The sequence below is a fragment of the Mastacembelus armatus genome, chromosome 10 (genome assembly GCF_900324485.2).
Source record: "Mastacembelus armatus chromosome 10, fMasArm1.2, whole genome shotgun sequence".
Lineage (NCBI taxonomy): Eukaryota > Metazoa > Chordata > Actinopteri > Synbranchiformes > Mastacembelidae > Mastacembelus > Mastacembelus armatus.
Genome location: NC_046642.1, coordinates 5,264,678 through 5,553,035, shown reverse-complemented (window position 1 = coordinate 5,553,035; position 288,358 = coordinate 5,264,678). Strand labels below are relative to the sequence as shown.

At 38.4% G+C, this 288,358-nt stretch overlaps 12 protein-coding genes across 23 annotated transcripts in view; 4 read left to right on the top strand and 8 right to left on the bottom strand.

Annotated features, from left to right (window-relative positions):
- The first annotated feature begins 4,895 nt into the window (after window positions 1–4,895).
- On the top strand, window positions 4,896–14,278 carry pitx2 (paired-like homeodomain 2). Of its 3 annotated transcripts, none has more exons than XM_026329609.1 (4): window positions 4,896–5,296; window positions 7,419–7,488; window positions 11,810–12,009; window positions 12,870–14,278. In XM_026329609.1, the coding sequence occupies exons 2-4, from the start codon at window positions 7,440–7,442 to the stop codon at window positions 13,425–13,427; spliced, it is 807 nt and encodes a 268-aa protein (XP_026185394.1). In that variant the 5' UTR covers window positions 4,896–5,296; window positions 7,419–7,439; the 3' UTR covers window positions 13,428–14,278. The 3 variants fall into 3 exon arrangements, 2 of the variants coding, with proteins under 2 accessions (XP_026185394.1, XP_026185393.1); XR_003297124.1 differs by lacking the exons at window positions 4,896–5,296; window positions 7,419–7,488 and adding an exon at window positions 10,875–11,373 and having other exon boundaries at window positions 12,870–13,519; window positions 13,703–14,278; XM_026329608.1 differs by lacking the exons at window positions 4,896–5,296; window positions 7,419–7,488 and adding an exon at window positions 10,875–11,373.
- Window positions 14,279–27,892: 13,614 nt separating this feature from the next.
- elovl6 (ELOVL fatty acid elongase 6) lies at window positions 27,893–40,666 on the top strand. Its single transcript, XM_026331137.2, has 4 exons — window positions 27,893–28,095; window positions 37,870–38,001; window positions 38,562–38,713; window positions 40,092–40,666. The coding sequence occupies exons 1-4, from the start codon at window positions 28,013–28,015 to the stop codon at window positions 40,532–40,534; spliced, it is 810 nt and encodes a 269-aa protein (XP_026186922.1). The 5' UTR covers window positions 27,893–28,012; the 3' UTR covers window positions 40,535–40,666.
- Window positions 40,667–47,608: 6,942 nt separating this feature from the next.
- On the bottom strand, window positions 47,609–62,304 carry egf (epidermal growth factor). The gene is made up of 23 exons (XM_026330951.1): window positions 62,178–62,304; window positions 59,470–59,669; window positions 59,199–59,380; window positions 58,285–58,530; window positions 57,941–58,143; window positions 57,715–57,828; window positions 57,362–57,484; window positions 55,332–55,454; window positions 54,632–54,757; window positions 54,391–54,527; window positions 53,685–53,833; window positions 53,374–53,478; window positions 52,707–52,930; window positions 52,226–52,393; window positions 51,943–52,092; window positions 51,679–51,840; window positions 51,469–51,585; window positions 51,128–51,244; window positions 50,603–50,768; window positions 49,721–49,885; window positions 48,371–48,473; window positions 47,932–48,028; window positions 47,609–47,811 (listed from the first exon to the last, which is right to left on the bottom strand). Exons 1-23 carry the CDS (start codon window positions 62,302–62,304, stop codon window positions 47,609–47,611), a joined length of 3,507 nt encoding a protein of 1,168 aa, XP_026186736.1.
- Window positions 62,305–65,312: 3,008 nt separating this feature from the next.
- On the bottom strand, window positions 65,313–70,244 carry lrit3a (info leucine-rich repeat, immunoglobulin-like and transmembrane domains 3a). The gene is made up of 4 exons (XM_026330822.1): window positions 70,129–70,244; window positions 68,455–68,921; window positions 66,497–66,802; window positions 65,313–66,337 (listed from the first exon to the last, which is right to left on the bottom strand). The coding sequence occupies exons 1-4, from the start codon at window positions 70,242–70,244 to the stop codon at window positions 65,313–65,315; spliced, it is 1,914 nt and encodes a 637-aa protein (XP_026186607.1).
- Window positions 70,245–71,575: 1,331 nt separating this feature from the next.
- Window positions 71,576–87,210, bottom strand: gpm6aa (glycoprotein M6Aa). The gene is made up of 7 exons (XM_026331236.2): window positions 86,918–87,210; window positions 77,364–77,556; window positions 77,009–77,165; window positions 75,786–75,939; window positions 75,372–75,448; window positions 74,693–74,758; window positions 71,576–73,601 (listed from the first exon to the last, which is right to left on the bottom strand). Exons 1-7 carry the CDS (start codon window positions 86,952–86,954, stop codon window positions 73,449–73,451), a joined length of 837 nt encoding a protein of 278 aa, XP_026187021.1. The 5' UTR covers window positions 86,955–87,210; the 3' UTR covers window positions 71,576–73,448.
- Window positions 87,211–92,014: 4,804 nt separating this feature from the next.
- spata4 (spermatogenesis associated 4) lies at window positions 92,015–95,627 on the bottom strand. Its single transcript, XM_026330595.1, has 6 exons — window positions 95,380–95,627; window positions 94,771–94,900; window positions 94,406–94,524; window positions 93,473–93,693; window positions 93,079–93,189; window positions 92,015–92,438 (listed from the first exon to the last, which is right to left on the bottom strand). The coding sequence occupies exons 1-6, from the start codon at window positions 95,478–95,480 to the stop codon at window positions 92,347–92,349; spliced, it is 774 nt and encodes a 257-aa protein (XP_026186380.1). The 5' UTR covers window positions 95,481–95,627; the 3' UTR covers window positions 92,015–92,346.
- Window positions 95,628–96,321: 694 nt separating this feature from the next.
- On the bottom strand, window positions 96,322–101,536 carry asb5a (ankyrin repeat and SOCS box containing 5a). Of its 3 annotated transcripts, XM_026329662.2 has the most exons (8): window positions 100,601–101,536; window positions 99,916–100,089; window positions 99,237–99,316; window positions 98,244–98,351; window positions 97,848–97,998; window positions 97,384–97,518; window positions 97,081–97,272; window positions 96,322–96,891 (listed from the first exon to the last, which is right to left on the bottom strand). In XM_026329662.2, the coding sequence occupies exons 1-8, from the start codon at window positions 100,803–100,805 to the stop codon at window positions 96,764–96,766; spliced, it is 1,173 nt and encodes a 390-aa protein (XP_026185447.1). In that variant the 5' UTR covers window positions 100,806–101,536; the 3' UTR covers window positions 96,322–96,763. The 3 variants fall into 3 exon arrangements, with proteins under 3 accessions (XP_026185447.1, XP_026185448.1, XP_026185449.1); XM_026329663.2 differs by lacking the exon at window positions 99,916–100,089; XM_026329664.2 differs by lacking the exons at window positions 99,916–100,089; window positions 100,601–101,536 and adding an exon at window positions 99,585–99,901.
- ctso (cathepsin O) lies at window positions 101,537–121,072 on the top strand. Of its 4 annotated transcripts, XM_033325396.1 has the most exons (14): window positions 101,537–101,822; window positions 102,461–102,566; window positions 102,816–102,940; window positions 105,120–105,287; window positions 105,644–105,765; window positions 106,958–107,121; window positions 108,082–108,174; window positions 108,269–109,797; window positions 110,570–110,637; window positions 111,723–111,819; window positions 112,093–112,164; window positions 114,563–114,625; window positions 116,262–116,310; window positions 119,762–121,072. In XM_033325396.1, exons 1-8 carry the CDS (start codon window positions 101,619–101,621, stop codon window positions 108,301–108,303), a joined length of 1,017 nt encoding a protein of 338 aa, XP_033181287.1. In that variant the 5' UTR covers window positions 101,537–101,618; the 3' UTR covers window positions 108,304–109,797; window positions 110,570–110,637; window positions 111,723–111,819; window positions 112,093–112,164; window positions 114,563–114,625; window positions 116,262–116,310; window positions 119,762–121,072. The 4 variants fall into 4 exon arrangements, with proteins under 4 accessions (XP_033181287.1, XP_033181288.1, XP_033181286.1 ...); XM_033325397.1 differs by lacking the exon at window positions 111,723–111,819; XM_033325395.1 differs by lacking the exon at window positions 114,563–114,625.
- Window positions 109,737–113,813, bottom strand: tdo2a (tryptophan 2,3-dioxygenase a). Its single transcript, XM_026330950.2, has 12 exons — window positions 113,779–113,813; window positions 113,517–113,622; window positions 113,302–113,392; window positions 112,992–113,062; window positions 112,296–112,423; window positions 111,985–112,171; window positions 111,696–111,803; window positions 111,482–111,593; window positions 111,239–111,296; window positions 110,551–110,630; window positions 110,213–110,303; window positions 109,737–109,890 (listed from the first exon to the last, which is right to left on the bottom strand). Exons 1-12 carry the CDS (start codon window positions 113,811–113,813, stop codon window positions 109,737–109,739), a joined length of 1,221 nt encoding a protein of 406 aa, XP_026186735.1.
- LOC113144020 (teneurin-3) lies at window positions 119,151–233,469 on the bottom strand. Its single transcript, XM_033325398.1, has 28 exons — window positions 233,182–233,469; window positions 230,827–231,102; window positions 188,888–189,113; window positions 181,153–181,391; window positions 174,109–174,234; window positions 172,055–172,269; window positions 167,867–168,077; window positions 166,665–166,766; window positions 165,454–165,648; window positions 164,163–164,363; window positions 159,282–159,467; window positions 155,168–155,314; window positions 154,444–154,660; window positions 150,093–150,212; window positions 148,055–148,316; window positions 146,981–147,248; window positions 145,879–146,022; window positions 137,866–138,115; window positions 136,057–136,077; window positions 133,182–133,414; window positions 131,326–131,480; window positions 127,339–128,222; window positions 126,144–126,319; window positions 125,490–125,725; window positions 124,433–124,729; window positions 121,666–123,277; window positions 120,893–121,023; window positions 119,151–120,360 (listed from the first exon to the last, which is right to left on the bottom strand). Exons 1-28 carry the CDS (start codon window positions 233,450–233,452, stop codon window positions 119,608–119,610), a joined length of 8,154 nt encoding a protein of 2,717 aa, XP_033181289.1. The 5' UTR covers window positions 233,453–233,469; the 3' UTR covers window positions 119,151–119,607.
- A 45,351-nt stretch (window positions 233,470–278,820) lies between these two features.
- The window catches only part of aga (aspartylglucosaminidase), a 9,813-nt gene continuing 275 nt past the window's right edge, over window positions 278,821–288,358 (top strand). For 2 of the 3 annotated variants that reach the window (XR_003297156.1, XM_026330547.1), the window contains exons 1-10: window positions 278,821–279,046; window positions 281,120–281,273; window positions 282,396–282,508; window positions 283,290–283,402; window positions 284,893–285,001; window positions 285,340–285,415; window positions 285,641–285,748; window positions 287,142–287,275; window positions 287,685–287,731; window positions 288,273–288,358. The exon at window positions 288,273–288,358 is cut by the window's right edge. Coding sequence is in view for 2 of the 3 variants with exons in the window: in XM_026330547.1 (XP_026186332.1) it covers window positions 278,884–279,046; window positions 281,120–281,273; window positions 282,396–282,508; window positions 283,290–283,402; window positions 284,893–285,001; window positions 285,340–285,415; window positions 285,641–285,748; window positions 287,142–287,275; window positions 287,685–287,731; window positions 288,273–288,293 (1,038 nt within the window). In the remaining variant the exon portion in view is untranslated. Of the gene's footprint in view, window positions 279,047–281,119; window positions 281,274–282,395; window positions 282,509–283,289; window positions 283,403–284,892; window positions 285,002–285,339; window positions 285,416–285,640; window positions 285,749–287,141; window positions 287,276–287,684; window positions 287,879–288,272 lie in introns of those variants that run through there. The other variant, XM_026330546.1, reaches the window with a different exon arrangement.
- neil3 (nei-like DNA glycosylase 3) overlaps window positions 287,857–288,358 on the bottom strand; it is a 7,085-nt gene continuing 6,583 nt past the window's right edge. For all 3 annotated transcript variants that reach the window (XM_026330544.1, XM_026330542.1, XM_026330543.1), the window contains exon 10: window positions 287,857–288,338. In XM_026330544.1, coding sequence (XP_026186329.1) covers window positions 288,156–288,338 — 183 coding nt within the window. In that variant the 3' untranslated portion in view covers window positions 287,857–288,155. The remainder of the gene's footprint in view (window positions 288,339–288,358) is intronic.

Sequence of the window (288,358 nt, the reverse complement as noted above, 5' to 3'; positions counted from 1 at the left end):
ATTTTGTTTTCCTTCCATTAGTCGTAACATTGAGTCTGTGTTGGTCATTTTCAGTTGAATAGATGACAGGTCGTTTTTTGCTAATAAATGCAGCAGATATTTCTGTGGGTTAACCTTGAACAAACTGAAAAGCTTCTTCCTTCACCAGTTTTCTGGCAGTTTCTCTGGCTCTGCCATGTGATAAATGAGCCATCAGTGAGCACAGCTTCAGACCTATGTGGATAGGAGATTGAGTTTTGAAAGACTGTAACCTTACATTATGACTTTCTTTAAAAGCAACTTTTCCTCTTCAAGGGTTGCTTTACTATTTATACAGCAAGCTAATCAAAAATGATCATTTAATATTCAGATTCTTAGTCATGTAGCAATGATGCATAAACATTTGCAAAAATTGGGCTATTTTTTCCTCATGACAGCAGCACAATGTTAGCAATGTGGCTCTAGAGATGGTAATGTGACTGAGATATTTAACATCTATTAGATAGGTTGTAGAAACAAAATGCTAACGACTTTACGATGATCACTATAAAGTTTATGGTTTTGACTGAAATGTCTCCACAACTATTGGTTTGATGGACATGAACCTGTCTCTTCAGGTTGGACTTTAATACTTTGGATGTTAACCTGAACTTTCGTGATCAGGCATCATCAGGTCAAAATGTTAGTGCGTACAATCCTGCAGAGCTGATAACATTCCCATGAAGCTCAGCTGTACTTTGTGTTTGGTACTCGTTAGCAAACATTAGCCTGATATCACAGAAGAGACTGTGAGCAGGGAGGACACTGTACATGCTAAAGCTCTCACGTTATCATTGTATGGTAACTTGCTGAAAGTAGCATTTAGCTCAAAGCATCGCTGTGCCAGAGTACAGCCTCATAAATCTGCTAGCATGCCTGTACTCCCTTAGTCTAGTTCAAATGTATTCACTTTAGAGTGAATTTTGCAAAGATTTGCTGTTTGGTGTCCAAATGCAGGAAAGGCTAATTTATTTGAGTTGGTGTTAATATGGCCTGAGTCTTTCTTGGATGAATTCTTCTTTCTTCACAACACATTCAGCATTTCTTTTATATACATGCTTAAGGGTTTATTTCATGCACTGCCTGAAATCAGCTTTTCTTTTTTTTTATCTCTCCAGCTCAGTCCCTGCCCTCCCCTCATGCCCTCTCTCTGCCACAGTAGACCAATTAGGACTAAGCTGATTCCTGTTGTGACCTTTGAGTCCACCTCAGGTCCGCTGACAAGAGAGTTGGCATGTAACTGAACTGTTTTACATGTTATCAACGGTGTGTTAGTTATTTTATCACACCAATTTCATTCTTGGCCGATTTCCCCTTAGGCAGGTTAGTGGCAGGTTTCTATTGATTTTTCATGTAATTGATCAGAGACCTGTGCACCCGTACCTGTGATTAAAGCTGCGGCCACATGTGTTTATGCATGCACCAGCTATTACTTTCGCTGAGATCAACCACGTGCCATAAAAGTGTTGCTGTGCTGTCTCTCTGTGGTTGTCAACATAACAAATGTTGTCCAACTCTCAGGGACATTTTTAATGATGCTTGACCAAAACCATATCATGTCCAAAGTCGAGAAATAGAGACAGGCTTGTCTGACTGACCAGCAATGACAGGAGTTAATGTGTTCACATAAAAACATGGACCAGAGTTTAATTCAAAGTAATCCTTGTTCATTTGAAGCCACTTGCATGCATGGGATTAATATTAGAGCAGTCGGGGGCCCAAAACCACAATGACATCAGCTAAGCATTTTCTTTGGAAGCTGAGGATAGGATAATTACAGAAGAAGACAAAGACGAAGAGCTGAGTACTTTTTAAATATACACCATGTTAGCTGGGCATGTTGGGAGAAGTGGGGGTAGCCTAACGTAAGTCATTTACTGGCCTTGTGTATTACGCTCTAAACCACAAGCCATGTTGCTGAGTTGGAGTGCTTAGTGTTGGTGTAGCTCGTTCTCTCTTTGGTACTGTGACAGAGCTGGAATACTAAGGATCAGCCATAAAGCCGCTCAACAAGCTCAAGAGCTATCAAAGAGCCACCCTTTTAATTTGGTTAATTTACAGGCAGCTTTTTCACTAATAACGTTCTTGGAGTGATACTTGACAAATGGAAATACACACAGGATATTTTTGTCTTGGAGGAGAATGACTCATCTGATGTTATGTCTTCCTTTTTCATCCTCTCTTTCCCCGAACTTCTCTCCTTCACCTCCTTCTCTCTCTCCATATTCATTCAATCGCTGAGAAGTCACACCCCAGAAGAAAACTAAATTCCCAGCCATTACATTATTTCTAACATATTAGCAGTACATAAACTGATTTGTTTAAAGATTTGTGGCTTTGGAAACACCAATTTGACTCCAAATTTTATTACATGGCTACGGCATGTTGGCAAGACAGAACACTAGGCGACAATCACATGTGGTTTGAGGCTAAACGTGAAAAAAGAAAAAGAAAATCAGGCTGGCTTCTCAGGCAAAGAGCACCACTGAATAATGGAAGCACTTCACATTTGCATTACTCAAGCTTCCCAGTGCAACAGAAAGATGATGGTCTAAAACACCAATATATCAAATATATCTTACTCAATGTCACAAAGAAAGGTTTGGTGTCATTTTTAGTGACAGCCTATGGGATTAATTCAGAAGTCATGGAGTGAGGTGAGGAGAAATATCAGAGACAAGCTGCTTTAAACTGATTTTTGTTCTTTCTGATTTAACTGTAGCTTCATTGATTCCTCATGGCATAAGCAGGATGCAAATACTTGCAGGGCTGGGAAAAGACATTTGTCACATTAAACTGTTTATTCTATACATCTCTTGAAATAAAGTAGGTTTTAAATTTACAAGACTTGGCCCAGTACATCTGAATCTAATGTAATTTGGCAAAAAACAGATCCACATGACAATAGAGGAGAGTGATGAGCAGAAAACCAGATAATTAATTCACAATAAACCTTCAAGATAAAAAAAAAAAAAAGTTTGTCTCTTTTAAAAAGAAGCTAAAACAGTGGCCTAAGTTTCAGAGCTTGTGTTGGAGCTGAATTGCTGGGCAGTCTATCTTCTCCTCTTTAAAGTGGAGGCTTGGATGCGTGCTGATATACATGAAAGCCGGAAAGAGTGTTTTAAAGTCCTCTCCAGTTCGCAGGAGGAGGAAAAGTTGAAATGTCTAACTGTACTGATGCTGGCGGGCTGATGTGCTCGTTAAGAATCAGGAGAGAGCGCCAGAAGAGCAGGTCACCCTGTTTCTCACATCACAGCCCCATCAGAAATTCTTTCAAGTGTCCTTCTGCGTCGCCAAAGATGACAACGGCGAATCGATAAGCGCTTGAAATGAAAAGAAGCCGCCGGTTTGCCCCCGAGGCGAAAGATTTCATACCCGCCAGCCTTCTCTGAACCTCAGGCGTTCCTCTGCACCTTTCTGCGTGAGAAAGAGGAGCCTCTTCACTGTTTTTTCTCTTTGTATAAGAAGGTAAGAGAAGAATATAGCCGAACCATCATGCCTCTCCAGATGCCGCTCACTCTCTATTTCTCTCCGTGCAGGCGGGGCGTGATTTGAAGATGTGCACGATGCGGGCTGATGTTTTTTTCACGGGATTTAGGGCCGTTTACTTGCATTTCATGTGTGTTCACATATTTGTGCTTTTATGCAGGACTGCGCCCTTATCACAACATCTAATATTAAAGTGCACGGGTCAAATGCTGATGTTGGCAAACATGCTGATTTTATTATTTTTCCCATATTGGTTTGCATCTGACTGAAGGCACTCAGTCTGCACGTGTGCTTAAGCGAGTGGGAAATGAATCAAATCTGGCCTTTGTGGGCCTGTGGAGAAAACTGAGCTGTATTTGTCCGTGTTAAAATTAGACTTTGTCTTTACATCTTCGGTCCTGTCTGAATAAACCCGATTTAAGCAGGTCTTTACAAATTATATTTACATTAGTCATTTTTATAAGACCATATGGCTTCATTAAGCATTTATAAAACCACCCAAATTTGGGGGGTGGAAGGTTGGATGATGCGCACGTTTTGCTTCAGTTGTCCCTTATTGCCTGGAAATTCCCGTGTGGATGTGCGCATTAATTACCGCTTTAATGGGAGTATGACTAAAAATGTAAAAGAAGGATTAGGCGCAGGGAACACAGGCCTACGTCCGGTCTGCTCGCTTCACTTAAAATGCGAATGGAAACCCGGTCTGTATCTAACGAAACGGATCTATAAAGAACATTTGCATCCGAGCCAGCTGTTCACTTCATCTGCACATAAATCTGCAACACGATAGGTTTCTGCCTGGCCCTGAAGGAGCCTAATGCATCATTTCAAATGCTTTTTTTTGTTTTCCTTCCACCTCTAAATATTCTAAATATTTTGTTTTGTAAATATGTGTGATTACAAGATGATCGTTGTGTGGCCAAACAGTCAAAACACTCATTTTATTTCGCTATTAGAGTTTTCATTTTTGCGTGAATAGGAATGAGTGACTTCAGATGTCTGTAATTTTAATTACCTGCCAGGATTCATCCATTAATCGGTTGTTATTGCTCCTGTTTAGTTCAATAGCAGTTAAACTCCTTATTGTAAATTGCAGGTTCGGTTTAGGCAAATTGAACCTTTATATGTTTTGCATGCCTGCACCTCAGATAGTGCAGTGTAACCGTAAATGCACCGGGGCAGGCTTACAGGAATATCAGTGTTTTGTTTATATGCGTGTGCATTTTAAAGATACCATCTGAATTTTTGTTTGATTGTCGTTGAAAGTTGAGAGGCTCTAAGTTCGCCCTCCGCTTGGCTCCACAGGCACAGGCGCATACATGCACAAACACACCCCTTTTAAAGCACACACACGCGCGGGGTCCCTCTCTGAGCTCAAAGGAAGGAGGAAAAAATGCGCCACTCTTGGAGCGTCTTTCAAGGGGGGAAAAGTTGAGGAAGACAGAAGAGGACGAACCGAGGGAAGACTCGGATGAAAGCGCCTCCTTTACTATTTCTCCCCGCACTGTAAACAGATGGTTATTTATGCGCATAAATGAAACAATCCTAAAGGTAGCGCTGCGTCTCTGTTTTTTGGATAACATAGCTGGGGAGCCACGTTCATGCAACACTCATATATCCGGGCACAAACTTAGACTTTAGTGTTACGGGACCTGAAAGTTGACTGAATTCTCGCTAGAAGCACAAGTCCTGGTGTCTGGCTGCATCTGGACGGTGGATTTTATCTCTTCGCTGTAAAACAAAACGCCGACGGCTGGGACAGATCACACCCCGCTGGTGCCTACGACTGGTAAGTGCAGTGGAGGCGTAGAGATACGTGATTTTAGAAAACCAGAAGATGTGCGTTAATGTTAGTGAAGGAATTTGTTCCACCTCGTGTTTTCGCCTGTGCGGTGCTTTCTGATGTGAGTTTCAAAGCTGTGGCTGTAACATAGCGGAGCATGAAGTAATGTGAGGGCAGAGTTCGCCTCACAGGTCGGCGGATGATAATGATGTGTCGTTAGCGGTGATGGAGTGTGGGGAAGTAAAAAGAAGGGGGTGACGCAGACTGTACTGGCCTCCTGGTGTTCAGTAACGATCCGTCTTTGACGATAATAGGCTTTTGTGCATTTTAGCATCATTTTGTCTTGTTATCTGGTGTTTAGATCATAAAACCTTACGCAAATTCCAATCAAATACGCACACGTGTGTAAACCGAACAAACAGCGTCTAAACTCTGATTAACCAACTCCAAATAACTCCGTTATGACTGAAGTCATTTGATAATACTCGGGGAAAATAGGGGAAAGAGGCGAGGTTTATGGTCTCATGCCTTTAATTAATACAGGACCATATGGTGGAGGTTAGTCGATTCATCTGCCGATAAAGGCTGCAGTCTCATGCTCTACTGTTAATTTCACATGTAAAGCCAGTGGGAGGCAGCGCCAGTTTTCTGTCTTCACTGGGCCTGATGCCATGTGAGTCACTGATTCATATCAACTGTTGGTGTCGGAGCGCAAAGTCTGTGAAGTGACAGCAAGCAGATGAACGCCATGAATTTAAGTAGGCCTAATCATAATATTAATGCAGCTATCGTTAATAATAATTATTAGAGTTGCTGTTGTAGGCCCGAGTTTTCCATTTAAATATGTGCGTCTGTATTTATTATGCCATGTGAGCTCGTATCATTTGCCGCATTAATATCGATTTTCTTTTAATATTCAAAAGTGTTGTTTCTGTTATTTTACTTCAGGCAAAGACGTTTCATTCTAAACGAAAATTAAACGTCATGTCTTTGTGTCAGTGTTGAAATTGTTATTTGTATGCGCTAAAATAAAAAGTTAAAGGCAGAGTTAATATGAGGTGTGATTCCAGAGGCCGCGGAGCAGCCAGGCAGACTGAAATATTGGAGGCACCCCTCATTAAATCTCGCTGATTAGATAACACGGAGCCGCATGCAATAACCTTACACCTTACAGCGTGACCCCCACTATTTCATTTTTGCAGTGGGGATAGAGAGGAGCGATGAGAAGAAAGGTTGCGCAGGTACACACCGTGTAAAACTTAACCTTCAATATCGGCATCTCATGAATGAAAGAAAGAAACCGTACATAGGATGTAGAGCAGGTGAAGAACTGAGGAAAATGGTTAACAGCATGACTGCATGCAAATTCCCCCGACTTGAATTATCATAAGCAAACAGTGTGAGCCTGGACTAATAAAACCCCATCTGTGTAACTTCATATCGAGGTAGTATGAGGGCTGCGATAATGAATTTTGTAATATCCCACCGACAGACATCTCAATCAGACTCTAATCCCGTGATTTTACTGCGGAATCACTGCATTTCCAACTGCTGCAGCCTGCACCAAAACACAGAACCCGGCTCATGAAAACACCACGGCTTTTATATGCAGACTGCACAGACACAGGATTTACACTGATAAAAATATTACAATAAATTATCATCGATATCGTGGCCTTTTACCACAGTTTGATCCAAAATGAGTAAAGAAAAAACAGCATCACACGGAATCACTGCGTATTCATATTCATTTTTATCAGATGAAAATCATCTTGTTTCCATTATTTATTTTTTTCTGAGGACAGTGGTTTCCGGACAGGTGAAATTAAGTAAGAAAGAAGTCAAACACTGAGAATCTTAAGAAAATAATATGACACTTTCATTAAAGTGCAGAGAGCAGGCCACTCACTTTTCGTGCATTTTCATCCATTTATTAGAACATCGACATTGCTTTTGCTATAATGTCCGATTTCTTAAATAGCTTCCCGCCTCTACAGCACTATTCTTCTCGGGCTTAGGCTGACTCCAAAAGTATTGACTATACGCAGAACTGACAGCAACTGCATGGCCTTTATGGAGGCGTTTTATCAGTCTGAGCTGCTAATTACGGTTCTTGGTGTTTTTACAGAAGCGGTTTTCTCAGATTACCATGATGGACTCCCACTGCCGCAAACTGGCCACCACCTGCGCGCAAATAGGTGAGTATCTGATGAGCCTGAACCAACGTGATGCTTTTCTACCTGCTGAAATAAAAAGAAATTACACACATCCACAATATTTTCAATTTAAATCTGCGAAATGTATTTAAAAGAGTAAATAAGTGTATGCTTTGTAAGAATTGTGTTCACTTCTAAACAGAGAATTTATTAATTACCGTGAATATGTTTAGATATAAAGACTTTTGTCATCTGCCTGTACAGGCTAAATGTTGCACCGCTGGGATGAAACAAAAATAAGAGAAAAATGCATCTTCCAAAAAATAATACCAGTAAAAGCGCAGTTGACAAAGCAAGAAGTGACAAAGTGTTGACATGTTGATCAAACAGTCTAGGTTTGTTTGGAGTAAGTGGACTGTTGTGGTTCTGGTTTGGTCGTGAGCCCAGTGTTTCCAATGTATGGCTTCGTGAGGTTTTTTTAATTAAAAGGCAGACTCGTGATTTCTCCACAAAATAACCGTCAGTTCTGTTTGAATTCGCACAAAATTATCTCCCATTTGCTCTCAACGCACAAGCTGCTTAATGCGTGCGTTCTGCGGCAGCCTAAACTGCACTGGTTTGGTGTTTGGTAGCCTCAGACACTTCAGCGTGGAGAGGTCGCTGCTGGCTCCAGGCTGTTCGCTGTCTTAGAGGGACACCTGCTGGTCCCATGTTGAGCTGCAGCTTCAGTGCTGCAGGGGGAGGCAGCAGCATCAGCCGAGGACTGGAAGAGGATGACGGCTCTGCAGCGCTGCTGTTTGGTGTAATTAAAAGATGGACATATTTTAGCACTTAGAAAACAAGAAGACTTTAATATTAGACCGCTCTGATTCAGCAATAAAACGCATTTAATTAGTTATTTTTAGTAATATCCTCGAACCATTTTCTTATCTGTTGACAGAAATACATAAATTGCACTTTTCGAAATAATATTCCCGAAACAGCCGATAGCAGATAAAATGTGGAGCCCTGTGGGACACGCCTGGGATTAATTATTCTCCACGGAAGAGGGGAAATTACATTTGGTCTTGTTAGGCTCTTAAACGAATGACCAATAACTCTGTGTCATTCAGCAGACACTGACGGGCTGTAGTGACAGACTGCAGGCTCTTCGATCACTGATTATGAATAATGAGAACATAAAAACGCGGGGAGTCGAAATGATGCTTGCAAATATAGACACGCCAGCGTCAACTGTTTTGCTGTAATATATGCAGCGCTTGTTGGACTGACTCCGGGGAAAACTAAATGTATAATGAAAGCCCATTCGTGAGGAGGAATATACTAATGGAGGAATCTGATGTCTCTTTAATCCTATGTAAAAAGCCTTGTCGTCTTCCCTCTATATTGACTGAATTGCTAATTAATGGCCCTCTATGGCGGAGGCCTATTGCGTGCAGTAATCCGCGGAAGAGAGATAAGGCATTCAGAAGATAGAAATGAAGAGGAGACCGATAATCCACTTCAAATTTAGTATTACAGTTCGGCTGGGAGAAAAAAGGAGCAACTGACTGTTTGCTGCCAGAACACGGAAAATCAATATGATTATTATTGTTATTATTATTATTTTATCACTATTTATTATCATTATTTATTATTTTGGTAATTATTATTTTGATAATGTCTTCATAAAAGATGTTAATTTATATTATAAACGTGGATTACCTGGATTAGTCAAACTGTCCAAACAAGGTTTTATTGTCCTGTGTGAGAGGTGATTGGCTCCTCTCATAAAGTGTCTTCCCTCCCCGTGTGTGTGTGTGTGTGTGTGTGTGTGCGTGTGCGCGTGTGCGCGCGCTACATACAGTCTGTGGTTTGCTGGTATTTATATATCAGGGGCTTTCACGGGATTAGCCCAATAACTTCTTAACAACGCCAAGTCCAAATGTGTTGGCTGAATGGCCGTGCGTCTTGGCCACGTGGAGATGGGAAGTATGTTGTTATTCGATAATGATTATAGCGATGATGATGTGATAGAACAGAACTGTGCCATAAAATAAGAAAATGACAAGAAACGAGCAGACTGCTCAACAATTCAAATCGTCATTTGCATATGAATCGCACAAATTGGTCTAAATGTTGTCCCTTCGCTATCAAACCGGCAGATTCAGTCCTGTTGCCCAGGTGATACTTCTGCGCTCTGTCTCCGACTTTTAAAATTAGTAGCATTTGTTTGAATAGACATGTCACAATCTTTGGGGAAATTTGGGTAAAAATAATTTGGTACATCAGCTCGAACTCATTAAAAGGCCTCCTTCAGAAATTCTGGTAAATGAGTCTTATCAGATTTTAAACAAAACAGTAAGTGCACGCTGAGAACGACTACTGAGGGTTCCTGTGCGTTTGGACACCCCACACCCCACCTTCCACCCAGTTAAGCACCAAGATAAAGCAATCCGTCGTCAACAAACTGAGGCTGTGTGATTAACTGTAGCTCCAGTGGGGCTGATTTAATGGATATTTGGTCCTAACTCTGGAGAGGTCAAGATGATCGCATCATTTCACAACTTATCGGACTGGCTTCGCGTGTTCTGTGTTTCATAGACAGAATATAGGAATGTAGTGACTGAAAAACATGTCAGTTTGGTCACCGATATAAACTGGATTATCTCCATGACCATAACCCTAACATGCACAGTGGGAGCCCGCTGGTGGTTGTTTGAATTGAAGTAGGTTTATCACCTTTTCACTTCTCCTTTCTGCCTTTGACTTAATGTGGTACTTAAACTTGAAGTTTCTCATGCTATACACCTGAAAGAGATGCACCTGTACTCGCTCCTTACTGTAGTGCACAAGTGGTAGTTAGCCTCAGTTGACAAGTACACATGCAGACAGTTTTGGAGCAAGTTGGCGCATATCTTCTTTTGAAGTTAGATTTTTCCCCCCCCCTTTACTCGCATGTCCTTGCAGAGGATCTTTGTGCTGTATGTAGCTGTTTGATATTCTGCGCGTATCTTTCACTGAGTGCCTCGCTTTATCCATATTGAGTACACTGCGGTGACAGAGCATGCATGTCAGCATGCGGCTCAGCTTGGTATCAATAGAACTGCATCGTTTTACTGGGCCACTGGACCCATCTCATAAAATGAGGCCAAACTGTGTTATTTTCATTTTTATTTGGTCCTGGGCTGCTGCGCAACGGCACCTCTGAGCGTTGCGGGCACACCGTCCCATCTCTCTTTACATGCTTTTATTTGGAAAAGAAAAATAAGCGCCAGCCCCGGCATAAATACATTGGCAGACATATCTCGTTTCTGCAAGCTCCGGTTGGTTGGGCACACTGTCATATCCACATGGATGTGCCTGTCAGACAGAAAATGGGCGGGCGCAATATGATGACGTGGAGGTCTTGAGAGGGGCGCAGTTGGGTAGGCAGTGCGCAGGCAACAGCTGAAATGAACAGAGAGCGGTGTCGTGTGTGTATGTCTCTGGATCTAATATCACCTACCTGTCCTTGTCACTCTGGTAGTCAGCCGAGGGAGCTGCTGTTTACCGCCGATGCTATGGTAGCACTCAATGGCCAATTTTAAAGCATTTTCCACTTTATACAGAAAGAGGGTTTCATCTCAGCCGCAAGAGGAACCGCGTTGCTGTGCGTTTTTTGGAAAGCTGAGCACATTCCGCGGTCGGACTTTCCGCTTATCCTTCTTTTACTAAAGAGGACGTAATCTGCTTTTGACAGCCAGTTGTGCGATCTTTCACCGATGAACTCTATGAGGGATCCTTTAAACATAGACCATCACCATCTAACCGGGAATAAACTTGCCTCTACACACCACACGGCTCTGGCAATGGCCTCTAGTTTACAACCGCTGCAGCGGACTGTGGACTCTAAACACCGGTTAGAGGTGCACACGGTGTCGGACACGTCCAGTCCGGAGTCTGTCGGTAAGAACCAAGAGGGCAGATGTTTTCAATATAGTGCTGCAGGTGTGATCTTGATATCAAACAAATCAAGGCTACCACTAATCACCATAAAGGGAGTTTTGCATTAATGCAAATATCATATTGTAGCTGTAACTACACACCCAGATAATTACTTTCTATGTGTTATAGTGAAAAGGTTTATTTGCGTAAAAACAGACCTTGTGTTGTGTCAACTAGTTCCCCGTGTGTGTATATATATTCTCAGCATAAAGACTAAATCAAACGTTTAAAAATATCAGGGAATCAAGAAAACTTGTAATAAGCGGGTTTGTTCTATAAAACAAAGCATTTCTTCATCAGTGAATTCAGAATTAACAGTTCATCTTTTCCAGGTCATTTTTATTCCCTGTGTGGACTGGCCTGTCCCTAACTAAAATAATTATTTTGTCCTTTACAGAAAAAGAGAAGATACAAAATAAAAACGACGACTCTTCAGATGATCCTTCAAAAAAGAAGAGGCAGCGGCGACAGAGGACTCACTTCACTAGCCAGCAGTTACAAGAACTGGAGGCCACTTTCCAGAGGAATCGCTATCCGGACATGAGCACAAGGGAGGAGATAGCCGTGTGGACCAACCTCACAGAGGCCCGGGTCAGGGTGAGTATTCCCTAGGGTGTAAATAAAAATAATCCATGTGTATAATTTCGGATAATTTGTGCCAATTTTCCGGTTAGTTTATAAATATCCTAAACCTTAATATTACTCACGGACACCAAACTTTACGCACGGCTGAAATTTCATAGAAAATGATACAAGACACAGCATTTAAGCTGAAAACAAATAATTAGACCCTGTTTAAATATACTGACGATTCAGGCTCACTTTTAATTAGACTGCATATCCGTTTATCCGTTAGAATAAATAGAATTACCGACTCACTGCAAAGTAAAAAACGTTGGTATAAATTAATCCGCGGCTCTGGGCGCGTATTCATCTTTACAATAGTTTTATAATAAAACAGGACAAAAATCAGCGACTTATTTGCCTGTTAAGTGTAACTTCATATTATTATCGCTGTTAACGGTCTGGGCTTCTGACATTAATCGTGACAGATACCAGTCGTGTTCGCCTGTTCGTGTGAAAGAGGTGCAAAGCTTGTATTTTGCCATTGTCGCCTTGGTGTTGTGTGATTAAGGTCAGCGTGTTTGTGTACGCCTGCAGAGGAATACACATCCTCTCTACGTAAGGACGGTGCAATGACAGCCCAGATAAAGACGGAATCAAAGTGGAACTGCCTGCATGGGAAAGTAAAGATTAACAAAATCTCTTTGGATTTATAGGAAGAAAATAGGAAGGGAAATGAATCAATAATTAAATTTAGCACCAACTGCTCACAATTAAACACATTATCTGATATTAAAATGCAAAACTCAACACAACGCAGCCGCTGAGGCTGCAAAGATGTAAATACTCCTTCAAATATTATTTCTAACTCTCCTAAATTTCCTTTGTTCTAGGTTTGGTTTAAGAACCGGCGAGCCAAGTGGAGGAAACGGGAAAGAAACCAACAAGCCGAACTTTGCAAAAATGGCTTCGGCCCGCAGTTCAACGGACTCATGCAGCCCTACGACGACATGTACCCCAGCTACACTTACAACAACTGGGCTGCCAAGGGTCTCACGTCGGCCTCCTTATCAACCAAAAGCTTCCCCTTTTTCAACTCCATGAATGTCAACCCCTTATCCTCTCAGACCATGTTCTCGCCGCCTAACTCCATATCCTCCATGACTTCCAGCATGGTGCCGTCCGCGGTCACCGGCGTGCCGGGTTCAAGCCTGAACAGCCTCAATAACTTGAACAACCTCAGTAACCCGTCTCTCAACTCGGGGGTGCCCACGCCTGCGTGCCCCTACGCTCCTCCGACCCCTCCTTATGTGTACAGGGACACTTGTAACTCCAGCCTGGCCAGCCTGAGACTGAAAGCCAAGCAGCACTCGAGTTTTGGATACGCCAGTGTGCAGACTCCGGCCACTAATCTGAGCGCTTGTCAGTACGCCGTGGACAGACCAGTCTAATATCTACATGCACTGCAAAAAATAACCACCTTAGCAAGTCATTAGACGCCAATAGTGACGCTTAAAGTGCTGATTCTCTCCTAAGGATGGCGGTGAGATTATTTTACCTTTTCATGTGATCAACTGGCGTTTTCTTGATATTAGCTGGATTGTGATTTTCAATATTCTGACTTTTCCCTCAATGTATTGCCATTTCCCTTGAAAATCCACACAAATATTAAGAAACTCGTGATATCCTACATCACCCTGTTGATACATTTTTCATTTATTTTTAGGAAAAAATGAGATTTTTGAGGGCGATTACAAGACCAAATGGCTCGTTACGATGGCCATTTTTTGCAGTGTGTGTATTCACAAACAGCCGGCCATAGGAACAAGAGACTACTACAACTACTTTTTCATTTTTCAAAAAGGGCACTAGAAGACTGAACCACTGAAACAAGCTCAACTCCAGGTCGGAGTCAAACTGAAACAGGAGTTTTTAGGTTTATTTCCCTTTTGATGAGTCCGGCCCAGTAAAAGACAGGCCTGGTTCATTTTCAATGCTCGTATTAAGGGTTTTCTGGTGGATTTTGGACGTTAACTGTTGACTGAAAAGGTTGTATATATATTTTAATTATCATCTCCTGTTTGTCGAGGCGAATGTGTTATAACCCTCCACTTCTCTCCAGGTTCAATTTATCAACGCATGTGGGATTGAAAAAAAAACCCTAAAAAGGAATCATGTTTTGCTTGCAAACAAAAGGAAATGTACATACTAAAACGCACCAGTTGTGTGTTTCTAACATATTATAAATTTATTAATGTCTGTGTGAATATCAATTTAGAATAGAAATTCTGGATTTAAAAAAGAAGCATCAAAATGTTCCTGCTACAAATTATTTGGTTTTTGTTCTGTGTATACTATTTGGTACGGAATTATGTTTTTTTTTTTTCCAAAATCCCAAAAACTATCGTGTTTTATTTAATGGAAGTAAATATATTGTTCAAAATCATCCTGTTGGGGGACTTTTATTGAATCTTTGTGTTTGTGGTATGTTAGTGGAGTGGAAAGCAATGACAGTCTGTCTATAGCATTTCGATTATGTGAGGTAACTTGTGCGTCTAATCTATAGAGGAAAACAATGGCCCGCTCCAATACACATAGAGCCGAGATGCTCCGTCAGATTAACTGCTGAATACATGTCTGCGTGGTCAGCCAAGGGCCTCGGCTGGTCACTGGTGCTTGAAATAACACGGGAATCAACAAACAGGAGTTGGACCACACAACAATGACAGCAGCCCATTAGGGTTTGTTTTTTCTCCCTGTTTGAACTCAGAGGAGCTTCTCTGAAGTGGATTATTAGAAACCGTGCTACAATTCAGAATTTTGGATACACCATTTGATTCAATTAAATGCTTTCATTCATTGGAATTTTCCAAAAATGCAATTGTCCAAATTCATTTTTATTCATGAATTTAAATTTCTAAAATTCAACGAGGTTTAACTTATCCAAGAAAGTCTTATTATATTTCAAAGCTAAAGCCTTGTTGCTTTTTTTGTTCCATCAAACTGAATCTTTATTCAGTCTACCTGGCTCACACACGCATGTTTGTAGTTCTCTTTTATAACTTTGCACTTTTTAAGTCATGCTTTATACTGAGCAAAGCAAAACAAAGCCACGGTCTAAGGAAACTATGATTCACAAGCTTGAGCAAACAAGCACACACAGAGGTATGTGGGCCGACTGGAGGAGGCGGGAGACGAGTGCAGCTTCATGGCTGCAGGCAAAGCGGAGACACCGGGGAGGAAACACTGCAACACTCCCTGCAGAAAGAGCCAGATAAATAGTCCGAGTCTGGCTTTGCAGGCTGAGCTGTGTGCACGTTTCCTACTGTCTATTGTGTTTATAGTCCATAAACTAAACCATCTCTATATTAGGCAATTGCATTAAAATTATCTTGAATGTGGCGTTTAAAGAAACGTGTGTATGTGCTGAAAGAGCTGGATTGGATCTGATGTCATGCTGGAGGAGGCCTTAGGTCATCTCTCAAGGGGGGATTATGATGAAAAGAAATAAATCACAGCTACACTAAAACGTTTTTACACAACTGATAAATAACAAACAAAAGAAAGGCAAGATTCTGTGTCTACATCCATGAATGCAACTGTTCCGAACCACAGGGCGCATCCTGAACTCCTCACCCTCCAGAATTAGATTTTCCTCTCAAAGCCTCGGTCTCTTTTGTGCAATACAAGTGTCACCTTTTGATGGACTCAGTAAGGCAGAGCAATAATCAGCTGACAGGGGATAAGCTTCGGCTGCTGTGGGGGGGGAATACGCAAGTCTGCAGCCTCAATACACATCCACGCAATCAACATGTGAACAGTGGATGACCTGAAGAGAAGAGGCTTCAGTGGGAATTGTTCATTTGGCTGAAACGGAGTTCAGGACTGCAGACCTTCTAGCTTTCCCCCTTTTTCCAGCCTGCATGAGGTAAGGACTTCTTTAAGTTGAAATGGAAGTTTAAGTAAAATATGCGCCTTTTAGCTGCTGTTGTGCGTAATTATTCATTTGTAGCTCCATGGCTACTTATATTCTTTGCACGTTTTATCTGAAATTAATATTCTAAACTCCAACGCTGGAAAGTAATTTATTCCTCAAGTCAAACTCATTCAGAAGCGAAAACTACAGCAGCCACGCATGATACAACAAGAAAAGCATCATAAGCATGTATTTCATGTTCCAATAAAGATGTAATTCTCAGCCTCTGTTTAAAGCAAACTTCTCCTGCCTCATTTTCGGACATCTAGAAACGCACTAGTACATTTTGATGCGAGATTTGTTCCGCCAGCGTGATTAAAATGAAATCCAGTGTGAGGAAAGACGCCGAGCCAGCACAGCCTTCACCTCCACTCCACGAGTGCAAATATCCAAACATGTATCGTTACACCTGCAATCTAAATAATTAACTGGCTCTCAAAATGCATGAAGCGACGAGTTTAGAAGAGCCCTGACATAGTTTAGTAATAGTCTGCATCAGAGAGCATCTTTCTAGTTACAAGCTCATGAGGCCTGTATTCAAACTATGGCTTATTTCTTAAATCAACAGTATTTACACAAGTTGTCTGTTTGCACATACATGCACAATATGAATTATTACATGTCTGATATAATTTTGATTTTGTTGTTTAATTTGTTGAATTAAAGATGTTTGTCAATAATTTAAGCCTCTTAAGAGGATCTATTTATAGGTTGTATTAATATTTGATGTGATCTATATGCAGTGAACAATTTGCATGTGTGTTTTGACTCCAATGCAAATCAAACAGTTACTTCTCTATAAACGTTTTTTGTTGTGTCTTTATCTGGGGATATGTAGGAAGTTTGGGTTAAGGTACTAAACCGATTTATCATGTTTCAGAATGTGATTGTTTTATTTTTGAACTAGACAATGCATCAGGTTCAAAAATAGTCTGTAAGTATGAAAACAGCAGCTTTCATTTTTTAAATTATTGTAAGCTCATTTTCATGATTTTCTTCGTCATGTATCTTATCATGAGATAAGATGCAAAACGTTTTCAAGCTTGTTCTTCACAATCTGTACATGTTCATTTCTCAGAACTGACACATTACACAAAACATATGGTAATGGTTATATATCCATATACACCTGTCATGTATCTTCACATATACATACAGCAAACTCCTTCAGAAGATAATGGCTACACAGAAGACAGACAGGTTACCTCCCAACACACAGCTTGTGTCTTCATGTTGCCCATAAGAGCAGCGGTCAGGCCTGCTGTGTGTCTGGGGGAGGTGGGGAGTTGTGGGCTAGGGGCTTTGACTCTGGACCAATGGTGGTCCAACAGCTTCAGCTAAAGGTCACATGGTGTGACCTCACACATTCTCACCCTCACCTAAGGCCTGAGAAGTCCTCCATAACAAGATGCATGACCAAAACTCTAAAACCACACAGTGCCTTTAATTCATCTGGTCAGTTTTTTTGTGCAGGAATGTCATGAAAAATGAGGAATTTACTGTTGATTCACTGCAACAACATTCACATTTGTTTGCACAATCCAAAATAAATAATGTCTTAGCCTCAGACTTTCTGTGAAATACTGACTTCATGGCGTTCATGTCGGCATATTCTGAGAATAGGCGAACAAAGGCATGCATATCTAATGCTGGTGTCTGTTGCATGTATGCTGGTATGTGTGCATCCTGTGTGTGATTCTACATGCATGTGAATGTGTGTGTGTGTGTGTGTGTGTTTCAGCCCCTGTCACTGCGGGGGCTTGGTGCTGTTTGAGGGCAGGCGGCTGGCCAGAGCGTGTGAAAGCAGATAACCAGGGCGAATTTCATGACACACACACTTCCTGCTCTCTGAAGTTCTATTAAAGAAAGATGAAAACAAAACACACATCTCAGATGTTTTCTCTCCAAATCAATTTCTACACATTAAGCATGCTGAATAGAACAGCAGACCAGCTCTCATGGACATTGAAAATTTGGGGGGAAAATGATCCATGAAGACAGACTTGTGAACTTATTTGATAAAAGAAAAATACCCTGTAATGGTTAAATAATCTTTAAGAACATACTTCATATTTTCCCTGTGGAGAAGCAGCGCCTCAAGAGACTATGCAGTGGTATAAAAATGAGAAGCTTAATTAACATCCTTGGTGTGAAAAACTGATCCCTCAGTGCCACCTGCTATAGGTCACAAATTGCTAGCGTACAGATGTTGGAGATATTGCTAAGACATTTTGCCCTCTGCAGTACCTTACTGGGCAAAATGATTGCTTAAAAAACTGCAGTCTAAAGGAATTGAACACTCAGTAAAGGTGTTCCTGCATGGAGCTCACTGATTTGTCTGTGGTTTTGCAGAATAAGCTATAAACTCAAACACCTCTGGATAAAAATGCCATATAAGTGGCATTATTTAACATTAAGTCTAACTACAAAATTTGTAGAAAATAAAAAAAAAACAATACAGTCTGCAGAAACAGAAACTACCTGAGATCTTCCTCATGTCTCTTCACGTTAACCTGACAAGTCTAAATGTGCTAAATTTTAGCCTACTCTGAAGTATCATGTTGAGACAACTTCAGTTTACACAGTCTGCCCCAGATGGCATCTCAGCACTGTTTTCTTTTGGCCTGTCATCTGCTGGAACGTCTTAATTGAGGTTTACCTCTGTTCGCTGCTGTCAGCCACCCGGACTGTGTGTCTGATGAGCAGCCTGGTAGAATAGCTTCCCAAGCTCCAGCTGCAAAATTACACTTGAGCTCTTCTGTTTGTTTTAGTATGTTTTTCATTTCATGTCATACAATTTCCCCTTCATACGCAGGATGAATTAGTCAATATTGAGGAAACTGTTTCAGTATCTTCATGTGACATTCCAATTTCAACTGGATGCATTTTGACTTTCTTTATGGCAGTAATCCTAAAGTGGTCTCTTAAGTAAGATTAGAAATTTCATTGAGAATGTTTCTTCAGTCACATGCAAAACTTACAAATAATGTGGATGTTTTCATGAATCACAGTTGAACAGTATGCATGAGTATTTTTTTGTGAGGGCAGCACCACTGGAAACTATGTAGAGTTAAACATCATACTCCACACACTTATCTGACTCTCCAGCTGTACAAACATTACATCTTTGGGTATAAAATGCAGAATATTATGGAGAGGACCAGAGAGAAGCTTTATATCATTTATCCCCCTAATACCATGTTGAGTTCAAAGCTAGAAGTCAGTAATTAGTGCTTCCTAAATAAAACCTCTGTGCTTTCATGTGGTCCAGGGAAAGGAAGAATTATGGACAGGCAGGAGATTGAAATTATTATGGAGTGTAAAATAGTGTCTCCTGTGTAAGAGTCAAATGCCACATCAAAATATTTGTTGATTAGGTTTTCCTGCTGGCAACCTAGCTTTAAAATTGTTTAAAAAAAATATGGACTCAAAATTTTGAATCTATGAGATCACAGTTAGGAGGTAAAATCAAACCCTGCCTATAAATAAATACACGTGCCTTTGTTTTTTTTTTAATCAGAAACCAGCTATTTATCTCACAACTGAGATGGAATTCACTGTGTTTTCATTGTTTGTATTGCTTATGGCCTGAGATCAACAAAATTTTTGTCCCCTAGCTCCAGAGCCTGTTGCTGCTTAAGACCATGCTGCCAGCAGCATCTTGTGGTTGGAAAGCCCAGCCTATAACTTATAACAAGTTGTGCCACAACTGACAGACTGTCATTGAGCAAAACGGAGACGCTCTGCCTGTTAAGTCAATGCAAGTCACTCTTGTGTTGGCTGAAGCGGTGTTTTCGTATTTAAAGCCAGATGTTGCAAGTTCCAGGTTTTGCTGATGCAAATATTTGGGTTTTTTTTCTGTCATTTACTTTTTTTATCTCTACACAAACCGAATGGTCACCAGTTCTGCACAGGTGTTTACTTCTGTTGACTAGCAGATCATGGAAACAAGCAACTACTATACACATATAGACGTCTGTATTGCAAATATCATGTGAGGGAAACAGCTGGCCTGGCTTTGTCCAAGAAAACAATCTGCTTACCAGCACCTCTAAAGCTGTATTGTTCAATTATACCTTGTTTGTTTAGAGGGAACTAAGTCAGTGTAACACTGGTTTTACATGGGTTGTGTGCCAGGGATGCAATTTTAATTTATTTTTCTTTAGTTTCTGCTTTCTCCTCTGACGCTAATGACATAATATGAAACTATATCAACTGTAAATTGTTCGTTTCAGAGTTTAAGGTGTATTTTGTTATTTTCAGAAGCTGTCGGTCCTGGTTTCTGGTCTTAATGTTAGGCCAAGCCAATGACTGCTGGCAGTAGCTTCAAATTTAACACACAGACATGACAATGTTCTCATGTAATGCTCAACAATAAAGGAAATAAGTGTACTGCTCTGACAGCAAGAGACTAACAGAGAAAGAAATATGAAATGATGAAAAGCAGTGAAAAGTAAAATAAACAATGAAAACCCCACCTGGTGTACCTGGTGGTTCTACTCATCCATTTCTCCCAGTCTACAGCATTTCCAACCCAGCTAGAACAGACGGTATGGTGAGTGACTTGTTGGATTGGATCCCACCCAGCAGTGACTTATACGCTCAACCTATATGTCACAGATGGTAGGATTTCACTGTGGTTGATATAGGAAATCCACTAAGGAGTATTGATCTTTCTAAGATCTGCTCTGTCTGCCTGATCTCCACAGGATCTGGACATCCACAGACGCCTGGAGGGGAGCGGAGCTGCTGGAATCTCACTCTTGACACCATTAGCAGTTGAAGCTGAGGTAATAATATGCACCGACTTCATAAAAATTAATGGTATAGTTGCAAACCTCATAACAATCAGTGTGTACTTTAGAACAAAAATGATTCACGCTTTAGCAAAGTGATGATATCTGATGTCTGACAAGTCTCTTAATGTGAAATCCTGTTGACCATGTTATGTTTGCAAATTCTTTTGATTAAACTGAGACAGAACCAGGCATAAGCACCAGTGACTGAACAGAATGGAACATCGCTCACAGCAACTCAAACTCTAGCAATAAACAGTCCTGGAGAAGCTGTTGACTTACTGTTTCTTGATCTCTGGGTAGGTTACGTTTGATACCAAAAATAGTAATAATCGGTTTGCGTCAAAGATGTGTCCAACAATGAAACCAATAACCTTGTACATCACTCTTTGGAGATATCAAGACCTGAACAGGCCTGTCAGGTGCTGTGTCTTTTTCCAGCAGGCATTCTGCTGCTGCACATCACACCACCTGTTGCATCCATGTCTACATGCTAATTTGAAACATTAGCAGTCAAAAGCAGCATCCTACATGCTGTTGTTCAAGTTACAGTGCAGTGGCTGTGGCTCAGGATGTAAAATATGTCGTCCACTTACCAAAGGGTCAGTGGTTTGATCCCCAGCTTCTCTGGTTCACGTTACCAAATTATTCCCTGTGGCCCATCCATTGGTGTGTGAGGGACTCTGTGTGTGTCCAGTGGTCCTGATGGTGCTTTAGATGCTAGCATCAGTTTGATTGTGTGTGCAAATGGGTGAATAGACACTAGTGTAGAACAGACCATTGCTGTTGTGCCTGTTTCCCATTATGTGTCACTGTGAAAAATAGTATCTGAATTCTCTTTAAAAAGACTTATTCACATTTTTACCACTGCTCAGTTTGGGGTGGATGGTTTTTCAGCCTCTAAATGCCCTCTAGTTTGATCACTGCACAGAAATGAAACTTGAAAAACAACACATTTTATCATAGTTTTTCTTTGATTTCCTGGACTGTTAGTCAGGCCATGGTTGTTAAATTGCACAAGCAGGTTGACAGAGCAAGTGCATGAAGCCTGCTAGCTCTTTCTGTATGCCTCTCTGTCTCTGTGTGTTTCTCTCAGACAGTTTTAATCTCTGGTAAGACAGTCACGTTCAGATTTGTCGTCTGCAGTGTAAACGACTTGCTGCCTGTGCCTCCAGTCTCCACAGCTCTCCTTCATTACTGTGCACGGTTGGAGAGCCAGAACTCATAGTGTGGTAATCCCTGCTATAAGGTGTCACTATGTAGAGTCATTAATGAAACGGAAGGCCTCCCACACACATAACCTATAGACATAAATATACTGTATGCATGCATACACCTATGCCCAGGGTTGGCAGCGGACTGAGTAGCTGTAGTAGCAGCATCTTGTAGACTGTAGCTAAAAGGTTTATCTCTCTCTGCAGGAAATGTTATGACAGCTAAGATTTAATCTCTGCAGTCATTTGCAGGCATGGACTGATCTTATTTACTGTTGTTGTCATTTTTAAAGTGTGGCATTGTTGTAAGGTCTGATACTGTTTGCTTAGTTCTGTGTATCATCTGCTGAGCACGACAAAAAAATTTCTTTAAAAATCCTAAGGGGATTTCAGTAGTAATATTCAGCTTAACATACGTTTTGTATTTTTATGGCCTCCTACAGCAGACATTTTGTTTTGTGACCACCTGAAACAGAACTAAGTGCACCTGGAAGCCTTTTTCATATGTCTACAGGTAGTGAATATTTCAGCTTGGGTGATTCATCCATTGATTGTTTTATGTAAATCATTTTTAGAGGCCTTGCAAAGTACGACAATGAAAGGAAGTAACAGATTTGTGTTGCAGTTTTTAGCAGCTCTTAAACAAATTATAATGAACATAATTCTGGTTTATTATGTACAATTATCATTTACTATTGACTCAACGCTCTATTATGTAACAATTTCTCCAAAGAGTTGTAAGATGACTCTGGATGCTGATAATTAAAGTATGAAATTTTAACATGTCATGGTTTTATTTATTATGATGCATCAGTGACTGCCATTTATTGAACCTCTCCATTATCCAGTCTTGCAGTTTATGCGGGAGACTGCATGAGCCAGCAGGGGGCGCCAATGACAAATAAATCTATTAAAGAAAATTTGTTCAGTAGATTTACTAGTCTCCAAATGACAATATTTATTTTATAATTAGATTCTTTATGTCTATAAGGTCCAATAATTCAGTGTTCATAGAATATAGAAAAATTAAACATTAAATTATGCAAATGCATTTATCTTTAGCTTTCTTAAGGTTATTGCATATGTCACTTTTGACATGTTGGGATCACAAGACACACACACACAAACCCAAGCAGACAGTCTAATTTGTACATCAAGTGAAAAAAAATGGAGGGGAAAAAAAAAAAAAACCGCAGATCTTAGGACACGGCACCGGCAATGTATTCTCCTCAATTTATGGGGTATCATGGCAGGTAATGAAGCGGAAAGGTCAGTGGGAATGTGTTTTTATCCACTCTAAACCAATAGGTCAGATTTCCACAATTCCGTGACTGCAGCTGGTGCCCTTTTGGTTAAAACAGTACATTCACCTTGGCCACTCATACATCATATCACCAATTCTTTATCTTATTGCCAATGTCACACAGATGGCTCGGAGATATTACTGAATAGATTTACTGCAAGGGTTCATTCACAGTTTCAGATATGTGATAAATGGCATGCAATGTAAGCCATAAATTATGAATCCAATTTGTTTAGGTGAGATCATGTAGTTTGAGTGCCGAATAGATCTGCTGGGCTAAAAGTCAGACCACCAGATGGCAGTATGCTGGTGAATATGGAGCAGATCACTTCCAGGATATTTTCCCAGAAATAATACATTTATATTAATACTGCTACCATTTAAAAACAAAACTTCAGATTGTAGAAGATGGACCATATCTGTTCCCATACAATGGGAGCCATACAATGTTTACAATGGGTAAACTAAATTCTTATCATTTGAAAATAAAGGTCACTGCAGAGCTATACATTATCATAATAATCATCCGTATATTATAAAAACATGACAAATAAACTGAAGCATAAACTAGAGTATTTTGTTCCCAAAGCTCTGGTGCCCAACACATGTGCTTGTTTCCAAATACCACTGCCCTACCCTCTGCTGATTAACTGATTAACTGGAACAGGTGTGTTAGCTAATCAGAAACTGGAAAATACCATTGCAGTTTATGCGGGAGACTGCATGTGCCAGCAGAGATACCAGAGATACCATCTCAGATCAGAATGTAGTGTGCAAAGACAAAGTAAATTGGTACTTTCCAACTTCTAATAGACTGAACACACCTGGTTCAGGTATTTGGCAGTGGGCAGGGCACTGAAGGCAGTGATATTGGAAAACAAGCAGGACAATGGCCCTAGAGGACCAGCCCTATAGACTCAATAGACTAGTAAGGCCCCTATCATGCTCCTGATGCTCATGTTTACTTATATTTATATATAATAACAGGACGTGGGTGTGTTTGAATAGCAGTTCAAATTGCTACTTGGTCACTTGCTTGTCGGTATTATGTGGCACCAAAGCACACGAAAACTTTTACATGTGCTATGTTTTTAAATAGGACAGCATGAATATTGCATTTAATAAGCCTGAAACACCCCTCTGTACTTTTGTTTTAAAATGTTTCAAAATGTGGTTTTTAGTAGGCCTTCACTTTTAGCACTTTTATCTAATAAATTATTAGTACCATTTTACTAATTGCAGATAGTGCTTCTATACAGCATAATGCTTCTGCTGTGATAAAGGGGGGAACTGCATAACTGCAATTGAATCTATCCCTGTGAAAATACTTCAGCACGTCCTGTTGGCCTATGAACTGTGTTAACACACTTCTGTTTCAGAGCAGATGTGTTGTTGCCTCAAGGACATATTTAAAGCACACAGAGTACAACTCTAGGAACAAGGTGTTATGCAGTTAGGAAGTGCTGAATCTACAAAGGCACAGGTTGAAGATGTGAAGGGGGAGTATATGTCACAGTGATTTTTGATTTGATTCAATATGAAATTGATATAATATTATTATTACATATTATTTTAAGTAAATATTTTCCTCTAAAATACTCTATTATAGCACTGTGCCACATGCCTATTGTTGTGTTCAATTATCATGTACAGTAACCATGATAGTTACATACAACAAAGATGGCTGTGTTTGTTTAAAATGAAGATATATTAAAAAGGCAGGTAAACATTAGACTATATCGTCACTAAGGAAAACTAGAATATCTTTATTCTGTTTATGGATCAGTGTATTCTGCCATGGTGCTTTTTGATGGAATCCACTTACTGATTTTGTACATTAGCACACTGAATTGTAAGACACCACGGAACTCTTGTGTTAAAGGTGCTTACCTGAAACAACAGTTCCTGTTTTCCTAACGCCTTCAGCAAACACAAGACATGCTCTAAGGCTTACTGTAGCTTATGAGCCCAGTTCATTTCCAAGTTTCCTTTCCCTGAACACTTGCCAGTCTCTTTGGTGTTTACCCATGAATACAAGGTTGAAGTTCAAAGCACAGTGTGGCAATGATTAAATGTGCCACTTTTAATATCATTAGAGAAATCAGTTCTGTTGTCTGTCCCTCAGAATCAGAAATTGTGGCTTCTCTACAGTCTCCTTGTTCTGTTCCACATTTTCTTAAATGCTCAGATCATAGTGCAGTGACATCTGCATTTGCATTTTGAGTAAAATGGAGAAGTAAAAATTATGTTTGCATGTGCCACTAATAATGATGATTGACTTATTTTCATTTATAATGTAAGACAATATTTATATTCTACAAGAATTGTGATTTGACATGTAGTGACATGCAGTGCAAATCTCATTTATGAAAAAAGAGGACAGTTGAAAGCCTTCTATCTGAAGGAAGCATCATTGTGTGGCATGTGAAATATGCTTGTACTTGTCTGCAGCCTTGAAATCAGTCTAGGCAAAAGGTAATTTGTACAGTGCCAAAAGGCTGACTCCACTTATTTACTTTTTGCTAGATGAAGAAATAGCTGCCACCTGGATTGACTGATAAAACAGGAATTACCGCAGTCCTTCAGCATGTTGGGAAACAGCCGGTTTTATAACAAAGTGGCACAATATGTGAGTTTTAAGTTAGGCTAAACTGTGTGGCTATACCAAAACATTTCTCAATTATCTTCTTAATGACACTGAGATAAATAACTTAACAATTAGGCAAAAAGGATTATTCCAGTAGTTTTATCCTAGTTTTTGTCCTACACTGACATTTTATCATATTTGCCTGATAGCCAACAGTTGTGTCATGCCTTTTAATTGAGTCACAAATTGCATAAGCTAATATGAAGTTAAGTAAACGAAAAAAAAAAACTAAATCAAATGGCTGTGGCTGCTCTTTGCACAGAGTATCCCAGATACACAGTTTTTCACAGTACACGACAGGTTGGTTTGTTCAAGCATCAGGGCAATGGTGAAAAGTACATTTACTCTACTGCTGTACTTAAGTACAGATTTGGAGTACTTTCATTTGAGTATTTGCATTTGACTCTATATTTTACAAGTTAATTTAAAGAGTCCATGTTTAAAAAGAAACATCTGCTCATAATTAAATATTACAATTAACTGTCAAACCAGTGATTTTACAGTGTTTTTGGTTGTGATCAGAGAACCACTTTCTTTTTGGGGCGGACTGTTCAAGGTACAAAGATGTAAAATCATCCAATATTTATCAAAAAAGCAAATTCATGTGCATTTACAAAGCAGAAGCAGAACTCAGATTTATTTTGTGACCTTTATGTTGGGAACCCCTTGACTGAATTAGTTAAAAGTAACTCCACCAGATATGATCTAAGAGAATATATGATGATTAACTGTAATTTTACTTCAGTAGAATTTTGAATGCTTTTTCTTGTCATTCATTCACTTGTCATTCATTTTTTAGATTGTTGCATTTATACTTTTAGAGGTGAGTACTTCATCCACTACAGGTTTAGGTTGTGTCATGTGTTACTCTCTTCATCCAAGCCCAGACTGATTCCATCATGTTGTGATCAGGGATGTTTGGGGTCATAAGCAGCTGAAACTGATATTGTAATTGGTTATGGCCTGTCAGGATCCATTTTCTCTGGACTTCCTGTTTTATTTTATTTTGAAGGATCCTGACAGGAACTGGTTTGCCTTACGTTGATCTAATTTGTTTGATTATTTTCACCTGTTTCTTGTTTTGTGCCCGGTCCTTATATACCTTGGTTGTTCTTTGTTTTAGTTGCCGGGTTGTCTGCTATGTATGGTTTTGTGTACTGCCAAGACAGCGTTTTGAGCTTTTGTTAGACTTGTTTTGTTTATGGACTGCCTTTTGTTCCTCCGGGTTTAAGTTATTTTGTCTCCTTTTGGTCTATTTCCTGGTTCTTTCCCCCTGTCTCCTGTATTTGTGTCCTGTTCATGTTCATGTTCCCTGTGTGGTCTGGTGCGTCTCCCGAAGTGCGTGTGTGACCCAGACCTTCATGCCCCGACCCCTGTCTTTCATGCTCAAGTGTTTGTGTGATCTGGTGCGTCTCCCCAGGTGTGTGTGACCCAGATTCCTCCGGCCTTGTGCTCTCGTGTCCTTGTCTTTGTTATATGTTCATGTTTTCACGTAGATCCTCGTACCTTATTTCCTTGTGTCCTGTTCATGTTTCTTGTCCTTGAGTTACCCTGCCTAGACCTGTCCCCTCTTAGTTTTATGTTTTGGTTCCTGTTTCTCCTAACCCAGTAAATAAAGTCTTGAGTTGAACCTTTAAGTGCCAGAGTTGGCGCATCTTTTGGTCCAAAATTTATAATAGTTCCCCGAGTCCTGACAATGGCCCTGGCTGTATAGCTGTATAGCTGTCATGCTGTAGAATGACTCTGGCATCTGCACAGCACTGCACCTGTAAAGTTCACTGAGACAGTGTTAAGTCAAACTCGAGCTGTACTGTCTTGATGTAAACTGTGCTGAAATTGAGTTGCACAATTACGCATGAGGCTGAGGCGCGCAAAACGGGCGGCTTTAGGACCTGGGGAGGGCTCTGCCGAGGAAGAGGGCGTAGGCTCGGTCCCGGTAAAGGAGGAAGGCGTCGCCGAGCTGCTCGCGCATAACCTCGAGGTCCTGAGAGCCGCACGAGCGATGCGAGCAGGGGGCTGCTAGGAAACAGACTAAACAGAACCACCGCCGCCGGTAGCGTCTTTTCTCCGCAACGTGACCACAAGCACAGAGCAGTGAGCATGTCGGTGCTAGCCCTGCAAGAGTATGAGTTCGAGAGACAGTTTAACGAGGACGAAGCCATCCGATGGATGCAGGAGAACTGGTAAGGCTGCACATCGTCTCGTTGTTGTTAGCACCACATTTCTGTGGATTTGCTGCAAATTCATCGCCGTGCGTTCCGGTTGAATTTGAGGCTGTGTCGGCGTTACATGCATAATCTATCCGGGATTAAACCTCGCCGTATCCTATTATATCAGGCTCTCTATCATCATCACCATCATAGTCTGCTGTGATAAAATGAACACATTGACGCGGGCCTTTTTTAAGCTGAGCCACGGCTCAGTGTGTCTGCGCACCGGGCTGCTGCTGCTGCATTATACATGTTTTCAAGGGAAGGATTTGTCCTTGATTTCCTGTGATTTATTTTCCCGGCATTAGTTACCGCGATAGTATTGTAAAGGTCATCCATGGCTACAGCTGCCTCATCCGTTTAGACAAACCCTGGCCCAGTAGGCTGTAGAGCCAATCCTGGCCACAGGCTGGTAAACTGTGTCCTATCATTTATTCCTCCTGAAACTGAGATGCTCTTACTTTGTTTCACTACACAGGCGTTTTACTACTGCACACACACACACACACCCCAGTGTCAGTCATAGGAGTGTTATAAACGCATTATCATCAGCTCACACTGTAAACCAGTGTGTTTTATAAAACCTTGGAATGACAACCATGATATAAAGATTTAAGATCTTTCATCATTTACCTTGAATAGTGTCTGCCAGGATTTGCACAACCTGCAGTTTTGCTGTTGCTATTAGGGTTCAGAAAATCCTGCCTTGTGGTTGGGTGCATTGATGCATTTCATATGTAGGTCATGTGAGAGTTCAACCAGACATCCTTTGGATCAGCTCACTGAAGGGTCATTATTGTCCAGGTCCATGCAAGGTTGAGCAAGAAATGCTTCTAAGCAAAACAGAATGAGTCATGCGTAAAGTTAGCATAGGCTTCATTAGGCTTTTAGTGGCACATTCAGTTTGAAAAAACCAGGATGCAAACAGGAGGCACTCATCTGTGTTTTTCTATCGTTTGTAGAGTCATGCTTAACAGATTATTTTCAACATGTTTAGCTCTTTGATACAAAAAATAGCTTCCTTCTTATTTGCTGGAATACAATATGCTTTTGTGTGTGAGAGAGAAGACAGCATGGGAGCAGTGTGTAGGAGCTGTCCAAACCCTGGTACTGACAACTGGCCACTAACCTTCATCTTCTGATGTCTGCTGACAGAGCATTAGCCAATCACGTTGCAGCTGAGCTGTGCTGACTTTTCTCTGCTGGGCGAGTGTGCACATGGCTGTTGGAGGCAACAACTGCAGAAAATGGGACTTGATAGGTTGTTAAATACATTCATAATGTTCAGGGAGCAGCTGACTGAGAAAATAAGAAAATAAAAATAAACAGGTCAGGTTTTTTTAGCCATGAGGTTTTTCCAGTCACAGACACATTTAGAAAGCCAGAGACATAACTGACTGTATTTACTCTACTGTATGCAGGAAATGCATTAATTCTTACTCTTGGCTTCATTGTAAACAACTTTCAATAGGTCCAAATCATGTAATAATAATAATGTTGCATCAGTGATGGTACAGAAGGTGTTTTACATTTTACATGTAATGACAAATGTCTGCTGTTACAACACTAATTGCAGTGAGAGCAGAACTGCCTTATACAGTGACTCAAAATTGTGGGTGAACAGTTGCTTTTTTCCCCTGATCACACCGTTGGAAAAATGTAGCTCTTAGTAGATGTGATTCATAAAACTGGTACTATAATTTTCCTGTAAGGTTTTGAAATAATTATTAGTCACTATGGAGACAGAGCTGATGACCAAAGATGAAGGAAATGACTGTCAATCAAGAAAACTAGTCACACCTCGAAGGTAAGACAGACTAATGGTGTATTTATGTTTAGATGTGACCAGATTTTACCATTTTGCCTGAAAAATAATGTATATGTTGCTCCGGGAGTTTTGAAGTTGGTCTTAAAAGCATGTGTGTGTGACAGCAGAGAGATTATCATCATACATGAGATTAACTAGACTGTTTTTATTCCAGATTAGTGATTAAAATGCAACCTTGGCTAGTTTCCTATTTTTTTTTTTTTTTTATCCAGCTTTTGAGTTGTAGCTTAATGTGAGTGGACCCAGTTTGCTTTACAGTATATTACATTTGTTGCAGAGAGCAGATTGGAGTTAGCCAGTAGTCTAGCTATTAGTAGAAACTGTAGAAAATTAGCAAGGGTATACTGATATTGTTGCATTTATTTAATTTAATGGTATTGTCAAAGAATGAAAAGCTTCGGGTTTTTTCTAGATTTTACTTCTGATTGGTTAGAAGGCATTCTCTCTCTGTTCTTAATGTTATCATGTGGAAGAGTCCAATTTATATATGGCTCTTAAGTGTTTCCTAAGGGATGTTCACCTTTTCTCAGTGTAGAATGTTAGCTGAAGTAATGCATACCTTTTAAAACGTGTACCGTGACACATCATTGATCATATACTTGTACATACATGTCATTGTTTTGCCGAGGTGAATGAAGACTGGTACACTAATCTGTTGTGTTCCCTGGAGACTGACAGGAGACAACTCAGCATTGTGATCAAAGATAACCGGCCGACTGCTTGTAAGAAGACTAGAAGGAGGAAGAGGGAGGATCCCTGTTTCTTTCCAATATCAGGCAGTAAAAAAGAACTTTGAACATATGAAGAAAAACGTACACTTAAACCTGGTGACATAGTTTATTAGATGTGGAAATAGTGATGAAACTGACTCAAAGTTTCCAGTGAGCACTGTAGTTTTTGCCTGCATGACTTGAAACATGGAAAATAACACTTTCTTTACTTGAGATATTCTTGTCAGTGCTTTCCTGTTATTTTAGCAACACATAGCATATGGTTCCTGAAAGTGATCTGCAAAGTGAAGTCATGTGTGCTTCAGATTGAACCTGACAAGCTAATTGATATGAAATTAATGTCACATATGATATTCAGTATTGGTATATAGTAATCTTTTGTTCTTTGTCTGAATTTCTATGAAATATTGTAAATATTGTAGTTTTACATACAATCTGCCTCCACCATATTTCTAGATAAAGACTGTTAAATCGCTCATAAAATACATGGTATACATGTCATTTCATTTCAAATGATACTTATATATATATATATGGAGATGGCAGTGTTCCCAGCCTAATTCTTTGGTAATGTTTGGTCTGTAGCCATTAGAACATCTATATCAAAACTTCAACTCCTTTACTGCAGAGGTACTTAAATCTTCCTGGGTTGAAGCATTAGATTAGTAACAACAGGACAGTGAATATGGCGAAATAGACCGGAATGGGAAGTCAAAGTACATAATTTCATTACATTAAATAGTGAGAAATCAGGTTATTGAGTAAGATACCACCACGGATTATGTACTTTTTAAAAAAACAAACTGCATTTAATATGATCCAGTGTGATGGTTTCATCTCCTGCAGTTTAGAAATGGCATATTATGTATTATTGTCATGTCCTGCAGTGTGGCTTTATGATCCAAAAGAGATTTATTTACCTGCTGTTACATGCACATCTTCATCCTGCTGACTCACTCTGTGCTTCCACTGACGTCATTACTCCTCATTACCATGCAGGTCGCTGGGAATCTGTGTTTTTGGGATAAACAGCATCCCCATGGGTCTTTAAAGTCCCTGTGGGTCTCAAAAATGCAATTTTCCCCTGTACTGATAACAACAGATGAAGACTCTACGAATGCTACAGTGAGAACAAGAAATGGGTTTTTTTTGTAGTCACCATATTAATTCTGTTTGCTTATTACCACTAGTTATATGACTCAGCTGCTCTGCTGTTTTTACTGTTGCATTATAATAATTTTCTAGGGGAAAATAACAAAATCACCTTTGCAGATTTTACTTTACTTTACTTTGAATTGCGTAGTGTATGAAAGGTGCTATACAAATAAATTTGCCTTTGCCTTTGCCTTTATCTTCTGTAACAAGTTTAGGAATCCTGCTTTGTTTTTTATTTTCATTTAGCTCAATGCAGCCTATCATTTCCTTTCTGATTCTGAAGTATCATATCTCATTCACTAGTCTTGAAGGTCGGGTTCCTGGTATTTAATGAGCCGGGGAGAGACTTGTAAGTCTCTTCCTTACAAGTCTCATGTTACTTATTCACTCCAAGAGCAGTGCAGCCTATTATCTTAGAGCCCTGCTGTTAGATGGATGAAACCAATAGATAAACCCTTCTTAACTTTGGCATCAGTGTATCATTTCAGTGCTCATTACATAGCTTGTTTACTTCTTTTTTCTGGAATACATTTGGTACTTTCAATTTTAGCAAATGTTTTCCTGCATGGAGGCTTATGAACAGAAGAATAGAATAATATATCTCTATATTGTATGCCACCATTGCAGATAGGCACCTAACAAAGGGTGCATTATTTAGAGCCTCATTGCAGAGGAAATTGGAGAAGTGGATAAAGTTAAAGATCAATGAAAATTGAATTGAATGAAAAAATGAAATTTGTTTTCAGGCACCATGCTGAGATAGTAAGAATAAAGCTACAGTTTATAAGCACAGCAGGATTCCTTTTGTTTGTATTTGGTAGTGTTAGTTGTGCCGTGAATATAGTACATATCCTAACATACAAAGTACTAACGAGATTTTTTTTATTCTGGGCTAAATCATGTGGCAGTTCTACAATTAAACTAAAAACAAACGCGAACATGTATCATCATCATGGTATGTATCATTTTTTTTAATTTGAAGAAATTGTCTTCTAAAATAATTCACTAGTTTCATACAGTTAAATGTAGGTAAGTCTGGTTCTGCATGCTGCTACCCTTTTAACAAGTGCAGCACATGGTGAAGCTGATTGGTCCTGACCATGTTAGCCCAGAATCCACCCTAGGCTTGATATTTGCGAGACAGATCTCCTTCTCATGAGGCCAGAGATGAAAATGTGGGTTGGCTCCTCAGGAATTAAACTCTGCCTTGAGTGTTGCAGTAGACTTTCATTTTCAAATTTCATCAGACTAGGAAATACAAGAAGACAATGGAAAACAAAGTCCCTTGCATAGTTTTTATTTATTTATTTATTTTTTCTGTGCATGCTAGTGAACAGAAATCAGTAAATATGTTACAGTTTATGCAATGCGCTTTTAAAAAGTTGTTAAAAAGTTATTAATTGTCCAGGTAGCAGACTTTTCAACATTAGTCTTCTGGCATATAAATAGGCAGAAAACATTTTGACATAACCATAAACAGCCTCATATGCAGAGTTTAGTCCATTTAGCTGCTGCAGTTTTAGAACTATCAGCTTTTACAGTTTTTCATTGCATTGTTTTTATTTGTTGCTGTGTTGCACTGCTAGTTGAATACAATAGAATCAAACTTGGGACTTGTTTAACAAAAAACTGGTTTATAGCACCACCTGTGGTCAAAGACTCTGAAGTGTTCCTTTAAATAGCCACTGTTCAGATCATAAATATGTTTAAGTTAGATCACATGGTCTTCCCCACTGCTGTGGATTTTTCACTGCTAAAAATTGTCAGTATGGTCTGTTCAATACAATATAGTGCTGAAATGTGTCATTGCTGGATGAAGGGTTACAATAGTAGATATACATGCTTGTACAAACAGCATGTAGTAACTAGGATTGGTGGCTGTGATAATAACTGCATAATATCTTTGTATATTAAATTTATCAATATTTGAGACACACAAAAGTATGTATCTAATCTGTGTGTGTATATAAACTAGCTGAACCCAGCGTCTTTGCATACATACATGCTAATATACATCTGTTGTGCATACAATTGCATATCCATAAGTGACTCTGTGAGTACACACTTTGGTGAGACAGACATCAGCTCACTGGCACTGGCGTGCAGACGTCTTTAGACTGCAAACTCAGGATTATGTAATGGGTAAAATCTCCTGGACCAGCTAATACAATTGCAAGTTCTAGAGCAGGTTATCCAGCAGCTTTACACAACACTGCGAGTGGAGGAGGGGATGGTCTATGGACTCATCATCCTCATTATGTTATGTACTGTACAAAAGAGGCTACATGCTAGAATATATACCATAAAAAACAAAAAGGTGAACAAAATTAGTTTTATAACAGACTTTAAGCTGATGTCTAAATCTGGACACTTTTATTGGACTGTAGTGGCACAGGGCAGCTGTAGAGTTTGCTGTGCTGTACTTAACTGTCAGATGTAAATATCTAATGATGTAAGATATTCAGCACATGTCTGACAGCAGTGCAAACTCGGCCAACACGTAGTGTCTTACACTGTGTGATAACAGCTACACAGGAGCAAAGCATGTGTCAGATATGCTTTAACTTCCTAACTGAGCACCTGACATTGTGACTGTGAGCTCGTAACTTTTCTTAAATTCGTAAACCAATACTGCTCAACTTTTGACAAAATAAGAAAATTGTCACCATACAAGTACACACAATGTATCATGTATATGTACATTTTTATTTCTTAATCTTCTAAGCCACTACAGCTTTCTGTTATTTGGAGGTAATAGCTGCAGTTTTGCAGCAAGTGCAAAATCTCTGCTGATTCTGTGACTACTCCATGCTGATCCTCCCCAAAGGAGCTCTGACATTGTAGTTTTTCATTTGTGCTGCCTCGGCCCACATTGACAAACAGCAGAGTCAAGCCTCCTGCCACATCCTTCTAATATATTGTCCTGTGTAGACAAAAGTCAGGATCAAATGTCCAATGTTTTTTTTTATTTTAGATGTTTCACCTTTTATTAGTTTCAGATATTATAGTTGGTAAGTGAAAGTAGAGGAAAATGGGAAAACTCTAGTATCTGATGAGTATTTCCTTCTACCCAACATGTCTAGTACATCATTTAACGTTTCATATCCATCAGTTTGTTTCAGCATGGATTTATTGAAAATGTTTAAAAGATACAATATGTGAATTTGTGTTGCCAGGTACAGTATACTAGCAGTCTTGACCTTTAAGCCACTTCTGGAGTGTTTGTATTGATCAGTCACTCTGGTGTGTCCCCAAAGAGTGAGGCATCTTATTTCTACAAAATAGTGACAGTATTTCTTCTCCCTTGGATTATTAAAAAATGTGTAACTTGATTGTCAGCTTTTATTCTGTACCACCAAGTGCAGCTTGTTTTAAAGAAGGATCCTCTTTTAAAGTACTGTTTCTTGGGTGAATCTGAATGTTGAAGGGTGGAGTGGTAGGGACACAGAGGCACATGAAGGGATGGTGTGAACTCACACTGATGTCTCAAATAGATTCGCCTGACTGCAGACATAGCTTAGGAGGAAAGCACTTCAGAGCCATAGAAGAAATCTCCTTCCCCCATCACTTTCACCAATTTGTCAGCTTTAAACATGCCCTCTGGTTTCTATACCCTATATTATTTTTTCTGATGGCAACACAGTATATCTAAACATGCTGCAGTAGGCGACGCACATCTTAACTTTTGTACTCCTTGTAGTGTAGATAATATATAATATATTCCAGGTGGTCACTGTTTGCTAATACTGTTTTTATGAAGATGTGCAGGTTGCTCAGTACTGCTCAGTACTGTAGTGTTCAGAGGGGCTGTAATCTAAATTAGGTGTTCTAAGTAAAGTTAGAAAATGTGATTATGGTTATGATTGCTTAAGCTTAAGGTGAATCAGTTGTAATTGCAACATAGAGTTTTATCTCTAAATCTAAATGAACTATAGACTAACATATTTATGTACAATTCAACAATAAAACTTATTTAATTGTTGAATTGAAGAAGTATTGCATGCAGAGCTGCTATTTCTCATTTAAGCAAGTGTTAGTTTAGTTTCTTATGAAACAAAGTTTTGTTTTAGAGGATGAATGTGTTTCTTCTTTCAGAAGTTGTGTAGTCTAACTTTAAATGACTAGTATATCTTCCATGCCTGTGGAGGATATCATTAGATATAAAATGTAGACAGCAGAGTTAAAGCTTTGACCATGTTTCATTCTGACCTTTGAGCTTGAATGCTGAGATTGTGTCTCCTCTGCAGTTCTCCCAGTCTCACTACAGTATGTAGGCCACTGTGTATTGTGTGTTGCTCTGTTCTCATGTCCTCCGAAACAGTGATGTCATTTTGCAGTCCAGCCCTGTTGTCATTCTGTGAAAGCAGCTCCTTTTGACTTGGACTGCTTTGTCCTTTTGTTTGCTGGAGGTGGCCTAAATCATCTTGTGGACTTCCTGCAAGAATGGAAAGGTGGCGTCCATCATCCTTAGAATGCTGACAAATAATGTTCATTATTTTAAACAGTTGACACAGTTATTCCACTTTAGGTCTTATCTTCATTGACTTGATAACACTTGTTTAAACTTCACATTCTTAACATAATTTTCCTCTTAATGAGTAAAGGTGGAGTCCATACAGCCCATGTATCAATACTGTTAACTGGCATTCAGCTAAACATGACTGAGTCAGTGAGCAAGGTTACAAACTCTGACCTTTAAAATGATCACCAAGTTGAATAACTGCTTCTGAGTATTGTCCTCCCTGTGTATTACATAGTCATAGTTTCTCAGGATTTTTTCAAAGCCTAAGCAAAATGTACACTTTTTGCCAAGCTACATACCTGATCAGCAAAACTAACTGCTGCCGTTGCTGTGCTCTGCTGAGACTGCAAAACAGAAATGATATGCTCTTTACACACTGCACATGCCATGGTTCTGTGACAGTACTGTATTCAGCTATGTGCAGTGTACTGTGTATTATAGACAATTCACTTTAAATAGATTATCTATCCAGAGGCATGATTTACCTAATGTATAATGTAATGCAATAGAGTAATAGAAACAATAAAGTTATTTATTCGTTTTCCCACTTTTCATTTTAATGTAGTGAGTAATTTCAGTGTCATGTTGTTCATGATACATGAGCAATAACATCACTGAATCTGTATGTCTCAGTATCCCCAGGGCTACTGGTCCCAGGGCTTGAAGAATTCTTGAATACCCTGTAGACGATTTTCTGACAGCAAACCTGGCTGATTTTATTCATTTTTCTAAGGATGTTGCTGTTTTGTTTCCATATCACATATTGTTACGTATGCTGCACTGCCATACAACATACAGTTGATCACATATCTCTTCCTATGGCCACTGCACCACCTCACTGCATGTCTAACACTTTTCTCACTGGCACCTGCAACTTTTACTTTATGAAAGTTATTTTTCCCAACTTTTCTCCTCGTTAATGCTACTTCAAACAACTATTTTGCTCTCTGTCCAATAGACCAAACAATGTTTTGGACAGAGTTGCTCTAGTTTTTGGCAGTATGCCCCCATCGTATGTTAATACTGCTCAGCATCCAGTCTGTCAAGTCAGGCCACCTGTGCTCTGTAATTGTGCTGAGAGCTGGGAAACACTTTTCTTTAGATTCAGTATGGCCAGGTGGTGCTTCAGCACAAGTCCTCCACTTTATGAGGCACAGCAGTGATCTCTGACAACTGAATTAAGGCAAACAGGCATCACAAGACAAAAACAAAAGCTTCAAACTGAAAGCTAAGCATTTAGTGACAGTTGGAGCTGGACTCAGATCATTAGATCATTACTTCAGGCATTTCTTGTGAAGTCAGTATGGCTGTTCTTTGTGTTTTGTAAACAGTATGTTGTACTTAGTACTGCTGCTGGAAAAGCTGTAGACTTCTGCTTGCATAACTATTCTTTAAAATAAATATGGGGATAAGAGGTGTAGTAGTAGTAGTTAATATGATTAACAATAAGAAGAGGTCAATTCAAAATAAAAAAGTTAATGTTAATATCTTTTGCTTTTTTGCATTTAAAGGAAGAAGTCCTTTCTTTTCTCTGCACTCTACGCCGCCTGCATCCTCGGGGGCCGGCATGTCATGAAACAAAGAGAGAAGTTTGAGTTGAGGAAACCACTGGTGCTATGGTCTCTTACCCTTGCTGTATTCAGGTGAACAAGTTTCAAGCCCTTTCATTAATCCAAATTGTTTGTTATGATGGTACCTATCTATACTTGTAATCAGACTGGGTTTGGATGTATGGACACATTGGTTGCAGATTATTTGCACATCACTAGCAGCAACAAAGAGAAGCATTTTATTCTTTTGAAGCTGTAGCTCTTGTTTACACATCAAGTACATATGTTGTGACTTTAGATTCATTGCTTAAAATGTTTCTTAGGATCAGTTTGAGTAATCTGACTGATGTTCATATTCAGAGGAAACACAGAGTCATGGTTTTATTAAAAAAAGTATGTAATTAGAAAGAAAGTATGTGACTCATTGCATATGTAAAAAAAAATATATGCAGATTTTACCAAATTAATTAAAACCTTCTATTGCTACAACACACAGAGGTCAAGGCATAGCCATAGGACTTCACATATAGTGAAGTGTATTGTAATGCAGTGTATTTTGATACACTTTGATACATGTTTTGATGCCAGATGCTCTATGTAAACATACTCTGTAGGTATGAGGTAATTTTTGTATTTTCTTTTTGTTCATCTAGTATATTTGGTGCCATCCGTACTGGGAGTTACATGATGTACATCCTGATGACAAAAGGGCTTAAACAGTCAGTCTGTGACCAGAGCTTTTACAACGGGCCCGTCAGCAAGTTCTGGGCGTACGCCTTTGTACTTAGTAAAGCACCAGAACTTGGTAAGTCAAGAATTTGCTAAGGCATATCTCATATTTAATTACATTAAATTAATTCAATTGAATTAACTTCATTTCAATTCAGTTTAACACAATATAATCATCTCAAGGCACTTTACAAAAAAAACCCAAAACTAAAACAGAAAGCCAACAAATCATATTGTGTTGTGTACTAGGCATGTTATATGAGAAAGATTTTTTTATCCATCTCAGTATGTCAGTGAAGTGACAGGCAACATTAAGCATCAAATAGCAATGACATGTTAGCGGACAACAATTCATTCATCCATTCATGGCAACTGTTACTGAATGTTTTCTTTTGTGATAGAAACTGCTAATAATTTTATATATGAGCATTTTCTAATCAAATGTTAACAAATCATCAATAATGATTGATTTCCTATGGTTCTGCATTTAATATATTATGTTTCTGAAGATATTTTTTGGCTTGTGTGGTTCATTTTCTCCACACTTGAACCCACAGCAATTGTTCATCTGAGTGGGACTAGAAGGTGGCAGACACTTACTGCCTCTTTTCACTCTATCTGGTTGTTGTCACAATCAGCATGAACATGATTGTGAATGCCAGAGAATGGCAGTAACTGCATATCCACAATGCTCAGAAATACAAAGTATTTACCAAGTATTTTAAACTCACAGAAGTGTGTATAATACAAGATATTTGCATAATATAGAGTATTATGAAAATATGTATGATCGTGTCACAGTGCACACATACACAGGGTCATGCATTACAGTCAAGAATGCATAAATAAATAAAACAAAACAAAAAAAAAACTGAAATTTTACTTCTGGAAAACATTATGTTGTCATATTACTGACATGTTAATAAAGGTTAGATTAAGATTAATGTATGTAAGATTAAACTGTTCTAGTGTACACAGAAATGTTATTTTTTTAAATGTAATACAAACCATGATAAACCATTAACAAGCTTTTTCTTCTAGCATGTCATCTTTTCTCTTCTGTCTCCATTTACAGTAACTACTATGATTTACTGTTGAAAGTATCAGCTTCAACATTATTTTGGGTAATAAAAGGCTAAATACAGCTTTTTCTCTCACATGCATTCTGTTATTTATTTATTGGGTAGCCAGTCAAAACGTTTGAAACATTTTAATTCTTCTCTGTGTACTGTGTGCTCTTGTCTTTGCTGTTTTACATAATTTCTTACATTTTTGAGAGATGAGATATTTGAGAGCACCTTTATTAATTTTGAATGGACCAATGGTATTTTTTTTTTCATGTTCCTTTTTTCCCTATTTCTTTATTCTCATTCTCTGTGCTCTCTATAAATATATATTTCTTGAAATATAAATTTCTCGAACAACTTAATTTCCTTCCAAACTTATACCTGCAGGTGACACTCTCTTCATTGTCTTGAGGAAACAGAAGCTCATCTTTCTCCACTGGTACCACCACATCACTGTGCTGCTCTACTCCTGGTACTCCTACAAAGACATGGTGGCTGGTGGTGGATGGTTCATGACCATGAATTATTTGGTCCACGCTGTCATGTACTCTTACTATGCCTTGCGAGCGGCTGGTTTCAAGTTGTCCCGCAAGTTCGCCATGTTCATCACACTGACCCAGATCACCCAGATGTTGATGGGCTGTGTGGTCAACTACCTGGTGTACTCGTGGATGCAGCAGGGCCAGGAGTGTCCGTCACACATGCAGAACATTGTGTGGTCCTCCCTTATGTACCTCAGCTACTTTGTGCTCTTTGTCCAGTTCTTCTTTGAGGCCTATATTGGCAAGTCCAAATCATTGGCTACGGCCATCCCTAAAAAGAGTGAATAAAAAAATTCCATAGGTATGGGAAGTAGGGAAATAAAGCGGAAAAAGGGAGAGAAATAGAGAGCAGGGATCAGTGAGTAGAGAGAAAGAGAGAGAGTGAGGGGGAGGAATGGGTTGGGATGACGGAGAGGTGGCGTAGAGGCCAGGGTGGGGGTGGGAGGGTCAAAGATGCCTGGTGTTTGAGCTTGAGCATTACTACTAATGTGCAGATCTAAAACACCTCATTGGAGGTAACGTCTCCATTGAGGGATGCTGAAGAAGCAGTGCCGGTATGATCAGAAGCCATTATAAGTTTTCCACCTGAAGGCTAAATCCCCCTTTTTAAATTTAATATGAATAGTCCTTAAAATTTTAAAAGAAAGAATCAAAAAGACAAAATCACTGGATTAAAAAAAATCACATCTGTCATGAGCATATGTTTACTTGACACACACACACATAGACATATATATATATATGATGGATGGAATCAGCGTTAACTTGTTTTTGTCTGTTTTTAGTGTTTGTTGCTTTGTTTCTATCTGTCAAAGATAAAAGTTGAAGCACTAATGGGTGTGTGAACCTAGTGAGAATTTGTGGTTTTGGTGAACTGATAGGGTGAACAGCACTGTATCTTCTGTGTCTTAAATTGCAAAATGCGATATTTTCTCAGGTCTTACGTTAGATCTTTCTTAATATAATATGCATATCCAGAGACCTAGACATGTTTAACATCAGCACTGGTTAACTGAATGGCTGGAATTCATCCAGTATGGCTACATAGCAGAAAAAAAGTATGAATGAAACCAATTGGACTGACTGACTGACTGAGGATTGCACTGCTCCCAGGCATGATGGGAAACAGATGCTGACAGTGCCCTGCTTCACCACTTGTCATGACCACACTTGGAAGGTGACCACACTTGGAAAAGAAATTGCCAGGGATTTTCAAACGCCTCTCTGTGTTAAAGGGTCCCTACCAGTGAAGAAAGAAAAGACTGTTGGACACTGCAAGCTGAAGAGATGGCAGACATATTTCTGTTTAGCAAAAGAAAAAATAATCAAACATGCAAATTGTCAAAATCTGCTGTATTGACTTTAAAAATAGTATGTATCCTCAAAATGGTGTCTGTTGTGCTATTGTGCATTTGCACTGTATCATTGTCCAAAATAACTGTTGCTGAAAACCATAATGTATGAACAAAGAGTGCAAACATGTGATATGTGCCTGTGGTGTTTATTTGTCTCAGCTGTGGCATTTTAGCCTTACACATTCTCCATCTGAAAAAAAAACATTTTACGGGCTACCTGACAGAGCTGCAGTGCTTAGAAAGATCAGAGGGTGGTTGTCAATCTAAATAGTCACTACATCTGTTGAACTGTTTAAATGTTTAAGTGTTTAAAGTAGACATTAAGCTTGTAAGCTTGACAGACTGAATCTTGCAGTTGCAGCTGCAGTTACATTGCCCTGAGCTCTCCAGGTAATTCAGGGAGGCCCCTTTCTGGTTTCACCTGAGTCACTAAACTCAGTGTCACTGGATAACCGTGGTTAATTATAGGTATAAACAGCATACATTACATAGGTAAATGAGCTAATTGTCTTATCCAATAAACTATCCTATAAGTGCTGCTGAACCTGGATTTTAAATTAAAGTGTACATCCTCTGTGACTGGTCTCCCCTTAGGAGTGTAGTTGTGCAATAAAGCTTAACCACTGAAACTACATTTGTGCAAAAACTGTGGATGGATGGTCAGGTCATTCTATTTGATTAATGATAAAATAGTATCTTAGATAATTCGATTTTATTTAACCTTTATTTAATCAGGAAAGTCCTATTGAGATTGTACATCTCTTTTTGAAGGGAGTCCAGGCCAACTCCAGTAATAGTGAAATTCATTGTAAAAGCCAGTAGCATGTTACTAGCATAGCAGGTAGATTAAAGTGTTTAGCAGACTGCTGAATGACTGAGCTGAAGAAGAAACCATCTTCAACCTCCAATAAACAGAAAAAGAAGAAGAAGGAAACGGAAACATGGCGGTCGGAAGTCACTGTTCCTCTCTCGTTCTTTCCCAACTTTCGCTTATAAAAAGTTTTTGAACTTTTATATGATTTGAAAACTTTCTTTGCTGTGCACCAGACATATTTTTGGATCGCCTGGATATAGGAGTGTGAGGAACCCGGAAAGGTCTTCACTTTTGCGGTAAGTCTTGTTTAGCGACCTTCTTTGCAGACGGCGAAATGTTTTTTGTCTTCTGGAAACACAAATTGTTATTAAGTTAGCACTCATTATATCTCATTATGATGCGCGTACATTTTAAGATTGAAGTTGTGCCACTGTGAAGCCTTTTCCCTATGAGCAGTGTCACGTCTGTAAGTTAGCTAGTGTTAGTGCTCAGTTTAACTTTAGCTTAGCATGTTAGCATCGCGCTGTGTGAGAGTTTTTAGACTTATAAAAACGGTAAATAAAACTAGTTTCACCAGAGGCACGAATTTAGACAAGTGTAGGAAGATTTGCCCGATTAGTAACTTACATTTCAAGAGGAGTCTTTCCTCTCTTTAATTGGCTAGCGTCGTGCTAAGAAACTAACAGCTGTTACAAAAATTAGCCACAGTTAGCTTTTAGCTAACTGCCATTTAACAGTGATGCTGATTAAATATGGACAGTCCCTGAAATAAAATACACGAGTAAAGGAAATCCAGGTTAATAACCTGTTTTTGATGCTTACTGTCTGTCTGGCAAAACAAATTTTTACCTTACATCTAGCTACCGCGTAGTGTTCAGTATGGAGTACACTATTTACTGGTGTATATTTGTGGCCATAATATGATGTGATAATATGGCCGTACAGTTATAGCGTCTAGTTTACAACTAACATCATCAACACACTGGAAACCACTTTCAGCTTGAAACCACTTTCAGCCCACCTGTTCTGACCTGTCCTAACAGGGAAGGCACAGTTTGTTCAGATATTACAATGCAGCTATTGCCAGTAAACCACAGCCGACCCTGTTCATGTGTGACTTCACTGGTCTAGTTGAGTCTTCACAGGTTTTAGTCTACATGCTGTACGTTTACTCTTGACAGATGTGACTTTCCTGTATTAAACAGGTCACAGTAGGTACCTGCCTGTCAGATAAATATTTTATAATATGGCAAACCAAGAAGAAGAAATAATTTATCTGATTGTTGCTATTAAGCCACTAATATAAGCTACTGCTTATATTACTGATACTGATAATACCTGTCAGAGTTTCTCAAGCTCTTCTCTGCATAAAGTGTTTTTCTTTATACACTGTCGCCATCTGCTGGAAGAAATAAAATGCATTTTATTCATAATTTCCCAGTAATATCCACTTGTAGTCATTCTGATATTATTGCATGTTTTTCAAAGATTTACTCACAATGCAGAAGAAAGCCTACATGTATACTAAAACTTTAATTATTAGTTGATTAATTAACATATTTTGTCTGCAACTTTTTAAAAATAAAACAACTCATATTTGCTGTTTCTAGCTTTTTATGATGCTTTATTAATTTTATGAATTGTGCTTATTATGAGGTAGTTGTAATACGCATTGGGTTACCTTAAAATAGGTTTGGCTGCCCTTAAGCCTATAATTTCACAGACTTTAAATAGGTGTACTTGAAATGTTCCCTCCAACTGCCCCTTAAGGAGAAAAGACTACCAAGGGAGCGCCCAGCTTTGGTGCTTTCCCTCCTCTATTGTAAACCCATAGATTCTGGCTCATGTGTCGATGCCCAAAACATGCATTAGACCCCCTCCCATTTTGATTTTAAATCTGCCCAAATCCTCACAAACTAGTGTTAGTCTGTCCTGCTCAAGAGCTGGGGTGACCAAATACTGACCTGAAGGATCAGAGCAAAGCCTTTGAGTGGGTAGCTAATTCCCTCCTTAGCCCTCATCAGCTGTCCTCCGGGCTTGGATGGAGACATGAGTGATAAGGCAAAGCTAGCCCCATCTGGCAGAAAAATACAAAATTAGCTAAAAAAAATGGAAATACTGTAGCAGCTTGTTTTCTGTACTGTTAGAGAAACAGTATTTTTCCTGTTTTATCATTACATCATACAAATATATGTTTATTTAGAATATTTTTAATGACATTATTTTTTGTCTTGCGTTTTCTTGTTGTGTGTCTGTGCTAATCCATTAACACATTCAGTGAGTGTCTTAAGCTAATACATAAATGTAAAGCTTGTAAATGTACAGAAAAGAAGAGAACATCAGGTGAAGATAGGGGCTGCATTTTGGAATTTTGCTTATTTTATACTGTACATCTTTTGGATAATATGGCCACATCCTTTCTTTTATTTATTAGAGTTCTCCAGCTTGAGGTCACAGAGCGTAGGCAGAAAGTGTTTCCAAACTCTCAACTTGACGATTTCAACTGAGTAAAAATGGCTAATACAGTGTATCTGCTGACTTTAGGTGCTTTTGGATGAAACAGTTCTAGGAAATTAGTTCTACCTTTCTGAGGAATGGACCTGAGAACTACAGACCATAAAGGCCTTTTTCTGTTCGCACTCACGCCATTAGTAGGATCGTTGAATTAAGGTAAGCCAGCTGATGGTTGCTAAAGCAACATCAATTCTGCTTGACATTAAACAACACTACTAGCAAGATTTTTCATGTTTTGCTTTGAACCATCAAGTTTCTTAATTTGGTACATAGAAAATGGTAGCATGTCACATTTTTGCTCTTAGAAAATTGAGTAGAAAATCAAAGATTGATTAAAGTTCAAGAATGACTTGTGTACTGATAATCTGAATATATTCATCACTGTTTTTACTATTTTACTAATTTCATTGAAAAATATATTGAAGTTTCAGGAATTATGCATCTGAAAATCCTAACAATTATATAAAAAAAAGAAGTGAGATCCCTGGAGACCTCTGTTACTTACAGTGTCAGTGACACAATTGCCCCCTGTTGCCCCAGTTGAGGAATAATACAAGATAAATTGACATTGGGCCCAATTTTATCTTTACTTGAAGGCTGAGCTACTGCTGTTTAGAGTGATGCCCTAACCTATCTGTTAGCCCTAATGGAGGCCAATATATAGATAAGTGTGTCTTGCCAGGAAAATCAATATCGATGTGGCCCCTGATGGGTTTTCAGTTAAAGTGCTTTGTTTTCTGCCATTGCCTTGAAACAAAGAGTCTCTGGGTCCTTCTATTAACAATTCCCAGCCAACCTTGAGACAGAGTTGCGGATAGAGATAGAAATGATGGGCTAGTAGTGGCTGAGGGTGGCAGCATTGGTACCAACATCAGTAGAGCGTTAGATTTTGGTGGAGGATAGAAAAGCAGCATCAGTGAAGCATGGGCAGGAGCTTTGAAGAAGAGTGTGATGAAGTATAACGAGAGAGAGAGAGAAGGGGTATCAGTGGCCAAAATAATCTTTCACTTGTGAGAAAATAATGTCATAAAGGGGTATTTTACTAGTGTGGGTTGTAAAGAAAGCAGTTAAAGTTTAGTGAATGTAGTAGTTTGTTCAGTAAAGACAGGTTTATGCTGAATGTGGTGCATTATTAACACAGGTCATTTTATTGTGAATATAGTTTTATTGGTGGAAGTAAAAACAAGTTTCGTCTTACAATTGTCTAATTCCAGTTATAGTACATAGGTGCTGCAAATACACAGTCAAGTGTTGAATACAGTATGAATACTGGATGCTGCCTGTGCTGTCCAAATAAATATGACTTGTATTTTTTTTTTTTAGTTGGTACAAAAATTCCTATTACAAAGAAATTGGATAGATGTCAATAGTAAGATACCTTCCCTTTTCCAAAACAAATTGTACAATTCAATTAATCAATAATCAGATTGTTTAGTCTCAGTAGAACTGTGGCAAAGGTATTGACCTTTTCATAAAAATAAATATAGTTAAATTCTTTCTGACTTGATCACAGTTCTCAGGTTAGTTGAACAATGTACTGCTATGTTAGGCTAAATATTACCATGGATATGTATACAATGTTGCATTTTCTGTTTATGCTGTTTACATGTACCTTTATCAATTTGAATTGATAGACGGTGAACAGACTGGTTTATTCATCTTTGGTTTTGCTCATATCTTTAACACAGTTTGGCACAGCGCACCTGGCACAGTTCCTCTTTAAGGTCAAATTACAATACACTGAAGGGCAAACCTCTATCGTCCATTTACTCCATAAACTAACAAATGGGGAAATCACAAAAATCACAAAATCCCTTTATAACACAAGCAGTTACTGTTTATTTGGTCTTCTACAACCTTCTGAATTCAATGAAATTGAAGGTGTTCTGGTGTTTGATCATTTTAAAAAAAGATTAATTATAGACCAAAGTTAAATGTGAAGAGATAAGCTCAAGCTCCCACTGGAAACATATGCTGTGATAAAAAAGATGCAGAAATAGCATTTATACCATGTGATGTGAGGAATGAAATCCATTTAAGGACATTGATCAAGCTCAATAATTCAGAGGTAGGTGAAACGCATAAATTAATGCATAATTCATTTTAAAAGACCCTATGGAGTTCAATGTTTTTGGTAGGCAACCCCATTTTAGCCCCAGTGAAGCAGAATGTGAGTTAAGGTATGTATGGTGAGTTGGTAGTGTTAATCCAAACTAATTTTTTTAGCTTCTTTTCAAAAGCAAGCGACAGATATAGTAAGAGTTTATTTTGTGTATTCACTTTTCACTGCATTTTGGAAAATGGTTTAGAAAGGTACTCATAACAAACAATATAAAATCAGGGGATGAGACCTTCCCCAAATACACTGAAGCTGATGTCACAACCACACTGGCACTGAGTGTGGGGTTTTTCCATTTTTGCTACCAAATGCTTAACAAGAGCTTACATGCACTGGACTTGGCAACAGTGTGTGTGCATAAACTGTAATTCCAACACCATTAAACATAATTTTATTTTTATTTAAAAATACCACAAATTATTTCTATGTAGGTAACAGGTTCACTGGTACCTCTTCTTTTGTCACATATTTCATTTTGGAATAAAACTACAGTTCATACAACAGCTAGGCATTACAATATGTGTGCGTATATGTGTGCGGACAGATGTGTTTCCACTGAGCTAGGTAGGAGGTGACTCTGTGCTGGGACTCGGGCAGGGCGGTGTTGGCTTGAAGGAGGTACACGAATATGAGTTTGACAGTGGCGGACTTGAGACATTGACAGTGGATTCAGTGATCTCCTTGGCTATAGCCAACACCACGGGGCACTCGTACCCTCTGTTGTGTTTGAACAGTGTTCCTGACTCTTCAGAGAGTGTGTCACCTAACAAAAAGTCATGATAGCAGTAGGAAAATGAAAATGTTTCACACTATAGTTGCAGATTTATTTTATTTGTAATTGGATAAAACAAATAAGATTATTGTTAATTTCAAGGAGGCCTACCTGCTTCTGAAGAAGAGGAATGACAGACAGCTCTCTGCGGACAGCCCATAGCAGGAATGACTTTTCCTTCCCCACCATTTTCTACCACCATATAGAACTGCAAATCCATACAGTAATTAAACAAATATAGTTTTTATTAGAGCTGAAATGATTAATCTATTGAGTGATTACACTGATTAACAGAAAAATAACAACCAGTAGCTATTTTAATAATCAGTTTGGTCATCAATATGGGGTATTATGGAAGGAAAAAAAGCTTGTGAAGTGATTTGGATTTAATTTTTTTTTAATATGTTTTATAGAGGTGACCATAGTTGTAACTCTAGTTTTTATACTTTGTACTACTTGTCAAATGTTGTCATGGTATCTTCATGACAACAAATTGGATTTACTTAAAAAATGTTTTCTTGACAGACCTTTATAGTGATGATGATCTTACCCGGGGCAAACTGGTAGTGGTGGTCTTTGACATGTCCTCATCTCTCACGCTGCTCTCACTCACATTTTCCACTGAGGGCTGTTTGTGGAAGAATCTTCTAGCTCTGTACAGATGAATGTAAACCCACACAAGTTATATGAATATGTAGATGCTAGGTTTCTCAGTATAACTTAACACTTCATTAATATATGGACCTGTGCAACATTTATATGGCTGGTGTTCTAGCCTAAATATCTGGAACGAGGCTCTGACAAGCAGGAGAGGGAGAGTAGTCCCAGGTTTGACAACTGGCTGTGCAGTTGCTATGTGCATTAACTTCTGTATACATGTTTATATGCTTAAAAAGACAGAGCATGACAAACAAGATGTGTCTTTTTGCCCATGTCATTTTGTACTCCATGATTCTCATTGCATGTTTGTATTGCAGAACAAACTAAACCACCAAACTCAAAAACTTCACATGTGCACTTGCAGTCAAGTGCAGAAGGCAATTTGAGGCAGAGCTATTGACGACCATGTAGCGTTTCCACTGGGGTCATACCTCACCGGCTCCATTTTGTAGCTGAGAAATGACCTATTTTTATGTGTAATTGCTGTAGAACAAGCTAAATCAAGCATGTAATTGAAAGCGTGCCACTTCCACAGGGGAACCAAGACGGCAAATGTTAGGATGTAGTGGGCTGAGGGGAGGGGTGTGCTTTGTGAGTCAAAAGAGTGGAGAATGCCAACAGCCTTGTCCATAAGCCAGCGAAACAACCGTAAAACAAATCGGCTACTTAGAGACAGCTCAGGTGGAAATGAAAGGGACGAGATGTAGTAGCATGTACTTTATGTATGCTCCTCACTCAGCTGCCAGGACTGCATGCTGCCATTTGTTCAACTTATGATCTGCTACCCAACCCCCTGCCGTCATGCTAGGACACCTACATTGCACGTCTCATACCACCCTGAGTTTGATAGACATTTTTAAATGCTGTCAGCTCACACTGCTTATACTACACATAATTGCAGTGCATATCAAATATACAAACCAGAACAGTTCCCACATTACTTTATCATTAAAGCACTTACAGAGTTACCATTTGAATAAAATCCATAGCACAATCATTTGTATCTCATTGTATACTGACAATGTGATAACAAATTGGGCAATTTACTGCATATGGATTGTAGGTTTGAGCATCTGGTTAAAATTTGTTCAGTATGAGAAAGATTTCACTTTACATTGCACAGTCCTTGCTTCTAAAACTCCAGATGAAAACCCCTCCCCTCAACTATTGGTAAAATTTCCTCTTCCCTGTCTTTATTTTATGTCTTGGTCCTCATTTACTGTGTTTCCTTCTCATTTACCCGTAGCAGTAGGTGACACAGGCAGCAATAGAGAGCAGGGAGATTAGGACCACCATGCAGGCAGCAATGGTCACATTCCTCCTCTTCTCTTCCTCAGCTTGCTGAAGCTCCCACCACTCCAGGTCACTGAACTGGCAGCGCTCCCCCATGTAGCCAGATACACAACTGCAGCAAATACAAAAACAGAGTTGAAGTTCTGTTTAATTTTTCTTAAATATTTTGTGTTCTGGGATGTCAAACATTCCTATCTTTCTTTTTCTAATTTGGCAATCATATATGGCAAAAGGCCAACAAATTATTTAATTTTGTTCATAGTATTTTCAAGAAAAGTACTAACATTTCAATCTAGTGTGTTATGTGCATATGCCATGATAAATAAAACAAAATGTCTGACTGCACAGGACGCTGAAGATTTTTGAAACCGCAAAAATTAAATGCAAAGTATATGATACAAACTTTATGTGAAGAATAGTTTTAAACACTGCAAGAGAAAAAGTAGAAATTAGTTGGAATCATATTCAATCTATGCCAGGGATTTAAATGTCTCTGCCTTCTTTCTAATTAGAGCTGGACATAATTATGTAAATTTAAGCTGTTTTGTGCCTATATTTTATATAATTTTTATGTTGTGTATGTGCCTACATACAAAAATATCCCCCTCTAACTTAGCCACTTTGTCATGATGGAGTGGCTTTAATCATGGAACAATAGTGACACCTGCTGCTTGTCATCTGTCATAAATAACATCAGAGTGTTTATGTTAAACACTGTCATCACAAACAAATGATTAAGCCATTTGGGGAAATGCAAACTGAACCAGTAAACCATTGAAGTTGGAGGTCAGGGTTCACACTGAGGGCTTTCACCAGAGTGCTTATTTACTTGCAGGCATAGGACTCCATTTCTGGAAAGTAGAAGCAGACACCCTGGTACAGGCAGTAGGACTCGTGGGTGGAGGGACAACTCTGTACTGAGTTACTGTTGTGGTGCCGAGTTGTGACATCAGCAGGGCTGTTAGTCATCATCCATGGCGATGTGGTGTCCAGCTCTTGAGAGGATTAGTGATATAATGTGATTAAAATAGACACACAGCAGTGCCGTACTGTATATGTGTCATTAATCACAGTCTTACTGCCCATTAATCAGTCTCACTGCTCCTTTTTTGACGTAACTTATATAAACATTGTATTCCATTGAAGATAAATCATCTTGCATCACATGAGAATTATAGACCGGTGTTAGCAGGATCCTGAATCTTATTGGATTAAAGCCTTCACTGGTTTTTAGCCTAAGATCTCACCACCTTGTACAGTACACGTGAAGAGGAAATACTGTTACCTTGGGTTTAGTGTCTGACATGCTGTATGTAGTAATCTAAATGGGGAAAAAAGAATAGTTAGGATATACCTTGGCATGTCTGACCACTGTATCCAGCCTGGCACTTGCAGAGATACTTTCCCAAGGTATTTTGGCATTCTGCATTTTTGTTACAGTTGTGTGTTCCCAATTTACACTCATCAATATCTAAAAAAAAATGTTAGAAAAGAGAATATCAATGTGAAATGTGGAATGTTTCCATGTTCAGGTTTACAATTATACACACAAATCTTACAGTAGCATCTGATTCACTTTGTCATTTTAATGTGAGAATACTAGTTTTCTGTGAGAGAGAGGTTTGACGTTTATACAATTTCTTTATTATCAGAGTTCAAATCTCACATTTATAATACAGAAAAAGCTATACTTACCTACACACAACTGCCCATCACCTGTAAAGCCTTGCAGACATAAACAGGTTGGTTTGCCAGCATTCACCAGGCACTGTGCATTGACACCACAGCGGAGTGAGTAACATTCATTCTGGTCTGACAGGGAAAGGGACAAAAACATAACATGTAGTTAGAGTAAGTTACTGAATTTTAACTACAAATCATTTGTGTTGAAATGTGCAGTATAACCTGAAATCATCTTCTCCGTGAAGAGAGTTGGGTCACTGCCTATATGAGAGAGTGCATCAGCCGCTTTTTCAGTTGACATTCCAGTTGTTAGTGCTGTGCTCTCATCATAAAATGTTTTGTTTGTGAGAGTTGATAAATCAGTGGATTCACTCTCTCCAAATTCTGTGCAAATAATACATAAGATTAAGATTTGCATTTATTATCAATGAATTTTAAGTGATTGCCCTGGAAGTAGGACAGCAGAGAAAAAAATTGTAAAATCACCCTCTGTTCTGTTTGAAGCATCAGCAAGTAGACAACCTTTTTTATCAGCTGATAGGATGTAGTGTGACAGACAGGAGCAGTGAGCAACTCCCAGTTTGCTTTCACACACCTGGGCACAACCTCCATTTTGGTGAAGGCAAATGTCTGCAACTGAAGACAAGGATGCAAACTGACAATAGAAAAGTACTGACAGACTAGAAAGAAAGGGGGCAGAATATCCCAATCTTCCAATTTGAGATTGTGGAAAAAAAAAAATTCCCAAATTAACTCCTGTTGTGTTTACCTGGTTTAGCAAGGGGGTGAACCACCACAATGGATGCTGGTTGGAACATGTTTCCATGAATACGTTGCAGTTTCTTCCCTGTCCTTTTGTGCACGCTCCTCAGCTGCTGGTGTGCCTGATCAGAAATCCATAGCTTGTCTTCAAAAACTGCAAGGTCAAAAGGTCGACCTGGACCAAAGTAGCAGAAGAAGTCCCAAACTGACTAGGGGATACCAGGTCAGACTTATTCTGTTTGTTCAGCTGTTTACTCTGAAGGCAAAAAACAGCTCTACACTGACAAACTTCAGCTTTTAGCTTTATTATTTTCACCCATAATAAATGGGGTTGGATAGATTGATAATCTTTATTAACCTAAAAGGGAAATTTAAGTAGTCTTCTAGTAAAGCAAACAAAGTCAGCTGAATGCTAATTTCTTTAGTATTACAGTACCATAATGTTTTTTTCCAGTACAGTCCACCTTCACGTTCCACACAAGCCTCACCTACTTGGTTCTCTAATATGATCCGTCGGTTTGAGCCATCCAAAGCAGCTGTCTCTACCAAGCCTCTCCTCTGATCACACCAGAAAAGACGGTCCTCAGTGAAATCAATGGTTAGGCCGCTGGGTGAAACAAGGTTGATACTAACAATGACAGCTCTGTCTTTCCCCTCCAATGAAGCACTTTCCACCACAGGATGAGTACCTATGTCAGTCCAGAACAACTTCCTCAAAACATAAAAAAAGTGTATTAGGCAAATATCTTTGATGTCTTCAATGCTACAAGCCTTATAAATTGTGCATCATCACAAATATCACTAATATGTAACATTCATCCACTGAAGCATTTTGTGGAGTCACTTAAATGTGCATATTTTTGTGTGCATATGTCTATATAGAACATGCTCAGACTGTTTTGGATTTTTATAAAGCAGGGATTCAAGAGTATTTGTGATGATATAGCTTTACAGTATGTAAAAGTTTTTTTTCTTACTTAAAAGCTACTTAATGGAAATGTAGCTTTTAAGAGAGAAAGAGGTTTAAGGCACAGTGTAATAATTATGTAATATATAATTATTTAAAAATCCACTGGTCTTTTCATATTAACATTAAAGATGTCCATGTTTGATGAAAAAAGAATTGGTGTCATGTATAGTTAGTGGCAGACTCACTTTTCCAAAGGATGAACTGCAATTCCTCTTGGTTTTTCCAGCCCTGTGCTCACAATAGTTTCTCTGTTTAATCCAGTCAAGGTACTGCAGTCAACAGTTGGCTGGCTGCAGGAAAGTATAAGTATAAAGAAGTGTAAAACACAAAGTCATGTAAGTTCTATTATTGTTTAGCACTAAAGCAATTACCTGAAAATGTTTCCTCAAATGGATTTGTTTGAGATTTTAAAAAACTGATAATTGTGGTCCAAAGAAAATATAACCTGCCGAAAAAGCATTTTGTGAAAATCACTTACAGTTATCTATGCACACACCTTTTATCAGTCCAATACATTCTGCGGTGAATCCAGTCAATCGCCAGACCCTCTGGAGAGTTTAGATTCTCAGAGACAAGAACAACTCTGGATCCACCATTCACATCAACCCGCTCAATTGTCTTCTGACTTGTACTAGCAAAGTACACCTTAAAAAAATACATCTTTGATATAAGACTAGCAGTAAAACCATACAAATAATTTTCTAGATAAACTATCAAAAGATACAATTACAGAGTATGTCTCATTGGTGACCCTACAGGCCAGGGGTGGGCAACCCATGTTCCGCTAGGGCTGCCGTGCTGCTTGTTTTTCAACCATCCCTACACTACCCATTGCTGATTACCTGCATCAGATCTCAGATGATGGTGAAAGTGGGAGAAGACAAACTGAATTGGTATCTTGCAGCTTCTGATTGACTGAACACACCTTATCCAGGCAACAGTGGTAGGGCAGCAATAGCAGGACAGTGGCCCTCTGTGCCCACCCTGTTACTGGCCATTGGATTACAATGTCTGTCCAGTAGGTGTCACTGAATGTCTGCACCAGGATCTAAATGTGGTCTGTCCTAATTCTGTCATTCTGTAGGAGTCATGAGATCCTAGGTTAGTATAGTACTTCAGTACATAATTATACTCTGCCACAATAGTCACAAAAAAAAATAAAAACAAACTTCAATAAAAGAGGAAAGTGGTTTTCATCTTACTTTGTTCTCAACTGGGTCATAGTCTAAAGCTATGATTGTCCCTCTGGGGTCCTCCAAGAGGGTTTGAGCCCCAGTGCCATCAGGATTAATTTTTCGTACATCTACTAGATTGGCAAGTAGCAGATAGGGGGGTGGTCCTAAAGGGGTGGAAGAGAGGCAGAGGTTTATGAGATTTAGGCACGTAGGAAGTGTAATCTATATTGGTCTTATTTGCCTCAGCTGTTAAGTAAACTAGACTCACCAGTAGCAGTGCAGTACTTGCCGTCTTGGTGGAGCTGGTAGCCAGCCAAACAACCACACTGCCACTTATTGGGGTTGACAAGAATACAGAGTTGACTGCAACCCCCTCTGTCTGCAGATGAGCAGCCTGCAACAGCCAAAAACAGTGTTTGAATTGCACAGACAAAGCTTCAGCTTTTTCCTAACAGGCTTTGTTTTCCTACAGGACCCAGCCCTATAGTGTATATTGATAAACTTTTTCGTTGCTGCCTTATACTGCACTGCAGTTTTGTCAGACCTTTAATCAGTCTCAGCTCAGTTTATCCACTTTGATCCAACTCTTAATCAGAACCTAAGACTAGTTAGCAATAATATATTTCCAAAATTAAATACTGTCCCAACTGGTTTACTGAAATGTCACAGTAAGACAGCCAATAATTCAGCCTACAGCTTAGTTTTTTCTAGGATGTTTATGTTGTAAGAAAATAAAAAGCAGAACAATAACTTTTAATAATGTATAGTCAATGTACAAGCACAGAACACAATTTCTGTTTAACAGTGTGAATTACCACAGTAATTTAAAAAAAAATGCTTATTTGTGAACCTCTGAATTGCAACTTATAATTTCTACTAAAAAAAACATTTACCACAAAACATAAAAAAATCAAAAGGTTTTTTTTTTCATTATAAAGGCCTAATCATCTCTGTAATAGAGCTCATACCAGTGCAAGCTTGTCCATCTTCCTGTAGTATAGATCCCTCAGGACACACACAAACAACACCGTCATCTGTTTCCAAGCATCCATGGCCACAGTTGGTTATATTGCTTCCACATGCTATGATCTCTATCATTTAAAAAAAAAAAAAAACATGTATGTCTTCAAACTCTAGTTTGGCATTCTAGCAGTCATGCTAAAATATGACAGATGAAAGCAAACTGAGTTAATTACATGAATTTCACTGTAAAGTAAGCTTATGTTTGGGCCCTGCATGTAGTAGATTATAACAGAGCCAGATGGACAACAACCTTCTTAGGCCCTGCCCTGCTAAAATCCCTTTATGAAGTCAGCCCTAATCCAATCTAAATAGGTGAAAGTGTGATGAGAATGCAGTCAAAGCCCACACAGTGAGAGTGAGGCAATGTTACCTCACCACAATAGGATCTCCTGTACCTGTAAATATAGGCAGGATATACAGAGGCAGGGAATAGTTCACAGATCTCAATCTTACGTGAAATTGTCTCAGGACCTGAATGTTAATTTCCTACTACTGCTACTCTAATTTACTTAATACCAAAATTAATAGTTATTAAGTTAGTTATTTTTATGTTTTGTACTTCTCTTGCCATATGTTTTATTGAATAAAACACAAAGGATATAAGCAGCCAAACTATGTCGTCCTCCATGTAATCTCTTCTGTCACCTCCATTGTCTACCCTGCTACTTGGCTGCATGTTTGTTTTCTTCTGGAGCTTGACAAAGGTTGTCTACTAAACAGCTTAGAGAGACAAAGCTGCTGACCAGATATGTTCCTTATTACAAATGTCACCTCAACATCTAATCTCATTGTGCCTGTGACCCTTTACTGTTCCGCTGGCTGTGAGATTAGAAGACACAAGATTAGGCTTTGTTGATAATGTGTTTTAATAAGTTGTGAAGTTAATCACAGTGTAGACACTGTAGTGGTTTTTTTTTAATGGCAAATTTAACAGGCAAATCCACAAATCTACACGTTTAATAATACTTAATTTATTTTGCAGAATATTTATTCATTCTTTAAAATAAAGTGGTAATTTACTCAAATTTGCATACATTTCATACGAGGTTACAATGCATGTTTGTGCCAAAATAACAGATTGTGTGAGGTATGTGTTGACTAAAAAGGTATCTATTGTTAGACGGGCAAACAACAGAACTGTATTATAGCCATGAGGAATAATCAGACATAAATTTAGGTAGAAAATCTGTATGTAATAACTGAATGTATAAAAAGTTTTAAGTACACCTATTATTTCAACCTAATTATTAATGTCTCAAAAAAACAAAATCTTTTGCCTGATGCCACAGTTACGTTCATACAAGTTGTCCAGCCACAGTTCAGTTTTTAAGGTGCCATCAAAATCATAAATCTCTTGCAAAAAACAACTCTTACTAGCTCTAAAGTGACATCTCTTTTTTATTTTTATCTGACTTACACGGCCACCCAGTCCCACTGCTAGGTCTTTATGAATGTGACATAGTGTCAGTGCTGTGACCCAGCTAACCTAAGACAAAGTTGATGGCTCATAAATGTCTTGTTTGTCTGGTCGTATGTGACCCAGCCTTTTTATTAACTCCGTAGGGTCAAAGTGTTGTTTGGGGAACAAATGCACTTTTCATAGCACCGCAAACAGAAGAGGATCCAAAACCAAAGCTACATTCAATATACAGAGAAAAACAAAGTGCAAATATTTTTTTCAGTATAGCCTTTTTCCAATAGAGGACCTGAATGCTTCAAACACACAAAATGAGTAATCAACCTGTAATATTAACAGTTAACATCATCCAGAAGCATAGTTTCAATCTTGCGAACTATAAATGTAAAGGTCTTCACTCAGTCTTTGTCTTTATAGTGTACTTTCTGCTTGGCATGAATTCTTCAAACAATTAATGAAACCATTATGAAATCAAAATTATTTTTTAAGTTATTAAAATATAATAGTAAAAATATGTTATATAATCAACAGTAAACAACAAATATCTTCATACTATACCTTGACATGTCTTCCTGTCTGGTAGGAGGGCATATCCTTTAGGGCAGGTACAAAAATAGGAGCCTGGGATGTTTTCACAACCAAGAGAGCAGCCGTGGTTCCAATGTGCACATTCATTGACATCTATAGCACAGAGAAATCTAGTGATATATCTTATTTATTTTATCATATTTATCTTATCTCAATTGATGATCATTTAAATGCTTTGCCATACTTTTTATGCAGTTGTGTGCCACAGTAGTAGTAAATTACATATTTGTAGCAGATAATGTGAGTCTCATTCTAGTTTTTTTTGCAAGTAATAAAATAAATGACCTCAAAGGACCTCTCAAATTTCATGGCAATATACAGACCTTCACAATAAGTGCCTTGCTTACTGAGAGCAAAGCCTTCACTGCACTGACAGGTCCCATATTCAGCTAGACTGGAGCACACATTCACACAGTTTCCACTAAGTTCGTCACAGCCTGTTTGAAAAGAATAGCAAAGTTGAATATATTAAGTCATTTTACTGAATCTTCTCTAAAATGTAAAAATGTTATACATTTTTGCAAAACTGCAGAGAATTTCTGCTCTAACCAGGAAATGGTGATAGGGAGTCTGCCATCGGCTGGTTGAGGGGATGCACCACCTTAATAGCAACTGGGGTTTTTGCCATTTGTTTTTTGTTAACATCTAGTGGCTTTCCACCAGTGTACTTGTTTACTTGCTTTATAACTCGAGTTGCAGCATTAGTGTAGTATAAGTGCTCCAGAAAAACAGATATTGCCATTGTTTGAGATCTGGAGAGCAAAAAGAGACAAATACATTCACATTAATAATCATAATGGTACAATAACAGAGAATAGTTTACATACAGAAATGTTATTTTGGTATTTTATACCAACATAATGTTTTTTGGTTTTTTTTTAAGCAGCACTTACTGAAGTGGCTGATCTATGGGAAGAACCATAGGGATGATGTGCAGGATATTCCCGTTGTAATCACAAGAGGCAATGGCACTTTGTCCTTGGAGATCAGCCTGAACCCAGAATAGTCTTTTGTCCTCTCGGTCAATCGTCAGTGCTTTTAATTGTTCTCCTTTCTTTATAAGTGTAGTTTTCATCTTTCCTGTCACATCAGACCGCTGGATATTTGGATTCATCCCACCAGACAGCCAAAAAATAAATCTGCAAAACATTTAATTGCAACTGACGATGGGCTGGTGCACTGACGTGTTCCCAAATTTCTGTATTTATTTGCTCACTTTCTGTGTTTTGTTTTAAAGAAGTAACTTTTAAGTTAGATGCTTCTATCAATGTCCTTTATTTGACATTTTATCATATATTTGCTGCCATCTCTCAGGGTGTTCAGAAGCGTCCTAATGTATGGTATGATTAAAAAATTGTAGGAAGTCCTACAGATATAAAAAGAAGATTTAAACCACCCTCTGAATTTTATTATCACAGAGGAATATTTCAAAATGTTAATATAAACCCCTTGTTGCCCTTTTTCACTTTTGTATATCCATGTGTCAGCCTACTGAACCAATATGCAGTAAATTGCCAGGGAATATGTGGCCTGCTACATCTGTCTTTGACCAGAGAAACCTGAAGTATGTTCATGTCAGTGTATCAGGTTGCACCTCAGTAACAGCCATGCTTTTTGGAGGGAGATGAAACATTTATAAAGTAGAAACATACAAATGATACAAACCAAAATATCACAAATCTGAATTCTATGAAGACCCATCTGGGAATAATTTGTAATATCATTTTACCCCTTGCTCAATGTTGCCTACACTGTAAAATAATGCAGCATCATGACAAATATAAAATTGTAATTGAGAATCAATTACCTTTTTATGGGATCAACAACTATAGAACTTGGTTGGATCAAGTGTCGTAACAGAGTCCTTTCATTTTTCCCATTTATGTCCATTTTCTTGATTTTTCCCTTTTCTACACTGGTCCAATAGACACTGTTCCAAATCCAGTCCACTGCCAATCCTGAGATGTGTTTGTCAGATGAGTACAGTTTCTGGAAAACACAACTTAAAATTTAAATCTTGTTCATCAAACCCTGGACGATTGCATAACTGTTCAATTTAAATTAAGTTATGTAGTCACCTGTCTGTGTGCTGCTCTCACAGATGCCTTGTAGATCATCCCTGTGTGTTTGTCAGCCCAATAAATTTTCTCCTCTCTAAAATGAAAGTCGAGAAGGATCGAGCTTCCTGCACCAGCCACCAGCCTTCTGTGGTTCTTCCCATCGAGGTCTATCCGATGAATGGCTTTACCATGGCCGAATATCAGGAAGGGTTGTGAAGCTTAAAAAAAGACATTGCATATATTTTTATGAATTCGTCTCATGAAGTCTTAGGATATAATGAGCTCATCTACAACAGTACTGACATTTAGAGAGATAAGGTTTTAAAATGGTACATAATGTACAGTATGTATTTTACTTTAATTAAATAATGCAGTTTAACAGTAATTCAATATGTGCCTAGTATATTAGGTTCTACTTAAGTTTTGAAATCAATCCTCAGTTCCAGTGTAGTTGTACCAGGATTTGTAAGTTCATCTAAAAAAAAAAAAAAAAAAAAAAAAAAAAAAATTGACAGTAAAGTCCTTCCAGCTCATGGATTCAGATTGTTGATGCAGATGAGCACTACTGTCCTTAGGCTTAATCTAGCTTTAAGGAAACAGTTCCAAGGGACGGAAATGTAATTATAGCAGCGTTTAACATTTTTTCTTCACTTTCTGTGTCACGCTGCAGTTGTCAATAAAAATTGTCAAGTTATATGACAAAGGCCTATTCATGGCTATGTGGGAATGAAGTTCAAGGCTTCTTCTTGATAAAACATCATCCCTTAGCAACAGATGAGCTCGTATGCTGTCCTTTGACTCTGACAGCCCTTTGCAGTGAAAATAATAAGAGGATGTTTATGTTTTCTTTTTTCCAAAGTTTCTAATATAGTTCCCATTACCATCTTAATATTTTAAGTGTAATGTGGCAAATACAGCCTTTGTAAGTGGAATGAGTGCATTCCCATTCCATTATGTTTATTGCTGAAAGCACTGAATTGCCTAAACATTACATTGAAATAGTACTTAGATTTGTTGCTCTAGAGCTCAGTAAATTTGAACAAACTGGTTTTTGAAGTGAAATGTTTGTGTTAGCTCTCTATTGCCACTGATAGAATTTGTCGATAAACTGTCGTGCAACCATGGATCCTGCTCTTAACTCTGTGGAATGAAGAAAACAATGAGCAGCAACAGACAAACAACATAATGAAATGTCTGGCCTGAGATCTCCCAGATAATGACTGGTGCAATGTTGCTGGGAAGCAACCGAATGAATCATTGATTGGTAAGTTCACAGGCTAGTCAACGTTATAAATGATCCAGTATGGACAGTTCATTGGATGCTATTGGAAAAATTCAATAGATATTGCCAAGCCCACGTTTCCCATTTCAAAAATAATAAAAACAAGTAGGGGAGTTTCAGTGGCCAATCTGGATAATAACCCAGGTCATTTGGTTAGGCAATATTAAGCTGCCTATCAAAACAACCAACTACTTGGGTATTTGTAGTATATACCTTTGATATATATGGATATATTTGGCTGCTGTAGGTGATGACGGAACTGAATGAGCTGTGTTGAAGTACGAATGTGAAGTAGTGTTGCAGTAGTCAATTTTAGATATGCAATTAATAGAAAGTAGCTGGTGACTTATAAATTAATTCAATCTAAAGTTATTTGAGAATCAAGAGAAAAATAAATACTGTTATATGAAATTAAACTGTCCATAACACCTTAAAAAATACATGTGAGAAAGATTGTTGGTATATGAAAATTACATATAATGCTTTTAAAAGCAGCGCATCACACCTATTCCGCATACGGTCTCTGTAGCTGTAGTGACAAAAGGTGTAGAGGAGGTGCAGTTTTGGCAAAGCATGGTGCAAACTGGATTCGTGGCTTTGTTAATATATAGCCATCCTGCAAACTTAGAGAAGAAACCAACTCCGTGTGATGGTCTTTGAGTGAATAATGATGATTTCTCCACGATTCTAAATATCAAGTATCACATTTTTTTACCAACCATCGCACACAATTATAATTTTTACAGGCATGACAGCAGTCATCTCACAAAAAACCTAGGTTCTGCCTGAGACACACCCACTGAAGCACAGACCTGTCTACATCTGAGACAATGCTTAGCCAAGTTTACTTATAAATACTGTAGAGAGGTAGTGTCTTACCTTCTATTGCTCTTTTGTTACTTGAGATCGTGTGAAATGTGTGTGCGGAATTTGTTTTATTTTGTTTTATTTTGTGTTTGCAGTTTTTATGTTAGTACCAGTCCAAGACAAAGCAGTTACAGTAACTGCACCACACATTTTTACTATATTCTTTTCCTTTTGATTACTCTTTTACTATGTTCTTATGTCACTGAAGCAGGGTAGTTTCTGATAATGTGTCATGAATTGGCCTGTTGTGGAAAAGCCAAACTAGTTTATCTCATCTTTGTAAATCTGGCACAAGCATATACTAACACTAATTAATACAAAATATTACATTTTGGGAAGTATTGGAATACACTGAAGGTAAATCCAGTTGTTCTTGATTGGGTTTTACTTGTCATTTTAACTGTTTTCTTTACCAAACACTGAATCTCCCTTGGGGATTAAAAAAGTTTGTCTTATAAACATACTGCTTTTATGGTTTAAGCATGCTAAGTTCTCATAGAGGTAATATCTGCTCTGCTGTCAAAATAGGACTATGAACTGAGTGTACTGGTGTGGACAGGAGATTTGTCAGACTCACCCATACAGCTGTTGTTTCTCCCAGTTTGTGTTAGACGTTCATCCCAACATGCTGTCCTGGGGGCCATGGCTCCAGAGCTCTGCACCATAAAACAGATCAGTGTTGCTGTGATCGTTGTAGCCAACATAATCCTGTGCCCTGTCCCTGCCTTGGGAGCTACACTTGTTCACTTTTTATCAGGCATCTCCACTATTAGTACTGGCACACAAGAATTCTCCCAGATTGAGCAACATTTGCTTAGGGACTATTGTCATCCTTGTCCAATGCTTCTATCTAGACAGTGGAATTTTACATATTAGGAGATATCCTGTTAGTGACAGATGCAAAACCCTAAAGGAAAGATGGAGGACCAGGAGTGAAGAAAGCAATATTGCCAGTGCAGTGTTCAAAAAAAAAAGAAAAAAAACTGTCTGGGATCCTGCTCACTCCACACTGTGGCCCTCAGGCTGCCAGTCTGTTTTGGAAGCAAAGATTGAAATTCCTGACACCCCCGTGGTAAATTTTGCACATTCTAGCCCAGCATTGGATCAAGATCTTCTTTAAGCTGCACCCAATGTCTTAAGCAGAATGTAGAATATGCAAGAAATGAGACCAGGCTGAAGGAGGTCCCACATAATAACAACACCCCACCCCCTGACACATGTCTTTTCTAAATGTAGATGGATGCCTCTGTTTGAGACAGAGTTTTTGTGTCTGGGAGAGTAAGACTGGATGGACATGTTGGTTGGACTATTAGACCAGACACAAGCCTTTTTTTTTTTTTTGTAAACTGTGGAACAAAATTGACCTTTAGGAACTCCTTTCCAAACTATAACACGATTTATAAATGTCATACTTACAGTACAACTTATATTGACCCATGCCAAATACACAACAGACACTCTGTTTGTGCCCTGTGAGTGTGTGAATGAGATGCCTGTGTGTCAACTGGCTTCTGTTGAAGTTCATCTGGTTCCAGGAGAGAATCCATAGAATGACTTATTTACAGAGAATGGAGGAGGAGTGGAGCAGATTCTCCCTAAATTGTTTGTCCTCTTTTTACCCAGGAGAACAACTAACAGACACCAGGAATCAGAACCTCTATTCATACTCTCCATGACTAGGTTATTGTCAGCGACATGACCAATAACCTTGTAGAGAAGTAGAAGATTTAGATGGCTGAGAAAGTTGCTTGTCTCCAGACTAATGTTAGCAGTCTGAAGGGCACTGACCTTTTCCCACGATTTCACCCTCAGCAGAAAACAATGGGAATCTAAATGTCTGTAATTTGGTTAACATGCTGATTGACAATCATGCATAGGTTTGAATCATCAATTGGAATGAATAGCTACGGTACAGGGGAGTGTAGAGGCTGCAGCCATATTAAATAGCACCTCATGTTGCTGCTTTTGTTATGACTTATAGTTCCAGTCTTTAATTCCAGATGGTTGAGTCACATTCAAGCAGTTACAAAACAGAGACTTGAAGACAGTGTAACTCTTGATTGAAAAAATGTTATGCTGACATTTCAAACCTGCGAAGTCATAAAATCTGTAGTCTAAATTTTTATTGCACTGGTATATATAGTTGGACAAATGTCTTTTGGAGTGGGGTGAACATTAAAAATATTTTTCTTTATCGGCTTAAATTTATTTCCATACATGTCCATACTCTTCTACTAAGCAAATCTTCCCTATTTGACAAAATGTTTCTGCAATTACACCACAGTAATCATTGAGCACTATATTTTTCTAAATTTACTTTTATATATTCTGTAAATAATTCTATGTGATTGTCACATAAGTTCACTGCTGGGTGGAGTTAATAATCGTAGATGCAAGTTCACCAAGTGTGAACACTGAGATCATATGCTTGTATTTAAATGAGGTGCAAGCATGGTGGCACAGAGGTATTTATGGGTTTTTCAGGCCCATCTATCATCTGTCAGGATTTATGGGAATGTCTGTGCAGGTGTTTACAGAGTGTGATGGGTGTGAATTATGTTGGAGTATTGTCTTTGTGCAGGAAACTGTCACAAACATGGACAAAAATATAGAAGAAACTAAAATGATGTATGATGATTGCATGATGAGGTTACTAGTGCAGGTGGTACATTATACTTTGTACAGTAGGGTTTAATTTTTTCTGCTGTAGTCTAGAAATAGGACATAATCTACTGCTCATTAAAAAATTAAAATCAGAACAATTATAAATAGGCATTTACAGAAATGTGTTACTCATATAATGACTAACTGATAAATGATGTATATAAATGCGGGACAGTGATTTTAAGTTTTACTGGCTTTATACAAATGCGACACCTAAAACCCATACTTAGACAATCTTTATTGTAATTTGTGAAAATCATTTATAAGAGTTAATAATATAATGTAATAAAATATAATATATATATATATGTATATATAAGTTTATGAATGGCATGTTATCTACTCAGATTTTACAACACAAGTACACACAAATGGAATTCAACAATTTTTCATTTTATTAAAAACATAAAACAGCATTTATAGACAAATACAGTATGACACTCATAAAGTGGCACTATTTCTCAGTTCAGTCACATACTGTAGTCTATAAAACACACATTACTTTCTTGTTCAGTAAGGCAACAATCAACTTAATTTTTAGAGCGACAGTTATGTTGCAAATGCTGCGGGGGTACTATGAGATTCCGACAACACAGCAGTAGTCATTTCTGACATTTCAACTTTGGCATTTAATATATCCACTACACACAGTTACCCGATAGGCTTTCTGTAAAGTACTGTTTGTAATTATGTCCAACAAAGATACTGTGGTGTAGTAATAAAACATTGAATCTTTATCAAATATAAGGCTCCAAAATAAAAACACAAAACAAACAACAAAAAAAAAAAAAAAAACAGGACATATTTCATTTTAACTAAACCTTTTTTTTAAAGTCATTAAACAAATAATTATCAATTAGGTGTTGATTGAAAATGCACAAACATGTTTTAAACCTTTACATTATAGCAGATGTATAAAAATATGATACAGAAAGTTTTATAAATTATTTCATAGTGGAATAAATTATCAGTGGTAATAAAAGGCATAGATTTGTTTAAAAATGTGTTTCTAACATGGCATCTGGGCATTGGCCATAGTTTCCTGGCATCAGCAGAGATACTCTGACCGGGAACTGTCACTCTTGTAGGTCATTTGGGAGTCAATGCTCGACCTGGAGCACAGAAGCATTCGCTCCGATTCATGGGTTGGTCTCCTTGCCCAGAGCTCTGTTGGGTGAGAGTTTGGAGTCCTTTGTTTCATTGAAATTGTCTCAAACTTGACATAGCTCTCTTTTTCAAGCTCCTCTACATCAAAAGCCGTGTTGCGTCCCTTGCAGTACAGAGTCAGAATCTTATAGAGCAACAGAGCAATAAGAGGCAAAACCAAAGCACAGGCAATGCTACTTATTATAATGAAAAGTTGGTTCTGCCCACTGTCCTGTACATTGTCCAGTGTGTAGAAGTCAATGCAAGGGTCTTTTCCAACATCACTACCCTTTGCTATGAGACAAACTGAGTACCTCATCCCAGGTGATAGCCCCTCTAGGAGGACTTTTCCACTGCCAGCATTGGTCTCCTCTGTCCTTTTGATGTCATCCTCACCATAGGGTGAATATACAACTGTAAGTGGGGCATCATTCGGTAACCCATCTGCTGTCCAGAGCAAAACAGCACTGTCAAATGTTTCCTCTACAATCTTTAAGTTTTTGACAGACTTTGATGATTCACTTTTCTTGCTCTTTTCATCTGCTGCAAGTTTTCTTCCATTACCTCCCTGCTGCATCTTTGTTTGTTTGAGTGAGCCTTTCAGTAAACCATTGCCAGGTGTAGTTTTAGGCTTCTTAGGAATGGCGGACAGCATGGTTGATGTTCTTAGGAGAACTGTGGACGTGAGAGAGGGAATATCTGTTGTGGGAGTGAATATCGTGTCTGGGCTGGATGGACCAGTTCCAAAGTTAGGCTTCATTGGAGCGGTGGTGGTGCTGACGGAGCCAGCAACTGAGAGAGAAATGGTGGCATCTGAATTGCCAGCAACATTCTTAGCTTTGCAACTGTAGTTGCCAGCATCTTTGTACAATATTCCATGCAAGCTCATGATGGACCATCTGATGCCCTCACCAGGTGACTCCTGGACTGTAGGACGGATCAAAAACAAACAAGACAATTTGGATCAAGTCAATGAAATGAATCATATCAGTGACACACACAACACATCAGTCAATGGAAATTTACAATATATAGATTATTGATATAAGTCTTACGTTTTTGCTTTTCAACACTTGTTTACTGTACCTGTGTTGTTGACCGGTGAGCCATCTGACTTAGTCCAGTAAAGAGTGGGTGTTGGAAACCCTGTGGCATCACATCTTAGGAGAACATTACTGCCCAAAGTAGATGTGATCTTTGTTGCGGAAGTCATGACTGATGGTTTCACACAATTGTCAAGGTTTGCATGCTGAAAAAGGACACCTGCCAGGTTCTCTGGACCACTGCAGGTCAGGAAGAGGTCCATTAAAACTACTGGTGTGTCAGCCATTTTGGAAATCTCAATCAGCTTGGAGATTTTACAGTCGCAGAACCAGGGGTTATCTTGGAGGCCTGAAGATGGATAGATATGATTGTTGATTATTGTGTTGTACCACTGCAGTGTCAAACATCTTTCCATTTAAATGCCATATAAATAATACAGGAAAGATTAGAAGATACTGAGATTTCAGTGTACCAACGAAGAAACAAAAAACTGTTCAGTGTACTGTTAATGAAATTTGTAAAATGACACATTCACGTGATGTTCTTGCAGAACAACTGCTTTTTTAGGCAGCTGCTATGATTCGGCTGTTAAGTTATGTTAGAATAACTTCACGGCTTAAAAATTGATAGTCAAGGCAGTTTGTGCATGAAAGTGCTGCTTTTTTCTGTGGATGTGAAGTTTAATGGAAGCAAGCAAACTAGTTTAATAGAAAACTATATGCTGCTGAAGTGAACTTAACTTGCTGTAAACACCTGCTGTACACAACAGGTTAGCACGTGTGCTGGTACACATTAAAGCCCTTTAACCAGATTAGCTTTCCTTAACAGTGGGAAAGAACCTAAGCAGCTTCTGGCCAAACTCCACTTCGTGGCAACACATTCTTTCCATTATCCTTTCTGTTTATCAGAAACATCGGTATATCATTAATAACTTTAAGGTGTTAATTTTCAATTAAATAAGAAAGTACTGTATTGGTGTTTATTGCTTGCAATAAGTTTAAACTATATTTTATGTTTGGTGTATATAGTTTAAAATGCATGAATTTAGAATTTAGTTAATATGTGAAATAATTCAGAGCAGCACAGATAAGTATAAAAATACTAGCAAGAAATGCCTTGAGGTTACACCGAAGGAGCTCTAATCTGTTCATGCAGATTTTTCCTATCTCTTAATCCTGTTTCTCCTCCAGGTACACAGTGCAGAGAGTCAGCTTTTTTTTTTTTTAGCACAGATAAACGCCTTTACACAGCATATTAACATCACACTGTTCGTTACCCAGACACAGTTGATCACATTAAGGCTAGGACTGTTTTGATTTCACATCACATAAACTTTATACAGTTTTCACATCAGGTAAATCATATATTAGACTATAAGAAATAGACTACTATAAAGCATATAAGCAAATATTTTCTTTCTTTTCCAGTCCACAGACATTTCAAACCAAAACTCAATTTTCTACTGGCATTTTTCTTCCTCTTTCCTTTTCCCATCTTTAAATAATTGACAGTAGTAGAGGACAGTGCTATAAAAAAAACAAACCCTTTGGTTCGCTTTGAAGGAAGAATTATTAATCATTAAAAGCACATGTGCCTGAATAGTCCAGTGACTTTAATACTAGATCTCAGATTAAGAGTTTAAAGGGAAAGTTATGATGAATATGCTTTCTTGTGTACTGTAAGTTTACAGTATTGCATGGTCACATGGCATTCCGCAAACTTTCAACAGCGTTATTTTTCAGATGTGTTCCTTTTAATTTGACCCTAACCTTGACAGCAAAGAGGCACAGTTAATTAGGACAATAAATTAATGATACGCATTGCGCATTAGCCCTGCTGCTACATAGAGCAAGCTATTTTTTTTTTTCACCGTGTCCTGGCAGTTACTACCAGGCCAGGTTTAAATGAATCTAGGCTACAGTAACAGGCATTGGAATGAAGTTCCTGAGGTAATTACACATAACTCAATAAGTGTCCTGCCTTATGGCCTCTCTTCTTACCTAACACAACTTTTTGAGATGCATTAGCAGAGATGGGTGCTCCATTGAACGGAGGCCAGATATCCATGAGGTCAGAGGGAAGGGTTGTTAATTTGTTGCTGGATAGATCCAAGTAGGTAATATTGAGAAAGTAGGGGACAGCCTCAATGGGAACATTGGTGAGTCTGTTATTGTGTAGATCCAGTGTTCTCAGCTTCGGCATCTCCTTTAGAGACTCCCAAGGGAATAGGGAGATCATATTTCCATCCAACCTCAGTTCATGGAGCACTTTGAGGTTGTAAAAACTTCCTGCATCAACTGAGGTTATGGAATTGTAAGTAATCCACAAGTACCGTAACTCCACCAGGTAGTAAAAAGCTTCAGTTGGGATTCGTCGTGTTGCAGTTTTCTCAATGCGAAGTTTAACCGTATCCACAGGGACATTGACAGGGATATCAGACATATCTGGGTCATTGCACAGCACAGATCTGAGAATGAAACATGAAGGAGTAAACAGTTTTATAAATGGTTACTGAAACGCTTCAACCTATTTTCCATATGATCTCAGCAGATGGTTCAGAATTAATGACCAGTTTAAAAGGTGTAAATATCTTCAGCATCTACATATTAATTTATCCATCCATCCAGACATCCATCTAAAAGGCACTTCCTACATCACATGGTCAGTGGAAATGACATTCATAAATAGTGAGAGATTATGTGGATTGTCTTCCACTGCAGGTGTTGAAATATTTGTAATCAGGTATATTATTGAAAATATTTACAAGTGAAGATTTGATTTCAGTAATCAAGTTTAATTGGCATTACATGATTATAAGTGTTGCCTATGACTACTCCAATCATAACACCAGTAGATCTGTACTGGAACATCAGCAACTGTTTCCATAAACAATTTTTCAGCTTTTTACAACAACCCTATAAAATCAAGGAATATTTGTTTTATTTAATTTGTTTTTATGCAATTGTTTTTAACAAGGAGGAAGATGCACTTTGGAATAGGGTGCAGTACTAATCGGAACAACTGTGCAGGTGGCAATTAGGTCATTGTCAGGGATAAATGGATTGTTCTCATGCCAGGGAATGTACATTATGTCAGAACAGGCTAGTACATCCTGAACAATTACTGTGGTGGATTTGGATGAATTTACTTTGATTTTCACAGTATGTGTACTATATAGGCTTAAGATACGTAAATAAAAGGTGAATATTTTTGTCTTTCCTGACATTACTGTTGCTTTTCCGCAGCTTTTTACATTTAGATTTTTATACACACCAGTGCAGGCAAAATGACTCTCAACATCTGATGTTCAGACTCTTCACATGACATGTAAATATTAGTTTCTAAATTCATAATTGTGGCCTCTGCTAGCACATAAGTGCTCTCTATTAATTTAGGACAGATCAGAGCATAGATTTAACAGGTGATATTTATCGTTGTGCTCAATTAAATCAATCATGCCAAATAAGCCTCTGAAAAGATTTGGATCTTTAAAACAAAATTGTTCTATAAAGTTAGTTTAGGGCTACACTGAGTTGAATATGTCATAGGACATTTTTCTTATTCATTATTTTCAGAAGGTGACCTAATTAGTCAAACTTCTACCAAAGTTTGTTTTAAATACAAAGAAATTTTCTTTCATTTTAATTTTCCAAGTGTGTGTGGGTATATTTTACCTGGTTCCTGTTCCATCAGTATGTCCATGGAAGACACAGGTGCACTGGGATGGACAGAAGGCATGAGCCATACTAAGGCAGCATAGCAATACATGCAGATAGAGAAGCCGGCACATTGTTTCACCGAGTGCAGTCAAAATTGTCACATCAAGGAAAGATCAGGAAAAAAGGACACCTGGGTAACTTGAGAGCCTGCAGAATTATCCTCCCTGAAAAACAAATGTAGAATAATGAAAGAGCTTTCAAAGTCCATAAGATGCAACAGTACACAGGCTGAAGATCTAATTACAGTACAGGTGACCTGTCAGATTGACCGCACGGGGTGGGGTGGGGATTAATGGTGGATTTCTTGGGTAAAACAGGGTCACATAAGCTACAGAGAGGCAGCAGGGCAATACCTGTCTTTTGGATGTGGTGTTAATCAGCTAATTCTGGAGAGGTTTACCTTCATGTGATTCTGCAACACCTTTGTTACCACCAGTGATGCAGTGTCTATTCTGTTACCTATGTCAGATTAATTTTTAGGCATATTGAAAACTTTAATCGTAGTATGTGTAGCTTGCACTAACTATATTTGGTTATATCCAATCATGTTGGATCTTGCATTTTGAAGCAAGACTGTCTGGCTCTCAAGAAATTCCTTAAATGTAAATATATTATTGAGGTCGAAGCCATATGTAAGATGTGTGATGGAGTTCTGTCTGGCACCATGGTGCAAAGTGTAATGTTGGATGTGATTTATTACCTGAATGGGTGGAGCAATGGCTTGGAGTAGGAGGCCAAACTCAACCCTGCATGCCAATGCTAGCCCCACAGTAGTGTATGTCTTTCATATTTTCTGTACACATTGGTTTAGCATGAGTATTAAAAACATGTTGATTTGATTTGTCCAGTACTTGTTGGATTTTTTTATTTTTAAAGGCCAAGCTTCCTCCATAAAATCATCCATGTTGATGTTGTAGTTGAAGATACAAGCTATAATAGATTCTGCGACTTTACAAGCACAACTTTGGATTTTGCCTTTATATGTTTTCTTTATTGTTGGCTATTTACCACCAAACAAATTAGTTCAAGCCTGATTTGTAAATAACAATTACCATAATTCAATCTTTCCATACATTTTGGAGCACTGTGCAGTACTGACAAAAGGACAAAATAATTCATGGGTATTTACTTTCATACTGTACACTGATAGGTATTCACATTTTTCACATTTTCAGACTCTATTTGAAAGGAGTAAGAAGAAAGGGAGACATCTACTGGTACAAGTCTATTTTCCTCCTGATAAAGATCAATTTGCCATTTTCTTTTAAAATAGTAATTCATCATCTGTAAGACCAATAATCTATATATTGTCATGACTCACCTGACAGTTAACAGCTATTACAAAATCTACAACAGGGCCTACTTGCCATCTGAACAAAATGGACACGAGAGACATGAAGTATTTATTTAACAATTACACAAGTGATCTTTATTTACGCAAGCAAATTTGATCATACAGGTCAAATAAGCCACTTCAAGCTGTTGGCACATGAATGTACAAAACATATTCAATTTAAAGCCTGCTACTAAGCATTTGTATTGAAAGTACAAAAGACTAATATGAGGAGAAAGCTGAAAGCATATTTTACAGATTATTACGGAGTTAGCAATGTTGTTACAAGTATTAGTTTTAAGACATGAATGAGAGCTCATCACAAACTAAATAGACACAACTCAAAGACAGTCTCTCATATCAGTAGCATAATGCGGTAAGCGTGGGTTAAGTACTGCACATATTAACAAAGGGTTGATCCAACAAGACAGTCAAAAGTGTAAAAATAAAAGTGAAATAAAGCAACTTTTGAGTCATAAAGACTATATTAATGCATGTCCATGCCACAAAAACATCTAAAATTCACAGTCTTTACTAACAGTACAGTTATCCAACTCTGGGTTGAACACCAATGCACTTACATCTAGAGAGAGCACAGAAATGGTCAAATAAGTGCATGAAACTAGCTTTTTTGAAATACTGACAAAACAAATGTTGCCAGGCAGTGAGCTAACAGGCTGTTGTATGGCATCAGAATGTTTAAGCAATACATTTACTGTCATGAACAAAATCACTGTGACACACACTTTTCTCACATCTGTTAGTTCCACCAAGGAGTGCCGTTACACCAAGTTTTTTATTGTCAGGGTTTCTTTTCATTTGAGACTGATAGACACTGACCCACAGTGATCTCTTCTTATTCTCACATTTAACTGTCCTCAAATGTTAGTGCTTAACATATAGGTATGCTTTGATATATCAGTATATACAGTGCAGAGTTCTGCAAATCAGGAGTTGAGTATATATAAAGTTCCACTTTCAGGAAAGTAAAAGGGATTATGAAAGCTTGTTTACATGTGCTTTTGTGGCTTGTGACTCAAAGACAATGGCATCATTCACAGTCCTGAAATACATTTAATGAAAAGTTTATTATAAAATAATCAATAAATTATCTTTAATTGACTAATGCCATCTTTGACATCTATCAAAGTAATTGCTTCCTGTTTTACAGGCTTGAAATATCTAGTACACATTTGTTTTTCTTGAATGATTTGGTTTTTATTGTCTTTTTGCTACTGTATATTGTCAAATAGAAAAACAAATTGAATTACTTTCATGTGAAAATGTGTTTAATTCCAGGGAATACTAATATGACAAAGACATACGCTGCTTTATAGTTGCATTGTGAGATTTAAAATATTTTTAAAAATAACCACCCCTTCACATACAGTACATAGATTTGAACATGAAATCTCCATACACACACACACGACATGAGAAATGTGCTTGAAAACCCTTGTAAGCCCCTGTTGACCCCCTCAGAAATCAGCAAAAATAAATTATGCATAAAAGCAGAATGCATCAAATAAAAATTAAGAAAAACAATCAATTCTATGCAAACTATTAAAGTTATTTTTAAAAAAAAGCAAAAATACTACTGCTACGTTTGATTCTACAACCACACTAAAACTACTATCAGCACTAAACAACTCATATTTAAGAATAATATAACTGCCATAATGATAATCATAACATCATCCATGAGAGAGGTAAAGGGGCTTTTTTTTTCATCTGAAATGCTGTTTGTGACTAGGGAGGTTTTTGTGACGACCCCCCTAGACCACATTGTCATATGACGCACCAGTGACATCAGCGGTAGTGAGGGCCCTAGGCGCCATCCGCCCCCCCTCGGGAGGGGATGGTAGAGAGAGACAGATAGAAAGACAGGAGAGAGGGGGAGGGAGAGAGGCTGGAGTGGCAGGGCCAGGCCTCACGTTGGGCTTTATGTGTAGGCATTGAGACGCTCCTTGGAGCGAGTGGAGTGAATGTCGTGAAGCTCTTGTTCCTCCTTTGACTTGATGTCCTCATACTTCTGCATCCGGCAGGCGTCCTTCACGTAGGCCCAGTTGGCAGACAGAACCATCAAATAGTGGATCTGTGAAATGTAGAAAATAGTGTTACACAAGTAAAATGTGTATTAAAAAAAACAAATCATATAAAACCTGGCTTTTATGGTTTGTCCTCATATGTGTTCAGTCATAATTAATTGTAAAAACAGCATCACTTTCAGAGTAAAATCCAAAATAGCTGAGGATAGACTGTATGGTTGCACCAGTTGTCCAGCAGATGGCAGACTGATGCTAAATGTAATCTTGAACTTGCATTACCAGGAGACATAAGGCTATAATGAATTCATTGTTGTTTAAAGACTGATGTTGTAAATCACCTTCTCTTTTCACAAGAAATGACAGTTTCAAAGGTTTGTGATGCTTTGTTTCTGAGATGCACACCAAGCATTTTAACATTATTTTGTTTCGTTTTGTTTTTTTTTTTTTTCACTTTTTCTTCAATGTTAAATCTGATGCATTTGTAAAATGATTTAGTAGTCATTAGTTTTCTGGCTTTCATGCTGTGTTGAGGTCAGCTCAGTACTGCTGCATCAGTGTAACTGTGATGAATTTTCACCATAACAAACAAGGATACTGGGAAAAGATTTCTGCTGCAATTTTGCACCATCATCTTTGACTAGTAAACACCTTCTGTTTCTCAGAAAATGGCTCCTCACAAATTACGGAGTGATGTTTGCAACAATCTCTGAGCCTTTCTTCTCCTTGTTTCCATGACAACACCATGACATGCCTGGCGCTTCCGAAAGAGAGAGGGAGGGAGACAAACGCTGTCTTTTTTTTTTTTTTTTTTACTGCGCCAAAATGCCTTTTCTACTGTCTGCAGCTATTCTCTTGCAGCCAAAAACATCACAGGCTGGTAAAAAAGCAGCAACAACAAAACACTGTTATTTCCCAGCTACATTTTCTCCACACAATAACCTTTGTTTTTAAAAACTGTTACCAAACACTAACCACAAAATCTGTTCTTCATTTGAATAAGAAATAAATAAAAAAAAATAAAATACAATACAGCCGGTGTAAGTGCCATCTGTGGCACTTCAAAAATAAATGCCACAGAAATGGTTTCTTCTGTTTTGAGCTTTCATCTTTAGAGAGACAGGTGCAAGTGGTATCTCACCATAGCAATAACTGCAGCTCCTGCTCCAGCGAGGGCACAAATAAACAGGTGGAATGTCATATCCAGCTGTAGCAAAAACAAATCACAGCACACATTAGTCCTGCGTGCTTCCTTTATGTCTCTATCAATCTGTTTATCTATCTGTGTGTCTGTGTGTATGTACCAAATATTTGAAAAAATATTAATAATAATAACACATTTGGGCTCTACTATTCAACATTTATTATATTAGTCCAGTTTTTTTTTATAATACATACATGCATGTTTTACTGTAAATAATGACACTATGTTCCATCATACTCCATAGTGACATTTACAGCTATCTGGCACAACTTATGTCTTCCACTTTTTGCCTTTAAACATTTCCACCAGAGCAGCTGAGTGAAGAGGCTTCAAGGCAGTGTTTTTTTGTGGCTATAAAAGTGTGGTGGATTTGTATGTTTGCTTGTTGCACCATTGTGGGTGGTGTTTTTTTTCTTTCTTACATCTCATAAAAGTTCAGGCGCTTAGTTGTTGGCATTAAAACTGGCAAACTGTTCATGATCTTACTATATAATTACTATTAATTGTCTTACATTAGACATCCCCCTAGCACAAACGTACAGACCTTGCAAAATGATATTCATGTCATCTATAGTGATAACCAGTGTTTGAAACCCAAAAGTTGGCTTTGCCTTACCTCGTTAGATTCACACATCTTGTAGAATTTCTCTGATCCAGCACACACCGTTTTTGCCTCAGCGATTGGCACAATACCTGAAAGAAGGTAGTTTATTTATAAAAGATGTATAAATACCAGCGTGAAGTGCTATGCAATTTTAAAAAAGCAAACCGAGAAGAACAGTGTGCAAAAATTGGCAGTGGGTTTATACTATGTGCTAATACAAACCAATATAACCAATGTGTAATACATTCAATTGTATGCATAGTCATACATGGGTAACATACAGTCCTCTAATGTGATGGTGGCAGCACAAATGGTTGTTGACACAGTAACAGTGTTTGTGGCTGCTGGTGGTTAATGGACTGAAAGATTTGACACAAATTAAAAATAATGGGGGAGTGGCAATGGAGACAGACTATACATCCTTACCATACTGGCGTGGGTCCAGGCAGAGAGTTGCCCCCTCCAGCAAGGTAGTGTTTTGGCAAATATTCCAGATGTTGAAATATATAAAGACTGGGAGAGATGTAAAAGCAGTCACTCCAAGCCAAGCCAGCATGAAGATATATGTCAGCATGATGAACTGAAAGAGGAAAATGGGATAACAGGTCACATCCAGACACCGGCGATAAACACTTTAATGTAATTTATAAAACTGAACTTTCTTAGTTTTTGAGTCACATTATCACAAATTTAATTTAGGTTTTCAGTATCCTGATCTTCTACTACTACTACTGATTTGATGTGTAGTTCTGAGGCATTATAGAGGACCACAAGGGTCTTGGGGTATACAAATAGACTGGAAACTGTGACCCTTAGGTTATAAAAGTGTCCCCACATCACAAAATAGCCCTGTGGTCCACTTGCCCATTTCTGGAGGCTATTTATTTTGAGTATTTTTAGGCATAAGATTAGCACACACTGACTTAATAAACCCATTGAGCACAAATACCACTGCATTTTTTTTTTTTTTTTTTTTGCCACTATGGATTTTTAGATTTCTTAAGTAATTATTTCCCAGAGATAATCTCATCAGCAATGCTGTGGGTTCTGTGATATGGTATGCATGAAAATTATCCTATTTTCTTTATTACTCTTATGGCAGTATAATAAAATTATATTGATTTATGTTTTTAATGTAACTACAGAGCAGTTGTAACACACTACTGTGGCTCTATTCAAGGTAATCTATATTAACACATAATAGCATTAGGAAAAGACAGATTTACTTGTGCATTATATAATGCAAAAGAAAACATAAAAAAGAGGAAAAGTAATGGGTGTGTTGTCTGTTTTGACCAGGTCCTAAATGTCCTAAATGTTAACTTGACTGTTATACAAAATTAGCTAAATCTGTAATTTATAATATTTAAGCTAAATTTATTTTAAACTTTTAAATTTAGTTTAACCAACTCAACTTATGCCCAGGTTAGAAAATATTTAGCATTTAGTTGTAATTTAAAAAACACCTATTGTCAGGTTAACAAAAACAGTAATTTGATGAAAATTAATAAACTGTGATCTTGCTGTGCCTGAAAAGTGACACCCATATAAACCGTAACCTCCAGTATGGATATGATAATATCAATAGACAATAGATATAACATGGCCAAGATCTAAACTATAAGTATCTAACAAAATGGTGGTCCTACCCAAGCGCTGACGCAACGTCCACAGGTAGTGATCTTGAAGTCTCCATACAGGTCTTTAATGGCTCCACTGGTGAAGAAGCCCTCCACCATGAGCAGGATGCCGTAGACAAAGAAAGCTGATGCGATGCCATAGATCACATACTTGATAATGTCGATCCTAAAGCACAATTAGTAAACAACTTAAACAATACTATATTACAATTTAATTTCTAAAATCTGAGACCCTGTGTGAAGTTGTCCCGCAAAAATATCTATACAGGAACAGGATGTTTAATTGTGGGTTAAGTAATGCTATTGTTTTTTTTTTTCAACAACAAAGCAACCCTTAAAGCCCATTTAATCCTTTCCTACTCACATGGTGAAAACATCCAGTGCATCCACAGGGCTCCGCACCACCTCAAAGTAGTTCTGGAGGATTGTGACAGTGCCGGACAGAGCCTCATGTCCGCAGCCGCAGAACAGAGCCACACCGGCATATAGCAAGATGGTGGCTATGAGAGATGGGTATGGGATTCCACCCAGGCATTTGATGCAGCATTCCAGGCATCCTATACACACACAGAGATCAAACTTATGACCCAACAAAGACAAGAAGTGGTTAGACCTCTCTACTAAAACTAGAATGGGCACCTTATATAAATATTTTAACAAAATGATTAAGATTTTATATTAAGAAAATTCACAGTTCACAGCTGGAATGCAGCCATGCATGCATAGTGTAACACAATACAATAATATGACAAAGTCGGGCTACACTATATCTCCATGATAAATCTAAAGCTGTTTTCTATTTCCAAATCCACAAAATGGAGTACTCTTTAATGGCCACTTCCAGTTTTACCTATGCAGTTATGCAGGATCACATTTTTCATGTATACTAGATTTGTGCATCATATTCATTCTGTCAGTGTTTCAGCCCTACAGAGGATGTTGACATTTTATTCAGCATTAAAAACTCAGGCTGAGCTTTACATGGTGATCCTGACCTTTACCCTCATTCTTCTTTCCCCAGCTTACTGTCCCTAGGGGGCCCTAAGGTGACTAATCCCTGCTCTACTCCAACTTCAATGTCCTTTCTCACAGATTTCTCACAGAGAAGCAAAGTCAGTAAATACTCATGCAAACGTGTTTGTATGAACTCTTTAGATTTATGAAGCTCCATATCAGGTTTGTGAAAGTGTTTGTCTGTGAACGTGTGAGAGAATGTGTGTGTAGTTACTGAGTCAGTCATTTTTCAGAGTAACTACAGTGGAAGTGGAGTTTTTTTTCTGTAGGAGAACAGAACATAACCAGACTTCAGAGGATTGCACAATACAATGCAGGCTCTTAACCACACAGTCATATTTTTCACAAAGCCAAGCCCATTATAAATCAATTTGTAACTCTAAATCTACAGCTTACTGCAGTATAGAGCGGCATACTTAATATACATACATATGCAAACTGCAAATTAATACATGTATGTAAAATGCACAGATGCAGTTCCATGAAAATTTCTATTAATTGGTTAAGTCATGATTATGGCCTGTGATTCCTCTGCAATCATACAGCTGTCCTTGTCCATGAAAGAGACTCACATTCAAATATTTCTCGATTGTTCTTCATAGATGTTTCCAGCACAATTGCTGGTTTTCACCTATATTCCACAGCAAGAACTATAGTATATATCCCTCCTCCTTCTCAGCTCTCTGCTTTTGACTCTGATACAAGCCTGATTGGAATACCAAGTAGCTGCTCCGCCTGCTGGGCTGTGCAGAATGCTCACATGCATGTTGCAGCTCTGATCTTTGCTAGGCTTTGCTAGATTGTCTGCATCCAACCAATTGTAGAATTTTTGTTCTTCCTTCCTATTTTGTCCATGAAATTTATGCTGAAAATATACATAATCTCTTAAATTGTGCAGCTTTTAACACTTCATATTTACCCAGGTCAGCTAGAGTTTTTGCTCATTTGAAATAGTACATAATCTACATCCACTCCAGTGGTTTCATACCATTTCAGACCTTCATTCATGGGACTCTGACAATCGGCAATAGGTTTAAATGGCTGGTCTCCCTCCTGTCTGTTAGATGAATTGAGAAAATTGCTCCAATTCACTAACTGAAGTTGAATGGTTAGTGTAGTTTTGATCTCAGTCATTGTTAAATATTGCAAAGTATATTGCGTTGCACAGTTGTTAGTGCATTGTTAGAATATGTTGGTACAGCTCCCAAAGAATCAAAGGTAGGCTTATGTAAAAACTAGCTTCTAAGTGTGATTATTTAGTGGTGGGTTTTACTTACAGTGTTCTGTAAAGGCCTGCTGAGGTTTTTACCTGGCTTCAGACAGACTATTTGTACAGAATACTGCTACTGATGTAGTACCAAAAATAAAGTATTTGCCACTAGACAATTTTTCAGAGTTTGAAAATCCTATATTATAGTATTATAAAGTGTTCAAAGTGATGGATGTAAAGTTTCCACCATGAATACATCCCCTTGTGTTGATTTAACATGTGATGGTTTTCACTTTGATTGCCTGCTAAGACAGAGTGTGACTCTGTCCTCAGTGCTTCCTACAGACTCATCAGCTTACATTACCTTATCATTTCAGGAAGTAGGCAATCTTGATGTAAGTTTGTTTACTGACAAGGCAAAACGGAGATCTGGGTCAGTGCATCTGTTTAAGCTGTAGCAATTTTTACTTTTGTCTGAATGTTATAATGTATGTGAGCCAAATCTGTTTTTGCTTTTATAAAGCACCAATAATTTTCTCAATTTATCAACCAACATAGCTTGATATTTAATCAGCAAATTTTTTTGCAGTAGTCGGATTCAAATTCAAGCTGGGACGATTTATTGTTAGAGAAAAAATTCATATTTTTTTCCTTTTATCCACTTTTGAGACATGCTTGTTAGATTTGGTGATGTAAATGTTTGGAGTCTTATGTTGTATGTGAAGGAAAATGTGCAGTAATATGAAAGATTTATGTATATGCCTCAATCAAGCCTTATTACCACTGCATTATTTACATTCCATGCACAGATTAGGAGCCAGCATCTTGCTGTTCTTCATTTAAAATGTATTTAACCCCCACCCCCACCGCGGTGTATACCGGTACCCATCGTATAAGTAGAGTGCGGTCATTACTGCTAAATACATACCCAAAATATGGATCTGCATTAAGGTCTGTGAGCTAAAACCAATTATTATTGTCTGTGTGACTTGACTGAAAGAAAGTGTTGTTTCCATGGTAACAGCTGAAGATGAAGTTACAGGGTAAGATGGAAGCATTAGTGAATGGATGTAACACGAGTGATGTTTTATTGATCGTCTGCTTTTAATTTCATGCAGAGGAACCTCCTCGAACCCAGAAAAGAGATGTATATTAGAGAAGAGCAAGATTAAACGATCATGTGAAATACAGGTGCAAATTACTAGTGAGGGGTAAGTTTAGTATATCATAGTATAACTGAAAAAAAAATTGATGAGTCTAACAGTATGTAACAGAAACATCTAATGTCTTTATTCACTGTACTTTGACTCATGTTTTATTGTGTTTTTTCACAAATTTAAATAAAACTTGGTCATGCTAAAATAGCTTTACAGCTTTTGAGACAAGTAAGTAATGTGTTTCGGGTGTGATGTGTTTCTGACGTCAAGTGTTGTGTCACCACCACTGCTTTCAACAAAACCTCATCTCATACCAGCGCATCCTCTCATTTCCTCTATCTCTTTATTGATCCTATCTCACTACAAGATAGAGCCGTTGGAAAATGGCAAGTGGTGGGTGCAAATTGACTCGGAGAGCTGTGGGTGCTTGATAATTCAGCTGCACAGTACAGCACAGCACAAGGCTCTCACATTCATTATTCATGCTTTTTGCTTAGCCTAACACTACCTGCAATGAAAATAAAAGATCTGCTGCTTAATGAAGAGTTGCAAGTATTTAAAGTGATCTTGCTTGCAGGTGTAGTACTACTCACATACAAATTATTGACTGAAATTGCTTTATTGTTTGTATTATTACAATCTGGGGGGCATCTCCAAAGCACTGAATATCCATAAGCTTAACATTTTTTAAAAATGAAAGCAATCCATCATTCAGAAATGTTTTTTGTTCCTTTATCTGTCAATGCATAATTTTAGTGTTAAACAAATTTGATTTGCCAACATTAGCACTGATTAGTCTTCATGAATTTTGAACAAAGACAAAGGATTTCAGGAGATGGTAAGGGTTTAAATATTTTATCCTCCACACAAAAAAGCCTCTGTTCAAAAACTAAACAAAGGCGTAGCCTCCATGACCCCAAACATCATGATCCAATCAACAGAAGGCGTCTCCCTAATAGAAAGAGAAAGGATGACCCCCCTCCTTAGGCCCCTCCCACCTCCTACTTCTCCTCCATCTGTCACTGTCATATCCAACAGGCAAACACACACTGACTGTCACTGATCCAGTCAATGTTCACATGATGAACAAAGTTATATTTAAACAATACATAGAGCCAAACATTATTTTTCTAACTTTCCTAAAGTTCCTTAGTTTACTTCTGCTTAGATTTGAATTTTTATGGCTTTGACCAGCTCACAGCATTTCTAGTGCTAGTCTAGTGCAAACTAATTGAAGCAGTCAGTATACTTATTACCTAGCCTATTGGCTTTTTTTCTTTATACTCCATTTGATCTGTTTATAGGATCTATTTTACTGCATCATGTTTAAAAGCTTAAAGCACCACAACTGTAATTCCAGCACTTAAGCTAAAAGTGCTGCATTGCTATAGATGCCTGCATTTAGTTTCTATCCATCTATCCATCTATCCATCTTTTGAGGTCACATAGTAATATTACTGTGTTTTTGTTTTGCTTATAGCCACAGAAAATTAATAAGATGCAGTGTTGGAGAAGGAAATAAATTAAAGGGATGACATGACAATTATTGCATTTTATATATGGTGCATTTTACTCTTACTTACACTACAAGACTTCCTATCAGATATTTTTTCCACATTCAAATAGTTATGAGTTTCTTGTTACCAGAAGTTTTGTATGGGGGTGGTATGGCAGTGAGCCTGGTCCTGGAAAGAGAGAAAAAGTGAGATCCCAGTTGGGGGATGGTACGTCTGTATGAGTCTAATGGGCGTATACATGTCACATTGCGTTCCTATATTTAATGTGCAGCCCCCCTTACCCTGAAGCGAGCAGGTTTTTTGTTTTTTTCAACTCCCACACGCCCCCATCTCCTCTGCGCATGTTTAATCAACCAGTATGGTTGCCATGTCAACCCTGGTGCAAAATCTGAGAATAGACTGGGTGCTTCAGAGCCGTGACCCAGTTACTGTATGTCAACAAATTCAGTGGGACAATAGTGAATGAGACACATTACACAGATAACCCCTCTGGGCAAAAAGGACGTTACAGGCCAGGTCCAAATTCTCAAGCCACTGATTTCCTCTATTTTTCGCTGAGAGATGGAGGAGTCTGAAGATGACTGCGTGACTGCTGGGCAGGGATGTGTCTTTTTTCTGTGCCAAGTTCACTGCAGGAATTGTGGGGGCAAATGTCAAAACTCTGAGAAGAGACGAGGGCTGTTCTTTTATTTCAATTTGTACATTTTAACTTTGATGGGCTCAGATGAGCCTAAATGTCTTGATAGGCAACATTATAATTGGCTACTGTCAAAGAATGTACGGATTTAAACATCAGCTTCCATGTAGGTAATGGTAGTGTTTTCAGTATCTTTTTCAACTTTAATCTTTTACTTGGTTATAGTTTCCAAATAAGCCTAAACAATACCAGCACTGTAGTCCTACTATTAATACACGTCAATGCAACTACAGCAGCATTATAATTTTATATATATATATTATTTATTTATTTTAAGAATTGTCCTTGCAAGGACCCATTGTATATTTCTGGGAACAGTTTTAAAGACAATCCCCCCCCCCCCCCACCTCTGGTATCTAAACATTTAACAAGCCATTCCTGTGAAAGCACTGTGAAATTCTGCAGACGTTCTCCAGTAATTACCTCAGCAAATTTCATAAGAACAATTGGTGGAACTCCCTTGACCCCTTTGGGGCTTGGACAAGTTAGGACTCAGAACAATGAGCAATAGATCAATTTAAATATTTGAAGTTTTTTAATGCAGGATCCCAAACTGCACTGAATGAGAGGAAAAATATCAACCTGGAAATGAGGGAATACATACAAAAACACAATGTTTAGCAGTAAGAATAAACATGAGCTATAAAAATAGCCAATTATATACCCTATTAAAATTTACAGTTGTAAAAGTCATTAAGTCAGGTATATTAGTTTAACTGCAGCATCTATTGCAGCTTCTTGTGAATTTACGATTTTGTAACTTTAATGCAAATTTGACATTTTTGTGGTAGTTGTAAATTTGAAGTGCATGAATCAACAAACCATTAAAAATACAACAAAACTGTCTATTGCTTCGCTGCTGTGACAAAAAATGCTCTGTCCTGTGTAGAGTGACAAATACTGTATCAGATGCTCAAACTGTAACAGCTTGCCATGTTAGTGGCCTGATCAACCTGATCAAACAGAAGGACAAATGGTGCCTTGCAGAGTAGATTGTTGGCTCAGGTAGTGCTAACAGGTGTCTCTCAGTCCTTCCATTCAGTGGCAGTAAACACAATTGATGAAAGCTACTTTCAGAATATTACACATCTTATCTTCATTTGCAGAATGTCTTTGCAAAACTTTATCCATTTCAGTCCTGTGTTCATATTAGTGGAACCCTGCTTTATTAACTGTAGGACACTGGTTTGCTCCCTGTTGGCCCTGTGGTACATAGTGTGCACTGCTACATTTGGCAGCTGAAGTAAACAGTGCCCACCTGGTGCGCCTGACTCATGATCAGAGATTTGAAGCCTCAGTAGAGGAAGACAGAAGGCTATTAGCTGCTGTGAGTGCACTCATTGACACCTACTCCTCTTCTGAGGGGGAAGTACCTATTTATTAGCTTGTCGCAATTAGCTTGGGTGATGTCTAGCATGTTTCATCAGCAAAATATATTGACTTGTCCTTTAACAATGTGTGATTTATTTAATAGATATTAAATATAGTATATTGTTTACCATGAAAGCCACTTTAAATCTCAAAACAGAGTTGCCTGCATGCAATTCATACTTAATTCTTATGGCTGGACAGAAATACTGTGATGGTTGAGAGCAATGTTTTCTTTAATATCAATAGTCACCAGTCTTCAAACTCTGTTAGGTGGGCAATTGCTTGCTTTCGGCCAATATCACCGAAGCCAGTCATCAACTGTTTTAAGCTATCCTTGATCATTTATTAATGAATAAAATGTAATCATGCATCATAATAAACAGTCTAATGAATAAATGAAATATCACTTATTCATTAGCCTGTTTATTATCATGCATGATCATATTGTTTTGACTTTCTGGTTGTAGGTTTAATCTTTCCTGAAAATGAGCAATGATTTTTGCAGACCATTACAGAATTTTACAAAACCATAGGTACAAATTCAAAGTGACATTGAACAAAACCTACAGTCCATGTTCCTCATGCTTCATCAGAGCAATAATTTAAGTCATTTGTAGTCTTCAGTAACCAGTAGAGCAGCTGTCAGTTTTAAAGTGAGCCACTTTATAAAAGACCATGTAAATTAGGTGATCAGTAAGCTCTGCTACTTTTTATCTAATTTATATAGCTTTATATTGTTTAATGCTTTATTAACGAGAATATTTTTAGAATAATTGGCGTGAACTGCAGGAATAAGCTGAAAATCATAACTAGCTGGAAATGGGCAGCATCTTACCATGTAACCTGGGACCCTAACAAAAGTTTTTTTCAGCTTTTGGGTCTCCAGTTGTGTAGTTTTGATGCATTTGTTTGTTTGTTTGCTCATTGCTGAAGACTTGGATTGTCTCGACAATAGTGCACATGATTAAATATTTAAAATGATAGTGCTTACCATACAATGTGTTGTGGTCATAAAAAAAAAAACAAATTACTGAAGAGTCAAGGTGAAATCATTGAACGCAAATTATTTAAGTAAGTTGCTCAAAGAAAACAAATCGGTTTCGGTGTCTGACATGCAATAATTCATTGAAGGCTTGGCACTGTAGTGGTCATGGGCCTGCGAGTAGCCGCCTATATTTGTAAGGAAGCCTGGACCAGATTGGAGGTCGGCCTAGGTAAGAAGCTGGTCATTTGCTTTTTAATAAGCTCTTTTAATGGCAGGGACATTATGGTAGTAATACACTGTAAACATCAGCTGCAGTATGTGTGTTGTTTTTTTTTTTGTTCACTGTTTTTTCTGAACCCCTTTTCCCTCCCAGAATTTTAAGCTCCAAGCCATCATTTCCAACCATCAAACCTTAACAATGGACAAGGTAAAAAACAACTGGATCATTTGCCAAAGAAAAGACTTTTGTATTTCTGAAATGGGGTGTGCTTGCCAGTTAGTTAATTTCAGGCTGACCAAGTGTGCAACATACAGTATGTGTGCACTAAGTAATTACATGGTCTTTACAAACCTCTGCTTTGCCCAAACAAATGGACATGGTATACAGACATGCATGCATAGCTTGCATGACTGCATCTTTCAGTTGAATGAGCATTTGTGCAAGTGGGCAAGGCTGACAGAATTTGCTTTCCGAAAATGAAATGTCTGAATACATACCAAGTAATGGCAACCATGAAGTATTACAAAATCTGTAAGGTAGTGGTGCATATGCCAAACATTATAAATTGTCATGGGAATTGCACCCTCATAAATAATCTTGCAGAAATTATGTCAATGACTTTAATCATCAGGCAACAAAAGAGAATTTAAATGCTTTTAGATGTGGATAAATAACATTACTCAGACATTCTTTCTTTATAATATAAGATAGTGGTTCTTCCATTTTCTCAAATCACTTTATTTTTCTTACACTCTTTCTCCCCCCCACCACTGTATCATCTTCTCATCCTGAATCTACATTAGTAATTTTTCTTCTGCTTCCCACACTCAGACACACCAAACTATTCCTGTGTTACTGAAATGTCATCAGCAGGAGTGGGTGAAAGAGAATAGAGAATGACTACACAGCCAGTGCCATGGCAACTGCTTCAGCTCATGTGTGTCCCTGCGACACAAACATGAAGCCATGCCTGTCATATGAAGTAAATCTGAGAGGCAGGTAGACGGGAGAAGCAGACACAAAGGTGTTGTTTATGTGACATATCATCCAGTTTGTCTCTGCTCATGTGTCATTTCAGGATGACTTTAGAAATACCTCTTTTCAAGATGTTGTTGTCCACTAGAAAATAAACATAACACTCTCGACCCTTGCTACCTTTGCTTTTGTAAGCCCTAACCGTTCACCTCATCACTCATGCAGACAAAAGGTGGTAGTAGTCAGGGTGTGTGTGAAGTATAAATAGACATTCCATTTTGCACAATGCAGATTTTTTCCCCTCTTAAATGAGCCAAAATAACCTCTGCTCCTGCTTCAGTCCCAGTATGAATGTTGTAAAGCATTGCTGCAAAATATGTCTGGGTCTTTGGACACAAAGGATAGAACATGGGAGCTGATGGATTACCGAGTATAGAAGCTTGGTTTGGTTCTTCACTCTTAATGTTTCCCTCTTAGTCACTGCGACAAGCATGAAAGCTTTATCAAACAAATAAAGACAGTCCAGCCCTCACTGAAGCAGTTCACACCCCTCCTGCTACCCAAACAACACATACAGACATGCACTCTTTGGAGTGCTGACACTCAATGGACAAAGGAATTACCACGAACAGCTGCTCTGCTGTTTGGAAAGCAGAAAGGCTAACATTTGTGCATTTGTATCTGCCCAGGCACTACTCTCAGAATAATGAGACATCCATGTCAGATTTACTTAAAGAGATCTACTCAAACATGCAAGAAATACTTTTCTTACCTTTCTGGGTCTGCCCCTCATCCATGTCTTCTTCCATTGTGCTGATGCTTTTTTAGAACACAAAGCAGAGTGTAAAAAATGTCTGTTTGGGTTGCAGGTTTAACACTTAATTTGTCTTAGAGGATAGTCCACAAAGCACTTCCACTTCTTTTCTACTTTCTCTGGATGTCCCCACTGAATGCTGCCTGTCAGCAGTGGTTTCTGTCAAGCATTCGAGTGATGCAAATGATCACTGAGGCTTTGTGGTGCTGTCCATTGCGAGCTGCCGTGGCAAGTGCTGAAAACCTCCTTAGTCCCTGGTGGAGGAGGAGGAGGAGGAGAGTAGGGGGACTGGATGGAGCGAAGGGTGGTCTCTATGGTAGGCAGAAAAGCGTTTGTGTGACACAGGGGTATGCAGTTGAAAAGGTCTGTGAAAAATGGTGGATTAAAGCACTGAAAGTAGATTTTATGTACAAACTGAGCATTATCTCATTTCCTTCTACTTGTGCAATGTTTAGACGGGGTTGTTCACAAGTGTGGGTCATTACTACATGCCTGCCACCCCCCAAACACCCCTGGCTTTTAGACCGAATGGTTAAGCCCATTGCCCCCCTTCCAGCAGTAGCATTGCTGCATTAACTGAAACTCTCCTTAAATAAGGGAGGGGGACATCTGATTTCAAAATGGGATTTTGCTAATCTTATTAGTCATACAGATTCAATTATATGATCACTGAGGAGGTGTCATCTGATTCTTATCATGTGAATGCACACTGTATGTTTAGACAGACACTGCATACAAGTTGCTGGCCGCTGGTAGTGAATTTAAGATTAATCTAATGGATTAATTGTCAAGAAGTTGACATTTTTGGAGACATGAAACTTTTTGGATATCCCCTGAAATGTTAATATTTCTACACCCTGCAAACAGCCTTCTATGTTAAATTTAATATGGGGCCAAGCCATAAGGAGTCATTGAGCTGTATTAAACTCCTGTGGGATGTAATCTGCAATATAAATAAAATCTGACTTGGCTTTGAAGTACAAACAAATGGATGGATGGATTTATGATCAGACCAGGTGGATTAGATGAAACTTTAATGATCCCTGTGGGAAAATGGAACTTCTGCAGCAGCAGAGAACTGGAACACAGTCTGGAAGAAGGCAAATAAAGAGCTCTGAGAATGACACAGTAAACACAAGTGAGCACATTGATGCGAACAAATTGTAAAAAATAAGGTGTGGAAGGATGCATGTAAAGACCAGTTTGTCACTGAACAGATGGACTGTAGGTTTTAGAGTGTTTGTTTTACCCATAAGAACTAGTACAAGTAACGGCAGTTTTAATGAAGCATAAACATGGTCAAAATTGTGTCTTTAGTCATAGCAGTGACAGCTGCATCTGTAGACCTTCTAGGCCAGTATCTTCATTATGGTCTTTATAATTGTGATAATGTTTCAAAAATAATGTAATGATTTATTTGTGTTAAAGTATTGAGAGAGAGAGAGAGATATTTACTGTTTTATGTACTTTTTATATTCTTGTTTTTAGTTATTCTAATGCTAAGCACTTTAGTCAGTTATTGCTGTCTGTTAAAGTGCTTTATAAATAAATAAATAAAGGTTGAATTTGGCTTGGCTGTTTTAATAGTCAGTTTTGCTACATATAACCTACAAGATGACTTCACAAATGTAGTGTGTGTTGACTTTTCTACGTATAGAAATTACCAAGTACTTGGCAGTGTGTCCTGTTTTACGTGAGCTGTTCCATTTCTTCTTTGTTTTATGTTTTTTGTTTTTTTACTTTAAAGGAACTTCCTGTTTCCATTGTCTTTTCTACTGCAAGTCTAATTCTAGCAGGTTTTCTCATGCCTGAGGGAGACGATACAGGCTTCTAGCATCTGAAGGGTACTCCAGGCATTGCTTTCACTGAACACAGGTTTTTAAGATACATTATTCTTCTGCATAGCAACCTGTTACTACTAGGCTGGTGAAATGTATTGGGCTTACTTGATATTTCCCATGCCTCCCATCATTAGTTGCCAAGTAACAACTTAATTACAAGCCTGTAACTGTGTTCTCTTCATGCAGTTTTCCAATTTTGATTGGATATCTCTAAATTTTTATTTTACATTTTGAGTGTATGCTTTTAAATAAATAGTGTATAATTTAATAATATAATTTTATATACAGTTAATATCATTGTCAAAGTGTTTTGTTAAATGCTGAATCACGGTTTGATTTATGGAATAATTTCTTTAGGATTTGTTTTGTTATTGTATGCACATGGTTCATAAAAATAATAGTTGGCATTTAATTAGCTTTAGTCTCCTTGGATTTTGAAAATTAACCACCAGGAAAATCTGCTTGTTACTGATGCATTATAACTGAACTGAAAATATGGAAACAAAATAAAGCTGTTCATTAGTGGATACTAAAAAAAATATGCATAAACATCAGAATCTGACAAGCACATGACTTTTCACATTTTTCAATTTGTGTGAATGCCAACATTCAGACACACATAGTGCTCCACCCCTGGCCTAGATAACACGAACACACTCTGGCTTACAGTGGCTTTGTTAAAAGGGGTGGAGGAGGGGTTAGGCTTTTCTTCTAGGGGAATCCTTAGCTTACAACGCCTCACAATACACAGACTATTTGTGTTCCTGTCTGTACTTCCAACAAGGTGCTGGCCACGACACTCAAGTGATTCTGTTATATCCCCTTGACTTCACCATTACAACTTGCTTCGTAGACAGGAGAAATTGGCAGATGTTAAAATACTTTCTTTGGGCGTTTTATGTGTCCTTGGTTTCCTGAATTTACCTTCAGGAATTAATAAAATCTCACCTCATCATCTCAGTTCCCTGGCATCTGAAATTTTCATCAGAAATGTTATTTTGTACATGGATGTCAGTTTATCACCCTAAATGAATGTGCTTGTATATTTTTGTATGCATCCATATGCAGCGCGAACTCCTACAGCTTCTGCCTGTGCTCATGACCGAGAGAAGGAGCCAAAGAAGCTCACTGTAAGCTTATTAATGTCTCCTGGTTGCTCTCCAGTATGGGCTTGCTAGTTGCCATGGTAACCAGGCCCTAGATAATGTTCAGTAAGAGAGATGTGTAGATGTAGAATGAATATAAATATTATCCTGTAAATCTGGTCAGTGATTTTTATGTGAAACAGCCCAATTCACTGATAATTATTACTAATTTCATTAGAATTTACTGCACATAGTAAAAAGCCTGTATTTTACAGTACGTTTATTATTTTGTTCATGTTTTGATTCTGATTGTAAGGACAATCTGGATTTTCAGTATAAACATATCCTTCCAAATGTGAAGCTCACCACTGAATAGTGCAAATTTTGATGCTCATCACCCAGTGCCTGCAGAAATCAACAGGCGAGGGTGCTGTTCGTTTTAAGTGCGGATGTGTGTTCACGCCCAGTCAAGCTGAGGGAAATCAAAAGACACTGAAAGATTAAGGAGGTCAGGTTTTTACAGCTCCACTGAGGGAGGCAGAGAAAGAGACTTTACCATTCATTGACTACCATGGAAACAGGATGGGCTCTTTTCACGGAGACCAGGAGATATATTGTAGGCTGGTGGGTTTGTTTAAATGTCAGATATCCACGCTTACTTTCAATTTAAAAGATGGATAGATCGTTTCTTTTCTTTTCATGAAACATTTTACCATTTAGTTGATATTTTAGCATAAGCTATTTTTTTTTTAAGTTGACCCAATTGCTGCTTTACACAGCCGCATAAGCCTGAATTCTATTGTATCACTGTGACTATAATAAATCTCATGGTCATCTGTATCTAACAGTCTGTTGAGGCAGTGGAGATCATATCATTACAGCATTGTCCTATCCTTCATTTGAAAACCCTTGCTGTTAGACCACATGAGAAGCCAGGCAGTCAGCCAGAAACACTTATCTTGTCATCTGTTTTTCACTTGCTTCACAGCTCAAATGTCCTCTTCACTGAGCAATGATCACGATCACAGAAGAGGCTCACACTCACTGACAAGAAATCACTTTATTTTACAGAAAATCAAAACACTTTTGGCCAGTTGGCCTTCATCAGTGTTGCAGTAGCACAATGTAGCTGTGTAAGTAAAGTAACATTCTGGTGATTCCTCTTTAGATAGTATCTTCCACCTGGTTGGGGAATCATGAATGAAACACTAGTTCAGTGGAAGAATAAAAGATTTCTTGTCATTGAGTGTAGTCCTTTTCTGTGATCACTGGTTGATATTATTAGGGTAATGCACCAGGTTTTCTGAGCATGGTGGAGATTGCATATGTACACTGAGCATTAATGGATGCTTGGAGATTTGGGGTCAACAGGAAAATCTCAGTATAAGTGAATCTGAGTAGCTTTTGCACCAGAAATACTGTTGATCACACAGAAGATCATATAGTTTGTTGTTCCTAGATCATTGTTTGCCATCTACCAACCACAGGTCTCAAAGATTGCTTGCGGTAAAGTGGTATAAATTTTTTTTAAGAGTATCAATTTGTGAAGGCTGAATCACTTTTCAGTTAAAGGCCAGTGTATTATTAATGCCAATGTCAAAATAAACTATTTTCCTTGATAGTCACTTGAAACCTGTATGTTGTACATGCGATACATTAGCTATTTAAATGTTTAAAATAGCTTTAGGAGTAACTATGAAGCTTTAAGCTAATTAGTGACAGTAGTTAATTCTACAAACACTGAATGGCCAAAGTAAATGCTCCGTAAGCACCAAAAACAAAGTACATTTAGAAATTAATGCACTTGCTGATTTTATCTGTTTGCTTGTCTTTCAGGATTTGATAGGACCAATTAACTATACAACCTTAAGATTTAATAGGCAATCTAAAGTTACTGTTGTCCATAAGGTAAAGTGCATCTTGTTTTCTTGCAAGTTGCAAGAAGCACCACTGAATAAAACCATCAGACAGACTTTCAACCGAACAGTGGGCCAGTATAAGGCTCATACTGACTAATTAAACATACAACTGTGTTTACTAGGATAGAAACTTTTTGTGCACAGTATGTACATAGAAAGTGACTTGACCCAGCCCTGTAGTGATCCAAGAAATGCAGCAAAACAAATAGGTTACATTTGTAATGTATAGACAGATGTATTTGGTCTTTTTGTTAACAGTGCGTCTACAGAAGAGAATAATAGTCCAAAATATTTTGAGAAAAACACTACTCATGCTGCCACCTGCTGGTGCAAACATGGTTAACCTAAACATGATGGTAGTAGCACTTTACGTAGGACAAAACAAAAAATGTTATCTGTATTTCAAAACCAATTATACCCCAGTGAACACTTGTATTAAATAATAGTCACAATAGACTTTGCTTTGAATTGTTCTGGGAAATGTACCAGTACATCAAGTGACGGCATAATATGCACAGACTAAAGATCTTCATCAGTTTCCTTTAATATTGCACCAGACAGCGTCTGATGGGCTGATGCACCTTTATCTCCTTAAAGGAATCAGCAGCTGCTGTCCACCTCAATGAGTATGATGCTAGAAAAACAGAAAACATAGTGGTTAAGAGCAATTACTATTATCTTTATCAGTAAATCAAATATATTTGGTTCACAAGTGTGAATCCAAGGGACAAAGTAACAAAAAACAGTAACTTTCTATCTATTTGTGATTAGAATTCATCATGACAATTGTTGATTTTAGAGAGAAATCCACATGTACTGCACATGCTGCCTCTGAGGGGAGTAAATGTCACTTTTCTAGTGTTCCCCACAGAGAAAATATAAACAAGAGCACCAGTAATTTGAATGAAGATTTTCTGAAAGCAACTGAAACCAGCGAGCACATTTAATCTATGTATCTTTTTCAAACTAAATTTGGACATACTGGGAACAGATGCACAATAGGACATTGATAATGTTTTTTGTCTGTCTGCTAAACTGCTTCCAACAGCTGAACCTCAGCTCTTCCACCACTGAAACACAGACGGAATAGCCAGTTCCTCACAACATAAAAGAGCAATTAGCTATAAATGTACTCTGTCTAGTTTCAGCATATTCTGTCACAATTTGCCAAAATCATCGTGATCAGTTGACTGGAATATGTATTTGAGCACATTTATAGGATTAGTATTCTCTGTTAATTACTGTTGAGACAGAATATAAGACTTGATACTTACTTGATGTTGTGCCTCCAGCTGAAGGCTTGTCAGACAACTCATTACTGTGGCTGGATGGCACTTGTTTTTTGCTTGCTAGATGACGCAGATTAGGTTTCACTTTAAAACGTCCTGTCACCAAAACAAAAACATTGTCACATTCAGTGAAATATGGCTTCTGAACTACATACTATTCTGGCCATGCTGCAGATGAAGCACCTCTTATTCTCAGTTTTGCATGCCAATAATATGTCAGTTTTGTCAGTATAGTCAGTGAGTCTTGTATCATTGCATCACAACATTGTCTTAATGAAGTTCATCAGTGTGACGGAAGACAAAAAAAAAAGTAGAAAAATGATAGTGCCATCCTATATTTGGCCACACGGAATGTCAGTATCACCCCCAGGTGACCCACCAGGGTTGAGGGTTCTCTCTGCAGCTTTGTGCTCCAGGTGCCTGTGTAGGATGACTTCAGCCTTCCTCTGGTTTGTGCTGATATCGGGATCTGCCATGATCTCTGTTATCCTCAGGTTGTTCTTAATGGCTTTGGAGGCAGTGGAGCGGGCCAGTGTGGGGAGACACTCTTGGTACTCTTGGTCAGTGAAGTCTGACTCTGGGCCCCCAGCATTCCTGATGCTGAGAATGGAGACTCATGAGATTATTGTACAGGAATTTGTTGCTATATTTGCATTTGTTTTGAATTTATGTTTGGATAACTTTTTGTTGTGCTGGTTACTACTTGGTGAGTATGCATACAGTTGTGTTTGCAGCTCAGTGTGGTTGGAGTACACTGTGGAATGTTTTATGCTTTTTTAAATTTTTTATTTGCCACACACTATAAGGCTTTGACCCAGTTATGGTCAGTGTGCTGTACCAGAATCCTTCTATTCAAGGTTGGTACCAGTTTTCTCTGATCTACCCAGGAACCTAAGTATTAAATTAAATTTGACGATAAAACAATTAACTCTGTGGCAGTGTTCCAGAAACACTGGACATTTGCATGTCAGACACCTGAGACACACCTTAATGGAAAAAAGTGTAACTAATGCCCCTAAAAAGTTTATTGATACTGGGAAAATGTACCTCATTCCCCATGTATAATGCACTAATATCAACCTAAACAGTAAGAAATACACAAAATAGAATTAAACAATATTATTTACAGATAGAAGATATCTATAGTATATAGCATGTGCCAACAGCATTGGCTTCTTGTCACCTCCAGGTAAATGCTGGACACTGTGTAAACATCCTGTATGTCTGATAAAGGAAAGAAACTAGCTGATGAATTCTTTCTTTGCCCCAAACTATATTCATCTCCTTTTGTGCCCTCTCAGTGCCTCCTCACCTCTGATTAGTTAAAATAGTATAAAGCTCATGGACCAAGGCCTCAGCTGCTCCTGGTTTACAGTGAATGGTTCCATCAACAACCTCCTTCATCAGCTGCAGATTGTGTTTCTGTAAAGACTGGGATGATAAACAGTTTCAGTAATTAATATAAAATAAGTGTTTCCTGATCAGTCGAAAACATGTAAAGAAAATATCACAACAGGCTTTTGGTGTAGATTGCTTCATATATTTTGACATTTAAGAATTTGTGCTGTTGTGTGTTGATTTGTACACATGATAAAATGCTATAGACTTCTCTGAAATGTGTTTAAACCACAAGCCAACTGAATGGGACACATTTTATTGATGTTTTCCTCCTCTTACCCGCTCTATCCTGCTCCAGTTTTTCTGCTTGGCAGAAAGTGATGTTCCTTTGTCATAAAAATGGTCTGGAAAGGCTTGGGGGTAGTAATGAGAAAATATCTCTGCCACAAGGTACCCATTGGAAAGATTTCTGAAAAAGCAGAGATAAGAGTTAGTATAGCAGCTCTACAGGTGAAATTTAGTTTGAACAATTTGTTCTCTTGACATATATATATGTTGTTGTTTTGGTTTAGTCCTGCAATAATTTTTTTTTTTTCATTTCTGTGGATTTTTAATTATTTGTTCCCCTTTCCTAAAGGAAGGTCCTTCCATGGTTCTCTGGTTTTGGGCCCCCTTGACCCCTAGGTCCCTGTTCAATAATGTATACATGAGTTACCATTGAAATTTCCTGTGTTAAAACCCATTAGCTTCAGGTCAAGATACATTTATCAGATATAAGATAAAAAGGTGATTTTCTTAGGTAACCTATGTTTTAACTAACGCTAATGACATTTCAGTCAGCTAGCACACTAACATTATTCTCTTACCTACACGTCTTTTTAGTAGCCTGATGTTAAATAAATACATTTAAAAAATATTTTAGGTAGGTAATTGACTAAACATTTTTACCTGCGTACATTCTTCGGATAAAATGACAAGTCGAGGCTCTGCAGCCACTTAACGACTTCTCTTGGCAGTCCTGTCTTTTTGGGGCACTGTGCGTAATTCATGCTGTTCTCAGTCTAATGAAATCCTAAAACTAATCATGTTTTGTCATTAATCCATGCTAAGCCCTAATCACTTCGCCTAGTTTCCTCTGGGGTAAATTGCAACCTGCGTTTGACGCACTGGACTTTTTTTGTTTGTATTTCCATGGAAACGACGCACCGCTTTGTGCGGGTCCTGCGGCAGCACCTTGGGCAGCACACACACTGCGATGGCACTTTGCTGCCCTCTAGAGGATGTGGTATTGATATGGCATTATATGGCGGATAGGCCATAAATCTATTCACCATACCTGTGTATATGAAATCATAGGGCTTTAATTTAAATTCCTCAATTAAGCGTGTCTAATCCGTATGTTGAATAAATGGTCCCAGCAGGCAATAATATAGTTGTAAGCACATATAAGCTAATTTGTGTATTTGTCAATAAGTAAAAGTTTTCTAATGGGCACTGATGTGTGGCGGCTGGTGTAGTACAACTTGCTTATCCATTCTAGACACAGTCCTGACTGAAAAACACAATCTGATATGTTTTCAGAGCTACCTAAAATATTACTGTGTGCTGTAATCATTTGTGTACTATAAATACAAATTAGGGGACTCCATGTAACATCTTACTAAATATATACGTGCTACATAGCTAAAATTGAGATACTACTATATTATTCATATTATTATGTGGAGGCATTATTTAATTGTTGTATTAGCTATTCAGTCAGTAGTCGAAGCTTAAACTTGTCAACTATTTTTGTTTTCAGATTTTTAAAGTCTTTATCCTAATGAAGTCACACATCAGTAATGTCGCCCATATGTGCATTTTACAAAGACTACACATTTTGGAATAAACCAGATTTCAACACAATTTTTAATAATCTAGTAATAAGCAATGAATTAGTTATCAAATGCAAAACCATAAATAAAACTTCAAATGTATCAGTTAATTGCCATTACAACATTGCAGTCTTATATAAAGTGAACAACTTTGTGTAGCTGTGTAAAGTCATCATCTAAACACCACAAACTTAAATATATCCAGGAATGGATAAGCGTGCAATCTCATTTATGCTGCATCCTATTTCACATTCATCCAGGTTCACACGAGATGCAAGTAGCTCAGCACAGCTTGTTGCTGTTAGCAAATCTGTGACTCTGTTAGTAATTTCAATTACTTATTCTCACTGCACTGATTGGCAATTAAAATTAAAGAAGAGTTCATAGAGTTGATGTGCTATTAGGGTCAAAGTCTTAAAGTCCAATTTATGCAGACTGTTTGGTTGTTCTGCCTGTCGTCATTGGTACTGCAGGTAATTCCTAAGCCTGTTGGGCAGGGGAAGATGGGAAAGAAGGTGAAGTCTGTCACGGCCAACACAGTTCCTGATACACTGACGACATAGCTGGCTTAGTAGTCGTGGTGTAGCTATGAAAACGAGAGAATGAAATGATTTAATGATTTAGCATGAATCCGTAAAACACTTTCAGAAACAATGAGCTCAGTTAAGTAGGAACAGATTTAGTTCTAGATTTTTTTTAACTGAAGCTAAGGTAGCAGGACTTTCATCCCAGTTCCAGGATTGCATAAAAGACCAAGCCACAGGTCAGTTTGTACCTTCATAAAGCAGTAGGAAGCCCTCTGTTAAGCTGCTGGGTGGAGCAACATCTACTGGCCTCTGAAAGTCTGTGTTCCTGGCATTTATGTTGGCACCATAGTCCAGCAGCAGCCTCACTACTGGTGTGCAGTCTTTCTCTGCGGCTGCATGTAGGGGCGAATCCAAGGATTTACCCTTCTGAACATTTGCACCTGTATAGAGTGCAATTGATTATCATTCTAGACACAGCTCTGTCAGAAAAACATAATCATAATCAATAGTTTCACTTTTAAATATATATTTGCGTAGCTCTGCGAGCTGACCTTCCCTCAGTAGTTTTCTGGCACACTCCAGCTCTTGGCAGATGCAGGCTGTATAGAGTGCTGTGCCCAGGTGAGGAATTTCCATGTCTACATCTGCCCCCCAACTCACCAGAGCCTCCACACAACCATAATGACCTGGAAGTAATGGTGCATGAACACAGTAATCAGTAAGTGACAATGCAAGATAATTCTCCAAGCTGTCTACTCGGGTCATGTTAGTATTTATTTTTAAAGTCGTTTTTCAACAGTGTTTGTTAGTTCTTTATAGCACACCAAAGGACACAAATAGATGTTGAAAGACGAGAACACGTGTAAGCTCTGATTACTAAAACTGAAATAATAATTGATGCTATACTAACTGCCAAACAGTGTATGAACAGTTAATTTGAAAAGTTAGTTGAGAACTTTTTGGTATATTAGTTGATGCTTTTGGCCATATATGTAAAATATTTGTTGTAATATACCTTTGCTAGTAGCTTCATGAATTGGAGATGGATGGTATACAAGACTCTGGGGTTTTGCTCCATTTTCCAGAAGAATTTCAGTGCATGCCACACTGCCCACTGTACAGGCGTTGAACAGAGGGGTGACTCCATCAATTGTAGAAGCATTGACCTGTAAAGACATTTTCTTTTTATTGTTATTTTTAGGCCTTGTTTTACCATGCACATTGAGTAATAGCAACAGCCTAGGGGAACAGTTGAAGGGGGACAACTTAATAGGTCTACAGTGACTGTAGATGTTAGAGCAGTGCCTTGCTCATTTGTTACCTCTGCCCAGATTTTTTCAGCCATGGAAATTATGTTTGACCTGTGCAGTATGGCAACATTAAAGGGTCAGAAGGGCAAAATGTGACTTACATTTGCTCCTGCATCAATGAGAGCTCTGGCACAAGCAACATGGTCTCCAAGACAGGCCTCATGAAGAGGTGTCACATGGTCTATGGTCAGAACATTCACACTGTGACCCTAGAAAGAAAATCAAGTAGTCACAGACTAATAGTGTTTTAACAGCCATTAAGAAATGCATGACCTTTGTCAGCCTCTATTGGTCAATACTAGAAATTGCAAGGACATCAATTAAACTTATCTACTTCTATAAAACAGACCCAGTTATGGTTGTAATTTCCAAACTATAACATACACTCACATTTCAACAATTGAGTTTTATAAGCTCGCTAATTAAAGTGCAGATCCAATAGAAGTCTGGCTAATAAAGCCCCATGTGAACTACTGTAATGGTATCAATGCTATAATACTACAATGCATTGTAGAATTTGTAGCTGATATGCCTTGCTCAATTATAGCGCAGACCTTCATATGTGAGCAGCTGAAAATAGTGGAGATTGCAGTTAATGTTTTCCCAATCCGTCAATGTTATTGTTCAATAAACTATGAACCTCCCTCAGACACTGTACATAATGGTCAAATGTTTTACTACATAGATTTTATGTTTGCATATCTGTACAATAAGCTGACACAGTCTGTTTTTAAGACTTACCTTAAACACAGTATTTATTACTCATGGACAGATGTTGACTATATACATTTTATGTTGTAGACATTGCACTCATTTTAGACACTATTTAAAATCAAAGGAAGGTAATGTATTGTATTGTATTGTAATTTCAAAATCTAATCTAGACTAGCAAATTTAATAACTCATCTGTGATGGGAGGTGCCTCCTTAAATTACTCCAGCTAATTTTATAGCAACCTATGAATTCATCCAAACCTCTCTCTCTTTATCTGACCAGGAGCTACTGAACCAAATTTAATTGCACAAGGACTAAATAAAACAGAGCCAGTTTAATCAGATGTAAGTGACTGTCCTTGGCGACTGTGTTCTCTTTACCTGTAAAATGAGGGTCCTCAGGGCCAGGAGGCGGCCCTGACTTGCAGCATCATGGAGGGGTGAGCGGTCCGCCCATGACCCTGTGATGAGATTAGGAATTCAGTTCTTGACTTGTACTGTGTGAGTTTACCTTAAGCTTTTTCCATAACAATTTTAATTTAGCCACAGTACAAGAGGATAATAGTAAGAAAACCCTGTCATTCTCATGTTAATACAATGTGCAGCACACTATCATGTGACCACTAGCACGTGAAAAAACCTAATGCATTAATCTCATCACATTCACGTAACAAATTAAAATAAGCTTCATCTGGTAATTTTGCAAAATAAAAATGTCACTTAGCACACCTGAGTCAATGTCCAGAATAACAGCCAACGCATTCCACACATCATTATCATCATTGTCGCTGTCTTTTCCCATTTTTCTCATAAATTATAGATAATAATCAACTTAATTTTTTCTAACACATTCATACTATTTTATTCATGCAGTCTATTTTCCTTGAGTGACATGAATTTGAAATACAAGTGTAAAGGACCAGCTAGAGACATCAAACGGATTTCTTAGAACAAGGAAGACCATATCTACAGAACCATGACTAATAACCTATGCTTGGCTGATTAGTATTTTGTGGAGTGTGCCCACTTTAAATTAAAAATCCTCTTGAATGATAGCTACAGATTATGTTGTCGTCGTGTCGTTCTTTCCCCAGAATGTGCCTTCGAAATGCCTGTCCCTGGGAATGTGGAGTGTTGTTTTGGTTGCTGTCTGCCTGAAAGGGTGCACTGCATAGCTGGGAATGGAAACTAGGGCAGGGTGGGGGTGGGGAAGGGAAGAGGGGGGATATCATGACTATGTTCTATTAATACATTAGAGAAAAAGAGCTGTCAGCCTACAGTGTCTTCGTTTAATATTGAATGTACAGTTCAGGATTTATAAGCAGCCATTAAGCTAATGAAAGAAAAGTATCCTATCATTCATATCTACAGTATGTTTTAATGTGAACACAGTTAATGGCTCTTATACTCATTGGATTAGCAATGCAATATTAATAGGTCTTTTGTAAACATGGAAATTGTGAGTGTGTGTATGTGTGTGTCAGTGAAAGTACCATACCTTAGAAAGGAGTTTTTTTTTTTTGTTGTTTTTTTTTTTTTTTTTAATCTCTGACCTTGTGTGCCTGGACCAGACATGTCTTGGAGTATAGTGTAAATACCCTTTACAATGTGGTTACATCAATTTTCATCGAACACAAATATACCAAATATACAGTATATGTTTCAAACGTCTTAGATCAAATAAACCAGTCTTAGAAAGAAAAATGCTCTCGGAGGCTTTTTTATGTTTTTCTCAGAGTACTCACTGTGTTGTTGACCATAATCATAGAACTCTGCTGATATCCTGGCAGCTTCTTTACGGTTCCCCCGGACAATGTAGAAGTATGTCAGCAAGTTAAGAGAAATCTTAACAAAGAGCTTAAAGCAGAAAAGTGCCAAGATGCTGAGGTAAACATTGGACAACTGGGCCGCAAAGGGCTTGTTGGTGAGTTCCTCTGTTGGGTCTGACATTTCCCCTGGCACGTTACAGAAAAGCTTTGGTTATGATGAAGGCAGGCTCAGATGCCACTCCAAAAGGCACAAGAGTAGCCTATTTTTCTCTGTGTACTCACTGGTTGGCTGGTCTTGACAAAGTACGTGCTGGGAAAAAAATGCTCTGCAGCTGCTACTGTGCCTGAGATCAACTACTGCAATGTTATTGTACAGTGTGTGAGTGTGGGTGTGTGGTCACACAGTTACATAGTCCTTGTCCTAGCCACACAATCTGACATATAATGGATTTTTCATAAAGGTTAACCCATGAAAGCATTTGTCTGAGTTTGATTTGAGTGGAAACCTATGAAAATGTTACCTTACATAAATCTTTTACTTTATCAATTATCTATCTTGACAGTTTTTTTTTCTACTTCCTGCATGTTTCCAGAAAGCTCACAGATGTGACTGTTTAGATGTGTTGCTGTTCTGTAGTGAGCTCTTATGTGATAGCTTTACACTGTTAATGTGTATGATACATATTTGTCTAGCTAGAACTTAATTCTGTATATTGAAATCCATCATAACTGGACTTCAAACATTCACGTTTAGCACGTGCTCATTTTCAAATAGCCAGCTTTATTCTGAAAAGGGAGAAGTCTATCTAATGCAAATAAGAAACTTTGAGATGAAAGGGGCTTATTATAAATGCACTCCTTTTTGCAAATTTTGTGCAAGAGCCTTCATTAACTGCGCATGCGCCAGAACCCCGCACCTTTTCCGCGAACATCTAAACAATTTGTACTTCCCGTTTTAATCTCTGCGTGACTCTGGCCGAGCTGTTTTCGTCAAATGAGGCGCCGTCAGTTGTTTTTAGGTCTTACAATCGCCTTTTCCGCGCTTGTCTCTTCTGTGTGTTGTCACAATGTGACCTCGGGTGAGACTCGGACCGAGGTGAATGGCTCTGCGTTTAAATTCGGCTCGTTCAGAAAACAGTTTCACCGCTTGTACGAAATCGGCAGCGAGGAATCTGATCGTCGTCATCGCTATTTTCAGGTAAAAGAGAGAAAGACGAAGAGACGAGTTAACACTTGTTACTAACTCTGCAACACACGTCTAAAAACACGCCGCGCAGACCACGCCCACTCACGTATATGTAGGAAATGTACAGTATTTGGTAGAGAGCGGTGTGTCTGTTAATTCATTCATTTCTGTTGGGTACCCTTATTAATTAAAATGTTTATAACCTAAACAAAAACCTAACACAACCTTCATGAAGGCAGGGTTTACTTGGTTGTGTTATAAGATGCAACTAATAAACAGTTTTTTATTCTTCTTCTTATTATTATATGATATTTTTGTTGTTAAAGCATCTACACCTGAATGGCATGTTAAAAGTAAAGCTGACAGAGGGAGCTAATTTATGTAGATTACAGTGCTGTTTGATGTACAGTATGTTTTGTTTGTGAAATGTAAATCTGCAGCATAACTACTAAGTATAGGTCTGGGATTAAAATGTGAGAGTACAATGTAATCAAGGTAAAATACTGATAAGAAAAAAAGTACAAGACATGCTTGTATTTAACAAAGAAAAAAAAATCCTCTGTGTACATTATGAATAACTTACTTTGATGACTGGAGTTTCTTCTCTAGTTAGCGCTTTATCACACCTAATGTATAACTTGTTATTGTAGGATGCTACAAAGCGACATGCATACCTGAACTCATTTTCTGCAGCCCCGCAGTCTGCAAGGTATGGCATCAACCAGTTCTCAGACCTCTCACAGGAGGAATTCAGAGGTAGGTTGAAGTTTTGTCACACATTGTAAATTTGCAGAATTGGATTATTTGTGTGTGCTGCCTGTTTACTGAATCGCCTCAACAGTTGCATAATGACTGAAGTGTGTGTCCAAATTTCTTCTTCACTACTGAAGATGTTGTACAGGTGAAATATGCATCTTCTTTCCTGGATGGCTGGACTGAATTTGCACATTGTTATTGATACATGCATCTGTGCACCCAAATATGACTTATAGCTGTTATTCACAGATCTCTACCTACAAGCACAAACTTCCAGAGCTCCCTGTTTCTCTGGACCGAAGACAGTGGGTCTCCCAGCAAAATTTGACTGGAGGCAAAAAGCAGTGGTGGCACCGGTCCAAAACCAACAAGCAGTAAGTCTTAGACAGCTAGATGATTGACATTCTCTACTATCTAGCTATCAATATCCTATACATATAGAGACATTGGGTTATGTCAAGCAAATTATGTTTTTTTCTTTTTTTTTACATAAACAAATACAGCAATCACATGCTGTAGCAGCAGTAACAGCAGACAACTCAAATATTTAAGGAATCCAAATCAAATTATTGGCAGATGAAATTAAATACAAATGATTCATTTGTATTTCGTGATTTTCCACAAAAAGCAAGAGTTACCTAGTTAAAAGTTTTTAAAATTATATCTACCACCTGTGCACCAATTGTTCTTTTTTAAAAAAACTACCAGAAACATCTTGTCTTCACAGAAAAGGCCAGTCTACCAATTATACTTGTAAATCTACACTGCAGCCTCAAAGTTTCCACATTCGCAGTGTGACTGCCTTCCAAACCTGGTGTGATGGCACACAGCCATGATTGGCCCTGCACGTCTCAAAGAGATTTAGTGTGAGCACAAAGAATCTACCCCCCTTCAGCAGATGAATCCAAAAACAGCCTTGTAATATCAGACTCAGGGCATGCATTATTCTGCGCAGTGAAGGTCAAACATAAAGGAACAATAGGCAAAATACATGTTTGACTGAAGAGGCACTTTAATAGTGGTAAAGTAAAAGCTGATGAAAATAACAAACTAAGCCATTAAAGTGTGAGTTCTGCTCAGAGGCCATAGTGGACCTGGGGACACAAATTTTTTGCCTTTTGCTTACTGCTGTAACACCTGAATTTTCCTGCCATGGGATCAATAAAGTGCTATCTAATCTTAACAGGGAGAGTGCTAGTGAGATGGAGCTGTTGCTTGTCCTCAGTCAAGGTTCACTTCCTGCTCTTTTTGTCCTTCTACCTCTTTAGTCATTCAGTTTACCAGCGGGGGTGATATTTTCACAGTAAAACTGTTGTCCTAAGGGAATAGCATAGCCCATACAGGAAAAAGCCAAAACAATAACATATATTTTACTCTGTTGAATTCAGATAAGGCTTACTGCTCCAGGGAGATTCTGTACATGACCAGACTCACCTACCACTGTGCTCTGCTGCCGTGTTTCTGCCTAGATTCCTGGCTCTGTGTGTGGACCTGTCAGCAGATGCATAGATGGATAGACAGAAAATAAAACTTACTACCCTGCACCAGGACAAAAATTATCAACCCACTCACAGCTCATAAATGCATCCTGATCCAGTTTTCCCTTCACTATTATGACTCAAGTAGATTTCAGCGCTTTAAATGAGAGAGCAGATGATCCTTATATTTTGTATACGCAGCGTATATTTATCTCCCATTCCAGCAATAATGATTGATTTTGGTTCCAGTATTGATTTTAAGTCATGAAACTATATTGGGTAACCCAGTACCTGAGTTTTATATGGAGAGCTTGTGTTTTCTTCATGTTTAGAGGGATTTATGCTGAGCAAGTGGCCTTAGCAGTCTGATGCTTTTTGGAGAATGAGATGTTAGAAAACTGCGTTCTCCTACATAATGGAATGTTGTTTGTTTTCTCCTTAGAAAAGAATGGTTTTATTAAATCAATGTGGTCTATATCAGATGCAAAGTATAAGAGAATCTTTTGCTATCAAAATAATCTCAAATGATCCTCAGCCGCAAAGTTTAAGTACATTAACTGAAGCAGAAATTGTGATTTTCCTAAAGGCACATTATACCTGAGGTGTTTCTGTCAGTAGATGGCAGCAGAAAACAATTAGTCACAGTTCAGTCGACTGATCAGATCAGCTCATGTTATGAACATATATAGCATCTGTGTTCACTATAGACGGCCTTAAAAAATTCTGGTTTTGATTTCAAATGCCAGCAAATCCAAACCTTTGGTGTCTTACAACAGCTTTTTGAAGTTTAGTCATTGACCTATCCACCTTTTTTGGAATTGTATCTAAATTTTGTGTTTGTCCAAAATGCTGGTAGAGAGATTTTTGAAGATGTATTATAGCAATGCTTTGACCAGCTGGGGTGCATAAGGACACAGATCATTATTCAGTGGAAATAAACATAGTAAAAATAATAATTATTTTTTTTTTCCTGTCTGGGGACTGCAAGATGTGATGGGGTTCTTAATTTGAAAGATTTCTTAATGTTTCAGGCTTTGTTTTTGTTTTTGTCATTACCATTCATTTATCTTTGCAGTGTGGAAGTTGTTGGGCTTTTAGTGTGGTTGGTGCCATGCAGTCCGTCCATGCTATAGAAGGCTCCAAGCTGGAGCAGTTAAGTGTACAGCAGGTTCTGGACTGCTCTTATAAAAACAAAGGCTGCAGTGGAGGCTCCCCTCTGTGGGCACTGGATTGGTTAAAACAGGTATATGTTGATATTTAATTTAATTTAAGGGATTTAACATGTTTTCATGTCTTTTAGTGGCTGCAATACAGGAGGAGAATAAACTCATTACTTGACATGAACAAGAAATGTAACTGCTTATGAAAGAGGACACCTGCGTGAAGACATACCCACGCTGTTTTTGATTTTTACTATTTAGAAAAAAGGGATAGAGTCATGTATTTTAATTATTGAAATATGTAGTGGCAGTAAGCAAGATAAGATTGATGTCTTGTGTTAGAATTAGAAGACTGTGCTGTGCTAGGGTTTCATAAAGAGGATAAATGGATATTCTGTATTCAGATAACACACTTACTGAGAAATAATTTTCTTTCTAGACCGGAGTGAAATTGGTACCTCAGTCAGAGTATCCCTACAAGGCCAAGACAGGAATCTGCCATTTTTTCTCCCAGTCACATGGTGGTGTTGCTGTGACGAACTTTACTGCACATGACTTTAGGTAAAAGACATCTTTTTGTAAGCTTGTCTATAGCTAAAGAGAGTCAAATACTATATTTGTGTAAAGTCACATTGAATTTTAATGTGATTTTCATAAAGTACCAAGGACACAGGAGACAGAAAGGGATGTTAGTCCTGCTCAGTGACAGTGTTTACTGTGTCAACACAGATATGTATTGCTCTATAGCTGAGTTTCTTCACTCTGGGCCAGTCATTTTGGCCCAAAGGTTACCTTGAGTAAAACAAATCTGATCCTCTTGCTTGTTATGTTTTATTAGCAGTGTATTGTTGTTGTTCATAGCTAGGGCTGGGATTTTCTGGAGTTGGACGAGAGATTTAACTGAGTTACGTTGACAATTTAATAAGTTGTCTTCTTGTCTCTAATTTTTTTGAATTTGTCTTTCCTTACGTACGACTTTGTGTAATTGGCAATACTTATGGGGAATTTGTCAATGGAATGATTTAAAAAAAAAAAAAAAAAAAAAAAAGACAGAAGCAGTCATAGTAAATCTCAGTGTCATGGCACTTCTATTTATCTTAATAAATCTAGTTTAAAAATTTGCCATTTGACCTCTGTCTTAAGAAAGGTCAGGGTGCTGGGTCACTGAGTACATCAGTTTGTTGGAATTGAACATTTCCACAATATGGAGGCTCAAGTGTCATGGTGAAGTCTTAATCTTCTGGTACAGGGGTTCTTGAGTCACATCTTTACTGCAGCATAGCAGAAGAAAAGCATTAACATAACATTTTAAAAAGACAAGATCCCACCCCATGATGAATTGAATGCAAAATGGTTTTATTCAATATCATTTTGGCACAGGCCTAAGCTCCATGACGGCTTTATAGACCATATGTCATGAGTCTGGCAGAAGAGGGTATCATAGCTATCCTCACTGGGAATCATCTAGTGGAAGGACAAAATGGCAGAGGGTGCAACAGAAAGAATGAGGAAAATTTACAGTAATTGTTCCAACACTGATACAGTAATTGGTTAAATGAGAGGAGGAGAAGGGCAGAGAGATGGTAAAGCTGTGCAGACAGTCCCTGTGAACATTGAACTAGGATAATAACCTTCATATCTTGCTTAAATACATTTTCTATCCCATGAACATGACTGTATAATTTACCTCATAATGCCCCAAAAAGTAATGTCATCACACGGCCAAACATGCTGTTACTCTGTTATTATTCAGCGGTCAAGAGGAGGCAATGATGGGTCAGTTGGTGGAGCGTGGTCCTTTGACTGCTATCGTGGATGCTGTCAGCTGGCAAGATTACCTGGGAGGAATCATCCAGCACCACTGCTCAAGCCAATGGTCTAATCATGCTATCCTGGTTGTTGGATACGACACCACTGGTACATGCTGCCACTACTCTGGCATGAGGAAGAATCAGAGTTCAACATAAGAATGGCTTTTATGTTTTACGTGAGCTCTCTTTTAAAAAGTTTTGCAACCCTAGTGCCTGTGGAGGACTTTTAGGTAAAAATATTCCAGTCTTAATCAGCCTTAGCCACTAATTTTTGCTGCAGCATAGCAGTCCTCTAATTAAGTGCTAAAATGGAAGATGAGTCCTAAAATTCTAATTATGTATTTCTTATATCAAGTACAAAATCTACTAGCAGGAATATATTTTTTAATGTTTCCAGTGAAAATTAATGTGCCTTCATTCTGTTATTTACTCGTTATAGCAATGTGTCACAGTTTTGTTAGAAAGTATTATCTCTTATTTCTAGAGAGTCCTAGAAAAAGGTGGAAGTGCACCAGGAACATATCACACACCACTGTGAGAGAGAAAAACAAGAACAGAAAGGAATACAATTCTCAATTATTCCTGTCTTTGTCAGATGAAAATTGTATAGATTTAGACATTGTTTTGCATTCTGGTATTTTTGGTGTTGTCACCTTTGTCCTGTTAGATCTCATTGGTACACATTAATCAGAGAGTAACCAGGATGGCAAACAGTATGTTGTGTACACTTCCTGATGTCATGTACAAGATTTCAAAGTATTGCAGTTCTGGTTACTTCATAGTTGCCTCTTTAAGCTTTGTGTTATCTTTAACGCTTCTGAAAGGTTGAAAAGTTTTGAAAATATAATGTTGAACATGAACTTTTTTTCAATATGTATTCTCACTGGTTGTTTCTGGACATACTGTAGTTCATACAAGTATTTTCTGTTTCTCATCATCAATTATTACAAAAGGATCTGAGTGATTATGTAACAGCTTAAAGTGGTTGCATCTTCAGGCACACACACACACCTAGCATTCCTCTACCCTGTAAATAATTCAATATTGAAATACATGTCTGTTTTAGGGGATATTCCATACTGGATTGTGCAGAACTCCTGGGGAACCACATGGGGGAATGAGGGTTATGTTTATATAAAAATTGGTGGCAACGTTTGTGGTAAGTGCAATCTCTGCCTTTTGTCATTTTCTGTCTGCTTTTACTTTGGTGTCTGCATGTCAAGGGATTAATGCATCTCTCTTTTAATTCCCAGGTATTGCAGATTCTGTGGCAGCAGTTTTTCTTTGACAAAATTGTGTATACTTCTGTGTCAGTGTATGTGTTTCTGTGAGAGACTGTATGTGTTCACTGCTGCCAAAATTGAAATCAGTCATCTGTTTGCCTTGAAGTGTTGCTTTAAGTAATGTTTTTTTTTTTATTGAAATGTCACCATCTTGCATCACTAAAACAAAATAAATCACTTCATATGTTGACAAATGTTGGATCACAACAGAGAAATCAACACACCACCACTGTAATAATGAGAGCAGATGCACAGTACAAAATACTTATCTTAGTAAATACACAAAGTAGATACATGCTATGGGTAACAGGACTTTAACAACAGGATTTGTCTGTACAGAGATCACAGTCATTGCATATAGAACTATATTGCATATAGAACAAAATTAATTCAACATTATAGAATGCTGTACAGAACAGTGTAACAGCAGCCTTATTAATATTATGTACACAATCTGGATAATATTTCTTTTTATGTTGTGAAAATTGTTCTATTTTAGGTGTTATTGTTTATATAGAGATGTGCAGCTAAACCATATTCCAATAATCTGAAATTGCTCCCTCTCTGATGCCTTCCCCACACTCACATGAAAAGTAATGTGTTTATGACTCACCAATTTGACCACTGTTCTTAACAATCCATTTGCTTTCAGGTCAGTCACAGTAAACTTGCATAATTTTATTAAAAAACATCGGAGCAAATTTTATCAAGGAACTGTCTGCTATATTTTGTGGCTGATCAATATTAGAGATTAGAGCAAAATAGACTAATTTGGCCATTTGATTAATTCATGGTCAGACAATGCGTCACGGGTTCTGTGACCTGATGTAACAAATAGACATCTTCTTTTGTTTTGTTCTTTTTTAACATAATTTTGATATATTTGCTAGGCTTTTGGTGTTACACTGAAAAACAATTATGCTTTTGTACACTGTGTGCTAAAAAAAAAGAAAATGTACATAGTTTGTCATTTTATGCATTTGTTTATCTGTATTTACATATTCCCAATAATTTCTCACAAACCAGCAGGGATAAAATGTTGACCTGATGTTGCGTGTAATGGTTTACATTGTCAAACACTGCAAATAGTCTTTCTGTCTTACTTCCCACTTCAACTGCACTCTGACATCTAAAAATAGATTCAAGATGCTCAACATAGCATATTTTTCAGTTTTCTTCATATGCCTGTAGTGTATGAGTGTTATGTGCTAAATGGCATATATTGACTGCCCTAATAGGTTTCTTAGAAAACATTGTAATGGGTAGGTACACCAAACCTTGCGTTCTCAACAGACTGCATGTTTCTTTACATGTTTTTCATGTCCACCTATTTGCCTACAAACCTGTCAGTAAAACCTTTCTGTTATATAAATAATCCACAGATTTGGGGTTTGTTGCACTAAAATGAGGATGCCAAAACAGTCAACAGAGACACTTCTTAGTCTGAGTCTTCACTGCTGCAGTAGGAGCTGTCGCAACATTCGGCCGTGTAGAGAAAGGTATGAACATTGGGATTCAGTTTGGGCACCCAGTGGCGAGGCACCAGGAATGTTGCCAGGTTAAACAGATCCACAAACACTTTGTAGCGGTCACTAAAAGGAAAGAAAACAATTTATTAAATCTTTAACTCATGTACTTTTACAATTGAGCATCTGTTACAAATTGCACTTTCAGAAGGGCAACTTAAACTGCTGCTAGAACTCCCGTAATTTGTGTCAGCTCCTTTAAAATTAAATATACTTTGTGCATGTCTAGATGAAGAGACCATATGACAGGTTAATTTAGATAAGAGTAGCACTGTATGCTAGATAGAGTAGCACTGCCCTGTTCTTAAATAAATTAACTCTGAAGTGTTTGATATACTTGCAGGGTAAAGTGTTTAATCAGTAGGTTCAGGTTTAGAGCATTCAATACCTGACAGTAGATCGCAAGTACTGGTATCCAGATGAGCCCCCAGTGCCGGCTTTACTGCCAATCATACGATGCACCATGCATACATGATTGTCTAAAACAAAAGACAGAAATTTCTGTTGAGTGATGTTTTGGCTCTGCATGTTTCATTTGAGCCATAAATTGTGTGGACATGTGTGAAACGTGGGTCAGTAAAAAGGTATTTCATGGGAATAGCTTGTTGGATTGGACAGAAGACATGGGGATGTTGTAATCTAGCCTTCTGCCTGAGGTCATGAACTAGTTTTAGCTTCAGCCTTTTTTTCAGGTGAGAAAATGCTGCAACTGGATTTAACACTTACATCTCCATCTTGTCATAAGGGTGTCAATATCCATGAGGGATGTGAGCAGCTGAAAAGGAACCTGGAACCTTGGCTCTTCCCTAAAAGGTAGGTGAAGAATTAAAACTATGTTTTACAGATAATAATATTAAGCATGAATTTCTTTCTAGGTGATGTTGGTAGCAGTTGTGAAATGAGAGTAACTTGTTCACTACTCACAATGCAGTTAACATCTTAAGCCCATTTTTCACATTATCACTTTTCAGTGAATGTCATATGACTCAGTTGATTGACGCAAAGCCTTATTGAGTCTCACGTGACATTGTGTTCTACCACACAGGTGGTAACACACCTTTTGGTAAAACTGACAAAGATGTTCGTATACTAGTGATCAGACATCCACACAGGTAGTCCAACTGCTAGAGCTTTACACCTGCTAGGTATATCACATAACTTGGATGGCTGACATAGACATTTTAGGCGAGCAGGAAAAAATTGGTATCTCTGTGTCAGGAGCTGGCACTGAGGTGCTCATAAGCAAAAAGTTAAAACCTGAGGTGTCCCTGTGAAGCTGTGGTCAACAGACTGTATATTCTGTGCAGCTCTCCGGTGGAGAAGTGTATAATTTTATGAACCTGAAGCAAACAACACAGACACACTGTGTCAGCAGTTTCACTAGGCAGTTAAAGGTGAAGAGACAACCTCATACCTGTAGAAGTAGATCATCAGGGCACCTTGTAAAGCTTTGTAAGACAGCCGCCTCTCACCTTGTTAGAAAAACAGAAACTAAATTAAGCAAATTTAATTGTCTTTAGAGCCTGAATGTTAAAGTTCATAACAAATCATTCACAGTGTTGAGTCTGATGTTTACCACAAATACAGTATCTGAAGCACCGACAGGATTATGACATTCAATTAATTAGTCAGATTTTCTATTGTGGATAGCACTCACCTTTGCTAAGGAGATGGTCATGACGCTTTTCATCAAACAGAGAAGTGAAGAGCTCTTTCTGTTTGATCAGCTCAGCCATCAATTCTTCTTTTTCCTCAGAATCTGGCATTTTCTTTGGAAAAAAGAAGTAAATAAAAATAGTCTCTTGTCAATCATCTGTGCACTCCAGGGAAAGCAAAGAAAGTTGGTTTAGAAAGCTGGAGTCAACACTTACCTCAATTTTCTCTTTCTCCTCATTCAGCCCATGAAATATATTGATTTCCAGCTTTTCCCAGAAATTGAATCCATCCACCTCCAAGCCAGGAGTTCTCTCCAGCCACTCCTAAGAACAGTCCAAGGTTTTGTCACATTTACACTATGATCAGTTGCAAATAGGTTTATACAGAATACGATGGAGCAAACAGAACATTGAAACTCTGTGGACAATAGGCTACAATGATGCTTACTTTGTCATGACTAAATCTAAAAATTGATGACAGTGTGCAGGTGGTTGGTGCTTGTACCTCAACTAGCTTTAAGAGTGTTGGCTCCTGTTCAGTGGCAAGCAGCATCTCACTGTCACGACCGCTGAAATTGTCTCTGTAATGGCGTCTATTGTATGGAACCCTCAGGTTGTCTGGGACTCCGATTTTGTTCTCCAACAGACGAAACTGAAGGCTTTGAAAGCCAGAGGCTGGAGACAGGTATTCCCTACACACACACACACACACACACACACACACACAGAAGTAAGCATACAGTACACACACAGTGCATTTCATATGTTTTTTTTAAAGCAGAAGTAGAGTTACCCAGAAGTTATTTACGAACTCACCTAAAGTCAAAAAAGTCCAAGGCAGTCATTGTTTCCAAAACAGCAAACTGGTCGACCAGCAGTCTTAAGATCATTACAGTCCTGTGGATCCGAGTGTTGACTTTGAGCATGTTGCGTTCATCTCGGACCTTCAGGGGAAAATAAAGAGGCATTAATTGCTAATCCCTGTAAAGCTTGTGAGTACATACGTGGATGGAAGAAAGTCTAATGAAATAAGAAGAAATCCTAGATGTTTGCATCATTATTTCAATAATGTACGTCACTTCAAAGGAAAAAGTATTTGCAACTACCTCTAATTTTAATTCAGGACATGAGCTTGGATGATGCACAAATTTTATTTTTCCTTGACTTGCTGATTGAATAAAATGAATGTTTTGTACTGAATATAACTTCCTCTTTAACAGAGTTAACTGTCATAGATTCCTGTCCTATGATTATGGATCATCAATTTATTTAAATTGCTCTACCTCGTGATTTAATATTCTGAGCAGCATTTAGGCTTCAAAACCTGGTACTTCACATCTAGAAGCTTTGAATCTAGTGGTACAAAATGTTCTTCTATACTTCAGAATCATATCTAAGAAACAATATACTGTCAAAATTTGTATTTTCTGTATTTTATACACAGTAATTTAGACTATTCTTTATGAATTTGTACAAAAAAAAAAAGCATGTACTTTTACAGATTGGACTTACGTGTCCACTGGTGAAGATCTCTCGCACTGAATCAAGTTCAAACAAAATCTGTTTGAACCACAATTCGTAAGCTGGAATAAAACACATAGTTGAAAAATCTGAACATTTTTAGTTTAATATTAATAAGTAAATCCGTGAACAGGGTTGGGGCATATGAGATTCATATCACATTGATATAACAAATATATTTTAACAAGTTGTGAAAACAAGTTAAATTTCCTAATTAATCACTAAATAAAATTACCACAATTTGATTTCTGTAAGATCAGTTTAAAAATGTTACTCCTAAATTCTACAAAGCAGGTTTTACCTTGATGGGTGACAATGAAGAGGTGCTCGTCGTGGATCTTATTACCCTTTACTTCACTCTGTAACACCTGGGCTGAGAGCACTTTGTCAAGCTGAGATTTGGAAAGAAAGAGAAACTTTAATCAAAAAACAAATGCAAATTCCAATTCCTATCTTTCATTAATAAAGCCACATACAAAGACTTATTCATATAACACTATAGGTGATGTTTTCTACCTGCAGGTAGTCTCCATAGATGATTCCTCCTTTAATGGCCTTGTTAACCCCTGCCTGAGAGGCATCCTCATTTTCTTCTGTTTTGGGAGGCTTGTTCTTAAATAACCTGTGAAAAAGAGATAGCCTTTTTGTCGCTTAGTGTTTTCCAGAATAAAATCATATTGAGCATTTAAAGTGATACAAGAAAAATACAGAAAAATTAAATAGAGTAGCTAAATTCCATGAGTGCCTTCCTTTAGATGCATTAACAAAATGAACATACAAATGCCTCTTCTCAAAGTATGGACATCCGCTCATGACTTGACCAAATCAGTTGCTTGTGAGATGTGATCTCCTTTCTCAATTAATATTAACTGAAATTGTGTTGATCTCTATCCAGATCTTTAAAGGTTCACCTCATCCAATCACTCATGAGGATATAGTCACCATCCGGCCCGCCTCTCCTTTTCCCCTACAGAGTCATTGTTTACTTTGAACTGTGCCCATTTTCTGGACTTTGACCTGCTTAAAAAACAAAAAACAAAGAACCTTTCCCATACATACTAGTTATCTACAAATAATCGTATCAACAGGAAATGAAAGGAATGAAATCAGTAAAAAAGAAGCTCAAGGCTACCTAGAACAAATGGTGTATTCAGGAAACTTCTCCAGATGATGTCTCTGTCACAGGCCATCCTCGGTATTTACTCTCAGGGACTGTGCATATATCACAAATAGTGAACTTGATTATATAAGCATCTGTGAGGCCTGTAGTTCAAATACTGTGTTGATATTGGCGTCACACACTTTTAAGTTCTATAATGCTGTTCAAATTACCCAAAGAATAGTTTTAATCACAAGACAAATAAAGTAGATAAATAAAACACTTGTTCTCAACCTCGACCACCTGCTTATACAGCAAATATTATAAACACATCCACTAATTACATCAAAGGGTTTTTAAGAGTAGAGAAGATAAACTTTTCAGTTAAATGAGTAAAATAAATTAACTATGTACATTAACATTGTAATTTTTAACCAAGAGATTTCCTGTTGTCAATCTTTAGAGAGCTGGAGTCAACACTTACCTCAATCTTTACCTAAAATGAAAGCATAAACACTTATATCAGGTATGTAAGCTGAAGTTTTTCCCGTGTGAAACCTTATGAATTGTATCGCAGTGTTCCTGGGGAATCATTGTCTCTTTGGGTCATGGGGTCATCTTTAAATATTGGCAGTTTGGTTAATATTTTATTTATATTTGTGAACACCATTGGTGATGTGCAGTTTTCAAGGTTATTGAGGACACGTGGAACTGTTCTAAAAACAGACAGACGTTGGCATATTTGTGGTTGTTTTTGCATATTGATCCTATATCTGTAGCTCTCGCACTGTGCGAGTGTTGCCATCTAAATATTGTAATTCAGTTCAGAGGAACTATTTGTCTGATTTTATTTACAATTGGCCATCAGTTGAAAATGATGTCACGCCAGCATACTGTCAAACCCAAAATGCTTTGGTTTTTTTTTTGGTTTTTTTATAACCAATAGTTAACCCAGATTACTCACTGTAAGACTCAGAATCCACCATCCACTGTTTTTGGAAAATCTCTAAGATACTAGCTCCCTTGTTTTTCATCCATGCTTTTAGTAGACCTCTCAAATACAGTCTCAGCAGCCTCCAACTGTCCTCAGAAGATCAGAAGGATGATAACAAGCAGCTATTTCTGAATTGGGACATGGTACAAGCTAAGCAATAAGGCAGCCTTAAAATGCTTTGTTCTTTTTCCCATTTAGATGAGTAGTGGATGAGATGGCAGAGATGAGATGAGGCAGTCAGTGTAAATCTTCAACAGCTTTGAAACTGTGCATCTCAACGATAGGACATGTCATTATGCATTATCGCCAAGGTGTGGATGAGTCACTGATGAAAAGAAAGCAGGGATGTAGCCTGTTTTTTTTGTGTGTGGGGGGGTATGTTTTTCTTCCCGGTTCATTGCCATATAAAAACAACAGTTCTGCAGTCAAAGGTCTCATATGCAGGTGTGTTGGTATCTCAGTTCAGCTATTGGCTACCTTTGTCTCAACCTCTACATCACGTTTTCTTGATGTACACCTGAGATCAATGTATTTATTAAGTGTAAAAAAAGAACAGAAATCAAACAAAGCAAATTTTTAAATAAATAGTATAATTAGCCTGTTGCCCTGTGTTCCAGCCACCCATTTAGAAACAATCGGTGTAAAGGAGCTGATTTAATACTGTAAAAATTCACAGCATTTTAAACTCACCCCTTAGAATCATATCATTAAATTACTAGATGTTTAGATAAAAGTATTTAAAGACTATGATGTAATACTCAGATATAATCAGCAGACATGCATGTTAGCCCTTCTAGATGACGTTTGATTCAGAAATATATTACCTGTGTATACAACACCAGGAGACAGAGATATTGGTTTTGTATTTTAGATTAGATTTAGATTCACGATTGACTTTGTGTAGTGGACAAAACTGACAGTATTGATTTATTGTAGCACAGTGACACCTGAACTTTGTCTTGTTTCCTTTTTTATTCATTAAATGTGAACAGCAGTTTAGAAACTGAAAACAATAAAGGGCACATTTCTTTCTGGGTTTGATAAATGCTTGCATTTTTTGTGTTTTTTAATTTTGTAATTTAAATTTTTGCTGTAAATCTTGTTAGGAAATTGTGACAATGAACTGAAACTTTTTTTAATCTCAAATTTCATTTTGATTTATCTACAGATCCTGCTGGGTTTGTGTCGAAGGAAAAAGCCACAGACTCGAGGGGAAGGTGAGTAAAAGCATTACTGAACACTGTCATCTTGTTTGCTTTGAAAGGTTAATAACACCAGTTGACAAAAAAAAGCAGCTCTGGTAAAAGTCACACATCAACACAGAGTTTTACATCCTAACATATTAGGAGAAATGTACACTGTCAGAGGAAGGGAATTTAAAAATTGATATGTGTGATGCCCTTGAAGTCACACTGCTATTTTATTTACTAGAACTAGAGATCTCAATCTGACTGTTTATAAATGTCTGATTGAACGCTTATGCTTCTAATATCACTTTAACAGTTGCTGCTTTACATTACTGCACCTTTCCTTACTCTGAGCTTTATGTCATATGATCTTCATTAAGTTTGAGTCAAAGGCTTTTAAAGCATTTTCAACTTATTAAATTCAAGATTATTTCCTAAATCCCAATGTCTGTCAGATTAGAAGCATCATGGAAGGAAAATGTACAGCTACAGGTATCGTTTCACTTCAGGGACATGAGGCCATTGGCTGTGTGACGTCAAACTCATGTATCATGTGTAGCTGTAAATGTTAACAAGACGGCCGACGATTTCCATATGGCTCCCGTTTGTGTACAGTTCCCAAATCGAGACTTGAATTAATTATGAAACATGCTTCTTTTTTTCTATTACTCTGATGTTATTGCATGAAGCGTTTGGGTCTTTGATGTTCTTGAAAAGTCGTCCCATCTCTTTTATATAAGCCTTTGAAGTGAGTGTAGTTGCACAATGTTACTGATATGGCCCTGTTGCTTTTGCAGTGCCACCTGTGGTCAGGGTGTGATACTGCAGGTACTTGGATTACCCCCCCCCCCAACATTTAGCTTACAATTGACTAGAATTAACTTCATGTTGGAGTTCAGAGCAATATTTGAACCTTTCTGGCAGTGCAGTGCCAGAAAGGTGCTGGTTGCTGTTGTAGAAAGTGTACTACTATATAATAGACTATAAACAGTAAGCTGGATGACTTTCTAAACTATGCACTTTGTACCACTAGGGAGCATCAGTGGACTTTTAAGAGAATTTAAATTGAATGCTTCATATTTGGCAGAGTTGAGGTTGTATTTGATGAATTTTCAGCAGAGATTTAGTGGAGATTGAAACTTTTTGTACAGATATATCAGAAAAATGGGGGAATTATAAGTTCACTGTAATTTCAGTGTAAAGGAACAATACATAGTGGCTCAGAGAGGAACTCTAATATATTTCATCATATAGGTTGCTGGTGGCAGGGGACAGGGGGGTAGACCCTAAGGGAGCCTGATGAGAACTTTGAAGGCATATTTTTCTGATTTTGAGAGGAGAGAGAAACACTTGAAGCAATGTGGCTTTGCTGAGCTTTTTATGTCATAAAACATTTTAAAATTTCTGAGACCATATTAAGAATCTGTGGGATGCTGGAACAGCAGAGAGGAGGTTAAAAAACTGCAGTAAAAACAACCTTTGAGCAAAGAAATGTTTTGCTCCCATTTGGTATGGAATGCCGTTTGAAGTTTGCCATGAAAGAGAAATCGCTTTCATAAGAAGGGCTTATTCTCAGAATTATCCACTCCATCATCAGAACTCTTCTGTGCTTTGATGAATGTAACTTGTGCGTGGGAAAGTTGATCACAGCCCCATTGTAATTATAAAAACTGAGCTAACAAATGTTCACGAAAACTAAAAATGAAATTTTCTTTTAGTGGATTATGTTTAATTAGCTGCATTTCAGGTTAGTCACAAATCAAATTTCATCAGCAATAGTTCAGTTGAAAACAGCTTCAAGTAGGTGATTTAAAAGTAATGCTGTAATTTTTGGCTTGTAGCTCCTCAAATTGACTTTTAATGAATATAATTTGTAATTGTGAAGGTTTTGCATACGTAACTATTTAGTGTGTCTTTGACACTGATTCAAAATAGTGTAAAACCTGCCACTTAATTCTTTTCTCACATATATTATTAATTTAAACTGAGCAGTTTGTGAGATGACAAAGGAAAGGAAAAACTCCATGTCCATGGCTTAAAAAAACAACACACCGGAAAGAACCCCAATATAATTTTTAATCCATGAGTGCATTTGACAATCCAAAAAAAAAAAATTATACCTACCGCGAACAAGGATGTGATCTGTATTGGGTCCACTGTAACCTTGTTATGTGAGATTGGTTTATGAAAGGTGTTGATGAGCCAGGTCAAAAGGCATTATACCAAGTAAACATTAAATTTAGTGGAAATAATAGACTGCATGTTATAGATACATCACCATTTGTCACTACATGCACAGATTTGTTAATCACTTAGAGCATTGTGAAGAAGCCCCACATTAGCCATATTAGGTGGAGCATAACGTTTTTAAAAAAAAAAAAAAAAAAAAAAAAAAAAGCATGTCTGAAAAATCAAAGGAAAAAGCAATCAGCTGGACTTTATTTATGTAAAACACAACATAAATTACTGGTAATAAGACTAGTACAGACATTTATTCCATTTCTTTAAAAAAATGCCATAAAACTCTTGCATAATTTACAAAACATGGTGCCCTGTGCTATCCAAGGCACAGCTGTGCCTTTTTCTCCCCCGATAGAGTCCTTCATACATTTGTTGTCCTTTTTCCCACAATGACTATTGGGTATTTAAACATGGAAACATTTTTTTCAGTTTAAAATCATCTCAAGGAGAATGAGACATTTTGATGTTCTTGATGTTTACAGTGCTAAATCAGGTATACATAGTGGTTGTTTGGTGACGATAGCGCTAACGTTTCTAATGACCAGTCTCTGAATTAAAAAAAAAAAAAGAAAAGGAAAACAACCATCTGCCCAAGGACACTGCTTGCTCTGGGCCTGTGAACTCATGAGCCCAGTAGAGAAGTACAGATATGCATAATGTAAACATTTACTTTGCTCTTACAATACTCTGTTGAGCCAGACTTTTCTTGATGAAAACCAAAAAAATAAATAAATAAAAAAATCAAACACTGGTAAATTAGCTCACTATTTCCTGCAAAGACACCACAATTCCTCTGCTTCAAAGTCCAGAGTCTGAAAGGCTTGTGCTACAGAGGAACAGACCTGTAATTGCCATGTTAAGGCTCGGTGTAGTTATACATTTACTCTGTAGTCCCTAGGTTACAATGCACAGCATTGCTTTTGAATGCTTTTATTTTTTCTTCTTCTTTTTTTTGCTTTTTTACAAAAACACATGGACACTCAGGGTACATATCAGCAACCTTGTGATTGCAGTTGCTTTTCATTTTGTCCGCTAGTATGCTTCTACCAAATTACATCTCTTTGGCAGAAAATGCAGCTGGTATTGTTACCTTTTTCCAATTTCACTTTGCCGAAGAAAGTGGATGTTATTTGCGCTGTCTGCTAATTCTGGGTACTGCTCGATTGAGAGCACATAGTACCCATCATACCCTAAAACCTTTCCACTACTCAAAAGCTGCCTCTTCTCTCCCTCTGTCCAGGGCCGGACCCCCTCCTCACCATCTCGCACTCGCTGCTGTTCTCTTGCCCAGGCACCTGCCAAGGCACGCTGACGGGCGAGCTCAACGACCCGTGCTTTCTCCTCATCCACGGTGGATCCATAGCGGATATGAAGAGCTAGAGCACCAGCACGTATCTCCACATCTGCGAAACGCCGAGTCCGACTGTCCATGACTGTGGTGGACTGGGATACTGTTACGTTGACACCATTCTCCAGTGTCTTGTGTCCACTGGTGAGATGCAGTGCAGCAAGGTCAGCATCTGGAAGGCCTGGCTTGACAAAGTAGTGTGTGTCCCGCCCTTCTACAGTGAAGTGAAGGTCCTCCAGATAGAAAGCGTTGTTAAAGATTGTTGCAACCTTGACACAGTCCTCACTGGCCACATTGAGTGTGTGAGTGTGGACACTACCCTTGTATATGGCGAACATAACAGCTCTCCCAATGGGAGACATTGCTGCTGAGAACCACAGCCAAGACTTTTCACCTCTGCGACCTCGACTGAGATGGACCTGTGGCAGCCGCTCAAATGACAAGAGAGAGTGCGCTTGTCTAGTTACTTCCTGCTGGACCCCAGAGATAGACTGTAGGAAAAGTGCAGTGAAACGTTAATGCCTGAACATGGCAGAACCTAACTCTTCAGGCCATTTAGAACCAGCTACTGCTCTGCTTCAGAGACTTTTTCATTCTCATCTAAGATAATGGTATTTTTAAGCTGTGTTCTGAAGCCAAAAGTAGATAAATCCCCCATGACAATTTTACAGCAACACTTTTTGTGTTAGGGCATTAGACCAAAGAATTCTAGCATAAATAACTTCAGAAGATTGTTTTAACAGTAGCAACACCAAAGTATTACATATGAAGTTAGACAATGTGAATGTGTGTTCAGCTGGTAACTATAACAAGAGTAAGGAAAAGATTTTGCTGATTGTGGGTATTATGTAAATATGCCCCAATTAAAATTGATATTCTATAAAATACATTGCAATCCAATTAGAAGATGGCAACATCAGGATACTGAAGTAAAAAGAAAACAATGAAGAAAAAAAGGTTTTCCTTCTCTGTTTGTTTATTGTAGTCAATATGCAAAAGAGATTTTTTTTAAAAATTACCCACCGGCAGATCATCCCAAAGCTGACTCTTCCTCAGTTCATAGGATGGCATGCTTAAATCAAATTTTGGGACCGGAAACCCAGGAATGGTGTTGTGAAGATGAAATCCAAATGTTACAAGCCAGCTGTTCACATCTGTTCAAGAAAAAGAAATTCAAAATAAAGTTTCAAGTTAGAACATGGATATCGTTGAACCTTTCTTCATATTTTTATTAGCCAAACATTTCTGGAGAATTTAGCTAAAATATTTATACTGACCCAGAAAAGCAGATTTTAACGCTCAAATGCATTATGTGACAACCCTGTTACTTAAATGCTTGAAACTGATAATGAAACTGAAAGTACAGCATGTGATATATTACAGAATAAACAGCTAATGAAGTAGAGCTGGAAATAATCAATAATGCTTATTAGCGTTAAAACAATTAGCTGATCTATCGATTGACAGAATATTAATTGGCAGTTACTTTAATAACTGGTTGATAATTTTTCAAGCAAAAATGCCAAACATTCATTGGTTCCAGCTTTTCATTTATGAAGAGAGATATCTGCTGCTTTTATTTTTTATAATATAACAATGTCTGAATCAATGGTGAGAGATAAAAATTACATTTGCAAATTATAATTGGCATTTCCACTATTTTCTGACAGTTTAGAGATGAAACAATTCATGGAGAAATTAATCTGAAGAAATACCAATAATGAAAATAATAATTAGTTGCAGCCCCAATAATCATCATCAACAGTAACAGCATTTTCAGCTTCTGTATCTCTTACCTGCGACATATTCTCTCACTTCATGGACTTTGCTGATGGGGTTGTTATTTCTAAACATGTATAAATTGAAAGGAGCAGGCTCTTTGCCCACTTTTTTCCAAGTAGAGATATCTGGAACAGTCCACCGTCCAGACATTATATCATAATCCTGCTCCCCAAAGTGCAGCAGTTTGGTCAGGGGGTCATACAGTCCTCCATGAAACCCGAGCACTAGCTGGAAATCTGGGTTCGAGTCGAAATAGACCTCACCGTATGCTGTGTACTGAAGTTGTTTGACCAGGAGACCATTACTGGTAAAGACAGCTAGAGGTGTGCCAGTGTTATCACAGGCAATGTAGAACTCTTCTCCACTACTAATCTCCATAGCAAACACATGGCCTTGAAGGTCATAGTAGAGCGAGGTGATCTCTGAACTGGAGTGGTTGTACAAATGTGTAATGCGGGCTGGGTAGCTCAGGTCTGCATAGAAGTACTGTAGGTGCTGCCCCAAGCTGGTCTTGGTGGATACTCTGCGGCCGAGCCCATCATAGCGATACTGAATTGTCCAGCCACTGCTCTTGCTGTAGACCCGTACCAAGAGTCCTTTGGAATTGTACTCAAAGATTTCTGCTCCCCTCTGACGAAGGAAACCATCTTCATCCATTCTGTATTGGATATCTCCAAGGCGGGTGATGCGGTCCCTCAAGTCATAGCGCAGAGGCAGAAGTCTGGCACTGTTTCCAGCATTCAGCAGGTGCAGATTTCCATTAAGGTCATATGTGTAGCGCCACATCACTTTCTCATTCAAATACACAGTCTGCAGCTGGCCATCCACGTCATACTCATAGCTGTACTTGGTAGTATTGGCAAAGGGGCCAATCTTGATCTCTCGCTTAATGACTCGACCAACATCATCATACTGGAAAGTGATCCAGTACATGAGTGAGCGAAATATCTCATACTGGATCTCCTTGATGCGTCCATGTGCATCAAAATGCTTAGTGTAGGTCATGACAGCAGTGGAGATGATCTGATTTATATCATAGTAGATCACCCCAAACTTTCCAAACTGCTCAACTTTTCCTGAGATGTCATCAAACTGGTATAGATCAATGGGTAGTGGAGTTTCATTGATAACACCTTGCACACTGGTGACACGCAGGCTGCTGTCATATGTATAATCAAAACGTGCATTAACCATGCCATCCTCACTGAAGCGGAAAATCTGCCGGTCCACCAGGGGACCCACTTGGCGGTAACGGATCGAACAGATGAAACCTTCATTCTGCAGGTTTACGGTCTTCAGCACACCTGCCGTCTCGTCATAGGTGAAGCTGACCCTTGTACTGTCATAAAGGATCTCTGACAGTTTATTCTGCCGCCGATACCTGTACAGGACTCTACGCCCTGTGCCGAGGTGAGCTACTCTCAGCAGGAGGCCGTCTTCACTGTAGTCTACAGCCACTGAGGCATTGCTCTCTGGAGGGTGATAAAGGTTCCTGTAGTAGCCCACTGAACGGATGGTCTGCATGGTGTAGCGGGCCACGCTTGGCATGGTGACAGCAGAAAGCCGGTCCAGAGAGTCAAAATCAAATATGTACTGGCGCTGACTGTGGAGCAGGAGAACCATTGACTAGAGGGAAAAGAGCAAAATAGCAAGTGTTTTCATGAACTGCATAATATTTTTTACATAATAAATGTATAATGTCAGGCAGGGTGAGTGGAGAGACAGTGAATAGAAAAAGTTTAACAGGTTATAAGAAAAATGCAGAAGGTAACATTAACAATCAGTGTGAGCAAATTGTCGAATGTATCATAAATGACACAGACCTGTCAATAACAGTCTGTACTAAGCATGCTGATGTAGCAAACATAGAAATTATTGCTAATGATTGTCTAGTAGTCAGTACATACAGTACATACATATCTGATATAAGCAGTGGTGACTTTTTAAATACCTACAGTTTAATCAATAGCTTAATTAATTTCTGTAGTATGCACTTTGGTTCCTGGTCTGTTTTCTAAAGGTTTACTTTTCTTGTTGCTTTCTGTTAAAATGTCATGCCCAGTCATCCGTTACTACATTGAGGTTCGCTTTGCTCCCTGAGCTCTCTGTGTTCCTTATGTCAAAGTGCTGACATGGCCTCTCCAGGTCATGCAATGGAAGGATGCAGCCAGGAGTGGCTCAGAAAATCTCTCCATCTTTTTGTAGCTGAGCAACTCATTGCAATCTCACACAAAACATAAAACTACTCAAGAATGTTTATGTGCAGTAGATGGAGACAGTGATAACAGTCTTTAGGTGCAAGTTACTCTTCTGTTTGTCATGTAAATATTAAACCACTGACTGAATGCAGAGGCAGCACAACGGGCAACAGGTAGAATATAATATAATATAATTATACTTGTGTCATTAAGCCTAAGTGAAATCCTGCAAGAATATGAATTCTGATGTCTTTCTGTATGAAAACAGAAATGAACATCCATGCAGTGTGTCGTGGAGCTCATCAATGCTAGCTTTAGCTGTATCTGTGGTTGTGTTTTGTATCTAGAGCTTGTAAATGATACTCATAAATCCACAGTTAGTGTAAAATGATTACTATGCTTGCTAAGAACCTCTCTAATAGGCATGATTATGTGCACAGAGCTGCTGATTACTGCAAAATAACCCTCTTCAGGGTGACCTCTATTACATGTCAGGATCTTGATTCACCCTGTAGTGATAATGACTAGTCTGGTGTACAACATATCTTACATATTGCTTCATCTGGTCATGTTATTTTCTCACCTGCTCCAGGTAGGTGTAACTCCATATCTTCCCATCGGCAAATACCCTGGACACTAAGCGGCCTTGGCTATCATACTCAAGTCTCTCAGTGGTGGGACCTCTCTGCAGGGCACTGATCTGCCCACTGCTTGTGCGGCTCACATTAACTGGCAATAGCTTACTGCTGGGCACCCACAGCACTGGGTGGCCTGCTGTGTCGTATATAATCTTTAAGAGGAACTTCCTGTGGTCATCATAAATCTTCTCTGTCCTCAGGGTACGATCATAATCGACAGAAAGAATGTTCCGTCCATTCACCTGTGGGGGGAATTTGATTTAAGGTGTAAGACAAAAAAAGCAGCAGCTACCAATACTACTCCTACTCATAATATTTATATAGCACTTAAAACAATCAACCACCCATGCACATAAATGACAGCATAATACAATATCAAGAAAAATTTGGGGTTTTGATAGTGTTGTTTGGTGGGTATGCTCTTTAAATTGTGTTCCCAGATTTTCACTACAGTTGTCTCAGAGATTAACACCCCCTTCAGGCTCGTTAAACAGAGACGCTCTGGCAATAGTTCAGGTACATTTAAATCACCTCGTTCTAAATTTAGTGGAGATGAAAATCATGGTGAGGTAACGAACCTACCAAGTTAACTTCATGAAATTACCATAAATCATAAATCTGAGAATCAGATTCAGAGAAGGAGAAAATAAGAAGAGGTAGACTTCAGACCAGTACTGGAACATTGATAACCCTCCATAATATCAGGGACTAAATGTTGATATGACTCAGCAATTAAAAATAGAAAAAAATGAGAGTGAAAGACTTGGCAGTTTATAATAAGGACAGTGGCACAGCAACAGAATTAAAATATCTGTCATTTGTTGGCCAGACATCATCAATGTGGATAAACTGGGCTGCTCATTGATTCCCTAGACCTAATACCATCACAGCTAAGCTCCATCTACCACTGAGCTAAGCAAGGAGACATGAAATATCCATTTTTGTAAGCGTTCGTCACTGAGTTACTATGTGCATCATGGGGAAAAAGTAAAACAAACATACCCTAAGCTTGCGACCAAACACGATAACTTTCCCTCTGGCTTGTTCTTTGCGGAAACGCCACTCAACCAAGTTTTGCCCACTCTCCCCTGGCAAGCTCATGTTGCGTCTGGCTACAGTTGGGTTGGCAGCACCTGCCAGGATGTGGGGCTCTGTCTGGTAGTGGGTGTCCATCCCGTTGGCATAGGTAATCCTCAGTGAGTTGTCAAAGCCAACTTGATAGCTACTTCTACATTGGTCTGTTGACAATAAACAAAAAGTGCAACTTAGAAAAGAGGAATAGGTAATTACACACTGGAATTGTTGCTGCTGACAGTCAGTGAGGTGCGCTGTTATGCCTAACGTGCATAGTATTTCAAATTAGACAATTTTCAAAAGAATGAACATGAATGATGTGGTAAAATAACTCGACCATCTGGCTCCGGTGGAGAACAAAAACTATTTAGATACAAGGTTGATGTGTCTGTCTGCCACCCAAACCCACAGACACACAGAGTAATAATTTACACTGTCGTCTCGTCAGACTGCCTGAGCTGTAATGACACACGACTTAAGCTTACTCAACACTGCCCCGGCGACCCCTGAAACAATGACAAATAACTGCTTACAAAATAGAAGAAGCTCCCTGAGTAGGGAAGATGAGTGCCGTGGCCTTACCCTGAGCCAGAGTGTAGAAGGCACGGATGGTTGAGGTATTCCTGGTGATGCTGATTTCCTCCTCTGTCATGGAGCTTTCAATGTCTACCGTCAAAGCACTGTATATGTCTGTGTACAAGTTATTCACCATTCCAGTGGGGAAAGTCACATTCATTAGCCGTCCTTCACTGTCATAGCTGTTTGACAAAAAGAACATAAAATGACAATGCATTTAAATGTATGAGTGCTCTCAGTGCCACAGTGCCCTGAATTATCAGCTCTTTTGAGTAAGACCATCAAATTTATTGTAATTAAAATGTCACTTTTTTATATGTTCAATTTGCAAAGAATAAGTGGTGAAGGGGCATCAGTATCAACCCAAGGCACAATCCAAATATTTGATATGGGAGAGTGACATGTCTCATCAGCTATCACTTTCATATAAAAAACACAGACTTGTAATGAATTCAATTATTTGAATGATTGATGTGTCCTTATATTCTCAACTGAATGCTTGGCTTTTTTGTTATAGTGAGGATATCATTCATGACATGATGTGACATGACAGCAAATTACACAAGGGAGAAAAATTCAATCACTGAAGCCATGCTACCAAAATGAAGGGCCACTGGAATTCGAGTCCAGGTGGCTTTTTATACTGAAATCAAATACAATGAATTGATCAACTTTTTAAAATGTGTTCATGTATGTTTTGTCTAATACACATGGACTAGTAATATAAAGAAGCAGTACTTTAGACATAATGAGTTATTAAGGTCTAACTAGGCTATTATACAGATCTGAGGCTAATTTTATAATTAGGTTTCAATTAAATTTTGACCCTAAAGCAGTTTGCAGGTAAGTACGGTTACCAATTATAGAGTAAACTTGCACTCAGCTGGAAGACTAGAACACACACATTGTTATGCACATTCAAGTACACACATAGAAAGCATTTTTGTCATTGCACCACATGCCTTAAGGTTTTAATTTAGAATTAAAAGAATTTAAATACTAGTGTGTAATTTGTTTCAGTAGTAACAGGCTTAAACAAAAGTTTATTTAATAAATCCTTCAACCACAAGACCGTTAATACAGTTTCCATGAGAAACAGGCAATACTTTTTTCAATATACAACATAACATTACATGAGCGCAAAGTGCATTTAAATGAATTGTGACCCAAATCAGGCTCACACAGACTTCATTTTACTTACTCGTAGAAAGTTGTCCAGCCTATCTCTGATGTCTTCGTAGCCAACAGGCCATTGTTCCCATGGTAAGTAAGAAGTACCAGCTCCTTGCCCTGTGCTGTAAGTGTCTTCAGTCCGCCATTGGTGCCCATGGTCAGCCAGATCACCTGATTGTCAGGCGTAACGATACGCACCGGCATACGGTTAGGGTCTCTACGGATTCTCAGGGTGTTGCCACTGCTGTCAGTAACAGCTGTGATGTCATTCTCAGTGCTGTAGCTGAAAGTATACTTCAAGTCACCAGTAAGCAGGCTTGCAGTGTGTTGGTGGGTGCCGTTGCTGTCAAACACATACAGCTCCTGGGCATCAGGGGAAGCCACTTCGTATGTACTGACACCAGAAGTCAAAGTTGGCCCGTTTCTAGAGATGGCTCGGATGCGGATGTTTCCCAGGTCTGCCACGTAGAGTGCGCCATCTGGAGCTGCCACTAAAGAGGATGGAGCATTGAGCCTTGCGTCTTTGGCATAGCCGTCCCCTGTCTGATAACAGTCACAGTTGGCATCATTCTTGCAGTCACAGTCAGAGGGAGCCCCGGCCAAATGCGTAATCTCACCATCCACAGAAACTTTTCGGATCCTGCTCATCTTTCTCTCGTCTGTCTCCGCTATGTAGATGGAACCATGATATGACACAGTAATGGCAACAGCAGATTCTAGAGGGGTTAACTGCGCCCTTTGACCACTGGACATACCACGCTCTAATGCAGCCAGTGGGCAGTGTATAGGTCGACCAACTGCAATGCTCACTTGGCCATTCTCTGTAATGCGCAGCACGATATTGTTGTCCAGAACATACAGCGAGTTGTCCATGGGGCTAACTGCTAGATCTGTGGGCCACTCCAGAATCACCTGAAATACAGGACATCATTAGATTGCTATTTGTTCATGTGACATGCATGTAAAATCCAAATCTTAATTGATTGAAATACATTTCCATATGTAATCAATAGTTGCTTTATCTAATAAAGTGCAGTAGTGACTCAAACATAATCTCAGTCTATAAATAAAGCACAAGCCAAATTTGCAGGGGGGGGCTCTAAGAATAGCAACCATGGAAAATGTAGTGACATTATACCAAATATTTAATTCACCTTTGTTATAGTCAGTGTGTGACTTTAGATATGAGTGAGCTATATATAAAAAAAAGTCCTGTTCTTTCAAGCTCTCTTCTGTTTCATTAGCTTCAGAATGACAATGTGTTTCCCTGCAGATGCTTACGTTAAGTCATATTTCTCAGTAGGTAATATATATCCAGTTGATTTCATTAAGACAATGGCTGGTGCAGGAATTACATATGACATTTTAGTTGCAGGGTAGTTATTCCTTCCAGTCTTTCATTATGCTCATTTGTCAAACTTAGAATATATAATTTCAATGGGCCAGAAGGGGAAAAGATATAATATCTGATGATGGACCCTTTGGGTCACAATATTAGCTTTTCTCTTTATGTTGTTTTGATCCCAGCAATCTTTACATACTTTATGTTAAATTATGCTAGAGGTGCTACAGGAATATAAGTAATAATTTTGGTAACAATGACTGTTAGTATCATACTCCATTAAATCCCATCTCCCTTCTGAACAGTAAAGTTTTAACATTTTGCTACTGAGATTTCAAACTAAGTGAACTCTCTGGGCTTTATTGCCTATGTGGCTATTGTACAGCTACAAAATAATCTTTAGGATGTACATCACAAAATTAAGTAAAACAATAATTCAAAGGCAAAGAAATGACAACAGCATCAACCACATCTTGGAAAAAGTACACATTAAATTCAAGGCTATATCCCTGGCCAACTATTACAGTCTGCTTGTCAGAAATGTGTCAGTGAATGAAAAGGCTTATTTGTAACAGCCCAAATGACTGGTCTAGCCTTCAAATATATAAGCATGTCATTAAAGCTGTCAAAACACTCCTGAATTGTGCTTTTCCACAGGGTGATTAATAATAAAAACATAGCTTTTAAAGCTGCCACTAGTTAAAATGAACTGAGCCAATTCTCCAGCTTGGACGCCTGTGGTTCATACGGTCTCGCCATGTTTTTATTGCCTCAATCCAATTCACTTGGTTAATTAGCAAAAATGGACAATCTTAGTCCTTTGTCTTCATGTTCTTTTCTGTTCTCCCCTTTTCATGTTCACCACCCACACATGTAAACACACAAACATTGATTGCTTTCTATTGTGTTACATTAAAAATGTTTTGTTGCAAAAAACAACCTTAATTTTCTTTACATTTCTAACATTTAATTCCCAAATCTCTCAATGTTAGTACATTTTTATTTCTAACCTCTGAATGGGCCACAGGGATATTTGAAGTACTGATTCAACTGTCAGGGTCATTTGGTGTTAACATTACATTACATTCATTCTTATCAACTTGTGTTTTGTTTGCACCCTTTCTTTCTGGAAGCTCATCTGCATTCAAACATTAGAAATCTAATTCAAATGTAAATTGGTTAATTAAAAACAAACCTCCAAAACCAAAAAAAAAAAAAAAAAAAAAACACATATTTGGTGGATAAATGCAAGGTTAGAGAAATTTCATTCTTAGTATCCAGTCCAGTTTACTTTCTCTGGAAGACGAAGTGAATGCATTCATTTTAATATAATAAAAGGCTTTTTTAATTCTTGTTATGTAAACTAAGGCTGATCGTGAAACTCGAAGGGTGTGAAATGAGGAGGGGAATTAATAATAATAATAATTATAATTATGACTATGTACTTGCACTTTGAAAGAAATTTCATAGTATTACAAAAATAGACTATTGTGCTTATATGTCATTTAATTTATAAGTAAATAGTACATTTTGTTGGCCATAGCTAAGTGTCATCAGGTGCTGCAGAAAAAAAGGTTTTATGTGCAGCAGACTCACTCTGTGAGTGCAGCTTCATTATCATGTATGGTCTAAGTGTCCTCAATCTTGAGAATTTCTAGTGGCTCACTAAGCCGCCTCCTAATTCAGCTCTAGCCACATCAAAACAAGCCCCCACCCCCGAAACTGAGTAATTATTCTTCCCTCCATATTATCCGCCGTGACCTGAAAACTCATCTCTTCAATAAACACTTCATGTCTCCACTTCCTGCCTAAATCACATCCTCCTCCTGCACATATTTTCCTCCTGTGCTTTCAGAGGAAATGCTCTGCTCTTGCCAAATTGAGAGCAAAACTCTAAAAAAACATTTTCTGCATTTCTGTTGGTTCTTCATCAAGCACCTTCTACCACCTTACTGGTGTTATTGGGATTCTCTGGATTGGTCAGTGAAGTGCTTATATTTCAACACCTATTTAACCAGGAATCCTCACTGGCATTAAGATTCTCCTTGTCCTGGTGAAGTTGAGCAGTGAAACATGAAACAGCAGAAAATGTCTGTCTATGAGAATTAATCAAGAATCAGTTAAAAGATCACATTCTTTTACTTTAAAAACAACGTAAGGGCCATTTAAAATACTCAAGAATGATAAAGCCATAAAAAATTTAGTAGACTTAAAGATCCCATTTATAACAGTATCCCAAAGAGCAGCCAGGGAGAAAGTATACAATATCTGAAGCAAGGATATTTGTAATTTTATATTTAATTGCTGAAGGTTTCAGGCAGGAGGGGCAGGATGTAAAAAAGCTTTTTTTTTTATTCTCTTACCTAGCACAGTTAAGCGTTCAGGAACAGTTAATAATGATATAGACAGTGAGAGGTTAATTAAAAAAAATGCCCCTGCATGTCTTGCTCTCACTTGAAAACCCGTTGCCTCAATAAGATTATCATTCATGAAAGGCTGGATACCACATAGGTAATAAATATGCCATTATATAACACTGTATATTAGTGATGAGTCATGGGTGAGCAAACTGAAAGAGAGTTAAAGAGACAGGAGCACGAGGTGGCTGTGTGACATGCTCCGTGTGAGCATGGAGGGTTAGCAACTAATCTGACACTTGTGTGTGTAAGTCACCTGATTGATGTCCATGCTGTTGTCGCAGGTCAGAGGACGAGCTGATGTCAGGTCATTGGAACCAAGGAAAGTGGAGATGATGCCATTCTGGTCCACCTTTCGGATTGTGGTGCCATCAACAAAGTAAATCAGGCCGTTCTTGTCCACGGTGATGCCTGTTGAAATCAGATAAGGGGGGAAAAAAGATAAAGGAAGAGCAAGAAAAAAAAAAACTTGATAACAGGAAAACAGGCAGTATCTCTGCGTGCATGACTCAGTGGATGGAACACGATGGATACATGTGTCAAGCTGGCCTTCCCATTATTCAGGTCACTGCAAAAAGCACAGGCATCAATAATTCACAGGCTGCTTTTCTGGTATTAAATAATTTCTCAGGCAGAAGTGGGAAAGGCTGTATTCGTACTGTATATATGCACTTGCCACATATTGTAACCCTTCCCCTCTAAAGAGGACCTCATTGTGGGGGGGGGTGTCAATGAGTGGTGCGTTTGGGAGATTTTTAACGGCAATCATCAACAATCTGCACACCATTTGAGAAGCAAATGAGTGAAGGAGCGGAAATGACAGCTTTGGCCAATTTTACAGTAAAGGAGTGAAAGACAGGCAGTTGCCATGGTGACAACTGTGGACTCAACTGTCTCGGTGATTGAGTGTCAGCTCAGAGTTGTAAGTCGCACCCGAGTCAGTGTGGAGTTGCAATAACCATTTGTCCCAAACTGGGAAAATACATTAACGGGCCACGCCAGCCCCCACATTACTCTCAGTGTCACTGTGCTGCCTAATAGAGACCAGCACCTATAGGAATCAATCACACTTCACATGCAGGGGGATATCTTTCATTCCGTGGCTTTGGCCTTAATTCTGAGTTTGATCTAAGCAACATGCATGTATAGTGAGAGATGTATCGAGTTTTTGGGGGGGTTAAAATATTCTCAATCGGCTTTAACTTCAGTTTATCTACGCAGTATGATTTCTTTTTCAATGAAGTCTTTAAAAGCTTCTACGGAAGGTGAGTGGTTTGGTTTGACCTGTGGCTAGGTCTACACAAGATTGCTTTCTGCTGAAACATTGATGAGCCGAGGGAGCCCACGGTGAATCCTTGGGAGCTGTGTATTTGACAATCTGAGATTCTCAAGACAGATGAAAAGTGTCACATTTGAGCAGAGTTCACCAAATGTCTGAGGGGAGGAAAAAAAGGAGCCATCTGCTGTTTCTTCCCTGGTCTCGGCTTCCACCCACTCCATCATTAGACTCGCTCCCTCAGATTGCCTTCACTCAAGCCTTTATCACCCAGCTGAAGCTGAGCTATTGCAGTTGGCATTCAAAGTGGGCAAAAACTAGCAAGAACAATTCATCTTAACCTTTTCATCCACAATCATTTATATAAAAAGAGCAATCCAAGAACAAATGGCACAAATGGCTATGTGCTATCTGAATGTGGACCACAGGTTTTGCATGGTGGGTACAGACTTGGTGGATTAAGTGATAAAAGCCTGGGGACCTTCACATGAGCTGTTGGAGGAAAAAACATATACATCTTAAAACTTTATTCAGAAGATTATCCAATTATGTCAAAATAAATTATGAATTGTATTTCTGGAGGTTAAAACAACAACCTATGGATGACCAGCACCAGCACATAGGCTTTTTTTATGAAGTGTCTGTTTTTATATAGGTTGACAGTGATGCTTCAATATGTTCAACAACCAAAATTCATCCATTAAATCAGTCTGCACATATCCCACTGTACACATAAAGGTGCACATGAATTAAAATCTAGCCACCTCTCCTAGGAAACCCATTATTGTGTTCCGCCCCTCCATTTGAGTAACATCTTCATTAGTTTTAAACGATACCTTTGGGTCCAGTGAGAGAGGCCTCTGGAGCTTTGCCGCCATCACCACAGTGGTTCTCATCAAAGGGCAGACAGTGTTCTCCGGTTCCTGCCACCACCTCTGAGTTCGACTGCAGATCCCTGGTCCCAGCTAAGGTTTTTGGTCGGTAGATTCTCCGGGAGTTTGTGTCTGACACGTACAGCTGGCCAGTTACTGGGTCAGTTGTCAGGTAATACCGGTGTGCTGGGTTGTTGCTGCATTAAAGACAATAACTCAGTTATGTTCTGTAATTGCAGACAATGGGTGTTTTTCTTTAAATGCCCTTTTCTTTTAGTGCAGCCAAATAGTCCTTTAATGGTGCTAAATCTACCCCTAAAATGTGATCTAATACTGTAATCTCTGTAAATACATGAAGCTACCTGTAAACCCCAACTGGCCTCTTATGAAATTTAGCCTGACTTTCCTTCTGAATAAAACGTTTTCTCGAGATTATCATCAAGAGTAGATTGCATTAGATCTCACCAGAGAGCGAACGTTGTTTCCAGTACACATTCGATTTTTAAAGATGTTTAGGTAGAAAATAATTTTGGACCATTCAAGGGAATGTAGAAAGGTACATTGGTCAAAAGCTAATAGCTATTCCTGCTAATTGTATCATACATTATTTTAATTGTAATGGAATTAGAGAAACTTTTCTGAGTTGTGTATTTGTTTAACTGCATTAAAAGAAATGACAGTAAGTTAATGTCAATGTTCAATCAAGGTTCCTTTATTACCATTTAGGAATCATTAAAAATGTTATTTTCTAAAACTCACACAGTAAGTGGCTGTTTAAGTGAAAACTGTTTTTTTTTTTTGATGTATTACCTTATTATAAACTTATAATTAGTAGCAACATTGTCATGTACACAGATAACGAACCAAAAAAGAACTAATGGCTATATTAATGTGAAAAATTGTGTGAAGAATTTCCACAGTGGGGAAAAAAGGACAAAGCCTTTGAGAGTGAGAAAGTGAAAGAAAAATGGAAGTCAAACAGAAAAGAACAGGATACCAATGCAGTGAGGGTTTCTGTTTACAAAGCAGAAATGACAACTCCTGCGTCAGATCATTGTATTTGTTATCGTCCCCCTGTGGGGAGAAGCCTTTGGAAGTTACTGAAATGACTGGCTTATGTTAGAAAAGTGCAACAGCTAATGGCATCTAGTTCTGCCTATTTGCATTCTTGTTACGGTCACATAATGAGCCCATCCCTTTTTGAATGAGAGCGCTAATGTGTCTGAGATTAGGAATCAAAAGCTTCAACACATGATTGAGATTTGAGATTGACTTAGATTGGAAGAGAGCCAATCAAATGATCATTTCTCTGAAGGTCTATACTGACAAACTATTAGCTAAACATTTTCTATTAAGGCAGAGCAGATACATAGCAAGTGTTTATGTCATTAAAGAACTCAAAACAGAGGCAGTTAACATGAAAAACAGCGAGCTTTACAGGGCAGTCATAAACATGGCGTCTCTGGTTGTACTCGAGCTTAATGGTACCTCAGTCAATACTGGTTCTCTTTGAAAGTGGCATAATGTGACGGGAAAATAAATGTGGCAATGAAACATCTTTGTAAAATGATGATGATGGAGTCATAAAACCTGACAGGTATTATGAGACCAAAGTAAATGCCCAAAATAGGTGGGTGCTTCTTATAAAGAATTCAGCAAAGACATACATAAGTAACCCTTTCTTTTACAGTCAACCTGCAGGGGGTAGACGCAGTAAATGAAACACCTGTGACATTATACAGTCTTATAAAGAGTCCTGCAATAAATAATAACTTGATGCTTCTGATGTGAAGACAGACGCAAGACCGTGGGTTTTAGGGTATTTTGAAATATGTATCGAGGCCAATTTCATTTTAGATCCTGTTTTCTAACTTTGTCTGGTTATGCTCATGACTGCATTTCCTTTTCTTTGGTCAAGATCACAGGGAAGATCTTTAATGTCAAGTCCATTTACGTTTAACATAAGTCACATTGACTGACAGTGACCCAGACAGTTGCAATCATCTATCCTACATCATCAGAGCTACGCAGACCTTTGCAGGAAAATCAAAACACAGTTTGTCCTAGTGATAAATAGCCCCTCATGCTGTACTTCACTCCACTGGAAAGCTTTATTTATCTTGTGGTCATGCAGAGCTTGCAATGTTTACTGGGAAAAACTCAAATGAAAACTGTCCTGCACCTTCAGCTAGAATAAGATGGAGAGACGACAGATTCTGCAGTTTAACATTAAACAGGAAAGTGCTGTTGCTTTTTTTAAGATGAATCAGGGGAATTAGTACAGATTTTAAATTTATACAACAGTCACAAAATCCTATGTCACATCAGAGAGGTTGCCTTGACAGTCACTTTAATGAAATACTCCAGTTTATTCTCTGCAGCACTTCTTGCACTTATAGCTCAGCTAATCACAGGGACGACCAATTGCCACCAACCTGCATCTTCACTTGATCTGACTCTGTTGTCTTAATCAGAATACAAAGTGTAGGCGCCTGAGGATAAGAGCATCTGCAAAGCACCATCACTATAAATATAATTATAAGCTTCACAGTAGTAATTTTTATTGCAGTATTGTTGTACTGGACTACATTAAGCTATACATGTTGTTGCTAATTGCATTTTACATTCACAATCTTTTTTTATATCATCACTTCACATAAACAAGGACTCTTTATTTGGATGTAATCAAGCTCAAATTGGTTTGTTATTTTTATACATGTAATCAGTGGGGCTGAAGGTGACTGTAAAAGAGAGTTACTCTGAGATTTATGAAGAGCATGATAAAGATGGTGACATACAGATATTACTGAAACATCATGCACTAAGATAATACACCTACCTGTGTCTAAAGTCTTTATTTCTATGACAGGGTACAGAGGAAGCAGAAAAGAGGAAGAAGAACCAAGACAATGACATTGGTAAATCTTAAAGAGATACTTTCACTTTTCATTTTCATGGTCATTATTTGCTCAATCAATTTTCTTTTATTTAACAAAAACTGAAAGACTGGGATTTGTTTGTCTGGTTTTTGTTAGTTTGTTGTTTTGTTTTGTTATTCTTCATTGACACCACAAAAATAAGCAAAGCCAGAGGTACAAGGGCCCTAAATGTAGCTCAAAACATAAAGCTCAAATTCAGAAAGTCAAAGTATCCCCTTCAAGAATCAACACAGCCATTAGAGAAAGTCACAGTCAATGACAGTTCATTTGGCAGAAAGTAGAGAGGCAGGGCTGTGGCCGAGAGTTAACCCACAGTGAGGAAAATATGTACTCCTATCTCCATAAAGCCTCATCCGGCCCTACCTCTGCTTTTCTCAATTTGACCACTTATATTGAAATATTGATTCTGCCACTTGTTACACTGGCCACTCAAGAATCTAAATACAGACTTTATGCTAACAGCAGCTGAAAGGGGTTCAGGGAATCTTATATGGAATATTTGGACTCTTGTACAGTAAGTGCAAAAACTAAAGAGACGCTGGTCTTTAAATGTTTGAAAGATACTAACATTAGATGCACAATATGCAAATGCTCTAAAAGCAGGAAAGACATAGTATCTAGATACAGAGATATGCTCAGCCATTTCATGACACATTCCATTGATTAGGTTGCTAATTGTTTAAAGAAACTGAACTGGTTTAAATTTGCACTGGAACTGAAATTTACTATGAACCAAAATTTTTCTTAGCATGCCTTTTATGTCAGACTAAATTTAATTTGGCCAACGTAGTGAGGTTTGTGTTTCCTTGTACACACAGTAAAATAGTTGCTTGGAGACACAGACCATTCCTTAAATCATTATTTATCTAGAAAAGTGTTGCTCAGCACACATGCTCCTTTATAGCAGCACACTGCTCCCCATCCAAACTGTTACACACTTTCCACTAGAGAACTGCCCCGTTGTAGCCGACTACTGCACTGATACTGTACATTAGCAGGTAGAAAGGAGTATTTTTTAATCATCTCTCCCTCTTAGCTCTTAGTCTGAGCATCAGGCAACACTAACTTACAAACCACTTTATAAAAAACTACCCACCAACATTGTAGTGACCTCGCGTATGTCTTTTTAAAGCAATTTTTATATGTCTGTCATGTGTCCCATATAGTATGATGGCCCAACGTACATTTAACCAACATCTGGTACTTTGAAATAAGCCAAATAGCTGAATCAGTCATTGCAGAGAGAAGCCAACTTGGCATGGCGATGTAAATCATCCCAATTACATGCTGAAGACAGGATGTCTTTCCCAATTATAGAGATGGATAGGGAAAAGATTTTGAATTTCTATTGGTGACGGAAAGATGTGTGTGACTGAAAGTCTGTCCACCATGCCATTTGCCATTTACTGCAGTGTACCTCTCCACACAGAGGACAATATGTAGACATTTTGAATTGTGTTAAAATGCTTTATATTAGGTCAGTTTTTACTAGACTTGAAGGATTAATTATAACATGTTGGATTTTTTTAGCACCATCTGAATAATTAAAAGCTTTTCATCTTAACACAACAGAAATGAGACAGAGCCTAATGCAGATTTCAAGGATAAAAAATTGTGCTATTTGACTAAAGGACACAAAGTCAAACCTAAAGCATTGTTTTCTTTTTTAAAGCATACAACAACAAATCCCAACAAAGTGTTGATCTTACCTGAGCTCCATGATACTTGTCACATTGCCAGATGGATAAATGCGGCGTATGTAGTTAAAATCTCCAACATACAGACTTCCATCAGTGCCCCATGCCAGAGCCACTGGTGCCAACAGCTTGTTGCCTTGGGCCTGTCCATTACAGCTCGGGCAAGAGATGCTTCTGCGCCGCCCGTTTCCCATAACAGTGGAGATAACAGGGGGCTGGAGAGAGATGAACTGGTTTTCTCCGCTGCCTTTGTAAAGAATGCCTGGGAAACAAAAGAGCAGTGATTTGATGGTGTGATATCTGTCAGTGGGAGCAGATAACCCAGCTCATTATTTATCCTGCATAATGACAAATTCTCTTTAGATCCATATCTTTTCTAAAACAGACAGAGCTGAAACAGAAGAATAAAAATGAAAACACACATTCATCAACTGATGAGATAACAGGCTTAGCTCTCATATAAACTGGAAGCAAAAGGAAACACTAGTCTAGCTCTGTGTAAAGTTCAAAATGAACATGCCTCACTTGTTTCATTTGCACACGAACATGACAATTCAACTTTTTTTTGTCCTATTAGCTAAGCTAGGCTAACACCCTCCTGCCCTCAGCTGTCTTATGTAACTCTCGACCGGGCAAAAAAGGAATTGAACTTAATTTTCCAAGATGTCAAAGTATGCCTTTAAAAACCAAACCAAAAAAATAACAAAACATATAGATATACTGAAAAAAAACGCACAGCCTATTTAAATGTAATACATTCACCAATTTATGAGGAGAGGCATCAAAAGCCTCAATTAAACTGAAATTCTCACATAAAATAAATCTAACGTCTATAAAATGACTAGAACAAACTATATTTGGCTTATTTAGCATAATATACATGGATATACTCACACTTAACACCTAAAGTAAAGTACAAAGTATTTATTGATAACAAAATATGCTAAATGTGTGGTTTGTTTACTTCACAGTATTTGTGTGTTTAATTATTCACTCAGGATGACCTTTACTCAACCCTAACAAACACTGTAGTTATATTTGGAATTGTGAAAGGCCTTTCTACCTCACTAACATGTGCAGACTTAAATATTGCAGTGAGTGGTTGGCAGCACACAGCTGATCATAGACTATACGCTAATAATTAACTGCACATTATTAGAACACTTCTTTACTGGGTTCTTGGAAACCTTCCACAAAGCTTAAGTATATTTTCTGTAAAATAAGGATCTTTATCCTTGACAGAGAGCCTGTGTTCCCCAAGTCACAGAGAGGTGGTAAACATAAATACAGTGCAACCTACCTCCCCTTAATAACGGTGCATACATTTTGCTGAGGACTCACCAAATTTGGTGAGCAACTACAGATTACTATTTTAAGAGAAACAGATATAACTGGCGTTTTAGGGGCGTTCTGATATAGTGGGACTCTCTTCAAAGGGGAAAAAAAATCACATCAAAGGGAAGAAGTGCATGCTGGAAGCAGCTAATTATTCACAACCAGCAACTTGTTTGAATTCACACTGCCTCTGTCCTAATTAGTGGATCTATGACACCACTGAATGGCCACATAATGTCGTTCTCCCACAGCGTTATCCCGTAAGCCATCGTAACCCTCGATGTATGTGAAATCGAGCGTGCAGCCGTGCTGCTTGTCCCTTCTCTGATTAGTTCCTTTCATTGATTTAATTGATTGAAGGGCAAATTCAAATGAAGGCACGGTCTGGCGAGACTCTTGACAGGATGATCTGACCAATCCGTCTTTTGTATCCGAGAGCGTTATACATGAGCCTCTAACAAAGACAAATAGGTCCAGGGGATGGCTTTATGCGTGACGACATCAAACGCACGACCTTGGGACTTTAATTGAACTGTGATCCATGTGTCTGCTCACTGAATGAAACAGTGTGATGAAAATTCTCAGTGAGCTGAAAGGTTGATGCAGCACCCAGAAACACAGTTACAAATAACAAATAACCTATGTAATCTGTCTTGAATTTTAATGTATGTTTATATAATAGCTCCTTGATATTCTCTGGAAAGACAAAGACATTTCTAACATCCAGGAGCCTAATGCAGTGTGTAGGACATGGATCAGTTGCAGCAGCACAGCAGAAGAGTTAGGCTGATGTTCAACTTAAAAAAGAATTAATACATTTAAAAATGAGAAGGAAAAAAGAACAGTGGTGAGGTCATTCTGACAAGTTGCTGTGGTCCTCTCTCTGTTTGCACTTACATCAGTTTACTGTACACACACATTTTCCCATAGGCTATTAGACAACATGATGGGATGGATTAAATACATTAATCAATCTTCAACTACCCCCAGGATCAGTCCATATGGACGCCATTTTGCTTTGATTTTATCTTCCTCAGTTTGATTTTTCACATGTATAGAACTTATGGCTGCCCTTATGTGAATTAGTTTCGAGCGGGAGCAGATTAGGGTTCAGTTTTCTTCCCTTGAGGACCCTTGGTCATGACACATTCCAGCTGATGATTGTTGCAAGGATCCAAATTCTGATGTCTCAGCTGGTGTGTTGTACTGATGGGAATGTGGCTTCTGCCGATCCAGTGCTCTAGGCAGAAGAGGACGACTCCAACAGTGTCCAGACTAAAATAGGTTTCTAGTCCTTAAACATGCATTTATAAATATTTTATACTTTTACTTTACTCTGCTCTGAGTTTGGATGTAATCTATAAAACAACAAGATGCAGCTACTGTTTTTATGTACAACGAACAGAAATACAATTTATACAATTTGGGAAAGTTTGTTTTTCTGTACAGACAGAAAGTAGTGCTCTCTTGACAGACTTTGCAGGGGAGACTTTAAGTCAAAGTAAAAGTATGGCAGCTGAAGGAACGAACCATTAGGGATATGTCTGCTCATTGATTAGTAAATGTACATGTGGAGGCGTATTGAAGTTTCAGATACTAGCTGCTGAAAGTTTCTCTTGGCAGACTGAAAAAAAAAGACTTTAGAAAGTCTGAGAATCTGTTGAATCTCTCGCTCTACGATCACACTGCTCCATCCAGCAATGATACAGCTCATAATGTAAAGCCACCGCATGTCACGCAGCATTTACCACATTATTACACAGTCAGACACAGTTAGACTCTGACACTAGTGTGGAATTTACCAAACAGTAACAGAAAGACATTGGAAACAATCCAAGCTATAAATGTGTATTAAAAATAAATGATACTGAATGTGAGTGAAGAGACGCAGAGGAAACATGAAGGCTATTCTTTGTCACAGAAAATAAAGCAGAAAATAGAAAACTAGAAGAAGAGCCATTGTAGAAATATTTGAGCAATGAGCAGAAATGACTGTTGCTCTGCTTTATTCACATACTCTGTCTACCGCCTGTACATAGAACTCATAATTCCTCATTTCAATTTCACAAACTACAAGGCTGCCTTTACACACCGTCTGAATATACGTATTCAGTCACTGGTGAGTTTGTCGAGTTGATCCTTTTCTTAGAATCATGACAGAAGGTAATAATTTCTTTGATAAAAAGACTAATTTGAATCATGTAGTGGAAAAAAATGTTTTAATGCCGACATCACAGCTTTTGAGATGATTAATGGCACAAATGCAAGGCCAACTCTCCATACCTGATAAAAAAAAAGTCTGGAGCGCCATGAGCAATGTCACCTTGGTGACACAGGGAGACTATAGAGATTGGTAGGGGAGTGAGGAGTGTGTCTTAATTGCACCCTGTCCTTTGTTCTCCTTTGCACTCTGTCATTCTCAAAAGATACCACCCAAGGTCCCACTGCTACATCATGATAGAGGCTAAGTATGAGCAGAAAGCCTCTCAGTGCTTCAAATGCAGTATGTGTGTGACCTGTACAGTAAGTGCACTATGAGATGCTGAGTTTCTCAAGTCAGGGGGTGTCAAATAAGTAGCAGCTCTGTTAGCCTAGCCAGAGACAAGCTGGAGATTGAGGGAAAGGCATATCCACTTGTGACGAAGAAAAGAGAAGCAAGAGGACATGACTAGACAGCTCAGACAGCAGCTATTTCCCTTATCTAGTTTGACAGGCTCTGTCATGGAGGCACAGAGAGGGAGACGGCGTTTGCTCAGGTCTTTTGCCACCAACGACGAGAGAAAAAGACCTCAGATGTTTGAAGTGGAAAAATGAAGCAGGAGTCACAACAGATAGCTGCTGCAGAGGATCACCATTTGCTAACATGTTGGGTGAGGACATTAGTCAAGGTCCACAGCATTGAAGAATCAATACTGGAGCAGCAATGAAGGCAAACACTGATATTTGGATTCATCTTCATGCCGACGGAGGATATCGAACTGCATTCCTTGCCCAAAAACCCACGTGGGCCATAAATCTCAAATGTCAAAAATTGGCTGAATACAGAAGTGAATAATTCAGTTTGGATTGTGAAAATGCAAGGGGATAAAACTATGTGACTACTCACAACCTCTGTAATAAAAAAATATATATATGTGAGGGCAAAGAGAGATATATAGGACTTATGATATAAAGCCTATTTGGTATAGCATACTAAAGTTACTAACAAAAAAATGTGGTCTTACAGAGCTCCCCGTGCTTTAGTTGAGCCAATAGGACCGCAGCATAAAGCCCTTTTGGGCAAAAGGTTATGCTCCTGTCAGACACAGGTAAATGAGACAGAACAACACAAGTTTCCTAAACTATTTTTGAGTCTTTTAACTTTAGTTAGAATTTCTTATTTATTTTGGGAGCAGTACTGTATAGGACAAGTGAAAAGTGTGAAAAAGTCTCGGGGAGACTGTGGCATTTTATTGCATAAAAAAAAACCTGACACCATCTGGTGGTTGTTTTATTTCTGTCATCACTATTTCCATGTACAAGTCCAACCCTTCACATGATGATTTTTCATGCACAGTAACATTCAATTCTCTGATAAACCCAGAGACACAGCATAGCTTATCTAATAAAGGATGCAGCATATATTAACATATCACACATGCTACATCTATCTGTTGATCAGAAACACATCTCAACAACTACAACTCCAACTGTGATGCTGCTACAGCGAAGGCTTTGGAGATGGGTGTACGATACTTTGAGACAGGTGGGATGAAACACGCCAGCAGCAGTCAAGCTAGAGGCATATTTCAGTTTTCTTTTGCACACTTCACAAACTTCATGTTCTGGATAGTTTGACAGATTGGGTTCGGCACTGGGCCCCTATGTCTGTTCTTTTAATGTTCAACAAAGGAGCAGGACAAAGTAGCATCGAGTCTGAACAAAGTAAAGGAAGGCTCATTCTCACACACTGGTTCTCTGACATGTTTTCCACAGCTGTATTCGACAACAGACAGTTTGAAGACTGTTATACATGCAGAATAGTTGGATGATAATTCTGTGTGGGATGAATTGTGTTGTCCCTGCCAAATGTAGGTGTACGTGTAAGATTCTATAAAATACAATATTCAACCAGCAGAGTTTAGTTACACAGACGTTTTTCCTTAAAGACGGACACCTCAGCTAGCAAAAATATCTAGTAATGAAATAACCTTTGAGGTTTCCTTAAAGCTCAGTGTACGATGCCAAAGAAACACAGTGGCTAAAGGCAAATTTATTCTGTGTCAGGCAGTTTGCAAGGATATGTAAGAGCCTCTGTAGCCCATGCAAATTTCCTCATATGTATAACTGCAATTAGCCTGGTCTGTGTGTGTGTTTTCTCCCGTTTGGTGTGTTTGATGCCATTAGAGATATTTTGCATCTAGCAATTGAAATTCAATACGAGTACTAATAATACACATAGAAGTGGTAGTCTAATTGTCATGCAGAATTAGCTAAACAAACACATTAATACTATGCTGTTCAACCAGTAACCAACCTACTGTGCTGGTTTTTTAACTCTTACCATATATCTTCACACAATAGGATCATAAAGTCATACTACTTTAGAATGAGAGGTTGTGCCATTTAGAAATCAAGCCTTTGCAGAACTGAGCTCAGATATTGTAAGTTATGCATCCATCTCTTGCACAAAATCTAAATGCATCAGTGACACGGCAATTACTGGCAGAAGCTTTTACTATGAAGCAACATTATAGTGATGTACACTGAAGTGTTGATAGCTGGTAATAGCCACAGAAAAAAACTCACCTACAGCTAAATGTGTATATTTTTTCTGCCCTTTGAGGAACTGACTTTATTTCAGCTCTAACAAAGCCCTGCAAACGGGAGTGAATCAGTAAAACATGATACTCCTACCTAATAGGTGAACAGTGCAACCTCTTGAATGAGACAGTGAGTGTGGGTGTGCAATATAACGCTGAATAGGAGAAGCCAGGACAAAAGCAAAGCAGCTATTGCTAAATGATGTTGTGTAGGGATGTTAATACTGATCTTATTGCATATCAAGTCATATTGCCTCATCCTGTTGATCATTTAAAGGAATATGTCATTTTAGAAGGCAATTTGATAAATTGGCAATTTTCTTGCTCCATCTCTGCATTTACATGAAAGACATTTTCCTCAGAGTGATGGAAATGGGTTTATCTGTCCTCAACACAGTGACTTTTAAAAACGAATTTTGGACTTTATTATGGGTTGAAATAAGGAAGCTTCCATCAGAGACTATTTCAGGACAGTTTAATGTAAACGTTAAACTTGCCACATCTATTTCCTGTCCTGTATTTCCTGTATGAACCAAACAAATCTGTTATTCCACTGTCTGGAAGTATAAAAATGAGAAAGGCTGGACTAAAACATCTGGTCCACATCTACAAATGATGTCAACTCTAACATTTGTGCTACTTCACATTTTTCCTCAGTAATGAAAATAAAGCTAAATAAGAATAAAAATCAGTCATTACCAAGCTCAGGTCTGCAGCAGCTATCATTGAAGGGAACTTTAAAGAAATTCCCCAGACTCTGTGCTCAAAGACACAAATCATTACTCCAGGTATAATTACCAGTGTCTTAGATATATTTGTTGTTTACTGAAGCACTAACATACAGTGCTGTTAGTTGCCAGGGAAACAGAAGAAATTCTATATTTATCTCTATATTAAAGGTTTGAATTGTTTCCATCCATCCATCCATCCATGACTTTCCGAATGCAAGTGATTTAGCCTGTTCTACAAGTGGATGTGCAAATTAGATGAGAAAAACTTGCATTAAATAAAGATAGAGACAAAAGACCAAAACAAAATAAACATGCAACACCACACACAATACAAAAATCAGCAAAAACCTAAATATCCACTTACAAACTCCAAAGTGACAGTGGGAGACTAAGGACTCTGCTGAAGGCCATGGCTGTAACCTCGACTATTTTCAAGATGAAAGGGACACAAATTGTGTTGGACAACTGGAACAATGATTTTGAGCTGGAGTGGGTTTAATGTCAAAACAGCAGCCTGGAAAACTGACAATGCAGACTACCCTGAGGCCTATTTCTTATAATTGCAGTCATATTACTGGCTGCACAGTTGTAACATAGCACTGACTTCTCCAGATTATAGTGTGTGACCTCCTGGTACTGTATCCTGCGCTGCACATTTGATCATTTCACTCTGTATGTTTAATTTCTTCATTTCTCTGCACCAGCACGACAAACTCATGTTCATTTCTTGTACTTAGCGATTACAGCAATTCTGATTGATGTCAGAGCAAAAAATTAATTTAGTTTATTGAATTAATGCAACATGATGCCTGTTCATCAAAAGTGTAAGCTTTCATGAGCAGCAAAAGGCTGTCGTCTTCTTAAAATAGCTGAGTAGTGTGGAATCATGGTGAGCCCTGCACCCTGGTGATTTACTCACTGATTTATTCTGTCATTACCGTGAATGATCGGCCCTTCAAAACTCTCCTCTATTATCTGCAGATGGGATGACGAACCATGTTTCATTTCGATTCAAGTATTTATTGCTGTGATTCAGGGTAAAGACCCCCTGCCTGTAGCCCTAAGAAGCCAACTATCTCTGACCCACACTCTCACACATAGACACATGTACTGGATATATATATGTGTGTGTGTGTGTGTGTGGATATATTTCTTACCGTTCTGAATGTCCAATATGTGGTGTTTGTCTAACATCCACCCTCCCATGTTAGAGGCATCCAGTTCATAGCCTTGTAACACCATTGTCCTCTTCTCCCATAGCACCACATCAAGGCAGGACTCATATTCATACCCCACTGACACTGAAAGTGATGATAGCAGATACCTATGGTGAGCAAGGTAGAAACCTCCTTATCTGACACTTAAGGTGGCAATGAGGCTTGTACTCTAGAAGACATTGAGGACATGTTGTGGGGGTTTTCTATATTTGCTTGTTCTGCTTTTCCTTTGACTATGTAATTTTCTCCAGCTAGGATGATTTTAGAAGACCTGTGGGGTTTCTGTGCCTCACCTGCAGAGTTTGTATTTTATGTGCTCTGTTCTCATTTGTCTCCTTTATCTTCTGCAAATAAACCTCAACACAAAATAGTGTGTAAAGTAGAATCAATTATTTAAACAATAAAAGGTCAGATGAAGCATATATGCATATATAGTGACATTTTTCTCGCTACATACAAACTGCAGTGTGTGAACGTTCATCCCTCTTAAAATTTGTCTGCTGTTTTCAGACTTTGAAATATTTGCCTGCACATTTTTAAGATGCAGAGCTACTGTATGTAGTTCTGTAAGCAAGACAATACAAACCTAAGAAGACAATTATTAAAAAAAAAGAAGAAGATATTACACATGATTCAATAAAAGGATTTTCTTTTTTAAATTCAATTTATCGTTGGTTTTTTTTGTGACTGTTAAGTCCTAGTTAGTTTTTTTTTTTTTTTTTTTTAAGGCCACTGCCTCATAGACAATATTTTAGTCAGTGCTGAAATATCATACATGCAGAAGAAACAAGTCAGCAAAAGAGCAGTGGCCTTCAAAAATGCAGCACTGGGGGATTTCTGGATTTCACACCACCTGCTAAAACCCTATTGTACATAGCAACAAAAGCAGTCCCCAGCTAAATAATCCAATTAAAAAAAAAACACACAAATCAATCTTCAAAAGTTCAACCAAGGTTCACTGCCTGAAGAAAGCACGGTTATCTGACACTGAACCTATGCTTACACAACATCTTCAGTTGGCAGCCTCACAGCAGGAACTCACCCACAGCCTCTGCCAGGCCAAAGACCTTCTGATTGTAGGCATCTGTTTTATCCCAGATGAAGGTGTAGGAGAGGTCAGGGGAGGCAGGGAAAGACTTCTGGAACTGACGGCCCATGACGGCCACCATCAGGTGGACCTTCATCAGGCCAAAGGGGAGACGGTCCTGGGTCAGCAGCACCTTGAGGATGGGCTTGTAGCCAGCTGCCCTGGAGCTCAGGTAGACCAGGTTGAGGTCACTTCCTGGTATGGCCACTTGCTCATGAAGGACCTATGAATTTAAGAGCTGTTGATGCCAAAGACTGATGCCAAATACACAGTATGGAGTATAAACTTAAGCAACAGGAGCAAGAGGAATATACGACAGAGTGAAACTTTATGGATTTGTGTTGAGCAGCCAAAATATTTGTTCGTACTTATGCCAAATCACACACTCCATTAATCTATATACTAATTGAGGTCTCTACAAGTAATAAATGAACTCTTCATTATTTGAGTCTGGGAAAAATTACTTCATAACTAATAACTGACAATTCTTACTCTGTTTTCTCAGACTACTAATATGTTCATGCTGAAGCATGTCCAAGCAATTTGAATTTTTTCCCCCTCACATGTAACATTTATTTTTTTTAAATCAGTTTAAACAGCAAAGCTGCAGAGTCACATTTAGCATTTAGGGATTTTCACTCTGATTTCGGCCAAATGGATGCAAACCAAATCCTGAGGCATGTAACCTCCATGCAATGTGCCCTCAGAATTTATCAGTGTTGCTGTGAGACAATTTATGGCTTAGTATTTGGGGAGAAGCCTGAATTCAATCAAGGCTGTAAGGCAAACTGAAAAGCAAATAAGCAAGAGAAGCCATGGAAAAAGGAAGATAACAGCATTATCGTTACTCCGTGCTTGTGATTTTTTTCATCACTACAGCTTGTAACTCGGGCATCAGACACTGGTCAAATTAAAGTCATTTAAAACAATCGGATATAATCGCACATTTGAAACTGGCCACATAAACTGTAAAAAACAAACAAACAATAAATAAAATAAATAAAGCCTCCACTGTGACAGCAGTCTGACCTGGGTTTCAGGGATGATGGGACTGTCCTCAAGGGATGTCTTGTACAGAGTGGAGAGGGGCGTGGCTAGAATGAGGGGGTTGGGCCTAATCAGGCCAGTCAGGTAGCAGCTGGGGATGTCGTTTTCTTCCCGCTTCATCACCACTGTGTCCATCACATGGAAAACGTTCCAGGGCAGCCACACTGTGCGATGCAATGTGGGGAACGGGGCGCGCTCGTAAGTCAGCGTCAAAGAAGCACCACCATTAGCCAAGAGGTCAAACCTTAACACAGCGAAGAAGCAGAAACATGAAAGCACAGCATGAAACACCAACAACAGCTAATTTAAAACAGTTTGTCAGCTGTAGGTAGAAGTATGAGTAATTAGATCATCAGACACACTGTTGAGCCTGTTGTGTTACCAGATCATCTCTTATTTGGTGATTAAAGTGAGTGCACACAAAACATTGGTAATAATCACATAACAGTAGCTTAAAGGTAAATTAAGAGCTTGGTCCAAAATGTGATTTGATTTATGTGAAACCTGTATGACGGTTTGACTGTATGACTGATCCCAGGTATTTACTTATTGTGAATGATTACTGTTAGATGGCCAAAGATCAGTGATAGTTATAGCGTTTGTTATTATTTTGGAATGTCCCTTTAAGAGCAAAGTAAATATTTCTTTCAGGACTAGCCTGATAATGCTTTTTCAACGGAAGAGTGAACATTTTCATATCAAGTGTATTCCCTCTGTACAGCCTCCATATATTATCATTCACTGAATCTAATTTATGACTTTTGTTTAACCAGGCATTCCGTAAGAAGATACTTTTGGTTGAATTTAGTTTTGGTCTTGAGTCTTGGGAGTTTTCTGGGAGTTGAACTGGTTTTAATTAGTACGACATTACTCAGGGAAAAGTTACTGGTTTGGAAATGGAGGGTGAGCCTTTGATGTGCTGCTCTATATATTCGGTGAGCTCCACTACCCAGGGGGTAAAGCATCTGTGTGGTGACATCGCATACATTCATATGCACAAACACACACACACACACACACACATACACACACGCGCGCGCGCACACAGTTTTGAATGCTTATGCACGTCTCTCACACAAGCAACCATACACCAAACACCACACGCACTTACACACATGCCAAGAGCCAAGCTGTGCAGCTGACCTAGAACAGCTTCCTTCTCGAGCTCTCTCCACTTTGGGCAGTGGAGGGCTCACAGCTGCAAGAGGGCAGGCTTTGATGCTGCACCCCTCCACCCTCCCTTATTGAGTGGATCTGTTGGCTAACCAAGTGTGATTATCCCCGACCATTTATCATGCTCCTTGTCAGAAGAGTTACAGGGCGGAATATCTAAAGAAATCAGCTAATCCTCAGCTATCTGGGGACCCAAGGATTGTGCTTCATAACAACAGCTGTACAACTGTCTGCCACTCATAAGCCTTTTATTCCACACTGGCACCACATAAACACAACTTCTATCTGCTCAATTTGAATGACGGTCCAGTTCACTATCTCTGATGACCATAAGCAAAATAAAAGTGAGCCCTTCCTGTAAAATATGTGACATATGTTTGTCTTGCATGTATTTGCTCTCCCATTATTAAAGACCTGTCTGTGGTAATAGCAGGAGAAGGTCAGACAGTAATCCCATGTTTTACTACACCGCAGGCAGATTGATTCTACCCTTGCTGATTCAATGCATTTTAAACAGCTTGGTTCAAAATGGCCTCCACCACTGTGACATTTGCATGGGGAATTGTTCTAGGGCACAATGTGCCGCTGTTTCGATTTGTTTTGAGCATTTTTTTAATAACTGCCCGGGCAACTCTCTGACAGCTGGACAACTTTTTCTGCATTTTTCCATACTACATGAGGACAGCAGTGCATGTCACAAATAAATCACTGCAAGGTCAGAAGTTGAGCCTAAATGCTGAGCTGCTTGCAAGAAACTGCACATTTATTTGTAAATCACTGTTGATAAATTCAAATGGATCACTGTGTGTTCCCGTAGTGATGAATGTGTGCACAGCGACTGCCTTACATGCCATCTTGCCGTGTGATGGTGTAGCCGTATTCCGGGTAGTGCAAAAAAGACACGTTGACTCCAATCAGTGGTGTCCCGTCTCCTGTGAGGACCTGACCCCGGATGACTGACGCCAGGCTGTGTGGGCAAACAAACACAGAAAGGGCTGAGTAAACAAACAGTGCCAGCCGGCGTCAACAAGCAGCCACAGCATCCGCTCTGCTAGCAACTGTCATCCCTTTGCCAGTGGCATGAGCAGGGCTGTATGATTTACTGACCATTAGAAACACAAGCTTCAGTGGTTGCTAGTTATGAAAATGCCACCTTATAGAACAAGCCTTCGGGTCTATTTACTGCTTTTAAAAGCCCCTGATTTATTAAGATTTTCAAGAACTCAACGCCTATCAGTATTTTGCAGCATCTTGCATATGTATTGCAACATTTATTTTTCACAAAGACAAAAATTCATGCACTTTTATTTAAGCAGTATTTTTTTAAGTTTACTATGTAGATGTAAAACCGTGTTCAGCTCTTAAGGCAATTCAATTTCTGAGCCTAGCACAGATAAAACACACAGGACATTATCTATCCACCATGACTCACTTCTCAGTATACTAAGTCAAGGCCGTAAAACTAATGAACGTCAAATTCATTTTAAGCGTGAAATACCGACTAAGAATTTCCCCTGATTATTCTTTGCAACTACTTTTGTTTCCAAAAAAAGAGCCTTATGTCAATGCCATAGCAAAGTCTTGTGCATGGTAGCATGATAAATATCTGTGGTAATACTAGTGATGAAAGATATCAACAAGAATTGCACTAGAATGAGCTCTTCAACTCGGTGACAGATATCCTCTTGATGTGAGAAGTTGCAAAGCTCGCAGCTGATGTGTCAAGAGGCACTTTATATGAATTCAGAAAAACTAAATAAATGCTGGAGGCAAACTGTCATAAAGAAAAATAAAACAAAGGAGTCTGAAAAAAGACGTGCAATGCTACAAATACAAAAGAATCAACAAGGCCGTTTACAAAGGTGAAGTCTTAAACAGTTGAAATGTGAGAAGAAAGCCCAACACCAAAAATACTGAACGTTCAGCAGCGGGAATGGAGGCAAAAAAAAGTCCCCTTAAAAATAAATAAATGTAGGTGAGGTTTTCTGAACAAAGATCATCTTTACAACCAATATTTTATGTATATTCACACCTGGTGGCTGCCTCATATAACCCACCCCCCTACTGCTCACCAAAGACCAATGCCACCGGAGCAGGTGGAGGGGTAACTGCTTCGCTTAAGGGTGCCTCTATGGTAGTTAGTCCAGTATGGGAAAACATTACTCATTCACTTTACCCACCCAGATTTTCCCTGCTGGCAAATGGATTTAGTGGTCAAAAAGCTTTACACCTCCAGCAACCCCTCCCCTGCTTGCACTGAAAAAAAACTGTATTTTCTTTGGCATTTTTGCTTCATAAATCACAGACAGGGAAGGTTCATACATGATTAAAGCCTCAGATATCGTCTGCGATTTTTCAACATGCCTCCAGGCATTTCAGGTAAAACTGGCCTAACACTGATTCTGCTTGATATATTCTTAAATGTGATGTAATTTGTTAAATTAGCACATTCTTTGAAGGGAAGAGAGGGAGACAATGTGATATTTTTCAGTCAACATTTAATCATTCCCCACTTCTCAACCATAGAGCAGAATTTTAAAAGTGTGCTGTACGAGGTACTGCATTTGTCACTAGTGGGCAAACAATGTCTCATTTTGCCACTTTATCTCTGGGTCATTACCTATATGAGACAGGGATGATCAACAGCTTTAGCCTCTCTTATTTTCCTCCCGCTCCTTGCCTGGCACAACTATCTCCCATTCTTTATTTACCGGCTCAGGAAACAAGGCCACTTAAGAGCCTCTGCGATGGTTCACTCTTTCTTCCTGTGTCTCTATAAATCTTATGCGAGGCTGACGGATGCTACAAGAGCTGAACCCCAAAACAAACGCCAAGTCACACCACCTGCTGAGGCTCCAGAAATGAATCATTTAATTTATGTATTCTTATCTGTCGTCATCTCACACCAGCTGTAAAAAAACACCATTAGAAAACCCACTGGGGGACTTCTGTGGAGACATGTGATATGTCTAGGGGACTGGTGGGGAGGAACAAAAAAACAGCAGCAAAACACAAACACAAACACAAAACACAAACACACACACACACACACACACACTAAACCGCAACACATGTTTTATTCTCTGTGCTATATGAGGTACAAGTTTACAGTCGAGCTGCGAAACCTGGCCACACTCACATCTGCTCCCTTTGTCTTGGTTTACACAATGGTTTCTTTAAAAAACACAGAAGGAGGGAATGACCTCCAACTGTTCCATCTCTGCACTGTTGCACATCAGGCACTCAACAACTTGGCATGAGTGTCACTGCTGCTGCGAAAGTCTTGATGCTCAGCTGGCATTGTTCCAGTGCATCACTGACTTTTCTTATAATGTATATTCTGCAAGGCTGTCATAAATTATTCACCCTATAACGTCACATGAATGTTTGAAAAATATGAGTCTCCTAACAAACTCTGTCACTACTACAATCTACTTCATTATGTGACTCCAGAAATGATTTAATGTGTGCAGTGTTTGCGCAGATAAGATACAATAAAAAAGGTAATTAATTTTGTAAAATTTAGTCGTGTGTCTGTTTTCTGAGCTTCTCAGATGCACCATGATGTTTTCACTGTAAAACTAACTTCTACAATGCGATTAAAAGGCAAATGAATATTGTGAGTAAGAAAGCTAATGCCACTGCCAGACAGGAAATCGACAGTAAGCTGAAGACAATGAGGATGAGGATTACAGAGAACCCAGCTGGGGAGGGTAGGGTGGGGGTAGGGGGACTGCCTCATTCTATATTTTCAGTAAAGCATGCTATTTACATAAGGATTACTTTAAACTATTGGGGGAAATATTCCCAAAGCCTTCTGCACACAGTTGGCAATCATTTTCCTCTCCATCACTCCCAAAACAAACTACTAGCGATTCTGAACAAATGTGGGAGTGCACTAAGGTTTTGCTGAAAATTACAACTCTGCTCCTCAGTTTTCATGTTGATGTAGTTTGATAGTCTATTCACTGGCTAAGGTTCTTTTCCTTTATACCAAACTTAATCGCCTCAAAAAAATTCAATTGTCAGAGCAATTTCAGTTCAATTCAATTCAATTTATGTGTATAGCTCCAAATCACAATAAAGTCATGCACTTTGCCTAGAAAGCCAACAAATCAAAGTTGTTGTAATGTAACATAAAGAATTAAAAGCCAGAACCAAAAACTGAAGGTTACAGGTTTCATTCATGTCCAAAGGACACGATATTCTTGAAGCACAATGAAGCTATTTCTCCAGTGTAGGTTCCTGCTGTGGTTAGTGTATCCAGAGCAACGTGCAAGGGAAAAGCAAATCCTACATTACAGACTTTTATTTGGTCATAGAACAGTTGTACAAAATAAATTTGACCTGCTAGATTAAATCTTAAGGGAACAACAAAGCAACTACAATTCACATGAATATTTGTAAAAAAAATAATTAAATAAAAAAGATGGCGTGATCCATCCTGTGGTTGTTAAGTGTGAAACAGTCATCTACCCTCCAACAAAACAAAAAGATCTCCTTTATGAATCATCAAACTGAAGAAAGAACTCTAAACTTTGGAAAGTGGAAAATGTATCAAATTATGCATCACATTAAAGCATCACTCTGTCCAATTTCTATAGCTCTAGCTCCCAGCTATAACATACAAAACAAAAACCCATTTACCTGTGTTTGATGTCACAGTGTAAAACAACTTTAACTTCAGGACTCTCAGGAATATGACTGAATTAATCTGGGTTTCTGCTGGAAAGGCACTTTCTAGAAAGGACTCCTTTTAAGCTAATATCAGAGACGTGCGCCTGCCTCAGATAGTGAAATACACTGTATGATTGGCCAGAAAAATTTGGTTTCTGATAAAAGATATACAATACATCCATGTGCAGTGAAAATAGCCTCTTTGGAAACCCACATGTCCTTGTTATTGTGGTATGAGAAACCTAATCCTGATCTCATAAGAACTGTTTTTAGAAAGGAACAAGTTGACTCGAGCTGATTAATCTTCACTTAAAAAATAAATAAATAAATGGCTGTTGCAGTGACACCACCGTAAACACACTTGTCATTGTGACTACAGACACAAAGAGACGTGAGATTCTTTGACGTTTTGGAGTGGTTGCATAAACACAGGTGCCGCTCGCCAAATGATAATTAGACAACAAACAGCTAACGTGATCCAAATAATTAAAGAGCTGTCAGTAATTCATTAAGCTGCCTACCTGCTGTTGAACGGGTTGTCCCACGGTATCACGTGACTTCCACTGGGACCAATCAGAAAACTAACACGATCATAAAAGCCCTTGGACACGGGCTGGGTGGCTGAACTCTGGACCTGGCCTGCGATGGCAGTTGGGTCCGGTGAGCCACGACAGTAGGTCTGACCCTGGCAGGAGATTTGAGTGCAGCAATCTGGGTCCATGCAGTCGACAAGCCCATCTGGAGGGACAGTCGAGACAGGAAGAGAAAGCTTTGTTGACCTGGATGCATTAAGGTTTGACAAAGGAAACAGGCAAGCTTCTCCACTACTGCCTTGAGCTCTGGTGCACACAGATGACTTCTAATGCATGAGTTAAGCTCATTAAAGTGACAGTGGAGTATGAACTACTGAAAAGTGTGTCAGCTAATATGAACTTCAAACGTTCTGGGCTTGATCAAGCTCAAGAGCAGTTTATTAAAAATCCAGGTTGTGAAATTAATATATAGTTTCAACTACCCTTTTTTAATTGATCTACTGTTTATTTTAAAACATGCTGTTTAACAATCTGCTCTGCTTCAACATTTGCATATTCTTTCCAGTGATCTTTTATGTATGATTGATTTGTTTTGTTTGTTTGCACTGTCACTGAGGAGTCACATCAAAGCCAATTTCCTCTCTGGTGCCATAAGAGATACACAAGTTTTTCTGGAGCTAAAAGACTATTTGTTCGAGCCTTTTCTTCCTACCTCCCTCGTTATCCTTGCCATCTGAGCAGAGTGTTTCAGTCGCTACATCACATCCCAGCCCTCTCCATCCTGACTGACAGATGCAGTGCCAGACATTCTGATCCAGGACACACCTCCCGTTGTTGTTGCACAGCCCGGGGCAGCCGTCTGTCAACACATCACTTACATGTCAAACAGCTGAACAAGTCAGAACAAGGAAATTAGGAGGACAAGGGAAGGGTGGAGGAGAAGACAAGAGTGAAGCGGGCCATTTAGAGTGGACAGGGGTAGAGGAGGGACAAAAATGATAAAAGACAGTATTGAACATACAGTACGATACACCTCTGACAGGACTGGGGATGTGGGGGGTGGGCGTGAGGAGTTACAGTCGTTTCACATGAGTTTCAGGAACATGTTGAGCTACATGAAGAGTGAAAAGAGAAGGATACCTGCTGAGGTGTTTACGCTGTTAATAGGCCAATGAATGCATGTTGAGTCAAATTCTCACACACATCTTGGAGTTTCTTGTGTAAAATAAATGCTTGAATGATTCTTAATTGGTTGAAGTGACATGGAGTTTGGTTGCATGAATTCCTTTGGATTTTTTAATCAAGTCTCGGTGCCAAATTCAAACAAGTTTGTTTTTTGAGTCAAGATTGAAAAGATTCTTTATGGGTTCAAAGTTGCACAAATCCCATTTAAGAGGCTAAAAGTCAGCAGCCGTCTTGGTTATTCATTGGTTTAGCCTGAAAATAAGAAAAGCAGGAGTAGCCAATTACAGATGTTAGAAACACTCATGTGAAGTAACAGCAACATCAAAGGAACAAGGAAGTATATATGTAAATAGAGGAAGAAGTGTGCGAAGAAGAGGGAGGGTCAAGAGTCTCTACATTTACAAAAAACAGAGCAGTTGCTGCCAGATCACATTCCTTCTGGTGGAGGGTGAAGACAGGGAGCTGAAACATGACTAAACCACACCAGTTTGGGGCGTTTAATCTGGCAGACACAGGGAATTAAGACGGGGGAGGGGGAGAAGGGACCGTGGGTCTGGTGTGAAACTGGGTTAAGACGGACAGGAGATGAGGGGACATATCGGGGGAGCAGGATCACAGCAGAAACATTATGATCGACTCGGACATAGAACAGGTGTATATACGCCGTGCTAGGAAAGACAGAGAGCAGGGAGGGATTGTTTGTGACAATCTCCCTTGGGGGGGTAGTGGTTCAATTTACCTTTATATCCTATCTTGACTGCTCCTATTACACAACCGAGGAAAGGGAAACATTTGGAAAAGAAAATTACTTATCTATGTGGTGGCAGAGAGCTAAGACTGACAAACACATTTACTTATTGTAACTTACAGGGAGCACAAAAAGTGGAGACGCTTGCTGGCACAAAGCTGATGTACCTGCCAACTTGGTTTAAATATTTGGAAAAGAAGCTTTGCAGGTAGTTTTCCCAAACATTATCGTTGCCTTTGCCTCGTTTTAGCTTCTGCTCTAATTTCAGTCTCTCAACTGTATGTATGTAACTCAGTCGTTCAGATGATTGAGCTGAATAGCTAATACTAAGCATGAGTGACAGGATATGACTGATATTACAGGAAAAAGGTTCACCCCTTTTTTTTTTTTTTTAAAAACAGAGTTCACAATTGTAAAAGCAAAATAAAAGTGTTCAGCTGGATCAGAAAAACATTTTGCATGAAGAGAATAATTCTCAAGCAAAGTGAAAAGTGTTTTTTACCTGATACTCTTGAATCCAGGGCTATACATGTAAGCCAAGAGGGAGTTGGAGAGAGACAGATAGGCAGGCAGACAGGCATACAGACAAAATAGAAAAAGAGAACGGATAAAAGCAGGAGTTAGGCAAAGACATGCAAATAGAAAAACAAGTAGCAAATGGATTTGTGAGACAGAGTCGAAGAGACAGACGCTGTAGATTTAGAAAGCAGATTAATAGTTTGGCTACAGTGAGGAAATATCCAGTATTTAACAAACTGTGGAGGGATGTGTAGTGTTAATTAAAGCATCAGTTAATTCATCAGATTATAGATGTTTCCATGGTCAAAATCACCATTTTCTTTCTTTAAAAGTGACTTAGATTGCGATTATATTTCAGTCTATGGGAAGAAATGTAAATTAATTTCATAAGCTCAGTAAAATATTCATTGTTAGCACTTTCCATCTGCTCTGCTTTGCCAAAGCAAGACAGGCCAACACACACGGTTTCTCTCAATATCTAAGTGTTGTAACGCTCTTTGTTTTCAGACTATATGAGCCAGTTTCATCTGGGCCTGCTTCAAAACATTTTACTGTCTGCTTGTCAGAAGGAATCATGTCTCCCCCTCCCTCTAATATGAATGCATCATGAAGTAGAATACTAAATCTTTTTTCTTTTTCAATTTTTCTGTCATCTTCACTTCAGTGGTTTCAACAACTGCACGGCAATGAACCAGCAGTACACTAAGACAAATCAAAAACACCTTAGTGGTAAACTGCAGTGCTGGGAAAGCAGGGACAATGGGTTAAGTCTTGCATATAAAACAGGATCTTGATGCTTGTGACAAAAGAATGGCCAAGGAAGTCCTCTATTCAAACTCTGGCCATGTAATGTGATTAAAAGACGCTTTGTGCAAATGGCAGTTATTCAGGGTTTGAAAGACAAAATAAGCTCCCGGTTCTCCAAGAAAAGGTAATGCACTGCCTATTCAACCCTGCTGCATCCAAAGCAAGGAGTTACTTTCCTTGTGGGAGCCTTAAACAGGAGGGAAGAAAGAGAAAATGGATAGTGCACGGTTAGCCCTGAGGAGGGAAAGATTAATACGATCAGGAATTTGACCCCTCCAACAATTCCCTCACTGAAATCTGTTGCCTCAGAGATGGATCCGTGTTGGATGGATCAGGGGTTGCAGATGAGAGAACTTGTAAATTCATAATTAGGGTTCAATAGTTTGGAGTGCCAGATCTTTGTTTCACAGGGAATATGGCATCATCGAGAGGTTGGAAATGACACTTGGGTCAATGCTGTTTGACGCGGTGTGTCAGGGTTTAACTGCAGGACCTCTGACAACGGGTAAAGTGTCAAGAAAGCTTGAGTTAAAGGTCAATAGGAAGTGACATCTCAGAACTCATTATCCTCATTAACGTCAGGTGAAGCACCGCCATTTCAGAAAAATGATATTCCAAAGAGGCCTACCCATGGCTTTTCAGCTCCCTAAATACCTGCCCTTGACTCACTAATACAGGAGCATCACTTCAGCAGTCTAAAAGGTGGAATATTTAAATGCATGATAGCAAAATTACAAAGTTGATGTGAGGCGATGCAAAAAGACACAGATTCAGAAAAGAAGAGAAGAGTGAAGGACACATCACATTTTCCTATTTTGTTGAGTCAGATGTTTATCAGTTTAACCGAAGTTATAATTTCTAACATGTTGATTTTTAGTTTGCATGTATTATACACAGGTGAACTCTAACTCTAACAAGGACATGGTGATGCTGTAGGTCATTGTGACCTTTAAGAGTGCTATTAAATAATGTTCTCTACTCAGATAATGAACTAAATAACATGATCAATGTGTAACTGCTATTGTTAAATCTGGTCAACGTGGAGGTCATTTTAAAATTGCTGGAAAGTTTAATCTATAAAAATGCCACATTTTTTAAACTGTTCAAATTATTTGGAAGTAAAATATTAATGTTGCAGTTTAATCTAATTTTAGAGGAGGAAAGTACCAAATTGTACTGCGGTACAACACTAAACATTCTTGGTTCCTTTCCAGCACTGACTGTGGCTGATTAACAGAAAAATCCAAGGATAAAGGTGCTGGTCACAATATTTGACGCAAACCAAACAGCAAGAAACAAGAGTTTCCTTCTAAGCACTGAAAGTATAATCAGAAAATACTTGTCACTATCATGCAAGGATACTTGTTTGGAGTAGGTAGGCAGCAACAATAGTGTGTCACGATCTGCATGTTTTCAACAGATGCTTGAAATTGCACTGAAAAAAACTGACATTCACACTCCAAAGTTGCCCTTTAAAGTCTGTCCATAAATGAATTTCCTTTGTAGTTCGTGCCCTTCTGTCAAGTGTGTGTAGGTGTACAGTGCTCTATGTGTCACTGTGCCTCACCGATGGTGCAGTGTTCACCCGTCCAGCCCTGGTGGCAGTCACACTTGCCCTCTCGGCAGACTCCGTGGTCAATGCAGCGTGGGTGACAGTCCCTCTGCTCGCATTCTGGCCCTGTCCAGCCTTCCTCGCAGTGACACACACCACTGATGCACGAGCCGTGGGGACCACAGTCCACCACACACACCTCTGTTAAGAAACAAAACATCATGGAGATATGGGGCTTCTGTTCTGTGAAAAGTATCTTTTTTTTTTTTCTTCTGTGCTGCTGTACTTTTGTATTCTGTATAGATGTGTCTGCCAGTACTGAAAAATGCTCTGATGTTTGCTGAGAATTGTTGGCTCCCTTGGCTGAAGTGGACCAATAGGTTTATCTGAAAACACATTCGCAGATTAACTGATACTGTGAGGCAGCTGCTGCAGTGGTTGATAGTATTTCATCCAAACAGACTCTAAATGTCTATGATCTATTAAAAGCAAGTTTAAGGCACAACATTTTACATGGAAAAGGTCGGGCCGTATTTTGTTTTGCGAGTCACAATGGACTTGCCATGTACACAATTGTTTTTAAATGAGTGGGAAACACAGCGGACATACAAAATGTCAGCATTTAAACTCAGTAAAAATGAAATCTCTAATCAAAACACACAATGAATAATTTAGAGAAAAAGACAGGGGACATCTTCTACTAAAAAAATATAGTGTTTTCTATATATAGTGTTATTACTTTTATGGGTTCAGATGATAATGAAGTTCCGTAAATTTTCAGAGCTTGACATTTAAAATGTAAATTGCGTTCTCTATAATACAGCACAACAACACAGCACTCTCACTTTGCACTGAAAATAATTCAAATGTACTGAGTGTGTGTGTGCTAGAATACACATTGAAGAGATAAAACTTTAAACAGAATATCAAAAAGGAATATATATGTGTTCTTATGAAGGCAGATGGGCAATATATGCATGTTTAAATCTATTTTATGTAAAAATCTACTCAGCAACAAATTCTGGGGGCCTTTAATTAGCTTATCAGCCAACAGCTCCAATCAGAATAACAACTACGTTTTAACATGTGAAACAACACCAAAGCTTATCACAAAATGAATGATTACCCTGGAATTATAGAGAAGGCAGTTTTCCCCCCGCAAACATGCAAAAGCCACACAGGTTGTTATTTTTCATTTTTAAATTCATTTTTAACAGAGCAAATTTATAGGTCACTTTATTTTCTCATGAGTGCAGAAACCCAAAAATGAAACAAAACCTGTCATCACTCAAGCTGCCTCAATTCACAGCACAGTATCAATAAAGCACTGCAATTACTGGGTATCTAAAAATTTCACAAACAAACCTGTTTCAGGTATTACATGAGCTGAAAGCTCATTTGCATGGAGCCTTGACAGACTGAGGAAAAGGTTGTGGATTTCAGGAGATTCTTATGTCTGGACTCAGAAATGCTAGTTCAACATGCTTTTTCCAAGTATAGAGCAACTGAAACGGCACAACAGCTGTTATGAATCCATGTTAATTTCAATTCAAATGACTGAATCCATGGGTGGTAAGTAAATCAGGGTGTACTACACTAAACCCAATGTTCAACAAGCTGTGGCTGCTCCTGTGTGACAATAAAAATGTTCACTTACTGGAACCAAGAACATCTATCAAAGCCTCTAAACAGAAGAGCCACAGAGCTTTAGCTGGGACAATAGCCTTCAGGGAGCTAATTAGGTTGAGGCAAGTACATGTCCTCAGATTTTTATATAGAAGCTCCAAGAAAATTATATAGCCCAACAACTGAAAGGTTGGTGACTTTTCAGAACTAAGTATAGCCTGAAAGGAAAGCAAATTAATCAAGATTCACCCGTCTGCTTCTCAAAATGTAATGTGATGTGTATAAAATATCTATTTTTATTGTTTTTTAAGCCATAGATTTACCACATTCATCCCTTTTACTGTGGCTCTTTTAACTGTCTGTTTCCAGCTCTCTAAATAGAGTTTTACTTCGATTGAGAGACCTTGGACGGTTCTGATTAAGTCGAGCCGACACTGTAGAATATTAAGCATGCCTCTAGAGAGGAGTCATTCAATTCCAAAGGGATAGCTCCTTCCCATAGAATCTATGCAATCAATTTTTCATTAGTGCAAAAGTGTTTATCTGCCTTTAACATGCCCCTGACTGGATCTGGATAGGGGTTGTGGGCAGTCGATCCATGCTACGCACTTGTTAATTAAAGTTTATTTAATTGAAGAAGAACCGCAGCATTAATTTAGAAGGAATTCTCCACAGACCTAGGTGGGTAGACTCCCTTACTTTTAGGCTGTGCTGAGGCCAGCCTTGTCACTTCTTCTAAAAAACAACAAAAAAAAAACAATCATCCTTTCTTCTCCATCTCAGAACAAGAAGGCTTCCTGTTGCTTCAAAACAACTACACATGAATCTATCATCTACCATCCACTCTCCTTACGCTTTAATTTTCACTTGAGTTAAAGCCAAGAGAAATAGATTCAACAGCCTTTTCTACAGGCAGAAACAAACGGCAACTTCTGCTTTTACCTGTTCGATTCAGTATGTCCATTGTTTCTCTCTGGGTTGAGAACCAGAGAATAAGTCTATTCAGAGTGGGGAAGCAGTGCATAAATCACCTGAACCTCAGGCACCAATAGCAGATGGGAGGGGCCAGACTTTGAACTAACATATCATGTACCTGTTTCCAAACCCTGTGAATACAAAGCTGGTAACAAATGAAGAGGCTCTGTTGTGAGCAGATTGAAATACAGGATTCTCTCCTCTCCCCTAAAAACAGAAGCTGCTATAAAATAAACTGGATTTTTTGAAAAGTCTGAAGAACTATATAAGTCTTTTAACACAACACACACACTTGTGTGAAATTTCAAACAGAACATATGCTGGGTCGCATGAGAGTAACGTGTAGAGTCAAAGCTTTGTTGTTAACATACGCTCTGTTTCAAACAGAGCAACAGAGCTACAAGTGTTGATTACCAAACTTTAACGGTGTGATCACACCCACAGTTTGATTTATTTATTTAGTTCAGATTTTTTTCGTTTTGTTCATTTAGGTTGAAACAGCGAGCACATGAAGACTTCTAACAATTGCCACAGGGATTTGCATGTTTTTTGATAATGAATATCCATTCTTGTAATCTTACTTAGGCATAGTCATTTTTTAAAATTTAGTTCTTCTGGTGAACATACTGTAGTAAAAGATAGAAGAAGTACCATACATGGACTGAAAATGACTTATTTCTTTTGTTTTATGATGCTCTCCAAGCGTGAGTGACTCTTGGCTATCAGATGCAAACATCTGTCTCTTCATACCCGTGAGCGCTTTGGTTTGGCGTTTGTTTCCTGTAGCCAGTTTAGACTACTTTCTTTCTGACACTTTTTGAGACATATTAGTGTGTTTGCATTTGGTCAACAGAAAGTTAATGTTGAGCTCTAAATATGCTCATCAACAAAAACACACTTTTTTGTCATGGTAGCTTTCTTGTATGAATGAAAATATCTATTTGTATCCTATAATTGCGCCTTATCAAAACTGAATGTGATAAAGGAAAGATGCAACCCAGAGCTCATCAAACACAGGGCTGACAGGAGCTTGCAACATACAGTGCGTTGTTGATGAGATGGAAAAACTTCAGTCAGTCAGGCTCCCATTCATCACCTCTGGTGCATACCCAAACTATAAATCAGTAGGACATCACAAATTAATCATTTTGTTTCCCTCTTGTGTACCTAAGAGAGAAAGCTGAGAACTACTGATATGACTGCCTGAACAATTCAAACAGTTTAATTCCAAATTGTGACATACTAATTTAGGAAAACAAATTGTTCCCCCATGTTCACTACAAAGCATTTCAAAAACAGAGATGAATTACCTCAAATTGTGATTTTTCTGTTGGAAATCACTAAAGATTAAAGCATATATCACCTAAGTCTTCCTCACATTTCCTGTTTTATTGCTGTTAGAAAGTTAAATAGTTTTGCTTTAAGTGTTTTAGTAAGACACCCACATGTAAGCATACTGCGCTGCATGACACAGGATCTATTATTTCAACCTACAGCATGTTAATAAAGGCTTATACATCTGCTGTTGTGGACACCTGGTGGCTGCAATGTCTGTCCACAGCAAGGGGGGAGTTTATTTCGAATAAACACAGGAAAAGCTGGTGCCAATTATTTGTTAGCAGAACTCAAACCCCATCCACAGAAACTGTAAAAAACCATTTTAGAACTGACTGAACTGCTTGCAAGAATTTCTTGGTGCGACACAATGCACACTGCTCTAATGGCATCAAGAAATAAATGAATGCAGTGAAAGACTGTAGATTATATGTTTAAGTAGCTTAATATACCCTTTAAATCTTTTAAAGTCAATGTGTAGACTTTCCATCATGAGCAGCTTCAGTAGTGGCACCAAAAGGAGAGACACAAATACTGTCATATTTTTTAAAATATTAATATATTAATATTATCCAGTTTATAATAATAGAGCTGAAACACTTGATTGATTAATCAATTAACGAATTAATTGATTGTTTAATCTGAAAATATTTTAATACTTGATTAATCCTTCAACATTACCTTGTAGCAGCTTCTCATCTGTGAGGATTTGCCTCTTTCCTTTCTCTTATGGGACTGCTAATGTATTTGATTTTGTGTCTACACAAGATATTAACTTATTCTTGAAACCACCTGTTATAGGAATTTCTCCTATTTTCTGACATCATAGATCAAAATACTAAGAAACAGATAAACAAATATCAGAACAAATTAGAAATAATAATAAACAGTGGCAGCCCAAAGTCACATGAAATGTCTACATGAAATGGGTTGTGTGATGACAAAAAAGTGTGTTCTGACCTATAGAGCAGTCGGCCCCGGTCCAGTTAGCCTCACAGATGCAAGTACCCGAGTCGGTGTTGAAGGTGCCATGACTGGAACACTGCTCTGGACAAGTGCTCTTCAGGATCTCACAGTTAATCCCACCCCAGCCCGGGTTACAGTGGCACTCACCATGATGACAGGTTCCATGACCAGAGCACGTCTGGTCCAAACAGTCCACTGAGGACACACAGCGAGGATGACAGTAGTGTCAGTTTTCCACTTCAAGGGAATATCACACCTACTTATTTACCCTGGCCACTTAAACTCTGCTAACAGCCAAAAAATAATTTCTACAGTGGAAATGCTTCAGTGCCAACTGATGTCTGGTGATCCACAGCTGAAATTTTTGCAGTGTTTACTGGTGGCTGGTAGTAATTTTCCACCCTATGTTCAACTAGGTATATTATAGGGTACTTCCAATATACTGACAGTATAATTATGTCCCATTATAGGCACTAGGAAAAGAAGCACAATTAGTGTCTAGACAGATATAATCAATTACTATTCACAATTTGCAGATCAACTTGCTGATCTAGGTTAATAATTGGCAATTATGACCAACATAATCAACCCATTACTAACAAGGGATAATTTGCAACGTTATTGTGCTTCCTCTGGATCCTATTGCTATGTGCGTTTACATATCTACTTCGACACTGATATTGATCATTTACCTGAATCACAGTCATCGCATTGGAGCCTTTACTCTCCTTGGGACTAGAAAAAAGCCTCCTGTCCTGGTTCTTCCATATGGCTTTACTTCACAGAAACCGAAATATATTCATTTAGTGAACCCTGTATCTTTTTATATGCAAGGTCAGCGACCCACACATGTGAGTCTGAGCTAATAATTGCCTTTTGTCTGCTGGGGGATCGATACAGTTAAATGCACTCGAGTGAAGGGAGTGCTGGAAGAGGTTGACAAGAAAGAAGAAAAAGCTCTTTCTCAATAAAACGAGGAACAGATGCCATTGACTGATCGATTTTAACAGGTGTCTTCAACTGTGGAGCATTACAATAGGTGACTGCATCAACGGGCCACGCACAATCTGCTCCAGCTTGTACCCTCATGTGGTCTGCACACTAAGAGGGAGTTAATTTATACACATGGTATCAATAACAACATCCAAAGCATTATCTGCTCAGTGGAGTTGAAAACAACAATTGTTTTACCAATGGACTGTGTTGATTCCCCCAGAGCTTCACAGAACTATGCCACATCTAGCAACTGCGAATCCAACGGGACAAAGCTTTTTTCCCCATTTACCTTGTTCACAGTTGCTTCCTTTATGGCCAGCGTTGCACACACAGTTGCCCGCCACACAGAATCCATGTCCCCCACACTGAGGGTCGATGCACTGAGAGGCAGGAACATCACACTCAGTGCCCTTCCAGCCGCTGTAGCACTGGCAGCGCCCCCTGGTGTACTGGCCATTACCACTGCACAGGACAGGACAGGCAGCTGGGGAGAGAGACAGGTACAGTTCATCACCAAAATGCAAAAGATTTGTATCAAAAGTATCATTACTTTATATATATTGACTATATTGGATTGTGCTTGTACTATTGCAGACTTGGTAATGCTCTCTGGTAATGGCAACAGTGTTTTTAAATTATCTCAATAATCTATAACATATAACATTTCTGCGCTCACTGTGTTATTGGCTGACATATGTATCAATCTCAATACATTTGCAATAGGGTAGCCTCGGCCCTGGGCTGAAAGCAAGGACTTACATTAATTTTTGAAAGTTGTTTTTTGTGTACTTGTGCTTTTGGATTTAAAAAAAAAAAAAAAAAAAGTTAAGTAAGTTTGTAACATCATAAAAAAAAAGAGTAAACTTTGTGAGTGTGGAATGTAAGGAGTCAAATCAGCAGCTGCAGCAGAGAGGTAGCTGCTGGTGTGTTTGCAGATGCTGGAGGGCACAGCTCTAGAGCTGTCCACGGCCAGAGAGAAGCTGGTTTCAGCCCACAGACTGCGAGGGAAGCATTCACACCTGAGCCAGGCCCAGTGGTTTGTGAACAGTATGACAGATACATGGCAATGTAATAAAATGGAAATTAAACCAGCCGTCATTATTGAGTGAGATTTAGGATTAGTATTACCTCAGCTTAAGCAAAAATGCACTCTGGAATTTTAGGTGTAACCCACATCAAACACACCTGTAATGTTACATGACCAACAGGTGCATGATGGGTCTGCCTAAACACACATCAATTCACTTCGACTTTAGTAAGACTTCTTCAAAGAAACAGTACATGGTCACTATTGTCCAATACCCTTTCCTCCCTCGCATACATTTCAAATGGTTTATTGTTCTTGCTGCTCTTTTTCAACTGAGGTATATAAACAAAAGTATATTCACCCTCATACCCTCAGAAATGAAGGGGAAATTATTTTCAAAATCTGGAAAAACTGACTTTTAAGTGCCGTGCAGAATGAACAGCATGACAGTAATATATGAGCTGAATAGTTACCTCTGGAACAGTATGGGCCTATGAATCCTGGAAAGCAGTGACACGATCCCGCCACACACTCTCCATTCCCGTAACAGTTGTGCGTGCACTCGGTGACAGATTCTGTGGGTACAACAGTGCGCAAGTCCAAATATTAAGAATCCATCAGATTGTCATACTATAGCAAATCTGAAATTCCACCTTAACATAACATTTGACAGCTGTACAGTTTAAGACACTGTGAAACGGCCAAGACACCAACTTTTCCTTTTTTCCACTGAATGAATCTAGGCTTTCTAAGCATCCCTTATCTGTAGTACCCGTAGCAGACATGGCATACATTTACAGCTATTTGTCCATGTCCCACTAGGGTCTAAGCCTCCATAACATGTATGCTGCAGATCGACTGTTCCGATCTAAGCTACGTTAAGTAAAAGCTACAGGGGCAGTTTAAATTATACCAAATAATTCCATTTCCTTGACACATTTTCTTTTAGTCCCATCTCCTCTTTCCACCCTATCCACACCCCCCAATCCTCCTGAATGACTGATCATGCCCACACAAGCCATGCAATCTCCTGAGTGTTTACAGCTCAAATCCTCTCTGAGTTGAAGTTAATCTGACATATCCTACAGACAGATCTTGTGTTCATTCAACAGACCATCGCTCATAAAGGGCACCCCCAAAAGACCGGGGCCCATATTTTGATTGGCGGTAAGAGGGCAAACTTTTTTTTATTACTCTGCCTTGTATTGGATGTTCATTGAGCCTGTGTCGGATCCAGGCAATTTTGACCTCACACATCGATACCTTCATATTTGTACGGCTGGATCAATGGAATTCCCTCAAGGAACCCGAAAAAGAAAAACGTTAACTCAACCTTAGTGTTTTTCCTACCTCAAAACCCACAAGGAAATTTAACAGACTTCAGAACACTGAAGAGGTTGTTAGGAAGGAAGGATCAATGCAGTGTATGGTCTCATATTATAGCATTGAGCACAATAATCCACTATCCTCCAATGAAAACCTAGTTCTGCCTCCTAGGTGACTCAAAGTTTGAAAAGCTCAGCTTGTTTGTACTTGCTATCCAGAATTTTCAACAACCTCAGTGTTTTTGCATGCAGGCGCAGCTGTTTAAGGAAATTAAAGTCTTCCAAACATGTCATTACACATATTTCCAATCACGCTCATCAACCATCACAGCAGATGTGTGTCCTCATACCCTGGATGATGGTGTTATAGGACACTGCCTCCACATTCCGTCCATCATTGTAAAACGCCAGGTGCCACACTCCTGAGTCCAAGTACTGGATGAATCCGGCTTGGTGGACGGTGACTGGATGATCGAGACGGGTCCTTGTCTCTGGTTCACTCAGAGCCCGGTGCTCTTTGGCGATAAGCCGGCTGCCGTCCAATAGCTCCACAAAGTCATACTACAAAACAACATCCAGAAGAGATTCCAGCAGATGCAGACGATTGTTATTTTAATGTCGGTCTAATTAAATCAACTAGATAAGAGACACAAAAGTTCAAAAAGTTTATGTTTTCTTCTCTTGGATACTTTGTATGCAGCTCAGTTTGAAAAGAACTCTTCAAATTTGTAATGCCAGGTGCAACCAGAACAGGCTTGTGTACACAGCAAATATTCAGGTATAATAAATGTTGATTTTTCAGTTAGTTATTTCGAGTAGATAGATGTTGTTTAGAGAGTTGTTTGTATACTGATAGAGCTGATAATGCTCTGGGGCAAATGTTCAAAAATATTCAAAAAACAGTGTTAACTCTGATGGGAGTGCACTTACAGAAACTCTGGCAAAGTGTTTACAATCTGATAAATTAACACTGATAATGTATTGTGTATATGCAGATACTTAAAATTCTGAGTTATTCAGCACTGTACCTGAAAAAAAATACAAATACAAAAACAACATAAGTAATAAAACTTTCTGCAGTGATGTCTATACACCTTTTTTCTTCTTTATAGTTAGTGCACTGCATCATTGGTACACTTTTGTCTGATGTTTGTTTTTACAGCATGTGGTCTCCCAGAAAAACACTCGTGAAGCTCAGTGGAATATCTCGTAAAATAAAGTAAACTGAATTCAAACTTAATTTACAGGAAATATATCATATATATATATATATATATATATACATACACACTATACTGTACTATATATGTTTTATGTAAGTATTCGTATCTGTGTGTTTGTGTATGTGTGTGGGTCTCAGGCTTGTTTTCTGTTTGCTTCCTTCATATATGCTGGGATTGCAGCATAGCAGGTTCTCTACATATATATTTTTTCAAACAAACATTGATTTACAGGGTAAACAAGAAGTAACGAGTTATTCCTGCCAAGTGAAATGAGTGAAGCGGTGCATCTGCTCTAACTGCACCTGCTCAACACCTCATTTTGACTGAAACAGGAGGCTTCACGGCACTGCAGCAGAAAACACAAGAAACACACACCAATGATCCCTAAACAGGCTATAGTCTGAAGAGAAGCACAACAGACACAGACATACCCCCTGGCTAAAGTAGCTGTTAGCTACAGAGACATACTGGGCTTATAGTCAAGACTCAGGCTGAAAAGAGAATCAGTGGGCTGCGTAGGAGTGTGATGCATACAGATCGGCACTTCAGCTGTTCTTCAGAAGAGCTTGGGCATAAATCCAATCATGAAGCATTTTGCAAAGGGCTTGGATGAATTGTTAAGCCACTGACCTTTGGCTAACTAACTGTGTGCCATTTTTTGTCATACACTAAATAAGTAGCATATCATCTTAATGTAATGTAATGTCTTCCAATCAAAATCTTAGGCTGCAGCAGGAGGACCCTATACACTGCTGCTACTGCACAATAAACAGGGTACTCTCATGACAGGAACAGCTCTAAATATGGTTCCAGTGAATACTCTAAATATGGTTCCAGTGAATAAGAGAAATGCAGGAATAAGGCACAAGACATACTTTTGTTCCAAATCAAAATCAAAATTAATAAATACAGAAAGTGCTCTTTTGATTTTTTTTTTTCCGCTCATGAAATAGGAGCTAATGAGCTATTTTACTAAATCATAAAACTAGCAATAACAGCATTATTTTTAAGTGTTATTAATTGAAGTTATTATTGTTTTAAGGGTCTACACAAACATTACAGCTCTAATCAACACTATTTCATGCAGCAGCTGTTATGAGCAAGAAAGCTGTGATAAGGAACCGTACATTTACTGCTCAGCACCAAACAGCAGGCAGACAAAGTTAACAGCTGGCTGATACCTTCTAGCTACTAAAGAGCCAGATACAGTTTTTTCAAGAGTTGCTCATGACCAAACAAGAGCTAAAAAAAGACAAAAATTGGACTCATAAATGCTTCTGGTGCTCTATCTAATGATGAATTAATTGCTAACACTTTTTCCATAACAATTTTATAAACTGGTCATGGATCAGCACTTTGTTTCAGTCGTCTTATTATTGAGGTCTGCTGGACACCTGTTAATGGAGCTCTAAGTCAGTACACAACATCCAGCCTCACAGAAACACAATGGACTTTGAAATAGTGACAGGCAGGAACAAAAAATACATTAAAACAGGATTAAGCATTAAGGAAGGTGACAAACCTGGACCTAAGCAACCTTTCAGTTGACTTGCAAATGACAGGAAAGAGAGCATTAAGCAGGGGGAGGGGTGAAGTCAACACTACGATTTAAACCCTTTTGAGTGTAGCAGGGGGGCAGGGGAGGGATATTAACCTGGCGGAAGTTGACTTTTTTGTGTTGTTGGCTCGAGGGGAAAGTAATAAAACAGTTCATCCCACAAGCCCTAAACCTCTTGGCCAAGTGCATACATCTCGATTAGCTGGTGTGAAAGCCCCCAAACTCATCTCAATCCAACAATACTGGCAAATAACAGGCAGGAGACCAAGTGCAGAGAGACCGCCAGATGCCCCATAGACTCAGGGGGAACGCTCTGAGCCTGCAAATTCTTTGGTCTTTAGATTGAGTGAACTTCATTTGGCCCATGATAACGACAGAGTACAAATTCCTGAGGGAAAAAAAAAGACCACAAAACTTTGATTCTTTCACTTGTTTGGTGTGCACCAGCACAGACAGACACTCAATAGCAGATGGAGGAAGTCTATGTTTGAAAAAGGTGGAAAGGCTGTTGCACTTAAATGCTGTCTTGTCTTCCGAGCTGTGAATACGCCAAACAGTCAATATCTCTCATTGGGGTCTTTCATGCTCAGTTAAGTAAATGCATTGATTTGTGCCCCTGGTACCTGTACAGAATGTAATTTAGAGATGGCCACAATGGACACAGTGTCCAGCATTGACAGGCTTGAGTGTCTCTGCAACAACTGCCCGAGACATAAAAGTAGTGTCTTGTTAATTAGTACCCTTTGGTCTTTGATTTTGTTGGACTTATTTTTTTCACCTTCAAAGTGCAATTCAGCTCACCTGTTGTCACTTGCATTGGACTTTCTTCCATCAGTGAGTGGCCTTAACGGTCTACACTTGAGTGAAGCCCATCTTTACGAAGAAAGAATGTCAAGAAGGTGAGGCTAAGAGCTTTTGCAGACAAGTGTAGTGGAAAATAGCCATTGTCTGAGTGCTTCCATCACCGTCACCAGACATCGGACATTTAGATGCCCAGAAATGTCATTCAAGTGGCACGTCAGATATTTTGGAAGCACTTCAATTTGCAAATGGCAGACCATTTAGTGGAAGTGAAAACGGTGCATGCCGACATAAAGGGAAATTGAAGCTGAGAGAAGAAAACTGAAACTAAAGTTGTTTCTAGTGGTAATTTGCAAATGCACACATGTCTGGAATTTAAATAATGGATGTCATAAGGCTAGATTAAAGAATTCTGTTAAATTATACATATTTACACAATCCAATGCAGTTTTTTTTTAAAGTTATTTGTACAGTGTTGATTCCACTTAGAAACAAGTTGCTTAAAGACACAGTAAAAAGGTCTCTTTACCTCCTCAGAGCTGCAACAATTAATTTCTTACTCAACCAACAAGAGAATTATTTTAATTAATAACTCTTCAGTTCCTCTCACCCTATGAAACAGTTCACTGCCTTCTAAATAACTGTTTTGATTTCAAAAAGCCCAATTTTCACAGTTTTACTTTGGTCTCACCAGTCACATCAGAGATTTCTAGTTACAGTAGACAATGGTTTCTTACAAAAACCCCTGAAAACCCCTGTACTGTTCATGACCCGTGCAGTACTAAATGGCAAGACAAACAAATTAAGTGACTGTCTGGTGAACACAGTGGAACATTTAGCAGCTAAAGAGGTGGATACTGTCATCAGGAGTAAAGTGGGTAGAGACACAAGGAGCAGATTTACAGTGTCTTTAGTCTTGGAATCCCCTGATGTAAGGACATTTTAAAAAGCTTTACCTGAGTGTGAGATGGTGCAAGACCCTTTCGTCCATATACTCCAATCAGTGCATTCTTCTGTACTGAAATGTTGAACTTGAGGAAGCGTGGTTGTTCCATGCTGAGTTGAGTACGCCAGAACACCCCTGGTGGGACGCTCTGAGCCACCCTCTTCCCAATGTCAACCTGTCCAGTATCGATGGAGTTATTCTCCTGATGGAGCACACTAGTCCGTCCTGGAAGACAGAAAGAGCCCCCCCACCCAGATTAGGTCTGACAGAATTAAAACAGCGCAGTTAGTGTTATATGGTATAAATCAGTCATCAGAGAGCTTTTAATACCATCAGCTCAACTCAAATTTAAAATACAATCTTGGTTTTTGTACTTATTCCTTTCTTCAACAGCAAGGTAGTCATATCATTTCCAAATGTGCAGAGCTCAAGTAAGACAGAATTAAGAGTAATGGTTCCCTATGGTCCATGATGCACCGCCCACTAAAAAAAAAAGACCAGATATAATTGGCTCTAACATGCTCCATTTCCCATCTTTCTTCTGGTCCTGGTGACTCATAGAGTAAAGCTACATATCAGATAAGGTCTAAATGGAATGTGAGATATACTGAGCACTACCTTGCCAGAGTAATAACAGCATATCAAGACAATTTGGCAAATGATATCCTCAAACTGTGTCCTCACAGAAGCAAAAATAAAGCGATAGCCAGTTTTAATATGACTCATGCTCACATGAAAATCTGTAGTCTTTGAAGTGCTGTTACAAGAACAGATTACGTTGTTAAGAAGACAAATCTGCAAAGCACTGAATACTCCATTGTAGAGGAATGCAGCTGGGCTCTTCAATTTCCCATGGCAATGACTTGTTAGGTGGATTGTGCAGAGTTGTCCTGCACCACAATAATAATAACTCAACCTTTGCACCTCTTTTTCCAAAGAAGCATCTCAGTGTGTGAAGCTGTGTATACTGTAACTACAAGTCTATCTGTTGTGCCAGAGCTCCATTATTTGCATGCCTCGGTATTGTGTGTGTGTAATGAGGCCACTGCCTGTCACTTTAGCTTCAGTCAAAGTGAAGACAGGAAGCCAAGTTTACCTCTAGGGAGAATAATAGCGTGCTATTGATTGCCTTTAAACAGTCCAAAACCTGCTTCATGCTATCTTAATTAGCAGTACTTATGAGGATTTAAATCTGGCCAAGTTTAAACAATTGAGCTTTTGCCTGGCCTACTCAACTCAATTAATGCTTTCGTGGCCATGCATTCTAAATACCATGGTGTGCTTAGAGATTAATTTGGTGGCTTTTGCTGTAAAGGTGAGCTGAAATGGACTGGCTGCTTGTTGTCAAATACACAGTGGTACAATATTATAATTAGGCAGTACAAAGCTGTCTGGAATCAGTTAATTGATATTCAGAAGGTGAAAGATCTCAATAAACTCTAAGGGCTGTCTGGGCATCAAGCACTGAACATTACACCCTGTTCCTCAGGAGGCCAAATGGTTTGCTGTTACAATCTGTCTTTTTTAATCTTCATTTGGACCTTTACCTTATTTAATTAATTTGTATCTTGATTCATCAAAAATCATCTAACCTTTTTAATTTAGCATTACTATAAACTACATACATTTTTATAAGAACTGGAAAATTGAGGTGACTCCCACATTTTAAGTACGAGTGTAAATAGACAAGCACAAAGAATTAAGTGCAAACAGCAAGTGTAAGGGCACTGGCATGGGATTGCATTAGTTGGACTGCGGCTTTGACCGGAGCCATTATTTTTTGGATAGATTGTGGTAGGTTCAGATAAGCTGAGAGGATTTGCACATTTTAAGTTCCAAATTATGACATACAATTGGGCAACACTCTCCTTTTGCCAAGAAACCATCAATTAGTTGAGCTTATTATTTTCATTTCTGAACAGAAAAACTGGCGGCAAAATAACTATTCAAAAAGCAACGCAAGTCAGCAAACAAATAAACAGCGTTAATCTTGTGCATTTATAGTATGAGGGCTTCTTTAAAGTTAATTAGTGATTTATTGAGATATGAGTGTTGTTTCCTCACCATCAGCTGCCAGAACTGTCACTATGCTCGACTGAGTGGGCCCTGTCTTTCCAACTCCTCCATTTTCAAAAGTCGGCTGGTTGTCCAACTCTTGGAGCTGCCAATTGAGGCCGAAAAGGTGCATTGCTGTGAAATACACAAAAAAGCTGTGTGGGCTTGTAGAAATTGATAAACAAATAACCAAAGAGTCACACAAAAACAATCAAGCCACTTAAGCACAAAAGACCTGTGGGAGAGTACAATAGATGGATTGGAAACAGACAGCAAAAAAACAACAGTTTAACTTCCAATATTTCAGTTCAGATTCTGTTTTATTGCAGCTACTCTGCCATGGGTGGCTTTTGCGTTAACTTAGCACTGACAGAGGCCAAACAAAGTCATTTCGATCGATACTTAGGAACCCTGTTGCTCTAGCATGATCCCTTGGGGAGCACTGTTCATTAATGTGCCAGAGTGTCTGCACACAACGGCTACTGTATCAAAGAGAGCAGCAGGCAGAATTTCTATTTTAACACAAAGCTTTTACTTCAGACAAGCAAACACTGGAAAACTCTAATACAAAGCAAGAAGGACACTGGGATTCAGCTACATGTGGAACTAGAAGAAGACAAAGAAAGTGAGCGACTTTTAAAGTGTATGGCACTGTATTGAAACAGACAGTCACAGCAGGAGGGGGACGTGAGAGGGTAAAACACTGCAACACTCCTCTACTTCTCTTACATAACTAAACTGTGTCTGGCTTTCATTCAGCCAACCTGCTTTATTGTCTCAGTGCTGGATCCAATCAAACTGTGTTCTTCTTGTTTTAGGAAACTGAGGTGCTTCTGTGAGCACAGCAAGAGGGCCAATCTCTTACAAAGCCACCAGCCAGGAAACATGCTGAGGAAGCATCTTGATTTCCGACCATTTGATCTGAGGGAGGAACTTTTCTCCAACACCAGTCGCTCGCTGGGAAGATGGATATCGACTACAGCAAATAACCTGAGGTGGATGAGGGGCCAGAAAGAATATCAAATGTGGGGGAGACCAGAAGAGAGATGGGAAAACTTCCTAGGACAGTGTATAAGTCATACTTAAAGAAAAAGTGTGTGTTTCCTTTAAAGCAAGATGATGAAAATATTTGGCACCAGTTTAGTGAGAACACACACAGAGCACTGTCCTTGGTAGATCAAATGAACAGGTGTTATGTAACCTTGAAATCCGATCAAGTAATGCAAATTTAATATTGAATGATAATGTCTGCTACCCCAATACACTCAGTCAGCGTCACCGTCAGTGTCACAATCCATTTCCCTTATCAGTGAAGCAAAGCAACATTACCAGCAACAAAAATTAATGCTGACTGCTCCATCAATGTTTTTGGCAAGTCTGACTTTCTAACAGCCTGAATGCAGTAGTTTGACAGCACCACCCACATATGTGGGTATTTGTTTTTCTTTAAATTTTTGTATTTTATACATCGATGAGCTGTTCTGCTGCTATTGAGATCATAGTCTGAAAACGTCCCGAATCTTCCTCCATCTTAACCATTCATCCATCCTTCTTCTACTGCCTATCCCTCACGGTCGCAGAGGTCACTGGAGCCAACCACAGCTAACACCGGGTGAGAGATGGGCTATACCCTGAACAGATCATCAGTCCATCACAGGGCCAACACATAAGAGACAGACAACTCCTCACACTTACATTCACAGCTTTAAACTGGCTAGTTACCAGTTTGTCTAACCCCAAAGTGCATATGTTTGGGCTGTAGGAGGAAGCCAGAGTACCTGGAAAGATACTTGCCATGCAAACATGGGGAGAACAACACAGAAAAGGTTGAATGGGATTTGAACCCTGAACCATCTTGCAGTTAGATCTCAGTCAAAACAACCACCCTGCCTCCACCTTTACCCCCAGATACAGATAGAGTAATTCTCAGTACAGATGGACAAATATACTGGGATCATCAACTTTAAAATCTGAGTATTGTCTAAAAATATTATTTATTCCATACAGTGAATCCAAGATACAGTGTAAAACTCCAGAACAACGGCTTCTTCAAACAACATACTGTGAAAACATTTTCAGTTCCAAGACTAACATGTAGGTGGCTGAGCAAAGACTGCTAAGAAAATACTGTGTGCTGAGTTGGGTTCCAAAATTACAAGGAGTAGCTGCGGATATGGACCATTAACCCAAAGTGAAACAGTCTATGCCTGAAAAACTGTGACACCTACTCTTGCAAAAAGATTGACAGCATGTAATGAAAGCAGGTTAAGGTATTACTTCGAGAATAAAGGGTGCCATAATCTTTTATTTGAGAAAACCTGTATTTACAAAATTAGCATCAAATATACTGGAAAATGAACCAATTTAATGCTGAGAGAAAAATCTGTCTAAGAGCTCACTGGCAGAAGACAGGACAGCATGCGTTATCAAAGGAGACACAGAACAGCAGATGGTTCCCTCAAACAAGGGGTTTGTTGCCTTATAGCTCAAGATGCAACAAGCGTGTTTGAAATTTTGTTTTTAACATACGACATATGGGCCCTTTAACAAGACTGAGATCCTACAGCCAAGCTAGACTCCCTGCGAGGTTGCGCAGTGACGCATTAAGCTGAGACCAAACATTGGCAGGCTGACATGTTCATCTTTACATGTCCACCATCAGCATGCTAACATTTGCCAATTAGCACTGAGGTCCAGCTAAGGTTGACAGAAGCGACAATCAGGAAAGGTCATTCATTTTCTGGATATAAGTTATGGGGTCACCAAAAATGTTAGAATTTGTCATCTATTAAAAAAGAATGTAATAGTTGTAAACCTGTCGGTGGCTGCAGAATAAAGGTTTGGGGGAAAAACATTAAAGTTAGAAGAATTTATTCCTGAATTTTATGGCAAACCAATCCATTCAACCATAAGCATGGCTACTAAGTGGCACAGCTTAGCTAAAAAAAAAAAAAAAAAAAGAGGGACTGGCATGGTTACTGATAAACCAGACTCTCCACAGCTGAATATTGTGAATGTCTGTCTCCTATTATTACCAACTTACCACCAGGAAATTGTGTGTGGCAATGGGCTCTCATGTATCAGAGAGTACACACCCACCAAGAGCCTTTCCCTCTTCACCGGCTTTTAACCAAACCAGACCATGAATTCCCACTTACCTCATCAACAAATTGCTTTGAGGTGAATAGCCCACAATTTACAAATTTGCATAAGTTATCCTTGCAGCCTTGGACCAGTTCAATTAATATTTATGGGCCATATTTAGGCAAGAAGACGGAAAAGCCAGCCTCTAAGCTCTGATGTTAAAATCTGCTTCGTGGAACACCTCCACTTACGCTGAAGAGGTGGTTGAATTTGTATGTTCTCAATATATATTTGTTTGAGCTCTGACATCCACATGGTGTTTATTGTTGAGAAACACAAAAACTTCAAATATGTCATGACCCCATAAAATCATCCTGGCTGCTCTCACAGCATCATGCTGTCTTGTCATTCTCGATGCTGTTACCTGGAAAATGGTACGTTGCTAATTATGCTACAGATAAAGTTCCCATCTCTTCGTTATAGTGAAAAGTAATTTTCAGCTAAGCAGCCTAAGACATTAACAAAAATAATAAATTGTAGAAAACCAAAAAATAAAAAAATACACAGACGACATTCTGATGGCTATCATCACCAAGAATAATTAGTCCATTTACCACAGAGAGAAGTGGCCCATCTGGAGCCATGATGTGCCAACAACAACTTGGAGCTCCACAGCCACAAAATTATTGAGATAAACATTGTTTTACGCTGGAACCTGCTGCACATCTCTCCAGAAATGTCTCTTGGGAATCCTAGAATTAAGCCACATAGCTCAGGGAATGGCTAAGATTCCTGTTTTCTGGAACAGTGTCTCAAGCAACCTCAAATGGAATAACAACATCCCTACCAGAACATCGACACAGACAGTATTTTTATTTATTTATTTATTTATTTACTCCTGTAGCAACTGCACCAAGCTTAGTGTCTCTTTTGTGAGTCTCAGTGGGATTGGTATTGACATTTTTTTTTTTTTTTATTATTAGCATCAGAGGCAGTGTCTTCTTGTATTGTCCGTTATCCTGTAGTAACTCGAACAAAACCGTTTAAACCAAAAATGCTGGTATGTCAACAATTTCATGAGAACATCAAACCCAAAATTATCTCTCTCTAGGAAAACTATAATTGTGTGGTGTAGGGAATTTGTTTAATCATAAATTAGAACTTTATGAGGTGAACTTTTGCATTTAAAGACATTTTATTTATCATATCCTCAATATTTGTGTCACATTCAAAAGCAAGTGTCCAGCAAAAGTAGTGGACACTCAACTTCTACTTAAAAAATTTGGTTATACATGTTCAGAATTTTGTTTTGTTTGTGCAGTTTTGATTTGAAGTCCACATGTTGTATTTGTATTCAAACAGGGCATCAAAACTGGGTTCAGTCCTTATTATTTTTGCTAGATCTGAACAGCTGTTGAAATTCTTCCCATCAGACCAGTTCGCAGGACTGGACCTGAAAGTCTCACCTCAGCAGGTTTCCCTTATTTGAATTACACAAGTTCTAGCTAGGGTCCAATTGTTCGATATGTAATTCTTCAAATTAATATCTTAAACAACATTTGTAAATGATCCTGAGTTATATTAGTCTTAGCCCTGGATAAAGAACCAAAAACTGAGTAACATAGAACAGTAAAGCTTGAGACAAAGCACCATTTTAGCTTATATCACATGGTTCAATATTTCTACTTATTTATAGTTTTCCTTTGTACTAAGGGATGATGCGAGCTGACACCAGAAAAGTATTAAAGTATGAGTACACATTGTAGCTATTTGAGACATTGCACCTGGCAGGTGAATTGGCGGGAGATGAAAGAGGGAGGAAGTGGTGGAAACACTGTCAGACACCTGAGGCAAGTGGCAGAGAGCTGCATCTGTTTAACTCACGCACTCAGTCACGCACACACACGCACACGCACACCAAGAGAGCTGATGTGCACATGCATGCATGCACACATACACGCATTTTCTGGAATCAGGCCAAAAATACAATTCTCAAACAATCGACAGGTCTACAATTAAACAGGTTGGTGATTGTTGGGCTGAAAATGTTGTAAATGAATCCAGTCTGCTAAAACTGTTAGTGACAACAGCTGAACAAATCAGCATTTCTGCTTGTTTTCCCTGTGTAAACTGAGCAAATCTGTTCTGAGCAGAAGCGCAAATAAAAATAGCAACTGATTCTAACACAGACTAATTTTATGATTTTATGAGAACATGAACGACCGGTAACAAAGCAGTTACGTAAATAAGAGCATTGTGGATATTGATACTGATACAGTGCTTTTATGACCTGTCCTCCAAGAGAGCACTCCCCTCTCTATTCAGCAATAAAACACTGGTTACAGGAACTTCCCAACAATGCCATATTTCTCCTTATACAACTATGTCACATTCTCCTGCCTCCAAGCTGGATGAATACTTATATAGTCGCTTAGGGAGAAAGGCACAGTGTAAAGATTAAGGGCTTAGATGACAAGGGAGGGCATGAGGGATGATGAATCTGTAACGGGTTTATTGCTGTGGTCAAGATTCTAAAAGGTTAGCAAGAAGTCAGCTTTGACACCTGCTATAAAAAATGTTTGAACGTCTTCTCATTGCAAATAATTCCCAAAGAAGGGAGGAGAGGATGAGCATTAGTTTATCTTCCTGACCAAGATAAAAGCATTTCCTGTTTGATGGACTGAGTGAGTTTCAGTTCTAGTACAACAAAGGCTTTGTGAACCAAGGTCTTCTTTAAAGTTCATCAGTTTCAGACAGTTTCCTTTGCTATAACAGTTCAGCTCCTCAAGTTGTGTTTCATTTTGACGTTGCCATCTGTGCTGGCCATTTGAACCTCCCCGCCTGTGTTCTACCAGGAGCCCCAAAGGATATGAATGGGCTGTCATTCTGTGAGCTGGGGATCAGAAGTGTGGGGATGATGCACAGCCCGCTGTCAAAGGGAAACAGACAGGAATGTCTTGTTGGAAACTGTATTGGGGCCATGTCTGCATATCTGACTGAAAGCTTACTCAGACAGAGACGCTACTGAATCATATCAGGACATCTGCAATTTCTGCAAAAAAGAAAACGCAGTGAAATAGAAATACTCCTGCCAGAGATCAAGCTTCACACAGATTAAGAGGTATGCAGGTTCCATTCATTCTAGCCAGCTTGTCTATCATTTGTTCCATTTGACCTAAGGACATGTCTAAAGATTGTCTAATGCCACAGAAGATAATGGAATCATGTTTTCTCTCCCTAAAACTAAAAGAAATATGTCGAACCTGGCACAAAAACTACTGGTCTTCATGTACTTGGTGACAGATGGTACTGCACCTCTATATGAAGCAATAACAATGAGTATTCAGGGGCATTTTTAACGCTAAAAGCATCAGTGTATAGTTAAACTTGTGTGGCTAGGTGTTGATTTGTATCAAATTTATAGAACTGAGATGAGCAGTCCAAACGATTAGCATATACTCCTGTAAAACTGTGCATGCTAATGGCTGAATCCACACAAAAAATATCCTCATGAAAGGTTCAATTTCCCAGATATCGAGGCGGACCTTTCCCTGAATCAATCCTCTACAGAATCAAAAGGAATGTCCGGGTCTAATCCACCAGTCTATACAGATGCTCAGCCCCAAATATCTGATAACTCAAAAGACTTTCAGGTTAGAACGCTGACCATTAAAATGACATGGTATATATAATATTTTTATTCAGTCAAAATGTGAGTCTTGAATGCTTTTCAAGAGATTTCTTGAAAATGGTCTTAAGCAGTTATTTTGTGAAATCTTATTCTGGAGTTTTTAGAAGAGAGAAACTGGCTGCCATCTAGCTTTAATTAATGTTCTCTAAAATATAGTCCCAGTCTACTATGCACTGCTTTTTCTAATCTTGCAATTTGGTTATTTTGAGAACATTTAATCTGTGACAATATGTAGGTGAACAAACTTCAGTGCGTGCACAGTGTGATCTCAGCCTTACCTATGCAGTAGCAGAGAATGATGGACAGCACCACAGCTATTCCCACAGCGATCAGGGCAGTGCACTTCCAGGAGCAATGCTTTGGCGACTTCTTGAACTTGAAAGCCCCTCTGGACAGGTTGTTTCTGGGCAAAGGACGTGCCGGTGTCGAGTAAACAGTCCCTGTTGCCATGGTGTAACCAGGGGCTGCTGCACCAAAGAAAGGTGTTGTTCCTGTGCCCGTTTTAAAAAGAAAGTGCCTACAGAGGGAGAAAAAAAGAATTAAGAGAAAAGAAAAGATTTCTGAAACTGTCCACGTGTCTATCTGTATCAACCTGCCTCCAGCAGTGCAAAGCACTAGTGTTATTTAAATAGCCAAATTGCAAAAGAACAAAATATCAAAATACAGTATACTCCTGAATACTGTGACTCCTGTATATCAGCCTGCATGAAGAACTGGGTTATATCCTAATATCAGGTATAATCCTGACTTTGGAAGAGGTGAACAAAAAGTATCTCATAAAAACAATCATCTCCCACTTGCCCTTTTACAACTGGCCCTTTGCTAATAGCCCATTATACCTGGGGTAATTAAGAGGGTTTAATCAAATGCACTATGGAGTGATCGTCCTATTAACTTTTAAACCCCATGTGAAAAGCTCTTAAGTAAATGAATTAAGCCTTGTTGCCACTCTTGCCACTACTTAGAGATTAATACCCAAATGCCTCCAGGCTTATGGGGACAACCAGGGAAATTGGACAGATTGACCATGCATTGCAAATACTCTTCCCATCCAGAACTGTAGAATTTCATCGCTAACTCATTGTCCATTTTTTTAGAAAAATAATAAATGTTACAAATGTCAAGCAATATTTACCATTTTGTAGATTACCAGTAGGTAGTTGTGTGTGTAGCTTAATTTTGTTTTTAGCTGATAATGGGCAACTCTAAATTAAAGTCTTTATCAGAATTCTTTTAGGAATTGAGTAAATGCTTGAATGCAAAACTTGGCTTGTGTTAATTAGTAATATTAATAAAAAAAGAAAACCATTCAGCTGAGGGTTACTTTGCATGAATACTCTTCTTCACACTCACTGTTACATAGATAATTACACCTGAGAGTGCCCACCCACCGTCATTACAGTCATATTTTCAACTTGAACAATTAAGGGTTAAGTGCCTTGCTCAAATGCATCTCAACAGGTTAAATAAAATCATTGCTACAAATCCACTTTCTTGTCCATGTTTATTCACTGATGATCTGTAGTTACCAAAACAAAACTATGAGGTCAAAGGGTCTAAAAAAAAAAAAAAAAAAACAACACAGAAAACAGAGAAACACTTAATAGCAATTACACTCCTAATTTAAAAGTATCAAATATTGAATAAACACACACACGTATAAACAGTTACATGTGGTTGAGATCATCAAGAGTTAAAGAGAGAATGCTCCAGAGGAAGCAGTCTTCTTTTCTTGCCCTTGCATCCATTACTTTCTTGTGTGAAACATCTTACACAATGTTTTACACAAGTCAGGTGTTATGAGTTTGAGCCCAAAAAGGAAAGGGTTGCCATGGCGACCGCTAATTGAAATACACCAATAAACTGATAAAGCTGTGTTTGTTCATCAATTATCAGTGCAGCACCTGTAAAGCCTCTGTGTACCTTTTGTAAAGGCTTTTTAAATCTGTGAATCTGTACTGAAGAGCTTGGGAACAACTAATTATAGAAAATCTGAGCAGTTAAATACTGAAAATCTGTGTAGTGACACTTTCTAATCAGACTAATTTATAGGAGCCGTCCACCTAAAAAAGTTTCATTAATAATGATATTCTTTCATTCAGACTAATCATTTTGTGCCAAGTTAATTAATATAGTCCCGATGAGGCAGATGTGAGCAAAAGACACATTATAAACCTACAGCATAATGCACTGCTCATATTTCTGCTCTACTGCTGATATTTCAGCTACTTCTTATCTCCTTGGAGGATATCTCTCAGCTAAAACCTCCTCTGATCAATTCACTACTAAAGGAACAAATGTCAGATTTGGATCATCTGGCTCCTCAATGCCCCGATTGACACACGCTGTTATGGACAGACAGGGATTCCATTTAAAGGTTATGGTGCGTCACTGCTGGAATGACAATGCTCCAGGCGTCTGCTACCTGGAGAAGTTCAGACATCTCAATCTGGAACAATCTGTACTGTAGCTGCAGCAGAATCTGTAATGTGCAGTTCGGTATGAATTGAGGTCAAAACTTGCACAACATCGGAGATGGCAGACATGTAGTCAGACACACAGGCAAATAGACACTGCTGTCTAGGGAGTTAAGTGTAAGTGGATGAAATCTGATGAAGTAGACAAGAAGGGACATGGACGTGTGTGTGTTTGTATATGTGTGTGTTGGGAGGGGTATGCACTCTATTTCAGGAAGGTGAATATTGCAGGATGCGGAGATGGTCTGGAGACAGTTTTGCCTGCAAATAAAAGTCTCCAAACTACATGGACTTTTGTTTATGCAAAGCCCAAAGTACATAATGCCCCCAAGTCACAGACAGGCAGAAAAGCACTAAAGCCACATGTGCTACACTGTACTGCTACAGAACAACTGGTAATGCAGACAACTGTCAGACAAAAACTCCACAAAACATCTAAAATAAAAACACATGTAAACAAATAATTAAAGAGGATTTATTGTGCTGTGCAGTTGATTGAACAATCTGACTGCATAATTATCAGAAACATATGGTATGCTGTGGGTGGTTTAAAATCAGAAAGTCAGCTGTGGTTCAGTCATTTATATCCCTTTTGCTTTCTATGTGGGAATGTGGAGTGAAACTAAAATTCACAATCGGTGCGGACCAGCATCACCGAGACAAATTCTCACACTGTGCATTTATTACAGTCAGTGTTTAGAGTTATTCTGGAGCTGATGTTTTTCATGTCACCCTGCTCCTTTTTTTTCTAAAAAGCAGATTGAAGGGTCTAAAGATGAAATGCTGTTGGACATGATTAACAAACAGCAGACTGGTGTAAATGTCGGCAGCTATACACACTGGATGACCGGCTGTAATTGATTACAGCCAGTGTGATGCAACAAGGCACATTACTATGCTAATCCAGCCAGCCTTAGTGATAGCAACGTGGTGTTCTGTGAGTGAGAGAGCCCGAGATAGAAAAGAGACAATCAAGTGAGTGTGAGACAGAGGGAAAGAGGGCAAATGAATGGCTGTGTGTCAGTGTGATCGCAGTGTGTGTGTGTGTGTGTGTGTGTGTGTGTGTGTGTGTGCGCGCGTGTGTGTGTGCACGCCTGCCTGTCCCATTGAGAAGCCTTTAGCACAAAAGCTGCAGCCAGCCCGGTCTCCTCTGCTCTCACAACATTGCTTGTCATCAAAATGACATTTGAAAACATCCTCACAGAGGACAAAAGACTAAACAGTGAGTGGGTGGATTTGTCTACAGCTAAGCTCCAGCTGGAGGGGTGAGAGAGCACACTAGAAACAATGCAAATCGAAGCCTGCAGAATATGTAATCTGCCTATTAGTTGCTGTTCTGTGTTAGCATTAGCATTTCATGGTGAAATAATCAGGATTCTTTAGTCCAAGGTCAGTGAAAAAAGGCTGCAGATGTGGTGTGGCATCACATTCACTGCTCTCACCACCTGCCCTCCTAACAGGGGGTCCTGTCAGGTGCTATTCTGGTACAGCGAGCTCTGCGTTTGTGTGATGGTATTTCAGTGTCGCGGTGCTTTTTTCGTGCCATCGTGCCCACGGAAACCAGCGTGGTGCCATTTTGAGTCAGATTAAGAGATTGTTTGCTCATTGAATTTATTATATTAAACAAATTACATTTGGTAAGCCATAAGAAGAGCTCAGCTCATATGTACATATTTTTAAGATGGTCTTTCAAGTCAAACTCTAGGCCAAAGACAGTTACTGTGGAGCTTAATTTTGAGAGACAATTGTGGGGAAGGCCTGTTTCACTATAAGTGAAATGCTAATGTATTTTAGTTTCTGCAGGTGAAATTCATAATGTGTAATCACTTTTATATGACTAACTATTTGGATTAGTCTTCATTTTCTATTATCTGTTCGCAAAGGCTTTTACATTTGCTGGCAAAAATCATCTGTAACAGATGCACTTTATATTGCCAGCAGCAGCAGCAGCAGCAGTTTATACAGTAGCCTGAAATAAGAGGAAAATATTGCAGAACTTTGGAATCACCACAGAAATGTGTGCTTGGCACTGACTCTGTTGGCAAAATAAGCAAAAAGGAAAACACACAAGGAAAAAAAAAAAATATGGCTTGAGGATTACCACTTTGTCTACATCACTATCCACTTTGGCAGGTAACCAGCCATCACTGCAAGCTCTTTCTATTTGAAAGGCTAGTTGGCTGGTCTCTTACACATGACTAATCAGTCCTGGTTCAACACTGTGGCTGGTGTACAAAACAAGTTAAATTCTCATCCTCTGATGTGAGGCATACAGTAACTGTCTGACTCATGAATTACATGTACAACCCACAGAAACAGCTCGACACGCACACAGACAAGCAGCAAGGCACACGCAAATCCTACTTAGATTAATTCTCCCATTCTTTTTGCCCCTGAGAACAATTCTAACACATTTTCCATCAGGAAAATGTAGTGTCTGTGGGACACTGCACCAGATGACAATTTTAGAGCTGAGACATAATTTCATTGCACCAAAGGACTCCCTCGACATGTGAATCCAATGAGGATTGACAATACATTTATATCTGCAAAATGTGGCTGGACGGGCCTTCTAAGACTCACTCTAAAATGTCATTATGACAGTTTTAGCTGAACCTCGCTGAAGCTAAGTAAAAATGTTAAAGTAGGCTCCAAAGGACATACATGTGTAACTCCAAATGTCTACCTGTATCTTATTTAGAAGAGCCCTCATAGAGCTTACAGCCCGTGGCACAAAAGCATCAAAAATACAAATTTCACACACACTGATAGAGTCTATATTCTTTAAACATAATCTTGAGCAGCCTATTGCTCAGGAATAATTACCATATATGTTCACTGGTCTCTTAAGGGACATGCCAATTCATTTTCTAATGAAATTCAATGGAAGATTTCTAATTGAAATCTTAACAAAAACTATTTTGCTTGAGCCAAGTGATTAGTAAGGGAAACCTGAGGGGTTTATTAAAAGTACTCCACACACTTATGAGATCTGAATGTCTCCTCTGCACTTGAGAACAGTGACAAACAGCAAGTGCTATCACTGCTCTGTTGTCAGCTAATTGAGTCCTTTAAATGGAGTGGCCTTAACATAAAGCAGAACAAAAGCTGAAGTAGAATACTTTCATAGCTTCATCTGACAGACAAAACCTTAAGTTTTTGTGATATGGAAACACTGTTCACCAACATATATAGATTATGTATGTTCTCTATAATTATTATATTGACATACATTTTAGATTTTACTATCAAGATGGATTAAATTTTGTTTCTTACAGTATTTGTCTTCATAATACATAACTAAGTCTGAGCTGCAATACTTAATGACATTTATCTTTTTATTGGTCTGAGCTGTTTAAAAAAAAGTTGCATTTGTCTGACTCATGTTTAATCTTTTTAAACTGTGGGAGCAAATGAGCTGAAATCAAACTTTGTGTCTTAACACAGCTTTCATAGGGATCAGTGACGTTCACTCGCTATTTAATAATGAGATATTGTTATTGGAGTAGTTACTGAGTGCAGCACTTCACTCATTTAAAAGAACACTGAAATCCATTCAATGTGAAAGCTATTTGATACTGAGTCAAATTAGCACACTCATGCTTTGAAGATCAGCACTTATATGGAAGGTTACACACACACACATAATTCATTACTACTAATTGCTGTGAAACAAGCTAATACTGTCAAAACATTGCTTAATTTTCACAGAAAGAACATTAAACAGGATCATAGCATTATGATTTATATGTGACACTTTTTTAAAGCAACTGCCTTGTACAGAGTAATTTACTGTCTGCACATGTGGCCATGTCTACTGTGCTGCATAAGCAACACAATCCATGTTGATGTTGAGGATTCAAACGATACTAATTCCCCTGTGGTACCTGAGGCCACCTACTTATGTGTTATGCCAGGACTTTGCTGGCCCCAAACCCCCTAAAGGCAGCCTAATAAATACTTTCTGGAGCTTCTGTTTACATTTCCCAACCTAGTGGTTTTCTTGACATTTGCAATTACTTGTTGAACCGGGTCTTTCCTCTTGGCCCTGTTGGTTCGCAGCAACCCTCTGTTCCCACCCACCGACAAGCACTTGATTTAGAGTCCACTGTGGTGATAGTGATTTATGCCTCAGCTGATGATAGGTGTGCACATATTGTTTTGTCAATATGACTAAGACAGCTCAAGGTCATTGCACAGTTAGTATTCAATCACTGCATCTTCCCAAGAAAGTGAAACTGTCACCACATATCCCAATTGATTCAGTCAGATCATAAGAGATTGTTACTCCATGCTGCCACAGACAAAATTCAAAGTTTACATTCATCTAAGCCTCAGAAAGGGTACGCCGTGCCAGGGAAATATCAGACTCGAACGCAATCATCTACTTCATGCCATTTCTGAGTCAGAGCGCAATGTATTACACTTCATTAGCTAGGATATTTTGAGCTCACTGATTAAGAAAGATGTAACTGATGTTTCAGGAGGAAAACTTGGCAGAGGCTCCTCTGACAAAGTAGTATCTTGCATAACAAATCTCGATATAACACACAATCTGCTTACTAAGTTTCTTGTTAAGTTATAGCCTCACTGATTTGAACTTGCAAACTGATAAACTCTGATATTCACATTACTCCCTCTAATCATGGACTCTCCTGAGTGTAGGTGTGTCTAATTTAGCAATCAGCCCTTAATTTTAGTTGCATACAAGAAACAAAAAACAAAAAACAAACTGACAACATTATCTTGAACAAGGAGAAACTACAGCCATATTTATCAAACTCAGCGGTAACCATATTATGCCACACACAATTTGTGGCATGATAATTTAACTTGATGAGGTGCAGTCCTTAAAATAACCCTGAAAATGAGACACGCTTAAATATTTTAAACTCTGGAGTGAATTATCATTTTATTATCATGTTTGGAGGAGTAGCTCTAAAACATTAATAAAATCATCAGGTGTTAAGAATTACTGTTTATCTTTTTTTAATTCCCAGTGTGTTCCACAGCCACAGAAGTTGGCAGCCTCACTGTTGTCCACCTGTGTGGTGCTCATGGTGTGATTTACTCAAACCCCACCTGAAATCAAACATGCCAGTGGAATCAGACAGGCCGAAAGATGTATGGCAGAAAAAATGAGTCAATTAAACTCAACAAACTCTGAAAGACTATTAACAATATATAGTTACAGCTGTTAATTTGGGTGTTACAATAAACACAATGAACAAAAACTTGACAGACTTGGAATGGACCTGTCCAGTGTGTACCCCACCTCTGTGTCAGCTTGGACTGACTCCACCCTCTGGGTGACTTTACAGAAAAAGCAGTATTGATAATGGATGGGATGGGAATCATACTTCAAAGGTTTCATTTTACTGAACTAAAACTACATTTACATTTTAAACATTTTAACTTTTAAAGGGCACCAATCATTTATCATCATCATTGCATCACTTTGTTTCGAGAGTCAGTGAAAATGGCTTCATGATAACACCTGGGCCTGAATTTCCCAGTTCTGTTGTAGGTCACTCACCTGCTCTCCAGGGCAACATTGCTGCCCAGGACCCAGCTGTCCTGCAGCTGGACGCATTCCGCCGTGCCCTGCAAGTCAGCCGCCAGGCCGGCTGTAGGTGGGGGGCTCGGGCTCCTCTGATTGGCCAGTGAGCTGCGGCTCAGGGATGTGATGGACGGATGCTGCTTGTGTGGAGGCGGGGCTGGTGGGAGAGGTGGAGGTCCTTGCTGACTAGACAGATGATCACCTGGAAAGAAGCAGATTAAAATTATACTATGAAGGTGGGTAACTAGATTATTAAGAGCAGATGGATAATATTAGGCACCTGCTTTTTATGGAAGATATGACAGCATACAACTACCTAACAGACCCAGAAAAGTAAATACAACCAAGAGCAAGACATTAAAATGAGATGCAACCACTGCGAAAAGAAGAAAAATAAGAGCTGCTTTTATGGCGACACACATAATAATTGTCGCAAAACGCCACACGTCTGACAGTTGGGTTCTCTTAAACAGAAGGTCACTTAGAGAGGCAGCTGTTCTTTTATGGGCGCTTAACGCAATGTTTCACATTTGATTACAGCCAGAGAAGACTCTCAAATAACTAATGACCAGAACATCCATTAGAGCTCTAAGAGAACAGGTTTTCCAATTTCACACAAAGCTGTGTAATTGGCCCCCAGAATGGCATGTGGTGATTATCTATCCATCTTCCCTCTTTAAAAAGGTAAAAACCCACAGTGCTCACAATTCTGATTTGCTCCAATGAGCCCCAAATGGGTATCATCTTTCTGGCCTTACAGAGGCTTGGAGAAGATTGAGAAAGCTGGTAGTTGTGTTTTTTAGGAGCTGTTGTTTTTGCATTGACAGCATGAATTTTTATAAGGCCTAAAGGAGTTGATTTTAGAGCATATGAAAGCTGGAAATTGGTTCCAGTCCATGACTGAACATTTGTCTCCTCAACTATGCATAAAGACCTTGTGGATCAAAATCTGTTTCATCCTACTGGATAGACAAAGTAACTTCACCAAAAGGACACTGGTCATTGTTTAGAAAAGAGCCTTTAATAACCATGCAATTATTGTCCTTGCCTATGTGATTCAGCTTTTTACTGTGCCCTTCTATGCATAGAACAAGCTGTTCACTGCAGACAAATGAGCTCTGCATTTGATTCCACAGTGCTAGGAAGATGCATGTTTGCCATTCAGAGCTAGGAAATAATTTCCACTGCTCTGAGGTTAAAGACCTTTAGGCTACTGTATACACAGGCAAATGAAGATTATTTCTCTAGTTGGAACACATCAGATATGCACTGTAAGAAATATTGTAATAAGAAAGATTGCAGTCAGTAAAACTGCTCTCTGCAAGGTAACTGCAGGACGGTGGCAGCTGTAATAAAGTTTTAGAGGGGGCAGGTTGTACCAATCATTTCTCTGACTGATTACTTCTGATTACTTGCATGAATTTTCTTTACAGCAGAGCAATTTTTGAGAACATCTCTTTCCATCTGCAAGGAGACAGACACATTAGAAGACAAAAAGATAAACAGATGTACTGTTGATATATAATGATGAATAGTGTGGAGAAGAATAGGGAGTGACAAGAGCACACAGTGCTTGTGCAGACCAATGTAAGATTAATTAATTCTCAAATGCAATTACACAGCAGCAGCATGTGGCTATAAATATCATAGAGGCAAAATCAAGATGGTTATTTTTTTTCTCCTTTTCCATGCACTATGATTCAAGTCTGATCAAACCCAATCAAATATGACCCCCTCATCACCCCAGACCACCTTGTTCAAAGTCGTTTCTGAATCAGACAGTTAAATTACCTGAGATCAACTGGAGTATTGGCATTTGAAAAATATAAGGCCTCTATGACTTAGTGATAATGAATACAAGACATCCCACTCATCTCCGGGGCTATGCTGTGAGCCCTATTAGAAAAGTGCTAAGTAGGCTAATGAAAATGTGGATTATCTACCAATACTGGCTGGTTTTACTTCACCTCCGGGCCTTATTCCACTGTATGAGCCCAGAGCAGCCACAAGCTCCACTTCACTTTCATATAATCAGTACACACGCTTATGACAGCACAGTGTCAGCAAAGCAGAGGGTACCATCAGGTAGGTTCTGAAAAATCAAAAACGATCTAAAACAGCGGCAAGTAAAATGTGGAATTATTTTAGACGTAAAAGTGTTGATGAAGACAATTATTTATATATATATATTTATATAAAAAACCTAATCAAATGAAATTGAAGAAGGAAGATTTCTCTAGATGCTCTTTCTAAAACTCAACAAACTCACTTTTTTTTGACAAGTGCATAAATGCTGCTGTATTTGCTCTCAAACATCATCTTAAAACACCCACATATGATACAGTCAGTCTGGGTAAACAAGCTACTGTCCCATTGCAAACAAAGATACATAACAGATATTGCACAAATCTGCATCCATTTATTTGCATGTCTACATATTGATCTGTTGGCATTGGCTGCATCTTGTTTGCCCTTGTTTAGTTTGTTGCTGTTAGACCTCTTGTGATGAGAGTTTGAAAATGCAGCAAAGGCTAACTACAACCCATAAAAATATATGCAGTGCAAAGATTATGGCTGATGGGGATAGTGCACAGCAAGCTCAGATGACACAAGTTGACCCATGTCTAAACACTCTCACTAAGACTTCTAAAGACAGGGCTTGTTTGAACTGTGAAATGAACTAAACTGTGTTTTTAGGTTAAAGCATATTTTCAGTATAATATTCTCAAAATCACTAAATCCTACAACATTCAAAAAGGTGAAATTTGGCATGCAGTGAATCTGACAGCATAATCCCACTATGGACTAAGGGAAGTGGATTAAACCTAGTGTGCATACAGTACTTTGCAAAAACCACACAAAGCTTTTGGGAAGACATACAGTAAGGCCTTACACTTGAAGAGCTGTTTTCGAGTTAAGTGCAAATTTAAAACTACTGACCTACAGAATACATGTTGTATGTTTATGAAGAGGTGCAGCTTGCCTGAAAAAAGTGGGCAAATATATTTGTATTCATCCTTATAAGTTGCAGTACTGTGCTGACACACTTAGGTGTTTTTAAAATATAGCAGGATCCACCAGACTTGAAAAAGCCTGTGTTTTCTTCTTTCTTGTCTTCAAATTACAAAAATCAATTATTGTTTGGTTTTCTGAACATAAATTCCACAGCTCAGAAATTAGACAAGATTCCCCATATCATACTGAGGAAAGAGCAACACAGAGAGAACCTAAAATAGTTCTCATATCAATCCACCTCTGTTCTACACACCATTCAATATAAGAGCACATACATAAGACTGATGAGTAAATGCTACAAAGTGTTTCAGATATCCTGACGTTATGCCTTCTATTATTATTATTATTTTTTTTACATCAGAAACCTGACACCATTTGACACCACTGATTAATTATTCAAATGTTTTTCTCAGTTAAAAAGGTTTTTTCATGTTCACCTCTTTACCGTTGTGAGGTCAAGATGAAATGAAGCAATAACTGCTTACTTAAAGGAGACCATTTTACTTTTTTTTTTTGCACAGGCACTTAGGTAAATGTTGACTTCGTATGTCTGTATTTTACTAACAGAATGAACATTTTAATTACATTGATTGAAATGGTTTAGTTCAGATAACGATATAATCCTGGACTATGTGCTGGTGATTTGAAAAGCACAGTGTGAAAAACCATAGAAATACATGACACATTCTATTTTTTCATGTACTCAGGCAATTTCCATGCACAGAGTAGGTGTCAGTTTGTCTGAGTAGAGCAATGTGCCTTTGGTTACTCCTTTCCAATTTGAGGCGTGGGTTTGAATCCAATTTCTCACAAACACTTTTACACTCGGGACAGGGGCTCCCACAGTGATGGGAACCAATAAGTGATCACCTTAGTGTGAATCCATGGAACTCAATGAGCAAAATGCAGCATTAGCAGAGCTTCAGTTCACGGTGCCTTCTGTGTGTACTTGAGTTGGGCTGTGAAAGCCACTGGGACAAACCATGACAAAATATGGCACTGTAGCTCTTTGAATTAGATTAACAATGTGTCTCTTATGTGGGATGTTCTGTGTGTGTTTTTTAATGGGTACACTAAACAATAAGACTTTAAGAAAGCGTGGTATTGTCTTACAGCAAGACAAACAAGGAATTAAGCTGGCCTTTAAAGTGCAGGTTCAGTGACTGGAAAGGCAGAAGAAACAGCTGTGTGGTTTATGAGGCTTTGCTTTGAAATCAGATCAAGAAGGATGCCTCCTTTGCATAATTCCTCAACGTCAGCTTGTCATCATCTCCATCAGCAACATACTTTAGAGGGACCTTCGTGATTAATACTGCATGCCAATGCTTAAATGACAGACTCATTCCCTTCTTAACGATGCTTGCAATATCTATCAAATGAAGTTTTATGAAGCTCGTGTATTTTCACAGAAAAACAACCTGGAGTAGTTTGTTTTACTGTCTCCTGAAATTGCTTTTAGAGGTTTGTGGTCTGAACATTGACTCATTAGGGTCTTTACAAAAGACAAGTGCACTGGTCTGTATAAGACCGTGAAAATACTCCAATTAGGTCTTTTTTTTTTTTCTTCAAGAAAATGTTTCTTATGTAGCAAACATCTACAATAGCCATTTATGGAATTTAGTCAACTTCAAATAATTGTCAGAGATCACCAGTCCACAAGTTCAAATGTCACCGTATGTGTGTGTGTGTGTGTGTGTATGTATGTGTGTATGTATATATATATATATATATATATATATATATATATATATATATGTGTGTACTTTTTGTTCCAACTGCTCAATATATGGATGTTTAGGTTTTTCATGCCTATGAAAATATCTATTTTTGATTAAAGCATTGACAAGCCCTGAATACTCTGCATAATGTTCCAACACTGAGTCAGGACACAATTAAAAGCCGTTTTGCACTCACTAAGCTTGGTGAAAGCCTTTTCATATTCATTGTGTAAGTACAGCAAAAGGTCTTGTGCCATTTTACTCTCCATTAAGAGACTGATGCTACTGCTAATGGAATTGAAAGGGCATTTGCTTTGACTGACTTGCCCTTCACCAATAGGAAAACTGCAGTATGTGTGCATCACAGGAATTCCATCAAAATAAATCACAGAACCTATAGAGGCCAAAGCTGTTCTAACTTCCGGTTTTAACAGTGGACTTCAAAAACAGAGCTTAAATTTCAGAAAGAATTTACTAATATGAAAAATATTTTAGCAAACCCCCCATTTGATTTTATATGAAATGAATAATGGATGAAGTCAATGATAAAACATGCCATTTGGACCAGGTAGGATGTTTATATATGTCAAACCAATAAATTCATTCTCATCAGCGCCTGGTTTTCTATTCACCTCAGCACAGCTCTGGCGTCTGGTTGCAGGCTGTAGCAGTATTCTAAAGTGGAAAAAGACACAGCAGTTCTCACTGGGAAGCCCTGAAGGTGGGGTGGACTGGGGGGTGGCATTGTAGCAGGAGGAGGAACTGAACCCAGTGGAATTCAGGACCATTAGAACAACCTTGCCCTAGGTGAGTTTTGGGGATTTACTCTGCAAAGAGAGTTGGCAATTTTCAGGGGCTTGAGGTTTTGAGAAGAAAAATAAAAAAAAGAAGCTGTGTGAATTCCATCATATTTCCTGCCAGAGAACCTCAGCGCTCTCACAGCTTTGCCCACTCTTCTCCTGACTTTCTATCTGATCAAAGACAGAAATTTCTTTTAAGCCATTACTGAGCAGGGGAACCAGGATGTAACCAATATTTCAGGGTTTACATAATCATTGCAGTATGGAGAAAGACATCATCGCATTTATCCATACATAACATGCTCTTACACAGTTATGGGCAGACATTCATCAATTCACATTTGATGCTAATCCTAAACTGCCATTCATTTAAAATGTATGGTTGATAAACACAGTTAAAAACTTGAATCCACCATGAAGATGCACCATGAATGTAAGCAGCTTGACATCATGGTTTGTCCATTTCTCTCTCTCTCCTTCTCGCCCAGGCATTTCTACAGATGGCGGATCATCACACAGATGATGACTGCTTAGCAGTTCTTTGTGACAGCTCTCCGATTACATAGCAATTACACTCCTTCTCAAAAGCTGCTTTGACAATTAGCCTGCTGACAAAACACTTAGTTGTATTTATTCATGTGTGGACAGTTTTCGCTTCCTTATTTGCCCAGAAAAATAGTGTTCACACCTAGGTAAAATGCTTCAGTTTCTAACTTTGGCACAGGCAGCGCGGTTTAGTACAGTTCAGTACTGACAATAAATGTATTACTCTTATGCCTTCAGCTCAAACCTGGCACAGTCCACAGGGAAGTATGCCAGTCGCACTTTTCTGAAACACATTTGTCATTGATTTGTGCTCACACAGCCATTAACTCCATCAATCAGTCACCATAAGCTAATTTTCAGCAGCGCTCGACAAGTAATTGGTATTAAACATGCAATTTCTGGCCATCTGACAAATATTCTTCCACTGCTTCACTTTGTTTACCAGGTAGGTGCTAACATTGTCTGTCTACTGTCTGGTGCTTAGGCAGGGAGTGTAAGGTGGTATGTTTTAATAAAAGCAGCTGACATCAATTATAAAACAAAACCAGGAGAACTGTACTGTAAATGACCATTTTCTGTTGGAGCCTAACTACCCTATCATATACACTATAATAGAAATACTAATTACAGCAACTTTAAGCAGGTAATTCATTACCTCTGTTGCTATTGTCTGGTGCAGTACATTGAACATAATGAGCCTTCTCTCCTCTTCCATTGCATGTTGGCTAGAGAGTCTTGGCCAACCTGCTTGTTTGTACCTTTGATGTTCTATCATATCAATAACAGCAACAACCTGCCACTTCCTGTCACTGCATCATCCTTTCTGATCCAAAAACAGCACAACAGGACACAATGTCTCAAAGTGTATAATATAAACAAATCACCATAATGAAAGTGGAAAATGGAAACACTAGAGAGACAGGCTCTCATGGAAATGTGTCTCTGCTTAGCACTTTGCTGTAAGTCTGTTTTGAAAGGTTGTGTTGGCAATCTTTAGAAAAGAAGGTGCCAGTTTCAATATTTCTCCTGTGCGTGTCTGAACTTCACTGGTGTTGAAAGCAGAGTCATTGACTATCTACACTGCTGTGGACGTTTGAACGGCTTGTGCCTTCACTAACTGGTAACTGGCTGATTGAACCAACATGAATTCTTGGTTAGGGTGGTCTCGCTCACCTCAGGGAAGCTTTGGAACATTCAGAGGCTCTCTGAAGCATTTTAAGCAATTTATTTCCAACTACCACTGAGCCTCAGAGTCTCAGGAATAACTACAAAACACTGGTGTTCTGCTGTGTGAGTGAGTGTGAGTCACTTCTCCGACTAAAGCACTATAGATTTGAATTAGTCATTGCACAAAAAAAAATGTTGCCTACATCATCTTAGGGGTCATAGAAATGTGACACGTGTACTCGGGAGAACTATTCATGTGCCTCCCCAATCGTTTATAGCTTGCTTCCCCAATCACTTGAGAAAATGGTTGCAGGAAAAAAACAAACCACTCATGGTGTAGTGGCACAGTCTTTTCCAGTGACTGCTATAATTGCATTTCCTGTGCAAATCGCTCAGTTTGTGGGGAACCCAGACAAAGGAAGCAGAAGCCATCTAAAAAGCTATCTTTTCCTGATTAATTGTTGGCATATTGTTCTCAACTGGATGCAATCCACTTGCACACATGACTAATTTTCACCTCCACTGTGAGAAAATTCGAGGAGAAAAAGATTTATACAGTGTATATCTTTCACACCACACTGAATTACCAAATAGCACTATAAAAGCCATGATATTCTATTGAAGTTGATGTTTTTATATTCAGCTGAAACTCCCTGTGGAAAAGCAGCATTCTCTATTATTTAACTATTATATAACCACACGGTCCAATTAAGAATAACACAAGACTAGAAACTACCATCACAAACAAACAATGTCTTAATGCGAATGTAAGTTAAAATATGCCATACTGCAAATAAAGATTAGTGTGGGTCTGTTGGTTTGAATTAACTTAGTGATTGCTTAAGTGGTTGATTCACCAACCTTTTTGAAAATAGTGAACTACTTGAATAGCTTGTTTTGTCTGATCAATGACTAAAATCCCCAAATATAAAGTTTAAACAAAAGCAGCAATATTTGAGAAGATGGAAGTGGTGAATGTTTAGTGTTTCTTACTTATATGCTGAAATATTTGATTGATTTTTAACTTAGTTGCACATTTTCTGTTGACGGATGAATCTGTTAAATAATATGTTCAGTTCTAAGAGCAATCCATTTTTTAAAAAATACTTACAAATCAATAATAATGATTTTACCATTTGTTAGAACATGCATCAATATATAAATGATTAAGATAACAGTTCCGCATGGATAGCATCAGGCAACATGCTTTACTACGGAAGTAGAGTGTCTTGCAGCAGCTGACAAACACATGGATATATTGTAAGCATTAGTTCCAGCTTCATCATTTATTAATGCACTGTCATCCAAGTCTCTTATCTGAGGAAATGCATGGACCAAACAAAACATACTGGTGTCGTTACATTTCCTCTTAACCGACTCCTACAAACATTTTCACATTCAGTTCTTTAAGCCAAAATTTCTTGCAGTGTCTGGCTCCAGAGCTGGAGCTACAGCACACAGGCTGAAAATCCCTCTACTTTCCAAAGAGCTTTCCTGAGGCCAAGGCTATGAATTGATACCCCACTGCTGCATTACTCTTGGCCACAGAGCTGAGCACGGGATCAGAATAATAATAGGACAAATCATTGGTTTATTTTTCAACTGCTCACCAACTAGTGCAGTGGTGGGGAGGGTTGTAGTCGTAATGTCAATATCCTCAATGGGCATAAGCAACAAACTTCATGTGCAAGCAAATGCTTGGATAAACAGTACATACATGTGTACATACAGACATGTACACAGATTTTGAAGCTCACTGAGAAAAGCCTTCCAGCACTACTTATGTTTTGGAATTTGCTGTCAGAACACCCTACACTTCTCTTGGCAAGAAAAACTAAGATGCAACCTGCGTACCCTCAGACTTGGTGCATGCTCAATCAGCAACGTGATATGGCCCAAGGCTCTATGCTGAGGTCACTGCTGGAGTCTCGAAGACTGATCATGCATGAGGTAGTAACACAGTGTTTCCTCACTAATGTGCCAAGCGAGCCATGCTGCTTCTATATCTACCGTTCAAGCTGCACAGAGTTCCACCCTGAGGAAACAGTGCATTGAAATGGGAAGTGGAGAAAAAATTCAGGCTTTGCCGCTGAAATTATGGGCAGTTCAGCTGTCAAATGTGGAGTCTTATCAGAGAATTTTGGTCATGCTATGAAATACAGAAACTGTTCTGATCTGAGAACAAATCCACTCTAATCATGACTTCACTTTTGTACAAGGTGGTGGAAGGCGAGGTCTCTTGAGTGGCCTGGCATCACAATTCATTAATGAAACCAGCCTTTAATGTTTAATCTGCTGTGCAGCCGTTCTTAATTTTGAGCCCCATCCCCCTTCCATTTCCGAGTGGCTCTCATGTCTACAGCATGTTAATCAATAATAAAAGTAGTCAGTGAAGTCAGATGTACTGTCCTTCAAAATCTCTTTAATGCTGCTTTGCTTGACAACAGCAGACAAGGCTGCCTGCGTTCCAGTTTTCATCCACCTTAGAAAATACCACCCTAAGCCTCATCTGTCATGTATCGGCTGCAGCCTAACATTTCACTTTGTTTGGCAGACATTGATTTTTACCTCCAAGGTGTTGTCAAGGAGGCATCCAACTCATACATACCTTCTCTGCTGTCTCTCCAGAGGCTGCTTTAGAAGAAATTGCAGGAACACACAGACAAAGAAAAGCTCAAAGAAATAACTAAATTTGAGGTTAGCCTAAAATATAGCCAAATCTATTGGACAAAAGACACTGGTGGAGATGAAATATGTAAGTGATAAGATGAGGATTATCAAAGCTGCATTCTACTGCCTATTCTTGCAGAATATTAAAAAAGGTGTCTTGTACTTGTACTAGAATATGCTTGGAAGCATGTAATCCAGCATCAAACATATATTCAGAGATAGTAAGGACCTATTGTGGTTTTAGTGATGTAGTCCACATCAGTACTCTCATTCAAAACACACTGGACCACATATTTGGCACCAGATGCCAAACATGTGGTCCCTAAAATACATTGAATCTGCTTCAACTGATTTAACCAGCCCTCCATCCATATGTTAGGGGCGTTTTCCACCACAGCAAGTTAGATCACAACAATTTATCAGCCACTGTTGTATCACACCCTCTTTACACACAAACACACATATTCAGCATCCTTGGGCAGCAATTTATATTCATTAAGTGTCAAAATGTTATAACAAATAGCCAGCTTAAAAGAGCAACTCTATATCTTACTTAGGAATTATTTGCCACCAAAAAAATTGATCAATGAGGCAGCCATGAAAGTAACATCCTTCAAAAGTTTTATCATGGATATAAACAGTAACACAAATGATCATGTAGTAGATTTGCTTAGTATTTTTTCCTGAGGTAATAAGGTATAATGACAAAATCTAGAAATGATGAAAAGATGATACAGAGATGAGAAATACAATTAGCCTGAATTAATTTTTTGTCAAGGCTCAAACACAAAAGAACCGACAGTCTCTATATCCTATGATAATGACACCATTCCATAAAAAAAATGTAGAAATGAAATTTACACATTGCAAATTCTGCTTTATTTTGGTGCAACAATGATTTGTTGCTCCGAATAAGCTTTCCCTCTGTTCTCTCCAGGTACGTTCCCAGCTCCATTTTGATATGTTGTGGAAAAAATATGCACTAATGATGACATAATGTCAGTATCTCTGTTTCCAAATGGGCTCCACAGAACAGGCAAAGAAAGAAACAGGAAAGGTTTGACTGTGCATCTCTCAGCCTGCTTACTTCTTGCTAAGAGCAAGCATCATAAACCTGATGCGTTATTAAAACAGCATGATAAATATTCTGAATATTTATGAAAATGTAAGAGACCAGGGAAAACAACTTTTGCATGCAGAGGCACAGCAGACTGATAACTATTTCTTGCAGTTGACTGGCTTGTACATTAGACTTCCTCTCTTAGAAGGTCAAAAGTTCACTTCCTGCAAAAACTAAATCTTTTCACTGTGCAAGACACTGAATTGTTACATGCCTACTTACAGTGTCTCACTCAAGGAACATCAACTAAATGTTTAACATGCAAAATTTATTCTTACTGCAGCTAATAGCATAAGTAGCAAAAACTATCATTTAGGCTAATGGTTGCAAATGCAATCATTGCTATTTAATGGCTTTGATGAGTTTACTGTATATGTATGGTGTACTAATAAACATGATGAGGAAACTCTTGTCTCCATAATGGATTTGAATCTGCATTTATGCCTACAGCAGCTTTAGAATATGCTTTTGGTATATTGACTCCACGGATATAGGTAAATTTACATTTATCATTGGCTTTGGAAAACTTGTCTGTTTATGTGTGTGGCATTATATGAAAGGGTAAATGGTGTTAACACGGTGAGAACAATAGAATAGCAGGAAACGTGTAGTAGTCACATGTCAACAGCATCCATTATCCTTCTCTTTGCACATTCTCCATTTAGCCTTTTCATATCACTCCACAGGGCTGTGCATATCTGCAGTTTGGTTTCTGTACTTGTAAACTAAGCAATTTGCGTTTCATGCCACAGCAGGCATCAATTAGCACCTCCCTCACGCCTCTACATCTGAACTGCATCAAATTTGGTTCTGTGCTGCTCAGAACATGATGTGAATTTGTCATGACTCGACTGAAAGGGAGGAAATGTTTAACACTGGGGAGCTCGCTTATTGCTCACCTTAGGCTTTTAAATCAAGAATGAATATCAGATATTGTGCTTGATGATTACAGATTGAAATGGTATTCATCACTGTTGGTGGATTATCTGCAAAAGATACTCTGTGGTGGAAAGAACTAAAAGATATTTTGTCTGAGATCCACCTGAATTTTTAATTCCACGACAGCTGCGTTAGGCAAAGTTTTGCATAGTTTTAATAGCATTGAAGTGAATGAATTATCCCTGAACTACTGTATTTTGTAAAACACATTTAAAAAAGGATAATGAAATGATGCCCCAGGTACAACTGCACAAAGGTCAAGATTTCAGAGTGACAAAGCTTTTGAGTTGTGTAAACAAGGTCATTCTAAGTTTTGTCATAAAACATCACTACTGAGGCTGAGTATTTTACTGTGCCAGAGAGGTCTGATTTTACCAAATAGGCTAAAGATATTACCCGTAAATTAATTCTTCCCGTTTAATTACACAAAGAGAAGATTTATACATAATAAAAACCAAAATAATTTTAAAGGAATGTTGGATATTTAGAATACAGAGATTTATGACTCACCACCTAGAAATGATCAATATTTGTTCACATTATCAGTTTTTTCCCCCCCAATTCTAACCATCACTACGATCCGTCCATAACTTAAAAGATGTCACTTAATACCAAGCAGGTTCAGTTGTCAAAACACAGCTGTGGCTAATGATCAGAAAACAATCCACTGAATTCACTAACAAACCACATTGTTTCTGTTTATGTTTAAAGGGCTTGGTCTTAACAAAAAAACTGCCTTTTGCAGTCACATCTTTTAGTTGATGATGTGGCCAAACTATGCTGGTCCACCTCTCAGCAGCACAACATGATGACTATGAAAGGTCTCTGTGGCTGAAGACAATAATCACTTTTCAGATTAGGCCTAATCATGCTTGTTTTGTCCAAATTAGATAAGGGAGGTGCCTCGTCAACACACAAGCTTTCTCATGATGGTCTCCATGCTTTTCCTCCCGCTCACCAAATGGCAGCAGTAGGAGGCAAAGGATGGTCCACATTCACACCCAGCTGAGTCATTTCACACTGGAATATATCCATCAAAATCAAGACCATAAGAAGCCAAGACAAGACTGACAATGGAAACTGAGAAGTGAAATCTGAGAGAAAAGGCGGCAGTGGGCAGCATATGGCTCAGTGAGACCATAAGTTGTTGGTTTTATAAAAGGCAGCAGCTGGTTAGGTTTGGCTAGGATTAATATTGTATGACCACACTGTATATTCTTTACTCTTGACCAGATTAAACAGTGCAAAGGCATATTGATACAGCAGCAAACCCACATTTGGCACCACAGTCTTCAGTCATGCTTGTTCCCAGTATCATATTTCAGCCATAATGCACAGTGGCCTGCGACTGTGTAAGCTTCCTTGTGTGTCTTAAAGATAACCTTTCTTTCAGCGTATAGAATTCGCATGCCCAAATTTGAAGCAAGATCATGAAAGAATATTCCATTTTAACACAATCTGTGCTTGAATAATTTAAAAAACCTGAAGCAATGCTGCAATTTAGAAAGGCACAAAAAGCTGAGGTGATAACAAATCTGCGCTAACATGCAGTGCACACAGGGAAAGGATACACTTCACAGCCAATCTGTAATGCTGGACAAAATCTGATAACACAGCTAATCACACAATAGTAGCCTTTGTCTTTCTGCACTAAAATTACATCAAGATCTGATGTCTAACATTGATTATGATAATTCGCCACATAAAATAATTATCCAACACAAGCAAGATATGTTCTGCTTGCTTTAAAACCTCAACATCTCCCTCATGCTGTGCAAATAACAAAAGACAATGAATTTTGACCTCATCCTGATGTTTATTCAAGGCACTGTCAATAATGTAATCCCTATGATTTAGTTAGAAATCACATCTGCCACATTCAGGTGAAGGCCACTTGGTGTCCTACATATTCATATGCAACAATATTGACTAAATGTCTTGTCTGCCTAAGTATACAATGGGAAGTGTGAAACTCGAGGATCAGTTAGTGTGCATATGAGCAAAGGAGAAATGCATACAGGAGATTCTGGGATTAACTCTGAAAGCTAGTATGCTACACAGTCTCTTTAATCAGGTCTGGACAGTGACTGCCATCGAGGGCTTACTGTGTAAGACAAGCTAAAAGCAATGGACAGCTTCCTGAAGAGTAAGGAGTTTGAAACATTTTGAAGTATCCCATATCACCAGTAGCTCGTGGTCAAAAAACAACACTGTACTCTCCAAACTTCACAGTGTAAATCATAGCTGTAGTGAGCTAACCTGCAGCTACAGTAGCACTCAGCAACAGAGGTCAATAACTATGGCAAGACATTTACTGAGAGTCTTTGTGCTCCCAGTGTGACAATAGAATTTCATTGTCAGGTGTTTAGTCAGATAAGGTTGCACACCCGCAGGGATTAGCATCTGCTTTTCATCAGTGTAATGCTTTAAAAACAGGTTTACCAAATGTACGGTGGATCAACCAATTTAAATGCTAAACCTCTTTCTCTCTCAGAAGATTGGGGCCAGAGGCTAAACACATACAGATAAACAAATCAACTTAGCTGTAAGGACTTGGAGCAAGGGAAAACAAATGAATGACCCTCACACCTTTATTTGTACAGGGAGTACTGGGGAAATGGTGATATAGCTTGCAAAGTCTTAAGGTGAGAGGCTGATTCCCTTGTTTGGTGTGATAATACTTCCAGTGTCAAGTTCCTTGGTTAAACAGAGCTATCCTCAGGCAGTCTATTCGACACCAAATATGCAAACAGGGCTTCAGGAGTTTGTGATAATGGCAGGAAAGGGCAATTCAGAATTGTCACTACTTCTGGTTCAACATAAACAGTTGTAGCCACTTGTATGTACAGTAACAATATGCACCACTACTGCTCATGTTACCCACAGCAGTAGTTGAATTAGAAGCTGGCTGGATCATGCTGGGAAGTGACATTACTCTTTGAGAGCAACATAATGATCACTATCAATAACTTCATTGTCGAGTCACATTAGTGAAATATCAGGGAGGAGTACTGGAAAATGGTAGGAGAGTGCCGAGAGATATCCTCCAACATGGAGGCATGGCAGCGCATTAATCACAGTGGCAAGACCCTCTCTGTGTCCAGGCTGTAAACTGTCAGGATAAACACTTCAGCCAACAGGGATGTTACTATTACCCCGGGAGAAAATTTCTTGCTGGTGTCCCACCACATTGGCAAAGAGTGCCAGCTTTCTCTTTGCAACACGACTGTCACAGCTTTCTCATTTCAAATTCCCACTGTTCTCTAAGGCCATTTCAAAACGTCGCAGCTGATATCTTCTGTGCTCTTTGTGAACAAATACGGAGGCAGGCAGGGAGAAAGAACTGTCATTATTTCATAATCAGCCAAGCTCAAAAAAGATTTCCTGCTGCAGATATTCACCTTGGTCATTCAGAATGTAATAACAAGGAGAGATGTTGTATTTAAAACTGTTATACCACAGCTGACATGCACCATGAAACAGCTGGATGAACGCTCTGTGACTTTCTGAGTCTACATAGAAAGCAATCCTGGAGAACGCGCAATGATTTTATCCATTAACTCCATCAGTCTGAGTTTGCTCCATCAGTTTCAGTTAGTGTTGACTGTTTTGGCAGTCTCCGGCAGAGCGCTACTACAAGTGCTCTTGCTAGGAGAAAAATTTGGGGAAGTGAAACTTTTTTTTTTTTTTTTTTTTTTTTTAAGTCTTTCTGTCTAGTATGGCAGCACACATGTCATAGTCAAGTGGTTTATGAAACCACCCATTCCCCTACTCTGCTACTGCCATCTAAATAATGAATACTCTGCCACTTGCTGTAATCCTCCAGCAGCCATGCCCAGAAATAGAACAAAGTCAGACAGAGCACTCGTTCTCCTTCACTTTTCAAAACAAATAATGGTGATTCCTGAAAATGCATTCAAACTGCAGTTGCTCCAGTCTTACTCTGGATGATAATGTGCTGTACTCATGTTAGCAAACAAAAAATTAGTGAACTGTTGATTTAATGTGCCAGTTCAACATTCTTAGCCACATTCAGGTCAGGACTTCAAAGTTTTGCTTAGTCTCCATTTGAAGGCAACATCAAAGTGCAGCTAAGTCAATGATTTCAAAAGGCATCAGGAGCTAAACAGAAAGGTACAGTAACTGCGAAGGGCACCTTTGGGCTTCCTATGATGGATGATAAGGGGGAGAAAAGACAGAAGGAGAGAAAGAAATGTGGGGGAGAGAGAGGTTGGAGACATGGGCATAAAGAGAATTAGGGGGAGGGAGAGGTGAGCTTATATATGAAAGGTATCTTTAATTAGTTGGAATGTTTGCCCTCTTCCACATATTCCTTCAAGTGGTGCCAGAAAAAAAAAAAAGCCCAAAGCTGATGAGTCTGGGGAGAACTATCTGCCTAAGTGGCCTTTTATAGAGGAATAAAAAGCTCCTCTTTGCTTCTCTTCACATCCACTGTCCCCAGTTATAGAAGATGTGAAGGCAGATGAAAGGAAGGGCCAAGGATTTGTGACGAGTCCTATTGTATGCAGATGTGATGGCAGGCCTGGCATTTGGCAGATGAAACCTATGAACTGCCTTCTGAGATCTTGGCCAATTATGACATGGAAAAGAAACTAAAGGGAGAAAGGCACAAATCTTTTACAAATATTTTATTAGGCTGTAAGAAACAGGCTTGTACAACAACATAAAGATTCCTTACAAAACCACAGCAAACACAACAAAACTTTACTGCAATCAAAGTTTTGGCAACTGTTTTACTCTCATGGGGAAAAATGTGTCAGACAGCATAAAAACATGTATTGGTTTCCTGTGATCTAATACAGTTTTCTTCAATTTTGTGTCTGCAGCCAAACTGTCATTATAATCTAACAATCATGCCAACTGTGCAGCATGCTTATCTAAATTCATATCAAATGTCAATTAAATTAGACACGAAGGGAACCTGCACGCAACAATGATCATCTAAAGAGGCATTATGGTTATGTACTTTCATCTCAAAATGTAACAAACTTTGGCACTTGCAGCACTGTTGATTGATCAAGTGCAGTGCTAATGAAAGCTGTGAGACTGAGGGAAATTAGATCGCTGCTATGCTTTGACCCTGGATGTGAAACAGCAAGGCCTGGGGATTGCTATCATAAAGCAGCTAAATGGCTTATTTCACCTCCAGCCATGGTAGCCACCCACTGACATCCCTGTTTGGATAATGATACTGTAAATGTCCACAGTAAACAACCGAGGAACAAGAGCTCTGGCTTTTCCCCATCACCATTACATGAGATAGGGAAGATCATTACCTCATGAATTCTAGCCACTACAGCAAGACAGCCACATAGACATTCATGTGTTACTGTACAAATGGAACAAACAGAAACAGGTCTAAAGTTCTGTTAAATCTGACAATTTTTAGAGTTTTGTTTTTTTGTTTTTGCTGCCACCATGTTAGACAGAAGAGAGTAGATCAAACACTTAACATGCAGAATCCGAAGGTTAAATGTGAAGATACAGAATATCAAAAACTATAAATCGCAGTTAAAGAGGGAACCACAACTGTAATTTGGCCATTATTACTTATTTTCACTGATGAGCCTGCACAGGTCTGAAAAATATAGCAGGTCAACACTTCATACATTACCTCACAGCTGTACATACTGTATAATGGCTTAGGAATTAACTTAATATCAGACCACCTACAGGCTCAAACTGATTTTCATAAAAAACAGACACTGCTAGAAGCGTCGGCACACTTACTTAATTGAAATAATGCTTCGTGTTTCCCAAAAAATGCAGAAATTAAAGGACAATTTGTCATACAATTGTTTACCATTACGAAAAAGAAGCTGTAAAAAGAACTCGATTGGATTGTTGTGATATTACAAGGCTATTGTCTTCAATCACAGGTATCAAGGGTGTCTTCAATCTTAATAATCATTCATTGGGCCCTTTTAAATGGGAAAAAGAACTCATGCTGTTTGGTATTATTATGTGCACTGCACTGAAAATGGAAAAGAGAACGAAAAGAATTGTCTGAGAAGATGAGAAAATAATTGCGATGTAAGCAGTTTAACATTTACTGCTGATATTATTAAAAAAGGTATTGTTCAAAGGACCACAGCCAACCTCCCTAGATGTCGACACAAGACGAAAAGCAACCCCAGACTGAACAGAAAGACAGTTCAAATGGTGGAAAAGCACAAAAAACTTCAAACCATGGATGCTGACCTGCAACTTTAAGGTATAATTGTGCCCAGTCAGACCAGATGTCGCTTCTCAATGAAGGTGGACACCATTGAAGAAGCCCCAGAAAGAGCTCACTTTTGAAAGAAGAAAAAAAAAAAAAAGGCCAGACAAGTTTAAAATTCATGCTGACAAGCCACACCATGCTTCAGGGAGAATGTCCTTGGACAGATGAAACAAAATGCAAGCTTTCTGGTCACGTCAGTTCTATGTTCATAGAAGAAAAAATGAAGATTTCAAAGAAAAGAATTCCATCCACACTGTGAAACATGGAAGAGTTTCAGGTATGTTATGGGGTTATTTTCCTGTGTCTGTCATAGGGTGCTTCGAGTCATTGAAAGAGCTGAAACACGGTTGGGAAAAAACACCCATCAAACCTGAGAGAACGGGAGCAGTTTGCTCAAGAAGAGTCAGCCGAACTGGCCAGAATGAACTGAGGAATCTAGTAGTCTCATTACAAGCTACAAAAAGTGCTTGATTGCAGTAACTGGCTCAAAAAGGTGTGCTACAAAAAATTTAAATTAAAGAACCCAATATTTGTGCCCCACGTATCTGTGGTAAAACAACAGTGGTGTGCACTGGACCTGCTACCACGTCCTCACATCACCGCACTTACCTCACACAGTGATAGTATATCTCCTAACAATGTACATGACTCTGGCTAGATAATTAGCTCAGCCTTATTTCATGTCTTTCCCTGAAGTATACCAACACTTTCAGCCACCTCTGGAGAACCTAAACATACTCAATGTTATCCTTTGAGCCAATTCACAGTATAATTGAATACATTTAAGTACTTATATTTTTTACTTTACTGTTTTGTATTTTCATATGTTTCTTTATCCTTCTCCTGGACTACAACTGAGGGGTAAATGTAGTCTTTACTTCCTCTCACTGCTGTAGTAGCTAGTCCACAAATTCAATTAACTCTGCCTCAACAAGCTACAACTGTAAAATGATAATAAACTCTTAATGCATTAATAATCAGTGATAATAAATCAATAATATGAAATAAAACTACAGACTCAGAGGGGCAGTTTTCTGCATTGAATACTGATGCTAAATTTTACTGTAGAGCTTTTTAAGAATGAAGACTCACTCCACCAGTGACCACGGAAATGTAAATAAAAATTCTCATAATCAGTAAAAGCAAGATGTTTGATTCCTGTCGATATTTACAGTTAGTTTGACAGGTAAACCTGCGTTCAGCCTGAATATAGCTGGACATTTGACAGGTGAACGTTTTTCTGTACATACATTTCACCACAGGCATTAAAGTTTATCAAAAACAGCAAACTTTATTCAATTACAGTCATTGCTCTTATTATACAAAAGTAGTTACTGCAGTTGAATCAGTATTTCATATCTTTATTAAATAATTCTAAATAATCCATTATTTTTTACATTTAAGTTTTTTGTTTTAATTATGTTTCATATTTTAATTAACTTCTCCCGACAGACACTGGGTGAAGCTTTCAGGTAAGCCGATTTCTCATCCACATTATTTAAGTTTTAATTAAAAACAAGGGTTCACTGTCTCCCAGATGACATGAGTCTGTGGACAATTTCACACTCACATGCTTTCCAAAAACCTTATTAAGATTATTTTATGTGTGGATATGAAGAGAATATAAGAAAAAATAATATTAGCATTGTCTGCTGGGAAAGCAGGTAACGTCTTTCAAACAAACATTCAATCATATACCTGTTAAACTAAAGTATACGTGTACACAGAAGGTAGAGTGTGTGGTCTGTGTACATGTAACATGTATATACCCATTTGTGTAGTATGCACTTGATGTATTGATTTATGTACGTATATCATTGTTTCTATATTTTAGGGAGACAGTTTTAATAAAAAATGTAATCTAATAAATGTTATTAAACTTCTTCAATCTCTTTTTAACTAAAATAAGTGAAAATCTGCAATCCTTGATTCTTGTTTCATTATTCTTTGTTTGCTTTATCTCAATCACTATATAGAAACTAAGTGACCTGATTATCATTTCAGTGATTAAAATGAATCAGAAATTAATCATTTCAGTGATTAAAATAAAACATTTTGAGTGAGTTTTGCTGATGTGTATTATTCAGAGTTGATTTGTCCAAAAATTGGATAGCAGCTGAAGAGAACATATATTTAGAGGCCCACGTGAAGAGATCAGGTTTTGCTGGATACAAACAATCGGCATTCAGATGTTACATAAATTAAACAACAGTTCATCCTTTCATTACATAAATTATAGAACAGTTCATCGAGAAACCACATCATAATGCACAAAAGCCTTTGTTGGCCAAGGCTCTCACTGGACCTTAAGTCCTGATATGTGTTTGCCGGTAAAACAATGAGGAGAATAAGACTGGCAGAGCTGCCTGATGAAACATGAGATAAGAAAATTAAAACAAAATTGCTCAGACCTCACTGGTAATGCGAATGCCGAGCAGCTTTAATCCATGGAGAAAACCATGGCTCAAAAACAGCCTAAGCAATGTATTGATAGACCATCAGCCCATTATGATTTATAATATTGAAATTATTTCTCCTATTCTAATTGCACATATAGTGAATAACATTAAACATTAAAACTTTACTTATCCTCTACCCTATACTTCTAAGCATGGACAGAGGTATATTCACCTCTTTCACTGGGGACACAAACCCATTTTTTCAATGTAATTACCATTGACACATATAAAGATGGCTAGATCACAATATAACCACCTCCTCAGCAGCATGCCCACCCCTTCAATTACTCCTGCACACCGCAGCACAGGCAAACAGAGCCAAAACTCAGTTATAGCAAGACTAACATCACTATGAGACTGCAGCTTTAACAATCACACAACTGGTGGGTTGTTAAAATGAGCAAATAAATGTACAACAAATAAATGTAATTAATCATTTCCCACTTATTCAGGCAGCTAAAAATACACCTGCCTTGCTCCATGGCTCACCTTACGGCCTGGACAATAATTCACTTTGATGTCTCATAAGATGCAATGCCTGCGGAGGAAAGGCTCATTTCATTTACGTGCTCGTATTTACCTGTCACCTGTAAATGTATGTGGGACTGCCACTGTATGACCCTTTGCAGCACTCAGACTTATTCCTCTGTTGATGCATCTGTTCTGCTTACATTGGCCACTACTGGCTACACACCAATTACTCTTGTTCTTTGTACCCATCGGTCTGCTAAGCACTTCAATCCATCTCTGTCTATAAGGCCATGACGTCAACCCGAAATGATTAATAAAACGCAAGTCAACATCCAAAAGCAAAAATCAAGGGTACCCTGTTTGCATACATTACCCATAAAGCTTCACAAATGTCATGCTAAATATTGAACATATTAAAATTATCATTAAAAAGTATAATGTCTTATCGTTAGGATGCAGTTTAGATCGCTTAAGGCAATATATACTAACATCGCATTTTTATAAAGTATTAAAGCAGTGCTTCTGACGATTTGAGGGAAAATAAGATTGTGTGTTATGTAAAACAGAAATGAATTTCATAAACCCCCTCAATAAAAATGTTTCTATATGACCTAAAGCAACTTGACCCTGCTGAAGTCCAAAATGCTATTGCTTAATGTAAATATTTTCAAGCTCATGGACATAGGTCTGGGGCAAGTGCAAGATACTGTATTATCAATTTACACGTGTTAGGCTGCAGCACCATTTTAAACACAACACACCGCCCCCTCATAAGAAGAAGCTCCAGAAGGGGACTGAAAAGAATACAATAGACTGTAGCATTCTGCAGTAACATTAAGGCCCAGGCTGAGAGAAGAGCTGCTGGTACACAGACCTTATAATGCATTAAACATTATTTCACCACATTTAAGTTGTTGACAGATGCAGGACATGTTCAACTCCATATCTGCCAGTACACATGTCCAGCAAAAAATGCCACTAAGAAAACACCATAAAATCCCAAACTGGAAATGTATTCCAAGATTAGAACATGGGTTATTTTTTTACCATCATTATAAAATGATGATTACCTAAGAAGTTGGTGTGTTACCTTAAAGACTGCCTGTAGCAATTCCCCACTGAGGCTTTACTGTATCAAGGTCCGCTTCTCAGGCTGCGATGCTGCTTTGTATTGAATTTACAGATGCTCTGGATCTCCTCCTTTTCCCATCACTGCTGCACGAAGCACACACTGCACGAGAACACTATCGCATTGACACATGGATGGCACTCAGGCAATGTCAAAAGGGTTAAAACCTAGTGGACCGGAAAGTCACACCAGCATCGCTGTAGTTGCCAGCTACCACTGCCGCACTCTCCACCAGCTCTCCACCCCCTCCTCTTTCCTTTTTTTATTTTTTTTCCAAACTCAACCTATCTCATGGGCTTCTCCCCCTCCTTCTGTGAGGTGGTAGACAAGAGTGCTCGGCGATTTGCACCACTCTATCATGGATCGTGTTACGCTGTCTGGCTGCAGCGCTGTTCGTAGATGCCTATGTGTTTACCCCTCAAAAGAAGTAGCGGGCGAATTGAAGAGGGAGGGAGGGATGGAGGGAGGAAGAGGTGGGCTGTCTCCCTTAAAACACAAAAATCTGGAATGGTTTATAAAAAGATTATCGAGCTATGTGACAGGCTTTGACATAAAAGCTTGATGTGACTTCACAAGGGAGAGCTTTGCTGAGTTACTGTATGGTGACCTTAAAGTTTCACTTTTAAATGGCTCTCTTTCTGTCTGACATCATTTGTCAGTTACTTATCGTGTTTTTCTGACATGCTGTACATAATGGATATAATTCTTCTGCTTATTTACTTTATAGACTATTATGATGACATTTTAGGCTCAGGATATACAGTACTATATATGTGATGCATACTGCTGAAAATTTAAACAATAGCCATTCACAGTCAAAAAGCTCAACTGTACATGGTCTGATATTATAACAGTTTTAGTGTCAGATCAATGAGAACACTAAAAATAAGTCATTACCAGCCTCTCTGTCAATGTGAGGACAAAAGCTGAAGCTATCTGATCTTCATTTGATCTCATCTTGTTGGCTAGGTTGCCAACAGGGTCTACTCTCGACAGCATCTTAGAAAAAAGGCAAAATATTCACCTGTAAAGACACCGTTTCACAAACTACAGGTCTTAAAAAGAAAACTGTTTATGTCATGTTCTCCGGACTAGAAGTGGCCACATCCATATTGACTTTTTCAGAAGAAATAAAGGACGTTTTGATATCAGATAATATAGATAATAACTAGTTACTGTTTTGATGCAAAGTATATATGTTTTTTTACAAAATCAATAAAACAGATACCAAAGAAACTTTTTACACAGTTTTTTTATGCATTATCATCATTTCTAAATATAAATGCATCGACTGATTAAGAGAATATTAGTTTTTGCTGTACCTGTGACCTTCCTCCCAAGTGAAAGGGGTATTTTTATGCTTTCCAGTGAAACTAGTAATCTAACTCACTTCCATCTCTGTATACTGTATTTTGTCAAACTCTGCCCTCTATTAGTTGTTCAGAAAACTGAGACAATATTTGTCTGTAGGTACTGAGAGGAGCTGTGAGCAAGTGTGCTTCAGACATTGACTACTGAACTTAAAGTACACCTTATATTTCAGTCCATAAAGGAAAAAAAGTTCAATCAAGTGAGAAATAAAAAGAACAGGTACTCCTTCAATTTAATATCACATTTCCATAGGGAACTCAGAGGACAAAGAAAAGGTTAAAATTAAAGCAACATAGACAGGAATATTCTGACTTTCAGTCCCTACAATGCATCAAACCTCAAAAATACTGGATCCTGGATCGAGAGTTTCATTAGACCTTCCCACCCTTCTACATGCCTCACCTCCAGTTTACATGTAGGCATGTTTTCTATTATTAATGTTATCTCTAGCCCAAATCAAGTTCACTTCGACAACATCACCAGGATTATTTTTCAAACTTGGGAATGAAAATGTCCAGTCACAGGTACAGCTATCACAGAGCAAGTAATAGTCTCCAAGACAATAACTTAATTTAGAAAAGCTGGAGTGCCTCTTAAAACACAATGAAATGTATCAGTAAGTTGTTGAATAGTGAGGCTTATTGCATCTGCAGATACACAACTCTCTGTTCCCTCAACTGAATTGCTTAAAAAAATAGTAGCCTCTATCTACCGCATCCATAAACTGACAAGACTACTAATGCCAGTATAACGCCAACAAAATAAATATATTTCACATTTTATAAAAAACAAGTTATAATATACATAATGATCCAATTATGTCTATCATATTGTCAATTAAAATACTGAAGTATAGTAAATTAAATTTCATTTACTAATTTATGTTTATCTATTCAACAACCCAAGCTGGTCACATCAAGGTGCACCTCCTCCCTAACAAGTGTAAATATACTCTACATAGCCATCTACCTGTTTATTATTTATGAAAACCAGTACTAATCTTTAAATAATTTAAAACATATCTGCTTAGCTAAATAGCACAGAATTATACAATACATACATATAACAGTGGTCGACCTAAGATTTCTCCACTCAGTAAACAACTTCTTGTCTCTGAGAAATCTAATAAGTCATGCAGTGTTGCAGTGCATCATATCTTATTACAAAATCAATGGGGCATTTCATTTTTATAAATTATCATGTGGGCACAGCAGTCTGAAATCTTCAGCTTTCATTAATGACCAACAACTAAAACAGCAAATGACTGATAAAACTCCTTTGAAGATGGACATCAAAAGTGATGCCTCTGGGGCTGAGAACAAGGGAATGCTTCTTTGACATTTTCCCAGGGCAACTACACATTGACTCAAAGAGCTTGGTCACACCTGTAGGCTCACGTGGTAAAATATGCTACCAGTTTAGACCACAGTCCTTGTAATCCAGGAGTGTCCCAGTTCCATTCACCCTGAGTGAAATTCATACATGGCCCAAATTATTATATTCTTCATCCATCCTAAAGAAATGGCATTCGAGACTCGGTGTAGGACAGGCTATTTTAAGATGGAAGCATTTCAACATTAGTCACTTTAGAACACCTTGGAGATGATGTCAATTTCCACTCTTGGGAATAACGAACAACCTCATTATAATTCCCACAGGACTTGCCTTAGTGAGGTGGGAGAATTTAAACTAGATGCAGACACATGGGCAACTTAATGTTTTGCTCACTATTAAAAGAAAGATGTGAATTTATCAGATTTCAACCCTATTATTAATGATAACCTACAACACAGGTGAAACAGTAATCCAATACAATAAAGTATTTGTCCATGTTTTGCTATGTTGTTTGCAATGGACAGTAGGGCACAAAGGGAATGTAGTGTGCAGTATAAAGGTGTACAGAGAGCTTGGTTAGAAACACAGTAATTGGGGTTGGAAGAGTAAGCAGCAGCAACCGAAGAGGTAGTAGGTTTTGGGTTTGGTATATTCAGGGAATAAATATCCATCTCTTGAAATACCTGCCTTTTGACAATCAGCCGTCTATGTTTATCCTTCTGCTGTCAAAGCAGGATTACCCAAAAAGCCCCCATGTATCTGAACCACCTACAGCCAAGTAGCTCATTTTCCCTACTGCACCATGAACAAACAAAGAGGGTGAGAGAAGGAGGGAAAAAATGGTATCTGCACTGGCAAAGACGCTGCAGTAAATTTCACCCGAGTAAACAATATGGGAAACCGGCCAGGATCTTCTTCACATAACATGCTTAATTCTCTAGCTAAAGGGGGAAAATGGACTCTTATTTCCACTAAAGAGCTGTTGCTAAATGACGGCTATTCAGCCCAGTTTCAATTTTGACATGCCAAAGCTATCTGAGGTACTCAGTTACTGGGGAGTGGGATGTGGGCGGGGGTGGTAGGTCTCTTTGCTGTCCTTGTGCTCCATGGTTTCAGTCCAGCTGGCCTTTAGAGTATGGATTATGTGGTGCCGCGGCCAGGCTCTCACTCCACGGGGGGCTGGACTGGGTGCCCAGCTTCAGTGGACTCCCCACCGAGACCCCTAGGTGAGAGGACGCTGAGAGCCCCCTCGGTTCTCAAGGCTGGATCGTTGAGAACGCGGTGGATTCTTCCCACACCAGCACCATACGTCAATGTGTGAAAGAAAGCTAGTAAAATAAAAAGAACAGTGAAAAGGAGGAAGGTGGGTGGGTTGGCGAGGATGAATTGGGGTGTGGAACATCAAGGAAGAAGAAGAAGCAACAACCGTTATTGTGGCAGAACTGCGACACTGCATCACTGCCAATCACAAAGGCTGCTCTACAGGGGAATAAGAAAGGGGTGAGAAAAAACAGAAAAAGAACCCTGGGAGTGCAGCTGTGCAGAAGATTTACCTTTCAAAAAAGTCTGGAGTGATAATAAGTATCCAGATGACAGCTCTGTGCCCCTGCATCCCTGACTAAAGTTAACCAGGGGTCCTAATGTCGAGTGCCAGCAGCAGACATAAAGGTCTGAACAGTGGGGCGCCTAGGCAGCTAGCACAGCATGGCTAAATGGGGCAGGTGATTTCCCATCTCCTCTACTGCCCTCAAGGCACAGCCAATCACTGCTGGGGAAAAGTGGTGCCCCAGCCTGCAAGTCAGGCATCCAGTGAGTGGAAGGGCTAGCAAGGGAGCTGGAGTGTATCTGGGACTATGCATTATTCACATGCACCGCTACGGCACTAAGACCTCCACAAAGGAAAGGCCTCAGGTTCCATCAGTGCCGACTTGTTTCCAATCTATTATTGATGGCAACACTACACCCTATACTTTTCTCTGATTTACTGGATTCTATCATTGTTTCTATAATAAAGGCTATTTCCTGTAAAGTCAGAGCAAATGAATGGAATATTTCTAAGCACATTGCCACTGAGTGTGTCTTTCATCGCAGTCCTTTAGAATTGGCTTAAGTTGCACAAATCATGCTTAATGTTATTTTGATGAAGGTTGAGATTTTCTTGTGCAGTGTAAGTGCAAGTGTTTAAAGTGCACAGCAAAACCTGAAATCTCTGTGTGAATCATCAATCATGTCAAAGGTAGGTTTCCACGCAAAATTAATTTCAGCACAGAGACCTCCAGTTAGACCTAAGTGAAACAAATGAGCTATCCAATTACCACATTATTATCACATATAGCCACTGTAAAAAAAAAAAAAAAGAAAGTTTAAAACCATAAAATACTCAAAGTTTTTTTTTGTTTCATTTTAAACTACTGGCTGTTTCTGTGCCTACTACCACATGCTGTCATCCATATTTGTTTTATCTTTAGGGTAAGGGACACAGACAGAATCCCCACAACACAGACATCAGAGCCCTTGTGAAAATGTGCACTCATGTAGCGTTCAATGACTCAAAAACTTTGTGCTAGAGTAAGGCTAGTCATCAGATATAAAACAGTGTTTATATTTATAGTCCAGCATTGTACCACAAATCTAAATTGTCCTTTTTATCAAGATTTTAATTTTAATATTAAAAGCTCCAGCTCTTGAATTCTGAAGTAGCTGCTTTGCTTTTCATGGCAATGACCACATTATTACCACGCACGTCTAAGATTTCCCCCAAATCTCTGCAGGAAACACAATCAATCTGCTCAGTATGCGGGCTGGGACAGTGGGCCATCTCTCCCTTTGAGGACGTCTACGCATTTGACCGATGTGCAGTCGATCCCCTAGATTGTGGCTAATCATCATTACTGGCTGCTGAAACAATGACTTTCCTTCAGCCTGCTTGGCTTCAAGAAGGACACAAGGGATCTGACAGTTTTTTCTTATGCTGGTTTAACACTTGAGTCTGGATTTGAGGAATTAAGGCAGACTTAAACATAACAAAATGTGCACTCTGATCAAGTCATCAACCCTGACTTGGCTCACACTGTAACTCTAATTAAACAAACTACAACAACAGGCATTTTATTTTTGTGAAAGTGTAATAGAGCTGCAGTTCGAATTTAGAGAATTTCATTTTATACTGTACATCTGCAGCTTGAAAACAAATGACGACTCCTGCACATTCCTAAAAGGTAATACTAAATATCAAACACTAAGTGGGAAATGAGGACAGATGCATAGAAGGTAGTAGTTGGGGAATTCTCTAAAATGGACAGTGGATTATGAAAAATGACTTCTTCCTTACAGTGCTTAAAGGTTAGGTCTCTATTACACAGAGAGCAAAATGTCAGCAGTATCCCTTGAAAGAGTGGACTGTGATATTAATGGAGAGTCCAGGGAATGGGCTTCCCCTGACTGAGTTTCCCCTCTATACCAGACACATTATTCATTTAGTTGTCAGCCAGCACCTGGTGCATGTAACACTAACATCTACAAACTAAATGATGGAGAGAATATGGCCCACCCTGGTAGGCATCCAGTGGTGAAATAAATGTTGTTCATGAAGTAAATTGTAGAGTAAAAGAATTGCTACTAGACAATCTAAGAGCGCTTTGCTCGCACAACTGAAGTTGCCGCCCAGGACATATTAGCATAATGTTCAATTTTCCAGCTAATATTGTACTTTCATTTGGCTCTTAGCTACCTCTGAGACATGAGGATATGGGAGACTAAGTGCAGGTGAAATGGCAATACTGACATGAAGAACTGAGGAAAGGGCCTGAAATAACAGCTTGCCTTACAATGGTATACACAAAATGATTTTATCTTGAAGTGGAAAATAGTATTGTATCTCTCCAATGGCTTCAGCATCAGCTGAGGAACTGTCTCCATACCCAAAATAAACTGGTGCATAAAAAATTAAAGAAGGAAACAAGTTATCTCTTATTTGAATTGGTGCCGGTACCTTTTATACAGGTATATTTAGTCCTGACCGCAGACGCCCTCATCAAATTCCTCAAAGCAATCACTGAAGCTTTTTTTCCATGTAATCTATCCATGCAACATCACTTCGAACATAAATGACAAAAAATGTTGTGTTCTATGGAAATGTGAGAGACCCAGATGGGATGCCAAGATGAATTAATATGTTATGGAACGAGTCATCAGTTGCATAGCCACCACTTTATATAAGATGCAAAATGGCTGCAGCATGAGGCAGTCTGTGGCAGTGGATTATTTGTGAGTAATATTCTTTTGCCATGGTAAATATATTGTGTCATGCAGCAGAGAGTGGAAGAAAAATTTTCTCTCAAGCTGTTTTAATGAAGTCCCAAATGTCATCCTCATACTTCTTTTTAAGAGCAGACTCCAAGAAACTCCTCTAGAAGTATGGCTGTCCCTCACTGCATCTTCATGTGATTTGAAAATAAGCCGCGTCGGAAAAAAGGCAGCCTAAAGAAAAAGGAAAAAAAAAAAAAACATATCAAGACAAAAATAAAACAACTCAAAAGGAGCCAGAAGTGGCCAGTAAATATGTGGTTCGGACTATTAAAGTATATGTTTATTATTGAAGATGTTTGATGAATTGTTAAGGCTTCACTGGTGCAGGCCAGGAATCTCTTTCGCCCTGGAAAACTAGTGAAGCAAAAGAATGGTCCTGCTAACAGCCCCCCAGAAATTACTTTAATCAGGGCCATCTTGCAATTCATTTGAATCGTTACATCTTTTTAAAGTGGCTAACAGAAAAAGATTTCACAGTAACACTATTAGTGGAAAATATCCATGTAATTCAGTGTTTTTGGTAAGTGTAGCTAAGAGTGGCAGTTTTTCTCTCAACAATGGTGAGGAGCAGGGATGGGGGAGGGAGGGAGGTTTGGCATCCAATTACTGGAGTACTGTTTGTGTCATCTTGACACCACACTTTTGAGCTTCTTCAGCTATGTATTAACTATGCCAGACATAAAGGCTGCTCTGCAGTAATGACTGAAAGACTCAGACTTGCAGTTGAAGCTATTGTTGGGGGAAATCACTGAGCAGTTTCACATCAACAACTCAATACAGTGCCAATATGTCGACATATTCCCACAACTTGTGTCATCGTGCATTTAGTCATCATTTGCACTGCATTTTAAATCAAGCAAAGACTAAAGCAGTGTGATGCTTCCTTCTTTGTTCCAAGGTGATTCTGTGATTAAGTATTTTCTTATTTCAAGGAATAATTATACCAGAAGGAGCAATCGCCAAAATGTTAGTTTTTTTTCCAACTCCTATAAGTAAAGTACAAACAAGAGCTTGTGTTTTGCGTGAATATTTAATTTGTTTTAAATCTACACTGGCAACTTTGCGCACTGGCAGCTCAAAATGGCAGCAAATGTGAGATTTATGTCATGTAACATGACATAATTAGACTGTAGGCAGCAAGCTCATATTTGCTCAGCTGGCCTGTGATCACTTTATACCAAATGATACCAAAGAGACGAGTGAGAGTCCAGCTCTTTCTGGATAGAGATTCAGTGAGTTTGTCAATAAGATAAGAAAGTTTGTTCTATTGTTTACTGACATTTTAAAAGGTAAATAAATAAAGAAATTAGTTGCATGTTGCAGTTTCGTAAATGTGATTTTTTTTTTTTTTTTTACACTTTATAGACTAGAAAACTATTATTTAAGAAAAAATTGTGAATTACTCTATAATGTGTATTTTGTTTGAGATAAGTGGATTTGGGAGGCAGTCACATTTATTCTAATAATTTTTAGCTTTCCTTTGGGGACAATATATTTGAAGTTTAAAGGCAATAAATGCAAAGCCAACCCTAATAACAAAATTTATTTAAAAAAAAAAAAAAACATTTAGTCTAACAGTGTGAATAAACTTTACAACAGCAACTTCGGTAGGTAAAAAACATTTGTACCGCAAATTGCTTTTAATAACAGCTAGGACAGGCATATGTTCTCATATGTTTTCATATGTCATAGCTTAATCACCCAGCCTGTTCTCATCTATGGTGAGTTTCTCTTCCCAATTCCTCCAACCTTTAAAACTGCCATGCAAAACTCTGCAGATACTTCTTCCGATAATGGAGAAAAAGACAACACGTGGAAACTGCTCTAACCTATTTGGCAAATGGTTTGTCATCTAATGCCCTGGTGCTACTCTATTGTCTCATCCTACTGCTGAGGCCTCTAAAAGGATATATCGGCCTAATAAGATGAATGGGCTTTGACCCTGAAGCTGCTAAAAGCCAACCTGGCCAATTTATCTGAGTGACCTCTACTCTCTACTCTACTCTTGGCAGATACAGCCCTCACCTCTCTTGGAAGCCTTTAGATAGGATCAATATAAAAAAAATAAAAATAAAAAAAAAATCCCAAACAAGGGGGAAGTTAGGATTCAACAGCTCATTGCCTTTTCATGACCCTGGATTATTAGTGGCAAAGACCAGTTAATTATAGGTATTTATATAAGTATTTCATCTTTATAAAGTATTTACTATGATCTTGAGCTGACAAAAACCCAAAAAGTAAGTAACAGAAGACAAAACAGTGGCCGAGGCAATATGTATAATATGATTTGTGATTAAAGTGAGTTTTATTTTGCCTAAAAATATTTTCAGAATAGTTGCGCTGTTTAATCAGCCCCAATTCAATCATGTATTCTCAAATCACAAATGGCTAATGTAAAGCAAGATGAGAAAAGTTAAAAAAAAAAAAAAAAAAAAAAAAGTCATCTCCATACTGATTCAACAGTAATTTTATTATGCAAACCACAACCATGGCTATTCCAGGGCTGGGATTGTAATATTGAGAAGTGCATTTTGAGGGAAAATAAGATTTTGTCTACTAAATTAAGGATTCTGTTTCATGTTTTGTTTGTTGGTGTTGGGTTGTGTTCAACCGAGATAAAAGGCCCAGCTCGACTAGGTCGAGGCAGGATACGAAGCACAGACCCTTTTACAAGAGAATATGTTTTCTTTCTTTGAGCATGAATCAGTTTACATGTTATACAATATCAATCGTTGGCCTCAAATCTATATCTGCAAAGTGCTTAGGTTTGCATTGGTGATTAGATGAATTGAATTGAGAACAGTCTGTTACTTGAGCATCCCTTCATAGCCCGGATACCTAATGCCTTTTCCCTGCCTCTGAAGTGACCACAGTTTCAAGATGCTTTGCTCTGGGCACTTGGCCAGAAAGCTTTATGTATTCTGATACCATTCATTTTTAATCAGGACCAGAATATCCATCCAAACCTCTTGCAAGCTGCCTTTGGCTACAAGACTTAAATTTTGTTATATTTTAATTGATTTGGCAGTTCTCCTTTTGCCGACTGTATATGCGGACTGTTAATATTACTAATATTCCAAGTGAGAATTGCTGCACTGCTCATTTAAATGCCTCCTCTTTTTCTGTATTTTCAGCTGCTCTTCTCTTGTTGCAGAATTATGCATTTTCCCACTATAGCATGGTGTAGTGGAGTGACTGAAAATATTGTGTGTGTTCAGCATATTTCACTTGGCTTTCCACTTGAACATGCCTAACTCGTCTCTGCGTGCAGAGGAAGGGTATCTTCATATGACTGTTGGGGAGAAAGGACATGAGAGCAAGGGAGGGGAATCTTCTTCTGTGGTATAATGAGTTTGACAATGAAAGTGACACTGCGTCCTCTCTGGACCTTGCTGTGTGATTAATCATAACAATGGCTCACCATTTCCTCCTCTGGATACTGACCTTTCTCCCTTAAGGAAAGAAAGTGTGTCTAGGTGTTGAAGTGTGTGTGTGTTCCTCTAGATTTCATTGTGCCATCTCCATCTTCCCAATCAGCCTTTGAAGTCCCTCTGCACAGCCATAACAGTGTCCTTTAGCCCCCCCCCCCCATTTCCCCTGAAAAGCAAAAATGACCTGAAAAATGTCCTACTGAGGTAACAGTATCTATTTCATCTATTAAAGCTAACCACTATTTTAAGTGTGAAAAAATTGCTTTTTGGTGAGGGGTGTCCAAGTGAGATTAGTTTAGGCCATTTCTTTAACAGTTCAGTGCTCATAACTGAAGAATGACAGAAACGAGTGACATACAGATAAAGCCGTGAGCATGCAGTGAACCTACAGGGTTTTAAAAGACCCCACCTCATGCCCTTGTCTCTCAGATCAGCCACCAGGGCATCTAATCAGCAGCGTACTTACTGTGTGTGTGTGCAGCTCGAGTACTTAAATAAAGCAATAAAATTAAATCCATAAATATTGATATTATAAAACTCATCTTAATATGCTTCAGCCACAAATAGTGGCATGCTGACAATAAGGTATCTACACTAGTTTTTAGAGTATTTATACACCACTCTGTTGTTTTATCTGCACAATAGGTATGGACTGTATTCATTGCTTTGTAAACAAAAAAAGTCTGATCATTATGTTTGGTATTAATCTACAAGCCTAAATAAGGCTTGGAATAGGTCATTTATCAAATAAATGCAGAAGTAAATTACTAATAAATATTGCTTCATCATCTTTTGGGAGAATAGTAACTTATTTATTGTAAAATATTTTACCAAAAAGTGAACTGCAGGTTTTCCTTCTCGGGCTGCATACAGTCTGATATAGTCTGAGCAGCAAAACCCCAGGCAAAAAAGTCTGAGAATGCGCCCCGCTGCTGTAATCACATGGTAATAATAGATCAGCATAGCAACATTTTTATCACCACGTTATCTCTGGACAGTATGAGGACATTGTTCAAAGAGAATTCAGGAAGAAAATCAACCTTTAAGCTATAAAGTGAGAAGGACATAAATATAATTTTAAATGTGAAAATTATGGCCCTAGCGAAAATTATGGCCTTGATATTTTATATTTATAATACTTCTGTGTACAGGAAATGGCGTGCTGTAGGCTGCATTCTGTGTACAGGAATTCATCATTCATCATCTTATTAACTGAGGCAAATATTACAGACTATTTGATACTATAAAAGTAAATTGAGATCGAAACCCTTAGATTTGTGGTATTGTTTGAGCCAGATGAAACACGCACATGATGAAAACTCCATGAAATCCTGTCTTTTGCCTTTTAATGTGCAAAAAGACTCATATTTTCACTGCCAACGAACAGATCCAGTGGTGTAATCTGTTTAAATGTGCATTTAAATATTTATGACTAAAAGGAAATTAAAGCAGCCTAACACAATAAACGATTCACACAATTAGTACATTTTGGACATATTACCCTCATTATACTTGGTCACTTCACTGGAATATCTAAAAGTGCTGAGTTTAGATGAGCATGGTTTCACTTGGGTTTTTATGGTTAACACACTCCTAAGGTGGCTTGTTAACACCACTGCCGCCTACAGCTAAAATATCTGGTCCATAACATGGTGTTGTAAATGGTTTTATTGTTTAGCTGCATATTAAACTCAGTTCATAGTCACTTACTGCAGTGTTTTTCCTAACACAGATTGGAAATAAGGAATAACCCACAATTTAAACGCCAGATAAGCAAGCATGACATGAAATGATCTTTACAAGTACAACAAGAAAAGCAGAGTCGTTTTTTTCAACATTCAGATGAGACGACAACAGAAGAATCACCTTGACTTCCAACTTTTGATTGCCAACATCCAATACTGGGAACTGCAAAGGTCAAAGCCACAGCACCATGACAATAGATATAACAAATATTCCTCCGTCCCAAGATAGGAGAGAGAAAGGAGATCGTAAAAGAAAGAAGACATGAATCCAAACAGATTGCTGGGTTGGCGTTAGTCTGGGGAAAACGTCTTAACACCCAGTGGCACTCCAGAAAAGAAAAGAAAATCTATTTTATCCAATATGAAATGAAAGAAGACCTACATACTATATTACGACTGTCCTAAACTTCTTCTTTTAAGGATGATTAAATTGTAATTTGCATTTTCACACTGCACTGTAGTTGAACCATGTCTGCAATACGTTTCTTGATTATCCACTTTAGTGTAACATATATCTGAGCTTTTCTTTTCACATCTGAGGAAACAAAAGGTGGGTCTCAGATTCAGAAAAACATTGATGGTCCTTGATTGCCTAGCAGATACTAGACATACATGGAATAATGAACAACAGAACTGGACAAACATGCTAATCCCTGTTACTCGCATTGATATTCATCGAGTATGAAATGGCTTCCTGACTAGTTCCGTATTGTATGGTAATACAATCACTCAATTAGACTGTGTGATGAAATGAAATGAGCCATTTTCTCTTGAGAACAGTAAATAGTGGCTCTAATAATTGACAATTGCAGAGTAATTCCTAATCGTAATAACGTCCAGTAGTCTGGCACCCGCACGTGATTACACTGAACCAAATACAGGCTAAGACACTGTCGGCAGTGAGGCCAGACAAAACTGGGTGAGGTCAGACGGAAATGTTGATACTCAACAATGAGGTGACAGAAAATGGAAGTTGGACTGAGTTAATTGCTTTTTATGGGGCAGCTGCAGCTCTCGAGACTTTGTAACACTAGCACTGCCAGATCACCCCAGTTACTGAAGGTCTGTTCACTCCAGTGATCCACTTTAAACTCAGGACAATCTTTGTACTACAGCTAAAATGATTAGCTCATCAACCGATTACAAATAATATATCCAGTACTATCTTGATAGCATTTAAATAAATAAATAAATAAATAAAAAACATTCAACAATACTTCTGAAACATGAGTATGTGCTGGTTTTGACTGCTTTATATTTCGATCAATTGATTCTCTTTGGTTGTTTGAGACATTTGAGGATGACATTTTGAGCTACAAGAAATTGTTATTGGCCTTTTTTTTTCTTCTTCTATTTGGTGACATTTTATAGATTAAAGAAACAATTATTTATTTAAAATTAAACAGACCAAATCTTAATTAGCAGTTTAGTTGCAGCCATATTTTCAACAAGTAAAGACCAAATATCAAAAAAATGCAAAACCTTCATCATCCCATATTAAAGAGAAGCCATGCCATTTATTTAACATTAATTAGCCAATATTTTTATGAGGACATATGTCTCCACATACATTCTGTTAGTAGGAACTCTACTGTTAAAGTGTTAAAGTGAAGTCCTAGATTCAAGAAAATCTGTTTTCCCTCATTAATATGCAAATTTATACAGCAAGACACTCCAAAGTCTAATCAGATGATCCACTCTGTAGGGGGTAGCTGTGGTGTGAGTACCAAGTTTTTCACCATGTGTTGCTGTTGTGTTAATATGTTCATAAGAATATGTGTACGCACATACACTGCACCAATAAGACAACTTGAACCTAGTGGGAAGACAGAACACATAAAAGGGATGGATCTAAATTTCCATATTGATGGTCACTTTGTTATTTGCCTTGATGATGTTTGAGTGTCATGAACTTTTGCTCTCCACAGGAACAGGACAGTGACCTCCTCCAGGCTTTCCAAACTACTCCAAAATAGAAATCTTTTCACAAGACTGATGAGCACAACACCTGCTATGTCACCTCAATGCGTCACCACCGTATCCCACATTCCCATGTCACCCGGAACACTAACAATGTGAGCACTTAACCAGTAACATCATCAGCAAGCATGGAAATGATGACAATAAATGATGGCAATCAAAGCACGCCTCCTCTTTTGACAGGGTGTGAGATAAAGCTCAGACAGCCTCACAGCACCCATTAACAAATGATAAAACTGTTTTCTCTACAGGTTTGGAGTGTTCTTCAAAAACATCACAGATGGCCAGCCTTTTTGACCAAAAAAAATAAATAAATAAATAAACCTCTGATGTTATTTATTCTTTTTGTGGTCAGTTTGTGCCATATTGAATTATGAAAGTGGTAAGGGAGGATTTCTGCCTGCTACGATCAATAGGCTGATTTCACTGTCACAATACACGGCGCAGATCTGAGACAGGACTTTGACAGATGGCATGTCATCTTCATGAGCATGACGGCTCATGTGCGTGTTTTTGTGTGTGTGTAAATGTCTGCCATTTTGCTTGATTTTTCTAATCTTAGAGAGATAAAGTGTGAGAAATAATGTGAGATAAGCGAGTGTGTGTGTGCCCATGTACACGAAACAGAAGAGAGACAAAAAAGTGAGAACATGAATACATACACACAGAGGGCCACGTTAGAGGTGTCTGATTCACTTTCATACTCCCACCCAAAAAGCCTTTGGTGCTTGCTGTGAAACAGCACACTTTGCTGTAACTCCACTACTGATTTAATTAACCTTTCACTGGAACTTCTCACACAAGGAATCTGTGAGCTGTACTCACCTGTATGACTGAGACGTAGACCTGTAACTCAAACATGCTGAAATTATTTTCTGATACATCCCTTCATGAACAGGCGTGGAAATAAGCAGGCGATAAAAACATACGATACATGACTGCTATACCCACATGCACACTTGCTATCAGCCATGAAAACATAAAACTGATGCTCCTTTTCTCTCAAAAAAATACTTTGGACATAAGGTGCAGGTGAGAGCAAGTGATGCTTCCTAACAGAAGATGACAGGCATTGGAGGAGAAGCCCCTTTCTCCTAACCAGGGGTCAGCAGGCATCAAGCCCCTCCCAGCAGCGATAAACTCCATGTGGGATGGTTTATACAGCCAAGGAGAGCTGTCACGAGGAGCTGCAGTGCTGTAGCTGCAGTACCTAACAAGTCAGTGCAAGCTTTTTCACACCCTATTAGGAATACAACTCAACTGGGCCATGCTATGTTTCTGTTTCGTGCAGTCATTCATGTTTTATGAGGGGTATAATATTGATTCTGAAGCCAACGCAGTCAACATTAAGGTGAGAGAGGGGGAAAAAAAACCAACTTTTTCCATGGGTGTTTCCAGCTATATGTTGACCTAACAGTCTAAAATATGAATATTCTTATCACAGCAACCTAAACTCAAATAATTTAATACTCTACATTAAATATACATTGGAGTAAAGAACGAGCAGCATCCTAAAAAAATGGCAACTGGTGATGCCTCCCACCCTACAGCTGGCTTTGTTTACAAAGTGATTCATCCGATTTTGGAAATGAGGAAAATGACATTTTCTTTTCTCATTTAAAATGTATTATCCCAGTCTATATTAGACACACTAAATCTTAAATTTAAGGTGTTTAAAAATCTAATGGAATTGAAAAGGTTACATGCCATGTAAAATTACAGATTGACAGGAAAAATAGAGGTGCATGGTCAGTCCAATCATCTGTTTTCAATTTTGAATCTATTTAAAATCCCACACGTTTCACTGACAGCTGTCTAGGACTGAAAAACCCAGGGACACCAAGTGACCCACATTCACTCCATCATATCCACTGTTCTTAAATTTATCATTTTCAGCACAAATTATGTTTTAGTAAAGACCAAGGTCACCTTATGAAACCAATTTTGAGTCTTGGTATTTTTATCTGTAGTTTGTGTTTGTGCCATTATATGCATTTCTATCTACTCAAATACAATAATACTTAAAACTACTAGAATCTTTTGAATATCTTTTATTACTATACTATATGAAACTAATAAAACTTCAATTGAGGCAACAATGCTTTTGAGAAACTGTTCCTAAACCATTTCTCCAAGTAAATGTATTTACCTAATATATGTCATTAATTAATAACACTTTTGATGTGGGACTGGGCCTTAATTTGAATAACATTTTCCTTGTAATCAGCCACGATTAACCATTTTGTAAAGCTCTATTTTCAGTTGCAAATAACTCTTTCTTAAACAAGGTGCCATTTACAGCAGAGTTATACTCCCCACAGACAAAGTTTCCACACTACAGCTGGTACATGTCACAGCTCTAATGTGACAGACAATAAATGAGCATATATATTATATGCATGTTTTGTATGTGTGGGGGTGTGTTTGTGTTTGAGCTATCACTGTCAGGAATATATGATGATATCAAGTAATTTATGCATGTGAAGAAAGGACATAGATGCTTTTCAAATATATGTATAGGGTAAATGCATCAATGTAGGCATGCAGATATATAAAAAAATGTATTTATTTCTAAGCAAAATAACTTTAAAATCAAAATACAGAAGCTACACATGAATTTCACACATGTAAAATCAGTTATGTGAAATTAGTTATTTTAATGTGCTTCTCATTGTAAGAACTAAATAAATATCTAAATTTTATGGTATATTTTTGTTCAGAGCAAACTAGGTTGTATACTGTTCATGTAATCAGTAGGGGGCTATGTATAAACAGGACAGTGCCATCTATTAAGCTATACAAGGACAGCTTAGATCACATAGTAATTTTTATAACTCGGAAATCAAGAGAACAGATGCTTTAATCAACGACTTTGTTTTCAAGGGATTCGATTAGTGGCTGGAAATTCTTTAGTGTAAAAATCAATGAAAGCTGCTAAACAGACTTCTATTTTCCTGACTATCATTTAAAAAAAAAAATCCAACAAATGCTTATTGTCATAAAAAATATGTAAAAGAAAAGTAAGAATGTGTATATCACACATTTTCACATTGTTGACACATGAGTCTAAAAAAAATAATATCACAAACTCAGAACTAAACTGACAGTCTTTCACTCTTTTGAAAAATATACTTCAGTTAGTGATATTTGCAAAAATGTAGTGGATCACTTCAGAAAACTATCTATCATATTCTATCTGTAATCAGTGGCTCCAAGTGGATCATTCAGAGCTGCAAACATAGGTGATAACCACTCTGGTTTCATCTTTAAAAGGTGGACCTCGTTCTCTTGGTTCACAGAGGTTAACATTTGCAGATGCCACGCTGTGCAAATGGTGCTGCTGAGGCTTTGGTACTTGTGTGTGTCGAACACTCAGTAGAACAGAGCGTATTAGAATGAAATATTGAGTTCATTTATGAATAAGTGGGGCTGAACAGCCCCTTGTCGGAGCTTCTGCATGCATATTCAGTTGATGGAAACCTTTGGATGGGTCATTTCTCTTAGCTGCTTCATTAAATAGTCAAAGTCAAAAGTGCAATGCCTCATGACAAAAAAAAAAGACCAAGATCTATAGAGGTGGAACAGTGGTAAGGTTTTTCTTTTGCTCCAGTTTGAAATCTAACTAATAATAAAAAAAAAAAAAAACAGACTTTACTTCCTAAAGTAGTTGAACAAAAATGACACCACAACTCACATTGTTCTGTCTTCAACACAGTTTCAGCGTCATGAATATGATGTGCAGAAAATAAAGCTTTAAATGTACACTTTAATTAAACACAGTAAATTAGTTCAGCAGTTTTTGCTTTCAGAAGCATTTAAAGGCATTGCAGCTGGAATAAAGATCTAGCTGATATTGTTTATTTTCTCTATAATGGCACTAATTGAAACAATAGTGAATTAGACAAAGTCTCAGAGGTTCATTTGACTAAGTAGAGCCAATCTGCAGCAACTTCTTGACAACGTGGCCGAAAAACAAACTCCAGAGGGAGAATGCCCAAAGGGTCCAGAGTGGTGGTTGGTTGGTTGGTTGGTTGGTGTGTGTGTGTGTGTGTGTGTGTGTGTGTGTGTGTGTGTGTGTGTGTGTGTGTGTGTGTGTGTGTGTGTGTGTGTACTGAAGTATTGGAGGGTTGCAATCGAAGCTCAATACACTGAAGGAAGACTCTGCAGAATGGAGCAATGACTGGTGAGATGGTTTCGTGCCTGGCATGTTCAGTAACAAATATGACTGGAGCCGAGCGCTAACGAGGTGAGGGTTATGTTTACCGGCACCTCCATGGTTGGGCAGAGCTTTTAGTGACTCATAAATGTATATAGTGTATTGGGCAAAAGCAAAGGCCAGACAATGGAACAAATACATAGGTTTGAATTCTGATGGCATTTTGAAAAGGTAAAAGACTTACTCTGCAACCCCCACCCCAAGAGACAAGCTCACCATGATGAATACTGCCATTAAGAAAATGACTTGTCTCAAATGTCAGACTGTAGCCAATGTTTTCAGAATAAAAACTGATAGCACGTGAACACAAGACATTTTCCTCTTTAGCCTCTCTTTAATGTTCTCGCCTGGAAACTGTAATCAACTCTAATTATTTTTAACTGCCTGCCACTCTTTAAGATTCATCAGTTTCTTAAAATAATTAGAGCTTTAGACTGGATGTGTTATAATAGTGATGGCTCACACTATGATGATGACGAATGATGCAAAAGCACTCAACATTAGAAAAGAAATTTTTAAAGGTGCTCACTGCAAAATAAATCCAGTGTATGCCTTACTGACTTAAAGCACAGGCTCAAAAGATACAATACATTTAGATAAAAAGAGTGGAGTGAAGACACACAAATGATCTTTCTAAATTTTCAGGAAGTGACAGTAAAATAAATATATTTTTTTTAAAAATGGATGATGGAGATATGCAGCTGTTTCATATGCATTGCCTCCATTTGAGGCAACAACGATTTGCCCTCTTCAAACAGAGAACCCAATCCTCCATGTCAGGTTTCCAGCATGATCACATTTGCACTTCAAACCATTGTACCCATTTAATCAGCCATTGTGCATGCCCAGTCAACCACTGCAGAATTTCTAAGCAAAATCTCAGAATGAGGCACACAAAGCTATCTTTCATTATACGCTAGCCCATGGGGAAACTTTATCAAACTCCTCTGCTTCCTGTGGAGAAGGACCAGGTGACTAGCAACTACTCAATCGGAAGACCAAATTCTTTTCCGCATGCGGCAAGGAATCACGCCTTTGATCCAAAGAAAGGCAGCTGAAAATGCCTCTCCAGATGCCAGCCCCACCAATCGTGCTTCCACTTTCTTTAACCAATCAGGGCCTTGTCTCCAGCACCAGCCTACTGCTGCTTTTTCTGCATAGGGATTTCTCCCCTTTGAAAAGCAATGAAAGCATGAGCTGCAAACAAATAAGCTTTTTAAAATAAAAGAATGGTAAGTGTGCCCTACTCACCCATCTCATTGTCCGATTTATTGTCCATTTCCGTGTCACTGAGTGTGAGAGCTGAGTTAGAGCGGCTGGAGAGACATGAATTCTGCCCAGACTTTGCCCCTGCTCCCCAAAGAGCCATGGTACGTTCCGGTGATACAGGTTCATGGTTTTCTGTAGTGACCGGACCTCTGGAGTAGCTGCTGTGGGGGTGGGAGAGGCCCGTCTCAGGGCAGAGCGCCAAGCCTCTGCGAACTGATGGCTCACAGATCCCGAGTTGCCTCAGCGAAAATGTCTGCCCTGTGAATGACAGAAGTTGTAAAGTTAACAAACCAAGCAACAACGTGCTTAATGACCAAGAGCGGGGGCCTCTTTCAAAAAAAAAAAAAAAAAAAAAAAAAAACACTTAAGAGCATGGTGGATGCATGGTGTAAAGGGATGGGGTAACTGCTAAATTAAAGCTTTAACAACATCCTCCCAAGCTACTTCACAGCTATCAACTTATCAAGATGCTCAAATGCATTGTCTTTAACATGGCAGCTGTTTAGTAATAAAAAAAGATTTTAACGTTAACTAGCTTAATTAGACGTTTAACCAAAAACAAATCCGGTTTTGTGGTTTCATCAACACATATCAAACATTTCAGGAAAAAAATCCTTTTATCATTTATTTATACATTTTAGAAACTGCTGCAGAAACTGGCCATAAATCATTACCAAACTATAATCTCTCCATTTATTATTATTCTCTGGTGTTGAATGAAAATTATATGCCTGCCACAAGACAATGTGACACCCAAACAGATATTTTTTTACATTGCCAGTAAACAAAAACACCTCATGTCGACTTCATTTAAGAAGTCCCTGAACTAATAATAATGTTTTATTCTGTTTCACTTCATGTATTTCATTTAAAACCAATATTAAATGACATATTATTTTAGCTATATGAGCAGCACTTCTGTTTTGGACATACAGTTAGAGGTATCAGGTCAACTCATTTAAAAGCATAAGAATTTGGTAATAAGAAATCACTGGCACTGCAATTTTATTAACCTCCACTAATTTTTAAAATTTCAAGGTCAGATGCTGTAACACACAACGAAAATTGCTGGTAAAGACACTCATGATGGTCTGTGATATTAAAATTCTATATCATGTCAAATTTAAGGAGAAGAAATTAGGGGATTTGGTAAATTCCTTTGTATATATACAAATATATATTTTGCATTGTTGGAAAAGATGCATAAAATCACTTAAGTAAATAAAAGTACTACATTTGAATGTACAAATTTCTGATAATAAATGATACTGAAAATAGATTTCCTAACATTCAAATGGATGTCAATTTCAAACTATCATTACATGTAGATATTTTCATACCACCACACACAGCACAATGACTATATATAGTCACCATACTCTTTTATATGAAATATAATCTTGTTCTGCTGGAGATGAAACACATTAAATCTGACATTTACTGTGATGATGTAAGGAATAGTCATTAACATTAAATGCCCATATTTTAAAAAGAAATAAAGAAAACTAGCATTCTTCCCACAACTTCATCATAATGCCATTTATCCTAAAATGGGCACCAATTAGCACCAAGAAAATGTAAGGGAGTAATGGATAGATTTTCTAATTGCAGTCTTATGAGCCAGAGGAGTGCTATAAAACAGAATAAACTGCTCAAACTTTTTAATTACAGAAATTAAAGCACTTTCCAGAAGCCAATTAAAGGAGAGGGTTATTTACTGAGCATTTTTTTCTTATTATTTTAACACAGTCCAGCAAGGTATCAACATTTTATAACGTCAGGTTTGCCCACTGGTTCACACCCAGTTTTTCTCTGAAAGTTTAAGGGAAAAAAAAAAAAAAAAAAAAAACTGTGCCACTGTTTTACATTATTTAATTGTGTTTACCACTGTTTAACATTCTGTCATCGCATGTAATTTCTCATTGCTCACATGAACTAGAAGGGCAGAATGCAGTAAACAACAAAATCTCTGCAACCACTTACTAATAATGTTTCACAATGTTAAACATCAGAAATTCAACACAGATCTGACGATTTTGTAGTATTTGCTATATTTAGTAAAATCTAACAAACTGGAATATCAGACTTACTGTCCAAGTGTCCTTTTCAAATATTGAAAAATAAGACAAATATTCAGTTTATACAAATCATACTTTTTGTAGCTATCAAACTGACACATTCTGATGATATTGGGCCTTTAAGTTTAATATAACTGGCTTATTTATCTGTGGCAGCCTCCACAACCACTCAATTTAGTCGACATCATGAGGATTGACCTGACAAACACTGAAAAAATCTGTAGTGAGATGATTTGAGTAAACATTTGCTCTTGCTAACCTGGTCTGCTGTACTCTGCACTTTCCTTGTGGACCATCTCCTTGACTCTACCTCCAAACAGCATTCGTGAAGGGTCATGGTCAAAGGCCTGGAGTGTTTCGCTAGAGCTGTAGGACTTCTGAGTGGGTACACGGCAGGGTCCCTCCTCACGGTCAGTCGAGGAGGCGGTGTAACGGCGCTCCCGATCCTCGTCTCTCCTGCAATCTCTCTCTCTGTCCCTCTGGCTCTTGGACAGCGAGCAGAAAGGCCGCTGCTCCCTCACCCTTTCCATGCTGCCTGCATGCTGGGTATCCAACTCCCTCCCCTTCTCTACGGATGCTCTCCTGAGACACTCGGCACTAGATTATTTCACTTTTTTCTTCCCCCCTCCTCTTCTTCTTATGCTTGTGATTCCCGTCCAGTCCCGATTTTCCCCCACACTTCCCTCCCTGCTTCTGAACCTCTGTTGGTCACTTCTTCAGTCCATTCAGTCTTCCACCGACTCTACCTGGAGAAAGAGAAAAGAGGAAAGGAAGCACAGAGCTCAGATAACACTAATCCATCTGCTTCATCTTCAAAAGCACTCACTTATCCCCGTCTCACTGCCCCACCCCCACTGCTACTCCCCTACCCCTGAAACCTCACCCCCAAACTCTTGCTATACATGACTTAAAAAAAGATCACCTCCTCATCCAGCCTGTTTTAGTCCTCAAAATCAAGTTCGTCTGCAGTGTGTTGATTTTATAAATTGTCCTTAAGACAAAACATCTTTTACACTGAACAAAAGCAGCTCCACAAAACCTAGTGGAACACTTGAGTCACACATTTTTTTAGAGGAGGTTTCCCATTTTCCAAAATTAATATCCACCAAATGTCAATTGCTGCTTAAATGACGTATAAATCATGTCACATTTTACTGTGCCAGTGACTTTTGACATGATCATATCACGTCTTCATTTTTAATTTACACTGTAAGTCATGCAAAATTATGATTCTGACCCATATGTGCATTTTAAACCCAGTCACATTATATACATTATAAATAGCAATTATAATGAAAAGATAAATGATGAAATTTGAATTGCATATTCTATGTTTCAGTTAACCATCGTCTGACATTAAAATGAAAAAGAGTTGTTATGCCTAAATTATGATAAAATACTAATGTTCTCTTATTTTATGTGGTATTTACTGAAGCCATGTAGGTTTCAAGTTCAGGTTTTATTTTTCCTAAATTATATACACACATATACATATATTTGAACCCTCTTTTCTTTTGAACAATCCATTCAATCAGTGGTTCTCACAAGGACTATTTCAGACAAATACTACTTGCGTCTCATTTTATACTCAAAATCAGCAGTGCCAAGTTAAACACATTATGTCCAAAGGAATGCATACCAGGCTTTAATAGCTGAGGACAGATGAGTTGTATCTGGACACAACAGATGTATCTGTGTTACAATCCTTACACTTGCTGACCATTCAGTGAAGACACACGTGAAGCCAGTATTCCAACATATGGACAAGGGGCATGAGAATGTGACTAATCCACAAAAAACCCTTGAGGGGAAAGTGGATGGGAACCCCTGGGTGTCAGAAGTGTTTATTACGAGTCGTTTTCCACTGCCTCCTGACGCACACACAGACACGCCACACACCATACTTTCATTTCTCTCCTGGCTGAGCTGTAAGACTAGAGTATCAGAATCCTTCTTTCCCCAAATGAGATCTACTTCGTTTCACATCAAGCATCAAAACCTTCCAGTGAAGCTAGGATAGTGCACTGTCGCGCTCCAAGATAGCACCAGCCCCGGAGAGACTTCCCCAAAAACTGAAGAAGTCGCGGCTGGTGTACAGGATGCAGGGATAATGAAAATTGTGAGCTGTTCTAGGCCTCTTCAACTTGTTTTTTCCCCCTTCTCTCAGAGTTGCTGGATATCATTCTGTTCCCCAATGGGCTGAGATGCAATCAGTGACACAGTCTCTTGTAACCGTGACACTCAACTAAACACTACCCCCCCCCGCCACACACAGACACACACTTGTTTCACAATGCCACAGGACATCTCACTCACATCTCATCAGTTTCAGGAAATTGTACACACCCGTCAAGACTGGCAGATTAATGTACAGGATGAGTGCAAGCAGACACGCCCAGAAGCCTGGCTGATTACGATTTCCCTCTTCTTTATTGACTTGTAAAGAGATTCCCTGTCTGAAAAACAGCTAATGCTTTAAGTCCTACTCAAGCCGCAAGCCCCTACTATAGGAGGAATTAGATTTGTGTCCTAATCAGCTATAAGCCCTTGAGTGACCAGGCATGTCGCCCTATAAACATTCCTGCTCTACTCTGAGGACCTAAAGATGCCATCCTTTTCACAGATCATCAATGTGCCTACCTGTACACAAGCACTCCACATGGGAACACTGTTAGGGCAGAGGAGAGACATTCATGGTAGTTTAAATTATGAAGGGGGAATTCCATTATGCTTCTGCATGATGCTTTAAGTTTCAAAGGTTTTAACTGGACTATTTGAAGCAGAGAAGAATGAAAGCCAGTCTGTCTTGCCTTGATTACGCAAAATCTGCCTCTAGTTTCCCTTCTCACAGTACACACTAATACACACCGATCCGTAAAAAGGGCCAGATGCACAGAAATGTCAAATGGAGGGAAAAAGATGATTAAATTTGAAGAGTTTTTTGAAGAAAAATCACAAACTCATTAGCACCGTTCCTTTTTTCTTCATGGTATCACTCACTTTTACATTCCCTTTTACCTTTCATCATGCAGCTGAATCAGGACAGTCAGTCACCCATGGCCGTCAGTGGAATAGTCGACACTGCAAAATTAGTGTCACACAGAGGTCCTCTGGCGAGCCAGTGAGGCAGGGAAAAAGACAGTTCATGATCTACGCAGTACAGCTCCACACACACCCCAACAGCTCCCATGCTAGTTGAGTACAGTCCCCCTGATGCTGTACTGTCCTACACCTCTGCACTTCTTTGAAGCATAAACCATAAACCATCTGTATAATATGGTGTGAAGAAATGTGTCCAAGTCAATTGGCTCTTCAGGGTAGTTGGAGAGACTTCAAGGATCTAAGTGAGATTTACTTGTTTCATGTCTGACATACTGTATGTTATTCATCAAAGATGAGACTCGGTATGTTCTGTGCTTCCAACGTGGGGATTTAGCTCAGACAACCAAAGGGAAGAGCCACCTTTTAAGATGTCTTGGAACCAATAACTTGTTTTGTAAAAAAAAACTGATTAAAAAAAGCAAACAACATTCAGTATGTTATTCATCAAAGATGCAAAAGGTAATTATTTTTTGTCACTTCAAGCAAGGAAAGTAACTTTGTAAGCAGAGCTGAATTGATTAGGGCTAAAACAAATCCATTATTTAAATACTCAATTGTTTAAAAAAAAGAAAACTTACAACAAAGTGAATATGTTATTCTGTTAGATTCCAATAATCCTCCAGTGTGAGGATTTGCTTCTTCTATAAGTTACAAATGTTAATAAACTGGACTGTTAATTAAATATCTTTGGTTTTTGACTATTGGTTGAAGAAAAGGAGAGCTTTAAATACATTATGTCCTTTCACTATTGTGTGACATGTTGTGCAATTGTTAAACTAAATTACAGTATTCATAAAAAAAGGCAACAGAATAATTAAATGAATTTAGTTACATTTCTACAACTAAACAGCCCCTCATAAGAAACTGACTTCAGTTTTGATAATTCAATTGTATTAAAGTATCTAAAGGTTTTCAATAATCTAAAGTAAAGAATAGGTTTATTACTTCAGTTTAAAGCTAAAATAAGATAAAGAACGCAAACGGCTATAGTCACATTGTGACTCAGATGATGTTGATCTGTGCAGACAAAAACAAAACAACAAAGCTTTTCCACCATTTTGAAAGGTACCATTACCATCCAACCCAGTATACAGAAAGCTAATATCTGCATTCCAAAACTCATAGCACTAGAACCCAAATTCCAAAAACAAGTAATGCTATTTCAAATTTGACTGCTGTTGCTCTTGTCTGCTCAAAAACACAAACAACTTTATATTTCATAGCGACAGACAAGATACAAATTACAATGATGGAAAAAAGAAAAACTTTACTGTTTGCCACCACGACTGACGTGTTTTAGGCAAACATAATTGTTACACTATGTTGGCTGGAGATTATATTAAATAATTGAACCAAAAACAAATGATTTTGAACCGTAACAAACCTTGTGAGTGATACACGACTCAAGCATTGAAATTTAAATTGAAAATGTGGAGTTTTCTTGCAAACAAGCCATGTATACATTCATTGGTGATCACACATAACACACTGTATGTATCCTCAAGGTCTAACAAATGTGTTCTTGCTCAATATGCAAAAACTGTATCATAATAACTCATTCAACATGTTGCTCTAAGGAGGTCTGTGCAAATTTAAAAATGTCAATGTCTTAAACTGAGCTGGCACACACTCCTGGCTTCAGCACACAAAGCATTTTGCAAAACAGGAATAGTCACTGCTGACCAGAATGCTGAAATGGCAACTCTTCACTAAACCTTTGTTTGGTAATTATATTTCCACAAGGCTCCTGAACATATCAGCTCAGATCTCCCTGTCGGTGACCTCTGTAAATAACGGCACTAAAGAGCATACTTGTTGTTGCTGCTGTGTCCCTGCAAGACAATCCACCTGTCACCAAGTGGCCTAGCCCGTCCCCCTCCTCATCTTGTTGCTGGCCATTTGCCGGAGCACAGATCAGACGGCTCTCAACCATGGGGAGTGGTGAGAGTGGTTGATGGAGTTGGTGGAGATCAGGGCTGGCTCCCTTTAACACAGCCAGCACCTCCAACAATAGCTGCCTCTGACAGCTTTGCATAATTCATCTTGTTGAGTCTCTCTCTCCCTTTACTCCTTGACACTCCTCTCTCTCTCTCCTCTCTCTTCAGTTCTACTTTTTTTTTTTTTTTCCCCCGTGCCTCCCGGCGCTTGGAGAAGAGGAGAGGGAGAACCAGGGCAGTGTTCCATCAGATGCTGCCTGTTTCCCCCTGACACCAGTGATTTTGGAGACACAGAAGTGTTTGTCTGCAGCACGTTGCCCAGACTCTGAATTCTGGATGCCATCTGAACCAGATTGTGTTCGTTCTTTATCAAGGCTCAGTGTCTAAATCCATTGCAGCAACATGAAGTGTGGAATTATTACCTACAAATATGACAAGATAATCCATTTTTGGATTAGATGATCTTTCTAATTCACATTTTTAGGGGATATGACACTTCCATATTGTCTGAGTTGCTGGTGTGCAGGTGTCTTTTGCAAAAATGCTATAATTTGCAATTTCTTAATGTTATAAATATAACATTAAGAAATATATATAAGAGTACATTATAGACGCTATTATTAACCATCTAAGAGAATTCCAGATACAGATACAAAGAAAAAAAAATGAGGGAGAGAATCAAAGAGCAAACAAAATCATGTCGGCATTTACTGGCAATTAAATTTCACTGGCAGCTATATCCTTAGCATACTTGGTGATAGATGAGCTTACTACACTCAGTGAGACTCAAAAGATGATGAAATCCTGCTCCATCCTAAGTCTCTTGACTCAGAATGCAGAATATTCAAAAGTGGAGTAAAGTGATGCAAATCTCTGATATGGCCACTTCACATTATTCCACACAAGTTGAGCTTGAAGCTTCATCCCTCATAGTTCAGGCACATTTAAAAGACAAACAGGGCTACTGTGACTATGGAAAACAAATCACTAACAAGCTGAGCTCAATGCAGCATTTAGTTTCGTGTTTTTACTTTTCTTGTCTGTCACCGGAAAATCATAGCGGTCAACGTCTAATCCTGAGCATTTTATTGTTCACTTTGCTGTCTCTGTAAATTAAATAATAAAAAAAGGCATCTGCCAGTGCCAGGATGCAACATAATAAGCTGAGCTGGGATGTTTACAAATCCCCCAAATAGCCCTTCACCAGTGACATATGAGTTATATATTCATTGAATCTTTAGTGGGAAAACTGCAAGCACAGCCCAATTCATATTTTAAAATGAAATTGTTAGGTGTGGACAACTGGAATACTTTCTTTGCCTCTTACTCAAATGGTGCATTCATATATACGGTCTCTAGCATTTATCTGTATCCAAGGCTACTTCTATTGAAAACATGCTCTTATCAAAATATCAAAATAGGGGCTCCCTTCCATATCACACACCCAATTATACCAGACAGCTCTAATTCAATGGGCCACAGTTTGCTACTCTCTCAAAGTCCTATCACTGCAGTGTTTTTTCCACACAGGGGATTTAAGGAAGTAATGATGTTCATGTACATTCGCTTAATTGAGAATCATGCTACACGGTGTCAACAATAGTCATCTAACACTTACTCATAATGAATAGACTTCATGGTGTGCAACAATAAAATCAACTCCACAGACCTGTAGCAACTTAGAGACAAATCCATGATCAGCCTATTGTTACAGAAATAAATTAAATTGCGGTCATACGGCAGCTGCATTGTAATGAAGCTACTGAACAATCACAACACCACAGAGAGCGATTGAAAGAATGAAATTCACATCATATCTGTCGTCTACATATCTGGTAAACAAGAGCAAATGGCTGAGACCTCGACTGATCCTGAGAAAAAAAAAAAGAATTGATTGGAGGTATCTTATTTATTTAGATCAACAGAGGTGCCTTTTTAATTATAAATTCTCAATCAAGTCTTGCTTTTCAGTATAATCTAGACATCTGGAGCACTTCTGTAGCCTGTCAACAGAGCACGTAAGTGGCTGAAAATCATTACTCAAACTATATTTGAAATGCTGAGGGCATACAAAACTGGCTACCAGATTAAAATTCAGACATGGAGAGATATCTAAAGTGCTGACATGGGGTGTCATTCAAATGCATCTCACATAATTTTACAACAAACAAACCCTCCCTATTTTTGCATGTGCAAGGAGAGATGGAATATACACAGCGATCATACAATAGTGGCAGACAACTGAAGAGTATGAGGGAAACGCTTCAGCACTGCAAAAGGAATACAATATTCCAGCACTGCTGCGACTCCTAGAAAATATCAAATCTGACCAAACAGACGACCAGATGCTATAGCTGTGCATCTATATAACTGTTTCAAAAGAGAGCTAAATACTCACTTTAATAATATAAAATTAAAAAACACAAATTGCACCCAATGAAAATAATTTTTGCACTTTACAGAGAATAATATATTGTGTTTTCTCTTTAGGCGTATGGAGCCACATAAACCACACAATACATAAAGAAATCAGAGGCTTTTATTCTCCAGTTGTCAGCGTTTTAAGGAGTATGTAGGTCATGACGGCACACTATCAGAATACTGAGAGACTGCAGGGCTTATTAAAGAAACATCAATCCCAAAATTCACCAACATTACACTGGTTTCTCTACCTCCAGTGGTGAAACTTGGAGAATCTGCTCTGTAGCGATTGGCTGAGACTGCTCTCCAATGGGAGTCAAAGACTGCTGACCTGTATACGATTGCACTGACCGCGAGACGCCAGATTTATACTCTTCATTGGTCGGACATTCAGTACTTTTCTTCTTCACCCTGCTGACAATAAAAACACAGGAAGTGTTGCTGACTGGCTTCCCACATGAAGCAGTGCCTGTTTCGTCCCTATCATCGCCTCTCGTCACCCACCAGACCTGCGGCTTTCAGTATCAGAGTTCACGTCAAGTCAATTATTGAGGCTGCCAACCAGCTCCATCACCAAGCACAGCTGACGCCCAGCTTCCAACTGGGCTGTCCAGGGACCACAAAAGACCAGACCCTGAGGCCCCTGGCAGGTTGAAGCTATTCTGGTGGACCTCCTAGCGGGCTAATATTGCTTTGTGTAATTATAGCTGTCTTTGAAATTTTGGCAAACTAAGGCACCATAAACGCAAAAAAGTCTGTAATAAAACTAAAATAGAAAACACATAAAAGTACTTGTCTTATTTTAATTTGACCTGGACAATATATAATAACGACTTTCAAAGCAAAGCTATTCATTTGTTGTAGCTAGTCACAGAAAGTGAAAGGTCCTTTAAATATGCAACATTTCTTAACTTAGAATATAATGTCTTTATTTCATGAAGGCTGAACCTGCTGGGGACACTGGCCAGGTATTCACTCAGGGCAATTTTCACAAGCAGACAATCCCACAATCCATTTCTATTTTGTTCTCCCTACGACAGAACTAAGCACATTTCTGTTTAGCTCTACCTGCCAGGCTCAGCCCAGAGCACACAAGGAGAATAGTACTGTTACAAAGTCAGACCCACTCCTCAATTTTGCCACTTGGTCTTGACCCAGAAAGTCCACCGAAGCATGCTGAGCCATAAATGTTAATCTGTAGGTTACAACAGTGTGAAGCAGTACTGTTCCCATAGCTGGACCAGCAGGACAGCATCCTGTGGCTAATCACAGGTGGCTTTCATCTCAGCCTGCTTTGGCCAGAGAGCAGCAGTAAATGTCTGAAACAAAACCGAGAGCCGTCATGCCTGAATACGAGCTTTTCTTGATTTTGCGTCACCCATACACAGTTCATGAAGGGGCTTCCACTTTGTCATAAATAATTATAATTTCACAAACAATTTCAACTTAATCAAAAACCACTGCTGCTCTAGCTGTTATGTCTGAGAACACCTACGCATGTATACTGCCACCAACACATTTGCTTGCAATGTGATTCAGGAATCAATTTTTGTTATGCACAACACATTAGGTCATGAAGCGAGTCTACAATAGCCATGAGGCGGGTACACTAGCTGTTCCCTTGAGAACACTCCTCTCTCCTTCCCAATCAAAATGCAATAGCAGGTATCACATTATACTGTGCAGATATTTGAGATGAAAAGCACGCCATAAATCCATCTTTAGGTTAATATAAGACTCTGTATTATTAGCTGTTACCTCAGCTCTTTGAGGCATCCATATTTTAGTTCATTAAAAAATGTTTAGAAACTGGGGAAGAATTTTTACAAAAGTCAAACCTGTTATTTAAAGTAATTCCAGAAACACACCTTCATGGGTTCAGAGACAGCATAAAGCATAACCTAAAACTGCTCACCTGCTTATCATGTTTTGTTTTTTTCTTTTTTCTCTCATGCAGTATACGATGTAGTTAAGACCCACAGTGGTAATATATCAAACATTGTCTCTAAATATACCTACAACAAGCACTTTTCAAGAACATGCAAGCCTTGGGTGACTTTTAGCACTATTCTGGCAACGTGCAAGGAAGACTTTTTTTTTTTCCCCCCAGATAAAAAAAACTGTGCTGCAATTGTCACATCACTGTGCCAAACCCAAATAATCCTCCAGCCTAAGGTCCTCAGAAGCAAATATGCAAGTCTGCCCACTGATGGAGGTTTCATCGCCCCGAAGCCGGGTTTCTTTAAATATCTGAAGTTCCTAAATGCATCTTGGCATGCTTTACTTTCACACAAACTATTTATCATCATGTCTGGCTAATCTCATGGGAGGAAAGGGAAGATATAGTGAGAAAGAAAACAGGTGAAAGAGTGCAACACACAACAGTCAATCAGCGGGCGTGTTAATAGTAACAGATTACAGAGCAGCAATTATATAAAGTAAATATGACATGGAGCGATCCGTCGAGCCCAGGAAACTGTGGGTAGTTTGTCAGGCTGCATTAACCTTCACGTTTGTTCTGATGTGTTGAAACAGGCGACGCGGCCATGTGGCTTGCCATATCAAACGTTATAATTCATAAGGTCATTTTGTGAGCCACTGTTGGCATCTGAAAGTAATAAGGTGAGATATTACAGGCACAGTTCTGTGCATTGACTCTCCCTCCACATCTGTCAGACCTTAGGAATAATTTTTACTGAGGGAGAGGAATCATCTTGATTGCCCCTTAACAATCTATGAAACTGTTTAGGGCCAGTGTTCAAGCCAGCATTATCCCTAAAGGAGGCAGTCCTCATCACACAGAATATTAAATTCTCCACAGGAATAATGAAAGGGGAAATTACTTAAGAACAGGAACGTGGTGTGGCAGTGTTGTGTACACAGTTCTTCTAATAGTTCTGAATTAATTAGATGATTTGAAGCTCCAAGCATAATAAAAAAATCACCCCAAGAATTTTGTCCTCTCAGCTTCATCAGAAATTGTTAGCAGGATTAAAGGCCAACAAAGTCTGAAGCTGAGACAACAGGCTAAAAACTCAATAAGGGGTCACAGCAGAAAGCCCAAATGTCTTGGTGCCTCATGATAGTACAGTCTATACCAGACAACTACAGTGGCTTATTAGTTTTCTCTGTAGAGCTGTGCAAAACGTGTTGACAGCCTAGTATTCACCAGAGCACTGTCTCCCTGCAGGTGTGTTTCTAAAAAGTGAAAACACCAACACATATCATTTATCAGGATTACTGTATACGGATGTCTGATTCAGGATAGTCAATTTTAATTATTAGCTGTGCCTTGGAAAAAAAATAGCGTAAACTGTATTCATCTTCTGTTGCCTTAGTACAAAACCAGATGTTCAACTGCACCAATAAGTCTCACAGTAATGCTTTTACAGGCTGACACAAGGAAGACAGACTGTTTTCTGGGAGTTGGAGTCCTTTTGTTGTTCATACGTGGTCCACGACACAGCCAAAAGCTAAAGATGGAGATGAGAACATCGATCACTTGAAAACAAATTTTTCACACCGACCACCCTACAACTAAGATCTCAAACACCATAATAAGAGAAGTACGTGTTATGATTTGCTAGGCAGGGGTGAAACCCCTTCAGTTGGCAGTATTCAGCGCTACGGCCTGAAGTGCTGGAGATCTGTATTACTTTACTGTTCCAGTCCCTGTCAGAGGAGTTCCTCAGCAGCACTCAGGACAATAACCTTAAATCAATTTAGCTGGACATACTATACTGGATATACTTGTCCTTCTGGGCTATCATGTGGACTCTGATGCGTGTGTTTGCAGATTGCATTTAGCCTGATCCATGCCACAATGAAATCAGATCAACATTTCTCTCTGGCCGATGTCAAGCACTGAGACAAGTCACCATGTTGTACAGTTGATAAAATAAAGGGAGGAAATCTATTCAGCTCATGCATATACTGTTTACTTTAATTAACAGCACTTCCTGAAGGTTCTCAAATTAAAGCACTACTAAAAAACAAAATAAAGACACTCCTAACACTTTGCATATACATCTATTGGCTGTTAGGCAATCTCCCGTCTCTTCTAATGCAGAAACACTAAAATAGATGTTTCTGCAGACGCATGTTTAACCTAAGAGGCTTTGAATCTAAACACAATCTTCCTACAGGCCTGTTTCAAATTCAGAGGCTCAGATGAAGTTTTTCCACCTCCTGCACCTAAGGCTGAAACCACAGATTTGATACAGTTAGCAAGGGTGTGCATAAGATCATTGATACTTGAATTATTAGTGTATCGAATGGGTTATCTGTATAGGTGATTTACACCACAGTGCATTTTATGTGCAGATAAATTCCCTTATAGGAGCAGAGTCATTGGACTGTGTCAGCGCCTGGTCAGAGGTCTTGAGGAGGACAGTGAGGTGAGAGGGGCTATGAAGACTGAAGGGGAGATTATATTTGTATTGTTTTCGCTGGTTAAAAAAAAAACTGATTTAATAACTAGTAAAGAGCAACAACACATTCTTTTCATTTTCTTAACATCACATTTAAAAGATCTATAACCTACCAAATATTTCAACACACACGGTAATAACAAATGAGACTAAAGCAGAGTGGGGCTTCAGAAAGTGCATATTTTATATATACACTGCATATTGCGTGAGGGTGAACTTGAGATTTAAATGCATCTGCCAAAATGGGACCTGTTCAAAAACGCATACATCTTGCTCAACAGTTGTACTCATTAAAGCAGTAATTCAGCTAAAATCCACAGGGTACGAAGCAAAGTATAATCTATTTCATTTTATCAAGTCACTGATGGGGAAAGGGGGTTGGGAGCCCGGCAGGTTCCAGCTCCACATTTTCGTCAGGGGACTCGGAATATTGCAACAGAGCGTGCGGGCCAAATTAGACACCATTATTGAACAAGGGCCACCGATTCTGTGATTTATTTAAATGACGCGCGGGTGACTCCACTCAGAGCCAAGGCAAAGGATTAAAACAGTAACTGCACACTGACCTGCATGATGTTTCTGTCTGAGGCAGCGGCACATAAACTTCCAGCGGTGCGCTTTAGTCCAAACTTGCAGGCAGTGGTGGGCAGCGTGCGTCGCTGCGTTTCTCTCACAGTAACAGTTCGGCACAGTTACAATTCTTCACTCAAAGCTTTTCTCAGTTCTCCTGAGAAACCTCTCGGTGTGCTTACACGTTGAGAGCGGCCGTGCGCTGTGAGTGCGCCGTGCAGCGCCGTGGTGTCGACAGCAAACAGCTTCCGTTGCCAGCTCCGTATGAAACGTGTCTGTGCTAAGAAATGTTCCCAGCGCTCCCCGCGCCTCGGCTCCGCCGCTACTTCCAATAATGCAGTTATCCCCTCTCGGGAGGAAATAACGTCGTGTCCTCGTCGCCCAGCAGAAATGCAGGATGTTTAAAAAGATAAAGAACACAAAGAAATCTCACTCGGTGACGACGCGGCGCCTCAGCAGCTGCTCTGCTGCTCTTTTGTCCGATATGCACTTGTCAGCTGATAAACTGCGCATCCCGTCGCTTTCCTCGGCGTCGCCCCCGGTCTGCCTATCAGCACCGGTGTGGCGGTGCGGGCCGTAAACAAAAAGGAGGGTCAACTCTGACCTCCATCCAGCGAGCAGCATGCGGACACAAACAAACTAGTGCCGCTACTGACAGAAACATTTACATACTTCACTGGAAAACATTGAACTTAGACTGCGTCACTTTGTTGGCACACACGAACTAAAACAAGTTAATCAGTTTATCTTGGACTAGAAAAACATCTTGCTTCGTAAATTCAGTATGAAAGAGAACATGTGGTTTTCCTGCTTTGCTCATTAAAGCTTACCTGTGGTCGCACACTAACTCTCCAGTCTCCAGCTTCTCACCTCCACTCTGACAAAAGGAAGGAACTGGTGAACGACAGACTGATGTAAATAAATGTGTTATTTCTCACAGAACACTAGCAGCTAAGGGTTGTTCAAGCTGTTAATTAAACTGTTGCATAAACAAGAAGGACTAAACGACTTGCTGCTCAAATTAAAGACTGGCTGTCAAATGAAGCCTGAATCTTATTGTTTTGTTCCATTCACCATCTGTACTGAAACTGATCAGCTGCAGCAACAGTTTGTAATAATTTTGTCCAGTTTCACTTCTAACTACTCGAACTACTATTAAGAAATATCCTAATGTATATCATTTTAACATTTTGTCCCAGCCATGTACCATCATTTGGTGATTTCATAGAGAGAATTGAAGTTCTTCAACAGTTTTTAAGTGTGAAAGATAAGTACATTTGCCTCCCGGCTGCTTAGAATTAGCTTTGTAATGGAGGAAAACATATGAGACCCTATCTGATAGGCTTCAAATGATAGCATTTAGAGGGTAGACAGTGGAAAGCAGAGTTTCATTAATTACAAAAGCAACAGCCCACTAATCCAACTAGAAAGGCGTTTTGAGGCCGAGTCATTTTGGTTCTGAGGGAGAGAGAAGAGAAAAAGACTAACAATGCCAATGGTAGATCACAGACCTTCAAGCTATGGTCTGCAGGCCCCATGGCACAATAGGGGGCCAACTACTGCAGCTCTGACTGGGCACATTTTTTTTTCCCCCACGTCCGACCACATGCAGTGATGAAGTTATCACTGAGGACAGCTTTTCTCCAAGCAAAATCAGCCACGGCCTTCGACGCTTGATTCTTCTATTATACCCAGAGCACATCAAAAACTCGCCTCCATCAAATAGCATTATCTGCATAAAAGGCAACTGCTCAACAATCTATCTCCAACTCTGCCATTCAATCTTCATTCAAGGGCATGGAAAAATAAAAAAAAGGAAAAAGAAAGGACATAAAAAAGAAGAGGAATTCTTGTAAGGGCAGCTGAAGCCAGTACGCCTTCTGCTTCCACCCTCATTCGTCCCTCTGCTTCAAGTCAAACTACTTTTTTTCTCTCCTGTAATATTCTTGGTGGCTTTTCAGAGAGACTGTATGTGGAAGTTAGTTACTAAGCAACATATTCACACATTTCATCCACATAAAGGTTCTTTTAAGTCTGGTACACCAGAGGGTTAATGATAGATTAACAGTCCTTCACTTTCTTGAACCAAAGAAAATAGCTCATTCTGTTTCACAAAAATGCTTTCTTACTACCACGTGTCTTTAGTTTCATACTTTTAGACAGATTCTCTCACTTCTTTTTTGTGAGACCTTCAGCACGGCTTTAGTTTCTCCCAGTCACACTCAGTGCGTGTCCATGCAGTCAACTGTGCCCTCTATTGGAGGCCAGTCACTTTCAACAGCCACATTCAAAGACTAATGCACAGTGTGATGAGTGTGCATACAGTTAACAGCTGTGTTTTCCATGATGAAAAGAGCATTGAGGGAATTTAATACTCTAACCTGAATAAGGTGGAGATGGTGGTGGAGACGATTTAACAGAAAAAGTGTTTTATATCAAAGAAATGGCCCAAAGACAAGTTACAGGTGCTAGAGTTTCACAGGATACCGTTTTATCAGCATGAACACACAGTGTTTATTCATGCGTCCTGTAGTGCAGCACATTTTTTAAACCCACAGATGAAAGTCAGGAATAGTCACTAAAATGAAATGCAGGAACATATAACCCTATTATTTGCTGCATTTGCTTCCCAGGCTACCTACACTTCACAGGAGCATGGCCGAATACACAAAACATGAACCAGAAACTTCACCATTGAAGCCCAAGAGCATTAAAGACTAAAAGGCCGTATCTCTCCTCAGTGTGTGTGTGTTTTACACATGTATAGAATCAGTAGAGAAAACAGATGGGCCACACCACAGGGACAGGGAGACCTATGGACATTATTAAAAAAGCAATATTGACATATTACAGATACAGTCCCTTACTATTCCTATGTATGCAGGAATTTGTCCCCACGGGGTCCGACACAGAGCCTGTTCAAAACTGTGTCTTATCTTGTCCAATGTCTGTTAAAAAACAACAGCAACAATAGATGTGTGATTTGTGTGTGTGCAGGGCATTATATGCACACTGTAAAGGCTTTTGCCTTTTGTTAGTCCACTATTGTGTTCTGTAAACTAAACGGACATGTATAAAGGGATTGGACAGAACTTCTCTTTTCATGTGGAAATGAATCCCTTCCAAAGGGACAAAACAGCTTTCACCCTTGGCTATACAGTGAGGATTTTAGGGAAGCACCTTCTTCTATTACATCTTAAGGAAATGAAAAGGGGGGAAAAGGCAAACATTTAATGCACAAATACAAGCGTGTGTTTCAACTATTTAAAAAGTTATATTTCAGTAAAGAAAAGAAGTGTTTCATTTGGAAATATGTGTCAGGTTTATAGAGAGAAGCTGAATCTTCTACAGTTGCCTACAGTACAGGAGGGTTGAGATGGATGCCTCTCTGCCAAGCTTTCAAACCTCAGAGGACACTTTGAAATGAGGTGGGAGGGCCTTAGTTTCCTTCCGAGGCCATTCGCTGAACATTTCTATTGATTGTAGTGGGTCGCTATAGCACCACCAATTTGAAAGAGGAAACTAGAAAACCTGAGAAACCAGACAGCTAGAAAACAATTTCCAGACCAGGAAAAGGTAATTAAAAACTGCTACTGAGTAGAACAAAATGTTGACCTTTCCTTACCTCAGTAATTTTGGATTACTTTGAAAGTACAGCATGGACACTGTATTTTCCTGTACACATTGTATCTAATAACCTCATTTTGATCAAAACTTTGAACTTTTGAGGGACAAAAATACAACTCTCCTTTTTCTGGAATTAAACTAAATCTGTTCATATTATGTTATTTTGAATTTAGTGTTAATAAAAAAAAAAACTTTTTTTTAAATATGATTTCTTAATATGTGGACAAAAGGGAAAAATATCAAACAGACTCAGTGTCTTTCTGAATTTCTTTTAGATGAATAGACAACCTTAAAGTCAAGAGACCTGTGGTAAATTATAGCTATTAGCAAGAGACCTGGTTCATTTGAAAGGTTTAAGTGGTAAGCAGAGTGGGCAGCCGAATAGACAGTCGCAGAGTAGACAGGGGCTGTTTTCTTGACTTTTTCAGCAAGTAACTAGTGAACTCCAATACACAATTTCATATTGTCACATGTAGAAATACAGTGGAAGGGCAAAGTGGCAACACAGATTCATTTTCATAAAGGTTTATAAAAAATTGCATTTTGTAATTACCATATTTTTAATGGAGTAGACATTTTGACAGATGGTCTTGAGTGAATAAAACCAAACCCAGTTTTAGAACTAATTTCCCAAAATATTGATCATTAGTATGAAAACAATGTTTTCTGCTTTTACAGCATATCTAACTAAAGATTTAATTAGGTAAATAGAGTAGAGTTATTTCTACAGCATTCACACACTGATAGAAAAAAGGCAAATTTTCATGTGTTAATTAATTGTGCCATTATACATAAAGCACATTTGTATATTTACTAACTGCTTTATACACAAAAACAGATTTAAAATGGAGTATAAGACTCAATAGTTAACATCTAGCATTTTTGATATATTTTTTCTTTTTGCACTCTGTGCTGGAGTATGTTGTGATCAGACTAACACCCGCACTTAAAAGTATAGAAAAGCCAGAATCCTGGTGCAGCAAAAGAACCGTGAACTTGGATGAGGTAAGTACTATGATTTATAGAATGATGGAACCACATACTGTACATTTGGAAAACAGACAGGAAAAATAAAAACAGACCTTTTTGAGAGTTTGAGGCTTTTACAAAACTGGTTTGTGTTTAAAGTGCAAGTTGCATGAAGTTGGTGGTCACTTAGTTTGAACACTGACACTCTGTTCTGGTCAAGTGCCACAAACACACATCCTCTCCTGTCAGGTTGTAAACAACACAGATATTTTAACTGAGTGTAAGACACTGACCAGCTGCTGTTGTCTGTTAACAACATGATTGCTATTCTACTCATCTAACATCTCAATGTCAGTACCACTCTGTTGATGAAGTTTGACTTTTTGTAGGTGAACCTCTTGGTCTGTTCAGGCAGGGTAGCTTTCGCTGCTTTTATAAAATATAAATACAAAAAACTATCAAATAATTTTTTCTTTACTTTAAAGAACACAACAGAAGTCACTGCTCACCTGATCAACCTAGAAGAAAAGACATAATTATTCTTAATTAAAGTACAAAATCAGTTTCCTACGTAATGTAGCAGCAAACTCCAAATTTCACTCCAGTGCATGTACTTCTCCACTCCCTAAAGAAGTGCAGTAACAGTAATTCTTCACTTTTCAATAAAAGCATGTCTCCTCTCTCAGTGGACACTGTATGCTGCCTATTCCTGCTCTGTGGGTAAGATCCTTCATGTCTGTGTGTGCACTGTGTGTGCATACTACACTGTACTTCCACCACCCCATTGTTGGATTCTACCTAAGGAGATGCCAAGCCCATCTTAGCTGAGTCAGTTTCAAGACTAAAGACCAATACCTGAGTCCTATTCAGTGCTGAGGTAGGCAATAAAGTGTGCACATGTCTGTTCGATTGCAACATATTGCTGTGAGTTACATAAAAATGAGAAATTCCACTTTGGCCGTTTTACATGACATTATTGGACAGTTTTTGTCAAAAACTGACAAGTATATTTTAACAATGAAGTCTTACTACTTCCTCAAACATAAAATTGTTAGTAGTCACTATTACAAAATGTGAACAATCATATTACTGGTAGTTTTACTAAGGTTGTGAAAGTTATATTCTGTACATTTTGTTCTTTTCACATCTGAATATTTTCTTAGAAATACATAGTACTGCATGTCTATAGTCTTCATTTGACCATGATAATTTATGTTTTTATTTCACAAATTACAACTACAATTGTTTTTTACAATGCTAATTAAGTGTTTTATTTTTGTGGTTGCTCATATCATACTGAAAGGGCAATAGAGTGTCATTTTCTAGTATTACATTATGATATTCAAGAACGCTCTGGGCTCCCAAATCACTCAGGGCTGCATGTTTTCTTCCATTTCTGTCAAATGAACCGCTTCCTAACTGATGTGAAATTGATTTTTGGACCAGACTCTGCCTGGTCAGTGCAAATGAAGAAAGAAGATAAAATGAAGTGGAGGCAAAGTTGCTTCTCTCTATAACTCTCAGTAATAACAGTTTGAAGTTTACTACCTGTGATGTAGTACTGCCATTTGATTTTTTAAATGTTTGTGCTTCTCTACTTCTCTTCTCAGGATGTTTGCTTTCTAATTTATTCAAACTTTGAAAACACACACAGCAAAGACATCTCTGCTTTGTTTTCCCATCTAGGAACTTGCGATTACTAGGTTTTCTAAGGTAATGATAAATCAGATAAAAACTCTGAAATCAATCGTGTGTTTAAAGCAGTAAAACACTGACCAAACGCTGGCTGACCTAAATCTTGTGCTTCACTTCAGTTGTTGTATGTCATCTCTTGTGAGGGATTGTGTGAAAATAGCTGGGCTGTAGAGAGGCCCAGAACATGTGCAACAGTCCCTTTATGGCCCTATTCAAGACAAGCCTGTAACTATCTTACTGTACAGCAAATGTTTTGGTAGTAAGGCCACCTGCAGGTGAGCACCAGTTTTATTTACTATTTTAAATAGTTTGTGATACAAGGAAGAGGGAAAAGTGGGATTTAAACAAGACAAAGTCAAGTTTAAGCCAATACAATACAACTAAACAGTGGTTGCATTACCTAATTCCTACCACTGTGCAAGTAAAAGTAATACTGATTTAATGTTAGCTAAGCACACCATTATGCCCTCCCTAGCTGGTTATTGCACATAGAGCAATAAGCAATAACATCCACTCCGAGAGGACATGGTTAAATGTAGGCAACTTTTGTGTGCTAAAAGTGCCAGGGTAAGAGAACAGCACTCCGTTTATCAAAGCCTGAGTGAACGCTACTGTACTCCACCACAGGGCTAATGAAGAGATATGTCCTCCATTACTGGGCCATATTCCTGCTGCAGCGATTAGAAAACTCTCCAGAGGGGCTCTATCACAGGCTTTCATTGAGTCTGGACCTTTGCAAATCTTCATATCCTGCACAATTTTCATAAATTGAAGTCTAATGAGCGCAGTTGACATAACTCTGATTTATTGTCTCAGAGGCTTACCAATTTCAGCACTGCACTGCAAATTATGAATGTCAAGGGTTTAATCATATTCATATATAGTCTCAACAAGGGGAATCTGATGTGTCACGTGAGTAAAAGGGCTTAAATGTTTTTCTCTTTTATTGTAGGTGTGTTATGATAATACTTGCAAACATGCAGAGCACTAACAAGCTCCCTGAGGTGACCTGATATTGTTGACGGTGATCACAGAGCAATATCTTTCCAGGGCTCTCTTTGGGACATACTTCAGTGTGCTGTGCTATGCTGCTATATTACAATTGCTCTGTCTTCAAACACATAATCACCATAACAACATTGTTAATGCAATGTGTATAATTTGTAGTTTAGAACCGACATTGTAATTTGGTGATTGAGTTTTAATTTTTACTTATGCTGTAGGTAGAGCAGTTTATATTATTAACAGCTAATCAGGGAAATGCAGACAGAAATCCCCTTTTTGCTGGTAAAAACATACATAGCTGCTTTTCTAACTTCACAAATAATTTTTAGACATAATTACATTTCCTCTGTAAATTATTGAAGTACTATTATTGAAGTACTTTAAATTCAAAATTGACAACAATGAGATGGAGGGGGAGGTTTAATGATTAAACGTCTCTTTATAAGTTGAAACCAGCACAGACCTCTTCAGTGAGAACCTTACATCTTCTTCTCTATGACCACCAGACGACTGAGTAAGACCAGTCAATTTTTCAATTAGCTTAGCTTACCAACTATCAATGGTCCGACTGCTGTTGGACTGCGATGGATGGTGTACAACAGACCTACAGTGCTCGGCCATTGTGAGGGCAGAGAAAGCACTGATAACGGCCCGTGGAACTATTGACATGATAACATTTCAGTCTGCTAGGCCACAGTGGCACTGAGCTGCAATAAATTGAGACGAATGATCAGTCGATGACAATTTCCATAATCGTTATACCTTCCGTAATTCATCAAGGTAATGATACTCGCGTCCCTAATGTCACATTTATTCCATTTTGTGCACAGCGGCAGGCACAGAACGAGCCACCCCCTTCCTCATTTTCCCTCCAAAAGGATTGATTACACACCAACTGCTTTTTGCTCCTGCTTGTGAGTGGAAGAGCAATGTGTTATTTGACCAAAAATAACAATGAAGGGGATGGGAAATGCAATTTAATTCCACTCATTCAACTTCCTCTCTCTCCTCCAGTGACAGGCAAACAGGAGGCCATTACAGTTCAGTGCTGGCACTGCTTCTGAACCAGAGGGAAAAGAAAGATCTCTGCTTCCTAGCTCTCTGGAACATATCAAGATTCATCATTACCACATCCCCCATCTCCTTTTTTTCTCTCAACTCATTAATGACATAGTTTCTCTTGGATAATAATTCATTATTATTGGCAAATGATAGCAGTGTGAATGAGCGTTGTGATTCAATTACAGACGTAGTCATTCAAGATTAATTTCCTGGCCCTGTGGTTTCATATCGCTGTCGACATGTGTAAGCACACCTTGACAAAAACAATGCCATCCACGGAGGCAGTATCCAAGGTCTGAGAATTTTCAAAAAGTTGTTTCAGTTCGACTGCATTACACTCACTAACTCTTTTACCCGTTTCTTTAAGTCAAAATCTCAGAGTATTATAACATCATTGTTCAAAACCCTCTTTAGACTGACACTGCAGAGCTACAGCGCATCGGTGAGCCACAGCCAGTATAGAAGTGCTTTCGTTCAATGCTCGTTTAAGTCAGTAAGAAACGGAGCACAAATAATAAATTCAGCACCTCTGCTGTTTGGTTCTATTAAGCCTGTATGGACTATAGCAATGTTGAAATCCTCGTGACTGACATGATAAAACCATTTAATTTCAAAGTAAGAGAATCATCTGGTTTGTTTTATACACACAATACAAGAAACCTAATTGAAATACATGATTTAATGTGAAATTGATTGAGCTACTGTGAGAGTTAAACATCTTTCTCATTTTGCCTTGATATCTCATGACTAAAACAGAGTTATACTAATAGTGTTTATTTATTAAAGCCCTTACATAATAATCTTTTCATTATTGTTTGTTTTTCTATTTGATTATGTGTGCATGCATGACAAAATACAAGTCTACACTGGAGCCCACATACAACATAAAATATACAAACGTCTTTCATTTCTTCACTTCTGATAGTGTTACTTAACACATCATTCATGCTTCTCTATGTAATCTGTATATAGTAATACATACTGCTTTTTACTTTGCATATATTTTTAATTTGTCGCCAGTTAGACGTCAAGCACAATTTCAGTTTAAGCAGCTGGAGCAAACCAGGACCATTTGCAGGGAGTAGTGTCAGAGCTCCATTACTCCCAGTGCCTTACCTGTTATAAATCACCTCCTAGCTAACATTCTTTTATTGTTGTCTGGTTTAAATACAATTCATAAATCTGTATTATCATCACCTCCTGTATGATGTAAATTTACACTGTAACATGTTCCCAGAGATATTCAAGTATTCCTTACTGATAGGAGCATTTTTACTCTCTACCTCATGATATTTTCAGTGAGCATGTGAATGTTCAAGCATTCACACCAACACTTGACTGAAATGGTATTGACTTATCTCACCAAATCCTAAGTCAAATTGTCAATAAAAATGTCTCAGGAATGGAAAGCCGCGATCAGATTTACTAGTGATAGACGTATTTTTGAAATGGTGGACAGTGCGAGAGTCATTTTTGAGCAGTTGATGATTCCATCCTGTTAAAAACAGCAGTGCAACTGCAACTTAAGTTTACCATTAAAAAAAAAATAATTATCTCAACATCTTTTAAAGATGAGAAGAACTTCCACAGTGCTTTGGTTGAGCACTACAGAGGGCACAAGCAGCAGGGAGTGGATATAATTGAGCTGAAATTGGTCTCCCATGGCAATGACACTTTGTTCAAGCTAATGCTCTGCAGTGATTGGACGATCAGCTCTCTCATTCCTTCTCTTAAAGAGAGGTTGAAAAGAGGCCCATCTTTCAGGTTGCTTAAATCTTTGATAGAAGACATAATTCTTGCCTTAAGGAATAACAAGATGTTTTTATCAGCTACACACAGACCCTACCTTAATGCTTTGAATATTATCTGATATAGCCATGTCTACAACAATTCTGTACAGATTTATACACTAAACTCTGACTTTTGCACTAACATTTAGCTAATAGGCACACAAATGAATGCAATTTTAGACACAAACCTACAGGAAAAAATACTATACATGCTAATTCTGGTTTCTGTTCTGTGCATTGTACTGTGTGTCACACTGAAGTGAGCATAATGTTCTTATGTGAAGCAGAAAATCAAAGTTCTGTAGATTTTTTTAAGTTGTACCAGTGTTTGAATAGAATAATTGATTTCTCATGCATTTCTTTTGGATCAATATTTACATGTGGGAGAGCAGAAAGTAGAGCTTGCAAAAGCTCCACTGGTGTCTCTAAAGATACAGCGCATTTTAAAAGCGAGGAGAGCGGAGATGAGGATTCTAATTAAAGGTTTTGATCTCTTTCTATTTTTTGTATTAAAGCAGTGGTGTAGGTTTGGCCAACAAATGTGCTTGTTAAACCCTGAGATAAGATCCTCAACAGCCTTTCACTATTAAATGTCCTGGCATGCAGTCAGACAACACTGAAAGGCTTGTGACAGAACTGTATCCAATGCAATTAAAACATGACCACAGTCCAATGACACAAGCTATTTTCATCCACTACAGAAAGGTTAACCTCACTGGGATATACAGCAGTGTCAGTATCATCACAGTGATACATTTCATAATCTGGATTTAGAGGATTAATAATCCCCCTATGGAAAATGTGACATTGTTATCATTAGTCCATTATTACAAATGTATTGTGGGCGTCCCAATACATAAAATAATTATAATATTTGTATTTAATAACAACTTGGAGTGTATTGCCATGCTTATAGAAACTTCAAAAGTATAGTAAGAAATGCAAAATGTACAGCAAATGTATTTCATTTTTGGCTAAATTCAACTATGAGTTAATATTACTAACACAGCATCAAGCATCATTCTGTCTTAGTAATCACCTGAAGATGAATTGTGATGACAGACATCAACACAGGGATTTGGCCAACTAGCTAATGAACACATTCAACTAGAACTACACACCCACTGTGAATGAAAAGTAATGAAATTCTCAATAGTGTTCTTAATGACTGCTTTAGTCAATATTTTTGCATTAACAATAGATCACATAATTACATGTTATGTGAAAATTGTCACACAGAGTGATGAAACCATAGATAGTTGTCATCTCCCTCAGCTCTATAGCGTCTTTCAATTTACTTTGGTTTTATGGCCTACAGTTTATTTTATAATGCTCTCTCTCACTGGTGTCAGCAGCACCAGCAGTTTTCTGAAGACTACCTGCACCAAAAGGGACACAAAGTTAACTACAGCCTTATGTATGTGTTGCAGCCTTTGGAAGATTCAGATCTCTCCCTCACAAGTTTGTTATGAGCAAAGCAGAGTTTAAAAGAGTGAATATTTAACTTATGACTATTAAACTTATATTGGACTTTGTCAGCTGAATACAAACTACAACTACAAATGAATTCTGATGATGCTCTGTGTCTGTGTAAAAAAGAGCCACAGTTTGCTAACAGGTTTTCCGTATCAGATAAAATTTGAAATGTCAGCGTTGTGGTTGCAGCATGAAATACTGCCCCTGCTTTTTCATCTTCTGTATATGTTGTATATCAGGGATGTGTGATTATATAGCAAAGGCTTTACTTGCTGACGTTTTATGGTTTTTTGAGGTCCAAAGAGCAAAATAAAACAATCAGAAAAAAGTGCCCACTATGCTGCTGAGTCTGTCGCTCAACTGACTGTCACTGCTCATGATAAATTCATGGCAGTGACAAGGCTGAGTGACTCTCAGGGCGTGGGTTAATTTGTCAGGAGGCCTACAGAGCTATGAGTGGTGGCACAATGACAAAGCAGAATGTCACCATTTCGTTTTGGGAGAGAGAGAGAAATAGGCCGTGAAATGGCTGACTCTTTTGGACCAGTATATATGATACCAGAGACATCCCACGCTCACCTAGCCATGCCTTAAACAGTGGAAGTTCAGGCTCATCTAAATCTATTTTCAGCTAAACTCACCGTAGACCTCCTCTGATCAATGACCACTGTTGTTTTTGTTTGTGTGTGTGTGTTGTGTGTGTGTGTGTCTGCAGGGAAGAAAATGTTCTCGCTCAGGTGCCCCTCTGTGCTAAATCCTGAAAACTTTATAGCCACATTGACAATGCAGTAAAGCAGCTAAGTATGTTTAGACACACATTGTTCTTAGGTACAATTTTGAGATACTTACACTTTAGTTATGTACTAATGTATGTAACTTTAGATTTTTACTCAGAAGGAAATACTGTATTTTTTATCCCACTATATTTGACAGCTAATTACGTGCTCCTTTACAGAGTTTGTTGAAATATATGTGACTATTTTAGGAAACTATATGGTCTAAATGAAATTATAATATAAATAATATAAACAGTAATTAAATGGGTTTAAACCATGCAGGGGACCGTCTGTCTGTTGAGTGTGCTTACTTTTGACACTGAAGTTTATTTAGCTAAAAATTATTCTGTACTTATTAATACAATTGTGATTTATGCACTTTTACTTAGATTGTTTTACTGGTCTTTCAATTTAAGTAAATAATCTACTTATTTTGCCAAAGCACTTAAGTAAATTTCAAAACTATCCAAACAATATTGGGTAATATGGGAATTTTATCTATATGCAATTCGACAAACTTAACCGCAGCAAACAAATGTGGAGATATATTGAGATATGAGTTCATTCAGCTGGTACATCTTAATGCATTAACAATCATATAACAATCATAATGCAGGACTCTTAATCTTTTAAAAGGACTTTTCATGCACATTCTTGAGTATAGTACAACTAGTTGTGTCACTGTCAGCACTGGCACAACACTAGTTATTAAACTTTCTCTCACACTGGGAGCAAAAGGTGCTTTAGCTTCATTACATCCCAAAATGATCAGCATGATACATTAATCAATTAATAATTTTAATTGAGACATATTTCTGCCAATGTACTTCTTTTTGCCATGGTAGCAATAAAATTAGCTGTAGGGATGAAGCTCCTGGTGAGTACTGATTAATATCAACACGTCTTCATCACATTCTTCAAACAAAATACAAGCAAACTGTACTTTCTGTTGCCTATTTTTATATTCAAGATTTTCCCCCGTTAGTTGCTCGGCAACCAGCAGTGCATAACATGTACTACGCAATGCTTGTTCTAATCGATGAGCTGTTTCTGTTACCAGCAACCCTCAGAAAGGCACCTTGCATTTGGTAGCAGAAAGATTGTGAACTTAGTTGTTAGCTGCCCCTTAAAAAATGTTGTTGGCTTGTTTCAGTTCCATCAGGAAATGCCATAAAACACATGCTTTGAGGAGAGCAGCAACTAAAATGAACATCAAGAGACAAGTCACAATCCATAAAGCATCTTGGCCAGAAGAAGTCTTTAAAAATTACTGGAGTGGACCAAGACTCCTACTTGCTCTCAATTAGCCATCCCCAGCCATAGCCAGAGACGTCAGGTTGCTGCTGTCTTGTTCCAGCTGTCCTCCCACTACTGGCCCATGCCCCTGCCACCATATGTCAGGTGTTGCACCACTTGCCATAGCACATCACAGTATCTCCACTCCCACTTAAGAGCACACTCCTCAGACCAAGGCCTAATCCAAAATGCTGTCCGACTACGGAATAGGCCTAGCCTCCCAGAGGAATGTGCTGGACAGATAACAGACACTGGTCTCCAAGCCTTTATAGGTGCATGAATAGCAAAACCTCCTGACCACACTGTTAACAGCATTTGACTGTTGAATGGCAGTGAACCATGTGATTGGTCAGCCAGTGTACTGTATTCGTGCATTTCACTTGGCTATTGATCACAATCGCAATGAATTAAAAAAAGCAGACTGTATGATTTATTATAAAGTATGTTTTGCATGCTCTGCAACTCTGCAACTGATAAATGTATTAGAAGAGCAAGTAAGTTAAAAAGTATAAATATTTTCTTCTGCACTGTTGTGGAATTACAGCATGTTGTTATAAATAGAAATATCTAGTAGGCTACTTCACAATTTTACTTAAGTAGTGGAAGAATGAGGTTTCTATTAAAAGCTGTTATCAAATTATGTGCTCTCTGTCACCATTGTCACCATAGACAGATGACATTAATGCCTGTTATGCCATGTTATTTCCATGTCATGTCCACAGTGGATGGACATACGGTGATAATGGCTAAAATTCATTAAAATACAATAAAAGGCTTCAGTAGGAATATTTGTGACTTAAATGTTTGGAGGCAGAAAACCAACTGGACTTAAGATAGTGGAGATTTGTATCAATAAATAGTAAATGTAATAGTTCATCTCTTTTCTATGGTCAACGGAACTTCAGACAGATACGCCTCATCAAAGGTTTGCACAGTAAGCCTGAAACCCTTTGCTGTTTCATTAGGTTGGAACTTGGTAAATATATGTAAGATTCCTACATATTAGTCCCCAACATCCTGTACTGAAACATTTCTTATAATTTTCAGGCTGTTTCATTTAATTACATATCAAAGGAAGCCTAGAGGCTGAACAATTGGTTCTAAAGAAAAAAAAAAAGTGAGGAGAACAATTAAACATGAAAAAATATTTCCAGATTAGATTACATGAGATTTCATGTTCCATTAATCATCCTTGGACCCCAAGGACCCAGTCATTCTTCACTCCCATCAAGGGTCTCTAAAGGGTCTCTTCACAGCTCCTGCATTATATGCTGCCCAGTCTGCTAACAGATGGGTGCTGTAACAGCTGAGCCACCCGTAATATTTGCTGCACAGAAAGAAATGGTGAAAAGGAGTAATACCTGTCTCCCACACAGAGATTCTTATTCAAACTGCATTTTATTAGGTGGTAGTTAATCCAAATCCTGACATTTATTTAGCGATCATTTGACCTTTTCACTATGTCAGTTCTACTGCAACCTGCATACTTGTTTTTCCACCAGTAACAATAATGTAAATTGGGAAAAGTATGTTAGAACAACTTTGTCAATCTGAAGACATTGGTAGACTAGCTCAACATCTTTATCCTTGAACTATCAGAACGGTTCAAGTGTTCAATTTTGTGAATGATCAATCAAGCACAATGATTTTTTGTTGCTGTACAGGTGGAGGATAATATTAAGGTTATTAAATTTGTACTGAAAATGTTTTTATTGAGTTAGATGAAAAGGAAAAAGAAAAGGACAGGTTGGAATGTCTACAGGTGCCTACAGAAGAGGAATCAATAATAATAATAATAATAATAATAATAATAATAATAATATAATAATAATGATGATGATGATGAGGATGATGATGATAGTTGTGATAAAACTGCAACCAAACAGCATGTTTGTTTTTTAGTAAAAGAATATCACCTTTTCACTGAGCAGTTCTAAATACATAAAAGGAAAGCTGTTTTCCAAAAGTATTCAAATTCCGAGGCACACCTAATATACCCACAGCTCACATCCACTCTTTCAAGCCTATAATCGAGTTAGCAGAGACATAATCACGTTATTGTGTGTTCTTTTTACTGGTAAATTTACATGCAAGACAGCTGTTGCATAGGTATGATATGCAGTACGCAGTTCTTATTTTTTATTGAACTATGTTATAAAAAACATAGAAATAGTTTCAATCAAGCCAGTATTATAGTCCTCCTACACATGCAGACATTGATTATGATTATATAGTGATTATGCATTCTGCATGCCAGCCACGCAGCAGAAGAGTGGAGGGGAGCATTAAGGGGCTTGGCGACTGTGGGACCCCCTGCTGAGATGAGAGGGGAGGTAAGAGCCAAGGAGAGGGGAGTGTGGAGAAGGCTAACCAATCGGCTGTGTGCTGGGAACAGGACCAATCAGGGCAACTACTCCAGGCTCTGTTGCTCCCTCTTTCTCTGTAATTCTGCTTTTTTTCTTTACTGCTGTCTTATTTACTTCACTATTTCTAATCAAGCTTTCTCTCGCAACTCTTAGCCCCTCTTTTTCATGTCTGTCTCAAAATATTTTCAGTGGGCATCACACCTGCCACATACCATCTTTTAGTCTTACCCAAACCTGCCAAGCACACCCCACCAAATCCCATACTTACCCCACCTTGGGTCTTCCCCTTTACACATATCTTGCCCTGGTTTCTTATTCACTGGCCACCCTGCTTTACAGAGTCTATTCCCCTTCATCAGATTATTATTCTGTCTGCAGTCACTAAGGAGATTCACACACCATCCATCACAATGTACAAATTCTCAGTATGCACATTCGTTTGGGTCCTAATTAAAAAGCCTTTTCCAGTGGTTTTCTTCAGAGATAATTAGACTTTCATCTCACCAGGATGCCACATCCATAGATCCACTCTGTTCTTCCAGGAAGCTTATAGGAAAAAAATAAATTCAAGGGTCTTTACCGATTCTCCTTCAGGGCTACAGTCAATAATTAAAGACATCTTTTGTTACAAAAAAGTTGGTCTTGAGTGAAAAAAAGAAAAAAATACCGTCAATTCTTCAAGAAAATTGGCTAAACTGAACAGGGACTATAGAAAAGTTTCTTTTAAATAAAGGTTGAGGTTCTATTCTGCAGCAATGAAGCTGCATACAGAAACCTTCTGTGCTTTAGACATTGATGTTTAAGTAACGTTGGTTTCGTTTCCATTGATAGCTGGTCCATTGCAGTGTCTGGGTGTAACTCTGATGTAAGCTCGGAGGCCGTGAAGCTATGGGCCTGATATGAGACAGCTGGAAGGACTGAATTATTGAAAAGCACGGACCAGCTCTGAAACATGGGCTATGTCCTCCCAGCTGCTCCATGTGCTGAAGCTGACACTTCAGTAGTCATCAGACGTGTGCAGTTAACAGGGTCCATCTGTTATTGAGGCGTAATGAACACAGTCAGAGCTGTGATGGAATGAATCACTACCACTTTATTAACGTACGACAATAGCAATGATTGTGCCATCCGTACAGTGGCAATGGTAATAATTATGATATTTTTGATTATAATGATGATTAGGATGCAGATGATGGTAGTGGAGATGATGATGATAATGGAGGTGATATGTGTTCACTATGATGATGACAGTGCACACAAAAACAGAGGAAAAAATCAACATAGTGTCAACATTCACATTTGGGCTCATTATGCATGCATGAAACAAAAATGATTTGCATATCTGCACTGGACGGGAGGACCTAGAGGACTGCAGAAAAATAACAAAACATTAAAATCACTGTAGCTATAATTGTTGACACTTTTCATGTAAACACCTGCCAAATTGAAAACTCATCATTCTAGTGTAGAGCAGGCCAGTGATGAAAGACATGCAGAGTGTAACCTCTAAAATCAATACACAGCTTGCCTTTCATTACATAAGTGAAATTTGTATTCATCTCAGAGATATGTATTTATCCCACTTATATCCTTGGCTCAGGAGCAAATTCATTTAGTAATGATTACCTGACTCAGGTAAAACCAATTTCCATCCACTTGTTACCCCAAGCTGGTGACAAGGGCGAAGCCAGGGTCACTTTTCAGCAGTATTTTGGTTGCAGGTGCACCATCAGCACTTGATGTCACGGACTGGGTATGTGTAGGTGTGTGTGTTTATATGTGTGTAAGGGTGCATCCATTTGCTATAGGACCATCAACGTAGACACATTGCAACGACACAAATGGAGGTAGTGCATCTTGGCTTCACTGCTGTTGCTTAGTTTGAAGGCTGTCAGCAAAGCTGTGTGGGCGTTCAGCAGGCTCTCTCCCCTCAAGACTGCACTCAGATAAAAATACTCAAACACAGATGCCGAAGGGGTTGTGGTGTATATACAATATGTTTCCATGTGAAACTTGGATAACTGTAGAAAAACACCTTTTTCTTAAAGAGGAGATAGTGCTTGATTTACAAATACACATTACATCCTCAGCAAAGAAAAGCTGAAACTATTTCTGTCACCATAAAATACTTTAGCTCAAAAACTGTTGCTTTATGTCATGTTGAATGTACCTTCTCTCCTCCAGGATACTTGACTTGGAACCTCCTTACGTGACTGCAGGTAGAAGGGAGAAAAACTATGTGAGATACTATAAAACTGACTTCCTTGGCAAAATCATGTGATTGTACTGTAGTTTGTGCTACCGTCTGCTAAAAGCCAAAATAATTAAACTGGTAAAAAAACAAATGAAAAAAAAATGGAACAGGTGATAATTAAATCAATGTATATATAAACAGAGCAAATAATAACTAATACTTAATAAGACGTATAAGAAATAATTCCTACAAATAATGGAATGGAATAATAAGAATAGAATTAACTAAAAAATAATTGACACTAAACAATAACATTGACTGGAAGCAGTAAATGCCCCTTTTGGCTTGAACTTTCTCTTTCCATCAGTGTAGAAAGTTTTGGGTAGGTTTTATTCTGTTTCACTGATGACACCTTAAAAAGACTGTCGCTGTGTTTGACTATGACTATCTCTTACATATAAATTTAGCTGTGATTATTTTTGATTGAAAGCATAACTAATATAAATAATTCCATTTGTGTCAGATTGTGTTAGCCTATGAGTTGCTGTAAAGGGAGGACAAGATGATTTTGTATTCACTATATTTTTGAAGGACTTTTGAGTTTTATGGCTTATGAATCATGCTTTATTGTACTGCTGAGATCAGACAACACGCAATCTGACAATTATGAATCTACAATTAAGAGTAAATGACATTAAATAACTTGCTGGGAACATTGCCTGATGAATAATGCAGCACTGTATGGTGATTTAAGTCTCACAATTTGTAATGCTTAATTAGAAAATTAATGTACAGTAGCAAATAGCCTCAGTGACATACATTAGGTAACAGACTGTACACGCGTTTTTGTTTTCCTAAAACAAAACAAACCTAAACAAAAACAAAACCACTGAAGACTGTAGCTGCTAGGCACAGCGCCAACCCCAAGAAATTGGAGACGGGCTATTTTATTCTCATTTTATCCAAACATATTGTCAAGCTATTCAAACAGAACTGAAATGGGCCAAGGGGAAAACACATTTTAATACAGATTCTGGGCTGTTTTATTTTAACTAAGGCAGTGATTTTATGGCCGTGGAAAGTGTGTAGGGAGTAACTTTCAGTCTTATTCAGTTCTAGTAGAAGTAAAAAAAAAAAAAGAAAACTTAATGAAGTTTATTTAACTCCTCGGGCTTATCGAGATAAAAACAGTTACCAGCTGCACCCCACGAGGCTACATTTGGAATTTCACAGATCATAAGGTTTGCTCGCAGTTTCATTTACTCAGCTATTCAATTTGTTTCTCTCCATTACAAACCATGGATATAACTGTATCTGACGCCATTAGCAGTCATTTTGTCCATCGTGAGAATGTATCTTTATGTCATGAGACACTATAACATCTCTAGTCTAAAGTTCATGCAATTATCTTTTGAATGAATGCTTCCTAAGTGTCAAAACTAAACATTTTGCTCTCTAGCAGTGAGGCAGATGTTTGCTTCTACATGATAACTTGTTCCCATACAATTACTGAGCTCTAGCCCCTGATGGTTCACCGAGGCAAGTGTTTACATGTGTAAACCAAACATTCATTCTCTGAGATGTTGCAGTTCTCATTAGCACTAACATCGGTAGAAGTGGGCCAGCATTACATTGTTGATCTCTATCAATTGACTTTATCTTCATGAGTTCTGGTGCTAAAATCAATTTCTTTGGTTTACATTTGTGGAAATTCTCAGAAGCGCATAGGCCTATTGTTTATGTATACGCTGAAAGTGGACACAATTTCCTTTTTCCATTTTTCATTAACAGCAATTAATAGCAATGTTATTGGATCACTCCAAACGTAGCTCCTCACTAATTAGCTGCTGTAAGCATCTGACAAGAACAACAACATCTTTGTTGCTCTGCGGGGGGTGGCAGAGGGTCAAACAACACGGAGCTGAAAACAGCACAACACTCCAGCTTAACAGTTAAAATGAACTATACAGCTAAATCATGTCAATCTGTAGGTCTTCGGGTGTAGAGTGACATATTTTTGTAAAAATCTAGACGTGAACATGTATATCGCAGTTAGAAAAACCATAAGGAGATGCCTGTTGTCATGTCAAGCATGCACCTAACTTAGGATTTGTTATGAATAATGAACAGTTTGAGACAATTTTGGATATGGAACACTGTGGTGCATAAGGCGCATTAGCCTTTGCTTTTGATTCCTGTCCTGCTTTAGGGAAAGAGGTTCAAAGCTATTCCACGGCAAAATGCCGCCTGCTTTCAAAAACCCCCTGCTGCTTGTGTCAGAGCACCAGTTCTCTCTGTACTCCATAAATTAAAGTTATCCCAAATGTCTTTTGGCACAAATGAAAGCTTCAATCCTCTGCACGCATTAATTAGAACTATAACACAACCTTGCTGTACCCTCATAAACAGCAAGTAGTTTTGTAACAACCTCAGTGCCCTTTCCCAAAAAAAATGTGTCCTCTTTATCTGATCTGCTATATATTACAATGTGTCAAGAAGGAGCAAATCTCCTGGTCAAGTCAGTACTTGAATCTATTACATTAAAAAGGTCAATATGTTATTGTTATTATTTTGTGCTGAATAATCGGTCATAATCCAAGTAATATGCAGAAAGACTTTTAACAAATTCCTATGACAAAATCAGGTTTGTTAAAACGGGTCACTCACGTCTCCGAACACAAAAATGCCTTGTTAAAAGGAATTTTAAAGAAAATCCTGTCCCTTAAGAATATACATTATTGCATATTCCCAAAACAGAAACCCCAGAGGTGAGAGGATTGATTACATTTTTCTGTCTGCTCTTGCCCTAATTAAAGATCTAATGGATAGCCCCTCATGGGAGGACTAACTCAAGTGTTTCATTTGTACTGTATGCCACATCATTTAGGCTCACACAACAATGGCACACCTCCTCTCTTACCTCTGCACATACAGTATACTTAAGCCTATTTGAGTAAATGAGTAATTGTGATTTGACTGATTCTGTATTTGGGCGGTTAATGGGAGGGTGGGGTGGGCACTCCTGCTCTGTATCTGAGAATAAAGCACAAAGGGCGATTCAAATATCTGTGTGATTTTCTGTGCTCTTCACAACATGTGTTATTTCATCTGTAGAAATGACGGGAAATGACATAGCTCTACACTATAAAATATGCTCATTTGGGCTCCAGAAACTGTCAGGAAAAATGACAGAGGAAGGGAATTATCATAGTTCTTCCCAGTCATTCAGAAACCCATATTACATGACAATAAAACAGATGGCAAGACATAAATGTTACTCAATTCCACTGATTCAGCGACAGGTGCCAATCAAAGTGCTGCGCTGATGGCTCTGAGAATGACAGAATGCCTGTTTCATTATGCTTCTTCATTATCTGGAATGATACACCAGCAAGTTTCGATAAATGGACCTCTCACCTTTACAACAGCTTAATTTGAATCCAAATCAATAATTCTTCCAACCTGAAAGAAAACAATGATCAAAACAGGGACTCTCGGCACTCCAGAGAACCTTTTCATTTGCTTAACAAGAAATGGGCCTTAAATTGAATTTGGAAATCTGCATGGCTAAAAAAATCTTTACTAAGCAAATGAGTTTACATTGTCTTTTGGTATCTGAGGTCAGCAGGGAGAGGAGAGGTGTCCAGTCTTGATTGGAAACTCTACTTCCAACAACACAGTTCAATTGTAGTGCACAGGTTGGTTATTTGTCTCAATTGTCCAAATAATTTCTTCGACATTCGTTCTAATTACCTTCAATTGAACTGGTTGTGTTTTAGAAAGTGGTGGCAACAGTGGTCAGTGCTCAAAAGATACTGAGTGTGAATTGATTACACTGCCTTAAATTATATTCAATGATCCATCCCACATATATTTAAAACACCATGTGAATTCAAAAACATAACATTTGAGCCATTATCCTATATCTGCAGATAAGACAGTCCAAAAAAGGTTTGCACCCAAGGACATTTCTTCTCTCTTTCATTTCAGGAAAGTGCTGGGGTATTTGATTGACACTGACAATGCCAGGAACTGTAGGAGAGTATAATCAAATTAATATTTGCTTTATAGCAACCATTTTTGCACAATGACATACAGTACCAGTTGGCCTCGAAAAAAAAACCACCTACACATTCATACTGCATATACAGAGCCTGCTGCGCTGGAGCCACAAATAATGGGAAATGTCATATTTTTTCTAGTTAATCATGTGGTACTGTATGTCAACACTAAAAAAATTTTTTATTAAAAATGCATATTTACTTCATTGCTTAAGTTACAAGAAAAACTTGATACTCTCTTATCTATATGGTAAATATGATGCTGCTGTCCAACGACTGACTCTCCTAAAGACTGCAAGCAGACCTGGAGCATTTTGTTTAGTCAGAACCTGTAACTTCCTGTCATCTTTGCTGGCTCAAACGTCTTTGTTAAATAAAGCAGTAATGGCTTAAAAGCAGCAGTCTTCACATTTTACCTGAGTCTATTTTAGAGAAACTACAGAGGATTTGTCATTGTTTCCTTTATAAATGACTCCAGGACTTACATGTGAGTATCAAAATAAACATAAACTGACATTTTTGGGTTCATCAAATAATGTGTCAATGGGATAATTGTTTCAGCACTAGTGCACACATATAGTTTAGCTTTGTCTGCCATACAAAGGATTTATTTCTCCAAAGGGAAATCTTTTTCATCATTCAATCTCATTCCACTGAACCAGTCATTCAGGAGAATGTACCACACTTTGACTCTTTGCCACCTGATGTGACAAAGCTTGGATTGACGTTTACATTCCCCTATTGCAAAAATTGTAGTCCAAGTTGCCAAGAGCCTTGACCTATTGCTTCGTAACCAGCCAGTGAAAAAGCAGCTTTTGTCATAGCTATTCAGCATTAACAGAAACACGATGAACAGGATGTCCATAGACACACTGTAGCTTACTAAAATTAAAATTATTACTACCTGTACACTACTCTGTCGGCTTGATAGAAATTTTACATTTAAAAATTTCTAATATTCGTTCTCATCTGATTTGCTGGGATTTGTGCACTGCATAGTGGTCAAGGTTAAATGTTACACCAAAGCTGTTTAGAAAAATAGAAAATACATTTTTTCTACTGCTTAAATTAAAACAAAGAAAATAATCACAGGTACTACAAACAGTGATAAAGTTTACTGCAACAATCCTCTTCAGTTTTCAGATATTTTTGTCCAATCCTTAACCCCAAAAGATTCAAATGAATGTTTTATACATTTCAAAGGATTTCCCAAGTGATAGTGAGCATGTTTGAATAATCACATTCAGAAGGGAAAAGGTGAGCAGATGCACTTGCTGTAACACTTTCTGCTGATGCACTGCACCACATTAAATATTGTTCATACTGAACACATTTATCTAAAGTGCCAAGCAGCATAAAACATAAGCTCACAGATTTGTGACAAAAATAATCAGGGAGAAACTTTAAATGAATTAGTTTCCAATGCTTACAGTCAGACACAAGCATTAGGCTATAGCTACAAGGATTACACTGCCAGTGCAAGCATTCTTCTTATTAATGAGTACATCTTCCAGCATAATTTCTTAAGTAGGTTATTTACAAACCCATTGATGGTCATTACTGTACCAGCTAAATGAAGGCCAGATTTTAGAAAGGAAGACCATGAGAAAGGAGGTCATATAATGTGACCTGTGGAAATGAGTAAATTACACAAATTTAACATTTTTATTTGGTGACTAATGGGAGTTTTTTCTTGTTTACTCAACAAGAACAACCTTAAATGCTGACAGAATGCATTATTACACTGTATTCCCCAGTGGCCAACAAAATATTATTGCACTGACAACAGGATATTCTGTCCAGTACAACAGATATAATGTATAGTTATTCAAAATGGCCTTTGCTACTGGTAAAGCCAAATGAAGCCAAAGCTAAAATGAGAAATATTTTAAATTTCTTAAAAAAGTACAACTTCCAAAACTACATCTTCCTAGTATAATGACAGACAGCCAAATAGTCCCAGATTGCCAATCGTCAGACAAGAACTCAGCAAATCGACAATAGACAAATGGGACATCCATTTAATGGCATGATTAACTGCAGAGGATCACAATTCAGAAGTGACACAGAAGCAAACCTGCTCACAGAAAAACAGCTACTTTCTGCTTTTCAATGAAAAGACAAATGCAACGTGGCTGTACTTTCATCGTCATTGTCATGAAAAATAATCAAATTACAAGTGTTTTCAGTTACATTAACAAACTTTTGACAGTGGTGGAAGAGAGTAAAGGGGAAAACAAGGCAATGTAACAAGAATAACTGAAAGGAAGCCAAATGTTTAATTTATCTGTTTGTACAAGTTCAGGAAAGAATTGGATGTACTTTTCCAATTATTTGATAGCAATCCCTTGTCAAAGTGTCTTTCGACAATTCAAAAAATCCTCAAGGAATCAAATCAGAATTTATCTTATTCTTGAACCAAGCCTCTAAGATTTATAGCTCAAATAAGAATCTTTAGGCCAAATTTTCCTCTGCTCCAAATTTGTTTTGGCACTCGGAGGGTTCAAGAGTAATTTTGAGATAACTTCCTATATTAATAACAGACATGGTGACATAAGACCCAAGAAGCAATTATTTACTCATTAAATGGGTTAGCAGGTTGGCCTAAAGCTGCAAAGGCTAATTAATAAGGTAGCTGGCTCAATCCCTAAAGGGAGGCTGTATTCCCTCTGTGAGCCAGTGACTGAGGGATTCCAAGTGTTACAGAAAAACAGTCATATAAAGTCAGTGACAAAGACCCTTGACCCCAAATAGATCAAGCATCACGTTTTTCAGTGCAGTAATGCTATGACTAAGGATCACTACAAACAGTTTTACACTGATGTGAGTTTAGTGGGGAATTTAAAATCCAGCAAACAAAGTGGAACATCATTAGAAATTCTAATGTTCTCATGTTCAGTGATAAAGGTCCTTATCTGAATGCACACAGGAAGGTGCAGACTGGTGCAGTGAGCAAGAGCTTCATGTCCATCAGAATGAAAAAAGTCAGACAACTGTATTCCAGCATACTACATTCATTTAATCAATGAAGTGGGCTAATTCTAATCTATATTTTCCTGTTTATTCTTATGAAAATACCAAAATCAAGAAGTTATTAATCAAACTAAGTATCACTTGTGTAGCAAAAGTCTATACAGCTGATTCCAATGTGCCATGGACCTCCATTTTGTCCAAAAACTTATAAAAATAAATACAATTTGTGATACATTGTCAACACTGTTTCATGGGCGACATCATTACTATGAAAATGGCCACACACACTGTACTACTGCAGTACTCAATAGTGCACCAAATGCGACACTAAATATAGTTCCCCAACAAATGCACCAGTCTCTCAGATTTGGGTAACCATTGTTAAAGATTATAGTGTTCTGCTGCTATAATTACTGAGCTTCTTTAAAAATTAAAGTATGTTTTTGTGACCAGTGGAAATTGCCACATTAAGACATGGACTAACATATTGTTGGTTTCTGTCTTTTGTCTTTGTAGACAATAGGGAAAATATAAAACATTTCCAAATGTCTCTTACTTAAATGTGACAAAACCTTGCACTTTACCATGCCTCAACTTTAATTTAACTTGTCCAAATGATCACAGACTCTTGAATAGTCAAAGAATGCAATGTTTATAACACTGCTAAGACATCAAGTCTGTGACAGAGGTTTGTAGCCTCATTTTCTAGATCTAGAAAACACACACTAAAACCATCGAAACATCATTCTTTTATTTTGTTAACTTAGAGTATATTTAGGCTCTTCTCTGGCTTATGACAGGAACAACATTTAGGTTTAGGCTGTAAGCAATGGTTTCAATTGCTGGACTTAAAGTAAAAGGCATTACAATACCTGGTTGCAGTGTTCTGGCTGTAATATTCACATAGGTTTAAAATAAATAAATTCACAAAGATCTACTCAAATGGAAATATGTCCTCAGTATGAGAATGCCCCTAAAATGGCATGTGTACCAGTAATACAATGAGAGAAATAATTCACTCTCTGCATCATACACTCTGCCATCATACGAGTGTCCCATAGCAAATCAGGGAGTTGAAGAAATAAAATAAAATGAAAACAGTTAATCAGTCACTCCATCAAACAATGTGGATCCCACCTCAGCATGCTGAGGCTACTTCTCCCCAGATACACGTGTCTTATCAGGACTTCTCAGGCAGCAGGGAATAGAGAGAGAAAGAAAAGACAGAAGTGTCTCTGCCAAAGCTGAAAAAGTGCCTCTTCTTGCTCTCTTATGCGTGAAGAGGAATTTAAATCTCAAGAGTAATACCTGTGGTTTAGTGATACATTTACCAAGACATTTTTTCTCTAAAGACATCTCAAACCCCCCTTTTGAAGATGTTTAGGGATCAGGCTTTTGCAGCATTTAGATTCAGTGTAGTGGAAAAATCCTGGAGTTCTCCAGGATTCAACACTGTATTTTCAGGAGAATAGTTCAACATTCACCTCATTTTCTGTCAGTGTTACACTTTTAGAGTAGTTTTATTATTATTCAAACGACTCAGACACATCAGTAGGTTGTCAACAAGAGCTTAGCCACTTGGAAATCTGATTTAAAGTATCTTGTGCTGATGTGAGCTGTAATTCAACTCACAGTAAGCCTTATCATTTGAGTGCTGACTATAACTTTATCATTAGACACTGTCATAAATAGTACAGCAGAACAGCATTGTGTGGTTAATGCTTCAGCCCCATCCTCTGGATCAGAGGCACAATTACATTGTGATTGACTTAGCTGGATCACTAAAGCTACTGATGAGCAAGGTGTGGTCACTTCCCCATCTCTAAACAGCACTTTCCCTTCCCAGCAGAGTGACTTTAACAAACCCACTCTATGTGGAGTGTAACTAAATCCTTTACGAAGATGTTTAAATTTATCACTTGTGACAACAAAAAGAGCAGTGAGGAGTGATTTTGATAAATGGAAAGAGCCACACAGAAATGTACGTAACAGATTTAAGGAGCCCTGTCCCAGATGTAATGTTGCAAAGGACTTTTAATGTATTTTTTCTATGTTAATCCCCAAGTCCAATTTCTTTCTCACTGACGTGCTTGGGGGCTTTCTTTGTTCATCTTTATTCAAATTGATTCCTGAGAGATGAATCTCCTTGGAAAATAAATAAGAGTAATGCTCAATTTCCTACTGCAATTTTTCATATGTTCAGCAAACAAGATACAACTTATTGTAGCATAAAAATAAAAGATAAAAAAGAAAGTAAATTTTGCTTTTTCCATAAATGGGCATGCACACTGTTTAGGTTGAGCTTGTGCATTTTCTTGCATTGTCTTAAGACATGTAGCAAATGGCATGAAAATGAAGTTGTCATTTGACATTTTCTGTGTACAAATACATGTAAACGGTACATTGTACTGTATGACGTAAACAAAGGATGGGATTCAAAATGTCCAGCTAAGAAAATGAGGAAAGAAAAGGTTTCAAATAATTCATGCTGCAATTACCTCAAATCAAACACGAAACGGAGTATATTACGGCGCATTATGCCTTTCTGTACACACAAAAACAATCTTTCATAAGTGTATGAACAGTTTTAGAAGACATAATGAATAGTGGGAATGAAAGTTTCTCACAAGCATTCATTTTCACCCACACACAGACAGCACTGGCTCATCATAACAATAAACCATTATGTGGTCATGCTTTACAGTATTCTCTTCTATGAAACTTGCCTAATTTCTCCCTGGGGCTGCAGCAGAGTGTACATGACATCTAACTGGGAAATTGCATACATGGATTTATCTTTAATCTGGTATGTCTGACAGTCTGTTCAGCAAGACTCAACTAAATGAAAAAGCAAACACTGAATGAGCTCAAATTCTGCTTTACAGGAAACTCAAACGTTCAGTCACAAATAATAAAGCTGTATCTATAGGGGCACATTTTTCCACATTATTAAGCTGTTTATGATTTAATAATAATTTTGCAAATCAAAGTGACATTGACATCAGAGAAAAATCACTTCCTTTATAGTTAGGTTTTGCTCAACTTTAAGATTAATTTCATGCATAACTTTTCCACTTAGATTAATCATCAACTATCACTACTGCTTATCCTGGTGCATCTAGGATGATGGGGGGACTGACATTGGGCGAGAGGCGAGCTACACCCCAGACAAATCTGCAAGAAACTGGAATATAATAAAATGCGCTTCATGAATTGTGTCCATGGTAAATTTAGCAAATGCATTCAGTTTTCATTTGATTTTTTTTTTATGAATGGGGGTGCCCAGTTGGTCACTAAATGTGAAAGGGAAGGTATGTAAAATATATTAGCAATTAGCTAGGTAATTGGGATTTCTTGGCAATGCTTCAGGGAAGAAAATGGGATAATTCTTCCAACATTTTTTTTTGTGAAAAAAAACTTTTCTGGTCTGAGTACTTCATTAACTGATGTTGTTTGATAGACTGAGGTTATGTTTCTCTGAAGACAGATCTGTTCTGTGGAATACTTCGTCCAGTGCCAGCCATCACCTAAGATTTTCAGCTTGTTCTTGTGTCTGACAGCTGGTATCGCAGCTTACCTAGCTGGCATTTTACCCCACTCATTGCCTTTGAAAGTAAACTTGTCTTTCAACAGACCTGTCAGTGCTACCATCTGAACTTCTCCATTTGCAACTGTGTTACAAAGGCTAGTCTCTGGACAAACCTTCATACCATCTGTTTTGGACACCATAAAAAATGTAAAAAGAACTAATTGACTTAGCTGGCAATAGAAATAATTAGAAAAACTCTTGGGATTTCACTGGAGTTTTTTGCTCCTTTGTGCCCTTAAAGTCTGTGTTAAGAAGATGGATTTAAAAATGTGGACTTGTTTTCCCAAAAAAATCAAATTTTTTTCTTTGTGAGCATCTGCAATATCAACAACAGGTTCATTGTTAAATAAAAAAACATTATTGTGCTTAAATTGAACTGAAGTCACGTATTTCAAAGTATGCAATGCTAACATTGTGTTCCCAATTCATTCAAAGTAAAACTGCAAGCATCTCAGGATAACACTGTTTAATTTCAGTTCTTACAGTAGAGGCTGTTTTCCATCTCTAATATTCAGCCAAAAACAGCCAAATTTCAAAAAATAGCAATTGTTTGAGAAACTCACCAGTCTGTTGTATCCCTTTGGGTCTAAATATGGCCAAATGGAGCAATTCTGACTCAAAACCAATTTAACTACCCTTTTTAGGAAAATTATAGTATAGCTGTTTGTTTAGTTTATACTGATAATGTACATCAATAGTTTCTATGAGATTTTATTTCCACATAAGTGTAAGAACCTGGCAACCCTCTACAAAAACAGTATGAATAATGAATTATTTTTATTATTATTATCATACAAGTCAGAGGTGTAATAAGCATGAATTGTTGAAAAGTATGTATATATAAACAACATAGTCAAGTATGGGTGTGAACGACTAGGCTAAGATCCTCTGGGAAACTATCCAGCTGGGTGATCCCTATGGTAATCAGAAGACTTGGGGCTGTGACCCCCAAACTGGGAGAGTGGGTCAGTCAGATCCCAGGAACAACATCTGAGATCACAGTCAAGAGTGCAGTCCTAGGAACAGCTAAGAGCCAAGCTACTGTGCTGGACCCTGAAGCTCCCAGGCCTGAGTTTGAAGGAGAATATATATGTATATAAATAATTGTATGAAAAATATAGCAGTTAAAATTCTTACAATTCTTTAATCCTCTGGGATGAAGGGTCACTTTGGTTAATTTTTGTATAATAATAATGCAAATTTGTATAATTCCTTTTTCTTTAACATCTTTTATACACCAGAGAGATATTTACTTTTTGTCAGAACAAACTCCAAGGTTACAAGAACTCAGAACACTTTCTCAGAAGTATTAAAAGACCTACACATAACTAAGATATTGATATAATACAGACACACTCCACAGAATTAAAAAAATAATAACAATTGTTTGCTTTGTATTATTATCTTTTTAGTAGTGACTTATTTATATTTTTTTAAAGTATCACATAAATATAATATGGCATCAGTAAGGGCCATATCAGTCGGCCTATAATTTGTGGCACCTGCTGCAGCATATTGTCAGCAGCTGTCAATCAGTATGCAGAAATAGTCCCTCAGGCTTATACAGGAGTGGATTCATATCCATATATGCTTTTTTAAGATGCCATTACTTTCACCCATACTGACATTGTGAATTCCCTCAGAGACTGTTATGGAGGACATTATGAGAACTTCAAGGAACATTGGTGATTCATTAAGTTATTGATAAAAGGCCAATTCCTTCAGCTGATACTCTATAATTTCAATCAATAACAGAGGTGAAAGTAATAGTACTCTTTTTCTCCCTCAACCAATTTTCTCTGTCGGATACCTCTGTCAAAATCACATTAGGACTTCCCATTGTTTAAGGAAAAACCAATGAATAAAATATAAGTGAAAATTGTATTTTTCATATGAATAATGTAAAAGAGGACACACTGTTAGTGTCTACATCTCAAGGTTAGACCACACTGTTGGTTTTCCCGCCTGGCCCGTGCTTTGTTCTTGTTGTATGAAATGAGAGGATCCAGTTCTATCAAACTTTGTGTTCTGAGGGACACTTTGCCTCCTCTGCTGGGATATGTTATTCCAGGGATTTCAAAGAAAAAGTCCATAAGCAGCATGTGGTATGTAGTGTCAAGACAGTGCCATATGGTATGACTTGGAGAGTACGCCAGAACTTTTCACCACAGCTTGTTTTCTTCACTCTGTCACAATCAACTGCTTCCTACTAGGGGGTTAACTGAAGGAGACAAGGAAAGAACTGATGGGACAATGTGATTTATATTTTTAAAGGACTGTAGATGACACTTAACTAATGACTTCATGCTAAAACTCTTCTCCAAGGGAATTTTTGGTTGATGTGTGACTTATAATCAAAATCCAAACCATTAAATCTAAAGGTTTACATTCATCATGTGTTCCTTCTTTGATAGGTTAATAATCTCTCCATTGAGCAGCAGGTATAAATGAACTATGCTTAGACAGTCATGCAATTTATTTTCAGAAACAAAATCCATCAGGGAAAATAGGGGTGGGCTGCACTGTTTGCACAAGACTAAAACTAAGCTGCTGCCACAGAAAGTAAAAACTCTGACTCTGTTACACCGTTTCTGAGATTCTGCATTGATTGTATGCTTCTTATTTATAGCATAGAGACAAATAAAGTAATCAATCATGATACATTTGGGCTACAGTTTATCTCATTCAAAGGAGACAAGTTCTACTTCCTGCATTGTATTGTTTTATAGGAAGCAAAACCTTTAGCCATATACCTCTTTCAGAAAAGACATTTTTCATGCTAGTAATTCAGAAGATGATTTATATCTGTCTGAGGTATAATCTAAAATGGGACAGAAGGGAGTAACTTCAGTGCTTGCAGAGCAATGATAAAAGTTGAGAAGAAGTTTATTCTTGACAAATAATCATTAATATTTTATGTGCTCTTGTGAGTTTTTTTTTTTATCTAATTAACTTCTATTACTGTATTTTCATATGTTATCAAATTCTTGCCCATTTTCCATTTTGAAAGCAATGCACCTTGTTCTCAAATGCAAGCAAGATGCACTGACCTTCTTGGAAACTCCAAAGTAACAATTAGCTATTTATATACAATTAGGAATTGTAAACCAATCTGACATGTAATACCAGTGTATGTAACAATAACCATGTTTTCTATGAATTCAAAATTACAGAGAAATAAAGCGACACAGATATTTAAATGGATTCTTAGGCTGTGTAGAATATACAGTGCTGTACTTGGAGTGCAATGTGAAGACTGCAAAACAACAACATAGGGACTAAAAATGCCTCTAACTGAGTATGATTCTTCATATTTCACTTCTAACATTAATAACTGGACATGTCAAACAAAACCAAAGATATTAGCTCAGCTGCTGATCATAATCACTCATTACCTTCGAAAACACTGCAAGTAGATGGACCAATATGACAGACAAGGCACTATGGCTATTATAAAAACTACAGTACAGCAAAATTAATATGCGCCAAACCCATACCGCCAACAAACACAACAGAAAAGCTAAAAGTGGGTTGAGAGAAAGCCAGCAACGTGGGCAGGTTAGTCAGCTTGCTGACATTTACGAGCATAAACAGACTGTCTCAAGCTAAGACATCTACTAAAAGTGCAAGCAGCAAATGCATACCTTGGTTTTCTGGCATCTCCACAGTGAATGAATCCCTTGAGAAAAATAGCAGCAGTCCCAAGCTGCTAACAGCACAGACAGTTTTTGCTTCTGCCCTGAAGTGGTCAAGTCTGAGCATTCTGCTGCAAATAATGACTGCATCTAGTTAAAATTGCCTAGTTATAAAGGCCACACCTGTATGAATTAATGGATGTTACCCATCCACTAAGTGCTATCCAGTCAACCCACACATTTTAGGTATAGAGTGCTCATTAAGTTCTTAAATGGAAGAACAGTGAAAATGCTCACCAGAGGTAAAGTGACTCCAACAGGAAAAAAAGTTAATGTCAGCAAAAATTATGCAAATATTATAAAGGTGTTACCCACTAAAGTCAACAGACCTTTGGACATTATGACTTGTCATAGCAGGAAAAACACTGCTGAAATTAATTTAACTCGGTAATTTAGTGATGGCTCACTTGCTATATAATCTAGGTAAACAAATAAGAGGAAAACAGAGTAAAGTTTCATATGTTGGCTTCTCAGAATACTTTAAACTGATTGAGTCTTAATGATTAATGAAAATAATAAGAACTAATGAAAATGCCACTGATATATAATAATGTTTTTGCTAATAACTTGACCTGGAATCTGTCCAGGGGCTTGCATAAGACTTTAAAATGTACATTTTCACATCAGTGTAAACTATAACTCAGTGCTAATGAGCTTTTTTTTATTTAATTACAATGTCATATGTTATATAAAATAATGGATTCCCTTCAAAATAATGCAGAATTAATTCCATAGGTATTATACCGGTGTACCATAGGTATTTCCCCCCTAAATTTCCACAGGTCCTAGTTTCTGCCAGGATGCTCATGTACTCACAATATTTGCACTGTCCCTTTAATGACTTTTGACCCGCCCACTCTGCATGTGACACAACGAGGAAATTAAAATGTAACGTTTGACTAAGTGAAGCTTTTATCTCCAAACTGGATGCAACAACCTGCTGGGTTTGGAAGTCTGCTGGATTCCCGAGTTTTAAAAAGAAAAATAATGTTTGTGCAGATTTCCGCCCTAACACTGTTGTGTTCACTCGGACATGCATCGTTACCTCTCGTTATTAATACATGGCCATTCAAGAACGCAACGGCTGCAGGTAAGCATTATATTACGTCTTTACACGGGTTTGGAAAAGTTTCATTCAAGAGTTTAAGTCATACGATAGTGACAGTTTGACGTCGGCGAAACTAATTCTCCATAAGTTTTGAAGCTAGTCAGTCTAGCAAGAAAGAAATACATGGTGAAACATGACCTTTGGAAGAGGAACAAATTATGTCTCATGACTTCTTGTAGGATAATTGTGGCCAACACACTCCTTCCCCGGGGGACATTGTTCTGCTTGTTTTCCCGACTTTCCCTGCCTTACCCAATCCTGCTTACCTGGATCAGGTGTGTTCAGTCTGTCAGAAACGGGAAGACTCCATCTCAGGTGAGGATGGAGTGAGGGGAAGGCAGGCCGAAGGATAGTGTAGGATATCATCTTCATGTCAGATTAAACTTTAATCACATCGATCTGATCTGATTTCAGATCTGAAAAAAAAGTTGATGGATTAGGTGTAGAAACATCTTTTAAACCAATCAATCAACCAATTAAGAAAATGAATGGCTCATTAGTTGAGAATGAAATAAATGCTAGTTGTAATATTTATTTTGGTCTAAGTTTATTTGAAATAAAACCCTATAAAATAAAAACAAAAGAAGACAGAGTAGAGGAGTGTGTCTATGTATGTGCATTGTATGTGTAGTGAAGTGCAGGCACTGGCACTTTCCATAACAAGCATTTTCCCTCTCATACTATTATAAAACACTTTTTACATACTTGTTTGCTTTTACTAGATACTAGTGGCTCTACTACAGCTTAACCGTATAAGTATGCAAGACCATCAGAGTCTTAGATAGGGAATAGGCAGAACCCACCAGGCTTCGTAACTGCCAGCTCTGCCCTCACTCTGCTTCCTTGGAGGATGATACATTGGACATGTTAAAATTGAAACTAGAAATATTTCAGCATAGCTTGTGACTTATCTGTCAAGTGGATTTCCACCAGGTGCACAGCTCAACCTAAAGAGAAAAAAAAAAAAATAGAAATGGTGCTCAAAACATCTCAAGCAACAGATCAAACCTGTAGGTGATTAAACTTAACTTAAAAATCTCACCATTTGATAGAGGGGTACCCTTTAATTTATCAAATGTACATACTTTCTTTCCTCTAAGGTAACTATGAAAATGAAATATATACCCAGCTAACAGTTCTGTGGGTAGATATTTAAAAGTGTCTGTGAGCTGCTCCTATTGATCCATTAATGTGGATTTCATTTTCCTTTGGGGGCTTACAGAAGTAGCTGACAATAGCAGGATAATCTTATCTTCCATTCTGCAGAATTCTTTAAGTGAAAAAGAGTATGATGTTCAGTTTGATTTATAAAGAAAGAATTATATCCTGAGACAAGAGTACTTACCAAAGGTGGTAGACAAACAAAATTTATAGATGGATAAATCAGAGCTGACAAGAAGAGAATCTGTGGTAGTATGATGCTGAACACAGTCTAGAGAATTTAGTGGCAAGCTGGTGACAGTGCTAACAGTTGGTATTTTGATCCCCCATGGGCTCTTGGGGGATCAGTGACCAAATGCTTGTTAGGTCTGTGCTTAATAGGAATCCACTGTACTGGTCATCTTTTGTTTGATCTGAACCTTTAACACCTCTGCTAGATGTGAAGACTTGGCAAATAGGTTTAATTACCTCTATTATTCACCCTACATAGTTAACTACATTCAAACTACACAATCTTCAAGAGAGCTGTAAACCTGGATATTCTCGTTTTTCAGTGTTTGTATAATATAAAAAGATGAGTCAAATTAGTCAAATTCAAACTGAGTTATTACATTTTACAAAATATAGTTTCTCAAGTTTTGGTATCAGATAATTTGACGTGAGCTGTAAAATGGTATGAAGTAAGTTGTTAAAATATTGTCTCAGTAAAGTATATTTCTTTCTTCAACATTTCTTCAGAGTGACCCTACATTTCCACTCCTACAAATACAGTTAAACTGCCAACATATTTGGTAGTTTTGGAAACATGCTCATGATTAGACACAGTATTTCTTTTGTAGTACAGTATATTGTACTGTGAGTGGATTATTGACTGTGTTCTGTTTCATACTGTAGCATGGAGTGTCCTACAGTCTGGTGGCTCAGTGTTGGATGCTGTGGAAAAGGGCTGTGCCCGCTGTGAAATTGAGCAGTGTGATGGTAGTGTAGGCTATGGAGGGAGCCCAGATGAGTCTGGAGAGACCACGCTGGATGCTATGATCATGAATGGGTAAACCATGGACGTTACATGTTCGAAAAATTAAATTAAGAAATTATGTAGTAATAATACCACTCTAATCAGACATCTGACAACATACTCTTCTTACAGTTTGTGGTGGTGATGTTTTTTCATCTTGTACATTTACAGGCTTAAACTGGCTGACCTTTCCAGCGCACCTTATTTTTTAATAATGCACTAATAACAGCCTCATAAGAACCTGAAAGCTTGCGTGCTATTAGCTCCACAAATGCAAACATTTACACACTTAGAAATTGAATATGGAAGAAAGAATATGGAAGGCAAATGCCAGCTTATGATGAAAGAGAAAAGACCAGGAGCAAGCTCCTTGTTATTACTCCCTGGATATACCATCTTCCACTTTACAGGAAAACAGATTTTTTTTTTTTTGGTTAGACAATCATGAATACATTTTTGCTAGAGGATAATTTCCCACATACTATCCAATATAGCTGCATAAAAAAATGCAGTCGCAACAACCAGCAGCCATATTGCACACATTGCCCAAGAACAAGAATCAAAACAACTGTAAAATTTCATGCAATCCAATAGAACAGCACTGCAAATAATGCATTTGTATGAACTTCACAGAACTAGCTTCAATTTTTGATCTGCTGTCAGAGAAGAGTTGACTCAGCTCAGTCACTATACTTGCGGTATTAGTTTGCTGTGGTGTATAAATATTAAAACACCTCTGAATATAGTACAGTCTGTAACACCACCACCACAATCTACAGCCTCAAAAACCAGATTACAGATAAGAATTAATTTCACTCTGTCTTTCTTTTCTCTGCATAATTAGCAAAATGATACATATCAGACACTGGACACCGCAGTGTTAGCCTAAGGAGGACTTGACTGAATTTGAATCATTGTTCTAATTAGCTAATATCAACCACAACATTCAAGAGATACAAATATTTTAAGTTTACCTAAACGACTTGTATATTGCATGAGTCAGTGCTTACTTTCCATTGCTACTGAATTACTTAAGAAAATCATAAACAGAGTTATAGGAGTGGAGACCCACATCCATATGTGCAACTATCTGATGGATTACTTGTGCCCACTAACCCAGCTGGAGTGTTTATTCTGGGTGTATTTTCTGAGCAGGGATACAATGGACGTAGGTGCAGTTGCAGACCTGAGAAGAATCAAGAATGCCATTGGAGTTGCAAGAGCTGTGATGGAGCGTACTGATCACACACTGCTAGTCGGGGAGTCAGGTAATAATATCCTTAAAAGTTAAAAAAGTCATGGTTAAGGTTGGAAATACAGTCACTTAGTTAAACAACATACAAACTCAAATCACTGACCAGCAGAGTTCTAATGCCTTCTACTTGTTATTTTTAAATGCAGTTGTGTTGAACCAGATTAATCAATTTAAAGGAAAATGAATGATACGTATTTTACAGAGACATCTTGATACTTGAATGGGAATCTTTACAAAGCACTTGTCACATTAAGGTTAAAGCCTTTGAGGCACTTATGTAGTCATCTTTGCAACACTTGAAAAATTTTTAACATCAGAATCACTAACACAAGCAGTTAGTGATGAATATATGGGTCAGAGCTGCAGTATAATGTTCTGAACATAAATAAAGTGACTAACAGAGAAGTACTGACAAAAGAAACACATACAATAGCATTCTGTTAGTTTTGTATGGAATCACAACTCTCCTAAAGTAGTTTAAAGACCAATATGAAAACCTAATATTTTTATATTATAAGGACCTTCTAAATCAAATGCAAGGCTCATGTAAAAAAAAAAAGTATTTATTTCCATTCATTTGGCATTATTCTTTGTAAGTGAACCAGCATTCTTACAGGAATGGAACGGTGAAGTCACTGCTGTTCAAAATGGTAGCGAGCTATGAGGCCAAATGAAAAGAGATTGCATTCAGCATCAGTCCCTCCTTTGTTTGACTCTTTGTTTTCTCATAACCCAAGATCTGTGTGGACCAGAATGTATAACTTGACCTGAAAGTATCACTTCTCTCTCAATAGCTTCTGTGTTTGCTGAAAACATGGGCTTCATTGCAGAGGACCTCACTACCAACAGATCTTTGAATACTTTCTCACAGTGGTTGAAGGGCAACTGCCAACCTAATTATCGAAAGGTGTGTGTGCAGATGTGTATTTGTTTTTCTCATTTGTGTTGGCTACAGGCATGCAGCTTCTGAAAGATTGATATTAAGCAGGAAATTGACAGCATACCAAATTAGCTCATAAGAAGACAGTGCCCTACAGCACTGAGTTGTTACGATTCTTTAAAACTCTCTTGTTCACCTCCCCAAAAGTGTCTCAAATCTCCAGAGTAAGATTTCTTTTTCCCTTTAAGTCAGCCATTATCTTTCCAGAGAGAGTATGCAGTGTCCTATCGGTCAAATTCACAGCATTTACAGCCGGGGCTGCCCAGTTAAAAGGACAGTCCTGTATTGATGGTCATTGAGCATTGCATTACAAAACTAGAGTAAAGTGCCTTGGCAGTAGTTGGGAAAGAACCATAGCTGATCACTTCTATCAACTTTTCCTCAAAACGTTTTCAAACAATATGTGCCAATTAATCATTTTTAACAAGTTCAATGTATTTGTTACAATTTGCTATAGAGTTGGTGCCGAGGCTGATGTATAATATAAAACAAAAGCCGGGGGGGGGGGGGGTTAGGGTAGAGTAAACAGGTCTCCATACATCTACTGTATAAATTTAGCACTGAGTGAACTGTATAATTTATGTATGTTTAGAAAAACAAAGATATTGACAGTATAAGTTCACAAATGTACCAGCTTACATCTGCAACAAGGTACCTCTATTCGTCTCTTACCTTGATTATTCCTTTGACAGGGTTTTTTTCATATTGTTGCAGAGGTCACTGGAGAACAACTGTATCTGTATTATTTATAACTGAAGAGAGTGTTTTCAAGGGTTTTACCTTCACCTTCATGAAATGGAGTATAACAGACTTTGCTTTATGAATAATACACAGGCACTTTCATAAAACAGACCAGTTGAGCCCAACTTTGTTTTACTGAAAGCCTTGTAGAAAAGTAATGCTGATACAGATACATTCTATAAAAAAAGACATTTGTTTTAACTTTGAGTTAATGTTTTATGGCTCCAGGTTTTGTCTGTTGACTTAAACACAAAATGCTGACATTTTTATTTATCTTACCTGAAACGTTAAAGGAGCTGAAGACACAGTCAACTTTTCACACCCTCTTGCAGGTCAAGCTGCCACTCAGTCACTGAGGAGATGCCTTGAGGTAGAGAGACAGGGAAACCTTTTGTTAAACTGTACTACACCATGACAGCTATTCATATCTTGTGCTCTATGCCACCACTCTCTCCAGAACAGGTACAGCCGGTTCTGTGCCTTAATAAAACATGGTATTTTACTGCTGAAGGACATGTTTTAGCAGCAGCAGCAGGAGTATAAACCGAGATGTTTTTTGGGTCGGTCACTTGGCCACTGGGAACAGTGAGAAGTATCAAACCATTTGCTGACAGCAGATCTGATAGTTCAATCAAAGCACATGGTTGTCGATCAGGGTTAAGTCCCAGGACATGGCATTATTCAAGCAGTAATAAAGTTTTCTTTTTTGTCAAAAGAATGTGTTTCCAGATCCTTCCATCTCCTGTGGACCCTACAAGCCCAGGGTGACACTGCAAAGGAGGAAGAGAGTACGCCATATGTATAGGCATTCCCATGACACCATAGGTAGATCAACACAATTAATGCCAAATATGAAGTCAGCCTTACTGAGGTATTTTATAATTTATTGTTTAAGCACTTCATTCAAGCTAGACAAGGATGAGAGCGTTTATAATAATTGCCTGTGCATTAATCCTTTTTACGTTCCTCTTTTTAATGTCATCTGAGTTAGATTTATGTCCTGATCAGAGCACCTGCAGATGGTATGCTTGCAAATCTTTATTAGTGAAGGCTCAGATGAGGGCTTGAAATGGATTTGTTTAGTTTTTTATTATTATTATTTTTGCAGACCAGGATACCTTGGAGGTGGCTTATATTTCAATACGACTTTGTTTTTGTGCCAGGGATGATTGCTTTCAGTCAAGATGGGCATGTGGCTGCTGGTACATCAACCAATGGACTAATGCACAAAGTTCCAGGGTATGTAGAGACTGCTATGGTTTAAATTGGTAATTTTGAAAAAGGAAGTTCATTTTTGGCCTTCACAAAGGTTTGACAGAATAAGCACAAAGGTCCACTGACTTTTTAACAGCATCTCTGTTATGACTGAAAGATAATAATTAAAAACAGATTTAGGATGATTCTTCTCCTTTTTTGCAAATAATGTCGCACTGGTCTAAACCTTGTAATTTTCCTCTCCTATAGCCGTGTTGGGGACTCTCCTATTGTTGGAGCTGGAGCCTATGCAGATAGCTCAGCTGGTGCTGCTGCTGCTACTGGAGATGGAGATGTCATGATGCGCTTTCTTCCTAGGTACCTCAGCTGTCATCCTTTTATAACAAAAAGTCTTATTAAATTTGTGTTGTGTCACTGGGTGCACCACTGCATGGAAGACAATTATAGTCTTAAAAACCCATGAAATAGGACATTTAAAAAGAAAAGGTGGCGAACCTACATATTTAACCTTTCTTACAGTATGTCTGATGGTGAGATTGTTTCACTTAAGTAGTGGGAAAAGTGTAAAAATTAAAGTTTTACTTCAAATAACAATACCTAACAATTATTAAAACTTCGAAAACATTTAATTTAACGTGGTATATAGAGAATATATCAATTTTAGTATGCTCCTCTAAATGTAAATTATAAAAATAGTTTCCTACTCTGCTACATGCATCTTAACCAGGGTCTTTTTAAATAATAAGACTGTTACATGGTATTTTTTGACAGTGTTTCAGAGAATACTGACATCAATGACATGTAATTTTTAAACAGCCAATTTCTGGTGTGAATCTCTTGCCACAAATGCAACAATAGTATTATAAAGAGGGGAGGTGTGAGTACACTGGCCCAAAACTGTCATTTCTACATTCCACAGAAGAGGCACTAACTAAAGCTGCTGTTTGTTTTCAGCCTGTGAGAATATGAAAGTCCCAGAAGTTTTGTTTTTTTTAAGCTCTATTTATCTAGGAGAGTTTGGTGACCACACATAGTTTTAGGTTTCACTCAGCTTTACATTTCAAGTCACACACAACCACACCTGGGGGGGTATACCATTTCACTTATTTTCTGACTCACTTCCTAAACACTTGGGGGTTGTTTTTCAAGCCTTTGCTATGAGTGGACTGAAGTATGTTTATCATTCATTCTCCATGCCCAAATGTCTGAGCAGTCTAGGCATTTCAATCGCTGAATGTGGTAACAAGACTGAGTAGTAGCTCACTGTTACCCAGAGTGGGTGTTTTAAAACCATGCCATACATGTTGTTTGCCATCTTGTATACATGTAATCTCCTGACAAAAGTATGCACAGAAGAACAAGGTTCCCACAAATGTTCTGCTTTAAAGTCCTTACCTTTTACTGAACTTAATTTTGTGGAAATTGGATTTGCCACACTCATCGTTTTATAAGTCTGATCTCAGGTTAATGGAGTCAGTAGCACCTGTTGAGCACCTGTAGAGGTAACTTTCAGTACAGAAATGGTACATTACAGCAGTTTATCCCCATTTGCTGATTTTGTATACTTGTGAACACCTGCATATCATGCAGTGTGCAGACTGGCAATGTTTCTATTTTTTAAATCACATTTAATCAGTGTTTCATGACATCGTATTTGCTGTCACTCTATAATTGCAAGCACATCCCCATCATCATCCTGGTTGGTGGCCTTGACAGCACTTGTTAGTTTACCATGTAATCCTGCCAACAGTTACTTGGCCGTGGAACTGATGAGGGCTGGGGCAGATCCCTCGGCAGCCTGCGAGACGGCCATTTCCAGAATCAAGAGGCATCACTCAGAATTCTTTGGAGCCATCATCTGTGCTAACACAACAGGCCATTATGGTAAGTGTTTGAGTTCACAAATACAGACTGCTTCCAGCAAAGGACATGCACTTACACCTTTTTTTTTTTTTTAAATTGAATTTAAATTTTTCTAAATAATTCTGATTGCAAAACAACACATGATGTTCTTGAAAGACTATCCAGAATACCCCAGACTGTGTGAATTGGGCTTAAATCAATAACATATCCGTTTGAAACAATGAAGCAGGTTAATGTTACCTAATACATAAAGAATAATAAGGTTTTCTAACACAGACTTAATCTTGAAACTCAAATTGATAAGAAAAGGTAATCCAAATGTATAGTAGCACATGTAGATGAAAATCACATTTTATATATAAATCCTAAATGAGGGCTTAATAAGAAAGGGGTAAGAAGTTTGGTTGTCTGTTTTCTTTCATCTCCTCAGGTGCAGCCTGTAACAAATCCCCTGGTTTCTCCAAGTTTCAGTACATGGTGAGAGACTCCAAGTCTGACACTCCAGTCCTGAAATCTGTGGACTGCATTTAAATGACTGTGTGTAACTCTTTAAACCATATTTTTATGCTGATAAATCTGGATAGATTTTAAATTAAACGAAATTAAAAATGATTCTTTATTAGATGTATTGCTTTTCTCATAACTTTGAAACATACATATTAAAAAGATGAACAAAGATAGGTCATATTACAAATGAAATAGGAACTTCGTTAGATACAACATTATACAAATCAGTGTTTTGCCATGATCTGAAGATCATACATTTGATTAATACCCTCTGTCAAATGTACATTTTAAGACAGGACTGTTTATTTCACAAAGATAATGATTTACCATGTCCCTTTCTAAGTCCATGTTTTATATAAACATATCATTAGGGATTCATTTTGAAGTGATCACATTAACAGCCAGGGAGGATGGATACCCCTGGTCCATTCTGTGCCCACTGAAAAAAGTCACACTGTTTACCCTTTTGAAAGCTACAGATGTAGAAATTCCGACCATTGTTGGGTCCTAGTTTCAGAACCGTCCTCATTAAACAGCGTTTCCCATGGTGACAAGAAGGGAAGTGCAGGTCTGCCCACTGCAATGGAGAAAATAAGG

Excerpts from the sequence above, each read along its gene's own strand:
- pitx2 (XM_026329608.1), top strand. The coding sequence starts at position 11,190 with ATGAACTCTATGAGGGATCCTTTAAACATAGACCATCACCATCTAACC. Across the intron at positions 11,374-11,809 it reads GTCCAGTCCGGAGTCTGTCG|AAAAAGAGAAGATACAAAAT; the intron begins GTAAGAACCAAG and ends TGTCCTTTACAG. Across the intron at positions 12,010-12,869 it reads TCACAGAGGCCCGGGTCAGG|GTTTGGTTTAAGAACCGGCG; the intron begins GTGAGTATTCCC and ends CCTTTGTTCTAG.
- elovl6 (XM_026331137.2), top strand. The coding sequence starts at position 28,013 with ATGTCGGTGCTAGCCCTGCAAGAGTATGAGTTCGAGAGACAGTTTAAC. Across the intron at positions 28,096-37,869 it reads CGATGGATGCAGGAGAACTG|GAAGAAGTCCTTTCTTTTCT; the intron begins GTAAGGCTGCAC and ends TTGCATTTAAAG. Across the intron at positions 38,002-38,561 it reads CTTACCCTTGCTGTATTCAG|TATATTTGGTGCCATCCGTA; the intron begins GTGAACAAGTTT and ends TTGTTCATCTAG.
- egf (XM_026330951.1), bottom strand. The coding sequence starts at position 62,304 with ATGTTGGCTACAACGATCACAGCAACACTGATCTGTTTTATGGTGCAG. Across the intron at positions 53,479-53,684 it reads ATGTATTGGACTGATAAAAG|CCAGCCAACTGTTGACTGCA; the intron begins GTGTGTGCATAG and ends ACTTTCCTGCAG. Across the intron at positions 50,769-51,127 it reads CAGTGGTCAGACATGCCAAG|AGCTGGACACCACATCGCCA; the intron begins GTATATCCTAAC and ends AATCCTCTCAAG.
- lrit3a (XM_026330822.1), bottom strand. The coding sequence starts at position 70,244 with ATGTGCCGGCTTCTCTATCTGCATGTATTGCTATGCTGCCTTAGTATG. Across the intron at positions 68,922-70,128 it reads ACTGATGGAACAGGAACCAG|ATCTGTGCTGTGCAATGACC; the intron begins GTAAAATATACC and ends TTTCATTCTCAG. Across the intron at positions 66,803-68,454 it reads ATCTCAAAAAGTTGTGTTAG|GCCTCCAAGATAACCCCTGG; the intron begins GTAAGAAGAGAG and ends ATCCATCTTCAG.
- gpm6aa (XM_026331236.2), bottom strand. The coding sequence starts at position 86,954 with ATGGAAGAAGACATGGATGAGGGGCAGACCCAGAAAG. Across the intron at positions 77,557-86,917 it reads TGAGGGGCAGACCCAGAAAG|GATGCCTGGAATGCTGCATC; the intron begins GTAAGAAAAGTA and ends GTGTGTGTATAG. Across the intron at positions 74,759-75,371 it reads AGATGTGTGAATCTAACGAG|CTGGATATGACATTCCACCT; the intron begins GTAAGGCAAAGC and ends TTTTTGCTACAG.
- spata4 (XM_026330595.1), bottom strand. The coding sequence starts at position 95,480 with ATGAATTACGCACAGTGCCCCAAAAAGACAGGACTGCCAAGAGAAGTC. Across the intron at positions 94,525-94,770 it reads ACTGGAGCAGGATAGAGCGG|TCTTTACAGAAACACAATCT; the intron begins GTAAGAGGAGGA and ends TTATCATCCCAG. Across the intron at positions 93,694-94,405 it reads ACTATTTTAACTAATCAGAG|CATCAGGAATGCTGGGGGCC; the intron begins GTGAGGAGGCAC and ends CTCCATTCTCAG.
- asb5a (XM_026329662.2), bottom strand. The coding sequence starts at position 100,805 with ATGTCAGACCCAACAGAGGAACTCACCAACAAGCCCTTTGCGGCCCAG. Across the intron at positions 100,090-100,600 it reads TGATTATGGTCAACAACACA|TCATGATATCCCCCCTCTTC; the intron begins GTGAGTACTCTG and ends AATAGAACATAG. Across the intron at positions 97,999-98,243 it reads TCATTGATGCAGGAGCAAAT|GTCAATGCTTCTACAATTGA; the intron begins GTAAGTCACATT and ends ATGTCTTTACAG.
- ctso (XM_026329665.2), top strand. The coding sequence starts at position 101,619 with ATGAGGCGCCGTCAGTTGTTTTTAGGTCTTACAATCGCCTTTTCCGCG. Across the intron at positions 102,941-105,119 it reads CGGTCCAAAACCAACAAGCA|TGTGGAAGTTGTTGGGCTTT; the intron begins GTAAGTCTTAGA and ends TTATCTTTGCAG. Across the intron at positions 105,288-105,643 it reads CACTGGATTGGTTAAAACAG|ACCGGAGTGAAATTGGTACC; the intron begins GTATATGTTGAT and ends TTTTCTTTCTAG.
- tdo2a (XM_026330950.2), bottom strand. The coding sequence starts at position 113,813 with ATGAGCGGATGTCCATACTTTGAGAAGAGGCATTT. Across the intron at positions 113,063-113,301 it reads CTTCATTGTCACCCATCAAG|CTTACGAATTGTGGTTCAAA; the intron begins GTAAAACCTGCT and ends GTTTTATTCCAG. Across the intron at positions 111,297-111,481 it reads TGACCATCTCCTTAGCAAAG|GTGAGAGGCGGCTGTCTTAC; the intron begins GTGAGTGCTATC and ends TTTTCTAACAAG.
- LOC113144020 (XM_033325398.1), bottom strand. The coding sequence starts at position 233,452 with ATGGAAAGGGTGAGGGAGCAGCGGCCTTTCTGCTCGCTGTCCAAGAGC. Across the intron at positions 181,392-188,887 it reads AATGTTGCCCTGGAGAGCAG|GCACTTTCTTTTTAAAACGG; the intron begins GTGAGTGACCTA and ends CTCCCTCTGTAG. Across the intron at positions 172,270-174,108 it reads GACAGTTCTGGCAGCTGATG|GACGGACTAGTGTGCTCCAT; the intron begins GTGAGGAAACAA and ends TCTGTCTTCCAG.